This window comes from Vulpes lagopus, chromosome 15 (genome assembly GCF_018345385.1).
Source record: "Vulpes lagopus strain Blue_001 chromosome 15, ASM1834538v1, whole genome shotgun sequence".
In the NCBI taxonomy this organism is placed as follows: Eukaryota; Metazoa; Chordata; class Mammalia; order Carnivora; family Canidae; genus Vulpes; species Vulpes lagopus.
The window spans coordinates 27526321-27770113 of record NC_054838.1 but is presented as its reverse complement, the minus strand read 5'-3'; the positions used below and the strand labels follow the sequence as shown (position 1 = coordinate 27770113).

Below are 243793 nucleotides of genomic sequence, written 5' to 3'. Positions count from 1 at the left end.
ACAGTACACTCAGAGGATTTGCTGGGACTAAGGGATTCAAAGTGGATGACGATGGAATACAGTGAGTTCCTTTTAATTTTTTTCTTTTTGTTGTAGAAGTCACATATGCCCCTTGTTGAAAAGTTGAAAAATATAGAGAAGGCAAAAGAAGAATAACCATGAACTTCATGAAACAAAGATAAGCACATTTATCCTTTTTTTTTTTTTTTAAGTAATCTCTATGCCCAACATGGACCTTGAGCTCATGACCTCGAGATCAAGAGTCACCTGCTCTGTTGACTGAGCCAGCCAGGAGCTCCAGACCTTTATCTTTTTTTTTTTTTTTTTTAAGATTTATTTTTTTAGTTAGTTGAAAAAGAGAGAGCAAGAGAATCTCCAGCAGACTCCCTGCTGAGCCTGGAGCCCAACATGGGGCTAGATCTTAAGACCTGGGGGCATAACCTAGGCCGAAATCAAGATTTAGACACTCCACTAAGTGAGCCACCCAGGAACCCTCCAGCACTTTAATCTTTAGATGTGTAGTGTGAAAAACTGAGCCACCGTCCCCCTGCCTGCTGCCCTCCAACACACACACAACATGTGTACACATATCACACACACAACTGGCACAATACATACATGCACATGTATCACACACATACATATTACACATACACACACACCACATATGCATACACACCATATACACGCCCCTCATACACACACACACACACACACACACACACACACACACATCAGATAGAGAACTAAAGAATTTTATAAAATCCTTTGACCAGAATGGTCCTTTATCTGAAAGAGAGAACCAAGGGGCAGAATTTTCTGAAACTTAACAGGCCTACAACCATCTGGGAACTCCATCAGAAACCAGATTTCTAGTTTCACCTCCAAGGATTCTGACCCAGCAGAAGTGCAGTTTTGGGACAAGGCTAAGACATGTTAGTAAGCCCTCAGATGATGCTGGCAGAGGCCTTGGGAAACCTCACCTACAGAAACATTGTGTTCAAGGGTGATGAACATTTTGGCTTTTGTGACAGCCCGGCTAGAGCAGGAAATAAACTCACCCCTCTCAGCAGGACAGGGGCTGGGGCTGAGGGCTTGAGGACTGTGGCCCTGCTACTTAAGGAAGACTGTCTCCTCTCAGTATCGACTTTTAGGATGGTCCCAACCATCTGCGCAGGAAGATTTAGCCCCTGCCCAGTTAAGCATATAATCCGGGGGTTTGGGGGGACAGAGCAGTAAGGGAAATGAGCCCTGTCCCTCCAGGACTTCTGTGGAGAAGAGTGTGGCCTAGTGGACAGCAGCTCTGCACAGCCAGAGGTGCTTCTCCCTGGCCGACCCATGAGACACAAGAAGTCTGAAGCTCCTCTGGGGGTGCCTAGGTGGCTTGGCCAGTTAAGTGTCTGTTTCTTGATCTCAGCTCTGGTCTTAGCTCGGGTCTTGATCTCAGGGTTAGGAGTTCAAGCCCCATGCTGAGTGTGGAGCCTACTTAAAAAAAGAGGGGTGGTGGTACCTGTGTGGCTCAGTGGTTGAGCGTCTGCTTTTGGCTCAGGTTGATCCCGATCAATTGAGTCCCACATTGGGCTCCCCTCTGCCCATGTCTCTGCCTCTCTCTGTGTGTCTCTCATGAATAAATAAATAAAATCTTGAAGAAGGAGGAGGAGAAGAAGAAGAAGAAGAAGAAGAAGAAGAAGAAGAAGAAGAAGAAGAAGAAGAAGAAGAAGACCGAAGCCCCTCTGATTCCTGCCTGACAAGAAGAGTTTCACTTGTGAAAGCAGGAAGACACAACGGGTACCAGGCAACCTGGAGCACATGTCATGCCTTTCTGCAAATTAGTAAAAGGCCCTCCTCCTCATGACAGTTTACTTCAATCTGTCATAAACTGTCACAATATTTTGAGAAAGCAAACACTTGACCACCATCCACTGGAAAACTTTCGTCACAGGCACACAACTCTTAGCGGCGAAGGGCATGTCCTGAGAAGGAGCTCTGTGACATACAGCAGGCTGTATGCAACAGCCTTCCTCACAGGCACCTGTGAATCTTACAGATGAGGAAGTTGAGCAGAGAGAAGATGAGTACCTTGACTAGGACCACATGGAGCTGGATTCAAACCCAGAGGTCTGACTCCAGAGCCTGGGCTCTGCACCACCAGGCCACTGTTTTTGTTGGAAATATTTGTTACTCCCACATCTCCATGACACACACACCCCTGACTATCTTTAAAACATCAACTTATAAATTCCAAACCTCCCCTCCTCTTAGAATGCCTTCCTTGATCTCACTAAGAGCAACTGGCTTCTCCATTTTGCGCTCGGCTCTCCTGGACTTTATCTGGCCTTCTCTGGAAGTCTTATTTTTCTGAAGGAATCTGATATGTTTACAGGGTCTCTCTACCCTGTGAGTGTGAGCAAATTCTTCAAGGGCTTCTTGGGAGACTGCAGAACATTAGCTCTGCCCCCAGAATCTGGCACTGGGCCTGGCACAGAGGAGCAGCTCGGTAATGATGGATGAAAAGAATGGAAATGAATTTGCACATGAGACGGTTGGACCCACTGCCTACCCCCTCAGGACCCTTCCAGCTTTGACCTTGGTGAGTCCGTGACTCAGCATTTGATTCTAAACCTCTGGAAACGTAAGGGGGCAGAAACCACAGTGGTGCAGAACAGAGGGAGGCAAGATGAAGAATAATTGCCAGGAAATGGTAACCTCTTCTCCTCAGAAGATGTCAGAGTGATTGGATGGGAATTGGTCTGGAAATCGTGGGGCTCCTTGGAAGGCTTATGTGAACCTGTGAAATACCACTGAACGCCCCAGGGCACCGCGGCAGAGCGGCTGCAGAAACTGTCAAGGTCATTGCCAACTTTGAAATCCCCCAGATGCTCCTACATTAATAGGTTTTCAGGGAAGGAAGAAAAAAAAGCAGTGAGCTGTCGTTCTGGAGTCAGAGAACATTAATAACGCTCTCATTAGGAAAAGGTCAGGGGCATTCTGCCAGCTTCAGGCAAGTGTCCAAGGACATCCCGTGTGTGCAGAACTTCTGGAGGGAAGTGTGAGAAACTAATGAGCTCGAGGGGGTACCCACAGAGCTAGCGAGGCTCCTGGTTCCATCCCTTTCCCTTTGCTTAGCGGACTGTAACTGTGCTGTCACCGCGGGCTGGGCTCTGCCAGAGGGAAGAGCAGAACTCAGTTGGATCTCAAGGGGCCAGTGGTGTGTCTCACTGGGGCTCATGACGACCTTACCGAGACCACGCTACTAATCTGGGGCAGCTGATATGCAGACTAGCACTTGGTATTGAATTAATTGCTTTATGATTCTGTTTAATTCACTTGTCATTTGAAAAAAGAATTCCTGATGTATCCAAAAGGTTCTCAAAGTTGATCTTGCCCCTTTATTACTTCATTCAATACATTTTTTAAAAAAGATTTTATTTATTTATTCATGAGAGACACAGAGAGAGAGAGAGAGAGAGAGAGGCAGAGACACAGGCAGAGGGAGAAGCAGGATCCTTGCAGGGAGCCCGACATAGGACTCGATCCCAGGTCTCCAGGATCAGGCCCTGGGCTGAAGGCGGTGCTAAACCACTGAGCCACCCGAGCTGCCCCATTCAATACATTTTTATTTTTTATTTTAAAAAAAAATTTTTTTTAAATTTTTATTTATGATAGTCACAGAGAGAGAGAGAGAGGCAGAGACACAGGCAGAGGGAGAAGCAGGCTCCATGCACCGGGAGCCCGATGTGGGATTCGATCCCGGGTCTCCAGGATCGCGCCCTGGGCCAAAGGCAGGCGCCAAACCGCTGCGCCACCCAGGGATCCCTCAATACATTTTTATTGAACATTTTGTTGGTTTTATTTATCATGTGCAACTGGACCAGCTCAATAGTACCTTACCTTTGTCCTTTTCCTCTTCCAGACTCTTGGGCTTGGCAGGTCGGCCTCACCCCACTTGGCATAAGCTCCCAGGGCCCTTCTAGGCCAGAGATTCTGATGCAATTTATCGGTGACCTCTACCCTACACGGGTTGGGACCCAAGAATCAAAAGGGATTGTGCCACTTAGAATCTAGACAAGCAAACACCAGCCGCTACCTGGGCCCAAGGGGCGGCTTCCCCACAGGACAGAACATGCTAGATGGGTGGGAGTGAGCGTGTGGGGTGGAGACCCACATGGGGGCAGAAGTATCTTTAGACTCTTTGTTATTAATGCTTTAAGGAACTGTCATTCCAGACTCCATATCATATCTTCCTCAGAACAGAGCATGTATATAAGTAACACTTGTTCCTTATGAAGGAATGGGAAAAATACACAAAGAAGATAGCAAAAATCCCCAGTGATTCATCATCAAGAGATAACCACTTTTAGGAGCGCCTGAGTGGCTCAGTTGGCTAAGTGTCTGACTTTTGATTTCAGCTCAGGTCATGATCTCAGGGTTGTGGGATTGAGCCCTGTGTCAGGCTCTATGCTCAGCACACAGTCTGCTTGGGATTCTCTCCCTCTAAATAAATTTTAAAAAGAAAAAGGAAAAAAAAAGAGATAACCACCTTTCATGTTTTGATGTTTACAGATGCATCCATCTATTTTTACAAAACTAGGATTATTATGCAATACTCCCTTATAAACCATTTTTTAAAAAGATTTAATTTATTTATCCATGAGAGAGAGAGAGAGAGAGAGAGAGAGGCAGAAACATAGGCAGAGGGAGAAGCAGGCTCCATGCAGGGAGCCTGATGTGGGACTCAATCCCAGAACTCCAGGATCACGCCCTGAGCCAAAGACAGACGCCCAACCACTGAGCCACCCAGGCATCCCATGAACCACTTTCAAAACATAAATTACTGTGACTCTTTCCCCATATCTCATATTTTGTAATATTGCCCAGTATGGATGAAATAGTGTATTTAACTTACCTCTCTACTGACTATGTCAGTCATTCACAATTTTTTTTCTTATTACACATAGCGTGACATTTTACTTTTTTTATTTTTATTTTTATTTTTATTTTTTTACAGGGTGACATTTAAAAAAAAAGATTTTATTTATTTGACAGAGAAAGAGAGAGCACAAGCAGGGGGAACAAAGGGAGAGGGAGAGGATGAAGGCAGCTCCCCATGGAGCAGGGGGGCCCAATGTGGGATCACTACCCAAGCCGAAGGCAGACAACCAACTGAGCCACCCAGGCGCCCCATTATAGGGTGAAATTTTAAAAGAGATGATGGGTATTTCCTGCTAACTCATTATGTAGCCCTCTCCCCTGGCTTTTTCCTCTGCCTTTCTACCACGAATGCGTCAGCTAAGCCAGCATCTGGAGTCGCCTCAACCCTCACTGCTTCTCACTCCCACGTCTAATCAGTCATCAAGTCTTGTGGTGGCTTCCTGTGCTCAGGCCCTCAGCTCAGATGTTCTCTGGGGACCATCCCAGAGGCTTGGCCATCCTGGAGTTGCCCAACACCCCCGCCCCAGTTCCTCCTAGTCTCCATTCTGACTCATCCTGGAGCCGAAATGATGTTAAGTCTACCCACCTACTGTCCCTGAGGGCAGAGAGAGAAGTCAGAGGCTCCCAGTCTTGGCAGAGGAGGATAACTGTGATTGAGCAGATCGTGGTACCGTGTTTGAAGGGGCCAGGGCAGAAATGGGTAACTGGGCATCCATATGAGGGAGGACCTCTGTGCCACTTGGGTGCCGGTCAGGGCGCTGGCTGGGCTGCTCTGCTGCTGGAGGCCCGGCCCCCTGGCCGCCTGCCCCATCCGCACGCGGCCTTCCAGGTCCTCACTCTAGCAGGAAGCGCGGTGGCCGGGCCCTCACCGGGGAACTTCCGAGTGGATGCTGAGGGCTGGATTCTGGGAAGACCAGGGCCCTGGGGCCCGGAAAGGCCGTGCATGTTTGAGTTGGGGCGCCGGCTTACAGATTCCATGAGGGTTTTGTAATCTTGTAACTTCGGCTCGAGATCCTTCTTCAGTCCTGAAACTCATCCTGCTTCTTGGCCCCAGGGAAAATGACCCTGTGCTTCCCTTCTAGGTGGGGTCAGCTCGGAATGGCCGGCTTCGAGAAGACCTGATAGGCCTTTGATTCCAGCCGCTGTTCTCTGCTTCATGCCGTCTCTCCGGAGCATGACAGACAGAGGGGGCTCCTTCCCGGGCCCTTCCTTCCCCGGGTGTCTTTGCTGTCTTTGCGGGGATCCTAGAAAGTCGTCCTTGGGCAGGGAGGGGTGCCTTTCTCCTGTCCATGCCTCCGCTGTTGCCCTTCCCCTGCCTTGTCCACCAGAGCAAACTCTTGCAGCCTCCTCTTCCAAAGTCCAGCCCCAGGCCACCCCCTCCTCCTCCTTGTTTCTCACCGACTGAACCAATTCTGTTGCTCTGGTTTCTCTCATAGTGCCCTGAGCTCCTTGTTAGCAGTGTTGGTTTACTTGCTTGTATTCTGACCCCCTTCTCTGCCCACTTGCTGCCACCCCCTTGCTACCACAGACTCCTGAGGGTGGCACCCCACTGATTCATCTCCCTCTCACTCAGGCCTGGCGCTGGGCTTGGCCAAGAGAGGGCTGGAGTGGATGAGAAGGGAAGACTGGAGGGTCTCTGATCACCATAAACAGCAGTAGCTCCTGCACCATTCTGTTATCCCAGATCCCCAGCCTTGATCCTCCTGTTTCCTCACAGTAGGATCTGTGAGGATTTAGTTTCAGGTGGGGACTCACGCCTTGGTGGGTAAATGAGGAAGCTGAGGTCCCAAATGAAGAAGTGACATACCTTGCCTCCTCACATCCCTTCCTCGGTGCCTCCCACCTGCCTCCTTTCCTCAGGACTGCAAGAGCAGAGTTGGGACTTCTGGAGGGATCTGAGGGATTTGGGAGGCCTGGGAGTAGTTCTGGGCAGTGAAGTTTGTGGGGGGGAGTACGTGCAGACTCTCCAGTGTGTGGGGGGACCCGGAAGCAGGTTTGGTATTGAGATATGTCTTCTTTCTACTCCGTACTCCTGAAGAGGGGATCCTAGGTGGTCCCCCAGTTTCCAGGTAGCTCCAGCCATATCAGCAGAGTCAACAGAGAGTGCCGTACCATGGTAGACACTCGGCAAGCATCTGATGAAATCGCTGTGTGACCTTAGGTGAGTCATTCAATTTCTCTGGGTCTCAGGGTTTGGGTCTCGAAAATCAGAAGCTTAATGTTCCTATCCTTAGGAGCGAGGGACAGGACCAGATTGTCTCCCAGATTTGACAGGACTGCCATGAGAAAGAGGGGATCATATTTGTTTGTGTAGCCCAACAAGCAGGAAGAAGGTGGATGAAGGAAGGTGGAAAAGCAGATATAGATTTGGGGTCAGTGAAAATGCTGGGCAACTTATTGAGTGTAGAGCGTCTCTAGAATGAAAGGGGCTGCCTTAGGAGACAGTGAGTCCGTCATCTCGAAGGTATGCAAGGAGAGGCCAGGTGGCCATCCTGGGGCATAATACAGAAATGGTAGGATTGGGCTGAATGAGATTGGAAGTCCAACTCTGAGAGCTATGATGTGAGTTACCTTCCAAGTCCTTTTGTGCCCAGCATGGTCTTTTGCCACGTTAGCAGGTAACGGAGACAGCTCAGCATGGGAGCTGGGAGACCTGAGGCTAGCCCTCACTCCACGTGTGACTGTGGGGAGGCCTTGGAGAAGTGGCCCGTTCCCTGGGCTACGGTTCCCTGATCTTTGAAATGGTAATAATAATATCTGTCCTGTGGATCTTTCTAAGAACATGATTACTAAAAAATACTCATAAGCTAGGAAATTCCACACAAATATCAAAGGTTAGCATTTGAAACAACTTTGTGTGACTGTTTTTTCAAAAGTGATACATCTTTATCATAGCAAATTTAGAAAATACAGAGCCAAGAAGTAAGTTTAGATGAGGCATTATTTTACCAGACAGAGGTAGCCATTGTTAGCAACCTGGCATATCTTCTTAGTCATTTCTCTACACATATATACATTTATAGAATTTTATCTATCATCTATCTATCTATCTATCTATCTATCTATCTATCTATCTATCCTCCATGCCCAGCTTGGGGCTCAAACTCATGACTCTAAGATCAAGAGTTGCATGTTCCACCAACTGAGCCAGCCAGGCACCCTTACATTTATTTAGTTTAATTTTATTTTTTGAAAAGATTGTCTTTATTTACTTGAGAGAGAGAGTCAATGCAGAAGGGAGAGGGAGAGAGAATCTGAAGCAAGCTCTGAGCTGAGCACAGAGTCTCATATGGGGCTTGATCCCATGACAGCAAGATCACAACCTGAGCTGAAACCAAGAGTCCAATGCTTAACCAACAGAGCCACCCAGGTGCCCCTGTAATTATATAATTTTGAACCAAATATTGTGTCAAATAATATATACTATTTTGTGCCCTACTTTTATTTCCACTTAAGGTATTTATATATACGTACGGACATTTCCTCACATCTTTAAATGTTCTTCTCTGTAGAGTTAGCCTTAAAAAGATCCTTTGTACTGAAGTTTAATATAGATATAGAAAAGCACATGCATCAAAGGGTGTCACTCATTGAATTTCACAACTCATCTGTGTACCCAGCACCAGGATCGAAAGGACAGATTATTATCGTCCTGTCCACCCCCGAATGATGTCCTCAGGTCCCCTCTCCGCCACTACCCACCTCCTAGCTGGGGTTGCAGCTTCATTCAGAATTTTTACTTTGAAATAATTAGAGGAGACTGGGTACATATTGCCAAACTGCTCTTCAGCAAAAGTTGTACCAAAATTCTCTCTCCTGAACTGGGCTTGAGACCGTATTTTCCCACCCCTTCCTCTAAGCAGAGACCACCTCCTAGAAATGAAACAAAAACAGTGCAAATGGAATCCCACAGTGTCTTAGTTTGTTTTTTGTTTTTGTGTTTTTAATTACTGAGGGAAGTTTTTTGGGGGGCAGACAGGGGGATCCTGGGGTCCCATGTCCTTCTCACTTACCGGTTCTCTCCAGGCCAGGGAACCAGGACCAGAGTTACTTTCCTCTGTGCCACAGCATGTATGGCCCTGGACAAACCACATGCCATCTTTCTGACCCTCACTTTTCTCTTTTGTAAAAGGAGTTAACAATGTCATCCTAACTCCTTGCAAAGTTTTTGTTAAGATCAAAATTACACAGGCATGCAATTGCTCTGAAACATCACACGCTGTTCAGATGGTAGATAGGCATTGTTACTTTCAGTTCCTTTTCCCCCATAATTTCTGGCTACACATCACAGTACTTTGTCTTATCAGTGCCCCTGGCTGGGTGTCAGTGACATAATGACTCAAGCCTCCCTTGGTCCTCTGTGGGCCTAATGGCATAGAGAGTCACAGGATTTATGTACCATCATGGCACCAGTACTACCCAGTCAAAACCAACATGGGTCTTGTCCTGTGATAGGCGCCCTGAATCTCAGCCTTGGGAAGTGGAGGAAGTTGCTAGCACTATCCAAGACCCCCAGTGCGCCAGGCCAATGTGATGGGGGCTCTGAGGGTGGTGTGAATGTGCTGCAAACAGTATCAATACCCTCACTCTCTGGTGAGGGACCTGGAGCTCCAATCTCTTGGCTGGGGTGAGGCAGCTGCAAAGTGACAGGAACAATTGGGATGCAAGGTGTCCCCAACTCCCTGCCACTCTGATTCCAGAGACTAAATATTTTCCTTGCTGACCTATCTTCATTCCTGGGCATCCCCACATGACCAAACATTTTTAGTTAAATCTCTGAGGTCCTTGTAAAAATGCCAAGGGCGTGGGCGAGGACTATACTATATCTTTATCCACAATTGGCAGTGGCCCACAAGATGTCCTTGGTATACTTTAAACTAAACAGGGCCCCAGGATGGGTAGGGAGGAGGCCCGAATGGGAAGGTCAGACGACCTGGATTCAAATTCAGCCCATGTTCTACTGCCCTTGGCCAGTAGAACAACCAAGCAGGAGTAACTATAAGTTGCTCCCAAGTGGTCCTTCTCACAGGTTGGTGGATTGGGCTGGAGCCCAGATTGGAGCTGTTGGATCACCGGCCGCAGGACCTCAAGTTCCTTCTAAGATCCCCACCAAACCCCAGTCTTAGCTACTATGAGGAAGAGCCAAGGGGGCTGACACTCTAGGATTCTGTTTCTGATTCTGTATGGTTAGCATGTATTTTCCATCTATGCACTTGTTTACTTGTGGGCCCCAGAGTCAGACAGACTCACTTTTAAAATCTAAAATTTGGTGGCACCTGGCTGGTTCAGTTGGTGGAGCATGCAACTCTTGATCTCAGGGTCATGGGTTCAAGCCCCCATTGGGCATAGAGCTTACTTAAAAAAAAAAAACCACACACAAAACTGAGATTTCTCACTTACCCACTGTGTGACCTCGGGCAAGTCAGGTAACCTCTCTGAGTCTTAGTTTTCTCATCTGCCAAACATCTTTTTGTGTCATGAGAATGAAGAAGTCAATATATAAGCAGCGACTATTGGTGAACTTAAAAAAAAAATCAGGGGATCCCTGGATGGCTCAGTGGTTTGGTGCCTGCCTTTGGCCCAGGGCATAGTCCTGGAGTCCCAGGATCGAGTCCCACATCGGGCTCCCTGCATGGAGCCTGCTTCTCCCTCTGCCTATGTCTCTGCCTCTCTGTATCTCTCATGAATAAATAAATGAAATCTTAAAAAAATAAAATAAAAGTAAAAAAATCACCTGAATAAATGTTAGTTTTTAAATTCTATAAAACACAAAGATTGGAAGTTATTTTATCAAAGGGGAATATGTGAAGGCTGCCAAGAACTGCTGCTCAGACTTCTACTTCTCCGAGCTCCCCCTCTGCTCTCTTCTCATGGGGATGCCTCATCCCCCCAACCCTCACCTCACACCTGGGACTAGAGCATCAACACCAAGAACAGGGGTATAAGAAAAGGGGCAGATGGGTGGAGAAAGGAAGAGGGGCATGCTGTTGGCATCGCCCTCTGGAGGGGACAGCCCTGACAGGCCGAGACCTGGCTTCTGCTGCTGGCTCCACCAGCCCCTCAATTCTTGCAAGGATCCCCAGGTCCCTCTCTATCAGATGGGAACTCCAGTTCCAGTCTTGCTTATGTGGCCACTTGCCACCTTCTCTTGCAGTCCATGGGAGCCTCCAGGGTCAGGGCTGGGTTTGGAACCCCTCTTGGTGCCCTGTGGCCAGGGACTGTGGTGTCTTCCTGATAATCACAGGGCTTCAGAGCTTGTATGGGTGGATCTTGCCCTCTGAGGTCTGCAGACTCACCCTCTGGGCTGCCCTAATCCTTTGAGTCACTCTCTCAGGATCCTGTTGCCTTTGTCCTTGAGTTTTATTATTCTTGTCACCTCTCACCCCCATCTCCTAGGGCTTCAGAGCTTGTATGGGTGGATCTTGCCCTCTGAGGTCTGCAGACTCACCCTCTGGGCTGCCCTAATCCTTTGAGTCACTCTTTCAGGATCCTGTTGCCTTTGTCCTTGAGTTTTATTATTCTTGTCACCTCTCACCCCCATCTCCTAGGAAATGGGCTTCTCACCAAATGGGAAGGGCTAAGCAAGCTCTTCGGGCAGGCAGGTCTATCAGCTAAGTAGTTACCTTTGTCCTTTTTAATGTTTTCTTTTTCTTTTCCTTTTCTTTTTGTTTTTGAAACTGAATCTACAGGGAGTGGGAAGAGGACAGAGCTCGGAATAGGGCTTCTGAGTACAAGCCACAGGTTCTATCACCTACTCTCTGGGCTTCATTTTCCCCATCTGTGAAACGGGTTGGTGATAAGCCCTGCCCCGTTTTCCTCATGAGAAGATTGTGAAGAGCAAATGAAGTGTGAACAGTAAGCTCTGTGTAAACTTTAAAATGTTGTCCAAGCCTGATTATGCAGTAGAATCATCTGGATTTGTTTGTAAAACCTGAAAAACTACCACCACCACCACACCACCACCCATGTCTGTGCACACACACACACAAAAGTTAGAAACTTATGAAACATTGAAGTGAGATTTTGGTACATTTGGGGAAGAAATGAGATTTCTAGACCTTTCTGGTAAAGGTCTGTGCTGCGTACCATGCTGCAAGCATTATGGAGCTGGTATGCCAGCCTTCTTCAGTCTTTTTCCTAGTGGTTCACAGGCCCTCTGTTAGCAGTGGCCCCTTGATCTTCCAGGCTGACTCACGTTATAGCTGGGTAAGCAGGCTCAGAGGAGGGAGGACTCGCCCTTCGATTGTCAGTGGGGCTGCCACTGGGATGGGTGAAGCAGGGCACGGGCCTAGTCACTTGGGCAGGGTGGGGAAGTCAGAGCAGAGGTGGTTCCCTGTCAAGGAGCTGAAGAGAAGGAGGGAGAACCTCACGGGGAAGGTTCCCCATCCCAGCTTCAGAGGGTGAAGCAGACACCTGCCACCCGAGAGAGATAGGAGACTGGAAATCTCAGGCGCTGGTTTCTGCCATGAGCTTGCTGTGCAGCCTTGGGAAAGTCACTTAACCTCTCCGGGCCTCCATTTCACAGTCAGTAAAATGGATGCAACAGACATGTGTATTTATTTTTGGGAATGCACTGACAAGCAACTGTGTGGCAGGCACCAGCCTGGAGCCAGGGATCCTGGAAACAAGGGAGGCATAGTTCTTGCCCTCAGTGTAAAGTGTAAGCTGGAAAAAGAAACAGAGAAAATAAATGTGATCAGTGTCACTCTGGAGGGAAGGTGAGGTACTGGGTTAGTGCGTGGGAGGAGCATCTAACGTCCTCTGGGGGAGGAGGTGGGGAGGTGGTGGCATGGAAACTGAGGTAGGAAGGGTAAGTGGCAGGCAATCAGGCTGGTGGGTATGAGGACAGGGAAGCATCTACTGCCCCTGCCCCTACTCCTTTGAGGGTGAGCTTTCTTTAAAACATGTTGGCAAAGGGAGGTTCTGTGTAGCGGCTCCTGAGAGGTCCTCTCAGAACCCCAGAACACTGCCCCCGAGCCCCCATCCCGGTCCCTCCCCACGTCCCACATGTCCCTACGGAGGGTGGGTGGGGCAAGCCAAGGGAATTACAGTGTTTGTGTCTGTGTGTGGGGAGAGTATTTTTAAAGCTTGTGCTAAGTATGACTTTGCCCACAGTCTGTGGGAAGGAACAAAAAGCTATGCCTTTTTCAGGGTCCACTCGGGGCCACCACATTTCAGACCAGCTTTCCTCTCCTGGCCCCCACGTGTGACTGGCCTCACCCCAGCCCCGGGGGCCCTCCTAGAAACCCTGCGGCTGCCTGGAGGAAAGCCACTGAGGGAGGGGGAAGGCATGTTAGCCCGACGTGGGTTTAGGTCTTTAATCTTCCAGGTCTTAGCAGGGACTGGAGGTGAGATGGGGAAGTCCCTGCTTGAGAGGTGGGTCTGTCTGGGGACCTGCAAGTCCTCTGTCTGGGCTGGGAGGAGGGTGTGAGGCGGAGGGGAGACTGGCCAAGCCCCTGGGAGGCCGCGAGACCCACACAGAACAAGAGGTGGGCTCATGTGCCAGGCGGCACCTCATAAGGTTGAGAACCCCTGGTACGCGTGTGTCCTTTCAGCTGTGCCTCTCTGCCGGTCCCTCGGTCAGGTCCCTCGGAACTGGCCGTCCTGGAGGAGGCTCTGGCTGGCTGTCTTTGTCATTTGGCCTCTTTGTGTCTTCAGCTGCTCTGGCCCAGGGCTTGGTTAGTGATTTTGTTTGTTTTTATCAGGGAAGCCAAAGGGGATGAGGCAGGGACTATGGGGCTGGGGGCTCACAGAGCCCAGGACTTGATTGTTTTGGTTGTTTATTGCCCTTGTGAGAAACCACTCCAAAGGATAATGGCTTAGCACAACAATCGTTTTATTTGCTCACCATTCTACAATCAGGGCTGAGATCACCTGGCCCATTCTTCTGTTCTCCTGCTGGTTTTGTTGGGGTCACTCGTATGTCAAGCTGGTGGGTTGGCTGGGGTCCAGGATTTGCTGGGATACAGGACGGTTGAGGTTTTCTCTCTCCATTTGGCTTTACAGCTTCTCCAAATGGTTTCACCAGACTCGGTACGGGGCAGCTCTGGGTTCCCAAGATTGCAAAAGTGAAACTTAGCAGGCCTTCTTAAGACTGAGATCTGGAAACTGACCCTGAGCCACTTCTGTTGTGTTCTGTTGATTAAAGCAAATCAGGATCCAATCCAGATTCGAAGGGGAGGGTGATAATACTAGGAGGTGGGTCATGGGAGTCATCAATAGAACAGGATCTCACACTGGCTGGTAGAGAAGGCTGCATGTGTGGGAGACCTTATCCTTCAACTACCTTCTTCTTCTTCTTTTTTAAGATTTTATTTATTTATTCATGAGAGAGAGAAAGAGAGAGGCAGAGACACAGGCAGAAGGAGAAGCAGGCTCCATGCAGGGAGCCCAACACAGGACTGGATTCCAGGTCTCCAGGATCAGGCCCCGGGCTGAAGGTGGCGCTAAACTGCTGAGCCACTCGAGCTGCCCCTTCAACTACCTTCTTAATGGATCTCATGATCGGGCCACTGGCATCATCGTCTCAGCAGCTGACATGACATAGCCCCTTAAAGTCATTTTTAGGGTATATCACATTTGGAGACAGCAGTCAGGTACCCTTTGCTCCCCAGTAGCTAGCAAATGCTCTAATCCTGCAAGACACTTGTTCATCTCCATAGCTTAAGCCAAAGAACAATGGTGGAGTTTCAGGCAGAGTGAGGCTGTCCAGGAGGGTGACAGGAGTGGAAGGTTTTCCCTGCAGCTCACATCACAGTAGGTTGGCCATTCCATCTGTGACCGCCAGGCTCAAGGAGGATGGTTAGGAGGATATTTCCTAAGCATTGTTCCCTTACCAGTGTTGGGTCAGGAGGAAATTGTACCTTAAGGGCAATTTTGAAATGTACTGATACAGAGGGTAGAACTTCTTTTCAGCCAAATTCCTGAGCATAATAGCTTCTATGAGGTCACCTGCTGAGAGCTGATGGCCACTGAAGAAATCCTGCCTGAGAATATTTTGAGTCACAGCATGCTTATAAATTTGACAAAAGAAATAATTTTCAAAAAATTAGTATTTTATATTATTTATTATTACTTATTCTATGCGAGTCACTAGCCGGAGTGTTTTATTACATTGACTCACTTACTTCCTACCGTAAGACTGTGAGATCACTACACACTCCATTTCACAGATGTGGAAACTGAGGCTCACAGAGAGGTTAAAGGGCTTACCCCAGGCCACTTAGCTATAAGCGGCAAAGCCAGGCTTCCAAGCCAGAGCCTTCACTGCTGGTTATGTGGCTTTAAGGGGCCGTGCATCAGGTCCTTACCCTTATTAAGGAACCTGGCTCTTTGTCCTTCCCCTGAGCAGAAGGGCTCATGCTTTGAATCATCACTCAACTTTGGAAAATGTTGCTGCTTCTAAGAAACAACTAGTTAGAACATTTTTCCTGGCTTGACACTTCTGTTCTAAAACCCTGTTCCCCTTTTCTCTGTCTCCTTGTATCATGTATATAATTACATATATATGTTACATATACCTATGTGTATATATCAAGAAACATAAATGTGTATTCCTAAATCAGAATATTTTAACTAACAGATAAGCAAAATAAAAAAAGAGTTAAACAGTAAACCCAGGAAGAATTTCCTGCTGGCTCAACAAACACAATCACATCCATAAATATAACTACTGTCACTTTAATAAATAAAAGAGAAGAATAAACACAGGTCATGTGTCTTCACTGAATGGCCAATTGCTGTTGCCAGAGACTGAGCTACCGGCTGACACTAGGTATTGACACACAGAGCAGTTATCATTGCAATTAGCTACCTGCAAACACTGGGCACTGGTATATGCTGAGCAATAGTGGACATTACTGCCACTGGACTTTTTCTCTTTGTGGATATCAGCCGTTGGTGGGGGCTGCCACTGATGGACATTAAGTATCGATAAATATTAGGTATCAGTGAACATTTGCTCCCTTACCAGCATTAGCCAACACAGAACACTGAGCATTGATGGGCAAGGCCCCAGTAGCCTATGATGACCTCTACTGTCTTGGCAGAGGGTAGGCCCCTGCCCCAGACATGCTTGGCAGTCTTGTGCATAGAAACATCCTGTGAGCTGGTTTGGAAGCAGATGGTGGGTGCTAGTATGTATATCTTCATCTGCCCTCTCTGAGAACCCTTTGGCTACGACAATTTGGGGACCTCAGGGGATGGCACGATAACATCCATGGTGGGAAATTCCTGGGTTTGAAAGAATAATTGGTTCCCAGAAGGCGACGTTACACACAAATATACACAGATACTCTTCTGCCATCCTGACCAACATTGGGTGTTTGCTCCTTCCTTCTCTGTAAATGGTGTGATTAAAGCACAGCAGGGCTGGTTTCATGGGCTGTGGGACCTTAGAAGGGCCTTGGTTTAATGCCCGGCTCTTGCCATCTTGAAATTCTCAATAATTTTGAATGAGTCCCTGTATTGCCATTTTACACTGGGTCTCGCAAATTATGTAACTAGTTCTGAAGCACAAAATCCAGGTCATGTGCCATGCGACCTTGGGCTGCTCTTCTCTGGGTCTCAGTCTCTACATTTTTGATACAGGGCTGGGGGTGGGGGCAAGCAGATGGGGGGATGGAAGGAGGGAAGGACATTGACTTTGGTCTTTGTTTTTTCATGCTCTATTACGTAGAATTAATGATCTGATTGGAGATACTTAGAGTTGCATAACTTCCCTGATTTATTTTCAACAGAAAAATAAATAGAACCCAGTGTTTTTTTGTTTTTTTGTTTTTGTTTGTATGTTTGTTTTTGGTTTCTCAGAGCACCTCTGCCCTTTCTGACATGTAGAATCTGCACAGCTGGCCCAGCCACTGAAGTAGGACATGCAAGAATGACTCAAAATTGATCAGATGAAGCCAGGCCCAGGCTGTACCCTCATCTGTATGGTGACAATATTACCTGGGGCAGCTGTGGTGAGGAGGAAGTGGTATCTGTACTCCAAGTCCAAGGAATGCGTGTCTAGTAAGTGGCAGCTGTATTATTAGTGAAATGCAAGGAAATGTTTGTGAACCAGCCTGTGACATGATGACAAACTGCCTCGGTTGTCTGCTCATCCCTAAACTCAACTGATGTGTACTGAAGGCCTATTCTATGTTTGGCACACAGAGCAAAGATCTTGTGGGTAATTGCTCTGCAACTCTACAATCCTAAATCTTTATGAAATTCTTCAGTCATTTTTTAAAAAAGATTTAATTCATTTATTTGAGAGAGCATGAGCAGGGAGGAAGGGCAGAGGGAAGGGAAAAGCACACTCTCCACTGAGCAGGGAGCCCAATGTGGGGCTTGATCCTAGGATACTGAGATCACCACCTGGGCCAAAGGTGGACACCCACCTGACTGAGCCACCTAGGTGCCCCAAATTCTTCGGTTCTGAGTCCATTATCAAAATATGAGTCTAAGACTACCAGATTCTGTAATCTATTTCCTAAATCTGTGGTTGAAGCAGGGAATAAGCATTTATGGAGTGTCTATTTTGTGCCAGGTACTGTGCTTGATGCTTTATGAACGTTACTTTATTTATGCCTACAGTCCTGTGGAGGGAGATATTTTCACCCACATGCTCCAGGCTCAGAGAGGTAAAGTGATGTGGCCAAAGTTCCACAGCTGGTTTGAGACAGACCCAAGATTTTAATTAATCCTTTTCTGCGAATCCCCAAAACGGAATCTTTGTACTCATCTCTATAATTCTGTAAGATTCTAATGTCTTCATTCTTGGCCCCATCATCCCAGGAGGACAGGGTGCGGCCGCGCGAAGGCCTGGTGGTCAGGGGATGGAGATGCTGGCCCCCGCCCCCTGACCCGCGCAGGCCCACTTGGGCCTCCCCGGCCCTGGCGCCGCGACGCCTCGGACCGGAGCCGTCTGGCCATGTGTGGCCACATGGTGGCGCTGCAGGCCGGGAGCCTCCGGAAGGGGCGTGGACGCAGGGTTAGGTGAGGGCCGCTGGCCCGCGGGGCCTCGACTCTCCCTAAGGTTTGCGGGAGGCCAGGGCTGAGGGATGGGCGGGGTAGTGCCCGCACGGGAAGGAGGAGCCCCCCAGTGTGACGGTCCCATCCTCACCTGTGGCTGCAGGCGTGAAGCTGCAGCCCAGGGCAGAGGTGACCTACCCCAGAACTTGTCTCCTGCAGGAGGCCTGGCCTCCCCATCCTGCCTTCAGCACTGCTTTGTCCCCATTGTAAAGACACTTCTGATCCGTGACCACCCCCTCTTCAGGAGGGCTTTGGCCCAGCCTCACTGGGTTCAAGTCCCTAGGATCCCTCCCCTGCCCCTTCATTTGAAGGCTTTCTCGTAAGAGGGGATGAAGGAAGGCTGGAGAACCAGTCTGAGGACTGTGAGTGCTGGGGTCTCGTCCTGATACCTACTTCCATGTTAACCGATGGGTGCTAGCCTCCTGCTCCTGGAGCCCAGCCTGGGTGGGGGTGTGCGGGGGGCAGTGGCAAGTGACACAATAGGCTAGCTTCCCAGCCCTACCCACAGCCTGAGTGTTCTGGGTTCTGTGCTATTGTTCACCCATAACTCCCTCCTCCTGAGTGTCCTCCCCCTCTGTCCAGGTCCACTTGGCTTTCTCAGCTCTGTGGACCAGTCTCCTCCAGGAAGCCTTCCTAATTCCATCACAAGGCTCTCACAGCTCCCTGTGCAGCTCTTGCGGTCAGGTACCTTCTGTATGTCCTCACTTACACTCCAAGGACATGAATCCCTTGGCACAGAGTACATATCAGAAAAAAAACTTGTCATTGTTGGTGATGGATGGTCCCACAGACCTTGGCTGGTTAGAGGGGACAACTGATAGACCTCAGAGCCATTCAGAGGAGCTGGAAGTAAGTTCCCTGTGACTGGAAGTATGCACATGGGAGTTAGGGTGCCACAGCAGGCAAAATGCCAAGAAGGACCAAGTACTGCTGGAGCTCAGATCAGGGAGGGGAAGGGGGACCTTGGGGAAAGCTTCTGAGGAGGTGGGAACTGGGTCTAATAGAGTGGGGAGCAGCTGAGAGGCAGGGATGGGGGAAGGGCAGGGCCCATGACAAGGTCATGGACTTGAGGCAGCAGGGAGAGGGGAGAGAAGGGTAGACAGGGTGCAAGCCACAGTGAAAGGAGCAACCCATTCCTGAAGGACTTCCTCCTCATATCAGCACACCGTTCAAATCCTGTGAGGTTGCTGGGCTTTTCTGGAAGAACAGGCTACCCAGGGCACATCTGTGGATGCGGGTGCAAGGATGGAAAGAGGGACTGTTTGTAGTGTTTATTAAATCAAGGACCGGGTAGGTGTAGGGTGGGCCTGGTGGGGGAGGATGGAGCTCTCACTGTCCTGTGGGCATCTCTGTGGGACCAGCCCACGGAGCCCCAATGGGCCACCTATGCCTGGCTTCTCCCCCAACACCTCCTCCCGCAAGGCATCCCCAGGACACAGCATTACAAAAGTGAACAAATGCAATGTTTTCCTTCTTTTACAAATGACACGTTTCCAGCCCCTGCCGGCAGGGGTGGGGGGATGGGGGTGGTCCAAGTGACAGTCCATTACAAAGGCAACAATTTTTATAAAACAAATACTAAGGAAAGAGCCCAGGGCTGGGAAGTTGAGATGCCACCTGGGCGGAGCATAAACACTGATGGGGGTACCCGCCTCCTGATGGATGGGTGAGATAGGGCCTTGGGCTCAGAGCTAGTGGGAGGCTGAACCCAGGAGGCCCCTTGGGGTTTCCAGAACTTCATTGACTTCCAAGACCTGGGTTTCGAAGCAGTACCTCAGGGGTCACTGGATGCATTTTCATTCTTGACACTGGGGGACCCCATGCCAGAGTGGGGAAACTGGTAGGCCTCGAACTGGCTTGCCTGAAGCTTCCAGAGACTCCGCGGTGACCTGACTTAACCAGTGCCACACAGCTGGTTATGGGGCCCAGGGTCCCACCTCCGAGGTCCTTGCCTGTCCTGGGATGCGGGAGCCCGGGAAGGGGACAGAGGGCATGACTTAGAGAAGACAGAAAAGTAAAAGGGCCTCCCTGGGAGGCAGGGTGCTGGGGCCGGTCATGCCTCTGCTGCATTACCTCAGATTAGCCATGTTCCTTTTCTAGACCTCCGCTGCCCCCTTGGTTGCGAGAAGGTGCACTTGGTATTTTTTTCTAGTCCCTTCCATGACGAAGGTTCTACCCAGGTTCTAGAGGAAAAGAAAAGGAGGAAGAAAAAAAAAAAAAAAGAAAAAGAAAAGGAGGAAGGAGGCCTCGTGTGCCCAGAACAAAGAGAGGGACTGCCTTGTAAAAGCCGCCCCTGCCCATGTGACTGGACTGCAGGCCCGAGGGGATGCTCAGCTGTGGGCCTGACCTCAGCCCTGCAGCAGGGGCTCTCTTCCACCCTCCTTCTGTCACAAGTCAGGCTGGCCCAGGCCTGAGGGAAGGCACTTTGGGGACAAAGTGGGGAAGGACAGCAGGGACTGCTGTCTGGTTTGGCATCAAAGACTTTCTCCTTATGGTTTGGGGGATGACAAAGGGGGCAAGACTTTGCTCCTGGGTGTTGGTCCCAGGTCCAAAGCCTCCCCCTGGGTCCACAGCTCTTTTCCAAGGATGCTGCCACACGGGCCTGCAGGGTCTCCCCCACCCCCGGCGTTGGCGTTGGCACATGAAAATATAAGTTACCCAGGACCTGAGGAAGCCCAGGGCAGCAGTTTGTTCTGTGGCCCCAGGCTACACCATTCGTCACAAAGTGTTGGAGCGCTCAGCAGCCGATCCCCGGGCATCTCTGCAGTGCAGGGCCACCTTGGGGCTAGAGCTAGGCTGCCGGGGGTAGGCGCCCTCCCGCACCAGCCGCTGGCACCGCATACCCTGGCCCACACTGATGCTCTGCAGTGCCGGCAGGTGGATGAGCAGCGTCTCGGGCAGAGGCAGCAGGCCCGTGCCTGACAGGTCCAGCTCCTGCAGGGAGCCCAGGCCTGAGAATACCTCAGCTCCTGCCCACTTGAGTTTAGGGTTGCCTGACAGGTCCAAGACCTGCAAACTCTGCAACTCACGAAAGCCATAGGGCGCCAGCTGGGGGAGGCCTTGCAGGCTGCCTAGTGACAGGTGTGTCAGGCCCGCCAGCCCCCTGAAGGCACCGGGGCCCACGGCAGCCAGGGGATTGCCATCCAGGCTCAGGTAGCGCAGGGGCAGGTCCCGGAGGTCAGGGATGGTGCGGAGCCGGTTCCAGGCCAGGTTCAGGCTCTGGATGGTGGGTGTGGGCAGGCTGGCCCCCGCAGGGTGGGGCACAAGGCGGTGGATGAGGTTGTGGGAGAGGTCCACGTGCAGCGCCCGGCCCTGGCTGTGGGTAGTGAAGGCCGACACTGAGACCTCCCGGAGCCGGTTGTGGCTGAGATTCACGTCGCTCAGGGGTGAGCTGGTGAAGCTTTCCGCCGGCAGGGCTGCCAGGCCGTTGTGGCTGATGTCAAGCGACTCCAGGTAGCGAAGGCGGGAGAAGGCGGTGGGTGAGATGCTGGTGAGCAGGTTGTGGCTGAGATCCAGCCCAGCCAGCGTGGTATAGCCTGGCCCTGCCAGCACCGACTCATTCACGGTCTCCAGCCGGTTGGAGGACAGGTCCAAGTGGGCGGTGTCCAAGGGGATGGGCACGGGCACGATGTGAGGGCCCAGGCCACTGCAATCCACGCGGGTCAGGCTGAAGCTGTCGAAGAGGCCAAAGGTCTCCACCTCGCACTGGCATCCAGGGAAGCATGGCCTGGTCGTCTGGGCCCCGCTCACAGCAAGCAACAGCAGTGGGGGCAGCAGCAGGGGCCACAGCATGGTGGGGGCTGGAAAGAGAGCCACAGGTGAGGGACGGGAGCAGGGACCCCATACCAGATGGTTCTTACCCCACCACAAAAGACATGAGCTGGCCTGTGTAGGCGCAGCTGAAAGGTGCCACCACTACCTATCCTCCCAGGATTCCTGGCCTGGAACACTCTTCCTCGTGTAATTCCTGGTCCCCATTCCTCTCTGGCCTTGGTCTCTCCACCTGTATGGTGAAGGGGTTAGGTCAGATTGGTGGATTTTAAACTGGAAGCAGCAGAACACTTTCTTAAAAAAAGATTAGCAGGTAAAAGCAGGCATGTTCTGGCTGATGTGATGGTGGGACTTGGAACTTCCAGGCCTGTTTACAACCCTAGTGGAAATCTCCTGGACTGGATGGGTCTTTGGTCTCCCTCTCCAGCCCTGATGCACTAGGGTCCATGGGCTGGTCTTGCTCCAGATCCTAGCGGGGAGGGGCTAGGGTGCTGGGGGCCATCCACCCCTGCCGCACGTGTTGGGTGCTGGGGGCTGCGCTACCTGCCTCCTGGTACACACTCCCCCTGAACCTTCATAATTACAGGAACCGCAAGGCGGCTCTTTCTATTGCCACTTCATGAAGAGAGAACGGAGATGCAGAAGGTCCAGAAAGCTATGCACGGCCACATGTACGGGGGGGGGGATGGACCCAGATGGAGTATAGAGGAAGCATGACTCACTGTCATGGTTTCGCAGGGGCTGAGCCATGTCTGAGACCCACACACCATCCCCCGAGACTGAAGCCTCTCCCTGCAAGGGGGGCCTTCAATAACAGTCCCCATGCTTCCCCTTTTGTGGGTAACAACAGCTGAATCCCTAGGCTTAAGCCCCCTCCCTGGCCTGTCCTCTAGATCCACGCAGGATCCTTATTCCAACTGGGGACCCTGTGTCAAGACTTCCAGATGGGCTCTGGGGACACCTGTCCAAGCCTCATTCCCCTTGCCCTGTCCCTACCCACAGCTGATACACTCTTAACGCCCCTTTGGCCCTTCCTTTAGCCCAGGGCAGGCAGCTGGGCTGGTTCCTTCATTGTACTGATGAAGAACTAGAGGCTCAGAGAGGAACAGGGTTTTAGCCCAAACTAATAAAAGTAGGACAGGATTAGAACCCAGGCCTGCTCAATCCCAATTCCCCTCTTTTCATCTGCTTTCCTCCAGCAGGACTGGTCAAGTACCCAGCGGAGATAGTCCCAAGAGGCGCTTTTCCCACTGACACATGCTATGACGCAAGCCACGTCCCTTCCTGGCCTCAGTTTCCCTCCTGTACAATTGTAACAGGAGCTGCCAGCGACACCAGCACATACATTGTCACATTCATTCCTCACACCCACGCATGTCTGTGTGACCCAAAGCCTGAGTTCATGCCCACTGCAGCTCCAGGGACAGATGTGCTGAGGGAGAGGCTTGCAGGGGGATGAGGGAGGGTTGAGTAGTAAAAGCCTCCTACCACAAAGTCTGTGGCTGCCTCCTCCTGCTACACAGTGTCCACTCCACCCAGGGGACAGATGGCACCTAGCCTCTCCCCAGCAGGTCTCTTCATTTGGGGTGGCCCTGCCCCCCTGCCCAGTCTCCCCTGACATCCCCCCTATCCCTCCCACTGGCCCTCGGGGAGGGAGCAGCTGGATAGCATTACTGGCCCTACATGAAACTTTAAAGGGGCAGCTATCTGATCTGCACTCTGGCTCTACAGGGAGCAGCGAGAAGTGGGGCTCTTCTCTCTGCCCCCCCTTCATGTGGGCCTCTCCTCTCCCACCCCTTTCTTTTGTAGAGTTCAATTTGAGGATTAAACCTGGCCCAGGTGCATCCTGGACTTGGTCCCAACTGAGACAGGACAGAGTGTTCCAATGTCTGGAACCAAAAGAAAAATATTGAGTTACTCCAAGCCCCCTTTGTTCTGCTGGTTGAACTTCTCACCACAGGGGCTCATTACTACCCAGAGCCCCACCTTCCCTGCCAAAGCCATCTGCCCATACCCACCTTCCTGGGGTTTAAACAAACACAGCACACACACAAAAGCCCTGAGATTACCCTTTGGTTCCCAAAGGTGATTATACAATGTGCTTATTAAATGCCAGATGGCCCCCTCGTGAGCTCCTGCTTATGTAACCCGCAGCCCGAACACAGCCCAAGCCCTCTCCTCTAGAGCAGGGGCTTCTCGTCGCCCTCCCAGGCCTCCACCTGTCCTCTGCACTACAAGGCAATAATTCCTGCCCTGCCCTCTTCACATGACGTGACTCAACTCCCACCAAAGGGCAATGCAAACTGTGAAGAGCTGTGCACCAGTGCAAGATGGTCATACCAAGCCACTGGAGATAGGGCAGCTGACTTTGTAAAGGGGGCAGTAGTGCAGGTGGAGGCCCACCTGTGTACCTGTGCTTGTGCCTGTTCCTGGAGCACCCTGGACGAGGCCCGTGCCCAGCCCTGCACAGCGGCCACCTCGGCCGGGGCCCCTGTTCTGTGCCAGGCCTGGACATTCCCAGTGGCAGGTGGTTGGAGCCGGTGACGACGGGCTAGGGCTGGACTCGCATTCTCCCCCACGTCTGCAGCTACTCCTGGAGGTCAGCTGGTGTCTGTTTTAGAGGACATGGAGGATGACACAGGGGAGGTGGGCAGAGACTGGAACTGTACCAGGCTGCAGTAACCTCACAACTGGTTCAAGTGGAACGCACGCTTCCGTACTTTGCTGGGAAAGGAGGAGGGAGGCGCCATGGTCTTTAATACTCAGTGGCTCTGGGGGAGCAGGGGGGCTTTCGTGAGCTCGCAGCAGAGCCCTGAGGTCTCTCGGGGGGTGCGGTGGGGTGGGGTGGGGGGTTGGAGATGGTCCCAGGCAGTCAAGAGAAAGGAGAAATCCCTGAGATGCCTTACCACTGTGGAGGCGTGGGCCAGTGTCTGAGAGTCAGGGTCCCTGTCCTGAGCAGAGGACGTCCCTCCTGGGGTAACATCAGGAGGGGTGCCTTTATAGGAGTGTCTCAGAGATGCTAGGGCCTGGCACTGTGGCTCCATGCCCTTAGCCAAAGGCTCAGGAGCCAAGGGAAAGGTGGAACTTTCTCAGGGGTAGACTGAGGGAAGATAAGGAAAATTCTCACCTTTATAGCTCTTTATAGTTCATAAAAGGCCTTTGCTCATTTGCTGCCACGAAGGCTATAGTGTGGGATATGCAGCCTGGCACCTTAGTGACGAGGAGGCTGTAGCCCACTGTGGGATGATTTTCCATGGCCCCCTGGCAAGGTGGTGGCAGCCCATGTTCAGGCTCTGGTCTCCTGATTCTGGGCTAGGGTTTCCCAGCCCACTCAGGATGGCTGCTGAAGCCTCCTGGGCATCTTACGGAGTCCATAAAAATCGTGCTCAGAAAAGTCGGCGGCCTCATAGAGGGGGCTGATGCCATAATGCTAGGTATCATAAGGATAAATTGCATGTCTAGGAAAATTATAACTATCCATTTAAAAAAAAAGAAAAACAACCAACCCAAATCCTAATTCTGGAAAGTCTAGAAGAAAATATATCCACCCAACAGTAGTTTTTCTTTAGATCGTAGAACTTCGAGATATTTAAACATGTCATAATCTCTTTTTCTCCCCCTATTTCCTCTCTTATGGTGGAAATATATATAAACCACACTGAGAAACACACTAATGAAGCCTCCTCAAAGACCATGGCCATCTCTTTCTCTGATCTTGGCTAGCCATGATCTCGGAGTCTCAGTCTCTCCATCTGTAAAATGGAGAGGTAAATAGCTACTTCACAGGACTGTCACGGAGATGAAATAAAATGGTGACAGTTAGGCACCTGGCAGGATTCTGAGCACATGGGGAGACTGCAGTGTGGACCACCCTGTCTTCCTCCACGGATAGGGAGCAGGTGTGTGGTGGGGGCAGCAGGTGGGCCTGACCCATCTCTCTTCCTCCTTCCTTCAGCACACGTTTGAAACATGTCAAAGCTCTTATCGGCACCCTCTGGGAGAGCAGTTCTTTCCTGGGAGGCATACTGTTTTTCAACAGGGCTGCTGGATCGGAGAAGGGATGAGCAATGTGAGTTCCCCTGGATAGAAACCACCAGCCTCAGCTCCGTGAAGAGGAAAGATCTTCAGAGAGCCAGAAACCTTGGACGCTAACTTGCAGTGAAGACCAGGTGAGTCACTTTACCAGTCCGGACCAGTTCCTTAGACTGAATTTGGACTGGTAATGGTGGTCCCATCAGCTTCGGAGGGAACGGTTGTGAAGATGAGACTTGGAAGCTGAATATTCCCATAGAGAAATGAGGCTCCAGGGAGGTGGAGGCCACATGATGGAAAGATGATGTCTTTTGATCCTACCTACAGCCATACCACACTGTGGAGGTCACTGCTCAATCACAGCACTGCCTCCTAGGGAACCGCACTGGGCCTCAGAGCTTTTCCTGACGTGGTGCTCTAGGAGGCCTCTACCCACTGATCAGGGTTGATGAGAACTGTCATCCTGGGATCAATTCCCTGATCTGAAGGACCTACGATGCTGGGAACAGGAGTCACATGCCTAACTGGGCAACTCTGGGAAGTGACTTCCTCTCAGCCAGTTTCCTCACCTAAGATGGAGACAACCCCTTCCTCCAGGAGTTGCTGTGAGGACCAGAGACCACAGTGCCAGGACCTGATGGATGAGCCACTGAGAGTGCTTATGCCTCTCCTAGGCTGTGTGGTAGGAGCCCCCCGGGAGCCCCTCCCCATCCCCTTCCCCATCCACTCTCCGGGGGCTGAAGGGGAGGCAACAGGACAACTGTGCATGGTGACAAGCACCCGCCTGGCCTGTCCACATCTATGGACACATCCCCTCTCCTCTTGGAGTCTCAGCTCCTCTGGTTTTGCCCAGACAGTGCAGCTCCAGCATCTCAGGAGTTCAGTTTGTGCCAGAAGCATTTACTCAATCTCTCTTAAGTACAGGTGCTGTGTGAGGCCATGTGAGGTGTATGTGGGGTGAGGGTGGGGGTACCAGACCTCACAAGGCTTACAGACCAGCAGTGGGGACAGAAGGGCAACCCAGGACAGGGTCACTAACACCTGCCTTGGCCTCTAGTGCTGGGTGTACCCCCATTGTGTGACCCTCAGAGTTTTATTTCTTTGGGCCTCAGTTCTCTCACCTATGTAACAGTACAGACTCTGCCTCCCTCTGGGACCCTGTGATCTACCCCGGGAAGAAAGGGAAAGGCAGACAGGTGGCCATCATCGAAGGCAAGGGAGGAAAGGGATCTTTGGCCCAAGATGTAGCCGTGCTTTTCCAAACCCCAACCTGCAGATAAAAGACCCTGATCAGCCTGGTTACAGAACACACAGACTTTACAACCTGCCCACCCTGGGTTTGGGGGGCATAGCATAAGGTCCTCTGGGCAGGGGCCAGGAGTTATTCCTTGATGGAACCACTGTGACTCTAAGGGAAGTTTGCTGATGGCCCTGTGAGGTCAAGAGACTAAATCGTGTGGCTATTTACTGGCAGACCCCGGGAACGTCTCCCTACCGTGACACCCCAGGCCCTGCTAGGAGAGCCTCCAGGACAGCTTTGGTTACCTCACTCCCCTTCTCAAAAACCTCCCAACTTCTTCTACCTCCAGAAATCAAGTTCACTGTGGCACAGAGGCACCTGCAGGCTGTCCTCACAGCCCTCCCTCCCCGAGCTGAGCCCCTATCTTAATGTGAACCTACGGTGGTGAGCTCTGCAGAACTCTTTGCCCTTGCTTGCACTTCCTCCAACTCAGAGAATTCCGAGTGGGGAACTGCAAGGTCCCCCAGAGAGCACGAGTAAGAGTAACCGAGGGGGTAGTGACAACAAGGAAATGGCAGAGCAGGGCCCAGGACCCGGGTTCCGATGCCTGACTGCTGCCGGCAGCACCCGCATCCACCTGGCCTGCCCCGGCCCTGCCAGCAGAACAAAACCTGTTCTGTCCGACTCAGGCCCCGGAGCCACCTCTCCCACTCCGGCCTCTCCCACCATCCACGTGCCTCCTTTGGATGCATACTGACGACATTCTCTACCGTTATTTACCTGCCTGTCTCCTGGCTTGAAGTGTGAGCGGCTTGGGGCAGTGACTCTGCCTTCTTCACCTGTTCACCCCTTCCCCCTTCTGGGGACAGAGCCAGGCCTGGAGGCCATGGCAAACACTGTTGGATGAATGAACAGGCCAGTAATTCAGGATTAACTGCTGGACTCAGACCCAGGTGTAAATCCAGCCCCGTACTTCCTTGCCTTAGGCAAGTGTCAACCTTGTTGGGTCTCAGTGTTCTCAAAAGGGACAACAACACAGGGCTGGCCAAAGCTTCATGGGATGGTGTGTGAAACACTAGGCTCAACGTCTGCCTCATGTTAAGTGCTCGATGTGTGGTAGTCAATGATGCTGATGATTTATTAAGCTTCCAGAAGGCAATGGCCGTGTTATTCTTCTTAGGTTTTTCCCTTCCCAAGTACCCAGCGCAGTGCCAGGCACCCCGGCAGGTCTGTGACTGCTTATAGTAACATTCTCCAGGCAGTGTGCTGGTGTCGGCTGGCCAGGCCCCAAACTCCCTCCTCCTTCTCTGAGATCTATCTAGAACTCGGGGTTCTGGCTTAGGCCTGTCTAAGGCCCCAGGTGCCTGCTCCTGGTGCCACACCACAGCATTTCTGAGCCAAAGATTTGCCAGCTTCTCACGACAACTTCAAGGGGGAGCCCCTGGCATGGGAATGAGGTGGGTGGGAGGCTGAGCCTTGGGCTGGACCAGGGCCCTAGCACCCACCTGAGACTGCTTAATGCTGAGCTGCCTCCCACCCTGCTCCCTCGGCCAAGAGCTCACTCCAGCTGATGCCAATTTCCCCCAGGTGGAAATTCCATTAACATCCGCTCCATGCCCCAACATCACCACCCACTATCTCCCCTCCCCGCCCCGCCCAGCCAACCACTTAAGTCAGCTCTGGAAACGCAAGGCAGAAAGAATTTCAGGGCCAAACTCCTGGAGCCTTGAGGACTGGCTCTCCCAGCAGAATTGCTAATGCCACACATCTGTACAAACACGTCAGCTCACCACGCACTTCTACATCACCACCTCCTCTCTGCCTCATCACAGTCTTTGACCATGGGGATTACTCTATTTTGCAGACGGCTGGCATTATTCAGTGGCGTAGTAGAGGAACCAGGTCTCAAACCCAGATGTCTGAGCTCCAAATCCCTCACACCACTGTGACTCAACTTACAAATGGGCCCGCATGGGCAACGGCTACAGTTGATCGTGCTGGACTATGATTATGTTTACCAGTCTGTCCTCCTGTGAGCAAGGATGGGGTCAGATTGGTTTTTATATCCTTGTAGCTAAGCACTGGAACTGGCATAAAGCAGGTACTACATGAAGATGTACCAGGCATTAAAATACTACTTCACCAAAGAACACCTCTGAACCTTTCCAATGCCTCAACTATGACCTGTTCGGTCACCCTGCAAGATCAGCAGAATAGACGGTACTGTATCTATCCTACAGCTATGTGAAGAGACCCAGAGAAGTTTGGTGATCTATCCAGAGTCATGCAGCCAGTGAGGACAGAGGCTGGACTCAGGATCCAGGTATTCTGACTCCCAGTGCCTGGCCTCCTCTATGACATTATCCCTGGTGCAGGTGGGCCCAGCAACCTTGCCCGAGGAGGATGTTCTACAGGGAAATGGGCAAGACTCCCAAAACTGTTTTCTCTGCTGTGAAAGGCAGCCTGTGTGGAGTCACGGGGAGGCAGTCTGGGGCAGAGGAATGGGTTTTGCAGCCAGGCAGACTGGGCTCTGACCCCAGAGTGCCTCCCTGCTAGGAGGCTTACCTGTGCCCTCACCCCTGAGTCTAAGCTTTCATTTGTTTTTTGTTTTTTGTTTTTTTAAGCTTTCATTTGTAACATGGTGAGAATTCTAGTATTGCTCCCAGCAGGTCACTGGGATGATTACACAAGGTAAAATGAAGACTTAGTCCCAGGGCTGGCACGCATTGGTGCTCACTGCATGTGGGTTCCTGCCCCCCAATGGCTGCTTTCAGGGGCCAGGAAAGAAAAAGGAGCTGAGACAACAGAAGGTCAAAGATAAGGCAGGGGCAGAGCTTAAAGAATCCAAAATGTACCCAGAAGCCTTGGATTCTCTCCTAATGCACCATCCAGGGCCCTGCCTGGGCTACAAATGCTGGCTGACCTGGATCTATCAGGGAATTGGGAAGGGGTCTGGAAAGGTTGCAGAAGCCAAAGCAGGCTGAAGCAGGTGTGTCACCTGTGACAGAAAGAATCAGCAGCCACACCTGAGTAGATGGTCACGGTCTCCACTTCTTCCCCCACCAAGCCAGGCAGTTACCTCCCCCTGCCCAGGTTGGGCTCAGGAGGCCTCCTGGCCTGGACTGTTACAACAGCTTTATTCCTGGGCCTCTGCCTCTGATTGTCAGCCTTACTGTGTGCTAGAGTACAATCCCAACAGAAGAACAGGACCTCACCCCTGCTCCCACTTAAAACCTATCCTGCATAGAGAGCTTGCCAGACTAGGAGCCTATCACGCCTTTGCATCGGTTATTCCCTCTGATGAAGAGGACAGAGATGCTCTTTTCTTTGTCTACCATGCACCTGGGCTTTGTCCCCCTGGGCTCTCATGGCTAGGACTACAGGTGAAGCTTGCTCTGCCTTTTTTTTTTTTTTTTTTTTTTAGATTTTTTATTTATTCATGAGAGACAGAGAGAGGCAGAGAGAGAAGCAGAGGGAGAAGCAGGCTCCATGCAGGGAGCCCAATGTGGTTCTTGATCCTGGGACTCCAGGATCACACCCTGGGCCGAAGGTAGGTGCTCAACCGCGGAGCCACCCAGGGATCCCTGCTCTGCCTTCTATTGTCAGTGCACTCCAACAATGTAAGGCAGACTACAAACCTCGTCTCATATTGTTAGCACATGTAAGTCACCATCCTATTTAACATTCACAACAGATTGGTGGTGAGACAGGAATTACTCTGCTCACATTTGAAGGATAAGAAGACCGAGAATCCGAGGTAAAGTTACTTGCCCAAGGTCACAGAGCTAGGAAGTGACAGAGTGGGAATAAAATCTAGGTTTTGGCTCAGCTCTGCCTGCAGATTGGTCTCCCAGTCTCCAGCACAGCCCACAAGCCAGAGGAAGTTTTCCTAGAATGACCAATCCTACCCTATTATGCCTGCTTAGACCCTCCAGCAGCTCTCTACCACCTGCAGGTTCAAATCCTGGCTCCTAGACCTGGCATTTAAGGCCCTCCTATTTGGTCCCTCTCTTCCCTCCCAGCTGAATTCCAATCCCCACCCCACCCCACCACACACCTTGCATCTTACAGTCTGCAATGCTGACCACCTCAGTACTGTGATCAGAATACACTGAGCCATATAGTGCTGCTCCCTCCCTGGGAGACACTTCCCGCCTCCTGGCATATTCCCGGGACCTGCCTCTGCAGCTGCATTCCATCCTTCCTTCCTGGGCTGCAGGGGCTCCTGGCCCACCTCACTTCATCCCTCCCTAACTTCAAAGCTGTGGTTTGAAAGGAAAGCGCCAGGGGTTGCCTCCTTTCCAGGTGAATGGCTTTTGCCCCTCCTTCACATCTGCAGCATCCGCACAATTCTAGGTTAAAGACTGGGGCGGGGTGAGGGGGCAGGGAAAGGAAGGTGTTGGGGCTATCTCCGTGACCCAGGATCAAAGGCCCAAAAGACTCCCATCTCTGAGAGCTCCCTCTCGGGTCAGACCTCGGCTCCACAAGTCTGGACTTATCTGAAGGGTAGAGCTGTCAGGAAGGGCTGGAGAAGTTCCTGAGTCACCTCCTCGTCCCGGCCAAGTGTGGGGCCGAATCCCGCAGCGCGGGTTACCCCGCCTGCAAGCGGAGTTCTTTCGCCCCGCATCCAGGGCAGGGGGACTGCGACTCCCAGAGGCTGAGCAACTCGCCCTGAGCAGGTCTGTGGGCCCGTGGCCGACCCACTGGGAACCAGTAGGTGCGGGGATCCCAGAAGCCGACGCCTCGTCACCTACCGGAGCCGAGGGCTGGCCCCCACCCCCGCCCCCGCCCCCACCTCCTACCCCCGCCCCCCGGGGGCGGGACGCCGGCCAAGAGCAGATCTCAAAGCGGAGCAGCCGGGGGCTGGGGCCGGCCTCTCGCCGGGCAGACACGTCTCCCTCGGTCACATACACTCCCTCCGAGAAGTGCGGGGCGAGCAGCACAGCTGCCGTCTCCTCTCCCGCCTCCCCCCCCCCCCCCCCCCCGGGGCCCAGGACGGTCCGCTTACCTCTCCGCTCCCGGCTGGCTGGGCTGGGGTGTCGGGCACGCTCCGCCCAGCCCTGGCCTGGGCGAGTCCCCAAGCGCGGCTGACCCCCCCCGACCCCGCCCCATCCCCTCGCGCTCTAAGGGCCCCAGGAGGTGCAGGAGGGAGAGGGCTGCCAGCGCCCCTGCCCGGGCTGCGGCGGGAGCGGGACGGGGCTGTTGCCGGAGGAACCAGGAGAAAAGTTTGAAGTCAAGTCGGGGCCCGGGTGGACCGCAGGGGAGCGAGGAGCCGGGGCGGCGTCTGGCTCGGGGCGCGCACACACTCCACGGACATCAGCCCAGACACGTCGACAGGCACCACCACGTACGCGGACACGCGACGCGCCCACCCACACCCACCACCGAACGCGGGCCCACAAGGCGTGGACACGGCACCAAACCGCCACACAAAGGCGCAGGCAGAGGCACGTCCCCGGGTCCAAAGCTACAAAGACCCACAAACGCGGGATGCACGTGTCCGCACAAAGACCCCGGAGGCGCCGGCCCCCAGCGCGCGCCCAGAGCCTTTGTCTCCCGGCAGCCCGCTCCCCTCGGTACGCGCCCCTACCCCGGCCGAGCCCTGGCGCCCCGCAGCCGCTGCCCGCGCCCCGGTCCTGGGAAAGTTGAGGGGCCCGGGGCCCGCCCCCAGACTTCGGCGCCGCCGGCCCGGATGGGGCCGCGAGGTCGGGGTCGAGCACCCACCTGGAAGCCGCAGCCGCAGCCGCCTCGGCGCGCTCACCCAGGCGGCCCGGCCGCGGGCCCTCGGCCGGCGCTTTTCTCGGCGCGGCGCGGCCCGCCCCCCGGCCCCCGCCCGCCGCCCGCCGCCCGCCGCCGGGAACCCCCCCGCCCGTCCGGCGCCCAGCGGCGGCTCGGGCCCGCCGCCCGACGATCTAGGGAGTGTCGCCAAAGTGCCGGCTTTCCCGGCGCGCGCCCGCCCCGCCCCCCGCACGCCCGCCCGCGGAGCGGGAGCCGGCGCCGGAGCCAGCTCGGGTTCCACCCCAGGGAGCGTCTCAAAAGTGCGCACGCAGCTCCCGCCCACTCCAGTCGGCCGGGCTCCCGGCTTCCTGCAACCAGCGGGGATCCCTGCCCCTCCCCCGGAGCGCCTGAGCCACCCAGCAGATGGCCGCGCGGTCGGGAACATCTGGAGGTCGCGCGAGTGCGTGTGCGCGCGAGGGAAGGAGGGTGGGGGGACGTCGGTGAGGAAGCGATCGGTGGGCGAGGGTTCCCTCCTCTGGAGTTCATCCCTCTCGTTTTTTTTTTTTTTTTTTTTTTTTTTTTTTTGAGTGAGGAGTTGCCCGGGAATCTGAAACAGAGAAAGACTGGCTGAAGCACGAGGCCGCCGAGGGGCCCGGGCCAGGCAGAAAAACTACCAGGACAGGACAGGGGAAAGCGGCCACTTAGTTTTTCCGAAGGGAACTGTGGACTTCTGGTTGGATTTCTTTTTTTAAAGTTTTTATTTATTTATGATAGTCACACAGAGAGAGAGAGAGAGAAGCAGGCTCCATGCAAGGAGCCCGACGTGGGACTCGATCCCAGGTCTCCAGGATCGCGCCCTGGGCCAAAGGCAGGCGCCAAACCGCTGCCACCCAGGGATCCCCCCCTTGTTGGATTTCTAAGAAGGGAAACTGCGTGTGTGACTAGGCACCACTTATTCCTCCCTCTGTAGCTCATCCTCTCTTCACTCCTCTTTAAAGTGGTTATAAGGTCAGGAAGACATAAACAAAAAATCTCTTAAAAACGAGGATTAAGAGAGAAAGAGAAATTGCCTGATCGGTGCATTCCCTATGTGAGGTTGAGGCAAGGGAGGGGGGTGAGTTTGAGCCTCCCAGTCTGCACCCCTAGACCGGGGTGGAGGGCAGTTGTCAGGCACCCCAGAGGTATCTGGCCCTGGGGTAGAGGGAGGCATTGGTCTTGAACCCTGGACCTCCCAGGAACCCCCTGTTGTGGAGAGGGCCCTGGGGTGCAGAGATTGGGCAATGTTCCCCCTGCAGTGGCCCAGACTTGCACTCCCACTCTTTTTGCTCCTTATTTCCTTATTACTTTTTTTTTTTTTTTTGATTACAAAAAGTTGCTTGGGCTTGTATATATATGTGTCTGCCTGGGGAAGGTGGAGTGGAGGCCGCTACCCCAGGCCTCAGGGCAGCAAAACTGAATCTGCTACACAGAGAACAGAGTGTTCTTGCAAGTCCTCCCCTGCACCCAGTCACTGTGTGGGTCCAGTAGATGGTGCTCCCCTGGGCTGAGACCCCCCCAGACCCTCCCTGTTAGGGAGGTGAAGGGGAGAAGGCTGCTAGCCTGGTCTTACCAGTATGGGACAGAAAGAGCTCTCCTCTTTCCTCTGCCTCTGCGCATCATCCTCCCCCAATTAGAAGCCCAGCTGCCAGAATTGGGGAGGCCAGAGGGCCAACCAGCCGGACTTCTCATCAATCTTTGAAATCGTACCATAGACTCTTTTGCATCCAGTCACCTCCTCACAGTTGAGCTTATAGTAAATAGGCCGCTGAGATGGGACTCTGCATCCTCTATTCATTCTGTGTGCAGCCTGGTGCCCTCAGGAGGGGGTAGAGCCCTTCCCAGGCCCCCCGTGGCGGCCTGGGGGTGGGAGACCCCCAAAAAGCATTGGATGAGGGCCCTGAGCTTGACCTGGGTTTAGGTTCCAACTCTGTCACTTCCCAGTTTGGGGTAATCTTAGGCAAGTCACCTATCCTCTCTGAGGATCTGCAGCTGTAAAAGAGGCTGTTGTGAGAAGTGAACACTGCACCTTAGTAAAGCCGTAGTCTGGCTCACGGGAAGCGCCATCCTGCGTTGTCTCCCGCCGGAGACGGTGTGGAGGCTGGGAAGCCCAGCAGGCTTGGGAGGGGAGGGGGCAGGGGAATGGCCATCTGACTCTGGTTCCCTTCCCTGTGGAGGAGGGGGTTTCTTTTGGTGCCATCCCCCTTTGCCCTGGCCTGGAGACTTTCACCCTCCCGTCCCTTGTTGTGGAGTTATGGTGTGGAGGCTCCTGCTGGGCATCTGAGGAATGGAGATAAATAAATCAACTCCCGGGGAGCTCAGCAGGGAGGGGAAGGGGATGCTAACTTCTGCCCTTTGTATGCAAGGCCTAGCCAGCTGGGCTGGAGGATCCAGGCTCCCCCAAAGGGCTTTTCACTTAGACATGTGATGAACAGTCCTTTGCGCCTTGGTTGGTGGCTGGAGGCAGTTTCTGAGCACTTCTGCATTTATCATTTCCCTCATCTTCCCTAACTGGGGCTTTGGATAGGGAATGTCCGTCAGCCCTACCCACCTCCCTTGTGTGCTGTCTACACTGCAGCAAAAATAACCTTTCTAAACTGCAAATCTGCAAAACTCATCATGACACTTGTCTACTTAAAACCTTTCAATGACAAGAGCCAAACTCCTTGGCTTGGCATTCAAGGCCCATGAGATGCCTCCCCCCCGCCGCCCTCCCTTCCCCCCCCCATCCCCACCTCTTCAGCCTCATTTCTGGCCACCCCCTCTTATACATTTAAGCTCTAGTCCTCTAATCACACGAACTGGGGGAAGGAGATGAGGGAGGGGAGCACCTATACAGTCTTCAAGTCTCTCTCCAGATTCCCCTCCCGGAAGCCCACTGCCTGGCACAGTTGGTCCTTCATTCTATTATGTCGCCACTCCCTTGGTACGCAGGCCCTATCACTTTCCCGTTCTCTTCAGCCTTCTGTGGTTATCCTGTTATCCCATGCCAGAGACTGTGCTGGGTGTTTTTTAAAGGTCATTACGTCATTTAATCCCTACAACTACCACCCAGATTGATAGCGGTGAGGCCCAGAGAAGAAGGCAAGAGATCTGTCCCGTGTCACACAACCTTTTTTCTGCAGAACTAGAACAATAGTTTGGGCTCTAGTGCTCTTTATACTCCCTTACAATCCACACAAAAGCCAAATGTGGTATAATAAGAGAGGCCTCGGGACTGAAGAGTCTCAGATGCAAACCATTGCTCCATTCTCTGCTGCCTATGGACTTTGGGGTAGCCCCTTCCTGAGGAAGGGACCTCTCCTGAGGCTCAGTTTGCTTACCTGTAAAATGGGAATAATTAAGAAGCCCTCCCTCACAGGGATGTAGGGAGGATCAGATGAATGAGCACAGATGCAAAAGTGTTGTAAACTATCGGATGCTGTGTACTTTTCATTGACTTCCTTGACCAGCTATACTACAACTGAGGGTGATCAGAGGAAGATTTCTCTTTTCCCAGAACTCTCCAGACTGGAGGTCAAAGGCACCAATAGTCCTTTTGGTTGCCTTGCTCATTTCCCATGCTCTGAGAAAGCTAAAAGGTCTTTTTCTCTCCCTTATCATAGCTGTCAGGCCCTGACCGGAAAACTCTCCAAATCCAATGTATTTCCATGAACCTTCTGAATCTCTATTTTTCTTGCTGCATTTTCTTCTTTCCAGCTGTCAGAAGCTGGCAGATCTAAAGCTAATAGAGCACCAGGACCACGTGAGGAAATACCAGAAAAGAAGAGCTGGAAGACAAAGATTGCCTGTCCATGGCCCCTTCTGATTCCGTAGAGCCGAGCTGGCTTGTGGTGTGCTGTGTTTTGTAAAAGCTTGCCTGGTGATGCTGATGACAGTGCAGGGACTGGGGGACATGGCTGACTTCCTTAGGGTTTGCAGAGTCCTTCCACACATGCTTTCATTTTTGAACCTCTGAACATACTCCTAGGTAGTCTCTTATCTCCATTTTACAGATGTGGAAACTGATCCTCAGAAGTGACCCATTCAGGGGCACACAGCGAAGACCTCAAACTGGCCCTGTCAGAATTCCAGCCGTTCCTCAGCAGGGCAGAATTTTGTGCATGGGCTTGGCTGGTGTCTCAGCAGTCACTGTGCGATGAACACTCTTTTCCTCCTGCCAAACCAAATGCTTCCCTAAATATTTCTCTCCCACTCTCCCACCTCCGTGCTTTTTCCCCCTGCCTGGAATGACTTTCTGAGCTCAGTCTGCCAGCTGCAGTCCTCATGGTCTTCCCGCTCCCTCCTCCACAAAGACATTTTCATTTCCCCCACTTTCTCTTCCTTTGAGCCTGGAAGCGCTTGATCTGTGCTTTTGTGCAGGGTGGGGAGAGGGGGCTGCTCTCCACTCCTGCCCCCTGCTGCAGCTGGAGGCCCCAACCTCCCCAGTCCCCAGCTGTTGGGGTCCCCTGCAGATCCTGGCCTCCATGTCTTTGTTCCTGCTGTGCCCCCCTACAGAAGGGCCCCTTACTCCACCCTATCTCTTGCTTATTCAAAATTCAGGTGAGTATCACCTTCTCTAGGTGACTTTCCCAGCCCTTAACTTGAGCCTTGGAGGCCCTCCTCTGTGCTTCTGTGCTTCCATAGCATAGTGAGGATACCTCTATCATGAACAAGGGTGTTCATTCATTCATTGATTCATTATAGCAAGTTCTTTTTTTTTTTTTTTAAAGATTTTATTTATCCACTTGAGACAGTGCACAAGTGGGGAGGAGGGGCAGAGGCCGAGGGAGAATCAGATTCCCCAACGAGCAGAGTGCCTGGATGGATGTGGGGCTCAATCCCAGGACCCTGAGATCATGACCCTAGCTGAAGGCAGACAACTGACCAAGTCACGCAGGCACCCCGGGCGTAGTTCTTAAACTTCTCTTTCTGCTTTACATTTCTTCTTTTTTTCAAAGAAGATTTTGTTTTTAAGTGATTTCCACACCCCATATGGGGCTCAGATCTACAACCCTGAGATCAAGAGTTGAATGCTTCACGGACTGAGCCAGCCAGGAGCCCCTACCTTGCATTTCTTATCTGTAAAGTGGGAAAAATAGTTCCTACTTCAAAGGTTATTGTGAGAATTAAATGAATTAATCCACGTATAGAATGTGTAGTACAGTGTCTGGAATATAACAAGCACTTGATGAATGTTGGCTACTACTATTATCTCTTTACTATTATCTCTTTTATATTATCTCTTTACTATTATGATTTATTAATTCATTTTACAGCAAATGTTTGTAGAAACTAGACAGGGAAGCTGAAGCAGGAGCCAGGAGAACACAGTGTGGTGTATGGGAAGTTTGGCAGGCACAACGATTTGTTTTCCCCCTGCAGAGAAAAAAACAGAAAATGGCATTGGCCTTGGGAGTGGAGAGGGGAGCCAGTAGAGAGGGAAGTTCCTTTTCCTGGACCCATGGATCTCTGGTGGGCCCTCTCAGCAGGAGACTCTGGCTTGCACAGAGGCACAACACTGTTCATCAAATCTGCCAGGGCCTCGGCCTCCAGAGTTCCCAGTTTAGTTTTAGTGGGAGGGGGTTAGGAACAAATTGTCTCCTGAACAGCTGCCAGGAGGCCCGGTCCACATCTCAGGTACTGCCTTTCCCTAGCTTGGCTCTAGGCTTCCTCTTCCCCAGGGCCTGTGCTCCCATTCTCGCCTCCAGGAACTAAGCTGACCTGTGTGTTCAGACAGAATGTGATGCGTCTGCCACCACAGAATCGGCATGGAAGCTGAAGGGCCCTTGGGGAGCAGTGACAGGGCTTTCTACCCTATTGGCTCCCCATTTTACAGCTGGGAGACTCAGGTCCAAAAAAGGGGAATAACTCGTCCAAGAGCTAATGAACAGGAAAGCTTCTAGACTCCCAGTCAGAAGTCTTTTAATCTCTTTACGTTGCCGCTATAACTACATATTTTTTTAAAAAGATTTTATTTATTCATGAGAGACACACAGAGACAGGCAGAGACACAGGCAGAGGGAGAAGCAGGTTCCATGCAGGGAGCCCTATGTGGGACTCGATCCTGGGACTCCAGGATCACGCCCTGGGCTGAAGGTAGACGCTCAACCACTGAGCCACCCAGGCGTCCCTACATATTTTTCTAATGCCCCTGCCTTCCTTCCATTCCTCTGTTCTACTGTCTTACTCTCTGTCTTTCCATCCATCCATCCATCCATCCATCCATCCATCCATCCAACAAGTGTTTGACTTGAACTGACACAAGTCAGGTCTGGTGCCGGCAACCCACAGCTGGAGTGGGGGACACTGACCCAGACACATCTTAGGTCTCAAAGAGTTTTGGATGCTCTGATAGAAATCTGTGCAGAGCATGCAGAGCAGAGGGAGCCAGATTCTAGTCAGAGTAATGAGGAAAGGTGTCACCAGGGAGGGGATGGTTGAGAGCCCTGCTAGGCAGAGAGAGTTTGGGAATATGGGATTAGGGAGGAAGTTAAGGGCATTCCAGCCAGGAGGAATAGCATGGCCAGAGGGGAGAATGTGAAACAACAGTGCTCCAGTGTGCCTAGGGTACCAGACATGAGAGGGCTCAGGGAAGAACAGGTCTGAGAGAAGGTGGAGAAGGTGAGTGAATCACAGGGCCCGGGGCCCAATGTGCCAACCAGGATGGCAGTCCTTGGTGCCACATGCACGAGAACCTCAGATGGTCTATTCCATTGTCAGGTGTGCATCTGAGAGCCACAGTGAAGGATGCCCAGGGAGGAGGGAAGGCTCTGGGGACTTTGTCTCCTGCCTGTTAACCTCTCAGTCTCCTCCCTGAGACCTACCTGACAACTCTGTCTTGACCCATCCCCACTGCCACATTCATTTATCTCCTTCTCCTGTGTCCTCTTCTCTCTCTCTCTCTCACTCCTTTTAGCCTGTCAGTCCTTATCAATGACCTGGACTCTCCCACTTCCTCTCTGTCTCCCTAACAAGAAACAGATTGCATCTTACCACCACGTGGTGCAGGCATAGTCCTTGCCTAGAGATCAGGACATGGGCTTCCAGTCCTGGCTTTGTCACCAACTGACTCAGGCAAGAGCAGCTTATTATTATTATTTTTTATTTTTAAAGATTTTATTTATTTATTCATGAGAGACACACATAGAGAGAGGCAGAGACATAGGCAGAGGGAGAAGCAGGCTCCCTGCAGGGAGCCTGATGTGGGACTCGATCCCAGGCAGGACCCTGGGATCACGTCCTAGGCTGAAGGCAGGTGCTCAACCACTGAGCCACCCAGGTCCCTCCTCTTTTATTAAAGATTAAGAGCAGCTTATTTTTTTTAAAAGAGCAGCTTATTATTTTTTTTTTTTAAAGAGCAGCTTATTAATAACAACATATTTGCAGGGCCATTACCAGCAGACAGTCCATCCAACCAGCGTCTCCTTGGCCCCTCACTACAGCGCCTTCTGTAGGAAAGATGTCTCATTTACACCATGGTGCAGAAGGCTTCCTGACTAGGTCCAGTCCTAGAGGGCAAGTGAACTCAGGGGAACTTTGTTATCAGGCTTGGGCCACATGATTACGTTATTGCGTGCAAAGAGCTGTGTACACAATTTATTACCTTCTGTCTCAGGACAAAGAGAACTACGGAATGCTACCCCCATACAAGTTGACTTTCAGAGAACATCAGAATTGTTCCTATCCATAAGCAAACAAGTTCTCTGTCAAAGAGATTTCTGGACTTTTTTTTTTTTTTAAATGACAGCCTATTGTAAGAAATGCATAGTATCACACGAGCAGGGACACAGGTACATGTACGTATAAACAAAACAAACAAATGTTTGATGGAATGATACCCTGACCACAGGTGATGCACTGATATTTTCTATCTTATTCTATTCCATTAGCTGTAACAATGATGATCACAACCCTGTAAATTGATTTCACATCCCACTAACAAGTTAAAATGGGAAGTCTGAGAACTTCTGTTTTAATATCTCTGCTGTTTAAGCCAAACAAACCAAGAGAACAAAGAATGCCTCCTCCAGCCTCGCTGTTCTGCACTCACCACTCTCTCCAGTTGATGTGTTCACTTAGGAATATTTACTGAAGATCCCATCTTGCACCAGTTAAACTTCTTAAATGACAGTCTAGATTTATTGTTTCCTTCCACTTTCTCATTCCCATTTGTCCCTTCTGGAAAACCATAGCCTGGCCTTTGCCACTGTTAAGCTGCCAACAGTGGCCCACCAGCCCTCACCGCATGACGTCTGTCATAGCTGCTCTTTCTTCTTGGCTTGCCCCTCTACATTGTCCCATATCATGGGCTGCTCATCCTTGGTCCCCAGCCCTGTGGTTCCCCAGGCTTGGGGGGCGGCTCACCCCTTCTCTGCCCAGTGCCTCCTGTTGCTGCCTGATGCTGAAGAATCGGTGGCACCACTCATTCCAGCTTCTGTCAGACGTCTTTGGCCACCTGCCTGCTCGTTGTCTCCACAAGGGAATCCTACAGGCCTTATACTCCATCAGCCGGAGTCAAAGCTTTGGCTCTCACCCAAACCTGCCCCTCCCGAGGCCTCATCTTAGGGAAAGGTGCTGCCACCCACCCAGCTGTATAAACCCGGAGCCTGGGACCTATCCCAGACTCCTTGCTCTTCCTCATCCCCCCGGTTGGTGCATCCCTGAGCTTCTCAACTCTGTCCCCTTCTCTCTGTTCGTGTCACCTGAGCTGAGTCAGGTGACAGTGTTTCCTGCCTAGACCATGGAAATCACGTCCTTGAGGTCTCCTGCATGTCATCACCTTCAGACTAAGCTCTTTGGAACTGTGAGAGGGTTTCTCTTAAAATGCAGTACTGATCTTGTCTTTACTTGGTTTAAAATCTTCCCCCAACTGTTGCTTTTAGGGTGAAGTTGTAATTATTTACCATGATATAAAAATGCTGCATAATTTTGCCCCAGCCTACCTCTCCTACCTTACTTTTCACCTGTATCTCTGAGTTCTGGGACATACAAAACTATCTTTAGTTCCATGGACACGGTGCCCTTCCTGCTCCTGGCCTTCGTCCCCATTGTTCTCTCTCACTGCAGTGGCTAAAGCCCACTGCTTCCTCCAGTCACAGCTTAGCTGAAAGCTGTTCAGGACACTGTCTCTGGCCCACCATGTGTGGTTCCTGTGTTCTGTCTCATGCTTCTGTAGCACCCCCTGCTTCTGCTGTCATGGTCTGGACCACACTCTGCCAGAATTGGCTCATGCTTGTCCTCTCTGCCTCCCGACCATAAGCTCTGTGAATCCAGGGATGCCACTGTGCTTGTTGCTTAGGACCTGAAGCCCTGAGCTCAGGACCTAGCACATAGCAGGAACTCAATGAGTATCTGTAAAAGAATGGCTTTTAGACTTATTGAATGTTGGAAGCAAAACAGAACCACCACGATGTTAGGGAAGGACAGTAACCAGATGTTTGGAACATAGACTGTTACAATCAGAGCCACAGGACACTAAGAATCATGGAACTATATTGATGGGATTCATAGAATGTAGATGCATGCGACCAGAGAATATTTCAGTCCTACTGGTTGCCAGCTGTCATCTCAAGCAAGCTGACAAAGCCCTTTCTCTGACTTTCCATTGGATTTTTTACAAAGTGTTGATAAGAGGCTCTGCCTGCCATGTCTGGGGGTGTGAGCAATGAGACCATGGAGTCAGACTATGAATGTATACATCTTACTCCCTCGGATTGGGGGCGGCCGTGGTGGTGTTTGACCTGAGTGAGTCTCCTTGTAACCGAACAACTGTCCTGAGCTTCTGGTTGGGGGACCTTGGTCGGATTATTTTATACCTAATGTAACTGTGCTTTGGGGGTCTATTTTCCTCAGGCCCAGAGGACAGAACCTCTGTGCCCTACCCTGACCTACATCAGTGCTCAGGATTAGGGCCTGGGGCAGAGGATAAGCAGCCTTCAGGAAGAATTCTCTACAATCAGGAGAGGCTCAACTGCCTTAGAAGCCTGGATCTTACAGATGGAGAAGCTGAGGCTCAAGAAGGTAGGGGCTTGTCCAAGGTCACAGAGCATGTTGGGGCAGAGCCACAACGAGAATGCACTCCTTTGGGCTCTGATTATTCCGGCTTCTCAAATTCCCAACCCCCTTAGATCTAGGCCATGTGAAGGCATATCTGAAGGTCTAGAATAACAGGAACAATATTTGAAATTTCTGAAGACACTGATGTTCAAGGTCTTCAGATGGTGCCAGATGATTATATTCTGGGTCTAGCAGGTAAGCAGAAAGTTCTAGGTAATTATTCTCTACATGATACAGCAAAGTCATGTGCACAAAGTGGCTCTCACCCATCTGTGTGAGATGAAGAGAAAAGGAAAGAGACATTCAGGTCAGGGCCTGGGCTGACCACACACATCTGTTACTTCACATTATCTCTGTTGTTTAGAAGAAGAAACTGAGGCTCAGACAGGCAGAACAACTTGCCCCAAGTCACTCAGCTCACAAGTGGGAGAGCCTGGGCTCAAACATAGGTCTCTGATTCTGAGGCCCATGCTATTTCTGCTATATGATGCAGCCTTCCATTTTTGTTTTGTTTTGTTTTGTTTTATTAATTTATTCATGAGAGACACACAGAAAGAGAGAGAGAGGCAGAGACACAGGCAGAGGGAGAAGCAGGCTCCATGCAGGGAGCTCGATGTGGGACTCAATCCTGGGTCTCCAGGATCACACCCTGGGCCAAAGGCAGATGCTAAACCGCTGAGCCACCCAGCAATGCAGCCTTCCTTAGACATTCACTGCCACATGCCTTGGGAAGTGGACAGAGCAGCGAGGCTGCTGGGAAAACAGGCAGACCAAAAAATATGGTGGGAACAGCAAGGAAAAGTGAGGAAGGGCTCAGCTCTTAGATTCCACAGACCTGGGGTTGAATTTTGGCTCTCCTACTTCCCTTCAAGACTCCAAGTCTATGACCCTTCAAGACTCCATTTCCTTTTCTATAAAATAAAGAAAATGATTGCCTAGCAAGATGGCAAAAGAGATTCTACGGGATCATTTATGTAAAGTGGTTCACACAATTCTGACACATAGTAATTGTTCAGTAAGTATTATTATTTTTTAGTATTTATTATTTTTAATAATGATCATTTCTTACAATAAACATTTTATTTTTTTAGAAGATTTTATTTATTTATTTATGAGAGACACAGAGAGAGGCAAAGACACAGGCAGAGGGAGGAGTAGCCTCCCTGCTGGGAGCCTGATGCAGGACTCCATCCCAGGACCCCGGGATCATGACCTGAACCAAAGGCAGATGCTCAACCACTGAGCCACCCAGGTGCCCCTCCTACAATAAACATTTCAGAAGTCGGTGTTCGGCAAAGCCTAGTTGAATAATAGGTGTGACTCAGTTCACACACTGCCCTCAGAGCTAAGTCCAGAGTGTAACGGAGTAGCGGGCAAGAGAAGGGCTTACTGCTTACTGAGTTCTTGCTGTGTGCCAGGCACTGTGCTAAACGTCCATCATTGCTGGCATTACCTCTATGAATGCTCACAACAAAGTGGGTACAATTATTAGTCTGATTTTATAGTTGGCAAAACTGAGGCTCAGAGAGGAAAGGTTGTTCTATGGCTTGGGAGTGGCTGAATGAAGATTTACATCTCAGGCTGTAGCCCTGGAGCACCTGACCATACTCCTCCACTCTCACACCTGCCCAGAGCATCTCAGCGCTGGTTCAGTTTTAGCTCACCTGTGGAGTTGGGCCTTGCCCCATGTCCCATGCTCAGCCACACTAGACCCTCAGAGTGGCTCCGGTCCGAGGGAACACAAGACCATCTGGGCTTTGCCCCATTGCCTCTGCTACTCTGAACCTCTAGACCATGAGATGAGTTCCCCTCATGCTCGTCCAGCTCAGATCCCACCATTGTCTGCCAGTCCCATTCATAGTTGGTGGCTACCTGCCCTAGGCCACAGGCCCCCAGAGACTTCAGTGCTTTCCATCCTCTCTAAACCTCTGCTCTGTTTCTACTACTGACAGCAACTACCCTCCCCCAAAGAGTGAAATCCAGAGTGTCTCTAATCAAAGGCCTAAGCATTGGGAGGTCAAGGTCTGAGGGGAGGAAGTAGGATGTCTGAGTTTGGGAGGCAGAAAGTAGAGAGTGAGAGGTGAAAGAGAAGAGAGGAGGGGAAGAAGAAAGAGTAGAGGGCAGAAGAGCAAGGCAGAACCTGGTGTGCATTTTCATAAGGGGATGGGCTCAAAGCCAATGCAGGATGGAACTCAGGTGCCCTGCCAGTTAGGTGAAGAAAGTTCATCAGCCACGGGCTTTGTCCTATCAGAACAGTTGTCCTGGGACTGATTACACAAAGGAGAGATGCTTCAGCACACAGTGACCTCTGTGAGCCGGTGTTGGTGACCTGCTTGGCTGAGTCAGTGGCCTTTCTCTCACCCCAGCCAGCTCCAAACCCTGCTTTTGGAGCGGCAGGGCAGGTCCCCCAGAGTACAAAGGAAAAAAGGATACTTGCCTGTCAGCGTGCTTTCATTTTAATTTTCTGGTGGCAGTCATAGAAATTAAACACGTGTATTTTTCAGGGTTCATGCTGTGGCCACCCAGACACTCCCAGCACAATGACCCTGGAAAGGGGGCTGGTACCCTCATTTCACAGATGGAGGCTCAGAGATAGGAAGTGGTTTTCCAAGTTCATACAGTGAGAAAGAGGCAGCACTGGAACTGGAGGTTAATTTTCATGCTCCTGGCACCTGTGAGTGGCTCCAGTAAATAAAACTTAAAGTTAATGACTTAGCTGAAGCTTATAATGGGCTTGGTTATGGCAGCCCTAGTAAACCAATATTCTTATTACGCATCATCGAGCATAGGCCCTTAACCTTTCTTTGCTTTAATAGTAGATTAAATTAGGAAATGCCTCAGAAGGCACCAGCACATGGTAGGTCCTTAGCAAATGCTGGTGTTGCCTCCTCTGTGAGCCTGTGAATAACAGCTGGCTCTCAGCGGAGGGGATAGGGATGTTACTGAGTCATGATGCCTCAGCATGAACCTGCAGGACCCCTGACCCTTGACCTGGCACTTATCTTTCCCCAGTCTGGTAATCTTGCTCTCAGTACCACCCTTGCCCTTGACATTGTGTTTCTGCTGTGAGGTCATCAGGGTTCATGGAGGCTTTTGCCTCTGCCTAAGTTCAGCAGCAAACCTGCTGTGAGTTGTTGGCTAGCTTGGTTTAGCTTGGCTTGGCTTACACCAGGGTAGGGTTGGAAGGATAGGGAGGGTGGCCCAGGGGGCCCTCGGGGGGAGGGGCTGACTGTTGTGTTGTGGTGGTATTTCCTAAAATACTTGCACACTGAAGCTCATCTGATGCTCACAGCAACCCTTTCAGGAGAGCTGGGCTAATGGACTCCTCTTCACACAAAGAGAAACTGAGGCCCAGAGAAGTTAAGAGGCTCCTCCTAACTCAGCAACCCCATGCTGAGATTAGGACCTTGGAATCCAGATTCAGGTCCTGGCTCTTTCCATCAGGGGGACCACTTACTTGGGGGGCCGTGTGGGTGTGGTAAGTACATGGGCCCAGGAGTCACCAGACTGAGGCCCAAATCCCAGCTGGGTCAGGGACTAGCTCCATGACCCTGGGCAAGTCCCCCACCTCGCCAGGCTGTTGAGAGGCTCTGGGAGAGAGGGGGGCCATTTCTGGCCCTAGAACTCTCCAGGCCCACAATAAATGGCAGCTATTGTGACTGTTTCATAACTAACTGCTCAGTAACTGTTGCTGAATCGAATTCCTGGAGAGCCAGGAAGTGAGTCTGTGGGTGGGAGAGACGTCTGGCACTTCCAGGGGGCCCCCAAGCCTTCCTTCCTACATGCCTGCTTCCTCCAGCTCCTGGCAGACCGTGAGAAAGAATGCGGCAGAGGGACCTACAGGTGAGGGGGTCTGGAATTTACCTCCCTCTGGCCCACCGTGCCTGTCTGGAACCGCCGCCCTCTCTGCAGTTCCTGGTTCAAGAAACATTGTTTTACTTTCTTCGTAGTACCTGTCACCATCCAAACTTATGTGGACTATTACATTTTCACTGTCGTCTACCTCCCATCACCCCCCTCCCCGTCCAGAATGATGATCCTACAGCCAGAATTTTGTTTTGTTCCTGCTCTGTCTTCTGCACGTAAAACAGTTCCTGGCATGTAGAGTGTGGTCATTATTTGTGGAATGAATGAATAAATGAATGAGTTGATCCCTTGTGGTCAGCTCTTTGCTGCATCTGAGGATGTTGCCTAAATCAGAGCCCAACACTGCTTTCTAGAGGCTTCAGGTCCAGTCTGTTGGGGGTAGCAGACAGACAGTGACCATGGAGTGACCTGTGCTGTGACAGAGGGAAGGAGCCACCTGGGCTGGGGGAAGCTAGAGCAGGTCTAGCTTCAAGGAGCCGGAGGGGCTGGGTAGGAGAGCCTGGAAAGCCTCTCAGGGAAGCCTTAGCTGAAGGAGTAAAAGATGAGTAAAACTTAGAGGGACAAGGGAGGGAACAGCTTTCCAGGCAGGGAACAGCATGTGGAAGGCATGGAGTCATGAGAGATCATGTCGAGTTAAGGTTGTTTGATGCTGTAGAGACAGCGTAGGGCCAATGAGTGCAGCAACAGGGAGAATGGATGCTGGGATAGGGACGGGGTCCCTGTGGGGCCAGCGGGAGGCTGATGGGAGCCCAGCTGAGGGGTGTGCAGATCTGAGCTATTTCCTCTTCCAGCTCTCCAAGGCCTCCACCTGTTGAGAGGCAGGCTTGCCATCCTTTGGTCTGGCTTTTCCCAGGTTGGCACAATCTCCCCTCTGCAACGGTGTCTGTCCCTGCCTCTCTCCTGAGAGAGACCAGATTTGGGGGCAAGGCCCACCTGGGCAGGCTCCAGTAGCAGTGAGGTCCTGGAGCAGCCACTCCCCATCCTGAGCCTGCTCCCCTTCAGACTCCCTGTGGATGGGTAATAAGGGCCTCGCAGGCCTCCTTTCCTGGAGGTTTGGCATTCTGGCCAATGGAGATGGGCCGGGGAGTATGGGTATGGGGTGGCTTTTCCAGTCAGGCACTGCCCTGTGGCCCCAGGAAATGTGACTTATTCCACCCTCACTAAGGGTGGGGATCAGGCTTCTGGCTCCTACTCCTTCAGCCAAGAACTTTTCAGCCCAGACAGCCATGGTAAAGCCCTGATGCCAGAGATGGCTGCGGTCCATCACACACTCTCTTGGTGACCTCAGCAGATTTCTGCCCCTTGCTGGGCCTCACTCTCCTCTTTTGCAAGATGAATGCAACAGTACCCACGTGCTCTCTGCAGAGCCAGGAGACCTGCTCCTCGTCCTGGATGTTGTTTGATGCTGTAGAGACAGCGTAGGGCCAGACAGAGCACTGGCTCACGTTGGCTACCTTGGGGTCTTAGCCTCTCCATCTATATTTTGAGGAGGTTTGGCTTGAGGACCTCTGAGTGGCTTTCCAACTCCAACATTCCCCCCAGGCTCATAGATTCTATGGACCCAGTGGGTCCTTGGTGATCACCCCACTGCTAAATACCCACCCATATTCTGCTTGAGTGCTTTCAGGAACCCCACCATATCTGAAATTCCCTTCTGCCTTTGGAGAGTTCTAGCAAAAAGTCGCATGGTATCTACCTTCTTCCATCTCCCAAAGACTGGAGTCAGTCTGCCTTCTGAGGCTACAGAACTCCATACAATTCAATAGCCCTCAGTATTGGGGACCCTAGCCTAGTCTTGTGCTGGATTCCAGAGACACAGAAGAACCAGAAACAATTGTGGTCCTTTTTTTAAAAAAAAAAAAAAAAAGATTTATTTATTTATTTATCATGGACAGAGAGAGAGAGAGAGAGAGAAAGAGAGGCAGAGACACAGGAGGAAGGAGAAGCAGGCTCCAAGCTGGGAGCTCAACATGGGACTCGGTCCCGGGTCTCCAGGATCGCGCCCTGGGCCAAAGGCAGGCGCTAAACCGCGGAGCCATCCAGGGATCCCCAGTTGTGGTCCTTTAGCGGATCATTGCCAAATTGGAGAGACAGACCAGAATACAAACATATACTTTCAGTAAAAGCCTATGATATGACAGAGAATGCTGGAACTGCTGGCAAGGCATGAGTGGGAAGAGGTGAAAACACAGGGTAGGTGTCCTGGGTGCCAGGCCAAGAAGTTTCTGTGTTGACTGTGCTGTCTAGCCAGGAGTGGAGAAATGTGGACAAATCTATGGCTCTGTCCAACCCCAGATTCAGCTGCCACCTATGTCGCCTCCTGGGCACCAGGCCTGTTGCCTCATTAAGTGTCCTCAATATCTGTCTCACCGAATCCTCACAACAAACCTTGCCGATAGTAACTCATTCCCATTTTGTGGATGAGAAATCTGTGGCCCGCAGTCATCAGATATCCTCCCAAAGGTCACATGGTCAGTACACATGGAACGTGATAAAAAGCAGTCTGGCTAAATCCTCTCCCTAGGTTGTGTTTCCTCTTGTTTGTCCATCTGTCCCTGTCATGACCACATTTGGGATTTGCTCACACCCAGGGCCTCCTCAGAGTTAGTCCCTGGCTGCTTGTGTGTTTCTGGAGCTGAGGGAGCTGGGCGGGTGGCTTTCAGCTGGGGTGGGGACTTTGGGCCTTTGTCAATCAAGGGTCAGGAGGCTCATCACCCTGGAGGGATCCCAGGTATCCCAGCAGCCTGGGGACGTAGGGCTTTGTGTGGGTGAGGAGGGGCTCTTCCTTGTACCCTCAAAATCCCCCTTAAAGATGTCTTTTGCTGCAGTTGCCTGGCTGGGGGGCAGGGCCTTGGTCTGGAAGCCCAGAGACTGGGCTGTAACCCAGGTTGGCTCCTAACACATAGTATGACCCTCAACAGGGCTCTTTCCCTTAGGGTTTTCGGATTTCATTTATGCAGACAAGAGGAGGTGACAAGCTCTCCAAGCAGCACTCACAGCTGTAGCTGAATCCAGAGCCATCTCGGTCTGATCTAGAAGGGCAGATGTGATTCTGGAAGTGCTCCCACACCCTCTCCCAAGACCCCTCCCAAGTCTCTTGGGGCTGCAGCTGGGCCCATCCTACATCTTCTCAGCGGGATGTCCTTTCATTTAGGAAAATAGTTTCCACAGACAGTGGCAGGGGACTGGGAAGGGGATGGGAATGGAAGGGGCAGGAAGGGATGAGATGGGTGTGCCCCAGCTGCCTGCTGGTGAGGTGAATAGCCCTTGGGTCAGACAGACCATTAACCAGCTGTTTGACCTTGGGCAGAGCTCTTAACCTTCCTGCACTTAATAATAGTACCTACGGTTGGGGGTTATTAATAGTGAGGATAAAATCGGGTTAAAGGGAGTGTGCCTGTAAAATACTTGGCCCAGAGCCTGGTATGTAGTAAGCACTCAACACTGTGGCCTAGCCGACATGATGACGATGGTGATGATGGCCTCGGGGGCGGGGTAGGGGGAAGAAGGATGACAACAGTCCTGATGGACAGTATGATACACCGTGAGGCTCCCCGCTCCACCCTGCATACCCGTACTTGGCTCTGCACTTCTGGTTTCTTCTCCCTGCCTGCCCTCCCGAGACTCTCCTACCTCAGCCCCACAGGGTGTCTCGGGCTGCCGGGGGCGCTCAAGGCACTGGGCCCCGTGGATCTGAGCCTGGATGAAGATCTCAGTGCCTTGGACAGACATAGGGGGAGCAGCGCTCGTGGAGGAATTAGTGGAAGGTTTCCTGGGAGGCAGAGCTTGGCCAGAGGCTGGCTGGAGGAGCAGGGAGGGGCTGGAAGAAGAGAGTAGGATTTCTTCTTCCATTTAAAGGCATAGCAGGCAGATGAAATAACATGTGTGAAAGCAGAGGTGTGAAATGGCATGTGGGGCTCGGGAAACTGCGAGAAGCACAATATGGGAAGAGAGTGAGAGCAAGAGGGAAGGGGGCTGATGAGAGGAACAGAGAGGGTGTTTGGGGCAGATCATGAGGAGCCTTGTGTGCTGATGAAGACATTCAAAATTTATCTTGAAGGCAATGGAAGGTTATGCTTTTCATCACAAAACAAACATTCCTGAGGATCGACTCCACCCAGGGTACCTTCAGTGGGCACTGTGGGCGCTCCCACCTGCCCGCGCCTCCCGCCTCCGACCGGAGCATCCATCCCTCTGATGGCAACAGCTCACAGGCTGGGACTCTCTTCCCTGCCATTGCCTTGGGCTGAAGGGACCCTCCTCATCTAATGTCACTCCCCTTCTTGGGACCAGCCCCCAGCTACTGACTGGTCCAAATGGGGCTCTACCGCCCAGCCCCCATGCCTAACTTTGGCCCAACTGTGAAAATTCATTCCAATGGCAGAGCTCCCCAGGGGGGTGGCTGGGTTCTGAAGGGATCTGCCTCACAGCCCAACTTGTCCTTCTGCCCAGTGCTGCTTCCGTCATTCGCCCACAGGTGTTGATCTTGGGATCCATCCCCATTAAGCCTCTGGTCAGCCCTCACCAGGAGCCCGACCCGTGACAGCCATTGCTGAGGGTGTCGATGCCTGAGAATGAAATCCCAGGAGGGGTTAGAGTGCAGAGGCCAGTGAGGAGGCCGTTCTGATTCAGCAGAGGACTGGTGAGGGCAGGGGGTGGGTGGGGGCAGGAAGGAGGAATGGATCTGGGGGACTTAGGGCACACAGAATCGCCAGACAGGGAGAGCCTGGCTATGGAAGCTGCTATGTGGAGCAGCTGGGTAGAGGTGGAGCCAATTCCTGGGCTGGGTTTACCAGGACCCAGTTCAGTCTGGGAGTGGAGAGCATGCCATGCCCAGGAGGCATCCAGATGGGAGTCCAGGAGGCAGGGCAGACTATCCACGATCAGGAGATGGACTGAGGGGCGCCTGGGTGGCTCAGCGCTTGAGCCTCTGCCTTTGGCTCAGATGTGATCCCGAGGTCCTGGGATCGAGTCCAGCATCAAGCTCCCTTAGGGAGCCTGCTTCTCCCTCTGCCTGTGTCTCTGCCTCTCTCTGTGTGTTTCATGAATAAATAAAATCTTAAAAAAAAAAAAAAAAGGAGGTGGGTCTGCGAAGAAGGTGTGGATCTAGGGGTTAGCCAGCACCTGACAGTTTATAAAGCATTTTCTCACACCCATTAGTTTAAAGGGCACCAGCCAATTTGAAGGGTCACCTGGGTCCTGGAGATCCTCTGTTGGGCTAGGTGTTAACCCTTTAGTTGCTGAATCGTGGTAGGGATGGTGATGTGTTGGGTGGGAGGGGTGACTCAGGGGGTTCTGAGCATGAGCCACTTGGCAACCAGTAAGTTAGAATCTTTGGATGCCAGCTGAATATCTGGTTCCTCATATAATCCTCAGAGGAATCTGCTGAGGCTGATACTATAATCCCTTCTTAAAAAGAGGAAACCAGGGCTCAGTGAGGTGAACAGCTTGCCAGAAATCAGACAGCACCTAAGCAGTAGAGCTGGAGTTGAACCCAGGTCCATCCGAGCCTGTATCCCATGCCTGTAATTGCTGGAGGGGGGATCAGAACCTGAAGCTCTTGGTTCTCTAGCCAGGCTTCTTTTCCCACTGTTCAAATGGCCACTTCCTGTAGTGAATTCCAGAACTTCTGATCATAAGCCAGTATCTCCTTCCAAGAAACGGTGCTGAGAATGTCCAGGCCTATGGGGGAGGTGGGGTGGAATGGGAAAACCTAGCGCCAGGCGCAAGGGAATTTCCAGACCTGGGGATCCCCCAGCTCTTGGTTCAAAGCCCAGGCATGTGTGGGAAGGTTTGTGGTCTCTCCAGTGGATAGTGCCTCCCCAGGGACAGAAGGAGACCTGGGTGGCCCAGCTGGGCCTGCCTTGGCTTAGGCCCACCACTTCCAACCTGTTTCCTTCGTGGAAATGGGCTACCTGTGAAGCAGTGAGCCTGGTTCCTGAAAATGTTCCTGTCAAGCCTGGCTGTTCACTCATTTGTTCATTCATTCATTTAACACTGAACAACTGTTTAGGGAGTACTTCTCACATGCCCTGTCCATCTGGGTCCTGCCTCACCTGGGTCTAGTCTTAACCTGTGTCCAGGCTGGGAGAGAAGTTGTGTGCTTGACTAGCAATGGCAATCCAGTAACACAGACTGGGGAGTGGACAGGGGCTGTCTGTTTGTTCCTGTGTCCCCTGGGCCAGCACACATCAGGCCAGCATAGAGATGCGATCAGGGGCTATTTATTCATGGATAAAGAGGCTGGACTAAAGGGAGGCTTCCTGACTGGTGTGAGGGAAAGCCCTGTAGATGATGAAAGTTGGGGTGGCATCTCTATCCTTGGAGGGTGCCAGCCTCTCTAGCTTCAGAGTCTGACAGCCACCTACTTAGAGGCAGGAGGTTGGACTCAGAGATGAGAGGTCTTCCAAGATCTAGAATCTTCAGTTGTGCTATGGCTCCATGTGGCATCCAGCTGCCAACAGGACACTCTGGCTATTTGCTCAGTTGTGACCCAGAACACACAGAACTGACTCTTTTCCTAAATCCTGCTCAGGGAGGAGGCGGGGAGTGGAGGAGAGGGTTTCTGCCCTCAGTGCTCTGCTATCCTGTCCCTGAGACCCAAGGTCCCAGGCACAGCTGTATAGGGTAGTGTCAGGTTTTTGAAAACATGACCTGGTAAGTTTTTTTTCTTTTTTAAAACTTTTTACATTTCCCCGAGATGATTTTAGAAGCCAGTTTCTTAGTCTTCTGTCTCTCAGTCATGATCTCATTCTCACACTCATGGGCCATGGTACTCAGCAGAGAGGACAGGTCTCCCTGTGGCCCCCCACAGAAGAAGTGACTGTGTGAGGAGGGGAAGAAACCGAAGAGACCAAGCTCTGGGGAGCACCTACTATGTGCCAGGTCTTAGGCAACGTGCCTTGCATATCGTCTTCCTTTTTTTGGATGAGGAGACTGAGAGATACAGAAATCTATACAAGAGCACACAGTTGAAAACGATTACTCTAAAACTAATAAAAATGATAATTATTGGGTGAAACCATCATATAAAACACTGACGGTTTCTTTTGTTCAACCTTACACATGTTATTCAGGCACAAAGCAGTATGTTCTATGTTCTTGGGGGAATTCTCTGCAAGGAGGAGTTATTCTTCTGATTTCAAAGCTGAGGACGTTGAGGTCGAGAGAGATCAGGTGACTTGCCAACATCTCCCAGCAAGCCAGCAGTGGGACAAGGCCTTGAACTTGGGTTGGTTTCCAAAGCCCCTCAATCCCCTGGCCTCAAGCCATGACCTGCTTTGTCTCCTTTCCTGAAACTCTTGCTGACTCAGGAGATGGAAAGACACTGGCCTGGTAGTTGGAAAAGCAGGTTGGAACAAGCTCTGCCCCAAAGTGGTGGGTGGCCCTGGGCAGGTCCCTACACTCTCTAGGACTCTCTGTTCACATCTGTAAAAGTGGATTTTAGTTCATCCATTTCCCACGGTGACCCCCTCTGGGTGTGTGCTATGTGCTTGGAAGGCTGGGACCTCATTTGTGTCCCCAATGCCTGGGGGGCCCTTCATTCAGAGGGGGCCTCAGTGAACTTTCACTGACCATGGGGGCCATGGGGAGTGTGTGCACAGCTGTGCTGGGGATGGGCAACTTGCAGGTACCAGCTTGAGTGGCAGAGAGTTCAGGTCTGTTCATCGTGGAGTGCTAGGCTGCACCGCTGGTGACAGGGCCATTCCTCCCTGTCCAGGCCTCTAAAGAGGGAGATTCTGGGGACTCCTCTCAGCCTCACTGGGGGGCTTATAGTCTGAGATGCCCCTTACCAGAATGGCCTGTGGCTCACGATCTCATTCTCACACTCATGGGCCATGGTACTCAGCAGAGCACTGAGGGCAGAAAGGGGGGTGGTGGGGGTGGGAAGCTTGCTAGTGGGCTGCAGTGTCAGAGCTGAGCTCCTTCAGTCACTCATGTCACCAAGTATTCAGCTATGCCCCCCACTCCCACTCTAGAGAAAGAGGAGCGAGACCATGGGAACGCCTAGCAGGAGATAGACAGAGCTGTCTGTCTGCCCGCCTCAGATACCCTCCCACCCAGCTCAGGGAGAAGGGTGAGAACACCAGTGCTTTCCACAGCCAGACTCAGGGGAGGGAGGGAAGTCTGGCAGCCCCCCAGGAAAGAACTCAGATGTTTTATACCACAACCTGGCTTGACCTCACTCATGAACTTCAGGTGGTTTGAGTTGAGAGAGGCAGGGTGGGCCTTATCTTACCATCTGACTGGCCAGCCATAGTAGCAGTGGTGACCATTTATTGAGCACTTACTGTGTGCCAAGCAAGATGCTTAACTCTTTGCATTTATTATCACATTTGATCCTCACGACAGCTCTGTAAGTTACTATTTTTATTCCCATATTACAGCTGAGAAAACAAAATCTTAGAGACATTATATAACTTGTTCAAGTTCACACATCTAATAAGTAGTAGAGCTAGTATACAAATCCAGGCTGTAAGACTTAGACTCTTATCTACTCCATTATGCTAGTTCTATCCATCCATCCATCCATCCATCCATCCAACCAGTTACCCATTTGTATCAGATAGAGTCCTAGTAGAAAACAGTTTTACACTTAAAGCAGGAGAGTTCAAGGTAGGTTTAATAAAGCTTCAAGGTAGGTTTATTTATTAAGATGAGGAGGTGTGGTGTGAAGGGAAACCACACAGGATTTTTCAGTGTCCTAGAGTTAGGAACAGCAAGGTTGATATTACCCAGAACCTGAAGGAATGAGGAGAGGAAGATATTAATGGAACCTGAGGATAGAGGACCTGATAGGAGCAGTTCTCCTTGTCAAGAGATCTGTCAGTCTGAGACACCACACAGAGAGAGGGCTTGAGAAATAAGTACCCCAGCTTCTTCCTTTCTCCTCTCTCCCTTTCTGTCTTCTGCTGGTCTTCCCTTCGGCTGCTCCAACCAGAGACCAAAGGGCACTGTGGCCGGTTGATGCAGTCCCTTCAGGTCAGCCTCCGGGACACAGAGCAGGTGTGGACAGTTGGTGAACAGAGCTGGAGAAACAAAGGAAAACAGGCAGCCCACCAAGCGTCCATTCACCCTAACATCTCTCCTGGCACTGTGCTAGGTCACATGTGTTCTGTTATTGGTATGAGGATATTATTCTAGGCACAATAGACATGATTCATTCATTCATTCATTCATTCATTCATTCCTTCATCAAGTACCCCTTTTTTTTATTATTTTATTTTTTTCCGCCTTCCTACCTTGTTAGAAGCAAAAACCTTTCTCTCAGCATTCCGGCTATTCTCTCTTTAAATCTCAGGTGAATTCGTAGGTGTTCAGGATGATTTGAAAGTTATCTAGGTAAGTTGGTGGGGCCAGGTGAGTTGAGGACCCTACTCCTCCACCATCTTGCCCTGCCTCCTCACATCAAGTACCTTTGTGGCCTCTGTGAGAAGCTCTATTCTGCGCGCTGGGGACTCAGGGAGAGGTGGGATCCAATTCTGCCTTTGAATTGCTCGCAAACCACTGATAGATCAACCTGAGATGTGCTTTGGGCTGCCTGCTTCCTTGTGTGGGTCTGGGGAGTTAGGGTTGGGGAGTCAGATGAGATGGAAGCAGTCCCACCATCAGAAAATCTATCTGCTGAATTTGACCAATTATTCTTAAGATTATGCCTTTTGGGAGTAGGAGCTGTAGTCAGGGGATGAGGGCCCAGCCTAGGGACAAAGCTCGGTGCCTTGGTCTCATTAACATCATTATGTTATGATGAGGACACAAAGCCCCAGCCATGTGGGAGCGAGTCTCAAGCCTGGAACTTCCATGGCTCCTGCAATGTGTGGGGAGGTAGGAAGAGTCCTCTCTTACCAAAAGACCTGGCTTCCACTACAGCATAGCTCTGTGCCTTTGAAGGAGTCCCTGCTTCCACCCTGGACCTGCCTCCTCAGCTGTACAGAGGCTGCCAGGATCTGTAGCTCTGAGGTTTGGTGTATGTGGGAGGAGGCCACACCTGCGACCTTCCCTGTGCTATTCCCAGAGCTCTGACCAGGGGAGTCCCAGGTGAGTGCTTCTGGGTTTCTGTTTTTCTTCAGGAGCTTGAGGTTGCTGCTTTAATTTCCTGCACTCAATTACCACCCCTCCTCCTGGGCCTGATTTAATTACTGTGCCAAACCCCTTGGAGGGATACTCAGACTAGCTGTGAGGTTAACGGTGCCAGCTATGCTGACCCAAGGTTGCCTGGGCATGCTGGGGGCAGCTGAGAGCCCTGGATATGTGGGGGGTGGGTTGTGAGGGGTCTGCCTCTCCATGCCCTTTTACCTCCTAACACCTCAGTGTGTCTGATGCAGAGATGCTTGATGATCCCACAGTGGTGTATTCTCAGCCCTGGGGCCTCTGGCCTGACAGGGATGAAGAGAGTTTGTCTCTGACTTCCAACTCTGGTCTTCTTTGCTCAGTCTGTTTAGTGGGCTTCCAAAATAATTTCTTACAAGACTAAATCTATATACCTGCATCTATATACCTATATTTCAGTCTTTGTGATATGGATGAGCCTCGAGAGCACAAGGCCCAGGCAGGAGTCCCTTTTGCCCAGATCTAAGATGGGTCTGATCAGATGGGAATGTCTGCTCTTCTATGGATGCCAGTGAAGACCGAGGCTGGTGGCCAGGGCCACCAGTGGGAATGAGGGGATAGTAAGGGTTTGGTATCATGGAATGTAAGGGCACCAAGGGTGGGTGGTTCTTGCCATTGCCCTGGCACTATACACCGTACCTACCTCAGAACTCTAGCACCCCAGGGCCCTGAATTATCTGAGAGGACCTTCACCTGACTTGAGTTATATCCACCAGCAGGAGAAGTTAAGCATGGAGGTCACATTCCTGCACCCCAGGAGCACAGCTGAGTCAGCCCATCTATTTCTCCAACCTGAGCCTATGTCATAGCTCTCCAAGGTCAGCGCCCCCAAGTTACTGTGTTGTAAGGAGCACTAAATTCCCTCCCACATGAAAGCAACACTCCCTTTTTGGAGTGGGGGTACATAACCCGCTTTATGTAGGACCACGACATCTCTCTGGTCACAGAATTCTGCATCTTGCCCACCGGCTGCTGATGGCACCCTCCACTCAGTTGGCAGCAGGTAACTCCTCATAGCATTTTGGCTATGCTTGTGTGTGTGACCATAGGCTTGACTGTGACTTTAAGTGTGAGTGACCAGAACCAGATGGGCTGTTGACTCTGTCCTTCATGTTCAGCTCAAGTTTCTCTTCACTACCACCCTGGTAGGTTGGATTATTATCCTCACTTTATAGCGAAAGCAGACTTTCCAAGAGGGCAAATGACTTGCCTAAGGTCATGCAGCCAATAAAAAACTCCACCTTATCACAGTGGCCCTTTTGTTCTGTAATGCACAGCAGAATTCCTGCTTCAGGAAGTGGAGAGGAAAGGGGTAGGTCTCGGCTTTCCCAGAGGATAGAGCAGGTGGTCAACATGATTCTGAGATACAAAGAGCCTGGATGGGGAGACTGACTAGGTGGGGCTTTGGAGTTCAGTACCCAGAGGCCCCCTAGAGGCTGGGGGGAGGGAGTTCAGTACCCAAAGCCTATAGAGGCTTTGGAGTCCCTGTGTGCAGCCTCCTGGACAGTACTCTTGGGCAGGTCATTTCACTTCCCCAGATCTGTTCTCTTACCTGTAAAGTGGCGATAATGATGTGCTCCACTCTCTTCAGCAGATTCTCTTGAGAGTTGAAAGAAAGGCTGTGAGGGAAGCACTTAGCCTGGGGTCCTGGCTCAGTGCTCACCTGTGGCTGTCATCATTAGTGCTGGGAGGGAGGTCTCCTGGGGTTGGCATGAGTGCCACACCTGGGGAAGGGAAATGGCAAGGTGTCTCCAGGAAGGAGAGGACCTGGGCAGTGACCCAGGTTGCTTTGTATCAGGAACAATGCATGGGGAATTCTTTGTTCTTTCTTATCTCAAGAAGCCATTCCCATTTCTACACCCTCTAGTAAACTTTAAGCTTCAGATAAACAGCTGAGCTGGTGAGAGAATTGCCTGGCTTTTCAGGCTTAACCCCTTGGCATCATCACCTGATGATAGGCCCTGAGGACAGCTTCTACTGAAGCTCGGCTCAGGAGGGTGCTGGGGAGAGGGGAGACAGAGGGAGGAGCAGATTGCACCCGCTCCTGGCAGGAGGTACCCCCCCCCTCCCGCCTCCAGGAGGGATGATTTCAGTAGGGCTGATGTCAAGCTTCCAGATGCAGTACTGAACCCTTCAGGTCCGTTACTTATCTCTCTGTTGCTTCATCACGCAACACTTGAGATGTGTGTGTGGACTGGCACACACACTGACCCCACTGGCCATGCCCTCCACCAGGTCCCACGAAAGCTCTCATCAAATCCAATGGACACCTCTTGTACGCTCCTAATTGGTGGCCCTCTTAGTGTCTTCGGTGCTCTAGATCTGCCCCTTCTTCAGACACCCCCCTTAGTGCTTGTGATTCGTCTCCACACCCCGGCGGGCTCTTCCCTCTTTCCTAGGCTGTGCCTTCCCAGTAGCCTGTGAAGACTCCTCTGTCTCCATACCCACCCTGTGTCCCACCCCATTGCTGTGTCCCAGGCCCGTCCTTGGTCCCAGGCCTTCTCCACATCACATGTTCTCTGTCCTCCCTGCTCTGACCACTCCCTGACCTCCCTCTCTGGCTGAGGTGCCAAACTCCCCCAGCTCCATACCCACCACCCTCCAGCCTCAGGGCAGCACCCCTGGGATGTCCCTGTGCCCCATATGCCCCAACTTTTCAGAGACAGATTGCCTTCTCTTTGCTTGAAATGTTTCACCTGTGAACACTTTAGAAAACGATTCGGCACCACATATTAAAGCTGAACATGGGTATACTCTCTGACCCAGACATTCCACTCTTTGAACTACTCCTCCAAGTGTGTATATATGAACTCCAAAAGATATGCACAGTAAAGCCCACAGCCCTGTGCCAAAGAGCCCAGACCTGAGACTGCCCGCGTGCCCATCAACAGTTGCAGTAAGTGTGCAGACAGCAGTGTCCGCTCAGGCTACCGCTCTAGCACCTGTTTCAAGGACTCTCACAGACACCACAGGGTTCATATTGTGTGATTCTACTTAAGTGAAGTTCAAAATAGGTGAGCTAAAACTATGGTGCTGGAAATCAGGACAATGGGTTAACGTGGGGGTGTGTGTGTGTGCATAATGACCAGAAGGGGCCCAAGGGGACCTCTGGTACTGAACATGTTCTGTATTTTGATTGGGATGCTGGTTACATTGGTGTATTTCCTGTAAAAATTTGTCAACATGTATACTTATGTGAATTTTTCTGCAAGTGTGCCAATAAAAATTCAAAATAAAGAAAGAAAATGCTCTGTGGGCTCTTGACTGCCATCAAGATAAAACCCACAAGCTCCTTTTGAGCCTGGGAAATGCAAGGCCTGTTGTGACCTGGCCCCTGTCTTGCTGCCTCCCTCTCATACCCCATGGATCCTGTCCTCTGGCCCTAAAGTGCCAAGGGCCATTCCCCAGAAGCAAGATGCTCTCTCTGGCCTCTCGGCCTTCGCACAGCTGTTCTGTCTGCCTGCATGCCCTTGACGGTCTATTATTCCATACAGCTACATCCCGGGACCTTTCCCTCCACCTCAAGCAGTTAGTTACCCACCTCATTGGCTCCAAACTTCTGTTCCAGCATTTATTTCTGTAGGATAGAATTGTTGCCCCCCTGTCCTCCCTGGTGGCCATGAGCTTCACCTTGAATCAATGTACAGCACCTTTGTGCAGGCATCCCTAGATCTAGCTCAGGGCCTGGGACAGGGTTAAGTGTGGATAACTTATGAAAATTAAACCATATATAGTCACACACTTAAATACTTCCATTGAAAAGAATAGACTGACATAAAGGGAGTACAAATTTTGGTCATACAGCTATCAATTAATATCATATTTTAATATTTAGAATCAGGATGTCCCTGGAAAATCTGGGCTGTCTGGTTGTCATAGTTTTTCTTGTCACAAGGGGACCCAGTGATAATCTAATTCATACTAAAGCATAAAGAGTGGAATATGTTTGCATTTAAAGAAAGCTCCCCCAAAAGGCATTTTACACAATGGAATGACATACTTATGGTGACATTTCAGGCGAAGTGGCTAATGGGTGCTACTCTGAATGTCTATATGTACCTTAGTGGTCACTCTAGAATTCAGATGGGCAATGGGCTCAGAAGGACTGTCCTGTGAGGAACTAAGCTATATTGTCTTTAATGAGAGATGCTCTAAGCAGAAAATAACCTTGGGATTCCCGAGTGTGGCCTTTCTTAGAATGTTGCTGTAGGGGAAGCCCCCAGATGTCCTACAAAAATGAGGAGTCCTCAGGGGGAAGGGGCAGCAGATCAGTATTTTTGAGAAGATAGACACTGGAAAATACCTGGATCCCAGGCCCTGGGGTTACTTGGAAATGAGAAGTGAGAAAGGGGACCCTGAAAAGCTGCATAGCATGGGCTCAGGCTGTGAGGGTGTGAGGGGCTGCGAGGGAAGGAGTGAGGCAGATGCCTTCTGCCCAGCTCTGGGAAACGCAGCCACCCCTGGGTGGGGCCAACAATGTGGTCAGGGACAGGGAGTGGAACTAGAGTGTAATTAGAGTGTTTTGTGGGCTGAAAAGGAAAAGCTGCCAGATTCCAGAGAAGAAAAAGGGATCAAAGTCTTATCCACAGGAATATGGAGGCTGAACCCTGCCCTACTAGGACTGCCATGGTCTTGGGCCAAGCAGGCAGATCTGCGTCCCTTATCTGAGCTTGGAGTGGAGATGATGGGGTGATCCCTTGGAGGAACATGTGGCCTGCCAGAGGGCCCTGTTTTGGCTGTTGGACCAGTTGGGGGGGCGAAGTGATGCCGGGTGATGCTGGGTGACAGACAGGAGCAATGGTGGCAGTGGCTGCTCAGGTGCTCTGTCACTGGCTGGGAAAGTTGGACTAAATCATTTATGGGTCAGGCACTGAGTCCCTTATGTGGGAGACCGTTCAGGAGGCCCTAGCAACATTTAACTTTAACTCAGAAAACAACAAAATATAAAATAAAAGACAATAGCTCTAAAGGATAAGTTTACTATATTTGACCACATGTCAGTTAGGAACTTCTTTGTAAAAGGAGACAGCATAATGTCAAAACTTGAATGACGAGTCAAGAGAAATATTTGCCACATACATAAGAAAGGATCAATGTCTGGAAAATAGAACTTCTATAAATCAACAAGAAAAGATAGGCAACCTGATGCTAAACTGGGCAAAGTGTTTGAACAGAAAAGTCACAAGAGAAATAAGGTGGATTTACACATGCTAAGATGCCTGCTTTGCTGTTCCTCATGGAAATGGAAGTTAAAGGGGGGAATCTTACTTGGGAAGTTAGTTTGACAAATAAGAAATGTTGAAAAATTTCAAAAATTTGACAAAACTTGAAAAATATCAATGATATCCAATGTTGATGAGTGGCATAGCCCTTTTGGAGGCCAACTCACAGACTCAATTCAGAATTTAGAATATTCATACCTTGGTGTATTTGACCCTGTGATTTACCTCTTGGTATCCACCTCAGGAAACATTTGCATATGTGCACAAAAAGAAAGATTCAAAGACCTATATTAAGGGATTGTTCATAATATTGAAAAATTGGAGGTAAATATACAAGAACTGGGGACGGTGCATTCATCCTCTGCAATACCATGCAACAACAGGGGCATACAGCCTTACACCGTGGTCCCAGAGAGGGAGTCCTGAGCACCTGTTTTCCTGGGCTGTCCTGCATTCCAAGTAACCTGGAGGCTGAACTGAGAACATGTGAGCAAACAGTCCTGGGAGGGTAAAGGATCAGGGCAGTAGAGGTTGAGGGAGACCACTGAGCAGGGGACCAGATGGGAGACAAGTGAGAGACTGTGGTTTTGTAAGCACCCAGCAAGGTGTAGCCAGACCAGCTAGGGCCACCCCTGGGCCTGGTCTGGAGATCTCCTGTGAGGACCCCATCATCACCCTAGAGAGGCAGACTGTATGGACCCCAGCTGCTCTGCAGGGCAGCCCTGTATCTGCCCGGTTGCTCACATTAGGGCCACCTCCACACACTACACACACACACACACACCCTGAGGAGGCAGGTGGAGGTAGAAGCTACCTGAAGGATGGAACATTTTTATGTAAGACATACTGAATATTACCTAAAGAGATTATTTACATCAGGTCAGACCCAGCTTTAAACCACTTAGACGACATTATGTAATATGTTGCTGCTAACCAAGGCAGGGCGTGGTTTGGAAGGCAAGTCAGATTAATAACAAACAGAATAACCGAGCTTCCCTGGGTCTTGGGATGCACAGTGGGCTGGATTTTGTTACCCTGACGCAATGCACTTTTTCATTCTGTTGCCTCTGCAGGGCATGCCCTCCCCTTCCCCCACCCCCAGCCCCCACCTTCCTGGTTGGCTGCACTCACCTCTCAATTTAGCCCTGTTATTCCTCCTTGGGGGACTACCCTTGAACCCCTAGGCTGGTTCCACACCCCAGAGCTCCCCGTCCTCACAGCGTTCAGCGGGCTGTGTTGTCATGCTTGCCTCTCTCTGGGGAGGGGAGGTCATCTACTATTCATCTGGGTCCCCTTAGTACCTAGCACAGTACTTAGCATTACTTCCAGCCAATGCTTGTGGAATAACTGAGTGAATCCGTGAATGAGTGACTGGGAGGGGCAGCAGTTCTAGAAAACCTGGAAACCGTGTGACCTTGGGCCAGACATTTTCCCTCCTTGGGCCTCTGTTTTCTGTCTGCAAAGGAGTGGCAGCAAGAGAGCCGGGCTTCCCTCTGACCACCTTGCCCACCCAGTCCTCCTGTGGACCCCAAGATTCCTGGGGGCGCTGTCCCTTCGGCCCTCTGAGAAATATCAGACCGGAGAACCCAGTCTGTGGAGCCTCCCTGCCCCCAGCCAGTTCAGGCCTTTGCAAAATCCTGCCACTTTTCAGACGTGGCTCATGCCTGGCTTCGTCCCCACACCCTCCTCCTTGAGGGACCCTGACTGCTTCCAGATGGGTGCGGTCCCCGCCTCCTTCCCAGAGTCCAGCAGGCAGAGTCCAGCAGGCTGCGGCCGAACCCCAGCTGAGGAGCTGCCAGGGCCTCTCCCGGTCGTGACCCGGAGGAGGGGGCAGTCCCTCTTCCCTCCGCTCAGACTCTCCTGTCCTCTCCGCGTGTCTGTCTCTGGGCCTCCGTGCTCTCTTGTCTTTTCTCTCTCTGCTGGTTCTTGGCGTCTGTGTGTCCTTCTCTGTCCCTCTCTCCGTGTCTTGGTTTTTCCGTGTTCTCCTCTCCAGACTCCTTTCCCAGCCGAGGGCCCCCCTAGTCTTCCCAGCCCAGTGGAGGGGTGGTTCTAGTTTCTCCCGAAGCCCCTTTCCTGGTTCCTGACTCAACCCAGCAGCAGCCAGGCCTGATGAGCTTGAATTCCCACCCACCCCTCTGCTGAGCAGGTGCTCTGGGCCGGTGAAGGGCATCAGCACAGTGGGGGGAGCCCGCGGGACCCGAGACATCCTAGCATTGGCTCCCCCGGGGGAAGCAGGGAGTGGCTGTGACCCCTGGCCAGGGTTGTCTGGGCCTTCTCTGGGGCCTGGAGACACCCCAACCTACCCCTTGTGTGGTGGCTTGGCCCCCTTCCCGTCCCTTCCTGCGTCCCAGTGCCCTGGGCAGGGAGCGGTCCCCCCAAACAAGGGCTACACTTGTGGGCTCCCTAAGGGGGCTTCCCTCTGCTGCCTTCCTCTCACAGAGCCTGCTGAGAGCTGGGCTATTAGATACCATGGCTGCTTCTGTGGAGAGCAATGAAACCCCAGGACCCGGCCAGAGTGGCATGAGGGAACCCAACCAAGAACAAATGTGAGCTGGAATGTGAAACCTGAGGTGGGGATTGAGCATGGGGGATCTGTTGGGCCCCAGGCTCTGCCCCCTGCCAGTGGGGTAGCCTTAGGCCAGCCACTTCTTTCTGAGCCTCTGTTTTCCTGCCTATAAAAAGAGACAGCAGATTCCCTCCTGGTGTGCTGTTGCAAGAATTAAGGGTTAAGAAATGGATCAAACACCCAACATGGAAGGCTCCTAATAAACGTTACCTGAAATGGAATCTGCGTTCAAATCTCACCTGTGCCCTCCTAGGCCGGCACGGGGGGGGGGGGGGGCAGGGGAGGATGCTTAGAAAACCTCTATGTACAAATAAAGGAAGGGGTGGGGGTAGGATGAACGCACCAGTGGTGGCCTTGCACAAACCACAGGTCCTCAGTAAAATGGAGAGGTCATCCTGACCTTGCAACATTGTTATAAGAATGAAATTGGGGGGCAGCTCGGGTGGCTCAGCGGTTTAGTGCCGCCTTCGGCCCAGGGCGTGATTCTGGAGACCTGGGATCGAATCCCGAGTCGGGCTCCCTGCATGGAGCCTGCTTCTCCCTCTGCCTGTGTCTCTGCCTCTCTCTCTCTCTCTCTCTCTCTCTCTCTCTTTCTCAAGAATAAATAAATAAATAATTTTTAAAAAGAATGAAATTGATGGTGCCTGGGTGGCTTGGTCAGTTAAGCATCTGCCTTCAGCTCAGGTCATGATCCCAGGGTCCTGGGACAAGCCCCTCGGGGGGCAGGGGGCCTTCCTGCTCAGTGGGGAGACTGCTTTTCCCTCTCTCTCTGCCCCTACCCCTGCTCATGCTCTCTCTCTCTCTCTCACTGTCTTTCTTTCTCAAATAAATAAATAAAATCTTAAAAAATAAATAAATAAATAAAATCTTAAAGGAAAAAAAAGAATGACATTAAGTAAAGAATGTAAAAGTATGTAGTCAGTGTTCAATAAACCTTAATCCTTATACATTATGATCATGGCACAAGAATTACAAGGAAAAATTTAGCTTACAAGGATCAATCCTTATCTTTATATATGGGGCCAGTTCCCCCACTGAAACCCAAGCTGCTAAGGAGCTTGGGGAAAGGGTCTGGCTTGCCTTTTCATGTCCTTCAGGCTCACAGCAGACTGAGTGAAGGTACCTGAGAGTTGTTTCTGTAGGCTGTTTGCCAAGTGGCCAGGGTGCGTGCTGAGGAACCAGAGCTCCAAACCCAAGGAAACCACAGCCTGGCACAGACCCATGTAGGGCAGGGTCAGGGGGCCATTCCTGACAGTGAAGGTGGATACCAGGGCTGAGGCTATTGACTGCAAGCTTCATCCCATCTTGATAGTGAACCTGGGCACATCCTACCTCCAGGCTGGGCACCAACTCCTGCTTCACCTGAGTGGGTGCCACAGAGCTGCCCTTACCTGATTCTGGTTGCCCTAGAACACATCCCACATGCAACCACATCTGTGCCTTGGTGCCCCTTCGGTCCTTGCCCCCTGGTACGTGCAGTCCAGCCTTCTCTTGCTGTTACTCTTTTGCTAAGCCTTTAGCTTGCCAGCTCTACTGCAGCCATCTCAAAATCTCCCGAGTCAGAAAGAGTCATTCTTTAACTTGAACCTGGGCAGTTTACCTGACTTAGCGAGCTTTAGTTCATTCACTTGTAAAGATGGGACTGTTCATACTTACCTGTGGGTCTCATGAGCACTTAGTGAGAAAACTCATGAGAAAGAGGTAAATCCTTGAGGACAGGATTTTCCCATCACCAGTGCCTAACACAGGATCTGACCCAATATCATACATGCAAACGCAAGTGGTCCCCTGCCCTGACAGCCGCCGTCTCTGAGCACTTACTATGAGCCAGGCAAGGTGGTGAGCATTCTCTGAGCATCATTCAACCACCTAACAAATACCCGGTGAGCTCTTACACTGTCAGGTCTTGTCAACAGCATTTAGGTAATCTATCGGTGTAAAAGAGTAAAAATCCTGTCCTTGGAGAACTTGCCTTCTAGCAGAGGGAGCAGATGACAGATAGCAAACGTGAGTGTCAGAAGGTGCCAAGTGCTGTGAATAAAAAGAGCATTGCCAGGGGGAGTGTGGGGAAAAGGGAGTGGGTTACAATCTAAAATAGAGTGGTTGGTGTATGGCTCCTTAGAAGAGGAACTTTAAGCAAAAGCTTGAAGGAAAGGAGGGACTTGGCCACATAGTTATATGTGGGGGTGAGGCAGGGGGCAGGGGAACAGCCAGGGCAAAGGCCATCAGGTGGATCTGATCAGTTTCTTTTGGGTGGAGAAGAGGGACAGGAGAACATTAGGGCATGTGGCCAGTGTGGCTACTGGGCTAGTTCACCAGCCCTTAAAAGCCATCAGAAGGACTTTGATTTTTCCCTGAGTCAGTTAAGGAGCCACGGGAGGTTTTGAGGATAGGGATGACATGACCTGATTTGATTTGATTTATCTAATATTTACTCATCTTTGTAGAGATATATGTGGCGTTTGATACTGTATTAGTTTTAAGTGTCTGATCTGATCATTTGATACACGCCCAATGATTATCACAATAAATTTAACATCCATCACCACACCATAGTTACAAAAAACTGTTTTTTCTTGTGATGAGAACTTTTAAGATCTATTCTCTTAGCAACTTTCAAATATACAACCCAGTATTATTAACTAGTAAGTCATCATGCTGTGCACTACATTCCCCGGTTTATAACTAGAAGTTTGTACCTTTTGACCGCCTTCACCCATGACTTATGTTTTAAAAGGATCAGTCTGCAGGTACCAGAGTGGCTCAGTGGTTGAGCATCTGCCTTTAGCTCAGGTTATGATCCTGGGGTCCTGGGATCAAGTCCCTCATTGGACTCCCTGCAGGGAGACTACTTCTCCCTCTGCCTGTGTCTCTGCCTCTCTCTGTGTGTCTTTCATGAATAAAATAAAATCTTAAAAAAAAAAAGGATCACTCTGCATGGCTGTTCCGTGGGTTCAATACCAGCTCTGCCTCTTTGTAGCTCTATCACTGGGCAACGCATTTTACCACTCAGCTTCATTTTTCTTCTCTCTGCAAAAAAGCAGATTAAGAATATGCGTCTAACAGATCCTTGGCAGAAATTCCCGTCTGCATTCAGGCCTAAGAATAGCAGTCCTTCTAAGCAGTTGGTCTTGTGAACTATGGCTGTATTGCTTGTGCTGACTGGCTGCTGGAAGCTTGTTGCTTTCCTACCTGCTTTAGAATTGTTTTCTAACGTTATGCCTCTTAAATCATTTCTTTACAATAACAATTCTTCCTCAATTACAAGAATAAGACGTGTTCACGTTAGATATTTTGGGAAATGAACATGTAAAATATATGTGACTCAAAGGTAACTACTTTTAGTCTTTTTGGGTAGAATTTCCATTTGATTATATATATATGTTATACACATGTATGATACATAGATGTATATGTAACATATGTATGCAACATATGTGTAACGTGTGTCACATTGAGCTACTAAACGTCTATTTTCCTTCTTCCATAGTTCCTTTAACTGAATGCCCTTTCCCTCACTCAGGCTCCCAGGGGATTGAAACTTCATGCCAGAGTGGAAAACAAATAATAAAGGAAGCAAGTATTTGGCTTTTGAGGTTTGAGTATAAGCAACACATTTGGAAGAATTAAGGAAGAGTCCAGCAGCCCAGAGTCCAAACCAGACAGGAAGCGGGGAAGGGGGGTAGCATTGGAGGGAAGGTGAGGAAATGTGGGGATCCTGTCTGTCTCCCACCTGTCTGTCCCATCTGTCCCCTACCCCTGCCTTGTCCCAGGAAGTGGGGATCAGCATGGCAGAAGAATGCTGTAGGATTCCAGGAGCAGGGAGGACCCATGCCCTCCTGTTAGCACATCCTGATGAGGCCAGGACACTTGACTTCCTGATACACCACTGAGATGCTGGGGAGCAGAGCAGAGCAGACTGGGAAGTCCCATCAGATGGGTTGAGAGAGCCCTGCAGCATGTCCCCCAGCCCACGAGAGGCTAAGGGAGGGAGAGGGGGGTCCTGGGCTCTTGGGAGGTTGTGGGGCATGATGGAGATCTCCGGGGTTCCCCTTGTCTGGTGCACACCAGTGGGACACAGTGTGGGACACACCAGTGGGATCACAGTGCCCCTCTGTGGGGCTGCACCAGTGTGCTGTGGCTGCTAACTGTGCAAATTACCACATGCTTGCTGGCTTGAAACAACAGAAATTTATTCTCAAAGTTCTGGAGGCTAGGGGGATCCCTGGGTGGCTCAGTGGTTAGGCGCCTACCTTTGGCCCAGGGCGTGATCCTGGAGTCCCGGGATCAAGTCCCACATTAGGCTCCCTGCATGGAGCCTGCTTCTCCTCTGTCTGTGTCTCTGCCTCTCTCTCTATCTGTGTCTCTCATGAATAAATAAATAAAATCTTAAAAAAAAAGTTCTGGAGGCTAGAGGTCCAAAATCAATTTCACTGGGCCAAAATCAAAGTGCTGGGAAAGCCATCCTCCCTCTGGAGGCTCTAGGAGAGAATCTTGCCTCCTCCAGCCTCTGGTGGCTGTTGGCATTCGTTAGCTCATGGCTACACCTCTGTTCTGTCTTCATGCCTGTCCAATCTCCCACTGCCTCTCACTTACAAGGGTACATGTGATTGCAGTTAAAATCCATCTGGATAATCTGGGATAAGCTCCTTCCCTCAAGATCCTTATCCTAAACAGAAGAAAAAATAAACATGTGGGACTACATCAAACTAAAACCCTCCTGCGTAGCGAAGGAAACCATCAACAATGTGAAGAGGCAGCCACTGAATGGGAGAAAACATTTGAAGGTCATATATATGAGAAGGGGTCAATATTCAAAGTATATTACACATAAAACAACAAAATATATACCTCCTACAACCCAGTAATGAAATGAAACAAAACAAAAACAGTCTGATTAAACAATGGGCAGAGGATCTGGACAGACATTTTTCCAAAGCAGACCTACAGATGGCCAATAGACACATGAGAAGATGTTCTACATCACTCATCAGCAATGACATGAAAATCGAAACCATTGAAATAAACCATGAAATATTAGCTTGTACCTGTTACAATGGCGATCATCAAAAAGACAAGAAATAACAAGTGTTGGTGAGGATGTGGAGAAAGGGGATCCTCGTGCACTGTTGGTGGTCATGCAAGCTGGTGCAGCCACTGTGGATAATAGTATGGAAGTTCCTCAAGAAATTTAAAATAGAACTACCTCATGAGCCAGCAATGCCTCTTCTGGGGATTTATCAGATGAAAACGAAAACGCTAACTCGGGAAGATATATACATCCCCTTGCTCACTGCAGCATTATTTACAATAGCAAAGATGTGGAAGCAACTGGGGTGCACTGATGGATGAATGGATAAAGAAGGTGTGGTGGATCTATAAAAAATGGCATATGTTTTGGCCATAAAAAAGGAGGAAATCTTGCCATCTGTGACAACATAGAGGGGCTTTAAGGGCATTATGCTTGGTAAGCCAAAGAAAGATAAATACTGCAAGATCCCATTTATGAGTGGAATCTAAAAAAACACACCTCCACCCCCCGCCCCCAAACTGAACTCATAGATACAAAGAAATGATTGGTGGTTGCCAATAGTGGGTAGAGGTGGGTGAAATGGATGAAAGTGGGTCAAAAGATACAAAATTCCATTTATAAAGTCCTGGAGATAAAATGTACAGCACGGTGACTGGTCAATAAAACTGTATTGTATATTTGGAAGTTGCTAAGAGGATAGATCTTAAGAGTTCTCATCACAAGAAAAAAATTTTGTGACTATGTATAAGGAAGGATGTTAATTTGACTTATTGTGGCGATCATTGACAATATATATAAATACCAAATCATTATACCTGAAACTAATACAATGTTACATGGCAATCATGTCTCAGTAAAAAAGCTTACTTTATAAATAATAAGATAAAAATAATTAAGGAGAGTCTGGGTGGCTCAGTCCATTAGACATCTGCCTTCTGTTCAGGGTCCCAGGATTGAGTCCTTCTTCGGTCTCTCTCCTCAGTCTGCTTCTCCTTCTCCCTCTGCCCACCCCCCGCCCCATGTTCTCTGCCCTCTCTCTTGGTCTCTCTCTATCTCTCGAATAAATAAATAAATCTTTTAAAGATTTTATTCATGAGAGACACAGAGAGGCAGAGACATAAGCAGAGGGAGAAGCAGGCTCCCCACGGGGAGTCTGAAACGGGACTTGATCCCAGGACCCTGGGATCACGCCCTGAGCTGAAGGCCGATGCTCAACCGCTGAGCCACCCAGGCACCCCAATAAATAAAGTCCTTTAAAAATTGATTAAACACAATTTTGGGATGCCTGGGTGGCTCAGTGGTTGAGCGTTGGCCTTCGGTTTAGGGCGTAATCCCAGTCTGGTGATCGAGTCCCACATAAGGCTCCCTATGAGGAGCCTGCTTCTCCCTTTGTGTCTCTTGTGAATAAAGAAATAAAATATTTTAAAAAATTGAACACAATTTTAAAAATAAGTTAAATTAAAATTGTAAGCAAATACATAATAATTTAAATAGGCAAATCATTAAAAACTGTGAATAATAATTTAAATATATCAGTGAATTTATGCCGTAGGTGAGAATAAAATAAAGATGTCAACTCGTGCACTTCTCCGCCTCTATCCCTGTATGTGTCCTTCCGTGTCTACCCCTTGCACAGGAACCAAAGAAGTACTGGGTGAGGTGGGGCTTGAGTCACTGCTGTTCTTTTGGTAGAGACAACTGAATGCATGAAGTATGCACAGAATAAAGGACAGAGAACATTTTGTTGGCCTCTGATGGGTCAGAAAGGCACATGTAGGGTCTTTGGGTAGAAGAGACCAACTGAACAAAGGTGAGGAAGATTCCTTCTCTCCACGGGAGCCTAAGCTTAGCTAGGGCCAAGGTATGTGAGCCCCAGCGCTTAGCAGAACTTGTGTACTACAGGTTCTTAGCAAATGCTGAAGTTATCAATGAATTCAGTTTGCCCACTGATGGCACTTCTCTACATTATCATGCCCCATTATGTTTTATCCTGATGTGAACAAAAGAAGGGGAAAAATCAGGAGCCTCTAGCAGTGATCTGCGGTAAGGGAACTCATTTCTTTGGATCCCAGTTTCTTTTTTGAAATTATGGGATGGGATTTTTTTTTAAAAAAGATCTTTATCTCATACTTTTCCATAGAAAGCAATATTCAGCTTTTGCCATATAAGGTAATATTTACAGGTTCTGAGGACTAGGAAGTGAATATGTTTTAGAGGTGGGGACATTTTTTTCTGCCTATCATGGGGACCAAGAAACCTGCCTGGACTGAAGGGTCAGGTGGACGGGAACAGGCCTTGACCCACCGCGCCCCATGAGACCTGACAGCTGGGGCCGGCCAGGCTCATAGGATATCTCCAGGGATGTTTCACCAATGTGGGCAGATGACACTTGAGGGCGGGGAAAAGGAGATGGAGCTGGTTGCATGCATGTGGACCCAGAAAACGACTGAGGTTAAGTTTTCATTGCACAGAATGGAGGTTTGTAGTACAAATTAAATTTAGTTAGAAAAATGCAGTTACCACTTTTTTGTGTACTGAGTGGTCTGCATTTGGAACACATTATGTACACTCATGAATACACTGCCAGTTAGGGCTCCTCTATTCTCTCCTAGGCTAATTTTTCTTAACTTAATAAAATGCTGTAAATTGCTTTCCATGTCATTAAGTATTCTTCTACATCATCGTTTCCACAACTACCTTTAACACTCCACCGATTGATACACAATCCTGTACATACCTTATCCTGTGTTTTTATGAAATCTTATAAGCCACTTTAAATCCTTTTTTTGCTTTTTGACATTATGAGAAATCAACATACTTATGAATATCTCACAAGGTTGTTATGAAGATTATCTATAATATATGTAAAATTTGAAATTGTAATCCACTCAAAGCTGGTCATACTTTTTTTGCCAAATTTGCTTTACTGTTCCTTTTTTAAAAAAGATTTTATTCATTTGTTTGAGAGAGGGAGAGAGAGAGAGAGAGAGAGAGAAAACGTGAGTGAGGGAGAGATGCAGAGGGGGAAGGACAAGCAGACTGCATGCTGAGCTCAAGCCCCCACCCCAGATCACAACCCTGAGATCACAACCTGAGCAGAAACCAGGAGTCGAACACTCAACAGACTGAGCCACCCAGGCATCCCTACTTTACTGTTTCTTATGGCAGTAAAGGTGTTGCTCAAATTAGAAAGCTGGGTGTCAGGGGATCCCTGGGTGGCGCAGCGGTTTGGCGCCTGCCTTTGGCCCAGGGCGCGATCCTGGAGACCCGGGATCGAATCCCACATCAGGCTCCCGGTGCATGGAGCCTGCTTCTCCCTCTGCCTATGTCTCTGCCTCTCTCTCTCTCTCTGTGACTATCATAAATAAATAAAAATTAAAAAAAAAAAAAAAAAAAAAAAAAGAAAGCTGGGTGTCTCTGTGCTTCCCCTCCCTGCTTTCTCACCTTGTCCCCATATCTAGCCAGATCATGCCCATTCTGCCCTTGAAACTTCTGTGGGATCTGCAGGCTCTCTGCATATTCACCGCCCTCCCCTGGGTCAGGCCTTATCATCCCTCCCCACACTGTTGCCTCAACTGCTTCCTTGGCTGTCTTAGCTTGGGTTCCTCCCAAAGCAGGCCCTGAGACAAGGACTTGGGTGCACATAGGTTATTTGCGGGGTGACCCTAGAAGTAAATCAGGCAGAGAAAGGAGAACAGACACTACAGTGCACTCCCCCCCGGATGCCCGGAAGTGTCTACAGGGCCTAGCAGGCTCCTGGGAAAGCCTTTCTCTTCATGGGCAGAGAGTAGAGGGATCAAGTAGAGGGATCAAGTGCTGGGGTGGGAAGCTGTCAGCATGAATGGGACTGTTTCCTGAGGCTGCTTGTGAACTTCAGTGATCCAAGGCGACCCAGGGCAGGACATCCTAGCGTCTGTGACACTGTTCTGCCTCTGTGTCTCCTGCACTGCTCTGCCTCTGTGTCCTTGCATCCACAGGGTTCTTTCAGAGACATGGTGTCCCAGGCTGAACTGTATGGAAAGGAGGAAGCAGGTAGAGAGATGGTGAGACAGCTCAGCTCCCACAGTGGGGCTCACTGAGGGATCGCCCTCTGAATGCAGTCCAAGCTGAGCTAAGCTGGGCCATTCTGGAAGGGAACAGGCCACAGGTGTGTGAATAAGCCTCAGGACATCAGATTTTATTTGGTTCTCAGATTAAATGGGAAAGGTCGAGTCTTCAGGTGAGAAGAAGTGACTCGGGAGGCCCAGGGAAGCCACCTGGGAGTCTACATGGGCCATGGACGATCCACATGCAGATATTTGAGAATTTACCCCGTGCGGTTTGACGATGGCATGAAAGATTTGAAGATGTATTTGAAGCAGCACTAATGACAATTAATATCCATATATATATGGATATCTACATTTTTCTTACCAGGAAAATAAAGTATGCCACCCTTGGATTATTGCCACTACTGGAAAATAAATGAATAAATGAGAGACTCATGTGTGTCATGAGATCAGCTGAGAAAGCAGCTGTCTGGAAGCCGGTGACTTTCCCCAATGGCCCCGTGACTGGCCTCACTGACGGGAATCTCAAAGCTGCCTGGGACTTGGTTCTCCATCTGACTGTTGTGTGGCTTTGAGCCAGAGTGGCCATCAGCCAGAGCAGCCCCTTCTGGGTGCTCTTAAACGAACAGCTTTCTTTACGTGCTAATTAAGTAATTAGTTCAGCAGCCGTTTCCTGGGCTGGGTCCTGGGACACAGATGTGGTTCAGATATGATTTCTGCTCTCAGAGGGCTCACCGTCAGGAGTAGCTGAAACTGGAGGCAGAGTTTAGTACTGTGATAGAAGGAAGCACGGAGATGGCCAAGGGGCCTGATGAGTCAAGGGAGATTTACTGCAGGGGTGATGTGTCAGATGGGTCTTGACGAATGAGTAGAAGTTTACTGGATAGAAACAATGTGGGGGACAGGGCGAGGGAGCATTCTTTCAGAGCCATTTATGGAGCACCTGCTCCATGTATCAGACCCCCTGCTAGGTATTAAATGGATGAAAATGATGAACACAGGAATCCTGGTGTTAGGGAATCTGAGACTCTTAGAGGCAAAGTGACATGCCCAGTGTCACATAGCATATGAGGAGCAGAGCAAGGACTTAGAACTGTCCAAGTCCCAACCTTTCCTCACCCTTACTGGGGATGACTCTGGTGGACAGCACTGGGTGGCTGATGGGGACATGGTTCCTCATTCTAAGTGTACCCAAGCCTGCTTGCTCCAGGCCACCCCTCTCTCCCCAACTCCTCAGCACAAATGGAGTTGGATATGCCTTGGATTTCTGTGCCTCTCTCCATCTCTCAGGTTGGAGACTGTGAAAATATATGTCCCAGGTAAGGCCAAGGCAGGCTTCCAGGCCAGGTGGTCCTGCTGGAGGATCTTGCTGAGACAGCTGGAGAAGCCAAGCCCATGCAAATATTAGCATATCAGATGAGGTGAAGACAGAGTCTGAGCCGGAAAGGGCTCTGTATCACCTGCAAAGCACAGGTGGGGAGAGGGGGAAGCCAGAAGCAAGGAATGGAGGTTAAGGCATATTTGATGACTAGCCCGGAGAGTCACATGGCATCACTCTGGCAGTCCCTTAGTAGTCAAGGCACTTACAAGAGCCTGCCAGGTCCAAGGGGAGAGGGTATAAAGTCGTCTTTTTTCTTCTTCTTCTTCTTCTTCTTCTTCTTCTTCTTCTTCTTCTTCTTCTTCTTCTTCTTCTTCTTCTTCTTCTTTCTTCTTTTCTTCTTTTCTTCTTCTTCTTCTTCTTCTTCTTCTTCTTCTTCTTCTTCTTCTTCTTCTTCTTCTTCTTCTTCTTCTTCTTCTTCTTCTAAGATTTTATTCATTGATTCATGAGAGACATAGAGAGAGAGGCAGAGACACAGAGGGAGAAGCAGGCTCCCTGCAGGGAACCCAATGCAGGACTGATCCCAGAATCTCTGGGTTACAACCTGAGCCAAAGGCAGATGCTCAACCACTGAGCCACACACGTGCCCCTAAACTCTACTTCTTGATGGTGAGGGGCAAGGTTCTAAAAGAGCACGTGGGATGGGAGATATTATTGCAGCTCTCTGGGGAAAATAAAATCTGCCACACCCACCCTGTAGCTTGCGTTTTGACTTTATGGTATCTTTTGATGAACAGAAGTTCTAACGTCTGTGACAATCAGACTTATTGCACTTTCCCCTTTATGTCTGCATTTTTAATTTCTTGTTCCATAAAGGAAGTTCATAAAGGAATTTTCCTAATATTTTCCCCCAAACTTAACAACAACAAAAAAGTTGGCTCTCATGTTTGAACCCTCAACCCATCTGGAATTGATTTTTGTGTGTGGCGTAAAGTGCAGATTGCATTTCATTTTTTGCGGAAGGATAACCAGAAGTGTCAGTGCATTCAGTGAATAGTCCTTTGTTCATCTGTTATGCAGCTGTCAGATATCAAGTCTCCATACACACAGGGGCTTACTTCTATCCCATTTCATCGCTTTAGTTGTTTATCACCTGTGCCAATACCGACTTTCTTAATTTCTATCGTTTTATGATAAGTCTCAGTAGCTGGTAGGGTAGGCCTCTCTCCTTATTTTTCTTTTTGGGGGAGTATGTTGGCCTTTTTGCTTGTTGATTAAAAGAAAAAACATTAAAATCAACTTGCAAAATTCTCTAAAAGATTTGCTGGAATTTTTAGTGGGCTGATATGGAATCTACAAATTGATTTGGAGATAATTGACACTGATAATTGGTCATTTTTTATCTGTGCATCTAAATGAGTCCCCATTTTTAAAATGTCTTCTTTAACGTTTTTCTTTTTTTTTCTTTTTAAGGCTTTTATTTATTTATTCATGAGAGACACTCAGAGACAGAGACATAGGCAGAGGGAGAAGCAGGTTCCCCATGGAAAGCCCAATGGGGGACTTGATCCCAGGACCCCAGGATTACAACCTGAGCTAAAGACAGATGCTCAACCATTGAGCCACCCGATGCCACTAATGTTTTTCAATAGAGTTTAAAATCTTTCTCCATAACAGGGCTCGTATGTCCTTGTTAAATTGATTTCAAGGCACATTTTAATTTTTGTTATTATTATAAATGCATCTTTAGAAAAACTACCTTTTTGAACTTTATGTTGCTGGTATAAGAAATGCTACTGCTATTTATGTATTTATATTCTTTGAACTCATCTTGCTAAACTCTGTGATTTTTATTATTTGAGGGTTGTTTGTCAATTATACATAGACAATAATATCTGTAAACAACAAGAGTCCTGTTTTTCCCTTTGATATCTTTATACTTCTCATTTCTTCTTATTTTATTTTGCTGGCTAGGGACTACAGAACTCAATTCCACAGAAGCTGTGACAGCAGGGACCCTTATCTTGTTCCTGATCTTAAAGAGGATTTTTTTTTTTAAACATCTCACTATTGAATATGGTTTGCTGGTGGAGGCTTTGTTAGGTATTCTTTGTGAAGTTTAGGAAGTTTTTCTGCCTTCTGAGTCAAAGACACTCAGTTTTGTTTGTTTAGTCATGAGTGAACATTGAATATTACTGAATTCTTTTTCATCTACGGGATGAAAATATGGCTTTTCTCCTTTAATCTGCTATTGTTGAGTATTAGGCAAGATAATATTCAGCAGTGAATGACAGAAAGGCCAAAATAATAGCTTAAACATTAGAGGAGTTTATGTCTCCCTCACATACAAGTCTGGAGTGAGCATTCAGGGGTTGTAGGGTAACTGTATTCCAGGAAGTCCTCAATGTCCCAGGCTCTCCCATTTTGCACCCTGTCACCTGTCAACCAGGGTGGCCCTCATGACCCAAGATGGTGCCCCAGCTGCACAGGCTCCTGCTCAGGAGCAAGGGGCCAACCAACTGGCTCTCAGGAAAGGTCCTGGAGTGTGGTGCCCTACACTTTGCTTGTGTTTCATTTGGAATTTTTAAAAAAAGATTTATTTATTTATTTGAGAGAGAGAATGAGAGAGAGAGAGAGAGAGAGGAAGCAGATGGAGGGGGAAAGGGAGAGGGAGAATCTTAAGCAGGTTCCACACCCAGTGCAGAGCCTGTTGTGGGGCTCAGTCTCGTGACCCTGAAATCATGACCTGAGCTGAACACTTAACCGACTGAGCCACCCGGGTGCCCCTTTATTAAAGAAAATTTTTTAATTAAAAAATTTTAAAACAATGTTCACATTTACAGAAAAGCTTCAAGTAGAGTATACATAATGTATTTTTTCCCTAATGAATATTTTAGTGTTTCCTACAAACAAGGGCATCTTCCTAGATAACCACAATAGGACCATCAAAATCAGGAAACGAACATGTGTACATTACCATAATCTACCCCTTAGGCCCCATTCAGGTTTTCCCAGTCGTCCCAATAATGTCCTTTATAGCCAGAGGATCCAGTTCAGAATCTCCTGTTATGTCGTGTTTCTTAGTCTCCTTCAGACTGAAACCATTTCTCATGACTTTTATGACCTTGACACTTCTGAAGAGCATAAACCAGCCATTCTTGCCCTGCCCTGGTAGGATGCCCTTCAATCTTGGTTCGTCTGATGTTCTCTCATGATTAGATTCAGGTTTTGAATCTTTAGCAGGAATATTCACAGAAGTGATGCTGTGTTCTCAGTTCGTGCTATCAGGTGGCACATGATTTCAATTTGTCTCATTACTGGTGCTGTTTGATTACCTTGATAGTGTTTGCCAAGCTTCTTCTGCACAGGAAAATAACTCAGAAAATTATTCCCGTTCCATCTGCAACAAAAGAGTATTTTTGTGGGGAGGTATTTTTTTTATATATTTTTAATTTATTTATTCATGAGAGAGACAGAGACACAGACAGAGGGAGAAGCAGGCTCCATTCAGGGAGCCCGATGAGGGACTTGATCCGGGTCTCCAGGATCACACCCTGAGCCTAAGGCAGGCACTAAACCACTGAGCCACCCAGGGATCCGTGGGGAGGTATTTTGAAATGATATAAATATCCCATTCTCCATCAGGTTCTCCTTCCCCTCCTCCTCCCTTCCCTTCCTCACTGACAGCTTAGACTCATGGTTTCTTATTTTATTCAATAAGCTATAATTATCATTACAGCTTACTACCATTATTTATATTGATGCACAAAATGTTCCAGATTAGACATAGTGACTTTTGTGTTTTTTTTAATATATCCCCATCTTTAAGTACTTCCTCACTTTCCAGGACAACAGGCTTATCTTATTCTGGCCTCAGGAATAAGCCACTTCTACAAGGAGCCCTGCATCCTCTTAGAAGCCAAGATCTAGGTATTTGGGGTGCTCATTGCTAATGGCATGTTACTTTTCCCAGGTCTTCTCAGTGGAGAGAGCTAAAAGTACATCTATCTATAAAACCATGAGTTCACCCCACTACCACAATTCCTCTCCAATACCACACAGCTAATTCTGTATTTCTCTTTCCATATTTGTTACTTTCTCCTCCAACAGTGAGAAACCTAGCTCCCATTAACCTGCTTATATTTACTTATTTGATATATATAAGCAATCTCCCATCATGATCACTGCCCCTTCCTTTGTGCGGATGGCTTCCTCAACCCTTTCTGTGCTCTGCTACCCCATGCTGGGCCAGTCCCCCACGTGGTCGCAGGGCCTGGCAATGGGGAAGTAAAGGTCAACATTTGTTGAATCGATCCACTCAATGCTCAGTCTTTCTTGAGTAACCCTCACCAAGAAATTCAAGCTGTATGCTACAAAAATCTTTTCTAATTTTGAATTGTCAGTGAACAAGAGATCACTTGTTTTCATAACTGGGAAGATAATTTTTTTTTGTTTTTTTCTTTGTCTTTTAATCCCAGTATAGTTAATATGCAGTGTTATATTAGTTTCAAGAGGACAATACAGTGATTCAATAATTCTATATATTATTCAGAGCTCATCATGGTAGGTGTACTCTTGATCAATTGGGAAGAGAATTTTTTAAATAATATAAAATAAGGAAAACACACGGTTAAAAAACCCCTTAGAAATCAGCGGGACGCCTGGGTGGCTCAGCGGTTTAGTGCCTGCCTTTGGCCCAGGGTGTGATCCTGGAGTCCCGGGATCAAGTCCCACATCGGGCTCCCTGCATGGAGCCTGCTTCTCCCTCTGCCTGTGTCTCTGCCTCTCTCTCTCTCTCTCTCTCTCTCTCTCTCTGTGTCTCTCATGAATAAATAAATATAATCTTTAAAAAACAAACAAAAGAAATTAGCAAGGAGTCTGCTTGAGGTTCTCTCTTTCCCTGCCCCTTCTGCTGTCTCTCTCTAAAAATAGACAAATCTTAAAAAAAAAAAAAACCTTATACCCTCAGAATATATTGCCAGACTCCTGATTTGAGACACTTTTCCTCAAATGCATGCTATATTTCCACATCTTTGTGAGCAATGTTCACTAAGGTGGGTTACCTTCTTGATAACTATGAATCACTGTGAAGCACACTCACTGTTAAATTCTGATGCTCCTACTCTGCATGGTCCCAGAGCAGTAAATGTGGTCACTTCTGACATCTGTTGTTCACAACTGTACCCTCCCCGACTTTGCTGTCAGCTGGCATTACTTAGACCTGCCAGCGTGCCCATCTCCATGTGCTCCCTTCTGATAAGTCTGTGAAAATGGATATTGTTGCATTGGTTTCTTCAACCCAAACCATATCCCCAGTTTCTCTGCCTGCACCTGGTACTTGGGTCAGACAGGAGATCCTTGGCTCCGTGGGCCCCTGCTGGAGCCCCCCAACCAAAGGAGAGGTGGGTGTGCATGGCTCTGGGTGCTTGGGTCTCCCTGCTTCAGCAGCCTGGTCTGCAGCCATACCCCAGCCCCGTCACCCCCATCTTTTCTTGCTCCCTTCAACTTGGCGGCTTTTTGTCAGGCTCTCATCTTTTCTCCAGGTTTCTTTCTCCTTTCACCATCCTTGTCTCCTCTATGCTAAGCTTGATTCTGGCACTGGCTTGCTGGGCCTCGGCTTCCTCATCCGGAAAATGGGGAGAGGGTTGAATGTAGATATTAAGGCCCCTCCTGGCTCCACCCTCTCCTACCTCCCATCTCTGCCGTCTCTTTTTTTGCTTCCTGTCTACTTACCGTATTCTCTTCTCTCTCTGCCTCTGACCCTCTGGGAGCCTCTCTCCTTCCTCTTTCTGTGAGTTTATTCTGTTCTGTGACTCCAAACATTGACTTCCTATCTTAATTTGTCTTTCTTGACTGTGTTCTTTCTCCCTTCCCTTTCTCTGTTTCTACTGCCTCTGACTCTTTAGTCTCTGTCTCTCTCTGCCCTGCGCTTTGGCTTTCTACCGCTTCTCTGTGACTTGTTCTGAATTCTGTTTCTCCTTCTGATCACTGCCTCCTGGCGCCCTGTCCCACATTGCTTTCTCGGCCTATTCCTGAGCCAATGTGTCTGGATCCCCACCCCTTTCTCGTCCCTGCTCCCACCCTGTCCTTGTCCCCTTTCCCATCCATGCCCTGGCCTGGGGCTAGGAGCCGGGCGCCGCTGCCACGCAGCCCCTACCAGCGCCAGGCTCCTCCCTATAATGGAAGAAGCAGCTGTGAGGCTGTCTCTGACACACATGTTGGGCCCTGTTGGTTGTCTCTGGCTCACAGAAGGCTCAGAAAGTCACACGCAGTGCTCAGAGAGGATGTCCAATCCCATCACAGCCCAAACCCAGATAGCGGGCATTGGCTGCACAAGCAATCCCAACTACACACACACACACACACACACACACACACACACACACACACACACACACAGCGGTAGGGCATGAGCACTGGCAGTCATGCAGTCATTTCTCATCAAGAACTGCTGTTTGCTCTCAGGTTCATGTAAACAGTGTTTTCTCTCTTTGAAGTCTCTTCTGGCCTTAATTGCATGCTTTCAGCCATTGGAATGTTCTCCATGTACACATGGATCAAGATTCAGTAGGGATAGAGAATTCTGACCAATAAGGGTTAGGATCTGGCTTCATTCCCCTCAAACTGACAGGTTTTGCACCTTGCAGTCTGGACCCATGTTTTCCAGAATCCAGGCTTGCAGACATTCCCTTGGCACCTCCCTCGCAGTGCCAGGGCACTCGTCACCTCACTCAGGACTCAGCAGCCTCGAGAGGCAGGTGCATTTATGTCCCCCATTTCACAGGTGAGGAGGCTTAGGCTCCCAAAGTCACAGGCCCAACAGCCCCACACGAGTCTGACCTGCTATGTGCTCCTCTCCCCATCCAAGGACATGAATGTGGCCGTGGGAGAAGCCGAGAGATCCTGTGGAGTAGACCTCAATGGCTGGTTCTAGTCCTGGAGAAGCCAGAATAGAGACGAGGCTAATCAGATCTGATACCCCAGCAGCTGCCCTGATACTGTCAGAGTTCTGATGAAAGGCTCGAGATCTATACTTTTAGGGGTGAGGGAGTGCTTCATTTGGGGTCGGGAGCAGGCCACATCACACGAAGTGTGTCCTTCAGGGAAGCAAGAAGCGCCAGAGTGAGCCCGGATGTCAGGGTGGGAAGTGGCAGTCTGCCTGTTTGGAGGCAGCCGGCTGGTGGCCTGCCAGCATTAGGAGGAGTGGCCTCCTTCCTCCCTCCCTGGCCAGAGCCCCTCGACATGGAGCCATAGTGGTAAGCTCTACAGACACTGTGCCAGGCCCACCCTGGCTGGGGTACTGGGCCCACAGAAGATAAGTCAACAGCGCTTTGCGCTGCAAACTCTCAGCCCCACACCCCCCAGGGCACTGGCAGCGGCCCATGTGACAAGTGTGCTTCACTTTCTCATCACACTGTTGTTCTGGCCTTCTGGGTTTTCCCATCTACTCCTCACCATTTGCTGCTGGCTGTCGGTCAGCAGGCGAGAGTCTCTGCCAGCCTGCCCTCCGTGGCTTCTGCTCTGCTCAGTCAGCTTGCTGGGGGTGGGGGTGAAGCAGCGGTGGGCAGGCTCGACAAACTGCACAGCATGAGGAGGTGGGGACTGGGATCCACCAGACCACAAGATTCATTCCAGAGCATTGTTCCCACCTTCTTCTGGGCTTCTGTCCTCCACTAGGTAGCAACCCCCTGCCTCCCTCACAAGATGAAATTATAACAGGGACCCTGGCTTAACCACCCTATTTCTCCTAGTACCAAAGATGGAGCTGGCCCCGAGTGGGACAGCAGAAAATGTTGACGTCACGGGTGTGAATAGGATATGCCTGGAGGAACTTTATCAAGAATGAGTGCAAAGCTCCCACTCAAGCCCAGGACAGGGAGTCCTGCAGCCAGTGGTGAGGCAGGCTCTCCGGGTGGCAGAGGCTGTGGGCTCACCACCCCCTCCGTGTGGTGGGGGCTGTGGGAGCAGATTTACACCAGGCTGGCTACGGTCCCACCCAATTCTGCATTGGCCTGCAGGGCCTTGGAAGGTTCTATACGCTGCCTTACAAAAAGAAAAAAGGCAAAACAAAGCATCACGGCTCCACTTTTGGATCCTCTCCCAAAAAGGGAGGCCTATCCTGTGCAAGCCACTTTCAGAAATAAGAGCACTGCAGCGTGGATAATATTCTTGCTCAAGATCAGGGCCACAGTCAAGGCCAGGGGACTGGGAACTCACTTGCTGTTGTGTTCAGGCCTGGACACTTCCTCAGTCTGGCAAGGCCGCTTGCTCCAGGGAAACACGGCATGGGTTTTCTGTTTATGTTTTTGAAACCATCTAGAGCTGGGTTTGGCTTTCTGCAGGGCCCGCCTGTCATCAAACTCAATCTCAGGCAGCTCAAGCCAGGCCTGGTCCCTGCGATAAGTCTCTGGCAGGGATCAGGAGTGACAGCCACACATAAAATAAATGCCAATGGAAGAACTCCTGAAAGACCCGTTAAGATGGCAAATTCACCCGGCTGCCAGAGGATGTGTGAGTCAAGTTCCACATTAAAATCTTAATTTCCCACACTACCAAGATGCACCTGGAGCTCCTGGGCTGGCTGTTAGATGGGTATTGGTTATCCACCCTGGGTGGCAGGGGAGCTCCCTTAACTCAGAGTCTCCAAGAATCTTCCCCAGCCCCTGAGCAGCTTCCCTCCCCCCAAAACTTCCACACTCACCTAGAACTCACTCCATTCCCCAGAACCACTTTTATCCTAATATGACTCTATTCTCATAGAAATCTCCTTAGGATCCTTAGAAACCACCTCATACTTGCCAGGTGGCCTTGGGTGAATCAGAAAAACCTCTCTGAGCCGAGGATATGCACACTGTAGGGTATGTCTCATCTAATTCTCACAAGCCTAAAAGTACACTTATTTTCCCATTTCACAAAAGGGAACGGCTCTGGGGTATGAAGAACTCCCCAAGATCCCCGTTACTGGAGGTGGGCTCCTGGATCTGTCTCTAGCCTGACTCTACTCCTTGCCCTTCACCCCTGGGACTCTGCTGTGGTCCCTTATGTCTGCATCCTTTTATCTGCCAGAGCTGCTAGCAAGCTACAGGCCAGGCCCCCTGCCGGTGACAGTGTCCTCCGGCAGGCCAAGCAATGCTCCTCTAGGCCGATTATTGAGGCCTTGGTGCCCTCTGCTGCACACAGACTAAAATACTAGCCTGAGTCCACAGTGCTACATTAACATCTTCAGAAGGACACTTACTTCTTCAACCATCCATCTGTCCAGCCTTCCATTCACCCACCCACGTGCGCATCCATCCATCCATCCATCCGTCCCAGTTTTACTGACATCCTGTAGCATCCCTGTCACTCTCTGGGGCCCACTGAAGCCCCCCAGCTCCTTTTCTATACCTGGCCTTGCACGGGTCTCAGCAATGAGAAGGAAATGAGGAAGTCCCACACCATGTCCTTTCTTGTTTGCAGAGCGCCTTCACATCCATTGTGTCCTTTGTCCCCACAACTACCCTAAGGAGGCTTAGAATCTGCATTAAACTGATGAGGAAACTGAGCCCCAGGGAGAGACCCAGCAGCAGGGTGCAGAAGAAACAGTCTTTTGGGAACAGAGACTGATTTCAAAGCAGGTCTCTATCACTTACTAAGGCTGCCACCTTGGCAAGCTTCCTTTTTTTTTTTTTTAAAGATTTTATTTATTTATTTGAGATAGAGAGTAAGTGAGAGAGAAAGAGAGCAAGCAAGCATGAGTACAGTGAGAGGCAGAGGGAGAAGCAGACTCCCGTTGAGCAGGGAGCATGACTCAGGGCTCCATCCCAGAACCTCAGCCGAAGGCAGATGCTTCACCCACTGAACCACCCAGGTGCCCTGAGCTTCCTTTGTTTAAAAAACAAAAAAACAAAAACCCCACACCTTATTTATTTGTTTGTTTGTTTGTTTGTTTGTTTATTTGAGAGATGGGGGAGGGGCAGAGGGAGAAAGAGAATCTCAAGCAGACTCCTCTCCCTGAGCACTGAGCTGACATGGAGCTCAATCTTATGACCCTAAAATTGTGGTCTGAGCCAAAATCAAGAGTCAGATGCTCAACTGACTGAGTCATCCCAGCGCCCCTGCCAACTCAGGCAAGTTTCTTAAGTTATACGAACCTCAGTTCCTCATCTGTAAAATTATCTCACACAACTTCTATTTATTGTGCATATGCTCTGTACCAGGCATAGCTTTCGGGGGACAGCAGTGAGCAGGGCTGGACAGCCCCTGCTTCTCCAAACCCATACTGCAGAGGTTACAACAAGGCTTAAAAGAGATGAGGACACATCACTGTGCCATATAAGTGTCATTCATGTCACATCATTGTCACTGCCTCTATGAGGAACAGGAAAGGATTTGGAGATGCTTTGTTGGAAAGAAAAAAGGTGAGAGAATGGTTGATGTTATGTTAAAAAAAAAAAAGGCAGCACTCATTAGAGTTGAGGGCACCCATGGAGTCTGGAGCTGGACCACCTGGTGCTAAATCCTAAATTGAAATCTCAGCATTGCCCCTTAAGAGCTGTGTGATCTGCAGCAAGTACTAACTTCTCTGCGATTTGGTTTTCTCATCACCAAATAGGGATAGTAATTCAACATACCCTTATTATCTAGCTATTAAGTGCTGGACAGGGCCTTGGGGACCCAGAAATGAACAAGGCAGGGGAGATCTGTCCTACCTATAGGAGTATGATGATTACATGAATTATTACATGCTAAGCACCAAGAACAGTCCTAAACATATGTGCACTGTGTGTTTGCTATTGTGATTATCCTGACTGTTGACTCTTTATTGACATACTTTATGTTTGGTGTCGCTTCTTGACTATCTGTGGCTGATGAGGGTGACAGGCGGCAGGCTTGTTCTGTGGGCAGAGTGTAGAACAGGGACCCGGGTGTTGAGGCCAGAGGGAAGCAAGACAGAAGGCTTACCCGCCATGCAGCCCACAGCAGGGCAGCTGGCCTGGGGCAGTGAGTGGCTCACCAGTGGACGTGTGCCAGCATGAATAGAGATACTGTCTGAGAGGTGGCACACAGGCCACTTACAGCCTCTTCCTCAGCTAAAGGCTTCCATTTTTCTGGAGGAGAGATGGTGTGGACTCTAATACTCCTGTAGAGAGTGCCCTAAGATAGAGAGGAACAGCCACCTCCTGGTCTCAACCCCAATGCCAGGCAACTGCCGTCTGCTTGTGACTTGGTCTCCACCAGGACCTGGGAGACCAGTGGAAACCTGACTGGCCTTCCCAGAAACTGCCTCCTGCTTCTAGACATGCCTCCACCCCTACATGCCTCAGACAAGCTGCCCAGCTTATGCAACGTGGCTGAGAGATAAACCTTCCCTGCCAGCCTCTGCCCAAATTGCAGATGCATGGACAAAATAAATGGTGGTTGTTGTGGTAAGCCTTTACGTTTGAGGACGTTTCCCAGCATTAGATGACTAGACCACACTCTGCTGGTCTCCCCAGGAATTGAGAGATAGTATGCTTATAGAATGTATGGATGCATCTTGCACAAGCCAGGTCACTTTGTGCAAGTTACATACTTTCCCTGAGTGTCAGTTTCTTCATCTGTAAAATGGGGACAACAATAATAACATCTTGAAAGTACAAATGTACTTTCAATAGGAAGGTCTTGAAAATGCACTCTATGTACCACCTCCCCCCCCACCTGCCCTTGTCTTCAGGGTAAAATCTAAGCTCTTGAGCCCGGTATTTGAGGGCTTTTTTCATTAGGTCCCTCCAGTCTCTTCCCCTGCCATGTCCCCAGCCCCAGGAAGCCTGGTGTTCTCCATCTCCCATACCTCCAGACACTTATCTCTGCTGGTCCCACTACCTCATCTACCTTCCTCTCCTATCCACTGCAGAACTACTGCAGACACCTGAGACCTAGTCGGGTGACACCTCCTCCTGGAGCCTTCCTAGCCTCTGCCCAGGCAGCTGGTGCCCTCCCAGGGCTCTGTGTGCACCTTGCACTTTCTTCTGTCAGGGCTATGATTGCCACAGGACTTTCTCTCTGGAGGCAGACGCCAGACTATGGCCCCATCGGGCATGGAGACCTTGTCTGATGGCAGGGCTGGGCAGGCAGGACAAATTGGCTAAAGACTAAGTTGGTCAGATGAGCCCTGGTGAGAGCAGGGTTGGAAGGCTGTGGATTCTGGGTGGACAGCAGGGCAGGACGTGCAGAGTCCTCGCTGGAGCTATCAGTCCTGAATAGACCATTGTGAGCAGAATTTCCTGAGGTCTCTGGATGCCTAGTGCAGGAGGTCCCCAACCCAGAAAGATGGACAGACTCCAGAAATAGGGAGTCTTCCAAATGAATGGAGATTTGAGCCAGGCCTGCCCATGAGCTGTGTGTGTTGACCCCGACCCTCTTTCTAGGTACGCAGCCAACATCTGGATGTACCTGGCACTCTCTGATCTCTGTACATTTGCTTGTGTTACTTCCCTCTCCTTGTGTGCCCTCCTGTGATCTGCTCCTGGGCAAACCTTCCCTTCTTCGAGGCCTAGATGGACTAAAGCTGCCTGCTCCTGACTCTCTTGGGGAAAAGTGGCTGTACCGGTGTCTTCCATTCACCCACCCAGATCAACTCTTTACCTTACCCACCCCTTGGAGCTCCAGAGGACTGGCCTGTATTGACAATGTCACCAGGGTTACACTGCTCCTTGGATTCCTCCCTGCCGGGGTGCTGCAGTCTGGGTGTGCTCTTTCACCTTTTAAGGCAGCCTGCTTGCTTCTGGGCTCCAGAAAGCTCTCTTCTCCCATTTCTTTGGGCCTGGGGAAGCAGCAGTTCTGCTACCATTGCCTCAACTTATCGCAATATTCCTTATGATACTTCCATCTCCACCTTTATAATAGGTCTTCATAAAGGAGGACCTCCTAGAATTATCCTAATTTCAGTGTGCCTTCAGTTTCCTGCTGGGACCCTGACTAGCACCAGGAGCTGCTTTAGGAAACAGACCCTTCAAACAGGATTCTGGAATTCGGTTGGTCTTGTATTTGAGTGATGCAGGGATAATCTTGCTGAGGCAAATAGGATGCAACTTGTGGCATCTTGTAGTATCACCAGGACTCAGATGATCATTAGTAGTAGTATGGGATGCAGTGCAGGTTGGAAGGCCAGTTGGCATAGCAAGTGGCTGTGGCACTTGGCACTGTGGCAACAATACTCATTATAAAGACAGTGGAAGTGCCTGGCTTCTTCTTATGGCCCAAGAGAAAATATAGAGGAAATAAATGAAAAGCCACATAACTGAGAAGATGCATGAATAGCAGAAAGCATCTATGAGAGCTTGAAGGAGTCCCTTATGTTCTGGGGCTACAGGAAAGGTGTAGCTGGACAAACCCAGGTTCAGGTGGTAAAGGCTGCAGGGTCACGGCCTCCCCAGCCCAGGTGTTGTACCTTAAATGAAGGGTACTAACAAGGAAGTAGTGGGCATTGGGGAGATATGGTTGGGGCTGAGAATTTCGACCTGCAAATTCCCCTGGACCTCCTCTGCCAGCAGAGGCAGCCCCTCCCTTCCTGTCAGAATGTGCTCCCTCCTCTGCATAAAAGCCTCCAGTGGTCCAACGCGGAGCAGTCCTTCCAGAACCTGATCCTACACTCCTCAGAACACACTCTCATGCTTCTTCATAGCCTTCAAGCCCATAACTGGAGCTTGATTCTGGCGTGGCATGGAGAGAAATACAAAGCCTACGCCACAGGAAAATTGTCCATACAGTCAAATTCTTAGAAAGCTTTGTCAATCTATATTGGCAGGAACCTGTCGGAGTAGATTCCAAGGATGTTAGACCAAGGGGAAGAATTATAAGACTCGACTGGACCAAATTCACTGACAAATGCCCTAGCCTGGGATTTGGGGTTTAGTTTTCTCATTTGATCACCTAAAAATAATTTTAGGAGTAGTTTTAATCTTCTGCTAGTTTGCCTAACTGAAATTTGAACACAATGATGGCCTCACCAGGTGAGGTTGACATGCCAGAAATTCCTTGGAATCCTTGTAGGAAAGAGCCTAAAGTCTCAGGAAAGTAAACATGTAGAAATGGATCTATTATATGCAACCAATTCACACCCCTAGGAGAAGCTGGGGTGTACTTCCTTCACTAAAGCATAAGGGATGCATTCATGGCAGGGGGTGCTAGTGGTACAGTAAAGCCATATTCTTTTCTGCAGACAACTTCTATCCATCTAAGAAGCAATTTATGACTTGTTCCTGACCCTGGTATAGACTGAAATACACTGTAAACACCCAGTGACTACACCATCAGAATTGACATGTGAACTGAATGTTATCTGATCCACTGAACCATAATACTGACATGCACAGAAGCATTCCTTAATAAAATAGAGGTGGCAAATAGGAGACCAAGGAGATGGCTCAGACTCCCATGGTACTTACCCCTGCTTTTTGCCACTTCTCCTTCAACCTGTACTCATGACCTTATTAGGAATTCCTTGTCATAGTTAGTGGAGGAGTTAAAAGTAGGCCTGGTTCATGGATGGATATTATGATACACTGGAATCAGCCAGGAACAGATGGCAGCTGCATTACAACCCCCAGCAAAGGCTAGTTTTGAAACACAAATGATGAAGGAGACCTTCCTAGTGGGCAGAACTTTAGGGGGTCCCTCTTGTTGTCCATTTTGTGCAGGAGAGATGGCCTGAGGAACTAATTTGCTTTGACTCATGGGTAGTTGATAATGGGTCATCTGGATGGCCAAGGTCTTAGTATATTCATTTATACTGTATTATTTCATTATAGGAAAACTGGTGTCAGTGAGGTCTGTGGATAGCTCTCTCAGAATAGGCACAGGGTATGAAGATACACATCCCATGCAAATGCCCCACCAGAGGGCATGTATGCCAGAGAAAGCCCTCAGTACTTAGACGGACAAGATGAGCTGTGGTTATCAGTCAGCTTCTTCCCAGCCACTCCAGGCACTTGTTTAATGGGCTCATATACAAAGTGGCCATGGCAGCCAGAATGGAGACTGTGTGTGGGTTCCATAACATGGACTTCTGTGGCTCATCTGACCACTGCCACAGCTCAGTGCCCAACCTGCCAGTAGCAGAGGCCAAGCTAAACACACAAACTAGCACCATTTCCCTAGGAGGCTCAGCCACCTACCTGTTATATCAGATCTTTCCCCTCATAGAGGAGGTAATACTTTTTTCTACTCACAGAGATAGGACTTATAACTATATATAGATTTGCTTTCCTTGCCCCCTTTGTTTTTGTCAGAACTGTTATTCCTGGTTTTACTGTAGTGGCTTCTACAACAGTGATCTGAGTAGGGGAGCATCTGACTGCAAAGAAGCTGCAGCAGTGGGCTCGCTGATTTAACTTCAACTCCCATCATCCAGAAGCATCTGGCCTGATGGGACTGTGGGATGGTCTGCTGAGGCTCAGATACAGAATGAGCTGGAAACGCTGGCTTGTACTTACAGGATACAATATATGCTTTATACTATGACCGAGTGTGCTGTCTTCCTGTGGACAGAATGCACAGTTGGAAACCAAAATAAAGAGCAGTGGCCTCTCTCATTCTTAACCCACTGGAAGAATGTTTGCTGCCATTTGTGCTTGATCTTGGACCTGGCAGTCTGGAACATTTATTTTCTAGGAGACAAACAGTTCCACTGGAGAATGCAACAATTCATCTTAAGGATTGGAAGCTGAAGCTGTCCCTTGACCATTTTGTCCTTATGACCCTGAATCAACAGGCAGTGAAGGGAATCACTACTGTAGAAGCCAAGTGATGGGTCCCAGTTGCTATGAGGAAATGTCATTTGTTGCCTCACAGTGGCAGGGAGGACTGTAACCAGCACCCAGGACATTAATTGGGGACCCTGTTAGTCCTCCCTTGCCACTCGGTCCTGATCAATAGTAAATGGAGTAAATCAGTAAAGAGCAGGCCACTGAGGACTCAGTTAATTACCAGATTAATTGGTAATCTGGAGGCTCAGCTAGGGAAGGATCTGCTTCTGAGCAATTACAAAAGTGTTGGGATATGAAGCAGTTCACACATCAGCAACAGCAGAAAACCTCTACCACCCCTACTGGGGAAGGGGAAAGGGGGAAAGAAGGTGGTATAGTACCTGAGCCCGGAAATTGGAGCCACATCAGGAAGGATGTTTGAAGAGGCCAGGACCAGAGAGACACAGCCATTGCTGGGATATCCTCTACATGTGGGCGTGGGTGGGAGAATCTCTGGCTTCTCTCTTTCTCCTTGCCATCATTCTCCTTTGAATGTCTCCTCTTGGCTAGATCCAGCCAGAAGCCAGCGGCAAGGGATGCCGGGAGTGAAGTTTTCATGGTCAGCTCTCTGTGGGATAGAGCCCCCTCCTTAACCTCCCTATTGGGAGCCCAGTCAGGTTTGGGAAAGTCAGCAGATGGATCTGAGAGCAAAAAGCATAAGTCGGGCACATCAACAAGGGCCCTAAAATCCTTCCAGAAAAAGATTAGGGCTAAAAATATACAACAAAAAGATAATTACTGACTTATGACACATCCACCCAGTGTGTTCCTTGACCATTGAGTTTATAAATATGAAGATTGATTAGCAATATATAAAATACTTATGTTGAATTATACTTAATTCATTATCTTTCTTTACTTTTTCTTTTTATACCAACTATCACTATGTAAAATAAAAAAATAAATCTATTTATCATGTTTATGATTTGTTGATAGCCTACCCCTGCTGCAAAGTTAGTTCTGTGAAGGGGAAAATTTTTTTTTGCTTTTTTTGTTTGTTTATCTTAAGTGAACAGTGCCTGAAACATAGTAGGTGGTAAGTCAATATTGTTAGTATGAATAAAATGATGTGAAGTAAGGAAAATACAACACCCACTTTATAAGGTTGTAAAAGTTAAATGAATTGGGATCACTAGCACATGGTAAATACTTAGTGTACTTAGTCAATTTCACCTAGGTAGGAGAGAACAGGTAGAGAAGGAAAAGCTGAAAATCCACTGGACTATAGTATCTATCTTCATAAAAGGACTCACCCCAAAAAGGAAGATAGAAAAATCACCATTATAATCCCAAAGAATCAGTGTGGTGTGAGGAGCAGAAGCCTGGACATGTAATTGGCCCTGCCACTTACTAGCTCTGTGCCTTTGGTCAATTTACCTAACCTCTCTGGGTAGTATTTTCCTTATCTATAGAGTGAGAACAACAATAATACCTGTCTCACTAGGTTGTATAAACGTTGCCCAGCACAGGGCTTGGCACATACTGGATGCTCAGTAATGCTGCTTGCTTTATTGCGGCTTGCCCAGCCTTCCTTCCTCCAGGCTGGAGCTGTCCGGAGTGCTGAAGACATCCTCCCTCCTTCCCTCCCTCAGTTCCTTTCTCCTTCATTCTCTCCTTCCTTTCTCTGCTTGGCTCCCCAGAGCCCTAGCATCTAAATAGATTGAATTTTCCAAGTGGCTTCTTCAGGCCCCTGAAGGGGACTGGGAGGAAATGAGCCATATATGAGGCGCTCCTTGGGCAAGAGCCCTGGGAAGCTGACAGGTCGCTGAAGCTGGAGTGTTAACTGTGGGGATTGTGGTGGGAATGGGGGCTCCCCAGGTCAGAGCCAACTTGACATCTGAGACCCTGGCACAACAACCTTAGGGTCTACAATGAGATGGTGAGTCAGTCCAAATGGCACAGCATAGCAGCTGGGAAGACAAGAAGGGCCAGGCTGGGGGCAGGAGTGGGGTGGGGTCCAGTCATGAGGGTGACCCTTGGCTATAGGAGCTAAAGGAGCCCTGGCTCTAACAGGAATCCTCCATCCTCCTTCCTTGTGTTCCCATTACTTTTTAATTTTGCTCATTTGTCTGTTAATGCAGCCAAAGGCATCTTTCTCTTTTTGAATTATGATACTATGAGTTGACTAATTCCATGGGCTTGGCTCTATGAGCCAAGAAGTCTGTGCCTATTCATCAGCATCCATCTCCTAGAGCCTAAAAATACAAATGGTTTTCCCCAGGAAGGTATTGAATTAACCCATTGTGCTGGAGGCGGAAGCACTGACAGCTCACACACTCCTGGGGGAAGGGCTGGGAGATATGGCCAACTTCAGAGACAAAAACCACTCATTTCCTGATTTTTACTGACAAGGAGAGCATTAGAGCTGAAGGATCTTTGGAGACCTACACATCTAAACTAAGTCTTCCTTGTACAGATGGGAAAATCAAGGCACAGAAAGAGGTGTGGACTCTTGTTCCAAATGTCAGCAGCAGAGCTGAGCTAAAAGTAGCTCTGGGCCTGAGTCTACTCTGAGTCCCTGCATGCCATCAGCTGCAGGATTCCTGGGATGCTGAGTGTAGCCAGCAAGACTGTGCGCCAGGGGGGCCTGCTCCTGATTTTTGGGACTAAAGGAAATCCATATGCCTTCTGTACCTCAGTTTCTCCATCTGTACATAGAGGAGTTGGTTTAGGTACTTAGATCTTCAAGGATCCTTCAGCTGTGATATTCTAGGTGTTTGATAAAAAGTTGATTTTTGTCTTTGGTTGGGAGGTAGGAAGCCAAGCTCCAGTCCCAACACAGTCCTAACTTTTGGCAAGAGCTTAGACGTATTGCTGTTCCCCTGGAGTCAGTTTTCTGCTCCAGAAAAGAGGGTAAAAGGTTTCTTCTTGGGGTGTCTGGGAGGACAAGGCAAAGTAGTGGATCACAGGTGCTTTGGAAGGTACAAATTAGGGGGAGAGGTGGCTGTCATTAGCATCAGGCAAATATGCTGACGTTTCCAACCGGAAACAATTAGCTCTCTGTGAGCCCAGAACAAGCCCAGCTGCTCAGAGGGGTTCATCCCGAGGGGTGGGGATGCTAGGAGACCACTTGGTGCATCATAGCAGAAGAGGAGGGAGGGCACAGAGTGTGCTCCTCAGAGGCTTGCAGGAGAGCAGCCCTCCCCAAGTCACTGAGTTCCGGGATGAGAGAACAGTAGCATCACAGGCCTGAAGAGCTCGAGGTTGGCTAGCACTGCAACCTGGCTACTTTCACAGACAGGGAGGCGGAGGCCTCAAGGAGGGCAGGGGCAGGACTGGGGCTGAAACTCAGGCCTCCACCTCGCAGTGCAGCTCTCTCTACACCATACTAACCTGCTGCTCCTCAAAGATCTCAAGATGGTGTTGATCATGGCGATGACGGTGCTGGTGATGATGATAACTATTCCACATAGTAAGTATCCACTTACTTCCATTTAGCAAGTACTACTTACTATTTTTTACCTCCCTACCACAATTGTAGGTACTCTACGCATTTTAGTCTTTAGCACAATATCTTCCAGGTAGCTATTGTCATCTGCACTTTACTGATGAGAAAATGGAGGCCAGAGAAGTTAAGCATCTCATCCAGGGTTAGGGACAAGGGAGTGAGAAAATCAGGGTTTATTCCTCTGTATGATTCCAAGGAACTTCTTATTCCTCTGCACTGAACATAATATCTTTTTTAAAAATTATTTATTTATTTGAGAGAGAGCGAGAGCATGAGCAGAAGGGGCAGAGAGACTCTCCAGTGGGCACTGAGCTCACACAGGGCTCAATCTTGTAACCCTGAGATCATGACCTGAGTCGAAACCAAGAGTTGGACGCTTAACCTACTGCACTAGCCAGGTGCCCAGGAATATAATTTCTAAAGACATCTTCTGCACAGACCATTGTTATTGGCATTGAGAAGGCATCCCCTTACTCTCCTGACCTGCACTTCCAAGTATAGGCTGCTTCCAGCCTGCCTCCTCTGGAAAGCCCTCCATGAGCTCACAGTACCTCTCTACTGGTCCTGCCTACTGCCTGCACTTGTGGTCAGCTCTTCATTTGGCTGGAAACTACCTCCCTATCGGCCTGGCAATTTCTTAAGGGTGAGATTGGATTTTACACCTTCCTGGGGCACCCATAGTGGAAGGCTGCTGGCTGCATGAGGGAGGTGGGACGACTTGGCTGAGTGCCATGGATCGGGAATGGGCCACAACAAGGCTGTTGGCAGAGGCTAAGCAGAAATGGTAGGGCTTCAGGGTGGACATCAAAGTCGGGGACAGTAGGATGGAGTGGGGCTGCTCTAGTCTGAATATCCTTGTCAAGGAGGTCCTGCGTGGGTTGGAGGATGCATTGGAGAGACTTGTCCTTATCCTGTCTCTCCGCCAACTCCATTCACCTCCCTTAGTTTCCTCACCTGTACAGTGAAGATAGAAAGATCATTGTCTGAACAGGGCCAAGGGGATTAGAGATGGAACTGTGCATGTGCATTGTAAACCCACTTGCTGCAAACACGATGGGGTCCCTGCCCGTATCCAGGCCCTGGTGGCACTACAGAACCCCAGAGTCCAGCAGAGTCAAGCGCTGTGGGATGGTGCTGGGCTGGAGGGGAAGGGCAGGGGCAGGCTCAGAAGGGCACCCGAAGAACTAGCCCACCTGGGATGATGAGTGCAGGAAACAAATCATAGGTTGAGAAAAGCAGGATTTATTGAACACCTAAGGACCAGAGATTGTGCTAAGTCATCACATAAAGTAGGCTTTGTTTTCCACATTTTTACAGGAATGGGGGAATGAGACTCAGAAACCTCAGGGATTGGTCTAGGGCAACAAGGATGGGAAGCAGTGAGCCAGGGCTGGCACCTTCTGAGTCCAGAGCCTGAACTTCAGCCCAGGACTGTGCGTGGGCATCACCAGTCTGTGAGTCAGTCTCAGAGAGGATGTTAGGCCCCTTGAGTGGGGGCAGCAGGGGATGTCTTCAGATATGATGAGCCCAAATCCCTCATATTATCAATGAGGAGGCTGAGGTTCTGGGGGAAGGTGCTGTCTGCTTCAAAATCATGCAGGGAGTAATGGCAGAAAATGCTAGAAAGCAACTTTATTCTTGTCCCTTTTTCCCAGGACTAGAGAGAGGCTTGTACCCTGAAGGTTGGTACTGGATGCTGCCACATGGGAAGATGTGCCTGCCCTGCCAGGGCCCATGGGGGTCCACCTTCAGTCATCCGAGGACAGCATTTTTCCGTCCTCTTCTCTCTGTGGTGCTTTGGGGTGCTCTTCTGTGGGCCGGCTCCCTCCCTGATCTGGCCCTGGGGGCAGGGACCTTCACCTTAGGGGTGCTGGGTCCCTGGGACTGTGACCCCATCTTTGCCCAGGCCCTCCCCAGTGTGGCTGCCCAACTGGCTGTGGACCAAGCCAACCAGGACTCCTCCCTGGTGCTGGGCTCAAGGCTGGTTTCCGTGGTCCTTCCCACAGGCTGTGACACCCCTCACGCCCTGGCCACATTTCTGGCCCACAAGAATACCATAGCTGCTTTTGTGGGTCCGGTCAATCCTGGTTACTGCCAAGCAGCAGCCCTGCTGGCCCAAGGCTGGGGCAAAACCCTCTTCTCTTGGGCGTGCGGAGCACCGGAAGGAGGAAGTGAGCTGGTGCCCACCTTGCCTTCTGCTGCCCATGTGCTGCTGTCTATCATGAGACACTTTGGCTGGGCTCATGTGGCCATTGTGTCCTCCCACCAGGACATCTGGGTGGCCACAGCCCGGCAGGTGGCCATGACTCTCAGGACACATGGGCTGCCTGTGGGGTTGGTTACCTCTCTAGGACCTGGAGAGCAGGGGGCCACGGAGGTCCTGGAGCAGCTCTGCAGCGTGGATGGCCTGAAAAGTAAGTGTACATGGGTGCCTTCCTCCCGCGGGCAGCAGGGCCTCATATGGCCGCTGATGGGGAGTTTCCTCTGCCTCAGACACTAGCCTGAGCACTTGATGACAGCCCTGCGTTTAATCTCACAGCAGCTCTGTGAGCTAGTCCTGTGGAGCTCTGCACTTTGCAGCTCAGAGAAGGTATGTAACTTGCCCAAGTCACACAGCTGGCAAGCCGTGCAGTCAGATTTTGAGCTCTGATTCAAGCTCTGTGGAGTGGGAGCCAAAAGCTCGCTTCCTGCCTGGTGAACTGAAAGAAATGAGAATGTAGAAGTCTTTGAGCTCAGGAAGGCAGCTAGAGTCAGAATCACTTTTTTCTTAAGATTTTATTTTTAAGTAATCTCTATACCCAACGCAGGGCTTGAATTTACAACCCGGAGATTAAGAGGTGCATGCTCCACTTACTGAGCCAGCTGGGTGGCCTGATAAATCTCTTCTTGCATTTATCAAGTCCCTGCTGTGCTGAGTGCTGGGTCGCATGGGTGAACAGGACAGACAAGGGGAGAGGGTCTCTGGGGAGACTATCTAATAGAGACACAGGTATATAAGCAGGTGGTTATGACAGAGAGGTCAAGGCCATCCGAGGGAATAGAGCTTGGAGAATCAGAGGAGGAATAGAGCTGGGCCCTGGAGGTCTCAGGAGGCAGCAGAGGAGAGTGTTTTCTGAAACCCCCAACTGTGTCCTCCATCTGAGGGAATCAAAGCCGTTGCAGGGGGAGGGCGGGTGGGCGGCCCCCGAGCTGGTGTGGCTGCATCCGGAGCTCCTGCCAGGTGGGCAGTGAGACCTGGCCCCAGTGAGCCTGCTGCCCATGAGGAACAGGACCTCGCTTCTCTGAGCCCTGGTTTTCCAGCAGGTGAAATGGGGATAATGACACCTGTCTCGTAGGGTCATGAGCAGCAGATGCTGAGCACTTTGTAAACACTTTATTCAGCCACATTGAGTGCTACTTGGGGCCAGAACCTGGCTAGGAGCCTAGGGAGGTGGAGGGGAGAGGATGCCCAGGGAGCTGGACAGGAGCTGCTTTGCTCTGGGGGAGGGAGGGCTTCACAGAGGAGGTGACACCAGGGTAGGGCCTGAGAAGAAGTTGATGGCAGGCGGCAAGGAAGAGGAAGGTGTTCCAGGCAAAGGGCTAGAGAAAAGGAATGGAGGAAACATGTTGATGGGACTAGGAAAACAGCTCAGTTCTGTGTGGCCAGAGCACGGTGGCAGGAAGTGGGAGATACCTCATCAGACTCCTCCTCCACCCCTGCTGCAGGATATTGAGTTCCAACCAAATTGGGGGGCTTTCAGGGGCCAGGAGTCAGACTGGTTCAGGACATATTCCCTGAGGTTGGATTGCCAGAGTCTCACTCCTGGCCCCACCTCCTACCAGCTGTGTGACCTCCGGCAACTCACTGAACCTCTCTGTGCTATAGTGTCCTCATCAGTGACCTGAGGCTAATAAACCCCCTCCATCATAGGGTTGTGGAGATGAGAGGCCTACAGCACATAAGGGGCTTACAATAGTGCCCAGCATCAGTGACCACCGCTTGCCGTCAGTGTGGAACTTGCCCAGTCCATGCTTCCTCCCGGATGTGGCCACCAGCTTTCCTTTGTGGCCAACTGCAGAACAGCTCCCCCAACTTATAAAACAAAGGCTTTTTTGGGGTTAGAAGCCAGAACAAGCACAGGGCAGAAGAGTTGGGGCAAAGGAAGCCCTGGTTCTGTTTCTTCCCAGTCCTAGTGAGTGAGTCTCTGAGGGTCCTCCCTGCTAAGCCAGGACAGGGAGCAAGTGGCTCATGGTCCGTGGCCCACACAGCATCCAGGGGCTCAGCAGAGCCCAGGGCTCCAGGCTCTGACTCCCACATGACCAGAGGGCCTCAGGCACCAGCAGGGGAACCCCTAGCCTTCCTTGGTGGCTCTGTTTCCCCGGATTTCCTAGAGAAGGGGATTGCAGTAGGAACCTGGACCACAGCCAAGGTGAGTGGTGACCCTTTGTTGGGTGAAGCTGTAGCCCTGGCCAGGGACCTAAGTGGAGAAGAGAGGAAAGACCCAGGGGATATCTACCTGGGAGAGGTGTGTGAGGCCCTTGCCTTGGACAGGGGCTCTCTTCTGTCCTGGGTGCCTGGGGACAAAACTGGCTGCCTTATCACCAAGGCCCTATCTACTTCACTAAGGTAAAGAGCAATGTGTTCATGGTAGGGGAGTGGACCTGAGAGCCATGAGCAGCTCTCCAGGGCCACAAACCTTGGGCTTCAGGGACGGCCTGCAAGGTAAGCCTGCCGCTTCTACCCCTAGTTGTGGTGCTGTGCATGCACTCAGCGCTCCTGGGGGGCTTGGAGCAGACTGCCCTGCTAAGCCGAGCGTGGGCCCAGGGCCTAGCAGATGGGAGGCTGGTCTTCCTGCCCTACGATACCATGCTCTTCGCCTTGCCCTACCGCAACCACTCCTACCTGGCCCTTGGCAACAGTGGGCCCCTGCAGGAGGTCTATGATGCGGTCCTCACCATCAGCCTGGAGTCTGACCCTGTGGACAAGGCCTTTGAAGCTGCCAAGGCCAGTGGAGAAGTGGCTGCCCACCTGGAGCCAGAGCAGGTAGGTCAGTACCGGCCCTCACAGGGCCCAGGGTATGGGGCTGCAGGCAGGTTATATGCATTTCTCACCCACTCTAGGCCTTCTTGGCCTTGGCCAGCCAACCACCTGGCCAACCAGTCCCACCTCCACTGTGGGTACATGACCTGTCCCTTATCGGACCAAGTGTCTCTCCCTAGTCCCTAGATATATGTTCTCCAACTCTCTCTCTCTTTGTCTCTCTCTCTCTTCTCTCTCTCTCTCTCTCTCTCTCATGTCTGTGTGTGTGTGTGTGTGTGAGTGTGTGCGTGTGTTCAGGCATGTGTGTGTCTATTAATTGCTCTCGGCCTGCTTTGTCAACTTTCCTTCTCTTGTGACTTTATGCTTCTATTTTTCTATCTCCAACTCAGTGCCCAGAATTTTCATTTCTGGCCCAGCTGTTCTTCTTCTCTCAGACACTGTCCCTTGTCTTCCTCTGCATCTGCCTAGCAAATTGTGCAGATGGGTACGAGAGATGTTGGGGTGTGGGAGAATGGGAAAGTTTTCCGGAGTCACTGCTATAAATCTGAGGACTGCCGGTGGTGGGGGTGTGGGTGCTGGCTCAGCTTTGATGTATAAGACTCAGCTGCTTGAGTCCCTCTTGGGATGTCTGTTTCTTGGTGACAAGAAGGAAACAGTGTCTGGAGGTGGTGACAAGGATGCAGATGCTGATGGAGGGCCTTAGAACCAGCCATTCATCTGACAGATGTGAACTGAGTCCTTCTGCTGTGCCCCTGGGCCAGGCGTCAGGCACACAGTGATGGATAAGACAGCCCTGACCTTCAGAGAGCTTCCATTATATTGGGGCAAACAGATAATACCCAAGCAATCATATAGCCAAATTCAAATCACAATAATGTTGCCAAGAAAATTAAACAGGATTAAATAACAGAGAGTGGTCGGGATGGAATAGTGGGTAACAAGCTTTATAACAGGCAGAGAAGTCCACTGTGAGGAGGTGACACTTCAGCTGAGTCCTGAATGGGAAGGAGCGGGGAGGTGAAGATCTGTGTGAGAGCGACCAGGCAGGGCAAGCGTCAGGTGTAAAGGCCTGGGGGCAGAGTGAGCTTTGGAGGCTAGAGGAACAGGCAGAGGGCATGGAGAGGCTGGATTGTCATGAAAGGTGGGAACAGGGGTCTGAGATGAGCTTGGGGCCAAGCCACATGAGGCATTGTATGCCAGGGTAGGGGGTCTCAACTTACAAGTGAAACGGGAAACCATCAACAGGTGTTGAGTATGAAATCATTTGATTTATGTTTTTGAAAAAGATTTTTTTTTGAGAGAGAGAGTACAAGTGGGAGGGGCAGAGAGAAAGGAAGGGAGAATCTGAAGCAGACTCTGTGCTGAGCACAGAGCCTGACCCAGGGCTCCATCCCACAACCCTGAGATCATGACCTGAGCCAAAACCAAGAGTCGGCCACCCAACTGACTGTGCCACCCAGGAGCCCCTAGATTTATGTTTTTTTTTTTAAATTGCTTTGGTTGCCTGAATGTTTTGAAGAGACCCAGATGAAGCAAGGAGGCCTTTAGGAGTTTCCTGTGTGGGCTGGGTGAGCAGTGAGGGAGCAGAGGGGGTGAGGAGTCAGTTGGGTTGGGAATAAATTCTGAAATAAAACAAAAAAGATTCAAAGATGAACTGGACAAGAGAAAGAGAGGGATTGGGAATCAAACCTAGACTTGAGACACCAGATAGGTGGTAGTTCCATTTCCCAAAGTGTGGGAAGAGTGGGGTTTGTGTAGCAGAATCAGAGAGAACCTACCTCAAAGAGGGTTCCGATTCAGACATATCAGGCAGATTTGAGATGCCTGTGAGACATCAGAGTTGGTGGTGGCCTCGGAGACTATGATTCCACTGAGTAGGGGACTGAGGTCTGTGGGACCACAGAGAGGACTGTGTTGGGGGCGGGGTAAGGGTAATAATCCACCCAATTGCTGCAGGTGGGGCTCAGAGATGTCTGGGAGCCTTTGCAATGGGGTTGTAGAGTTGAGGGACCTTCTCTTCCACAGGTGTCCCCGCTCTTTGGGACCATCTATGATGCTGTTGTCCTGCTGGCCCACGCCCTGAACCGCTCTGAGAGCCATGGTGCAGGACTCTCAGGGGCCCGTTTGGGGGACCATACTGGGGCTCTGAATGTGGCTGGCTTTAGCCAGAGGATCCGGACAGATGAGAAGGGCAGGAGGCTGGCTCAGTATGTCATTTTGGACACAGATGGTCGGGGAAGCCAGCTGGTCCCCACTCACATTCTGGACACAGGCACATGGCAAGTGCAGCCCCTGGACAGGGCCATACACTTTCCAGGAGGGGCCCCTCCGGCACGTGACTCCAGCTGCTGGTTTGACCCCAATATGCTATGCGTGAGAGGTAATTCACCATTCATCTATCCATTCATCTCTCTGTCTATCTATCCATCCATCCATCCATCCCTCCACCCAACCAATGCATTTTCCTCTTCTTGGAGTGCTCCCCACCTTGCCTGGTTAAATCTTACTTGTCTTACCTGTTAGGGCTGAAGGCCCCTCCTTTGTGCTCCTCACAGCACGTGAGTGAATTGCTTTATGTTCATAGGGTGTGTGTCCTATGCTGAGGAGGACCAGTGTCATCTGTTCCCCAGACTCATGATGCTACCTTCACTCAACTGTTTCTTTGTGCCTTCTCTTCCACAAATACTGCTGGAGGACCTCCCACGTGTCAGGCACTGTGCACAGCCCCAGGGCTCTAGGAGTGAATGAAAAGATGTCTCTGCCCCCATAGAGCTGATGTACTTGAAGACCAGCCCCAGAGCCTACTTTCCAGGGGCTTTGGTATGGTGGCAGATACAGGGACAGCTGAAAACAACATAACACAGTGTGATCAGAGCTATGAATAGGGAAGCCAGGGTGATGGGAGGCTGAGCAGCAGCACTGGCCCCAGGATGGGCCTTATCTCAGGGATCCAAACATGGTGACTTACACTCTAGCCCAGGATTGTCATGATCATCCCCAATACAACTGATCAGCCACCATGGATTGAGAGAACAGATGGCAGCAGCATTGGAGCAAATGTACTTACGGTTACAGCTCAGTGCTGCTGCCGACCAGCTGTGTGAGCTTGGGCAAGTTGCATACCCTCTCTAGGTCTCCATCTCTGATATATAAATAGGAACAAAGACCTAGGACCCTCAACCACCTGTCCTTGCATGAGGGGCAAGGCCGAGTCCAGGAGCAGGTTCTGTCTCCTTGTACTTCAAGGAGACAGAACGGGCTGTGTGGTCAGGTGTTCTCAGTGAAAACCACTCCCCCAGGGGACACCTGGGAACCCTGGGGACCGACTGGACTGTCCTATCCAGGGCTGGCTTCTCTGCTGCCTGAGTCTCAGGGTTCTGTTGGCAAGAGGATATGCCACGTTCTTTGTTTTCTCTGATTCTCTCTCTTGAAATATTAACCTTAGAGATTCATTCATTCGTTCACGTCTCCTCTCAGCCCAAGCCATATTCCTTGACTCCCATTGGCAAGATTCCTTGAAACGGCGTCCATGCTAAGTGGATTAAATGTCACTTCCCCTCTTCTCTTCAATCTTCTCCACTGACTCTGTCTGCCATTCTCTTAACAGGAGCAGCCATATGGAGGCCACCAATGGCCTCCATGGGGCTGAGGCCTAGGGTCAACTGTCATGTCAGTCTTTGCCTTGCTTGGCCAGGGCCAGGGAGAGCTCAGCTCCACTGCTCATGCCACTTCTCAGTCACCTTTTCTATCCTCCTACAGTGCTGACCTGTTACCACCGACTCCTGTGGGCTCGGTGCTTTGAGCCTTTCTGCATTCTCTCTGCGCTAGCTCCCTTGGCATCTTATCCATTCTTATGGTCCCAGGTTGACATCTCCGTCCTTGTTAGCGCCTGAACTCCGTATCTGCCCAAACTCCTACTTGACAGTAAAGAGCTACCTGGAGGTCTAGTAGGCATCTCAAACTTGATGTTGTCTGAAACTGAACTCCTGATCTGCCCCCAACCTGCCTCCCACCATCTTCCCCATTGCAGGTAATGGTACCCCCAATCTCCCAGAGACGCAGGAGCCCTCTGTCTCCTCACACCCCACATCCAGTGGGTCAACATGCCCTGGGGGCTCTATCTTTAGAATTTTGCCAGAAGCAGAACCGTTCATCATTCACTGCCCCCACCCTGGACCAGGCCCCCGACATCTCTTGCTGGATTATACCCTGTTCCCTCTGGTCCTTGTACAACCTGGCAGGTTGGAGGATCCTTTAGAAACATAATCAGATCTGGCACTCTCCCAGCAGAACCTGCAGAGGCTTGGCCTTACCTGGAGTTAAGTCGGAGTCCTGGCCTCAAGCTTCACAGCACCCTGGTCCCCTGGGCTCCTTGGCATGTCTTCTGCTCTGCTCTGCCCTCACATGATCACACCAGGCCGCTCCTGCTTCAGATCTTGGCATTTGCTGCCATCTAGGCCTGGAATGCTTTTCTGCCACATACTGTGTGCTGGCTCCCTCCAGAAAGACTCAGAGCTTACCCCCTCAGAGCCGGGGTGAGAGCCAGACTGGTGCTCTGGTTAGAAGCCCAGATGCCAGAGATAAACTGCCACTGGGTTTGAACCCAGGCTCTGCCACTCATAGACAGTAACTTCTCTCTGTTTTCATCTTCTGTTTTCAACTCCTCTGTTTCAAAATTGTGATCATGACCATGCCTACTTCCAGAGGTCATTGTGCAGAATAACTGAAATGAAATACATAATATCCTCAGAATAGGTGCTTAATGCAATACAATAGTATAATAGGATTGCAGGGTATTCACTGCTATTATTATGATGGCGTGAACTCAGATTGGGGCCTCAGCAGGGGGCAGACAGCAGTGCACCAGGGAAGGGAGGAGGCATGGAAGGAAGAAGGGATGGCTCCCTTCTGTGGCAGCAAGAGGGCTGGGCATTTAGCTTCCTTGGCAGCCTAAGCTGAGGCCAGGGTTGCCTGAGCAAAGTAGCCCTCCCAATCTTGCCCAGCGATCCTTAGCAGCTTCTTTACATCCAGCTCCTGACACGAGGGCTGGAGACTTGGATTCAGTGTAAGGAGGGCTCTCCTAACAGTCAGAGTGAAGGACAATGAGACTGGCTGCCAAAACAGGCAGTGAGTGGCCCATCACAGCATGGATGTAAGAAGCAGGACAGCAATTGACTGGGGTACAAAATTTTTATTCAGTACCTGCCTTGTCCAGGCCCTGTGTTGGGTGCCAGGGACAGTGTGGCGAATAAGACACAGGCCCTGGTATCCAGCTACTCTGTCTAGTAGGAAGGGACCTGATAAGCCAATAGACAAAAGACCATAGTATGATCAGGACTGTAATGGGATCTGGGCAGGATCCATGGGGACCTGGGGACAGGGAGCCCAAGAGCCCAGCTGGAAGTGCTAGGAATTAGTATCTCTGTGTGATGACCAGGCCGCAGATCGGACCTTCCCACTTGGAGGCCGTTCTGAGCCTCATCACTGGGGAGGGTTTGGATAGGGGTTTGTGCTCCCATTTCCCAGAGGAAGGAGTAGGTGCAGGAGCTGGGGGAATGGGGTTGCCCTCCTTGTGTGGTTGTTACTGTTAGGACTCACATGCGCCCTGCTTCCGCCACAGATGTGCAGCCCCCGGGCAGCCTCATCGCTTTTGCCCTGGCCTGTATCCTGGTACTGGCCGGCGGGGCCCTCACTTGCCTCATCAGGTGAGACTCTGCCTGTACGGGAGCCTTATTCTTCCCTACCCCACAGGGGTAGGGACAGTCTTGGCAACCTGCAGGAGGCTTTCCTACCCTCCAACCCAGGACCTCAGGACCACCCAACACTCCTGTCCATCCTAGAGCCTCCCTCAGGGCCCTGTGGAGGCTGGGTGCCTCTAGGAAAGGTCTATTTGAAAGTTGGGGAAGAAGCCTGGGACCTTACACAAGACTGTCCCTCCCTGAGGGCAATGAGGGCTTGACCACATGACTCCCTGGGCCCTTTAGCGTTGAAAACAATTCTTCCTGGGTCTGAGCCCCAGCCACAACTGGGAGGGGTTGCACTCTGCCCCCGCCCTCACCCCAGGCTCTGACTCCCCAGGAACCTTCCCAGTCAGTTTGGGAACTTCCAGGCTAGGGACCAGCAGGCATATCAGGTAAGGGGCTGAGCCCAGAGCTGAGGTCAAGGCCTCTGCAGGAGGCAGTGCTCAGCGGTGCCATCCCAGCCCAGTTTGGGACTCCCGGGGAGACAGGAAGAGAACTTTGGATCAGCGTAGGTCCAAGGGGCCAGATCAAGGTGGAGTGGCGTGTGTGCCATCCCTCCATCCTGTACTTTCTCTTGCCTCCAGATTGGGCATCCAACAGCTGCGGCTGGTGCGGGGCCCCCACCGGATCCTGCTGACAGCCCAGGAGCTCACCTTCATCCATCGGCCTCCGAGCAGACGGGTAGGCGGGGGCAGGCCTGGGGTTGGCTGGACAAGGCGCTGACCGCACCCTGCTCCAGGGGCTTGACCATGCCTGCCCCCCCTCCAGCGGCTGCACATGGACAGTGTGAGCGATTCAAGGAGTGCGGTGGAAGGTGGGAGCCTGAGGTCGGTGGCCCAGGGGTCAGCAAGGAGCCTGCTAGCCCCCCAGGAACCCACCAATGTGGCCCTGTACCAGGTGAGGGTCTCTGCCACCCATGTCCAGGCCCGAGGAGCTGCAGTCAGTTTGGGAGAAGCCTAAGGAGCCCTCAGCCTCTTGGTCTTCCATATGCCCTCTTCCTGTTACAGAGTGAGAAACTGAGGCTTGAAGAGCACCAGTGACTTTCCTGGGTCCCACAGCATATCAGTGGCCTGGGAGGAGTGGGGAAGCAGGACTCCCAGCTCCCAGTTCAGCATGATTTGTGATCTGACCTTGGGAACGGCCAGGTTCTGGCCACTTGGGGCTGGGCAGTCCCAGCATGCGCGCTTCACTCAGCACCAGGGCCAGCCTGGGTCACCCTCTTGCCTGGTTCAGCAAGGGACAGTGAGATCGCAGGTCCCTGGGGCCCCGAGGTGTGGGGCCACACACCATCCCAGACAGCCTGTGGGCAGAGCCTCAGCACCAGCGGATAGGGAGGCTGCAAAGTCGGGGATTAGACCAGCAGGATTCTAAAGCTGCTGAGGACACCGCGGCTCCTCGGGTGCTGTGTTCTTAAATTCGACAATCCGCTGGTGCTCTGATTCTCATATTCTGTGACTCAGCAGTTGATGAGCCGGGCTAATCACTCGGGAAGCGGCATGAGGCTCATGCTCCTTCTTTTCCACCTTCTCCCCAGGGAAATCGCATCTCTTTTATTTCTTTGATGCTGAAAGGAGGCTTCCGTGATGTACACAGTGTGTTTTGTCTCTCCTCTGAGTTAGCTGACAGGCTGTGGTGAGGCTGAGGAGACAGAAAGCCATCAGTGACAGAGGACCAAGGGCTCAGGCTGCAGCCAGCTTTGGGCCAGGTCAGCGCGAGGACAGAGCCCCGGCCCCCGTGCTTCCTTCTCTCCTGCCTGCCCCTCCCCTGCAGGCCCTGGGTCACCGAGGCACTTCGCAGGCTTTGGGGTGTTGCGGGTGCCCGAGGCCAGCAGAGCAAAGCTGACCCTGAGACCGGAGCTAACATGCGTTCCATGCACCCATTGTTAGCCCTTGGCAGTGTGGGTGGGGCTCTCATCCTCGCTTTACAGAGTTGGAACACGAGGCTCAGAGAACCAAAGTCGCTTGTCCGAGGTGACAGAGCCAGACAGTGGCAGAGTTAGGACTGAATTCGGGTCCCAGGCCCCTGGCTTTGCCCCACCAAAGTGAAGGTCTTTGGTTTCTGCTGGCCAGGAGCACACAGAACGGATACATTGATGGGGAAGAAGGAGAGGCGGAGGGACACTGAGGGATTTACCCAAGGTCGCATAGCAAGTAGTGAATTCTTTCTTGTTCATCCTTGAACAGGGGGAGTGGGTGTGGCTGAAGAGGTTTGAAGCGGGGACTGCCCCGGAGCTGCGGCCCAGCTGCCTCAGCCTCCTGAGAAAGGTAGGGTTGCAGGGGGTGTGGGGAGTGGGTTGTGGAGGGGGTGCTGTCAGAAGACCCCTAGTGGGATGGAGTGGTCCCCACTCAACATAGAAGCTTCTGGTCTCAGCAAGGAGTCCTTCTTCTTTTTTAAAAAGATTTTATTTATTTGTTCATGAGAGACACACAGAGAGAGGCAGAGACACAGGCAGAAGGAGGAGCAGGCTCCATGCAGGGAGCCCGATGCGGGACTGGATCCCAGGACCCCGGGATCACGCCTTGAGCCAAAGGTAGACGCTCAACCCCTGAGCCACCCAGGCGTCCCACCAATGAGTCCTTCTTATTGTCACAATCACTGCCCCATGGCTGACACCTCAACCACAGTTACATACCATCACTGTCATCCTTACATACCAGCATCCCTAAAGTCACATCACCACCCCAATATGGCCATCACCATGACCACCAGGGGCACCATCCCTTCCATCAGTATCATCAATACCCCTGAAGGACCTTATCCTGTGCCCTCCATCCCTCCTTCCATATACCCATTTATCACTGTGTATTGAGCACCCCCTATGTGCCAGGCCATGTTCTAGGTTTGGGGCTAGAGCTGAGAAGAATGAGGTTCCTTCCTTCAGGGAGTTTCTAGTCACTTGTTATCACTAACCACATAAGCCCCTTCACCCCTGAGATGGCCATCATCCTGAGAGGCACTGTGGGTTAGAGGACATTGCAGAGGATTTGAGTCAGGAAGGTCTCAGGTAGGGACACTTGGGTAGCTTAGAGGTTGAGCATCTGCCTTTGGTTCACATCATGATCCCGGGGTCCTGGGATGGAGTCCCGCATTGGGCTCCCTCCAGGGAGCCTGCTTCTCCCTCTGCCTATGTCTCTGCTGCTCTCTGTGCATCTCTCGTGAATAAATTAAATAAAATAAATTTAAAAAGAAGGTCCCAGGTAGAAATCTGCCTCCATGAAATGCTTAGCTTTCCTGTAAAATGGAGCTAGTTAAGTCCACTCCTGGGGAATCATGAGGCTTAGAGAGAACATATGAAATAACCCAGAACTGTCCCTGGCCAGGAGTCGGCCTTTGATAAATGGTGAATTTTATTATTATTATTTCCCATATGACTACCATCTGAAATCAAGTTTGGAAAGATTAAGTGACTGGAGGCGAGGGTAGGCATTTCCCAGTGGGCATCTTGCAACCAGAATGAATAGATGTTCCTTAAAAGAAAAGGCCTTATATATGGTCAAATTTCCAATTTTGGAAATTGCTTAGGTTAGCCATTGGGCTTTTCAGAATCTTTAATATGCTCTGGTTATCCATGACTGTGTAACAAATTCCCCAAAATGTAGTGGCTTCAAACAACAATCATTTTTATGATATAATTGTGTGGGTTGGAAATTTGGGCAGGGCTCAGCTGAGCAAGTCTTTGGTCCTACTTGGCATTGGTTGGGAGTCCCTCAATGGTATTCAGCTTGTAAATGGGCTGTCAGAGGTTGGCAGACTATGGCCTGTGAGCCAAACCAGTTCTACTGTTTGGTTTTATAGAGAAAGCTTTACTGGAACTCATGCTTATTCCTTTATATATTGTCTATGTCAGATTTTGGCTTTGGATGGCAGAGGTAAGAAGTCTTTGTGACAGAGACAGTATGGGCTGCAAAGCCTAAAATATTTACTAACTGGACTTTTACAGAAGAGTTTGCTGACCTCTGGTCCAGAGGGCCTAAAATGGCTTTACTTACATGCTTGGTTACTCACATGCGTGGCAGGTCATTTGGAAATGCCTGGAAGTCAGGTAGACCTGACTTTCCACTCTGTAGTCTCAGGCCTCTTCACGTGATCCTCCAGTGTGGTGACTCTGGGTAGAGGGATTGTTTTTTAAGATTTTACTTATTTATTTGACAGAGAGAGAGAGAGAGAGACAGCACAAACAGGGGGAGTGGCAGGTAGAGGGTGAGGGGGAAGCAGACTCCCCGATGAGCAAGAAGCCTGATGTGGGGCTTGATCTCAGGATGCTGGGATCACAAACCGAGTTGAAGGCAGGCCCTCCTGGGGAGAGGGACTTCTTACAGTCATTCAGGGTTCCAACAGAGAGGGCTCCAAGAGACAGGAAATAGAAGCTGTCAGTGTCCTAAGAACCAGACCCAACATGCACAAGATCACTTCCACCATGTTCTGTTGGTCACGGTCATCACAGAGCTCACTCATATTCAAGAGGAAAGGACAGAGGTCCCACGTCTCGAGGTCAGGAGTGTCATAGGATTGATGTCATTCTCAATTCTCAATTCACCATGTATATTAATATGATTGTGACTTGTATTCAGGTCTCCCCCACTCACTTGACTCGAACTGTTTCTGTGAGGAAAGCCTCATCAAATAAGCCTTCTATCTTTCCTGCTTGAACAAATGTTAAAATTGCTGGTTGGGTTGGGGCTCTCTGACCTGCTGGGCAGCCATTAAGGAAGCTGTTTTCTTCTTGAGACTGACCTCTTCTGATCTTTTTCCTCTCCTCATCAGGCCTTAAGTTTTGGGGGGAGAGAATGTACAGTTTTCAGGCACATTGTGCCAATTATGTTGGGAAACAGGCCTAGATCCCTATACTGTGCAGTTGGTTACAACTTATTCACTTATTTACTCATGATGCTTCCACTCACTTGTTTTTTTTTAAGATTTTTATTTATTTATTCATAAGAGACACACACAGAGAGAGAGAGAGGCAGAGACATAGGCAGAGGGAGAAGCAGGCTCCATGCAGAGAGTCTGATATGGGACTCGATCCCAGGACTCCAGGATCACGCCCTGAGCCGAAGGCAGGCGCTTAACCGCTAAGCCACCCAGGCATCCTTCCCCTTACTTGTTTACCTACTCATTTATCCATCCATCATCTATTATCCATCCATCATCCATCTATCCATCATTTATCATCCATCCATCATCCATCCATCCAATCACCCATTTATCCATCCATCCATCCATCTATCCATCAATAATCTATCCATCTATTATCCATCATCCATGCATCCATTCACCATCCATTCATCCATTCATCATCCATGCATCCATCCATCTACCCAACCATTCAACATTTCTGGTGCCTCTCTGTGCTCTGCCCTGTCCTGGGTGCTAAATATTGGAGGTCCAGGTGTGTATTGTACCTGGTCCAGCCTTGGACAAGCCCCTGAGGGCTGCTACTGTGCCTGTTGCCCCAACAGATGCGGGAGCTGAGGCATGAGAACGTTGCTGCCTGCCTGGGAGTCTTTGTGGCCCCTGGGGTCAGTGCGCTTGTGCTGGAGCACTGTGCCCGGGGCAGCCTGGAGGACCTGCTGCGGAATGAAGCTCTGCGGCTGGATTGGACCTTCAAGGCCTCTCTGTTGCTGGATTTGATCCGTGTGAGAACCGTCCCTGGGCCTGGAACTATGGGGGCCATGGGGCGGGGAGGGAGACAAGAGATGCTCAGATTCCCAAGACCTGGTCTCTTTCCCCTTTAAGAAAAATTTGAATAGTGTGGGAAGAGGTGAGAGCAGGCAGGAAGGGTTTCTGAGGTCTGTGGGATTCTGAGAGGACCAGGGGTCCCTTTCATTCATCACAGCCCTCATGGACCACCATTATGTCCACTCCAGGGCATGAGGTATCTGCACCATCGGCATTTCCCTCACGGCCGCCTCAAGTCCCGAAACTGTGTGGTGGATGGACGCTTTGTTCTCAAGGTCACTGATCATGGTTATGCGGAACTCCTGGATGCTCAGCGGGCTCCTCGCCCCCGGCCAGCCCCAGAAGGTCAGCTCAGGGGGAGGCAGGGGCTGCCAATAGGTTTTGAGGCTTCTGCTTAAATCAGATGCTTATGAGGCAGGGGAGGGAGGAGATGTCTGATCCTCCAGCACTTTCCATGGTGTGACCTTGAGGTGCCTCAGGCCCTTTGCCTGTGAATGGGGCAGAACCGAAGTACCTACCTCCTCCTGGGCGAGGATGCCACCCGCGTGAAGCACCCGCCCATCTCGGCCCAGCTTGGTGGTCAGTGGGTGAGGACGGCGTGGCCCTGCCCTGTGACTGCAGAGCTGCTGTGGACGGCTCCGGAGCTGCTGCGGGCGCCGGGGGCCCCTGGGCGGGGCACCCTCAAAGCAGACATCTTCAGCATCGGCATCGTCCTACAGGAGGTGCTGACTCGAGGCCCACCCTACAGCTCCTCGGGGCTCTCCGCAGAAGGTATGGCACCCCTGTCCTCCTTCCTCGGCCTTTCCCTGGCTGGAGTCCCCATGTAGCTGGGGAGCCCTGTGGCCATCAGCGGAGCGAGGCCTGGAAATAACCACACAGACGCACTTGCCCGGTTTGACCACGAGAATTGAGTTTCTCTGGCTTAAGCCAGGCAGCCTGCAGCAGCTCGGCCCAAATGGCAGCTGACCAGCTCCAGCGCTGAAGACATTGGTGTCTGGAAGGAAACTTCCACTCCCTTCTGCCTTTGCCAGCCAGAGTCATTGCCGTGTCTGCGGGTGCTCATGCCCTAACTAGCCCCCTTGCCCAGTGTTGACTTTGTGCTTTTACAGACCTGTTTTCCCCCTCTGTGTCACTTATTTACTACACGGTCTTACACAAATCACTTCCCCTCTCTGAGCCGCAGTTTTCTCATCTTTAAAATGGGGATGGAATAAAAAAGAATGGGCCAGACCTCTGGTCCGTGTCGGAAGGGGCCAGGCTGCTCAGTATTGCGGGACTTGTTTCTCTGCCCAGATGGGGCTCCTTTAAGAGCATCTCAGTCCCTATATTTTAGGTGTGCAGGATTGTCACTCACAGCTTCCCCATCATCACCTGATCTTAGATGTTTTCTTTTCTGGGTCAGTGTCAGGGCCCAATTTCAGAAACATTTCCTCCCCTTCTGCGTTCCCTGTCAGGGTGACCCAGACCCTGGGCAGTTCTTCCAGCCATCCCCACAGCCACCCTGGCTTCTCAGCCTCAGTACAGGACAGCGATGGAGCACCATCGAGCCTACTATCCCCTCCCACCCCCAGTGGATAATCTTTAACTCATGGGAGGCCTGGCTCACTTCCTGTCTCCACCAAAGCACTGCTCAATGAGTAATGAGCATTCCAGGCCCCAAATTTATGAGGTGGAGGAGTGGGAAAGAGAGGGGCCTTTGTCAGGCCATTTGTTCAACACTCCTCAGCAGCCCGGCCCCCCACATTTGCCCACCGAGAGAGGGAAGACCAGCCAGATGGGGTGTGCAAGCCATGCTGCCAGTGCACAGCCCTTTGGGTCTAGACTCCATGAGCCTTAAGGGGAATGGACCAGGCCTGGAATGCTCGGGTGGTCACCACTGAATTGGGCTGTCTAGGGCCTGCTACTTCCTGGGGAGTGCCTTCCCTGGTCTCAGGGAGTTAAATGCAAAGAGCACCGGTACTGGGGGACATCAACCTCAGCCCAGCTCCATGCCAATCCACTTCATAACTGAGTAAATCCCTTTCAGGCAAAGAGCCTCGGTTTCATCATCTATAAAATGGGGACCATGTTGCCTGCCTCCCAGAGTGGTTGTGGGGATTCAGTGAAATTCTTTATACAAAGTGCCTGACACATGATGGGCATTCCATACATATTTGCCTGAGTGGTTTTAGGGATGTGCTGATGGGGGATCCCACATTCTCTCCTGACTTCCCAACTTGGAAGCAGACCCTCCTTGCTCTTAGAAATAACATCTTTTCAAGATCCAGGGCGGGGGGCGGGGAGGGGGAACACTTGCAGCCCCTGTGAGATGGGTAGTGCATTCCTCATAGGTAGTCGAGTGAGGCTCAGAGATGTGAAGGGACTTCTCACTCAGCAGAGAGCAGTGGGTCAGTGCTCTTGCCCTAAAATCTCCTGGAGTCATCCATGGGGCATGTTCCCACATTGCTGGGTGTGTATAGCCTCTTTCCTCACCCACTGGCGTGGCTGGTCAATCACGGTGATGCATTGGGTGTGGACAGTGGGCCTGGCACGGTGAGGGAACACGAGACCTGGCCTGGCCTGGGCCGGCGGTTTGCAGCACGTTCACATATAAGGGCTCCATTTTAATGTCAAAAATGTTTGGAGCCTCACATGCCACTATTTGATTTTTAATATCCGCTGACTGAGACAATACCCAAAGACAGAATCTGCTCTGAAATCAGCAACACTTGGAAATGGATTTGTATTTTATTCATCACAACACCATCCGGACACTCTTGAAAAAAAGTTGTACGTGTGTATGTGTGATGTATTATTGATTCCATCTGCCCACACTCTTTTGAAAGCACATACAGCTTTCCAGACCCTTTACTCAGAGGCCCTCAGGGTCTGATGCCTGCAGGCTGGAAGCCTCCAGGCAAAGAAAATTATGCAGGCCAGGAGATCAGGCTCAGATCTAGAGTTGGCTTTTTACCAGCCCTGTAGCTGTAGGTGAGCTACTTCATTCCCAGGAGCCTCAGTTTCCCTATCTGTAAAATGAGACAGGGGCTCAAGCAGTATTCCTGACAAGGAGGCCAACAGAAGTGTGTGTGTGTGTGTGGGGGGGGGGGTTGCGTATTGAAATCCAGAAAGAAGCTTCTTCTTACTGGTGCCAAGGGCTCCCACCTCCTCCGCCAAGAGAGGAGGATCCCAGTCCTCCTCGGAGAGAAACCTGCTGTAGCTCTGACAGCTCTGGGTCTGTACTATTTTATGCCCTTTTTATATGTGAGTAAACTGAGGCTCAGGGAAGTGACATAACTTAGAACATGATCTAAAAGTCCCCTCGGGATCCACTGCAAGTCTGAGCTTGGTACCCAACCTCACTTCCTCACAGTGCCCTTGTGAATCTCTTAGCTCCCTCAGTGTTCCCAACAGCTTCCTGAGGCAAAGCTTTATTGGGAAGTTGTTAGATGGGGAAACTGAGGCACAGAGTGACAGCGAGTGGCTGATCCAGAACTAGAACACTGATCTGATGGACCTCAACTTGGTCTGGTGGTCTTTATCACAGGGAGTGGGGGCAGGAAGATCATGGCAGGGGCTGTCTTGGGAAATAATAATGTTGATGGTAATGAAAGCAGATGGTCCGGTTTCTTACATGGGAAATTGGCACCAGAAAGTGTCTGGGTGGCAGAGCTGGTGGAAAAAGCCACAGTGTCAGGGTTTCAAGCACATGGATGGGCATCGCTGGCAAACAGCAGTTTGGGGTTAGGGGAGAGCCTGCTAGGTGTTGGCTGTCTAACATCCATCATCTCTTCCCTCTACAGCCCTCTCAAGAAGGCAGTTAATTTTTTTTTTAAGATTTTATTTATTTATTTGACAGAGAGAGAGAGAGAGAGCACAAGCAGGGGGAGCAGCAGGCAGAGGGAGAAGCAGGCTCCCTGCTCCATGTGGAGCTCCCTCTCAGAACGCTGGGATCATGACTTGAGCCAAAGGCAGATGCCAACTGCCCAACTGAGCCACCCAGGCGCTCTAAGAAGGCAGTTTATTAAGTTCATTTCACAGATGGGAAGACTGAGGTTCAGAGAGATCACTCTGTTGTCCACCAGCTCCTAAAGAGATGGTGGGAGATCCAGAAATCAAAACCTACTCTTTCAGCCTCTTAGCATGAGACTCTTTCCCTGGCCACATCCTGGGCAACCCTGGCTCCATTAATAGCTTGCTCTGGGGTATGGAGCAGGGGAGCCGAGAAGTACCCTCAAGGCCTGATCCCTGCACCCCCAGAGGCCTCCCTGCCTTCTCTCTCAGGACCCCAGGCCAACCGCTTCCCACGAGCCTTCCTGGGAACCACATGATGTTTATTGCAGAAATCATCAGGAAGGTGGTATCACCCCCTCCCTTGTGCCGGCCCCGGGTGTCTCCTGACCATGGGCCACCCGAGTGTATCCAGCTGATGGAGCAGTGCTGGGAGGAGGCTCCAGAGGACAGACCCAGCCTAGACCAGATCTACACCCAGGTCAGTGCTCCCCAGGCTCAGATGAAATGGCTGATCAGTTCACCTCACTTTGCCCAGTAGGAGACAGACTCTACCTCTGGGGCCTAGAAACCCTGTGTAATAAGGGGGCACAGGCCAACACCATCACTCTTGAGGGCTGGGCCTGAGGTCCACTCCCTGAAGAAAGCTTTCTCAGAACCCCGGGTTCTGGGGATGTTGGTTGAGTGCCTTCCTAAGTGTCAAGCCCCATGCTAAGTGTTATGCTTACTTCATTTGATCTTATAACAGCCCTCCAAAGAAGCATTATTATTATCTTGGCCTCATAGGAGAGAAACTGAGGCACAGAGAGGTGAAGGGCTCACCCAAGGTAACTCAGGGAGTGAAAAGTGGGGCTGGAATCCAAACTCGGGTTGGCCTCTCTGCAGAGCTGGTGCTGTACACCTCAACCCTTACTGGCCTCCAGGCACCAGAGCACACAGGCCCTTTGTGGCTGTGGAGGCAGTGCTGGTTCCCCTTGTCCGTGAGTGGAACCTGTGAGGGGCACAGGTGCCTCCCCTTCCCCCAACCAAAGTCTGCCTTGGGACCTGCCACAAGAGGGGTGAGGCAAGTCTGTACGAGTTTGCAGGGCGGTGGTGGAGTGTGCGGGCCTGATTGAGCTGGCTCACGGCTCCCACAGGACCAACCCATCAAGCCTGCGGTGACAGCTTCATGCCTCCCCTTTCTGCCCTCCACTCCCCAGCCGCAGGGAAACGTTGCCAAGGAGAGGCTCAACAAGCGAGAGGGGCGTCCAGACAGGTGATGTGGGAGCGAGAGCCAGGAAGACAGACAGGAGGAATGCACAGGTGTCCTCTGAGAACCGCCACCCCTGACTTCCCACATCCTCTTTCCACCTCAGCTCTGGCATCAGGGGTGGTGTCCTCCTTCCACAGATGAGAAATCTGGGTCTCAGAGTAAATGAGCTCTGAATGGCCACAGTGAGGGTGGGTTGCTGAGCTGGGACCAGCAGCCAATTCTTAAAACACGAGCCTGGAGTCTATCCAGGGATCAGAGATTGCCATGGCCAGCAGCAGGTGACTGCGGGGACAGATCCTGCCCAAGGCTCTGGGGCAGAGAAGTCAGGGACAGACATGAGGTAGGGTGAGCATCATGAGGGCTCCAAGAGCTCCAGGAATTGTATCACATGGGGGGGGCGGGGAGGGATGGGGCTGTGGGGCGGGGAGGGCTCTGCTAAGAGCCAGAATGCCTGCATTCACATCTATCTGCAATTTACTTGCCCTTGGGCAAGTTGATTGCTCTATTGAACTTCCACCTCCCTAAAAGTGGGCCTGGAAAGACTAACTCTGGCCTGACTTGCCATACTGGAGTGACCATCAAGTGGGATAACTAAGTTAAAACGCAGTGGTTCTCTGAGAAAGAGATAGTGGATGAGGCATTAGAGAAAGAACACTGATGCCAAAATCAAAAGGCTTGGGTTCATGTTCACTTAACATTGTTCTGGGATATGTTAATATTGCTAATGCAATTAAGCAAGAAAATGAATATCAAAAGGGGGAAGAAAATGATTGCTATCTGTAAATCCTATGATTGTGTTCCCGGGCAACCCGAGAGAAACAATGGAAAACACATCTAAAATTTTAAAATAATTCAGTGGCATGGCTGATGATAAAATTAACATGTGGAAGATCTCAATTTGAAACTCAGTCCCGCCATTATGAGGTCCTTGGCAAGTTATTTTACCTCTTGGCCTTGATCTTTGTTTTTTTCATTTGTATTATGGGAGCCTTCCTTGCCAAAGTGAACCTCCGGTCAGCATTGTGTCCTTGGAGTCTCAAGGTCAGCAGCTGCCATGCCCACCCTGAGTGATCTTTAAAGCTTGCACCCCTGCTTTTAACAGGCAATACAAAATAGATGCACGTTAGCAGCTGCTGCCACTCCCCACCTCATAGGTGTTTGGTTGAGAGAAGTGGTACTAATGGAGGTTAGATATGCACATCTACACACATGCACACACATGCATATACACACACATACACACACTAAGCTGCTGGACTTAGCAGGAATGTACTCCTTCACTTTGGCCATCATTAATTTCCTTTTCTCACTGACTGCACTTTGGGAAGGTGTGAACCAGATTGGGGAAGGTTCTAGTAAACCTTTTTTACTAGAGTTTTTGGGAACACACTGCTATATTTCCTGTAAGCTTTTCATTGAAGGTATGATTGATGACCACACATGAATGTCCTCCTATGGAGACCTAAGAGAGGTATTTCTCTTTGCTCAGCAATCAGCAGTAGTTGTGTTTCTTTTGAGCAACCAATTTAATGCTCCACTGTCTCATGGACTCTGGATTGTGTAATCTATATTTCCCTCTTTGTTGCTAGGAAGCTCATGTTCAAAATTGTGAACACTTCTAGCATGCATTTTGCTACACCAAAGTAGAAAGCATTTATTCTCCTTTTGTCCCAGTGTTTTATCATTTTATTTTGTAAAACAAAATTTTTTTGAACAAGGAGAGAAATGGGGAGGTAGAAATGATTATATACATAAATAATCTACTTATATCCTTTCTATAGATCTGTTTATCTACGCATCCATCCTTCCAACCATCATATCCACCCATCTGTGGATACTATTTAACTATTCATCCAATCATCCATCCATCCATCTGTCTATCATCTATCATCTGTGTATCCATCCACTCATCTGTCCATCTATCCATCCACCTTTGAGAAGAACAGAGAATGTCTCTTCTATAGTGTTGTTGTGAGAACCAGAGCAGTAGGATCAGTGTTTGTTAATGGTAATGCTATGCTGGGCACAGTCCCCTTTGTAAAGTTATCTCCCTGCCTGCCTGCCCCATACAGAACTAACTCACTTTTCCTCCCATCTGTCTGTGCTTTCCCTTCTCAGAGCTGCCATCCCTTATCTGTTCCATATCTGCTCCCCACCAGCAGAGCTCCTCCAGCCAGGGATTATGTCTGCTTCTTTCCCGTGGCCCAGATTTCCAACCTGAGAGTGTGTTCACCTTCAAGGATGAATGAGGATTTTTGTTCTATTTTTCAGTTCAAAAGCATCAATCAAGGCAAGAAGACCAGTGTTGCTGACTCTATGCTATGGATGCTAGAGAAGTATTCCCAGAACCTGGAGGACCTGATCCAGGAGAGGACTGAGGAACTGGAAGTGGAGAAGCAGAAGACAGAGAGACTGCTCTCTCAGATGCTCCCTTCGTGAGTGGCCCCTTAGGGCTCGATTGGCTCTGAGCATGGGACTTGGGACATAGTAGGTGCTCAGTAAATCTAGGTTCTATGAATTCATTCAATTTATTCATTATTTATCTAATATATTTTCATAGAGTCCTTTTATGTGCCAGGCACTATGTTGCACTTTTAAGTATTAATTCTGCTACCTCACTCCCTTGAGAGCAAGGAGAGAGCACGGTGTCCCCCATTGGATTTCAGAGGAAATAATGTCCAGAGAGAAATTGGTCTTTGTTGGGGGGCGCCCAGCACACAAGCAGACCTGACTCAGTTCCCCTGTTTCTCAACCCAGAAATTTCCCCCCAGTATCCATCCCTCACCTCCAAACTGTGGGAAGAGGGTCCTCCCACGTCGTGACTCTGGTCCTTCCCATTATTTCAGGTCTGTGGCTGAAGCTCTGAAAATGGGGGTACCTGTGGAACCAGAGTACTTTGACCAGGTCACCATATACTTCAGTGACATTGTGGGCTTCACCATCATCTCAGCCCTGAGTGAGCCCATTGAGGTGGTCGGCTTGCTCAACGACCTCTATACACTGTTCGATGCTGTTCTGGGCAGCCACGATGTGTATAAGGTGAGAAGACCAGGAGGCTGGCATCCCACCTCTCCTTTCTTTACTGCTGGGTTTGTGGTATACATTCACTTCTAGTCATTTATCTGTGTGTTTGTATCAGTTAGCTATTATCATGTAACAAATAACACCAAAACCCAGTAGTGTAAAATTATAAGCATTTATTATGGCTCACAAACCTATAGGTCAGCAGGAAAGTTCTCTGGACTCAGCTGGACCACTCTGTGGGCAGTTGTGGGTGAGATAGGAAGTTCTGCTGATCTTTGCTGGGCTCCCTCACATCTCTGGAACCTTGAATGGAACAGTACATGGTCTGTTAGCCGCAAGCAGCCTGGTTGGTATCGTTCACCTGGTGTGGCAGGGTTCCGAGAGAGAAGGCAGAAGCACAGAAGCCTCTGGAGGTCTAAGTTGGGATTGGATGTGTGGCTGTTTCTGACATATTCTATTGGTCAGAGGAAGTTAAAAAGCCAACCCAGGGGTACCTGGCTAGCTCAGTCAGTAGAGCATATAATTCTTAATCTCAGGGTCATGAGTTCAAGCCCGACATTGGGCATAGAGTTGAATTAACAAAAAAGGCCAACCCAGATTCAAGAAAGGGGAAATAAAATCCACCTGTGCTAGGCAAGGGCCAACAGATGATTCATCTCCTGTGCCTCCCGTCAGGGAGCTTTCAGTGCTGTAGATGAAAGAGGAAGACAATCCACAGTAAAAATGATGATCAGGGCAGGCAGAGGAGGCAAGAGGGCCCCCAACCCGGCTAGGGATAGATACGTACAGTAAAAAGCAAGAAAGGCTTCCCGGAGGAGGTGCTGTCTTGCTAGTGCTGTCCGATCTGGGTGTGGTTGCTCCAGGCAAGCCATGGAGGAGCAATGTGCCAAAGCTGGAGCCTTGGGAGGATGGGCCCAGTGAGTATGAGGAGTGCTGAATGGGTTGTAATGGCTGGACATGAAGTGGCCCAGTGGTGGAGTGGGTGGTGGCTGGCTGTCAAGACCTTCCTTGATTGAGTTCCTATTCATCTCTCCATCCTGGGTCTGAGTCCCAGCTTGGCCACCAGCTTCTGTGTAGCTTCGGGCAAATGGCTTCCCCTCTCTGGACTGTTTCCTCATCTATAAAATAGGAATGATGATCCCAGCCCTAGGCGTTTACAGATGATGGTGGATCCTGTCCCCCTTAAAGAAGTGCTGTGTAAATTGAGACTGTAAAAGTGAATAGCATCCTAGCCCTCTGTGCCTGCTGTGTGGACCCCACCCTGATCCTGCCCCTTATGCTGATCCAGTTGCTGGATCTTGGGTCACTCCAGACATAGTGAGGGTGGGGTTGGGAGAGAGCTCCCCAGAAACCACCAGACTCAGACTCCACTGACCTTAGCCTTCTGTTGTGACCCACCAGTTCCCTTCCAGCCACAACCTCCAGGGAGGCAGGGACAGGGGAGGGTCAGGCCCTGGAGCAGAAGCCAGGACAGACAGGAGGCCTGGGCAGGAAGTTTCAGAGGCAGTCTGCTGATAGCATTACGTACAGTATCCCAACAACAATAATCACCGGTACTTATTGAGTGCTTACTGTATACTGGACACTAGTCTAAGTACTTTTATATGTACTAGTTCATTTAACCATCGTAACAATCTGTGAGGTAGGAGATGGTGCCCCTAATGCATAAATGAAATGGGTGATTAACAGGCTTATCTAATTACATATTTCCAACGGGTTGTGAAGCTGAGATTTGAACTTGGGCATTCTGATCCCAAGACCCCCTCCAGGGGGCTCACCATCCTCATGACATGGACATCCTCAGGATAAAGCCCAGGTTCATAGTGGCCCACAAGACCCCCTAAAAGCTGGCCCCCTTTACCTCTCCAACTGTACCTCTGGCCACTCCACATAGACCTCTGCATTCCTCACACGTGCTTTGCTCTCAGGACCACCAGGCATTTGTATATGTTGTTGCCTCCTCCTGGGACACTGCTCTCCCTCCTTTTCATCTGGTTCCCTCCTACTCATTCTTCTGGCCCTGGGGTAGCCTCCTTCCCCTCCAAGACATGATTAGGAGTTCCTGTGTGGTGTTCTCCTAAGTACCCTGGGCAGCATAGCCACACTTTATGGCTCTAACCCAAATCACTCTGTCCCTAGAGCATGGCAATGTCCAAACCATAGTAGGTCCTCTGGAAATATATATTGACTATGTGAGGAGCTTGCTGAAGCCCAGAGAGGAAAGTGACTTGCCCAAGGTCACACAGCCAGTAGGTGGTAGAGACAGGACAAGACCTGCAATGTCTACCACCACTGCCCCGCTCTGTCTGCTACAGTGCACAGCTTCACACTGGGCCTCAGAGACCTGAGCCCCCAGCACTGCATGGACGCAGCTTCCCTCCTGCTCCCTGCTCAGGAGCCCACACTCCCACCCCAGCCCCTGGTTTGGAGGTGTCATCTCTCACACTGGCTGCATGTCCGTCTTACTTCCAGAGCCGCCCTGGCCCTGTGGGCCCCAGGAAAAGATTTTTCATCTCATCTTGCTCGGCCCTGCAGCTTTGATGTGCCCTGAGTCACCCCTGGCCTTGTCTCTTCTTCTGCTAATCTTTTCTCACACATGTGTCCCTCCCAGCTCTGAATCATGCTTTCTGATCTGCTCTGAACCCTGGCCAAGAGGTCTGCATCTTTCTGGCAGAATGAAATGAAATAAAACAAGGCCCACACGCCCCTCCAGATGTGGGGGAACAGGCAGCCTGTTCCTGACGATGTGCGAGCGCGTCTCTCATCACTCACGCCATCCGCCTCGGTTTCCCCTCCGTCCCCAGCAGGATCTGGTTACTGCTTTCTAATCCGGCCTGGGTTGGGAGGCAGCCAGGCGATCATTTCCTGGTTCCGCTGGGGTTTGTGGTTCCCTGCCAGCATGCACTGAATAAGCACTTTATGGACATCGCCCCAGAGCAGAGCCCAGGTGGACTACCGGGACAGAGAGGACTTACCCCAGCCACTCAGCCCCAGTGGGCGAGACTGGCCTTGGCCACACTGCCAAGCGACCCTGGGCAAATCACTTGGCCTCGCTGAATCTCAAGCTCCCGTTTGTAAAACAGAGACGAGAGTGCCCATGGCTTAGAAGCGTTTCACAGATTGAGCAATGCGAGAGGACGTGCTATGGTTCATTCATTCACCAACTCCAAGCCCAGCACCACCATGTTCAGGGGCTAAAGCCTCCCCTTGAAAGCACAGAGTGGGGCAGGGGCCGGGGGTGGGGTCCAGTGTCAGTCAAGCATCTACAGAGGACTGGTGCAGCCTAGGGACTATCACAGGGATGTCATTAACTCTCCCAATGGCCCGCAGAAGAATGGGCCATTATCTTTTCAGATGCAACACAGGTTCAGAGAGGTAAGTAACTAGGCCAAGGTCACACAGCAAGTCAGTGTCTAGAGTTGGAATTCACATCTGTGTTGCTAGTGTGGAAACCTTTGCCTCACTCCTCTGGCTGTGTTCTCCCATCTGCAAAAGGACCGCAGCTGTGTATACCCTTGTTTGCAGCTGAGTGCCCACTATCATAGGGGTCTTTGAGTCAGCATCACTATGGGTCTGAGCTCCTAGGGGCCTGTGCCTGGTTGTATTTTTGTCACTGGAGTTGTAGGGGTGATTGTTAATGACACCAATCAGGTGGGCTCAGGTGGGAGGCAGGCAGATGGAGGGCTAGAGGTCAGTTTAACAGCTTAGAGCAACAACCATGTGCCTCATCCCCAGTCTGGGTCTTAGATCACCTAACAGAGGCAGCGCTGGGTCCCCAAAGCAGACATACTCTCCCTGAATGGCAGCTGTACACTTGGCAGCTAGAAGTGGGGTCAGCGAGCTGTAGGTCTACAGGGCAGCCCCTGGGAAGCAGGAGGGACCTACAGACACGTGCTTACCACGTGCAGGGCAAGAGCAGAGGGAAACCCCACACCGCAGCCACTCTCCCCGAAAGAGAGAGGGAAAGGGCCCGAGCCATGTGTAATCAAGAGGCAGCACAGCATACAGGCTCTGGAGCTGGACTGACCCAGTTCAAGTCTGCACTGCATGACGTTGGCAAGTGACTTCATACTCTGGCCAGCTGCCCCCCTGCAAAGTGGTAATAGAACCTACCCCGCAGAATTCTTGTAAAGGTCTAACGCGTTAATATTTGTGAAGGGTTTGGAACAGCATCTGGCATGTAAGAGCTGCTGTCCAAGTACTTAAGTGCTACGTCCTTCTTCCAAACTTGACAGATCATGGGTTCTTCCTCCCACGGGGGAGAAGTGGGTGGGCAGAGGGAAAGCCGGGCTTGATCATATTCTTCCCTCCTGGGGTATGGGGTGGGAGGTCCTCCGTGGAAATGTACACAGAGGGGAGTAGCCATGTCCCTGCCACATTTGTTGCCAGCCCACCAGCGCTGGGTGGGCAACAGCTGGTGATGGAGAGCGAGGTGGAGCTCACAGCCTGGAGGAGGGAAACATCTGGTGACCAGGGAGATTTTATGGACATGATGAAGTGGGAGCCGGGCTGATGGAGGGCTTGGATCTCAACGAACAGGGACTGAGAGCGAGCATTTTGGGCAGAGGGACCAGGCCATCAAGTAAGCACTGGGTGTCTCTGAGGACAGCAGAAAGGTTCCCGTGGGCAGAAACACGGGGAACCAAGAGCAACTGTTAGGAATTATTCAGGAAATTCTCCAAATCATGGGAATTCCTGATTGCCAGGGCCCAGGGAGCAGATGAAGGTATCTGAACAGAATGTGGCATGATTCAGGCAGGTCACTCCCTGGTTGGGGTAGAGATAGCCTGGGTGAGGGAGAGGTTTGGAGGGTGCAGGTAATAGGGCACAGTCCACAGCAAATGTGTGAGAGATTTATTGAATTACAACGCCCCCTATGTGCAGGGATATTATTATTTTATTATTATTATTACCCACCAGGTGCTGAGGAGAGCAGATAGGCCAGGCCAGGACAGCTCTGCTCCCCGGGGTCCTGGGGGTGCCAGCATTTGCTGGCTTCAGGAGAGGCAGTGCAGGAGCTGGGCTCTTTAGTCTGCAGAGGGGAAAACTTGGGTGGGGCCGGTGGTGGGTAGAGTTGCCATCTTGAGTGGCCTGGCCCATGGCAGAGAAGAAGGCCACAGTACACATCTGTGTCCCCAGTACCTGGAACAGAGAAGGAGCTTGGGAAGGGTTTGTGGCTGGAGTTCAGGAGGTGGAGCTGAAACCAGCGGGTGAGGCAGGTTTCAATTCAACTCAACTTTTGAAAATCAGAGTTACCCAGAGGAAGAAGCAGCCACCTCTAGAAGGGGGGGACTTTCCTATCACGAGATGTAAGCAGGCTGGGCCAGCCACTGAGGAGGCAGGAGGCAGGTGGGTGGACTTCAAAGCCCATCCAAGTTCTGAGATTCTGGGATTCTTTCATCTCCAAAACCATTAGCCAGGGAAATGATGATGATGACCGTGGTGGTGACAGGAGTCTCCTATCCACTGAGCATCTATGATGAACCTAGTTCTTTAAAAAAAATTTTTTTAGGTAATATACAGTGTACTGTTAGTTTCAAGGGTGGAATCTAGTGATTCAACATGTCCATACAACATCTGCTGCTCATCACAAGTGCCCTCCTTAATCCCCAACACCTGTTTCACCCATCCCCCCACTTCCCCTCTGGTAACCAGGGCCTAGTTCTTTCAATACTTTATCTTTAATATGCATTCCACCTAAGAGGAAACTGAGGCTCGCACAAGTGGGCTGCCCAAAGTAAATGGCAGAGATGGGGATTAAACCCACATTTATATGATTCCGACCCTACATTTTTTTCTAGTACATTTTGGAAAGCCTACTAGGTGTACTCATTTTCTAAACCCCCCAGGGTATATATGGGTCCAATGTACACTCGCTCCTCTCCAGATGAAGAAGCCCTGACCTGTTGCTGTGGCATTGTGGAGACAGGGTGCCCATGTCTCCTGCCAAGGCGCTCGTGGCCTGGGGCCGGTGGACAGCAGATAGGCACGGTCACCTGCAATTCAGACCAAGGCAATTTGAAGTGTGCAGATCTAACTGTTGCTAGAGCACTGGGATGGGAGGCCTGGTAGAGACGGCACTGTGGGCCAGAGACCTGAGGGGTGGGTCAGGGCTCCCCAGAAGGGCCTTGTGCAGGCTGTGGGATAGTCCAGGGAGGGCGTGTTCTTGCACTGGAGCGTGAGGGCTGTGACTTCTAGGTGGAGACCATCGGGGATGCCTACATGGTGGCGTCGGGGCTGCCTCGGCGCAACGGGAGCCGTCACGCGGCTGAGATCGCCAACATGGCCCTGGACATCCTCAGCTCTGTGAGAGGCTTCCAGATGAGGCATGCACCCGAGGTGCCTATTTACATCCGGGCTGGCCTGCACTCAGGTATAAACAGGGGTGTGGGGGGTGATGGGCCAGACCACCCTCCCAACCCTGCCAGGGGCACTGGCCAGGGCAACCCCAATGGTGTGCTTCTGGAATTCTGAGATTCTAAAACTCTATGATATAAAATTTGACATTTGTTTTTTTTCTTCTAATTATTTGAAGCTTCTGAGATGTTATAAGTCAAAGAATCTGTGATGCTGTTTCATACACACACACACACACACACACACACACATTTTGTCTCAGCATCTGTCAAAGTCATCTGAGGCCATGCTGAGGAGCTGATAGTCTGATGGAAGAGGCAGGACAGAGACCTTCTGTGGCTTTGCAAACAACTAAATGCTTGCTGGGATGAGTCTAGGAGAGATCTCACAGTCTGTAATACAGGCTTCTCGGGCCCCCACCCCTTCCTCCCTCCATGGTTTCACCTGCAGGATAAAGTCCAAATTCCTGCCCCCCCCCCCAGAATCTGCTTCCCAGATTCCATCCAACCTCATCTCCTGCCACCTCCCACTTGCCACTCCAACCCCACTCAGCTGCTTGCAGCTTCCCACAGACATGTGGGCTCTCTGCCTCTGTGCCTTGGCACCTGCTGTTCCCTGCCCACTCATTCTCTCGTCCTTCAAGATACGGCTCATTACACTACCTCCTCCAAAAAGTCCTCTGGGCTGGGTCAGACTCCCTTTTCTGGGCTGGCACAGCTCTGGTGCTTCCGTCTTACAACACTGATCACAGTTTACACGTCTCCTCCTACCCCCAGCAGGCTGGGAACTCCTCAAGAGCAAAAACTGCCTCTGATTTATCTGTGTCCCCCTATTGCTGGCCCAGAGCCTGGCACAGATATCATCTCTTCTCTAGGTATAGTTGCAGACAGCATATAGCTTTATCTTCACCCCCAAGCTGGAGCCCTGGATGTGGGGCCGAGATGGTAGGGGTGGGAGGGGAGGGCAAGTCTGTCACGGGAACCTCTCTTGGGTCCAGGACCTCCTGGAGCTCACTGGGCACATTTGAGTTTCAGGGCCCTGCGTGGCAGGGGTCGTGGGCCTCACCATGCCCCGGTACTGCCTCTTTGGTGATACTGTTAACACTGCATCCCGGATGGAGTCCACAGGACTGCGTGAGTGTCTTATATTTCTATCTTGCCTGGGGGAGGACTCTCAATGACCCCTGCAGCCTGGCTATTTGAAATAGTGCTTAGTAACCAAACCACCACCTGGTGGCAGTGTACCTTAGCTGTCAGTAAAACAATTATATGGAGATAACCTATGTCACTGGTTCTTTTAAATTTTTGTGGGGCTTTTGCGATGGTCTCATGAGGGAAGACATGACTTGAGAGGCAGGAAGCCTGGGTCCTAGCCCTGTCTGCCACTAGCTTGCTTAAGTGTCCTCGGGCAAAATACTCTTCCTCTAGGTCTTGGTTTTCACATCTTTACAACTAGGAGATCCCCTCTCAATTTTTAAAAAAAGATTTTATTTATTTATTCATGAGAAACACAGAGAGAAAGGTAGAGACACAGGCAGAGGGAGAAGCAGGCTCCATGCAGGGTGCCTGACGTGGGACTTGATCCTCGGACTCTAGGATTATGCCCTGGGCTGAAGGCAGCGCTAAACTGCTGAGCCACCCAGGGATCCCCCCCTCTCTTTAATGCAATTTTAGGCCCTTGCTGGCAGCAGAGGCCACTCTGATGGCTTGGTTAGAGCAGGTATAAAAATTGAAGTCCTAGGACCTCTGCTTCTGGCTGTGTAAGTTGTGTGCTCTGTTGTGTCATTTGGTACACATCCTGCATGACTAGATGTGCTGGCTCTAGTGGGAGCCCTGCTCTTAAAAGAAAAATAACTGCTTATCTGCTCTGACTCAGCCTTCACAGACTTCCTTATAAATGAAAATTATGTTCCTAGGAGTTCTGATTTCATCTTGAGTTCCTCTTAACACTCATTCTATATAATTTGTTTTTCCTCAAGGCCTCTATTTTAGTGACCAACAGTCTGCCAGAGGGACGGGAAGGTCAGGTGAAGGGCGTTGTATGGACCAGAATTGTGTATGTCACTGGCTGGAACTGGAGCTGTTACAGGTCTTAGTATTACCAAACACCAGGTATGCTGCCACCAGGTGGTGACTTGATTACTATCTTTCTCATCAGCATACAGAATTCACGTCAGCGGAAGCACAGTCCAGACACTGCGCAGCCTGGATGAAGGCTACAGAATTGACATCAGAGGCCAGACTGAGCTAAAGGTAGGGGACTTTCTTTCCTGGAACTGATGGAAAAATCCCCCCCCGAATCCAGTTTCTGTGGGCAGCATGAGAGATTCTTACTCATCTGACTGATATAGAAGGAAATGCCTGCCTGTAGTTGAGGTTGGAGCTGATCACCTTACACATCCTCATCACTCCCCAAACTCTCAAGAACTGTTTCTTCCTGGAAACCACTCCCTCATTGACTCCTCATAGAAAGAAGGACCAGGATTGAGAAGTTACTTTTTTTTTTAAGATTTTATTTATTTATTTGTGAGACACACAAAGAGAGGCAGAGACACAAACAGAGGGAGAAGCAGGCTCCCCACAGGAAGCCTGATGTGGGACTAGATCCCAGGACCCTGGGATCATGCCCTGAGCCAAAGGCAGATGCTCAACCACTGAGCCACCCACGCGTCCCTTCGAGAAATTACTTCTACTGATGACATACCTGGGCGGCAGGCTGGTGCTCAACATTAACATATTTATTGCCACAGTAATAATGAAAGAAGGATCAATGGCCCCATTTTATAGTTGAGGAAATGAAATTAGGCAAAATCATTCGCCCAAAGTCACATAGCTTGTATGCCAGATCTGATGGCTCTAAAGCTTGTGCTTTCTCCATAACATGATCGGGTTCCTACTCATCCCTCAGAGCCCAGGAGCAGATCTCACCTGTCACGGAAGCCTGCCCTGACCCAGGTACACCCATCTTCCTTCTCCCCAGCACTCACTATCATGCCTTCTCTCTGTACACCCCACCGGTCCCATGATGGCCCTCTGCTGCTGCCGGTGTGTCACTGGGTTACACCTGCCCATGAGCACTTCTGCATTTTTAAAATATTAACATTCAATAACGGTAAGGGCTGTATTCCTACGAGTGAGTGACTTTTCTTCCTACCCTACCTCCTCTAATTCTCCCATTCCTCCCAGTCAGGCTGGTGGTATGACAAGAGCAGCCTAGGCATTCAAGGCCCAGAACTATGAGTGAGCCCTAGAAATTGCATGCTCCCTGGAACTCACTTCACGCTGTGAAATGTCAGAGCAGGAGGGTGCAGCTCAGAGAGGAGCAGCAACTTGTCCATGGTCACACAGCCCCTGAGGGCTGGCATGTGTGGAATCCTTTGCTCTGGAAGTTATGGCAGCATGAGCCGGAATGAGTATTGTATGGGGGGAGCTGGCACGAGATGTCCTGAGGAACAGAGGATTCTGATGCCAGAAGGGAATGCAGAGAGGGGGTGGGGAGGGCAGCAGGCCAACCTCACATTCTTCAAGATGGCCTGGGGGCTCCGCAGGGCAATACCCATCCCTGGCCAAGGGTGGGGTACAGAATCTATAGCCAGCCAGCCCTGGCCCCAGGGCCCCTAATGCTCTCTCTACTCCTAAGTTCCAGGCAGTCGTACCCTCATTCCAGGAGGCAACCAGGTCCTTCCCAACCAGTTTGGAAAAAATCACAGATTGCAGCATCTTGGGATCTCAGTTTTCCAGATCTGCTGGTCATAGAATTCATGATTTATTATTCATTTACTTCTCTAATAGATAAATATTAATTCACATAATCCTCACAACAACTCATGAGGTATTGAGGAACAGAGAGGTGCGGGAAGTTGGCCAGAGTACACAGCTAGCTAGGGATGGAGCAGGATTTGGACCCAAAGAGTGTGGCTCCCGCTCCCGCTGCTCTGCTTAGAACTGAGCCCTTTCCTCTGGCCTGGCTCTGCCCGAGGAGGTGCGCTCAATCCCCTTCCCTCTCTCCTCCAGGGGAAGGGCGTAGAGGAGACCTACTGGCTGGTGGGCAAGGCAGGCTTCCCTGGGTCCCTCCCCACGCCTCTGGACATCAAACCTGGGTGAGTACCAGGAGTTTCCCCCCAAAGCTCGGCCCCCCTTTTGTTTGAAATTTGATATTCATTCTTTCTTTTCTGATTATAAGAGTGTTATCTGCCCAATGTGGGAAACCTGGAAAACACAGGATTCTTTATTATTATTTTTTAATTTAATTTAATTTATTTATGATAGGCACACAGTGAGAGAGAGAGAGAGGCAGAGACATAGGCAGAGGGAGAAGCAGGCTCCATGCACCGGGAGCCTGACGTGGGATTCGATCCCAAGTCTCCAGGATCGCGCCCTGGGCCAAAGGCAGGCGCCAAACCGCTGCGCCACCCAGGATTCTTTAACGATGAGAAAGTCAGTCACCTCTCTCCGCTGCCTGCCGAGACAGCCTGCTGCTGACGTTCGCGTGGGGGAGGTCGGGCTGCCTGGCTAGGGTCTCGCGCTGATCTGTGGTCTGTCCCGGCGGGGCACTTCAGAACCGCGCATCCCTCGCCGGCTTCGGATGGCAACATGTGGGTGCGCCGTGGGCGGCTCGGCCTCTCTCGCTGGGCACGACGGCCCGAGTCCAGTCCTCCCATTCTGAGCTGGTCATGGGGGATGCATGGATAAAAAGTGACTGGGCCACTTTTGTGGTTATTTCTGCAGATGAGGAATTTAGAGATCAAAAAGCAGGCACGCTTTCAGGGCCAAGTGAGGCAGATCCACAGAAAGCCTGTAACTGTCTGGCAGTTTGGCTCTTCCCTTTGTCTTCTGTCCTTTGTGACCCTATGTCCTTCCCTGAGGGCAGTGAGGATGGGTGGCAGGAAAAGCTGTTGCACTGCCCCGTGCTCTTCTCAAGCAGTAGACAGGCCACAGGGGGCCCAGCACAGGGCGTCTGGGGGCTGCTGATGGCTGAAGTGACAGCTTCCCCGCAGGGACCCACAGACTCATTGCAGGTGTAGAGGCTGAGCCCCACGAGTGTCCCACAGCACCAGTGCATCAGAGCTTCCAGCCCAGGGTTTTCCATCATCAGAACTTCTGACTGGCTCCTCTCAACTCTCCCAGGATGATCCCTGCCCTGCCCCGCCCCATCTCTTAAGGACAAGATGTATGCGGGACACACATGTGTGTCCTGGGAAAAGACCAGCACTAAAGCAGCCCAGGAGGACAGGCTGGTGTGGGCAGGGGCTCCTGGCAGGGAGATGCTCGTGGAGGCCGTTTCCTCTCCACCTGCTGTCTGGGGGGCCCAAAGGAGTCTCTTGAGTACCCTTCCCCAGCACGGAGTTGGGGAGGGTTCCAGTGCAGCAGAGCTGGGGGGAAGGGGTGGACGGACACACGCTGGTGTACTGGCCAGGGTGCAGGACACACGGGGGCACCCTTTTTATAAGGACACCCCAGCCTCCTGGGTACAGAAAGCTTCTGCTTGCAGAAAGGCCTCCACGCTGCCCAGGGTCCTTTCCACTTTGCAGACTGCCTCTGTGGGGACGGTTTGCTGGGGCAGCAATGTGGGGTGAGGAGCATGGTATGGCCTGGAGCCTTCCCATGTGCCATAGCACCGTGGCTCACCCATCCCCAGGAGAACACCTCCAGCCCAGTGCGTCCTTCCCACTTCCACCAAGGCCCTCTGCTCCAGCCCGCCTCTCGTGCCCCTCAAGGAGCCTCCCTGGCCTCCACCACCTCCCGGCCTCCCAGCCTCCCAGCCTCTCAGCTTCCAGGTGCTCCCAGGTCCCGCCCTCGCAGGGAGCTGCGCTTCTCAGAAGGCCTGTCTGCTGACAGTGACTTCACTTCCTCACCCACTGCTCCCTGCCCAGCCCCCGCAGTCTGACTTCCACCCCACGTGCCCAGAAGGTCTCCAGTGACCTCCATCCATGTCACTAGGTCCGTGGGCAGTTTTAGTTCTCAATCCGATTGACAGCTCGGCAACATTTCCCCTTTGCCCTCCCTCTTCCCAGAAATCTGCCCCAGGCCTCCCAGCTGTGCTCCTTCCTTCCTCTCCAGCTCTCAGCTCTCCCTCCTCAGGCTCTGGGCCAGCCAGTTCTGCTCCTCTCCGTGACCCTGCAATGCGGGAGTGGTGGTGGGGGGAGGGGGGTGGTCCCTTTCCATCTGGATGTGCTGATGACATATGTCACAGGCTGATCAGCCTGGCCTCCCCTCTGGAGCTCTGGGCTGTGGAGCTCATGCTGTCCCTCACCAGACCCTTCGGGAGCTCCACCTGGCAGCCTGGCCCTCTTTCAGAGCTCTCTCCTTGTGGGTGGCCTTGCCATCCTCAGTCAGAAAGGTGGAGGACGCTGTCCTGGAGTCCCCAGGACCCCTGCCTCCAACACACCCCCGCCTGAGGGCCTCACCTTGGCATCTCTCATCTTGGCACCTGCAGCAGGGGCTGCTCACCATTCCCCCTTCCACTGTGCCCCTCCACCCAGACTACCTGGCAGTTGGAGCAAGGTCTTTTTTTTTTTTAATTTTATTTATTTATTCATGAAAGACACAGAGAGAGGCAATGGCACAGGCAGAGGGAGAAGCAGGCTCGCTGTGGGCGCCTGATCAGGACTCTATCCCAGGACTCCAGGATCACACCCTGAGCTAAAGGCAGATGCTCAACCACTGAGCCACCCAGGTGTCCCTGGATCGAGGTCTTAAGTACAAAGTTACCATGATCCATAGAAGATGCTCTGGTTAACACCCTCTAGGGCTTCCTACTGCTCTGAGGCTCGAGCCCAAACTCTTTCACCCTACCCTGGAGGTCTGCTCCCCTGGGCCTGGGTCTGCTCCTGGCCTTGGCTCTTTGGAACACAAGCACACTGCCTGCTTGGGACCTCCTTGCAGTGGCCTTAAAACACCCTGGAAGTCTCTCTAACTCAGGGCCTTTGCTCCTGCTATCCCCTGTACCTGGAATGCCCTGGCCTGCTCCCTTCCACCCTGCAGGCCTCAGCTCTGACGCTGCTCCTTCGCCAGGCGGCTCTGATTGCACGTGTGAAAGGAAGCCCTGGTGTCACCTCCTTCTCATCTCCTAGCACTGCATCCCCGTAGCACTTGCTGCTTCCTGACACTTCTTTTTGATTCATTTTTGGAACTTTCCCCTGCTTCACCAGCCCAGGAGATACGGCTGCTGATGCACCCGCAGGTCTTCCAGCACCAGCAGCCTAGGGAAGGGGCTCTCTGAAGCTCCCGCTGCCTCCCATCAGTGCCCTGGCTCACCCCATCCTAGGAGCAGGAATAGCAGGTCTGGCAAACATTTGTCATCTTGAGCTCCCTCAGCTGATGACTTTTCCACTCCCTGATGGAAACTTTAGAAAGTGCCAGAAACGTTTTCATCGTCTTGGCTCAGGGAGAGAAGAGAGCTGAGATTAGTCCCAGTGAGCTCCGCCTGACTTGGGAGCCCCTCAGGCCTTCAGGCAGGCAGGGGAGAATCATCACCCACCTAGCCCACGGACTCAGACCTAGGAGAGGGCCCACAAACGGAGGTGTGCATCCATGTGTGTACACCCACATCACATCTGTCGTGGGCATCCAATACATGCACAATACATGTGGCAAGGCCACCTGAGGCCCCTCTGCTTGCCTGGAGATGATGTCTCTCTCTCTCTCTCTCTCTCTCTCTCTCTCTCTCTCTCTCTCACACACACACACACACACACACACACACACACACACACACACACAGAATCTCTGCAGGAAGGGCTTAGGGAGACTTATCTTAGAGTTGTATTTATAAGGCAGTTACCAAATTTTTACTTGATCTAGACGCTATAATATTTTTTTTAAAGTAGAGTTTTCTAAAGCTGCTTTTATCCTCACTTTCTGTACTTGCCATACCTGCAGAAGTAATTTAGCTTCATACTTTGGGATGTTTGGGGAAGCTGGTGAAGATCAGGGCAAGGACCAAAGCCCCCCTCCCATGTCTTGGTGTAGCCACAACAGAAGTGCCCATGGAAGTGCCTTCTGTCTCATGTCACAGAAACACTCCGCAGAATGGTCCCTTCTCTCCCCACCTACCCCTGCCACACCTGCTCCCTACCAGGATGATGTGACGCCCTGGCTGTCAGTCAAGCCTTGCTCTCTTTTCCAAGCAAAGGACATAACCCTAACGGGCCCTCCTTTTTTATTTTATTTTATTATTTATTTATTTATTTATTTATTTACTTACTTACTTACTTATTTACTTATTTATTTATTTTCTAACCTGCCCTCCTTTAGGCACTGAAGAAAAGCAAATAAGAAAATGAAAGTGTGTGCAGGGTGGGAGCCCAGGGTCCCAATCCCAGTTATACCTCATGCCCCAAGAGTCACAGAACCCCCTCAGCCCACGGCATTTGGCTTCTTCAGCTCACATGTGGAGCAGGGGATGGAACTGGGGCTGGCTCTCCATCTCCTGAAGGCTGCTGGGCATGAAAGCCCCACATGCACATGAGTCTGCGACACTTCACCTCTCTGAGCCTGGTCTGGGTATGCCCCTGGAGGGACTGCTGCAGGGATCAGGAGAAGCCCAAGAAGTAGAAGGGGCTCCTTACAACAGGGGCACCCTGTTGTTCTGGGTGGTGGTATTATTATCCTTGCTTCTCCTTCTCCCCTAGGGATCCCTGGCAGGACCTGATCAACCAAGAAATCAGGGTGGCCTTTGACAAAGCGCGCCAGAGCATGGCCAGGCCTGGGAGCTCGAGTAAGGCCTTTGCTGGGCCCTGAGGAGGACAGAGGGGCAGAGGCCTGTGCCAGCCCAGAAACTCTTGTGCCTGGATACCCCCAAACCCTCTCCCTGCTGCAATCCCCACAAAGAATTCTCTTGCTGAGCAACCTGGCAGCCAGTAGGGTACTCATTACTAAGTGCCCTAGAGCGATATTAATTGATGCATTCCAGTATGAATCCTGTGGGTAAACTTGCCTCTTGACACAAAAACAATAAAAATAGAAATATTCCCTCCCTTTCACGCAGTGCTTTGTTCTTGACAAATCGTTTTGACTCTGAGAGCTTGTTATCATAGAGCTGATTATTCCCCACATCAAGAACACTGTTCCCACTGTGTAGCTGAGGGGCCTGGGCCCAGAGGGAGGAGGCCCCGTGCCCCAAGTGGCACAGCTGTCACAGGGAAAAGCAAGACAAGGACCAGGAGCTAGAGCCAGGCAGATGAGGGTCCCAGATTTAGATGGATAGCCTACTGACGTCACCATCCTTCTGGGAGACTGTCATCTCTAAAATGTGTTGACAAGGCCCATGTAAGACCTGTTCCTGAAATAGGGCTCGACCATAGCAAACGCTATAAGTATGTTGCCTCCTTCTCTGCCTCTCCTGTCCTCGCCAGCCTAACCCTGTGGGTACCTGTGAGCACTGTGTTGGGAGTCCAGGTCTTGGGCTCCCAAAATCTCAGGGGAAGGAAGGGGAGTAGAGCGATAATTCCTTAGTTCTTAGGAAAATGAGACTTCTGTCTTACAGAAAAAAAAGCAAACAAACCCGCAACCAGCTCATTAAACTGGCTTCTAACATCAAAGAGTGCTCACCAAAGCCCCCAGGCTGATTTCAGAGCGGGCAGACAGACGCAGGTGGAATTCATTTCCCTGACTGAGGGCAGAGGGCCAGGGGCCAGGGGGCCGGGCCAGCCCTAAACAAACTTGTCCTTCTTCAAAAGACCCCTTGGGAAGCAGAGCTGGCACGATACCGAACTGGGGGTCGTTGGAAAAATGTTCTGGCAGGGGCTGCGCTCACAGAAGCCAGGCTGTGTGTGTGTGTGTGTGTGTGTGTGTGTGTGTGTGTGTGTGTACACCCACGTACTGGAGCAAGAGAGAGATGTGAGAAGCCTGTGGATGATGTGTGAATGGAGCCACAAACAGCAGTGTGGTAGAAAGTGCTAGACTCAGCTTTGGGAGATGCCACTGCCGGTCCTGACCTGCCTGACTTTGGGCAGCGGGTCCCTCTGTGCCCCGGGCTCCCGACCGCACGTAGGGACCAGCCCCTGCCCTGCCTGTCTAGTGCGGCTGCTGTGGGGCGAGGGCGGCACCGGTGGGAGGCCACGCTGCCACCTGGGGAAGGACTTGGGGCACACACGAGTATGAACAGACCTGTGTGGCTCTCTGTACATCATGTGGATGTCTGAGGTGACAGGGCTCCCAGCGGGCGAGTGACACTGTTCCTGTGCACGGGTCCGCGTCTGTGTGTGCGCGCTTGTCTACGGATGCGTGTGTGTGTCAGGGCACCTGTACATGCACTTATGTGTCTCAGTGTGTGTTTGTGTACATGCCAGCCTTGGGGTGTCTGCACCTGGACCACGTTAGCCGGGTATATTATGGGCCCCCGTGTGTGTGCATCTGGGCACCAACATCTGGGAGCAATGGCAGATCTCCATATGCTTGTGTCCGTGCCCACAATGTGTGTCCAGCATTTGTGGCGTGTGTCCAAGTGCATGCCTTGTACATGGGGGGTGCATGTCCTGTCGTGCCTGGATCCAGCCGGGGGGGTTCTTGCTCTCGGATCCTGCAGAACGGTGTGGGGAGAGTACGCCTTGTCCTGCCTACCCTCTGAGCTGCCCACGTTGAGAACAGACGCTCCAGGGCAGAACTTGGGGGTTCTGTTGGGGGAGAACTCTGTCTCCAAGGCTGACACACTGCATATGAATAGATGCTCCCCACATTGGGGTCCTTACCTTTACCCAACTTTCCCTCATCAGCTGGGGACGAGGTCACGGAGGACAAATGCCAGCACCCACCTGGCTCCTGCATCGTGCCTCTGCCTGGGGCTGGGCTGGTTTCCTCGATGCTGGGAGACATTAGGGCTTCTTCTTTCCATACTCACCCACTACCCAGCCTGTGCCTGGAGCCTCCAAGTACATTGTCTCAATCAAGACACAAGTTATTGGCCCACTTTCCAGATGAGGAAACAGAGGCTCAGAGGGGTGAGGTGATTGTCCATGCCAGCCTCTGTCTGTCTTCTGATCCGAGGTAGTTGCACAGCATCACAAAAGCCCAGAGAAATAGCAGTGGTCTCTGGAAAGCTCCCAGAGGAGGCAGCAGCAGGGGGGCACATGGCTTTTCTGTGAATTGGGGAGGGTAAGGACAGAACTTTCCTGGTGAGGCAGAGGAGGCTTTGAGGAGCTCATCCTCCTCTCACCAGGAGCCAGCCTGGCATTTACCTGGGGTTCCACGCATACTCCCAGGTGGAACCCCAGAGATGGGTTCATGACTTGGGGCCCCATGAAGTCCTCCATCTTTGCCATCAACCTGGTGCTGTCCTCCTGTCCCTTAGTCCATTTCCAGCAATGGGTCTCTCCTGGCACCTCTAAGGAGTGGAGTTCTCACGATGGCAGACAGAACCTCAGAGCTCCAGAAGGTCGTTGCCTGGCCTGGTGATCTGGAAGTGTTTGGTGCATGGTTCTTCAGGCAGGCACAGTTTAGGTCGGACTCCTTGGAAAAGCCAAATGCTTTAGCCTGGCATTCTTTTTCTTTTTCTAAGATCTGCTTTTCTTTTTTTAAATATTTTATTTATTTATTCATGAGAGACACAGAGAGAGAGAGAGGCAGAGACACAGGCAGAGGGAGAAGCAGGCTCCATGCAGGGAGCCCGATGAGGGACTCGATCCCGGGTCTCCAGGGTCACAACCTGGGCTGAAGGCAGGCACTAAACCGCTGAGCCACCCGGGCTGCCCTAGCCTGGCATTCCTCTTCTCATGCTGGCCTCACCTCATCTGCCCCCTTCCACTCAACTCGGGTCCTGGCAGACTGACTGCTTCCTCTTCCCCAAGACCCGAGTGATGCCATTTCTTAGTCTTGTTGTCTACCTACATGTCTTTATCTTTTTTCAACATTTGGTGAACTCCCAAACATTGTTCAAAGCCCGCCTAGAGGCCACCTCCTCCTGAAACGCTTTCCCAAACCACCCTCTATACGTAATTTGTCGTTGCTATGCCTGACCCTCACTGGATGGCAGAGTTATATCTGGTTCATTCCTTTAGTCCAATGCCCAGGAGGAGGTGTGCAGTGGGAAACTGAATGGATGAACTAACAAACTAAAGAACTAGGTAGCCCGAAGACTTGCAGTGAACAGCCTCCCCTCTGCAATGCCAGCTCCCACGCTCTCCTGTCTAGTTTCTCCTCTGCTATTCTCTGCATTGGGCTTGCTTAGCCTAATGCTTATTTGGGACCCTGCACACCAGGTGTGGGCAATGCATCAGTCCACAGCTTCTCCTGGCTGCCCTGTCTCTCCTTACCACCATCTCTCCTGTGGCTATGGATGCTCTCACCTCCACCCCTGCAGTCGCCTGGATGGTCTTCCCTAGCCTCTAAGCTTCCCACCCGTTCTGACCAACTCCTCCTCACCCTCCACACTTCTGCTCCTCTGCTGCCTCTTCCAGGAAGCCTTCCCTGAAACCCTCATGTCACCCCTGTTACTGCAAGGAGGGGCACCTCCTCTGACCCCTCAGCCCCCAGCCACTCTGTCCAGCCCTGTCCTTGTAGACTGGGGGCTTCCTAAAGGCAGGGCTGGGCCTAAGCCCTCTTTCTGTGACCCCCGTAGGAGAAGAAATATAATAGGGCAGGGGAGGTAAAGGAGGCCACTATGGTGGCAGGTGAACCTCACTCTGAGGAAATCCACCTCCATGAAGATCCAGGTTTGCTCAAAGACTGTTAGAGCTGAGTCTATGGTCTTACAGAGGGAGGTGACACGCTGTAGAGCAGGACGAAAGGGCCACACATTACTGGACATGTTGTGTGTGTTGTCTCAGAGAGCAGTCCCTGTAGCCTCACAGGGGCTGTCATCATCCCCACTGCTGCTGAGCTTACCTGGGGCTGTAGGACGCCAAAGCCTGGGTTCTTTCCCAAGGGCCAGCCATGCCACCTCTTGTCCCAGCTCCTGCCCTGGACTTGCACAAGTCATTCCTGCTGGGGGCTTCAGTCTCCCCATCGGGATGAGGACAGGGAGGACTGAATCTCCAAGGTCTCTTTCCAGTCTCTGTGAGTCCCTGAGACTTTTCAGAAGTCCACTAGGGGGCAGGCAAGCTATTCCTGAGAGAAGCAGGAGCCCCTCCAGCCACCCCAAGATTCCTGGCCCCTCCCCAGCCAGCAGGCTCCAGGAGCTGACTGCCTCCCAGAGCGATACATGGGGGGGTTTCATCCCACAGAGGAATCCTGCTGAGGGACTCTCCGATGAGTGAGGCATAGTGAGAGGACAGCCGACCTCAGTGTCCTGTCCCCATCCCAAAAGCCTAGCCCAAGTTGGCTTACGTCAGAGTTTTGTCCAGTCTCCAGCCATTTGCCCTCCTATGAAATAACATCCAGGTGATGTCCACATGGCCTACCACATCTTCTAGGAGGCAGGTGTACTGATCCCCATGCATAGATGGGAGAATGAAGCTCTTGCTGGCAATTCTCTTCCATTGCTGACATAGACATCTTTCTGGGCTCCAGGCCCAGCATCTGGCTGCCTTCTGGGCATCTCCCCAGTAAGGCACCGATCACCCTAACTGTGCTATCCCCTGGCCAGAACCAGGAGTGATCACCCTCTCATCCCTGTCCTTCCCATGACTCTCCCTGACCCCTGTCCCCATAATCAATCTCCAAATCAATCTCCAAATCTGCCCACCCACCCTGCTGAGCTTACCTGGGGCTTACCTGAGCTTACTGGCCTCTCCCTCTGTCCAGACCCCATCATCAGGATGGTACTCAGTGATGGCATCAACCTCTGGGCCACTCTCCTGCCTCCATTCCCCATTGGCCTGTGCCATCCCCAGTCACCTTCCTACTTAGCATGTTCTCCACTGCTGATGGCCAGGGCTCTTCATCTGCCAGGCAGCTCCTGCCAATGGGCCCACCCACCATCTCCTCTGGTGCCCAGCCCTTTCCCACTCACGTGCCTGGCCCAACCTTGTCCTCCTAAATTGCTCAGACCCTCTGTTTCAACCTAGAGGATTGTTATTGTTATTGTGGACCACTCTTATGAGTAGTTTTAATAACCCTCCAAGATCTGGCCTCAGGGGCCTGGAGACCGTTTTGTCCAAGTCCTAAATCCTAACTTGAGGACCATCACAATATCCATTTGACCCATTTTCCACTTGTCACTGGATGCATGGCCTGGGGAAAGCCAGGCCGTTTTCCCTGTGTGTCTACCTGGAGCCCACACTCAGCACTTCGGCACAACCCTAAGACCAGACTCCACCTCCTGCCGCATCGTGAGAATGGAGAGTTTGCTGGAGATTTCCCAGGAGCCAGAGAAGAGAGTGCATCACTGCACATCATACAGCTGGGCTCTGTGAACCCTTCCCAGCCTCTCAGCTCTTCCTCCAGGCTCTTCCCTGGCAGAGCCACCCCTTCCTTTTCCCCAGGCTCAGCCCCTACCCCCAAGCCCCCATCATCCCAAGATAACCAGCACCCAGCCTCTGCTTCCTGCGTCATTGGGAGCTACCCAAAGAGCGATTATAAGATTGATCAAAGGCCCAAGAGCCTTTAAAAGGGCTGAATCAGGCCTGCCCAGGCACTGGGCAAGTTGTCCTCAAGGCTCACCTGCCTGTGGGGAGCCCTTGGGAGGGTCTTCATTTCACTGAAAAGAAACAACTGACATGGATGAATAGCTGCGCTTGAAGCCTTAGTAGGATTGTGCAAGGTAGGCGTTATTCTCCCATATTTTCCATGAAGCTCTAGAGATTCAGTCCAAGGTTATCCAGCAAGCCAACAGCAGAGCCAGACCTCGACTTCAAAGCCCCCACCACATGCACCATCCTGCCTGCTTTGTTGGCCACAGTTACATACTACATGGAAAAAGCTGACGTGGACACGGTGGTGGCCCAGCCGCCAGCTACAGGGTGGGACCAGCCAAAGGAAATGGGGTGAGCTCTTGGGTGAAGTCCAGAGGAGCAAGCAGGTGAGGCCGGGTCCCAGGTGAAGCCAAGGCCAACAGCCAGGTGTCCGGATGGCAGATGGAGGAGCTGAATCAGCAGACATCAGAGTGTGTTGTGGACAGAGGTCAAGGTCCGTGTCTGAGGTGTCAGTAGGGCAGTTGGAGAATGAAATAGCAAGGGCGCCAATGAACTCTGGCCATCCAGAAGCTTTCGAAGGGCCTCCCAGGCATTGGGCAGGATGTCTTCCAGGCAAGCAGCCCTAGGGAGGGTGGTCCTCTGACAACTCTAAATGTAGAGAGGGGCAGAGACACAAGGGAGAGGTAGGGATGGGGAAGAGCAGGGGAGAGTGGGGGGCAGGGAGAGCAGGAGTGTGGCGGAGATAACTGAGCACAGTTGGGAGACAGCAGGAAAGGAGCCGATGGAGGATGTATGTGGGTGCGTGATATGGAATCTGGTCCCCGTGAGTAGTGAAAGAGACAGGAAAATGGGAAATTTGACATGTGCTTGGACCCCCCAGGGCCATCAAAGGGTTTTCAGCAGGGAGTGACCTGGTCAAATCTGTGTTTTGGAAAGACTCCATCTGGCCGCCACGTGGAGGATGAATGGCTGGATGGATGAACAGGAAAGGGAGACCCCGGGGCAGGAAGGTCTCCTGGAGGGAGGGCAAGGAGAAAGACAAGGCAGGCCAAAGGCAGAGGCAGATCCAGGAGCTTCCACGTTTAAAGATCAGATGGAAGAGGAGGAGGGGCCAGAGAAGGATCTGGGAGGAGTTGCTGGAGAGGTGGCAAGAGAGCTAGGAGAGGGAGTCCCAAGGTGCCAAGGGGAGAGGGCGATTCAGGATGGAGGGAGTGGGCAGCTGTGAAGAATGCAGCCGTGACCAAGTGACCGAGGGACCTAGGGATAGAAGAGTGTGTGTCCGCAGCAGTTCTGGACGTGGAGGCTGGGGATGAGGGGGCTGGAGTGATGAGGCTGGAGACAGGCGGAGGGAGAAGTGAGGCATGTGTGTACGGGAGGGGGTTGGGGACAGGTGGGATAGACACAGCAAGGGTAGGCAGCAGCCCGGGCAGGTCTCACTAGGAGGCAAAAGGACCGGGCAGTAGCTGGAGGGGACATGGGTCAGCCTGGAAGGGGTTATTGAAATAGAGGAGTGTCCGTGCTGATGGGAGAGCCTGTGGGGAGAGGGTCTGCGCAGTTCTCCAGAGAGAGGGCCCCTGCCAGCGGGAAGCCCAGCCCAGCCCCCAGGAGGTCAGGTGAGCCCTGACGCAAGAGGGGAGGATGGTTCTAGTTCTAGGGTCCAGGTCAGGCCTCAAGGCCTGGTCTCCCGCCCTCAGTATACACGGAGAGGGAAAGCAAGCAGACAGAAGTCACAAAGCCCAGAAGAGCCCAGAGAACCGCAGCCTGTAGGATGGAATACCCTTTCCCAAGCTTCCAGTGAGAGGGGCTGGCTTTGGGGACAGGGACAGGCATCCACTTCTTAGGAGACAGGATCCAGCCCACTGCATCCTGCAGCCCCAGCCCAGCCTCTAACCCTCCGGGGTCCTGAGCTCACAGCCTCCCATCAGGATGAATCACCGGCTCCCCTGAAGGCCATGACTCTCGGTCAGACTGTGTCCTTTCCCTTCTTCACTTTCACTCCCAGGAAATCAGCCACTTGACTCGTGTCTGATCTGCTTTGGAGAAAATCAGAGTCACAAGAGATGTGAGGTCACAGCCTAGTTCCCACGCATGAGCCCACGTGTCTACGTATGTGCCCTGGGTTTGGGAGCCTGGGTATTTTAAGTCTTTGCTGTGTACATAGGATATGAAGTATGTTTGTGGGCAATGTGCACGATGTGTTTGTGACTGGCATTTGATGATGTGTGTACATCACATATGCACCACGTTTGTGTGTGATGTGTGCGGCACATGTAGTGCTGACACAAGAGTTGAATCTGCGAGGGTGTAGGTATCTGTGTGTTGTGACGATGTGACTTTCAAGGGTGTCTCTGTGGAATGTTTGAAATGTTAGTGGACGGTGTGCACCTGTGTGAAATGTTTGTGTAAGTTTGATGCATGTTGCCTTCATGAGTTATAGCCCTGTGTGTCCTGTATGGTTGTCGAGGGGATATATGAAGGGTGTGTGTGTGTGTGTGTGTGTGTGTGTGTGTGTGTGTGTGTGTGTTTAGGGAGTGTGGCATGTGCTTTTGCAGGTGCATTGTGTCTGTGGTGAGTGAAGGGACTTCATGGGGGGAGGCAGGACAGCCCAACACTGCAGAGACGGGCAAAGTTTATAGCTTCCACGTTGCCATCTCCTGGCTGTGTGACATGAGCTAGCACTGCCCCCTCAAGCTTCAGATTCTCCCCCAAAGACCAGCACTTGAAGTATTCTAGGGAAGCCTTCTGATCATGAGGAAGGCCATGTGAGTAGGACAAGATGGGGGGGGTCATAGTGGTCTGTGCCAAAGAAGATGACACCAATAAGAGCTGAGTGTGCCTAGACCTCTGACCCCGGGCCCACGTCTGAAGGCCCCACCTGTCCCCCTGAGGAATGGGGATGCCATTCACTCTCATGCCTGGGGGTGGCCAAGATACATTTTTAGACAGGTTCCCTCCCCACATCTTCCAAGCACAGCTAGGGGAAACTTCACAAACCACTTCACTCCTTCCCTGAACGAAACCGGCATGAAGAAGATACAGCTGCTGCCAAAAAAAAAAAAAAAAAAAAGCAAACAATAACCAACCAGAAGTCACAAGCAGTGCCATCGACTGGATGAATGCCACAGGCAGGCAGGCACTGACACAAAGGAGCGCACTCTTCAAACAGCCCTAATGGTCCATCATTGCTCCACCTGACAGAGACGGAATGTGTTCAGAGAGGTGAGGCCGCCGGTCCAAAGCCACACAGCCGTGGGCAGCACAGTGAGGCTGGGAACCCAGGTGGGTCCCCCTCTGAAATCTGGGCTCTCTCCCTCAGCTTTGCCCTCCTCAGGCCACTCCTCATCCCACCCAAGAGGGGACAAAATACGATGTTCCACACAAGGGGCATCATGGTAAATTTAAAGAGTTTTAGATCACTTGCTCTTTTGGCTAATTAATGTCCCATCAAGTGACAATATGTTGAAGTATTAAATGGGTAGGTGATGGAGCCCTGCTGCCTGGACTCGACTGTACTGGCTGTGCAAGCTTGAGTTAATCACTTAACCTCTCTGGGTTTCCTCATATTTCATCTACATAAAATGGAGGTAATAATGATAATAATAATAATAATAATAATAATAATATTGACCTCATTGGGTGTTGTAGGACTAAACGAGTTACAAACACTAGGAAAGCTGCATTAGAAAACTGCCTGGGTCAGCCCGTTCCCTTCCTAACTTGAAAGCATACAGAGGTCTCACACTGGTCTCAGAATTTCACTCATGGTAAGAAAGACTCATAATCCTGTTAACCACAGCTGTCCATTCCATGCCTTCAATTTCGGCAGCTCCGTGAGGTGGGGCCATGGTCACCTCCGTCCCACAGAGGACGAAGGCCGCCCCCTGCCTCACAGGTGTGGCACTTCTCCGAGGGCGGCCTGTAGCCAGGCAGTACCCACGCCACTGAGGGTTTGCGGGAGACTCAGCTTCCGGGCCCCACCTCAGACCTACTGAACCAGAGTGTTGGGGGTACCCGGGAGTCTGTTTTATCAAGCCCTCTGAGATTCCCATCATCTCCACAGTTTGAGAGAAGCTAGGCGAGACCTCTGAAAAGCCTGTGGTGTGAAACCAGGAGTACCTCTTAAGGGGCAAGTCAAAAAAAGTAGGGTGGGAGAGAGGAATCACCCCCTCAGCACCCTCTTGGGGCCTAGAATCTGCTGTTTCTCTTGGAGTGGAAGTAGAAGAGGCAAGCAAGAGTCTCTGAAACTTCAGGAGGTGATCTTTATCTATGGGGTCATCTGGGTACTTGTGAACCAGTTTCCGGAAGCTGTGCCAGACCTTGGGGTTTTGACCCTCCCCACCCCATCCCCACCCAAGGGAGACAGGAGCCCAGAGCCTGCTGAGATCTCAGCACAGTGGAGAACTCGACGTTGGGAAGGGACCTCCAGGGAACCCCTGGATGCAGGGTACACCCCTCATGGGATGCCCTCCCTGGGCCACAGCCCTTCCCTTCAGGGGAGCTGAGCCTTGCTTGAGGAGCCCAGGGCCCACTTCTGCCTACAGCTCTCGGATCCCTCCACCTCAGCCCCTCCCAGTCATTGTCTCCTATCACTGAGTGCTTCATCTGCCAACGGCAGGTCCCTTCAATCAACCAAAGTCACAGCCTCTCAGGTGATGAATATGACATCAAGAGTCATACTGACCCAACACCTACTCCATTCAGCTTTCCACAGTATCATCTCAACGGTCCCTTAAATGTGGCAGAATGACGGTCCCCAGTACATAGATGAGAAACTGAGACTACTAGGGAAGAATGACTTGCCCGAGGTAGTCCAGCTGGCCTGTGGCGGGCTGTCCCCGAGGCAGCCTGGCCTCTACCTAATGCTGCCTTCAGGGACGCTCATAGGCTTGCTGTCTCCTCGGCCCTCCCCCAGGCTTGGCTGTGCTGCTGCTGGAAACTGGAACATTATACCTTATGACATCGTGGACTATATCCCAAGCCCATACTGATAACTCTGGATCATCGAGAAGAGGTTGCATCAGGTTTAACCTTCAAATGGTTAATTATGGAGGAGAAAGTTGTGTGGCTCAAAGGGACAAACCCTCAAATTCTCAGCAGCCTGGGTGCCGCAGAGAGCTGTGGTTTCATGGTCCACGGCACAGCCCAGTCAAGCTCTGGAGACGCTTCTGATCCTGCCTGCCTGCTTTGCCCAGTCTCGAAATGTCTTGCCTACCATCCCCCTCTCCCCTGGGGCCTCCCAGAGCCTCCAGACTCCTCAGAACCAGTTTTTGCTGAGCAGACTCAGAGCCAGGAGCCTCCTGTGTGGCAGCGGAGGGGTACACAGGCCCTCGCCTTCCCCTGTATCGCTCACTCCCACTGCTTGGGCCCCCGCTGAGCACAGAAGCCTGGCCAAGCTAGCTCTCTGAGGGCCTTGGAGTCCGATGGCAATGGTTGCTGTGCCTGCCCCATTAGCTGTGTCGCACCATCCCTCTGAGCCTCGGTCTCTCTTTTGTAAAAGGGGGGGGGCAACAGTAGTCTCTACCTAGTGGCATGGCCATGAGGAAGAGATCATTGAGTATAGTACCTAGCCCCAGGTCTGGTCTTGCAAGCCCTCATTATTCGCATTTAACACATCAGCAAGGGATACGCCTCTTGTCCCTTTATAAGTGTTAATTTCCCAAGCACCCAACATTGGCCTTTGGCTCTCAAACTCCCTCCAGCTGACACCCAGCAATGTCTGCTTTCCTCTCCTACTGTAAGTCCAGGAGATGGCCCATAGCTGATAGGGTCTGACCCAGTTGCCCTAGGGAGCAAAGGAGGGTTGGCGGTAAAAGAACCGGGGAACCCAGGGTTTTGCCCCAGAAGGCAGGGCCCCAGGAGGGGCTGATAAGGGACTTCCTGACTCCCAGGGGCCCACAGAGGTGAGAAGCAGGGGCAGGGAGTGAGAACAGCTATATCCTTACACTGAGATCTGGCCTGGGAGCACAGAGACCTGGGTTCAATTCCTGACTTTAAAGCTGTGTGACTTGGGCCAGTTACTTAACCTCCCTAAACCTGTTTCCTAGTCAGTAATTGCTAATGAAGACACCTAACTGAAAGGCAGTCTCTGCTTGTCTTTATCTGGATTTGCCGCATGAGGTGAAACAGACTGACCCACAGTGGGTATCCAGCAAACAGCAGTGGGAACCAAATCGACACCCCAAGGCACCATGGTCCTTTCCATTCCAGTTTTATAGTTAGATGAGGACAGCAAGGCCCAGAGGTCTAGCGACTTGCCCAAGGTCACACAGGATGTGTACATCATTTGCCTTCCTGGGCCATCCTGTGTGGTCTCAGGGGCTACTTGCTCCACACTTGAGACTTTTGGGTTTCACCTTGGCCTGAGGTGAAGCCCTCTTGGGGAGCCTCGAGCCTGACTCGGTGCCTGAGAGGGTCCTCTCAGCTGGGCATGGCAGTCCTAAGGACACAAGAAAAGACACGTCTACTGTCTTCGCTGACAGATGCATGAAGAAACAGGAGCATATTCACAAATATACCAACACAATCAAGGCAGAGCCGCCCACTGATGGGCCGTTCAGGAGACCTCCAGGAACAGGGATGGAAAGCTGGCTTCGGTGGCCTTTTAAAGAAAGCCACTCTCTACAAGGCTGCCAGGCAGCCCGGACTCTGTGGAGTTCCCACCCCTCCCCCCCCAGATCAAGCTCAGACTCCTGAACTCAGCCTTCGAGGCCTGCGGACTCAACCGTCCTCCATTCTCATTTGCCTCCCGTCTGGTCTGTGAGCTCCATGAGGGTAGGTTCTGGACATTTTTACTCTTCAGCTTTCTGCGGCCCATCAGGGAAAGGAAGTCATGTTTACCTAGCAAGTGCCATGGGCCAGGCCTCTCTGACCAGGTACTTTACATACACAGCAAGCCATGACGTCAGATGCTATTAGTCTCCCTTTGCAGATCCGCAAACTGCGTTTAGAAAGATCAAGCAACCTGCCAAAAGTCACACAGTGACGTGACTGCCAAAGAAGTGAGGAGATGAAGGGATGGGTGGCTGAGCACGTGCGTTCTTGGCTTTTAGCCACCAGGCCCAAGGGGCACCTATGGCAGGTAGGCACACTTGGTTGCCCATCCGTCTCCAACTCTTGGGGAGCCCCATCCGGGCACTGAGTGAGGTGGAACCCCATGAACTAACTAACCACAACCACAGCCTTTGGAGGTGTGTGGGAGGCCGACTGCTGTCCCCTAGCCTGTCAGAGCCCCAGCCCCGCCCTACCCCAACACCAGTCAAAGCTCTGTGCCAGCCCAGTGGTTTCTGCTTGGCAGCAGCTCAGGAAAAATAAGCTGGCACTCAGCCGGCCTGGGCCTGGATGTGGCAGGAGCAGGTCATGAGGGAGAACCTGGGAAATGCTTGAGTCCGGCTCAGCCATGCTCTGCCCATGCTGTTGGGATGTCACGGAGCACTTTCTGGATGTTTGGCCCCTTGGACAAGGATCTGGAAAAGGAAGCCAGCAGAGGTATCACCAATGAAAACAGCAAGAAGTTACCTGACATGCACTGGGTCCAGGCTCCACGCTGGTTCACCATACTTCATTCTGGCACCAACCCCAAGAAGTAGCTACTATCTTCCTCACTTCACAGACAGGGATACAGAGGCTCCAGTTGACCTGGAGCACTGCAGTCCAGAGAGAGGGTTGGGGTGAGAAGCTGGGACCTCAATGTGCATAAATCTGAGCTCTCTGGTGGCCAAGAGGGACGGGGGGGGCGGGGAGGTTTAGACATCTTTCCTGTTCCTGCACCCTTTCCTACTCATGCTTTCATTGCTGTTCAGGCCTCTCCTTAGGGAAGATTTCCCTGACCTCCTTCCTGGGCCACCTGCTATCAAGTTTGTCCTCTCTGGACTGTCCCCATCTACACAGGCCTGTACCCACAGTGAGCCAGTTGGGAGGAAGTAACGATGGCAGCCACCTAGGGACTCAGAGATTCCAGCTTCTACTCCCAGCTTTACCCTGATTTACCACAAGGCTTTGGGTGGTCACTTTCCCATCTGTAAAATGGGGCACCCTGTGTCACAATCAGGGCTGGGAAGGGAAACATTCTATCCTTGGAACTAGGGCCCAGAGGAGGGCCATGAGCTTTGTCTCCCAGGCACCCTCACCCTTGGGTCAACACCTAGCAGGGCAGAGCACCTGTGACTACCGAGGGCCAAGGCATCTAGGAGAAGGGGTGGCTTTAGAGGTAGACATGCCTCAACCTCTAATGCAAAAGACAAGACTACCACTCGGCACTGGAAACCAACCTGAGCAAGGTGGTGCCTGGAAGAGAGCACCCAGATGGGCCTGGACTTAGCTTTGTGGACAGATGGGGCTCAGATCCCCGCTCTAACAGGCTGTGGGACTCTAGGTACGCCATGTAACCTTCCTGAGACTCAGTTTCCCCAAACATAAATGGGGACCTTACTAGTCCCAGACAACTGTTTTTTATCTATGCTTCCCCTCCCATCCCTAGCCTCAGTTTCTCCATCTGAGAACTGGGGACTTCGACGGTACCATTTCACAGGACTGCTTCAGGGTCCCGGAGCTGATGGAGGAAGGCGAGCGTGGACACAAGAGCACAATCAGAGAGGGGAAGTGACCTGCCAGGACTCGTCAGAGGGGGTGGCCGCGGCGTGGGGAACCCTGTGGCCGCCCCAGGGCCAGTGAAGGGTCATTTCCTTCCGCGTTCAGCCCCGCCGGCACCTCTCCTGCTTGCCCACCCCTAAGTGCGGCGGCGCCGCGGCGGGGGAAATCGGGGCCAGGCCGGATTTCCTCCGCGGACCTGCAGCTCCTAGAGCGCCCCCCGCTCCCTCCCCTCCGGACCCCGCGGGGCCACGAGCTGCACGTGCGGCCGAGGCGGTGGCGGTCGGGGCGGCCTCGCCCGCCCGCGCCTCCCGGCGACCCCCCCCGGCCCTGTCACCGCCCCTGCCTCCCGCCCCCTGCCAGCCGCGGTTCCAGCGGGAAGGTGCTTCACCCCCTCGCGCGTTCCGGAGAAACCGAGTCACGCGGGGGCGCGCCGGCCGGCGCTAGGACCCCGCGGCTTGGCCGAGGGGGGGCGTGGTGGGGCGGGTCGGCGGGAGAGGTATTTAAATTGGAGCCCGAGCCGCCCCCTCGCGGGTCGGGTTCCCGTGGGGCGGTGGAGCAGCCGCGGGCCGCCGCGGGCCGTGACCCCGGGGTCTGGGCGGCAGGTTTGCGCAAGATGTGCCGGGGCTGCGCGCGAGAGGAGCGGCGGCCGCGCTGAGCCAGGTAGGAGCGCCCGGGGCGAGGGGCCGCGCGGGGCCGGGCCGGGCGGGGCGGGGCGGGGCGGGGACCCCGCCGTGCGCCCCTGCAGAGCGCCGGCCGCCGCGGCTCCCCCCGGCGCCTCCCGCCCCGCCGCTCCCGCCGCCGCCCCCGCTGCACGCGCCGAGCCCCGCAGGACCCGCCCTCGCCCCGAGGCTCCCGTCGCAGCTGCTCTTCCCGCGAAGGCAGAGGCCGGCGTTCCTATTTGACAGATGGCAAAACTGCGGCAGGAGGGCCGGCACGCGCTTTCCCGGGCGCTCGCAGCCAGTCACGGGCAGGGCAGGATTTGAATCCAAGGCTCTTACCGCCGCGGGACTCCCGCCGGCCGGGCGCGTCCCCGCGCACCGCAGCTAACAGCTGGCCCGACTCTGGGGTGGGGATCGGCCGCGGCCGAGGGGCACCCACCTCTCCCGAGGGGCTGGCCAGCCGGCCTTCTTGGTGACTGGTAAGATGCGAGGGACCCCCACCCCCACCCGGGCTGCCTGAAATTCCGCCATCACAGCTACATTCCTTTGGGTTAAGGTCTAATTCCCCCGTGGGATGCACATGTCTCCAGAATGGGGCTTGCCCTTAGTGATTCACTGCTTGGTATGAACGTCCACAGCAGCTCTCCCAGGACCCCACTCTGCTGGTGACTGGGGCTGAGAGGAGGGAGAGGAGCACCCCAGAGCCCAGCCCTGGGAGCCTGCCTGTCTGTAGGGGTCGGGGTGCCGGTGGGGGGTCGCTGGATGTGGTTAGGGAGGGAGATCTTGGCCTGCTGTAGTGGAAACATTTGCTCTGGAGGCAGACCGACCAGATTCTGAATTCATCTATTTACTGCCTGTGTGACTTTGGGTAAGTCACCTCTCTGAGCTTCATTTTCCTCATGGGCAAAATAAGGACAGTTCTATAGGGAGCAGACTACTAGGCACCTGATGGAGAAAACACAGCCTTTGGGTCATGTGGACCTGGGCTAACCCCCCGCCCCCACCCTCAAATGCTTATGAGCTGGCTAACTGTGTGCTAGGTCTCTTTCTGAACGTCAGTTTTCTCATCTGTAAAATGGAAATTATGGTAACCACCTTATTGGGTTGTGACTTCAAATGAGATAATACAGATCAAGTGCTTAGAAGAGTGTCTAACACCCTGAAGTAGTAGGGATAGGCTTATTACAATAGTAGGCATTGCCCCCCTGACACACACACTCCCTCTCCCTCTCTCACACACACACACACACACACACACACACACACACACACACACTCGGGTATTTTCTGGTATTGGTCCTCCCAGAGTCCTGAAATGTCTCCTGCCTTCTCTTTCCTAGGCTACTAGTCTGCAGGCCTGGGGCCCCTATCCTCGGCATGCCTCACCTGTGCCGTTTGGCCCTCTGGGTCATTGCCCCAGGTGGGGAAGACCATGTGTCCAGGACACCTTCATTACCATTCTCAGCTTTATCGTCACAATGGTTAGGGGAAGCCAGTGGCAGAACAGCCACCAGGAGACTTGCTGTACGGATGGGACACTTAGGCCCTGAAAGGTTAAGGGACTTACCTGGGGAGCGCAATACACAGTAGTGTCTGGATGTAAGCCTGGGTCTAAGTGACCACAGTCTTCCCTCTTGAAAGTCACATGCTACACAGCGAGTCTGGGGCACTCCTGAAGGGTGCCCACAGATGAGATGCCAGGGCAGATTTCCCCGTGCTAGAGGGGCTTCTGCAGGATCCACAGATGCCCACCTTGGGGGTGGGGAGAGATTTGGCAGGCAGAAGAGGGGCTGGTGAGGGCGCCTTTGAGCAGCACTGCCTTCAGGTTCAGAACTAAGCCAGGTCCCTCCTTGTCCTGACCTCACAGCCCCCTGAAGTAGAGCTTCTACCCCTCTCTTTGCCATTCTTTCAATAGATGTTTGGTGAGAACCACTTAATAGACCCCTGTTCTCATAGAATCAGAAATACATTAGCAGGAAGTGATCAATGCAAGGAAACAATGAAATGTGTGAGAATCCAGAGAATAGCATTCCAGGCAGAGAGAGTAGCAGGGGCAAAGGCCCTGGGGCAGGAATGCACTTGCTATGTTTGAGGAATGGTGAGAAAGCTAGAATTTGGTAAGGGCAGGGCAAATGGGAGATGTGGTCAGGGAGGAGATTGTGTAAAGCTTGGATTTTATTGGAAGTGCTCAAGCAGTGAGAGTCACACTCCAATACATGATTTAAAGGCATCAGCCTGGCTGTGTATGGAGGACAACCTGGAGGGGCCAGGGTGGGAGCGGGGCTGTTGCTGCTTTCGAGCCCAGGGCTTTGGTGGTACCTCAGTGCGGAGCAGTGGTGGAGGAGGGAGGTAGCCGACCCAGCGTCTGTTTTTCAGGCAGGGCAGACGTAACCTGCTGATGGGAAGAAGTGTGGCTGGGAGACGAAGGGAGAGTCCAGAAGGAGTGCTCTTGCCACCGTCACCTTGTGTCAGTTCTCAGTGGCTCCCTGGCCTGCCTGGTGATGTGAGATGGATCCCAGGGGAGACTGAGTCCTCTTTGCCCTGGGCCACTTCCCACAGGAGTGGGTCAGAGGAACTAACCCCGCAGAGCTCAGTGCTGTGCTCATTGGAACCTCAGGGTCTGTGGAACCTGGAGGATGAGCTATACATCGGCCAGCCTTGGGGAATCAGAGAGGGCTTCCTGGAGGAAGTGATATCTAAGCTGAAACCCAGAGGATGAGGAGGCATTCAGCACAAGAGAGGGGAGGAAGTGAAGGTTTAGGGCAGTGAAAAGGTGCTCACAGAACCGAAGGAAATAGGAGGCTGCCATAAGCCAGAGTGGGAGAGGGGACAGTGAGAAGTGAAGCCGAGGGGGAAGAGCTGGCTGGGCAGGCACGCTCCCCAAGGGCCTCAAAGGTCCCAGTGAGAGGTTTCCATTCAATTCTGAACACACTAGCTTTCAAATGGGTGGTGATGTTCTGCTTTTTAAACAGCAGAACCAAATTTCCTGTGAACACAGGTGAGAGGCGAGCAGCTGTGGGGGGCAGGGGGCCCAAGGCCCCAAGCTGAACCCAGGGAATGGGGTTGAAAACACAGCATGGTGGCCCGTGTGTGTTTGGGCGAGAAAGAGCCTCAGAGTAGCCATCTTCACTTAAAATTCATCACAAGGATAGTAGTGGATCCTAAAAGTCGAAGACCTAGCCCTCACAGGTCCTATAGATGCTTCTTCTTCTAAAGCACCCTTCAGAGTTGCAACTCAGCGCTCATTTATTGAGTAACTTTCTAGCGTAGAGGTTCAGGGTACAGATTGCCTGGGCCTGCCACTAGTAAGCTGTGTAGCCTTGGTCCTGCTACTTGATCTCTCCAAGCCTCGGTTTCCCCATCTGCAAAATGGGAATCGTCATCCTAGAACCAAGTCCTTGGATTACTATGAGGATTAAGTGAGTTAATACATGTAAAGTATCGAGAAGAGTGCCTGGTGCGTGATAAGGGCTTTGTAAGGGCACTTTCATTTGATCTTTAGCAAAACTTAGGCAAATTGGCATTAACCTGGTAAGAGGAAACTGAGGTTCAAGACTTGTACAAGGCCCCATAGGAGCAGGAGCAGGTCAGTGGAGGGAAAGAGAGCAGTTACGGGTGACTAAGTCTAGTGCTCTTGGAAGGCTTTATGTATCCTCCCTTGTTAACACTCAGTATGCATTCTGACACTTCTCTGCATTTAATTATGGCCCCAGGTCGGAGGACAGAGCCAAACTTGAGGAGGCATTCAGTTAAAATATGAAAGGAAGAAAGAAGGAAACAGAGAGAGAGAGAAAGAAAGAGAAAAGAAAAAAGAAAAAAGAAAAGAAAGAAAGAAAGAAAGAAAGAAAGAAAGAAAGAAAGAAAGAAAGAAAAAGAGAGAAAGAAAGAAAAGAAAAGGCTTGATGTATACTCCTAGCACTTGGCCCAGGTCCTCAGTGAGTGAGCCCCTAACAGCACAGGGAATCAACTCTGCTCAGGGCCTGTGAAGTTGCCCTTACTCCACCTCAGCTGCACACAGAGAAGACACCAGCAGGTCTGAGTGGCCCCCTGCACTGGCGGTAACTTCAGTGAAAGTAAAGAGCCTGGAGCCTACTCCTGGGGAAGTCCACAGCAACAGTGCTGGGGGCAGGGTAGGCCTCCTGGCGGAGCTTCCTGTCAGGGCTCCAGGCCCAGCCTTCAAACAATGGCAGGGACTCCAGAATCAGAAAATCAAAAGAAAAAGGGCAAAATAAAAGTCCAGGGGTGGGGGGATTGAGGAATTCCGTTCCAGGGCCTAAGAAAGTAAGATGGGGGACCTACTTCTGACCTGGGTGGAAATGTAGTCAGAGGCCTAGCTACCCAGCTCACCCCATCCCAGCCCTGAGCTTGGCCCAGGGCAGCCCTTAGAGTCCCTCTGTCTCCTGTTCACCCCCTCCAGGTGGTCTTCCAGCAGGTAGGGTCTTTTGAAACCTACATCTGACCAAGTCACGCTCTCGCTGCCTGGAGTGACAGCTTAGCACCTTGGCCCTGCACTAGAGATCCTCTGGGATAGGCTACAGACCCCAGCACCCATGGCTGCCTCACTCACAGCACCTTTTGTCCAGCTCTGGCTGTGATGTGGGGCTCCCTGAAGGATGGGAGCAATGGGGGCTGGCAGTGGAAACTAGTGGTCTTACAGTGTTCCCCTTTCCTCCCCACCCTCTGCAGAGCCATGAGCCACCAGATCCTGCTGCTTCTGGCCCTGCTGACCCTGGGCCTGGCCACCTCCCAACGAGACAAGGTGCCCTGTAAGATGGTAAGCAGCCCCGCCCAGGTGGGCTAAGCCCCCAAGACTGTCCTCCTGTCCCAGCCCTACAGGCCAGAAGTCAGAGGAGTTAGAAGAGGAAAGGGAATGCATTGAACACATTTAAACCTTGCATTTAATGAGTACCTGCTAGGATGTTTAAACACTTTATTATGTACTCGGAATCCTGTCAGGTAAGTACCATTACTCCCATTTGATAGAATTGGAAATCGTGGTTTAGAGAGGTTAGATGGCTTGTCCAGGTTCAACCGGCTAGGACCAGTGGGGCTGAGATTGGACTCAATTTCCCCAAGTTGCCCCTGCAGGGCAGCAGACCCCCTGGGCGATATAGAATATGTGTATGTGTAGGGAACTAGAGGTTGGCTATCGGGGTCCCTCCTGGGCCAAATCCCCTTTTCTTGACTTGGGCCCAAATGCTGCTTTCCTGATGGAACACCTCTCACTCATTGCTGCTCAGATCCAAAGCTGCCTCCTCCAGAAAGCCCCACCCTGACCGCTCCCAGGCTGATGTGCTTCTGTTTGCTCCCCGTCCTGGACTCTCATACTGAGCAAATGGGATAGCTGGTGAATGCATCCAAGCCTGTCTCACTTGCTGGACCAAGAACTTCTTCTTGCGTAGCAGGTTGTCCAAGGGCAGCTCTGAACTTGGCTCTGTTTGGAAGCTCAGAGTTCAGGGAGCAGTGGGCACCCTTAGAAACCAAGTTCTGTGAGCCACCCTGGCCTGCAAGCTTCCTCCTGGTTGGGCAGCCCAGTGCTGCCCTGCCTACCAGCAGCCCCCGCTGGGCCTCATGGGCACTGGGGTAGAAAGCAAGTATTAGGCCCTGGGCTTGGCCAGCTTTGTGTCCTGGCTCAGCTCTCAGGGGCTGGTGTCCTGGCAGCTTTTAATATCCTGAGGTGAGGCAGAGTGGGGGTAACGTGGGTCCCAGTACAGTGCCCCCCCAGCAAATGCTCAGTAAGTGCTGGCTGATACTATATACTGAAGTGCTGAAGAACAGTAGGAAAAGGAACTTGCACTGGTACTTGGGCACCTCTGACTCTCTGATCCGGGGTAAGCTCACCCCCGAGCCTCAGTTTCCTTAGGTGGGTTCAACAGGGTAAATAATGCATGCCAGAATTAAACGAGGCAAGGGGTCTGTGTACCCAGCCATGGAGCCTGCCACAGAACTAGTGTGCCACGACAGTGGTGGTCATGGTGTTCCTTTTGCTGTTTCTTCCTCAAGTCAGGATGGGCCGGGGAGCTGAGGATAGGGATGAAGAGGCTGTGCCTAGCGGCCCAAGCTGGTGGAGATGTCGTGAGGAGCCAAGGGGCAAGAGCCAGGCATGGCTGGCAAGGTGGCTGGGCTAGGTATGTGGTTTAGAGGGGCATTCAGCTGCCCGATACCCTCGAGAACGCTGCTTGGCTGGAGGTGCTAGGGCCAAGTGACTGGACTGCCAGGACCAGGACACCTGATTAGTCAGGTGCCCCATGAGGGCAGGTCTGCCCCCCCCCATCCCACTCCCACCCTCCCACACACCTTGGAGCTCTGGGGAAGAAGCTGAGAGCTGGGCCGGCAGGGAGCGCCCAGGCTGGTGTTCCTGTTCCATGGGCTCTGCCACTCACTGTGACCTTGTGCCAGTCACTGCTGTCTTCACTTTTGTCTCCCCATCTGGGAAGTGGGAAAGCCAGAGTCTTTTTTACTCTACTGGTCTTTAACTCTGGTTAGAATACATGGATTCTCTTTTCTTTCCTTTTAGAAAGGTGATGATTCAGTCCCTTAGCCCTTTACCAAGCCACAGTGGTGTCCATGACTCTTTCATTCATTGAAAAAATTTATTGAATACCTTTAGTGGGCCAGGTCCAAGGCATCCACATCCATCACACCGACCCCTGTTGACTCTGAGCTCCCTGCCTAGCAGGTCCTGCCCAGGCTGCCACAGTCAGGAGCCAGAGCTATGAGAGAGGGAGTGCAGGGCTGTGGTACTCCCTCAGAGCCCAGGGAGGGCTCCCCACCTGCCAGGCTCAGTGCCCCAAACACTAAGCCTCAAGCCCTGCAGATCTGGGTGGGGAGGGGTGAGGATAACCAGAGTGGGGACCAGCAGGGAGGAGGCCCAGAGGCAGGTGTGGGAGGGCACAGAGGGCAGTGGTCAGGTGTGGTCACTGCATAGGGCTGGGCTGGAGGGGGCTGGGAGGAGAGGGGACAGGTCTGCAGGGGCTATAAACAGCCTTAAAACCTGCTGAGGGTCCTGGACTTGCCCTGGAGGGTTTAAGCAGAGTAGCATGGAGAGGAGGTTTCTTGTAGCAATTGCCAGGAATTTGGCAGTTGGAGAGGTCAGAAGGGGTCTGTGGATACAGAGAGCCCGGGGTAGGAGTGGGCCTGCACTGGGTGGTTGTGGAAGTCAGACCATTTCCTGGAAAAGTCTGGATTCCTGGGCTCTTTGAAAAGATGAGAGGGAGATTGTATTTGCACAGAAAAAAAGAAAAAATCGGGCTCCTTCGAAGTCACATGTGCTAGGAGGACAAAGTTGGCCTTTGGCTATAAAACAGATATACGTTCAAACCCCAGCTCTGCTCCTCCTCAGCTGAGTGATCTCAGAGCCCCCTACCCTCTCTGAGTTTGGGTTTCTGAAAAGAGGGGTGACCATATCTGATGGGCTTGCTTTTGTGAGGCTCCAGTGAGACTGTGGGCCTGAACGAGCTAAATAAAATGTAATACACTGAGTCAGTGCTGGGGAAAGGTGTTACTCTGTGGATAAGAAGCCTGGAGTGGTAATGTGACTTGGTGAGGCTCACACAGCAAAATCCTAGTCTTGTCACCAAAGAAGGTGGGTTGGGACCCTGGCCATCTTTCCCCCTGCTTCCTACCCCCTCCCCTCTCAGGGGCCAGTCTGGACCAGGCCATGGTGGGCAAGGCCACTGATGGAAGTGGGTCAGGTAGCAGCAGCAAAAAGGAGGTCTCATCTGGGGATAGGCAGTGAGAAAGGCAGGCACTAGGACCCGGGACTCTGCCCCATGGAATGAGGGCTTGAATGAGGTCTGAGGGTAGGAGGCCAAAATAAAAACTGATGAGAGAGTGCAAATTGCATTTTGGAAACATTGCTCCCCCAAAATGGTTTCTGGTGTAACAGCAGCTGGGTAAATTTAACTATCTGAGCACATAAAAGGAACCCAGGATGTGAACCAGAAGGCCGCAGGTTCCTGCTCAGTCCTATTATTCACTGGCTTGGGGTGGTTCTGGGTGATATATGGCTTAGTTTCCTGTAAAATGGGGCAATAGTCAGTGTAGGATGTTTTGTGAGTTCATCTGTCCTCTTGTCTGTCTGTCATTTCTATGTCTGTGTATCCATCAAACTTCCTTAAGTCCCTCCCTGATACCCAGCACAGTACTGAGTGCCAGAGACAGGGGCACGGAGAAAGCTAGGGATCATCCAGACGAGAGATGATTGGGCTGGGGTGGAGGAATGTGGAGCATCTTGGGAGCCAGAGGAGAGGCCTAGCTAAGCTAGGCTGGGGGGTGGGTAGGGGTTGGGGTTGAGACATCCTTCCTAGAAGATGTGTCGGGTTCCTCCCCTTACTGTGTCCACTAATGCCCACTGCTCTCCCTGACCTCTCCAACCCACCCCAGGTAGACAAGGAGGTCTTGTGCCAGGGTCTTGGCCTGCTCCAGGTCCCCTCAATGCTCCCGCTGGACATCGAGGCCCTCGACCTATCTGGGAACCAGCTGCAGAGCATCCTGGCCTCACCCCTGGGCTTCTACACAGCACTTCGACGCCTGGACCTGAGCACCAATGAGATCAGCTTCATCTACACCGGTGTCTTCCAGGCCCTGCCCCACCTGGAGCACCTCAACCTGGCCCACAACAACCTGGCAGTGGGCACCATGCTGAACGCCCCCAGCCTGGGCCCCCTGCCTCATGTGACATCTCTGGACCTGTCCGGGAACAGCCTGTACAGTGGCCTGGTGGAGCAGCTGCTCGGGGAGGCGCCTGCCCTGCGCACCCTCTCGCTGGCGGAGAACAGCCTGACTCGCCTGGCCCGCCACACGTTCCGGGGCACGCCTGCGCTGGAGCGGCTCGACCTCCACAGCAACGTGCTCATGGACATCGAGGATGGTGCTTTCGAGGCCCTACCCCACCTGGCCCACCTGAATCTGTCCAGGAATTCCCTCACCTGCATCTCCGACTTCAGTCTCCAGCAGCTGCGGGTACTGGACCTGAGCTGCAACAGCATCGAGGCCTTTCAGGTGGCCCCAGAGCCCCAGGCTGAGTACCAGCTGGCCTGGCTCGACCTGCGGGAGAACAGACTGCTCCGCTTCCCGGACTTGGCTGCGCTCCCGCGACTCATCTACCTGAACATGTCCAACAACCTCATCCGGCTCCCTGCAGGGCCATCCCAGGGGGGCGAGGGCATCCACGCACCTTCAGAGGGCTGGTCGGCCTTGCCCTTCTCCCACCGCAGCCGCAACGCCAGCACCCACCCCCTCTCCCAGCTCTTGAACCTGGATTTGAGCTACAATGAGATTGAGCTGGTCCCTGAGGGCTTTCTCGAGCACCTGACCTCCCTTCGCTTCCTGAATCTCAGCCGGAACTGTTTGCGAGCCTTCAAGGTGCAGCGCGTGGGCTTCCTGCCTTGCCTCGTGTACCTGGACATCGGCCACAATGCGCTGGAGACGCTAGAGCTGGGCTCCAGGGCCCTGGGGTCTCTGCGGACGCTGCTCCTCCAGGACAATGCCCTGAGGGACCTGCCCCCCTACACTTTTGGTGGCCTGGCCAATCTGCAGAGGCTTAACCTTCAGGGAAACCGGGTCAGGCCTTGTGGGGGGCCAGGTGAGCCCAGTCCCTCAGGATGTGTGGCCTTCTCTGGCATCTCCTCCCTCCGAGTCCTGAACCTGGTGGACAATGAGATGGAGATGCTCCGGGCGGGTGCCTTCCTCCACACGCCACTTACCGAACTGGACCTCTCTGCAAACCCAGGGCTGGATGTGGTCATGGGGGCCTTGGCAGGCCTGGAGGCCTCCTTGGAGGTCCTGGCCCTGCAGGGCAATGGGCTAGCCATCCTGCAAGTAGACCTGCCCTGCTTCAGCTGCCTTAAGCAGCTCAATCTTGCCGAGAACCGCCTGAGCCACCTGCCTGCCTGGACACAGGCCGTGTCCTTGGAGGTACTGGACCTGCGGAACAACAGTTTCAGCCTGCTGCCAGGCAGCGCCATGGGCGGCCTGGAGACCAGCCTCCGGCGCCTCTACCTGCAGGGGAATCCACTGAGCTGCTGTGGCAATGCCTGGCTGGCCGCCCAGCTGCATCAGGGCCGTGTGGACGTGGATGCCACCCAGGACCTGACCTGCCGCTTTGGCTCCCAGGAGGAGGTATCCCTGAGCCACGTGCGTCCTGAGGACTGTGAGAAGGGGGGACTCAAGAATGTCAACCTCATTATCATCCTCACTTTTGCACTGGTCTCTGCCATCCTCCTCACCACACTGGCCACCTGTTGCTGTGTCCGTCGGCAGAAGTTCAACCAACAGTATAAAGCTTAGAGAAGCCAAGAGCTGCGGGACAGCTCAGCCTGGAGACCTCCCAGGTCAGCTGGGGCGCTGGAGGCACGGACAAGGGTGGGGACTGACCCAAGGTCACACAGTGAGCCAGGGTCTGAGAACTCTGGTCTCTAACTTCTGGCCCAGGGCTCCTTCCCTTATGTCCTGCTGTACTGGTAGGGAACCCACTTCCCAGGCCACACATGTGGTCCAGCTGTGGCAGCCGGAAGTCAGGCAGTTTCAGGAGTGACAGAGAATAAGGTTGACAGATCTGACCGACACATGTTTGCCAAGCATCTGTTTTGTGCCACATCCTGCTCTGGGCACTGGGGACGCTGGTGAATGAGACACATCCCTGCCCTCGAGTGTCCCCCAGTCCTGGTGGGGAGGTGGTCCCAAAGCCATGCAGTGACCACGCCGAGTGTGGAAGTTCCAAGGCTGCTGAGTTATGGAGAGTCCTGCCCCGGTGGGGCCGGAGCACAGGAGGGACAAGACCAACAAGACTGGTCTGAGACGTTTCCAAGCAGACTGTTTGTCACATCTTCCAATAATGACTTTCAGCTTCTCTGGAACATGTAGAGCTTGTGACCGGAAGAGAACTGGAGCCACATGAGTACATCTTGGATTCAGCTCTGAGGCCACAGCGGCTCCAGCAGAGCCTGGTTAAGAGGCTGTTGCCCGGGTTCTGGCCCTGTGCTGGACCATTCCATTTCCTGCTCCCGACAGGCTCTTTCCCTGCCTAGCATGCTGGGGTTGCACACAATTGCCCTAGCCCCCCAGCTCCCTATGCAGGCCCCCTGTTCATCCCCAGCCCCACCCCGGCTGATGAGCCAGGAGTCAGAACCCTAGCGATCCGGTTCTGTTCTGCACCAGGCTTGATGGCAGCTGGAACATTGACAGCCTCTTTCGGACAGCCCTCTGAGGTTGGTATTTTAACCCATTTTACAAAAACTCCCTCCAGGGTCCTCCAGCTAAGAAATGCCATACCTGAGATTCAGGCTAAAATCCTCCTGTCTCCAGGGCCTGCCCTTTGCCACTGCGGGGGCTGTCTGCTGTTAGGTGGACAGGAAACGGCCCCACATTGAGGGAGCAGGGCCTGGGAGCATCCTGTGCTGCACTTTCCCACCCACTCCTCTCCCTCGTCTCTCCCAGGCAGGCAGACACAGGCTCTCTTCTCCTTCTCGGCCTCAGTTTCCCTTATTCCCACCTTTGTAGACCGATGTGTGTTCATCTTTTTCTCTTGCTTCTGCATTCCCTGGTCCTCCATTGAGCACAACTGGCAGTTTGAGACCATTGAGTCCAACCTTCCCATTGTACAGATAGGGAAACTGAGACTGAGGAAGAGAATGGAGTTTGCTCAGAGCTTCACGAGCCAGTGGCAAAGCCTGTGACAAAAGTGGATTCAGACCTCATTGAGGGTGTCAAGGGAAATTGGGAGCTGGACCTGAGTGATTTCCTTCTCTCTCAGCTGTCATATGACAAGATAATGCTGGCCCCAAACACTCTTGGGTCCTCATCATGCAGGGACTTTTTCCCTTAGAAAAGTGGTAGAAAACCCCATCTAGATATAACCCTCTATTTCTCATGGCGTTGGAATCATGGGCTGTCTAGGAAGCCCTGGGGGTAGCCCAAGACCCTCTGTTGTTGTCTTCACTATCTTACCCATGTTTGGCCCATGGTCTGGCTCATGATGGTGCTTGGTAAAGTGTGAGACAATGAAAACAGCCCTCTCTCTGCCCCATTTTACAGACAAGAAAACTGAGGCCCAGAGAGGGTCAAGGACTCAGGGAGTCAGTGGCAGAGCTGGGGCTAGAAGCTGGTGTCCTGGCCCCAGCCTGGGGCCCTGGTGGTGTGTGGGGCAGCCAGGTGGACCCAGTCCTGGTTGGGAATCACAACCACAGGTGCTCACTGCACAGAAACACTCTTCCTCAGGCCTGGAGTGAAGGGGTGGGCCCCTTCAGGCCTGATCTTTGAAAACACTACACAATGCTGCTCTCACCTCCAGGAGCCAGGCCACAGTCTGGCCTGGGGACCAGCTCTTTGTATAACCCACATGAATGTATTAAAAAAATAATTTTGGAGAAACAGTGGGGCCTGCCAGCATCTTCCTTATTGCGGATCATGGGCATTATTGCATCTACTTGAACCCTGCTCCCTCTACTTCCATCCGGGTCTTTGAATCCTCATGGCAAACCCCTGGGGAGATGGGCTGAGGGCCGCTGAGGGGAGACTGAGGCTCTGGATCCTCACCGCCCTCGCCCTTGGGGCCCAGCCCTCATTCCCCTGCCACCCCCCTGACCCTCTCACTCAACCAGCGCTGACCCCACCCTGCCCTTCCTGCTTGGGCAGCCCCTGTGCTCAGCCCCCTGCCTCATGGCAGAGGCCATCCTGTCTGTCCTGCCCGCCCTCTGGGGCCCCCTCTGCAGCCTCTCCTCTCTCTCTGTGACTTCCTTTCCCATCGTGGTTGTGTGGAAGACTTGCCGAACTGAAAAATAGTAAAAAGACCCCTAAGCCATTTTCCCTTTCCTTTTCTTATTTCATGGGTAAACTTCTTGGCGAAGTAGCCCCCTCCTTCTCCCCTCCAATCTCAACTCGCCTGGGGTAACTTTGCCCACCCTACCCCCACGCTGGCCTGGCTGAGGTCACCAAGGAGATCCTTTGCTGAACTCTGTGCACCTTCTGGACTGCCCCTCCTCGACCCCTCAGCTGCAGGGGTCGCTCACCCCATCCTCCCCGTCACCCATGCCCTCCCCTCGGCACACTCTCCTGGCATCCAGGCCTCCCACACATGGTTTCTGCCTTCCTCTCAGTCCACTCCTTTTCAGACTCTGCTACAGGATCACCTTCCTCAAGCCATCTGAATGGTGATCACCAGGACTCTGTCCCAGGCCATCTTCCCTCAGGAATGTCATCACCCTCATTGTCGTAGCCATTCCGTTGCTCTAATGATGCCCACATCTCTGGCTCCAGCCCCAGCCGGCCTTGGGCATCTGGCCCTGATACCCTGAATCCAAGAGGCCTCCCCAGCTGGAGAGCTAAAGGTCTCCCAATGGCCAGAGAACTGAGTGAGTGGCCAGGCCGCAGTTCAAGACTGACCTTGGAAGAAGAGCCAGGGAGCAGGGGGTGAGGGTAGGAAGAAGAGCTTTCCTGGTTCCTGGAAGGAAGCTGGAGGGTGAGGGTGTGGGCTCTGAGGTCTGGGGAAGGGACAAGAGCCACCTCACCCATGGTGGGGGTGGGGCTGAGGAGCTCTGAGGTGGAGTCAAGAGAGCAGGGCATTCCCCACCCTCTACTTTGCAGACCCCTGTGCCTGTCCTCATGTGGCCCTGTCTCCCCGTCTCAGCTGCCTGACACCCAGACATTGCCCTCTTTGGCGGCACCTACTTTCCCTTCCCTACTTCCTCTCCCTCTTCCTTCCCTTCCTCTTCCACAAATCCAGCTCAGTGATGCTCCACCTCCTTTATCCCCCAAACATCCTGGAGATTTCTCCATGGCGGCTTCTCTGGGCCCTGACCTCTCCCCTCCCAGTTCCTACTCCAAAGGATAATTTTAAATGCCTATTTCATAGATGGGGCTGGGCGGTGAGAAGGCATGTGACTCAGTTCGCTGGCACACAGCAGGTGCTCAGTGAAGGCCTAAGGGAAGTCAAGAGCATAGGCTGCACTCAGCCCAGGGCTCTGCAGACCTCCAATCCAGCTGGAGCCCACCAGGTCCCTGGCCCCTTTTCCTGGCAAACAGGGGAGTTTGTTCACCTGGCCAAGACCCCCAACAAGGCAGAAATTCCTGTTTTCAGCCAAACATGGACACAGCTGCCAACTAGGTCATCAGAGCATCCGGCAAGTCCCAGAGAGAGGGGAGGCCCTTGGCTACCCATGTTGCAGCCTGCGGTGCCAGGTCACCCAGCCCATTCAATTCAGTAAGCTGTAATGGGGCTCCTGAAGGTGCGGGGCCCCGCAGGCCTGGTGGGCAGGAGGCCTGGTGGGCAGGAGGGAAGGAAGGCAGCACCCAGGGCCCATGAACTGCCTCAACTTCTTGGTCCCCTGTGCTGTCACACCCCTACCCCCACTCCCCAGGGGGCCACGGTCTACTTTCTGTGCCCCTGCCCTTCAGGCAGCTCACAAGGACCCTGCAGTCCATCTCTCTCTGGCCACCTCCGCCCCTGTGCTCAGAGCTGACAATTATTGGCCGTTGCCAGGTTGGCCCTACACCAAACACTTGATGTACATTGTTATATGCAATTCTTACCATCTTTGAAGAGATTTCTATTACTATTAACCTCATTTTAAAGACAGTGAGACTTGGGGATCCCTGGGTGGCTCAGTGGTTTGGCGCCTGCCTTCGGCCCAGGGCGTGATCCTGGGGTCCTGGGATCGAGTCCTGTGTCAGGCTTCCTGCATGGAGCCTGCTTTTCCCTCTGCCTGTGTCTCTGCCTCTCTCTCTCTGTCTGTGTCTCTCATGAATGAATAAACAAAACCTTAAAAAAAAATAAAGACACTGAGACTCAAGGTCCCACAGCTGTAAAACATGAGAGCTGAGACTGGAACCCAGGTATGCCCTGCTCCAGAGCAGCAATCTTTTTTTTTTTTTTTTTAAATTTTATTTATTTATGATAGTCATACAGAGAGAAAGAGAGAGAGGCAGAGACACAGGCAGAGGGAGAAGCAGGCTCCATGCGCCGGGAGCCTGATGTGGGATTCGATCCCGAGTCTCCAGGATCGCGCCCTGGGCCAAAGGCAGGCGCCAAACCGCTGCGCCACCCAGGGATCCCCAGAGCAGCAATCTTAACCATGGGGTTCCCCACCTCCCAACACCAGGCTCTCTCCCACCTCCTCCACCTGAAATGTCTCACCCGCCCTGACCCACCTGCCAAACTCCTGTGTCAACCCTGGCCTGTACCACCTCTTCTGGGGAGTCTGCCCTGATTTTCTTCTACAGCCCCAGGCTGCTGTGGGCCACAGTGGTGAGGATCTCTGCCTGATATGCCACCAAATTAAGAACTCCTGGAGGGAAGTTCTACCCCAGTCCTCTCTATGTCCCCAGGCCCTGTGAACCAACACAAACTGTGAGTTCAGAAAAGGTTTCCTGAATGCAGGACCCCAGCCCTGCAGGACTTAGACATTTGTAGGGATTAAGATCGGCCCTCAGATAGAGAAGGGGGTCGTGGGCTTCTCAGACAGGTGCAGGGGACGTGGAGGACACAGAAGGGGATGCAGGATGTGGCCTGCCCAGGGCAGCAGTAACCAGTGAGGAAGCAAAGGAAAAATCTTCTCTCGACATCCTCTACTTTCCTCCACTTTCTTCTTGCCTCTGGGACCCTGTCTTATCTTCTCTTCCCTTCCTCCTTCCCCCTCTTCATCTCTCCTTTCCCTCCCTTGATCATCCCCCTCCTAACCCAGAAGCAGTTGGGGCCGCGGTAGCTGAGGGTGGGGAGGGGCAGAGGGGAGAGAGAGGGAGGGAGGCCCGAGCTGTTTATAGGAACTGGAGCAGCTCCATCCATCAGCTCTGTTTGGAGCAGGAGACCAAGCATAATAAATACCTTGGCTCCTCCCCAGCTGTGCTTTTCCTGAACTTGGCCATTCGAACTCAAATCTCTCTGGCCTGCTGGTTCTCAGGACCCAGCTCCCACCCCACCCCACCCTCCTCCCACCTCCCTCTGCCCTGGAAAAGAGTCCCGCCTCCAGGACCAGAAATGCAGGGCTAAGTCTAGGCTCTGCTTTGGGTGTAAGGGCAAGTCCTGCCACTTGTCTGTGCCTCCATTTCCCCATCCCTAAAACGGGGTCATAATCACTGCTCACCAAATGCACAGTGCTGTTCACATTGTAGGCCTGAGTCGCTTGAGCACCTACTCTGTGCCAGGCCCTGCAGGGTTCCTGGGAACAGCCAGACAGGGCCTCTGCCTATTGGGTGGAAGGAGAGGCCACACCACATCACAGGCAGGAAGTGGTCAGCGCCGTGAGGGAGGTCCAGATTTTGTGCTCTGGAAGATTGTTTGCAGCAGGGAGCGGCCCTTCCAGCTGGAGGAGTGAAGGAGGCTTGGAGCACATCTGGGCTGGCCAGGCGGGGAAGGCTAGGATTTCAGCTCACGGAGGTGGGGAGAGGCTCTTCCAGGCAGAACAAACGGGAGCCAAGCAAACTCGGGTCTGGACTGGGCAGACAGGAGTGTGCCTATGCCAGCCTCCTCCCCAGACTCCCACTTTGTCCTCTCTGGTCCTTCAGCACTTTCCATCCCAGCCTTCCAGCCTCCTGGAATCTTCCTTCCTTCCCTGGAGAGCTTCGGACTCATCCAAGCCGTGGATGTGTTCCTGGAATTCGGCAGTCATGTCCCAACCCCACCCCACCCTCCAGCGCCCCACCGAAAGCCACCCCAGAAAGTGGAAGACTCAGATCAAGGGAAAAATCACTGGCCAATAGCACATGTTTCTGGAATGAACAAGGGAATAAATGTATAAAGGAATGAATAGAAGAGTGAGTCAATGAGAAGGAGAACAAGTGAGTAAGCGAATTACTACATTCAAGGGACGTTTCTTAAGCGGCTTCACTCACACTAGGTGCTGGGCAAACACGACCCCGCCCCTCGCCGCACTCGCTGCCTGTTGGAGGAGATGCACGTCCACACCCGGGCTTGCACGCGCACACAGCGCACACGGATCGAGACAGCTTGGCACCTGTGATGAGTCCTATGCGGGGAAACAGCAGGGAGGTGTAATCGAGATGGGCAGGCTGAGATGTCCTCCCTGAGGACTCCGGCTATAAGCTGAGCCTCGAGGAGGACTTGTTGAGAGAGTGGATTAGTATTAGTCCTTCTCGCCTCTTGCCCTCATTCCTGTGGAGTTGCCAAAATGCCCAGGAGAGTAAGAGCCGCATGCTAGACCCCGAGGCCAATTTTCATGCACTGAAAGCAGCCCCCTCCACTGAAACCTTCTCTGTCTTCTCTGCCTCGCAATGCGTTGACTGTACTGTTCTAGAATCACCAGAAAAATAGGACAGGCCACATATAGATTAGCGGGAGTGATCGCCAAGGGAGGGGGCCCAGGAGTCAAGCATCATGGGGGTGAGGGGGCTAGGCTGCAGGGTGAGAGTCCAGTTCCAACGACCCTTGCTTTTTAATTTTGGGACCGGTGGGGGAGGCAGGTAGCACGGGCTTGGCGCCCTCCTCCATTCCGGCACCAACCATATGAGCTTGGACCAACCCCTCTCTTCCATCCTAGGTAACTTCAAACCTTCTCATATCTATGTGGGTTTAGACACCTGTGTGTTTTCTCCATAATTATCATTGACAGACACATTTAAATTATATGCAAATACACACATACATGTATCATAGTTTTATAAAAATAGGATCATAGTAAATATGTTTTCCTACATCTTGCTTTTTTTTTTTTTTTTAAGATTTATTTATTTATTTATTTATTGAGAAAGAGGCAGAGACACAGGCAGAGAGAGAATCAGCCTCCATGCAGGGAGCCCAACATGGGATTCGATCCCGGGTCTCCAGGATCACACCCTGGGCTGAAGGCGGTGCTAAACCGCTGAGCCACCCGCTGGCCACCCGGGCTACCCCTGCATCTTGCTTTTTTAATTGAACAACACTTCAAGGAAATCCTCCCCTCTAATTCATTTTTTTAATTATTTATTTATGATAGTCATACAGAGAGAGAGAGAGAGAGAGAGAGGCAGAGACATAGGCAGAGGGAGAAGCAGGCTCCATGCACCGGGAGCCTGACGTGGGACTCCATCCCGGGTCTCCAGGATCGCGCCCCGGGCCAAAGGCAGGCACCAAACCGCTGTGCCACCCAGGGATCCCCTCCTCTAATTCATTTTTGATGGTACATAATATTCCATAGTGTGAATATTCCATAATTTATTCAGCTGTTTGCCACTTAATGGAACATTCACTTTTTAATCTTTTTTTTTTTTTTTGCAACTATAAACATGCTGCAAAAACATCCTTGTTCATATGCCCATATCTCTGGGAGTTGTATTTGTCAGATAAGTTCTTACAAGTAAAATTCTAGATCAATGGATAGATATTATATATATGATGTATATGATTTTAATAAAGCTTACTTTTTAAAAAGAGTCCTGTTTCACCCTTCCATAAACAACTTATGAGAGTATCTTTTCTGCACTTCCCTGCCAGAAATGCGGGTGATATAAAGAGAGACATCTAGAGAGTCATCTCTCATTGTTATTATTTTTTTTAAAGATTTATTTTTATTTATTTGAGACAGAGAGAGAACAGGAGCACGGAGGGAGAGGGAGAAGCAGACTCCCTGCTGAGCTCAGAGAGCCCAACTTGGGGCTTGATCCCAGGAGATCCTGGCCTGAGCCCAAGGCAGCCACCCAGGCACCCCCACCCCGGCGGCCCTCTCTTTGTTAACATTAAATCACATTTCTCTACTGCTGGATCTGAGCAGCTTTTCGTTTCCTTGTTTGCCATTTGGATGGGTTCTTCCATGAAACATCCATTTTTATCCTTTGCCCATTTTTCTGTTATCTTTTCCTTGTCGATTTGTAAACCTCATTGTACACTGTAGTTATTCAACTTTATCTAGCACTTTTATAACAAATGTTTTCCAAAGCTCTCTTTTGTCCGTTGACTGTGATTGTGTATCTTTGCCCCACAATGCTTTTCGGCCTCACTTCTCCTTTGTAGCTTGATTCAATTGTTTCACTCAGATTGTTCGTATAGTCTTCTAAATTTTTTTCTTCTTTTATTTTTTTTACACTTAGATCTTTAAATAATCTGAAATGGATTTTTGGTTATGCAGTTGGGTAATTGGTCAAATTTTGCTTCCAGATGAAGAGTGATTGTGCCAGCATCATTTATTAAATAATCAAAGGTTACTCTATCAAATATTAAATTCTGATATATGTTTAGTGTCTATTTCTGGATTTCCTCCTCTGTATATTTCACTGATCTAGATCTATTCCTCTATTATTACTCTAGTGATTGATTTTAGAGTTTGTTCTGAGATGTATAAGGTAAGTCCTCCTGCATTGCTATTATCGTCCATAAATTTTTGGCTATTTTCAGGCATTAATTCTTCCAAATAAACATTTCATGCTGTTTGGAATTGATCTGGGGAGTTTTGACATTTCTGGGATATCAAAGCTTCCCATCCAAGACTATGGTATGTCTCTCTATTTGTTCAGAACTTGTTTTCAATCCTTCGACAAGCTTTTTTCATGTTAGCCCTGTGCCTTTCTTGTTTAATCTATTCCTAACTATTTTGTGCTTTTTGGCAATATTGTCAATGGAATATTTTTCTATTTCCATTTTTATGTGTTTTCAAAACAGAGAAAAGTGGTTTTTAATATTTACCTTGCACCCAACAACCTTATCAATTTTTTTCTTCATTCAAATAAAGTCTTTTGTTTCTGCATGTGTTTTTGCTTTCTGTTTCTCTACTAGAGACTCTTGGGTTTTCTAGGTATACAGTCATTTAATGACTTCATTGTTCCCACAGTTCCCTTGATACCCTCCCCACAGCAGCATCTGCCTCAGCCAGGCCTCTCCTTGCCTGGCCTACAGCAGGTTCCAGGGGCACCCCCTCACACACACACACACACACACACACACACACATGTACACACACTACCCCATAGAGCTTCTTCTTCTAGGGCCTCTCTTCTCAAGACTCACGGGTCTATCCTCTGTCTCCCTGATTTGCAGGGGCAGAATGGAGGTGTGGGTCGGGGGCGCTCAGAATCCCTACTGCTTTGTTCTACCCCAGCTGGAATTCTATCCTTCTCCTAGACCAAAGGTTGAAAACTGGTGGCCTAGGGGTCAGATTTAGCCTTTAGGCATGCTTTATTTGGCCCACATAGTGGTTTATTAAAATGTGGCTTAATTGCCAACACTTAAAAATTGGAAGGTTTTTTTTATATGAGAACATATAAAATCTGGCTTTCTGATTTTTCTTAAAATCCTGGAAAATCTGAGAAACTGGATGCCAGCCAACAGGGCAATGAGAGGCAGAAGCTGTGCAGTATCTCCTTTTTTTTTTTTTCTTTTTTTTGTTTTATAAATTAATTTTTATTGGTGTTTGTGCAGTATCTCCTACCTAGACTATGAGCTTCTCAAAAGCTGAGTGTCATCCTGTCCCCTCTGTACTCCAGCACCTGACACAAAGCCTGGCTCCAGGCAGGGGACATGAAAGTTCAATTTCTTTTGTTCAGTATCATGCATAGATTTCAAGCACTTGTGAAGTAAGAGTCTCTTACAGTAAGGGTTCTGACATTTATTGTGCCATGGACCCCTTGGCAATCTGTTGAAGCCTATGGACACTTTCTCAGAATAAGACTTTTTAATTTGTAAGACAAAAAATACATATGATTACGAAGGAAATAAATTCTATTGAATGCAGTTATCAAAATATTTAAGAAAATAATCGTGATTGAGTAATTTATGCTTTTTATTAACGTATTAATAATGAGACGTATTATTAACGTAATTATTAACGTATTAATAATAATGAGATCTAGTGGTAGGTCTAATAACCACTGTAAAATCAAAGCACCAATGAGCATAAACAATATTTCAAGTGATCTGCAGCATCACTCAAAGTGACTACTCAAAGTGATCATCATCAGTGAAAGCACTGTAATAAGGCATGAAAACACCTGTGATTTTTGTTGGCAAAGGGACTGCTACTGCTAATACTACAGGGGTTTGTACAAGGCCTAAGGCCTACACTTATGATGGAAAGAGCTGTTATGTTTCAATTCAAAGATAACGATGGAAATAAAAATGCACTTTTTTTTCTCATTTGAGGTCATAGACCTCAAGAATTCTACCCATGGGTCCCCTGGATCTCAGTTCAAGGACTCTGCTTTTGGAAGAAGGTGCTAATGGCAATTACGATAGAGCCACAATAACAGAGAAACATAATCCCATAGAAACCACCCCAGTCCTGGGTGTTCTCGTTTAGGGTGGAGTTGGGGTGTAAATTAGATCACTTTTTCTGGAGGACTCTTAGGCAATATGTTCCAAGAATCTTAAAAATGTGCATCTGCTTTAACCTAGCAATTCTGTTTCTAGGAGTTTATCCTAAGGAAATAAAGATGTAGCCAAAGGAAAATTGAGTGTGAGGATGTTTATCAGAGCCAAGTGCACATCCAGCTTTTGCAGGGCCTGACTTTCTACAATTGAGAAGGACCCTGCAACTGAAGCTTCATTAACCTCACATAAATTGACCCAATCATAGCATTAGCAATAATAATCTAAAATTAGAAATAACCTAAAGCAGCCAACAATAGGAGTTTGATATAGTAAGTTATAGTATATCTATACAAGGGAATACTGATCATTTATTTTTCTTAAGATTTTATTTATTTATTCAGAGAGGCAAAGACATAGGCAGAGGGAGAATCAGACTGCCTGTGGGGATCCTGATACAGGACTCCATCACAGGACTCCGAGATCATGACCTGAGCTGGAGGCAGATGCTCAACCACTGAGCCACCCACATGCCCCCTGATCAGTTATTTAAATGATATGAGAGGCATCTGGGTGGCTCAGTCTGTTAAGCATCCAACTCTTGTTTTTGGCTTAGGTCATGATCTCAGAGTTGTGAACTCAAGCCCCACACTGGGCTATGCAGTCAGTGGGGAGTCTACTTGAGATGCTCACTCTCTCTCTGTCCTTCCCTCCGCCCCACGCTCTCTCTCTCTTCTCTCAAATAAATAAATAAATAAATAAATAAATAAATAAATAAATCTTTTTAAAAAATCTCTAAAATGGGGGATCCCTGTGTGGCGCAGCGGTTTAGTGCCTGCCTTTGGCCCAGGGCATGATCCTGGAGACCCGGGATCGAATCCCACATCGGGCTCCCGGTGCATGGAGCCTGCTTCTCCCTCTGCCTATGTCTCTGCCTCTTTCTCTCTCTCTCTCTCTCTCTCTCACTCTCTCTCTCTCTGTGACTATCATAAATAAATAAATAAAAAATAAAATAAAAATAAAAATCTCTAAAACGATATGAATGCAGAGGTGTATTTACTGACATGGAAAGATGTTCAAAACATAGTATGAAGTGAAAAAACAAGTTATAAAATATATGTAGGATCCCAGTTTGTTAAAATAACATTCTAGTTATGTGTAATAGGGTGTTAAATGGGACTTGTCCTGTCTCAGAATGGCTGCTGTCTCCCGGAGCCTCCTAAGTAGCACCAGACACAAGCCAGCAGGACTAGAGCAGAGACAGTAGTGTCCTCACCCGCCTCAGCTCCCTCTAACTTTGCAGTAGGCACTGATCCAGGAAAGGAGGATGGTAGCTAAGGCTTTCCAGGGGGTCAATTATCCAAGTGCCTGACACCACCCTACATGGCTCAAGCCAAGCAACCGGGGCTTCCTGGAGCTTAGAGGACACAGAACCTGAGTCCACCTCTTGCATGGAAAAATTTGAAGATGAGAACAAGGTGGCAGGTGCCTTGGTGCCAGCCCAAGGTGGGGATGGGGGCTGCTGCAAGAGTAGCTTGCGCTTCCAGAGCTTGACAGTAAAAGAAGAACATTTCCAGCTGCATGATAGCTGAGTGTGAGTCAGCCTGAAAGATCTCTGCCTAAGATGTCTGTCCTGTCTCTACAGAGGACTTGTCAGCAGGCGTGGAGAGGACAGGCTCCGGTGGTCAGCCAGGTGTATTTCCCCCAAGCTCCCCTAAGCCCACCACTAGTGGGAAGAGACCACAGAAGAGGGTCTATGCACCCCCAAAAGTGTTTGCCTCATAAGAGCAAGGGCCAGGGTTTGGGCATCTGGCACCCAGAGGGTTCAAACATCAGTTTACAAAACCCCATTCTGAGCAGACCTAGCACTTTGCTTTACCCTCCCCCAACTTCCACTAAACTCTGAGCCTTGATTCAAAAATGCAGAACAGAAGGAGAGGCAAAGGATCCTTCCTTTCCTTGCCGCAGGTTTCTGAACTCTGGCTGAGAGCAGTAGGGGAAGAGAGAAGCTTTGAGAAACTCCAGTTTGCTTGTTCATTTGTTGGCTTGTATAATTGAGGTATAATTTACATATGGTAAAATTCACCCTTTGTGTAGAGTTCTACGAGTTTTGACGAATGCCTACAATTGTGTAATCACCACCACAGCTGAGATATAAAACATGGCCATCCCTCGGGAAAGTTCCCTTGTGACCCTCTGTAATCAATCACCTCCTGCATCTCCAGCCCTTACTAATCACTGATCTATCTTCTGCTATAATTTTGTCTTTCCCAGAATGTTATATAATGAAATCATACAGTATGTAGCCTTTTGAGTCTTTTACTTTGTACAATGCACTTGAGGTTCATCGATGTTGTTGAAAGGATCAAAGTTCCTTCCTAGTACTGAACGGGGCTTCATTAAAAAGAGGTACCATGAGGTGTGTAATTATTCACCTATTGAAGAACAATTAAGCTGTTTCCAGTTTTTGGCTAGAACTGTAAATACACCTGCAATAAACATTCTCATACAGGTTTTGGTTCAGACATAAGGTTTTCATTTCTGTTGGGTAAAACCAGGGAGTGAGACCATTGGATCCTAAGGCAGGTGTATGTTAACTTTCGAAGCCAATCTCAAACTGTTTTCCAAAATGATTGTTTAATGTTTAATTCCCATCAGCAACATGTAAGATTTCTAGTTGATTTTCATCCTCCCCAACAGTTGGTATTGTTGTTCATGGATCTAATTAATAGGAGTGTAGTGGGAGAATGAAGTTTCTTCTGTGGGTGTATGTGTCGTTGTTGTTTTTACAGACAGACTTTTTTTAAGAGCAGTCCTTTATCAGCTAGGTCTTTTGCAAATATTTTCTCCCAGAGACTGAAGTTTCAGTTGAATTGGACTGAGTTGTTTTTGTTTTGTTTTGTTTTTAACTTTCAGTTTTGAAACAATTTCAGGCTTGCAGAAGAATTGCAAGAATAGTACAAAGAGTGCCCATAGAGCTTTCACCCAGATTCCCCAGCTGTTAGCAATTGTTAACATTTTGCTTTGTCATGTTCTCTAAATACACCCATTTTCCCCAAACCATCTGAGAGTAAATTGCATACATCACTACTCCAAATTTTTAACATGTTATTTCCGAAGGAAAAAAAGACACTCTCTTATGTAACTACAGTACAGTTATCAATCCCGGAAATGTAACATTGCTATGATACTATCATCTAATCTTCAGGCCAGATCTAAATTTCAGACTTGCCCCAATAATGTCCTTTTAACAATTTCCCCTCTGATCCAGAACATAATCCAGGATCCTGTATTTATTTGGTTGCCATGTCTCTTTCGCCTCATTTAGTCTGGAACAGCTCCTCGTCTTTCACTGTGTTTTATGACATTGACACTTGTGATGAGTCTGGGCCAATTATTTTGTAGACTGGCTTTCAATTCGGTTTTGTCTGACATTTCGTCTGTCAGATCCTGCCTTTTGGACAGGAATGTCACAGAAGTGATGTTGGTTTTTCTCCGGTCACCACTTCCGAAGGCCCCTCATCACTGAGTGTGGCTTTTACTATATATTAGGGGGAGAAAAGACTAGAAGGAGGATAGTGGCCAAAAAATAAGAGTGGGAGAGGGATTTCAGGTGATTTTTACTTTCTTTCTTTGACTTACGTGTTTATTGGACTCGCATCCAGCAAACCCTGAATCCAGCCAACCCCCACCTCCAAACCCTGCCCTCTCACCCCCTGCACTTTGGCCTTTGGTGCTCTAGGGTTAAGAAGGTCACAGTCAAGAGGTAAAGAAAATTACACAGTGTTATCTTTGTCTTTTGAATTTCTAACATCCTAGGTCCTTCCACTGAAGGGATTATCCAGAGTCATTTTCCCTGAATGCAACTTCACCCTGTGCTCCTAAGATCCAGGGCCATTGTATTTTGAGATTTATATATATATATATATATAATATATATATATTTATATATATATATATATATATACAGTGAACTTACCTTACTCAGGAGCAATAAGAGAAAAATGATATTTTTTAAAAAGGTGAAAAATGACTTGCTTCCATGAATTGACATTTTGAATTGTGGACCAGAAACCTCAGCAGCCTGGGCCGGGGGTGGCTCATTCCTTTGCTCCCTCACCAAGAGGCTGTCAGAGAGGGGACCGGAAGCAGGGTGACTTATATGTCACTGCCGACATCATGGAAATTCTCAGTATGGCATCTTCAGAAGGAGGAGGAGCTTGGAGGCAGGCACGTCAAAGGGGAAATGCCTTCAGATCAGTCATCAGGCCCACATTTCATCCTCCTTTGTGTCTCTCATCTTCTCTTGGCCGGTGGATTCAGGCCTTGGGAAGTGGTTGAGCCCCTGGATTGTGGCCTCCTGACCTCCCTGGCCTCCTATCTTCAGCCTGCTGGCTCCTTCCCACACTGGTCTCCCCACTGGAATTCCTTCCCCTGACAGCTCTGTGCTTCAAGGGCAAGCATCAAAGTCACCTCCTTCAAGAAGTCTTCAGAGAGACTTTACTGGAAGACTCCTGTGGGCTGGGGTCTGTCCTGGGCCCTGAGGGCACAGCAGTGAGGGTGACACGGGCATCCACCAAGGGAGCTGAGAAAGATAAGCCCATCAACACAGACACAATGGGACTTGAAGGGAAGGATTGGAAAATGCTATTTGTAGCAGAAAAACTAAGTTGCCCTTTCAGGTGGTCTATGAGTTTCTCAGGGCTGCCAGAACAAAATACCACAAACTAGGTGGCTTCAAACAACAAAAATCTCTGTCTCCTGGTTCTGGAGGCTGCAGGTCCGAGGTCACTGTGTAGATGGTGCCAGACTCCCTCTGAAGGCACGAGTGGAGGAGGCACTCCAGGCTCCACTCCTTGATTCTGGTTGTTCCCTGGATTGGACGGCACAATTCCAGTCTTTGGAAAGGGATCCCCTGCCTCTGCTGTGTGCTTGTCTGCACCCCAAATCCCCAGGGTCAGAGGAGGTCAGGGACCCACCCTATTCCAGTAGGATCTCTTCTTAATTAATCAGCATCTGCAAAGACCCTATTTGCAAATAAGGCCACATTCCCAAGGTACCGGGGTGGGGGAGGCGGGGTGGGGGGGGTGGTTAGGGTGTCAACATATGAATATTTGGGGGATGACCTGTAACTGTAAATAAAAATAAAAACCTGTAACTGGTAAATAAAGGCCAGAGCCCAAAGGTCAGGGATGAGCATGGAGGAATAGAATGGAAGGTGCTAGCTCAAGCCACAATTGCCCAAGTGAGAAAGGCAGCCAGGTCAGAAGAGGGATTTGGGAGAAAGACAGAATCAGCTCATGGAAGCTAAAAAAATAATAAAAAGTTATTGCTGTGTGGTATGCACTGTCTACTCTTCCGTGTTTCCACAAAAGCTATTTATGCTCTGAACAGCAGAGTAAGGGAGGGGATTGCACGCGTGCTGACCTCAAAGGCAGGACCGGGCCAAATCGGTGCTGCCCACCAGGCGCCAGAGCCCCTGGGTAACATGGGTACACCCACGGCGCTGGGGGCTCTTGATGGAGGGAGTGGAGTGAGGAAGGTCCAGGGCAGCAGCTTCGTGAGGGAAGAAGAAATAGACACCGCGGGTTGTATCTGGCATCGGACTCTGCCATATGTGTTCACTTCTGAGGGTGCATTTGATTCAGTAGGTACCAGCCAAAGAGGGCTTTGAACCCAGGAAGTTCAACAGCAAAGCCCATCTTCCTTCCAGAGCTCCTCGGCTGCACTCTGACCACAGCCCCCCTTCGGCCACCGGAGGACCTTGTGCACAGCTGAGCTCCAACAGGCCAGAGGTATGGGCGGATGGAGGCCTGTTGTCGCGCAGCCACCTCCGAAGCCATGGTCACATCCCTTGGCTCACCTTGGACTTCAGCAGAAGCTCACCTCCCCTGGGCAGCATCTGACCCCAAGCTCGAGCCCCAGGCTCCTGAGCATCACAGGAGTTGGCTTGGGCGGGCGAGCACAGCCAAGAAATCTGAAGGGCCTTGCCTGAATGGGAGGGGGGCAGCAGAGAGACATCCAGCTTCCTGTCCTGCAGGTGGCAGGTTCTGGGGGGCATTCTGCAGGTGTCACAGGGTCCTGGTGGAATGCAGCCCCGTTACCCACTGTGGAGACGGATGCAACACGCCCTAGCACAGGCTTTTCTTCCTTCCCAGTTATGCTCTCCCCACTTCCCCACTGCTGCTTCCCGGTTCACCACCCTGGTAAACTACTCACACCAAGACCTGGCGTCACACTCTGCTTTTAGAGGAACCCAAACTAATAAAGTGGTGCTGGCACAGGAGGAGATGAGGAGGAGCCCCTTCCAAGGGGCCAGTCTACAACAGGCTCAGAGCCACACAGCAGGAAGCCAGGAAAGTCCAGTGAATTATGGCTCAGCTCATAGGATTTCACTGTGGAGGGAGAGTTGGAGAGGGGGGCCTGGCATGCACACAGGTGAAAAGGTCTACTAGGCTCAGGGCGCCTGGGTGGCTCAGCTGGTTAAGCATCCAACTCTTGGTTTTGGCTCAGGTTGTGATTTCATGGTCGTGGGATGGAGCCCTGGGTCAGGCTCCATGCTTAGCAGGGAATCTGCTTGAGACTCTCTCCCTCTCTCTCTGCTCCTCCCCCTGCTTGCATATGCATTCTCTCTCTCTCTCTCTCTCAAATAAATCAATAAATCTTTTTTTAAAAAAGATAAAGGGTCTGGACTCACATAAGCATGGAAGAGACATGCTTAAATTTGGGGTCAGGAAGACAAGCTAAGAGGCCACTGTCATACCGGTGTAGATGATGAGACCCAGATGAGGGAGAGAGGAGGATGGGGTCAAGGGTAGTTTAGAAGGTCAAACTTCTGCGCTTGGTCAGAACTTGGAGGGGACGTGAGGCAGGAGTCGGGGAGGATGGGGACATGTTGGGTGTGGGTTCTCATGGGTTATGAAGGTGTCTGGGGTGTGTGCGGCTCCTGGGAGGGAGATTGGGCTTGAAGTCGGTGTGGCAGTGTCTACCTAGGGACTTCAGTGCTGTCTGTCACTCCTGGGCCTCTTCCTGCTGCTGAACCAAGAGGGGTTGCCCTGATGTCTCCTAATGGTCTTGCAGCTCCCCTGTCTCTGGTACCTTCCTCACCACCAACTTGAGGATGAACAAACTGGGTCCAGATCTCTACTCTCCCAGGATCCCCCAGCAGGACTCTCTGCCTCTTCTCAGCCTAGAGCCGGGGACATCCAGCCTGTCCCAGGGGGTGGGGGACACAGAGAGACCCAGTCCCAGCCCTTGGAAGCCTGCCTCTCATTGTTTGCACAGTGGCACCAGCCCAGAAACAACTCAAGAGGCCCAGGGGGAAGCAGGCTTTGCCAAGTCACTGCCCTGTCTCAGGCGGGTGTGGATGGGGTCGTGGGGGGCATCCTAATGGAAACAGAGTGCAAGGCAGGATGGTGGGAGAAGGGTCCAGCTCAGGCCTGGCTAGGATTCTGGCAGGCAGGACCCCAGCAGGAAATGGGGCCACTCAAAGTGAGGGGCTGAAGAGTGATGAATGAACAGATGGACAGAGTGAAGGGAGCCAACAGACAGGGAGGAGCACCCGGACAAGCAACAGCAGGAAGCCGTTACCTTCCTACTGGGTCAAGAGGTGGCAATGGTGTTCTGAGGCCAGTGGCGCTTGGAGCTCTAGAAGGGGGAGCTGTCAAGACTGCAGGAATGTGAACTGGTGCAGCCACTCTGGAAAACTGGTGGAGGTTCCTCAAAGAGTTAAAAATAGACCTGCCCTACGACCCAGCAATTGCACTGCTGGGATTTACCCCCAAAATACAGATGCAGTGAAATGCCGGGACACCTGCACCCCAAAGTTTCTAGCAGCAATGTCCACAATAGCCAAACTGTGGAAGGAGCCTCGGTGTCCATCGAAAGATGAATGGATAAAGAAGATGTGGTCTATGTATACAATGGAATATTACTCAGCCATTAGAAACGACAAATACCCACCATTTGCTTCAACGTGGATGGAACTGGAGGGTATTATGCTGAGTGAAATAAGTCAATCGGAGAAGGACAAACATTATATGGTCTCATTCATTTGGGGAATATAAAAAATAGTGAAAGGGAATAAAGGGGAAAGGAGAAAAATGAGTGGGAAATATCAGAAAGGGAGACAGAACATGAGAGACTCCTAACTCTGGGAAACGAACTAGGGGTGGTGGAAAGGGAGGTGGGCAGGGGGTTGGGGTGACTGGGTGACAGGCACTGAGGGGGGCACTTGACAGGATGAGCACTGGGTGTTATTCTATATGTTGGCAAATTGAACACCAATAAAAAACAAATTAAAAAAAAAAAAGAGTGCGGCCAGGCAGGGAGGAGCAGGGAGACCGAATGCAATGCGTGGACTTGTCTTTCCCTCTCATTGGTCTCTTGCCACAGCCTCCCATTGGCCAAACCTGCTGGAAAAGTAAAGCAGCCACAGAAGTCAGCACCCTAGGACGCAGAGCAGGGCACGGGACAGACTGGGGCAGATGGGGGTGACCAGCGCAGCATGGAGCCTGGGTGAAAGTGCTCGCCACACTGCCTTCCAGATGCTCAGGGAGATTTTCTGCCTCTTTACTTTCTGCATCTGGGGAATAGGTACAACCGCAAGTGGCTGGGTGCCAGTCACATACAAGCCCTCCATAACTCCCTCTGTCATCTAGTCCCCCTACATTTTATTCAGCAGCAAGCCTCCCACCCCACGTACCCATGGGCACCCTACAGCATCTCCAGTCCTGTGAATCCTCAAATTAGATCCGAAGCTCTCCAAAGCATCTTGGTGTGCAAGGCTTCAAGTCTAAAGACCTGGGTCAGGGTCCTAGCGCCATCCCGTACCTTAGCAACTCCCTTTACATATCTGCATCTTGCTTTTCTCGCCCATTAGAAAAAGTCATTATAAACATTTCATCTTATTATTTTTACCCACACTCCTTATTACCCCTTCCCCATGTGCCCTTGAGTTATTCTTTCAGGAAGGAGCTGCCTTCACTAATTCACACAAGTGAATGACTAACGACAACCAACTCTGAGTTCTTCAAGGGACAGGGAGGACAAGCAGATGAGTCAGTCAGTGAGTTTATAGGGTGTATCTTATTCACGTCTGCATCACTGGTGCCTAGTACAATGTCCTCCTCCGCCTCACGGGTAGAGGATAAATATTTGCAGAATTGTTCTACTCTTGCCTCATGGACTGTATCCTGGGTATCCAGATGAAGCCTGGCAAACAGGAGGTGCTCATGTGTGTGTGATCAGTACATGAGGGGATGACTGAATTCAGTGAGACCCATCCGAGTGTAGGGTTCCTGGCTGGGAAAGGCCCACAGCAGATCCTGGGGAGCCAGGATCTCCTCTCTCTGCATGCAAGAAGTTGAGGCGTTGGCAACAGCTGCAGCCAGCTGGCACTAGGTCCCAGCAAAAGTCATTGTTTGGCCCAAACAGGAAGCCGCCCAAGGGGAAGTGTGGCCTCACCTCAGCAAACCCCTGAAGAGTGGCCCCCAAGAAACTCGGAGACATGCTGATGAGCATGGACCAGTGTTCCAGCTGCAGCACCCCACCTCAGACTGGTTAGTGGACCTCACCCGATCCTTGGGGTCTGGTCAGGGAGGACAGGGCTGGGAGCCAGGGTGGTGGGGTTCTCGTCCTGTGTGACCTTGGACCACCCCTCTTTGGACATATCTCCTCATCTGTCAAATGACAGATTCAAACTATGCATCTGTATTTGAATAGATCTGCATCTGGCCATCTGATGGGGCTCTCTGGTGTCCTGTCTCTTGGTGTCTTCCAAGATGAGCCCATGGAAGGACCCTTTTTCACAAGAAGATGGGAAACCCGATGGCTCTACAGAGCTTCACAATTAGTTAAGCATCATCTCCTCATTTCATTTGCTCCCCCAATAGTTATGCCAAGAGGTATAGGTGGGGTGCACAGTCCCCTTGCACAGAGGGGGGCCCAGAAATTCAGACAGGATTCAAACCCACACCCTTGGCCTTGGATCCCGAAGCTCTCAGGGAGCCTCACACCACGAAGGAGAGTGTGCCTGCTAAGGAGGGAGGCAGCAGGTGGGCTCTGAGTCAGAGGGCCGCTGGTGGACAGGCGCTGCGGAAGCCCAGGGGAGCAGCATGCCCTGAGCTTGGGAGAGTAGAGTCGGGAGCTTGACTCAAGGGCTGGCAGCTTGAGGCCTGCTTGGTTTGTTTGCTGTGCATTTATTTTTCTCGGTTCAGGCTCTGCCACTTACCCAGCGTGACCTGAGGGAGCCAGTCCACTTTCCTCTACCTCAGTGACCTCAGTGGTCATCTGGAGATGTCCATTCTGCCAAGGCCTGGGGTGTGTAGGGATCAGATGAACTGATCAGGAGCGGAAGCTCATCATCACCTGGATGCGTTGGTTGCCCGTCCGGTTTCTCTCTTCTTCCTAGGACCCCAATATTGCTCATTCCTCCCACCCCCAGGTTCAACACAAGATCCCAATTAGTTTAAGCCAGTCAGCACATGGCAGGTCCCCAGAGACTGTTACTGATTGCAAACATGACCCAGTTGTCCTATCCAAATGGAAGAGGTGGTCTTATGGTCCAGGACTGGGAGACAAGGCTCTTGCCATCTCCTGCCCCACATGTACATGGAAGCACGTAGCCCCCGTCGCCACTGGCAGCGGGGTCTCCACTCCCAGGAGAGTGACAGCCATCATGGGGCCACCAGGGTGTCAACTACGGACAAGAGAGAACTAGAAGAGCCTGTGCTCTTCAGGACCGCAGGAGCTGCCCCTGGTACCAGCTCCGGACTTGCAGGGGAGGGACATGAGGTTCCGTGTCTTATTAAGATGTTGGAGGCAGGCTGTCTCTTATTTGCAGCCAAAGGCATCTTCAGCGCTCCTCATCACCTTGCAGCTTCTGATGCACAGAGGGGAAACAAGCTGCCCTCCCCACGTTGGCTCCCTCTGGATACTTAAGCCGGGAAGACAGTTGCGAAACCTCTGGGCTCCCGGCCAGGGCTGACGACTTGTTCGCGGCTTTTTGGAAGCTCTGCATTCTTTCCTCTCTGTTCCTTGAGCCAGAGACAATTCCTCCCTCTCCGCAGCTGGCCTCTGCCTCAGCCCAGGCCGGCCCACTGACATTAATGCTGCAAGATTGATGAGGTGGGGAGACCGAGAGCCTGGACCCCGAGACCCAAGCCCTAGCTTCTCCCTCTGCTTAGCCTCTGGTTTTTTTCCCCTCCTCTCATCTGCAGGGACCGTGGCCACTTTGCAGCCTTCAGATCATAGAATTTTTAGAACATGAGACCCCCTCGGAGATGACCCAGTACAGATTCCTTGGTGTACTCAAGTGGAAACTGAGACCCAGACAAAAGCAAGAAAATTTACCTGGTCACAACCCAGGTGCCTTGATTCTCAGTCCAGGAGTCTTTCCCATAGGCTAGAGAAAGCTTATACATTGACACAGCTTTTTCTGTGTTGAGTATCGACTATATACCTGGTGTCTCTTGTCTTGATCCTTCTTTTCCATCCCCATGGCCACTGGTCTGGTTCAGGCTTTATACCCTCTTGCCTGAGGGTTGGCTTCATTCTAACTAACGGTCTATCCAGTTTCCACCTGTAATCTTGCTGTTCCCTCCTCTAGCAGCCAGAGGGATTGTCCTTAACACAGACCTAACTCTGTTGTCCCCTACTTCTCCGTCTATAGGACAAGATCCAGGATACATAATACATAACCTAGCTTACAAGCCCCTCGGATTGGCCATTGCCTAACCTCACCTGTCAAACAAGCCCAGTATTCCCTCCTTACTACTAAACTCCTAGTCCTAGGAGTTGATGCCTCCTCCAGGCAGCTTTCCCAGATCCCTCCATCTCTGGATGGTGCTGTGCTGGAGCCCTTCTCAGGGTGGGATGGTTTGGCTCCACTGGATGGTGAACGCTTCCAAAACAGAGACATGTTCACTCAACACCACCGGCTGCCTGCACCCTGCACCAGGTTAAGCCTATCTGCTAATCTGACTTGGGTGTGAGTGTCTCTCTCTCTCTCTACTCAGGATCACAGACACTGAAAACCAAGCCAGGCCTGGGACTCTGGGATATTACAGGGGCAAATCTTAACAAACAGTCCTCTCTGAGCGCAGCCAAGAAAAGCCCTGAACTTGGAACTCAGTGCTGGGATTCTAGGAGATCCACTTCCAGGAATTAATCCTAAGGGGAAAAATCTAGAATGTGAACAAAGATGAACATGGCAAAACTTATTCGTAATAGCAAGAATCTGGAAGCAATCTAGAAGTCTGGCACTAGCAGAAAGGTTAAATGCATTAACATATATTCAGCTAGTGAAATATTGTGTGGCCATTAAAATTATCTTTGAAAGCTGTTCTTAGCACGGAAAAGCATTAAGTGAAAAAGAACAGAGTATGAGACCATACGTGTAGTATGATCATAACCGAAAAAAATGCACACAGACCGGGAGGAAATAGACTAAAATGCTAAAAATGGTTGACCTGTGGTGGAAAGATTACAATTTTTCCTTGGTTTCAACTTCCCCACACTGTCCAAAATTTCTACTGTAAACTTGTCTTCATTCTATTGTCTGAAAACCTCTTCTGTAAACATTTACTCATTTTGGGGGTCACCCGGGTGGCTCAGGTCGTGACCCCGGGGTCCTGGGATTGAGTCCCTGCATGGAGCCTGTTTCTCCCTCTGCCGGTGTCTCTGCCTCCCTCTATGTGTGTCTCATGAATAAATAAATAAAATCTCTTTAAAAATAAATAAATACATACATACATATACATACATACAAACACTCATTTTATAGCTGGAAAAATTAATTAGACGATGGGGAGAAAAGAGATCAATTCTAGTCCCAACTCTGGTGATAATTGGACACATGGCCTTGGGCAAGTCAACCCCTCTCTTCATGACTTAATTTCCTCATTGGTTTGTTCATTCGTTCCTTCCTTCATTCATTCTAGAAATCTCTCCTAAGAGCCTCACCTGAGCCAGCTAGGCACTAGGGACCTGAAAGGGAATCAGAATCTAAACATATCAAAAAGACACATAAACTTGTTCATAAGCAGAGAAATTCCGATTAAAACCAAGCCACAAAATCTTATCTCTCAGGTTGGCAAAAACCCCCAAATTGGACAATGCCCTTCGTTGGTAGGACTGCGGGGAAGCAGACCTTCTCATAGATAACCTGGTTGGAGTACAAAATAGTGCAAGCCCAGCTGAAGGGAAATTTGGTAACTTCTAGCAAGATTACTTATGTGTTTACCCTTTGACCTAGCAAATCCACGTCTAGGAATCTATCCCAAAGATACACTGGCAAAATTAGACAAGAGTATATATAAAGCTATTCATGAAAGCACCATATTTCTGATAGGAAACCCCTAGGAACCAATTAAATGCCCATCAGTAAGGATTAGCTGACTATAGAATAGACAGTTCTACATCTAGGAAAGGGAATGAGGAAGATCTCTAAGGGGCTGTGATAAAATCATCTCTAGGGTACAATGTTAAGTAAAAAGGCAAGATGGAATAAAATGTGTATACTACATTGTCATTTATGAAAGAAAGAGAAAGGAATATTAAAATGCATGTTTTCTTTATTAAAACAAGCAGCTAAAATGTAAAAAATAAAATATTAAGATGGTTCTTTATCTAATGGGAGAGGAAATATGGTAAAGGGAATTGGGGCAGAAGCTAGACCTCTCTGAATATGCCTTATTGTGTAGATTCACCTGAGAATGTGGTTGGCATACACTTTACATAAAAATAGGGCAGGATTAAATCAAAATAAAGTCTAAAGCAATCCCCTCCAAATCAAAAGCGAAATGAAATAAATGAATCTGTATATTGAGCTGATGGCTTCACCATGCAGAGTTGAATTATTTCAAATGATTTGGAAACTTGGTGCCCTGACTGCTGATCACCAGTAGTGTATGCATTCTGAAGACAAAAGAACTGCAGACAAATCATAAATGTGTTCAGTCATCATATAGTTAGTAATACTACTGGTAAGTTGTTGTTCTGAAGTTCTATAATATGTAAAGAGAGTAAGAGAAAACAAGTTAGTAATCCTGTTAATAGTTAGGAGCAAAGTTTTTCAGTATTAAAGAAAAGGACATATAAATATAAGATCAAAAAAGTAAACTAAAAAACCTATAGCCTTAGCTTTTATTTAAAATATCAGTATGAACGTTTGATGTTTATTTTCTTAAGAAAAAAAAAATCTCCCAGCTCAGCACACCAAAGAGGCTAGAGGCAGCGACCAACCAAACAGCACTGAGCACTCCTAGCATCCAGATTCGTGGTCTGTAAATACCATTTCTCATTAAAAGAACCGCAGCCTCTTGGAGAACTGACTGGTTCCACGTCTGGGCAGAAAATACACAAGACAAACCTGGACATCTCATCATACTAGAAAGTCAGAAGCAAATAAACACTGCCAGGGTCAGGTCAGAAGAACTCAGAAGCCAATTAAAGAGATCCCCTCTGGCCAGACATGGGACACTTTGAGGGATAACAAGGATACTAACTGCAATGGATAGAAATATCGAAATTATTACAAACTATGAGATAACCGTGATACAAAAAACAAAACAAAACAAAACAAAATCCTTGTTGGATATCTTCAAAGAAGTTGTTAGAGAATCAACTTGTTATTCTGAAAATTGATAAACAAGGTGCAAGCGTCCAGCATTTATCCTGCTTTTCCTAAATAAATTGTACCTCAGAGAAACCAGAGCTGATGAGAGGAGTTTCTTTGTACAGAAGTATTCCAACTAATAAATGAAGAAGAAACGATATCTCTAGCCAAATACAGATCGAGGCAGTGATACCAAAGTCATCTGAAAGCTCAAAAAGACGGGTAACCAAACATTATGTGCCTTGGAGGAAAGGCCACACACCTCCTAGGAAGTATTCGTGCCAAAACCGTGAATCTGAATCTAATCTTTTTTTTTTAAGATTTTATTTATTTATTTGAGAGACAGAGTGAGTGAGAGAGAGAGCACACATGAGCAGGGACAGAGGGAGGGGGAGAGGCAGGCTCCCCGCTGAGCAGGGACCCCCCCCCCCCATGCGGGGCTCCATCCCAGGACCCTGAGATCATGACCTGAGCCGAAGGCAGATGCTTAACCCAACCAAGCCACCCAGGCACCCCTAATGAAGTCTTTAGATCTAATTGCTAATTTGTAGAAAAGGGGATTGAAGAATATGATAAACAATACCATGGAGGATGCAGCGGGGATAGTCCAGGATGCAGAAAACCTACAGGGGACAGACAACCTGGTTAGTCAGTGAATAAACGCAAGACGAAATAAGAGAGGGAGGAGAAACCTATACATTGAAAGAGATTTTAGAGACCCAGCAACCAAGTGAAATGTACAGACCTGATTTGGATCCCGATTTTGAACAAACCAACTTCAAAAGACCATTCACAAGACAGATTAGGGAAGTGTAAGCACTAGTGAATATTGGGTGAAAATAAAAAATTGTTATTGAAATTAAAGTATGATAGTGCTATTCTTTTAGGACTTGATCTTTCACAGGCTGCAATATTTGTGGACAAAATCATTTGATGTTTTGGATTTGCTCTAAGTAATTCAGTGCGGGAGAAGTCGGGGTTATCAGCGAAATAAGAGTGGCCTCGAGTTGGTGAGGGTTGAATCTGACTGAGGAATATGCCTTTTTTGGTGTGCATTTTTGTGTGTGCTTGGAGTTTTCCACAATAAGATGTCTTTGCTGCTCTCAGGGAAGTGGAGAGGAAGACGTGGGCTGGTTCCCTCCAAGGTGGGGTTGGGGCAGAGCTGGAGTGCTGACTCCCTCCAGAGTGAACCCAGGCAGGAACGTGCATGGGGGGGGGGGGGCAGTTCTCTGTAGAGGGAACAGTGTAGCCAGTACAGGAAAGTTCCGCAGTCTGGGGATGGCAAGTAATGTCTGCACCAAAGGAGCAAAGGGACAGATCAGGGGAAGACGGGGGTAGGGGCGGGTACAGGTCATTGAGAGCATCCATCCCAGACAGATTTGCAGCCAGCCTATGTGTGTGCATCCTTCTTGCCTGCGAGGGGTTCATGAGTTCTCATTTAGCCTCACTGAAAATCCAGTTGTGTGATGTCAATGGCATTTCCTTTCAGAAAAAGGAAATGAGGTTAGCAAGCGTGTTACCAGGAAAGGAAAGTTAGTTGGGCCCCACCCTTTGCAGCCCCACGTTCCTCCCCCACCAGCCCCCACGGCACACCAGGCCCTCCTGCTGGAGCAGGGGACAGGACCCAGAAATGCCACGGTGCAGACAGTATGGGTGAGTGCCAACTGTCACAGAGCTGACTTCTGAGCCGCGCTAGTTCACCACCAACAGAGTCAGCACTGTCTCCAGCTCCTGGGCCCTGACCAGGCCACATGCAGAGACGGAGGTGACAGGGGGCTCTGGGGGCTCATTAAATGTCAGCAAGGCCCTATAGACAAGAGGAGAAGGAACATGGCCAGGATCACAGGGAAATCAGATGAGAACCCAGTTACAGGTCACAGACACTGGAGGTCAGAGACCCGTGAGGCCTGCCATGCCACAGGGCTCCCAGAATGCCCTGCTCCAGTTATAACTATTAAGTGCTTTTATTAAACCAAACCACTCCCTGACTCTTAGCTTTTGAACAGCTGAACACTTCTTAAAATGCTATTATGAAAACAAAATAAAAAGACATTTCAATGCATCAGATAAAATTGCTGTATACTTTTGAACAGAAAGAAACTATTAGTAATAAATTGATAATTTGGTATGTTTGGCAAACCAGTCTTTTGAAAGATTGATCACTTGGGGGCAGCACTGGTGGCTCAGCCGTTTGGCGCCACTTTCAGCCCAGGGCGTGATCCTGGAGACCCAGAATCGAGTTCCACATCGGGCTCCCTGCATGGACCTGCTTCTCCCTCTGCCTGTGTCTCTGCCTCCCTCTCTCTCTCTGTGTCTCTCATGAATAAATAAATAAATCTTTAAAAAAAAAAAAAAAGATTGATCACTTGGTAAATTGGCCAACAAGTGAATACATTTTCAGGGACTTGACTCAGAGCTCCTCCACCCCTCCTCCTAACTGTGAGGAGGGCCAAGCCCAGCTCTTCCCTCTGCTGCAAGTGCCTGGCCCAGGGCCTGGCAGACAATGGGGTCAGGCATTGGCAAGTTAATTGCTGAATAAACTAAAGATAGGGAATTTTGATGTTGGACCTGAACGTCCTTGAGGGTTGAGAGGGTGACGGGAGGTGGGTTAGCAGTGGTGGCTCCGGTCATCCCCTGACACAGTGAGGTAACGGTGGAAAAAACCCTCACCTTTGCTCTTATTGCAAAAGTCAACTTGGGTCATACTTTCCATCATGTCCCCTGCAGAGAGGGCGTCTGGTTCACCCTCCCACACATCCAGGGGCAGGGGGTTTTCAGGTGAAGTGGAACTAGGTGTTTATGTCTCTGCATCTTTGCAGGTTCGCTCGGCAACAACAGAACCAGAAAAGGCAGTGTGCATACCTGGCACGCGGCAGTGTGAGTTCACACATGTACATGCAAGGGGAATGTGTGTGTGCAAATGTGCACATGTGTGCAGGTGTGTTTGCACACAGGTGTAGGGAGAGCTGAGATGTGTTGTTATGTAGATACAGATGCTTATGTATCTGTGTTGATTGCTATTGTGTCTGAATATGTATAAATGAAGAACATATGTGTACTGACACTCCTACTGGCACGGCTGTGTTTGTGTGAGCATCCACTTATACACAGGTTTTCACAATGCAAGTATGTTGAATATATGCATCTGTTTATACATGGAAGTGTATGATGATTGGGGATGTATGTGTGCATATTTGTGCTGTTTGCATAAATACACACTGTGCATTTATTTCATCCATATGAGTGTATGGGATACACCTGTATGTGTGGGGTGCATATTATTCTGGAGGCACACTTTGATGTAGGAGTATGGATAGGTGTGGTGTGGAGGTATGGGTGCTGTGGGGGTGTTTTGTAGGTGCCTTTGTGAGCAGGTGTGTGTACGTAGATCTGCAAATGTGTGTGTACAGGTGAATTCACATGTGGTGTGTGCCCCTGCATGTGTGATTTGTGTGGCATGTACGAGGACATACGGCTGCAGGTGTGTGCACATACAAACCCTCCCTTGTTGCCCTTTGCTTTGCTTTCCTCTTGGGGGATTACAGAGCTTCTGAGTCCTAACCATGACCGGTAGCTCTTCCAGGAACATGGTTTCCTGGACCTGGGGGGTACCAATGTCAGAGGTCCCCGGTGAGTGAGGAAGCAGGTGGCCCAAGGGTGGAGGCCCCAAGGGTCACTGCTGTGGACCAGGTTGCTGGGGGAGTGGGGACACATGGGGACCTCAGTGCCTGCTGTGTGCCCTGGGGAGTGTTACTGCCACCCTGAGGCCTCAGCCCACACTTCGGTGGCTTTCAAAGCCTTTTTTCTTTCTTTCTTTCTTTCTTTCTTTCTTTCTTTCTTTCTTTCTTTCTTTCTTTCTTTCTTTCTTCTCTCTCTCTTTCTTTCTTTCTTTCTTTCTTTCTTTCTTTCTTTCTTTCTTCTTTCTTCTTTCTTTCTTTCTTTCTTTCTTTCTTTCTTTCTTTCTTCTTTCTTTCTTTCTTTCTCTTTCTTTTTCTTCTTTCTTTCTTCTTTCTTCTTCTTTCCTCTCATCGAGCTAACATAACATCTCAGCAGGACCTCCTGGGTGGAAAGCAGAAGGGTAAGTAGGAGTCATGTGGCTGACGGCTGGGATTGCGAGGCCAGGAGAGGCTCCAGGAACACGGTTCTACTCAAAGCCTAGGCTGTCCCTGGCCTGCTCAGTTTCCATTCTGGTTTACAATTTCCAAAGCATACCCACATCCATCATCTCAGCTCGTCCTTGTACACTTCCTGGAGTCTGTTTGAGGAGGCCGGGAGCAGCGTAGTGTCCAGGACTGGCCTGGTTCCGCCCCTGCCTCCTCTTCTATCTGGGCTACTTCTGCCTGTTAGCCTTCCTCAAGGCGAGAGTCATGTGAGGCCACCTGAACTGATGCCAGGAGGTGGCCCATCCGCATCAGGCCCGTGGGAAGCAGCCCCAAAAGGTAGGCTCTTGTGCCTACAGTCATCCACATTTTACAGGTGAGGAAACAGAGCCCCGTAGAGGCTCTCCCACTTTGTTCAAATCGACCTGGTGATGTTGGAAAGAGCTGGGGCCCAACCTGACTTCAGAGGTCCACCACTGTCATCAGATGTGTTTTCTTGTTCTTCCGGGCTTGGCCGAGCCGTGGTAAACCCTACATGTGGTTCTGTGGTTGCCCGCCCAGAGCCACCAGGAGCCGGGGGCTCCCCTTGGTGAGTGGTAGGATGCCCATCCCCCAGGCAGCCGCAGCCTGCTCTGGCCCACAGATGCGCAGGTCCTGTCTAGGGGGGGCGCTGGATGCTCTGGGCACATGTACGACGTGCCAGAGGCTGTGCCAACCTGGCGGCAAGATTCCTTCACTTCATTGGTTTGTTTTTAAAATCTGTGGTATAGAGGTTATGACCCCATTGGACAGATATGGAAATGGAGGCACAGAGACATGAAGTGACTCGCCTAAGGTCAAAGGTCTCCAGTGAGAACCCAGTTGTTCTGATCCTAAAGCCCATGTTCTTAGTCCCTCACCCTCTCACCCCTTCCTTATCTTGAACTTGGGGACAGCTGTGAGGGGCAAGGACAGGACATTTGGAGACACACAGGAAAGGAGGTCCAGCATACTTTCCAAAACATGGCCTCAGGGGTATTGCCCAGTTCCACGTACTGGGGCCTTGTCATTCTCCAGCAAGAGATGGAGCTGATTGCCCTGCCCCTTCTAACTCTGTGACTGCCTCAGTGAGCAGAATAGAGCCGAAGTGACACTGCATAACTTCCCAGGCTAAATCTTCAAAGGTGATACAGCTTCTCCCTGTCTATCTATCTGTCTCCGTCTCTCTCTGGAATCCAGCAGCCATATTATGAGGAAGCCGGGCCGCACGGAGAGGCCACTAGAGGTGCTCTGGCCAACAACCTCACTTAAGGTCTCAGCCGAGGCCAGCTTCAATGCGGGACATATGCATGGACCATTCTCCAAATGGTTCCTGCTCCTGACCACTACCGTCCCAGATACTGAATGTCAAGTGGAGCAGAGATGAACTATCCCCCGTACACCCTGCCCAAATGCAGATTTGAGAATAAAATCAATGTCATTGTTTCAAGCACTTAAGTTTTGGATGCACAGCACTGAGTAAGGAGAAGAGCTTTCTTCTTCCCCGGCAGCCCGGCAGCCCTCGGAGTCACCCCAGCCAGGTAGAGGTGAGCCCCTCCCCGTGTCCCACTCCCACCCTGCAGGCAAAACCAGGCCTCAGTCCTCTGCCGCTGCTGGGCCCGGCTCTGTCACTTGCAGCTACGTGCCCCTGGACAGGTCACCAACTCCTGTGATGTTCAGGGTCCTCTGTGTCACGTGGGAACTGCAATAGTACCTCCCAGGAGACTGGGGGATTCATTACAGTGCTCCTTAGGTGGATGCAGGCATATGAGGCCAGAGAGGAAGGATAAGATGTGGCTCCAGTCTCTGACTTGGTCAAGGGGAGGAGGAGGAGTGTGTTTCCAGGAGGCTGAAAAGTGGTCAGTTCTGGTTGCATTACGGGTGAGAAGCCAGGCTCCCTGCAGGACCAGGTCCGCAGGAGTGCGGCCTTCAGCTTGCTCACAGATGGAGCTATGGGAAGGAGAGGAGTAGGCCTGGGCAGGTGTGGCAGGATCTGGTCAAGGGTGATTGAGAGAAGTAGTGGAGGGCACAGTGAGCAGGATCTAGAAGGATGGACAGGGAAATCCCGCCGGAGCCAGGTGGGCTGACCGCACCTGTGCGTGGGCTTGGAGGCTGCTCAGAAACTGAAGGGAACCCTCCCTCCCCTCAACCCCGGCGGCCCAGCTCTATCTAGGGAGATAAAGTCACCGCAGAGGCTCCCAGGCCAGAGACATCCTTATCAGGCTGCCGTCTGGGGTACTTGGGAATGTAAACACGCAGCCCTGCGATGAGCCAGCCCTGGGAAGATACAAAGCAGATGCGCAGAGCGGTGGCCCCTGTCCCTGCCCCCATTCAGTCTGCAACCCTGTGCTTGGGGGTGGGGAGGGAATCCCAGCCTCCCCAGTAGCCTGGGGGTCCTTTACTCTTATGCCATGTGCCCTGCTGAGTGATCGGCTCCCATCAACCAACTGAAATCATGAGAAGCCCTTTAAGTAACTTTGTTAACATTTCCTTTTCCCAGAGAAGGAAGCCCCCGCACAGGGAGGGACAGCACTTACACAAGTTCCCAGAACTGGGATTTGAGCCCCAGAGGCCTGGCTCTGTAGACTGTGCGGTGAGGGCTGTGATCAGGGGCTCCGACCATAAATAGCCCTTGCTGGCTGAGCTGGAGTGAGATGGAGAGGGGTCAGCCCCGAGTGCGTGCCCCATAAGGCTCAGGCCCCTTCCCCACCACCCGCTCCCAGGCCCCTGCTGTGCCCATGGAGCTGGGACCTATGGCCTGGGGCTCCCAGGTCAATGAGGCCCCTTCACGATGTGCTCCCAGGACCCAGAGGTGCCCACATCAGGCAGCGGGAGTAGGGAAAGGGCTTGGGGTTTGGAATCCAAGAGATGGGAGTTTAAATTCTGGCTCTGCTCCAATCTGGCAGAATGATGCTCAGTAGGGCCTGCTCATCCCTGCACCTCATTTTCCCCACCTGTGGAACAAGGTGTGGCCTAGAAGCTCTTCCAGGGCCTTGGGCTCTGACATTCCAGACTGTGTGAACCTGAGCATCTGTGTCAAAACCAGCAGAAATGCAAGCAAGGGGCCATTTGCTGGTTTTCCTGGGGGAGGAGGCATTGAGCAAGAACCTGAAATATATATATATATCTTTCCTCTCCCTTTCCTCCCTGCTTGCCTCCCTTGCTTTACCCTCCTCCCAGCCCAACTAGATCTTGTCCCCAGGCTAAGGTGCTCCCAGGCTGGGCAGGGAGCTGTCAGCTTTGTGTCACAGGGGCTCAGATCAAGGTCTATACAGGATACAGTGAAAGAGGGAGCACAGAGTGAAAGAGGGGTCCAGATTCCTTATGAGAAAGTCCCTGTGGACATAGCCCTTGAAGAATGGGTGGGTGTTTGCCAGGCATACTGGGGGAGAAGGAGGAAAAAAAGCCTTGGGTAGAGGGAGGTAAGGGCCAAAGCCTGGAGGTGGGAATCTGAAAGGAAGTGTGTGTCCAGCCAGGATGGATGGCTAGAACCCAGGGGCTCACCAGGTCAGCAGGGGGCAGGAGCCAGAGGATTAAGAGGAAGGGCCTGGAACACCAGGCTAGGAAGCCTGGGCTCTCCCCTCAGGGTGCTGGGGAGCCATGGGATGGTTTTGAGGTGAGGAGGAGTGTGATCAGAACAGTGCATCCAAAATGTGTCTCTGGCTGCGGTTCAGAGGTTAGAGGTTGGACCAGAGTGGGGAGATGGGTGGGAGCCTGGGAGGGCACCAGAGACGTAGGCAAGAGAGGAGAGAGGAGACCAGAACCCAGTCAAGGGTAGTAGGCAAGGAGGGGCTATTTCAGAGATGAAGGGAAGGCCTCGGGGCTCGGGTGGTTATCAGGGGAAGGAAACCCCAGGTGTCTGGCTTGGGCACAGTGTGGGTGATGGTGTCCATCACTGACAGGTGCTAGAAAGTGGTAGTGTTACTGGGGTCCAGAAACAGGTTCTATTTCGGACACACAAAGCATTCTTATGTGGTGGCTGGATCCTGGGCTCAGGGCCTGACCCTAGGAAGGCAGGCTCCACTTCAGGCATGGGAATGGGATGTGGGGGTGGGGAGGGGATGAGAAAGGCCACTGCAGAGGGAGTGTAGTGGGGAGTGACTAGGACAAGGAATGAGACATTGGGAAGATGTCCCAGGTGTCTTCTCCAGGGTCTGGAGAAGAGGCCTCAGGGATCAGGATAACAGAAACCTGTGGGTGGCATGGGTGGCTCGGCCCATCCTTCCATCCACAAGCTGACCTCACCCTATAATTGTAGATGATCTGAGCTATATGGGCTTCTGTTCTGTGTGTGCAGTGTGGGGGTTAGACTAGAAGACCTCCAAGCCGCTTCCCTTTCTGACTTTTTCCAGCTTCTTTGTTTCCCTCTGGCCCTTACTGACCATGCAGCATTATACAAGGCTTCCCCCGACTCTGGGCCCCAGCTGCCTCTAATCCAGAGCCTGTATTAGACAGGAATGATCTCTAAGGTTGCACAGAGGGCCTCAGTGTTTGTTCAAAGAGAAAGCCAGCAGATTCCAGCTGCCAAAGCCCCAGACTTTGCTCCTCTCCAGGAGTCCACACTCAGCCCTGCCTCACAGGACAGTTGGCCTGCCCCCTGCTCTCAATTAGTCAGCTCCTAGGACATGGACACAGCCTATCTGCTCCCAGCCCTCCAGCTCCCTGACCCCCCTGAGTGCCCTGGAGCCAGAGAGGAGGAGCCTGCAGGCCTGAGCTTTCCCTCCAATCTCAGGATTAGAGCCAGCTCCTCAGAAAAACCCCATCAGAATATAAAAAATAGTGAAAGTGAATAAAGGGGAAAGGAGAAAAAATGAGTGGGAAATATCAGAAAGGGAGACAGAACATGAGAGACTCCTAACTCTGGGAAACGAACTAGGGGTGGTGGAAGGGGAGGTGGGCAGGGAGCAGGGGTGACTGGGTGACGGGCACTGAGGGGGGCACTTGATGGGATGAGCACTGGGTGTTATGCTATATGTTGGCAAATTGAACTCCAATTTAAAAAATATATGTAAAAAAAAGAAAGAGAACCCCCATCAAACCCAGAGCAGGGGTGTGCTGACTCTGAGCAGACCCTGGAATTCAGAAAGATGGCAGCTGGCAGCAGATAGACAATGACCTTTGTCTGGGTTTTTAAACTTTCTTTTCTTTCACATGCAGCCCCCTGGCCACAGTCCTCTGAGGAAGGTAGAACAGGAAGGAAGAGCTGTTACTACACAGATGCAGAAACTGGGGCTCTCGGAGGAAAGAACTTGCCCAAAGTCCCACAGCAGTTATGGAGCTGGGACTCAGACTTTGGCTCTGCCACAAAGCCCATCATCTGCAGAGACTTCTGACTCTGATTCCCACAGTTCCTCCAGAACTCACATCCTATCCTAGGGTCCCCCAGGCAGATGGGAGAGGTCAGGAAGAAGGAAGGCAGGACAACCTGAGCTTGGTGAGCTGCATACCATATTGCCATCACCTGCACCAATGTGGGAGTTTCACCCTGTTACCCTGCCTCCTCATGGACCTGAGGCTATGCCGAGCCCTCAAGGCCTCAGGCCGCTTTGCCCAGCTGGCTGTCTGGCCTCTTCTCTCCTTTCTTCCCGTTTTGTCCCCTGAGCTCCTGCCACATGGTCTTCTTTGCTTTCTTAAACATACCAGGCTTACAGCCACAGGGCCTTTGCATATGCAGTTCCCCTAGTTTAGAAGGCATGCCCCAAGTCCCAACCCCTTCCATGTCCACAGTTAATGCCTCTTTATCCCTCCATCTTTTTAAAATAACAACTTTATTGATATGTAATCCATATATCATATAATTGACCTATCTAAAACATAAAATTCAATGGTTTTTAGTATATCCACAGATCTGGGTAACCATCACCACAATCAGTTCTGGGACATTTACATTCCCTTCTAAAATATACTCAGCAGTCACTGTCTCCCAACAACCCCCCCACACACACACATGCACATATCATTCATTTGACAACCACTAATCTGCTTTCTGTCTATAGGTTTCCCTATTCTGGACATTTCATACTATTTGGAATCTTATAATATGTGGTCTTTAGGGACTGGCTTCTTTCACTTGGCACAATGTTTCCAAGATCCATTCATGTTGTGGCAAATACCAGGACCTCATCCCTTTTAATGGCTGAATAATATTCCACCGCATGGATGATAACATGTTTTATTTATACATTCATAAATTGAAGGACATTTGGGTTGTTTCCACAATTTGGCCATTGTGAATAATTCTGCTATGAACATTCATGCACAAATTCATGTGTGTGGACATACGTTTTCATTTCTCTTGCATGTATCCCTAGGAGTAGACTTGCTAGATTATATGGGAATTCTATGTTTAATCTTTTGAGGAACAGCCAGATTGTTTTCCACAGAGGTTGCATCATCTTCCATTACAACTAGCAGGGTGTTAGGGTTCCAATTTCTCCACATTCTCATCAATACCTTTTATTATCTGTTTTTGTATTGTAGTGAGTGTGAAGCGATATCTCACTGTGACTTTGAGTTACATTCTCTAATGACTAATGATATCAGATAATTTTTTCCATGTACTTAGCCATGTGGACACCTTCTTTGGAGAAATAACTATCCAGATCCTTTGCCAAGTTTTAAATTTGTCTTCCTGTTATTAACTTTTAAGAATTCCAGATATATTTCAGATACAAATCCCTTATCAGATATATGATTTGCAAAAATGTTTTAAAGATCATATTTATTTATTTATTTATTTATTTATTTATTTATTTATTTGAGATTATGAGAGAGCAAGAGAGAGCTGGATGGGGGCAGAGCAGAGAGAGAGAGGAAGAAGCACACTCTCCACTGAGCAGGGAGCCAGATATGGGGCTTGATTTCAGGACCCTGAGATCATGACCTGAGCTGAAGGCAGCAACTTAACTCACTGAGCCACCCAGGCCCTCCATGTCTTCCCATTCTTGATGGTGTTCTCTGAAGCATAAAAAGAGAGAGAGAGAGAGAGAGACAGCATAGAAGCAGGGGGGATAGCAGGAGGGAATGTCAAGCAGACTCCGTGCTCAGTGCAGAACCCAACACAGGGCTCCGTTTCATGCCCCAGAAATCATGATCTGAGCTGAAACCAAGAGTCAGATGTGTAACTGTGCCACCCCGGCACCCCAAAAGTATTTAATCTTGATGATACCCAACATTTTTAATTTTCTTTTTGTTGCTTATGTTTTTGATGCCATATCCAAGAAATTTTTGCCTGATCTAAGGTCACAAAGACTTACAATCATGTCTCCCTCTAAGAGTTTGTAGTTTTAGTCTTTACATTGAGATGACCGATTCATTTAGAGGTAATTTTCGTGTATGCTGTATTTGCTGAGATAGGGGCTTGACTTCATTCTTTCGCATGTTAATGTCCAGTTTGCCCAGCACTTTTTGCTGAAAAGACCGTCTTTTCTTTCATGGAATAGTCTGGACATCATTGCCAAAAATCAATTGCCTGTCAATGTCATCGTTTGCTTAAACCCAGGCATCACTTCCTCGGGGAAGCTTCTGTTGATAATGCTCAATCTCTGCTTAGCCAGGTTACCCAGTAGATACAAAACACATAGGTAGCACCGTAGGTTATAAATGATATTTATAGGCCCATATAATGTCGTCATGAGCACACCCTCTAGAGACAGACAGCTAAGCTTCAAATCCCAGCTTTGCCTCTTCCTAGCAGCCTGCTGTATCATTTTGCCTTGTCTACCTCAATTTCCTCATCTGCAAATAGAGGATTCACTTACCTGATAAGGTTGTCGTGGGAGTTGATATATGTAAGGGACATTGTAGGGGGTAATAAGGTTGAATGTATGAGCTCTGAGTGATCACTATCATCTCCTTAGACCTTAAACTCCTCGAGGGCAGGAATCCTATCTGTTGTGGCTTCCCCCGAATCCTCGGGGTCAGCACCATGCCTGGCACAGAGAGGGCACTCTGGCTGTGTGACTTCTCTGGCTCTCTAAACCAGCCCATTGGCTACACAGGTGGTTCATTGCTTTCCTTTATGGGGATGCAGGACTTTCTCTTCACCTGAATGAAATAAGAGAAACCCCATATAGAACACAAATAAAGGGAACTGCACACCCGAGGTCCCCCAAACCAGACAGGACACACTGTGAAAATCACTGTCCGGGATATGCTCCTACATGCTTCCCAGGCTCAGCTTAGAGCAGCCGTGATTCAGAGGCAGCTGATGTCTGAGGCTCTTAATTCAGCCCAAATGCTGGAGGTCTGTGTCTTGTGGCATGGGGGAGGCGGAGGGCCACATTCCAAAGGGGAAAGCTCTTTCTTCCTTCTGTCCATGGGAGGAGAGTGATGCTCCCTGAGGTTGCCTGAACACCACTGATAAGCACGTCCTTGCTCTCTTGCTCTTCTTCCCTCCCCCCTCAGCTTCCTGACCCAGACCTGGAATGGCCTAGCCTTCTGGACCAAGCCTTCTCCTGCCTGTCCCTCCACCCTGATCTCAGACCCAGCCCCCTTCCAGGAAGGCTTGCTATATTCCTGCCCAAGTCACCTACCCTCATTTCACCTGGGAGACAATCCCTGGGAGGCCTAGGGAGGAGAGTTACTCATCCAGGGTCATGGCACAGCACATAGGTTGCAGAGCAAAGACTCAAACCCCAGGCTTCCGACTCTGAGTCTGACTCTCCCTTCAAGAGCTGCCTCCAGTGCACTTATAAAGAGCCACCATCCATGTGACAACAGGAGCAGGACCAGACCAGGAGGTTCTGGGCAGTAGCCAAGCTCTGCAGCCCTTGGGAGAAGGGAGAGCCCCAAGAGAAGCCAAAGCTTCTCAAAGGCAGAAGGCTCAATGCTTCACCCAGGAAGAGATCCCTGGCCATGGTGGGAGGCAAGGTCTCCACTTGGTGGGCTAGGAACATGAGCTGTAAGCTAGGAAGATCTGCTGGGGTGGCCACAATCTCTCTGACCCACAGCCTCCCCTGTCCCATGCCATGAGGGTCACGGTGTTCACATGGCTGGGTTGCTGTGAGGGTCATGGGTTGCCGTGAGGGTGAAATGAGCAAGGACCTCAGCCCTCTGAGCCCTGCACGGATGCAGCTGTCACACTGTCCTTAGTGCCAGGCAAGCTGTCAGCTGGGCCCCTTGCCTAGTCCCTGTGAGGAACAGATCTAGGCACCTACGGAGGGGATAATTGGCTTCCATATTTCTCTCAGGTCTTTGAGTCTGTGGAGGGTCTTTTGTTTTAGGAACTCTATTTCTACCAGAATCAAAAAGAGGTTTATAATGCTAGCAGTTTGGAGGAATGAACTTGGAAGAGTCATCAGTGAATTGGGGAGTCACTTTGGATTAAATTTTAATGTCGCTCAACTCCGATTTCCTTGAGGACATTATCTTCAATAGTCTGGTTAGACAAAGAGGGCATAGAAATGGGAATGTGTGGGATGGGGGGTGATGGGAGCAGCTAAGAAAAGCACAGGAGCTTCTGTGTCCCCATGCAGTGCATCCTAGTGTGGCAAACTCCAGGACAAGTTAGTCGACCTTTCAGAGCCTCAGTTTCCTCATCTGTAAAATAGAAGATGAGATGTTACACGTGAAAGGCACTGCTCCCTTTCGAACATGGGCAGTCAGAGCTCCTCTTTGGAGCCTTTAAAGCCTTTAAAGCTCTCCCTACAAGATGAGGAAAAGCCCCCCACCCCCTGGGGGAGCCTGGAGTACTTCCTGGAGGCAGTGGCTGGGCCCAGGAGGATCCGGAAGACAGAGGCAACAGCCTAAGCAACAGCATGGCAGTAGAACAAGCAACAAAAGCAGAAAAAAGTGAGAGTACAACCAACTAAAAAGCTTCTACACAGCAAAGGCAACCATCCATCCATAAAATGAAAGGGAAATCTACTGAATGGGAGAAAATATTTGCAAATCATCTATCTGATAAAGGGCTGGCATCCAAACTATAGAAAGAACTCATACCACTCAACAGTAAAAAAATGGGCAGATCTGAAGAGACATTTTCCAAAGAAGACACCCAGATGGCCTGCAGGTATGTGAAAAGCTGTTCTACATCACTGATCATGGTGTGTGTGTGGGGTGGGGGTGGGGATGCAAATCAAAACCACAATGCCCTACCACCTCACACCTGTCAGAAGGACCAGAATCAAAAAGACAAAAAATAACAAGTGTTGGCGAGGAGGTAGAGAAAAGGGAACCCGTGCACTGTTGGCAGGAACGTAAACCAGTGCAGCTGGTGTGGAAAACAGTATGGAGGGATCCCTGGGTAGCTCAGTGGTTTAGCGCCTGCCTTTGGCCCAGGGCGTGATCCTGGAGTCCCGGGATCGAATCCCATAGAAGACTCCCTGTGTGGAGCCTGCTTCTCCCTCTGCCTGTGTCTCTGCCTCTGTGTGTGTGTGTGTGTGTCTCTCATGAATAAATAAATAAAATCTTTAAAAAAAAAAGGAAAAGAAAACAGTATGGAGAGCCTCCAAAAGAGTCAAAAATAAAAATTAAAAATAGAACTACTGTATGATCCAGCAATTACACCTCTGGGTATTTACCCACAGAAAACGAAAACACTAGAAAAAATAATCTGCATCTTCAGGTTCACTATAGCATGACACCATAGCCAAGATACAGAATCAGCCCAAGTGTGTATCAGTGGATGAATGGATAAAGAAGATGAGATCTATGTAGATATAAATCAGTGTATCTTTGTATGTATACAATGCAGTATTACTCAATCAGAAAAAAGAATGAAATCTTGTCGTGATGACAACATGGATGGAGCTAGAAGGCACCATGCTAAGTGAAATAAGCCAGACAGAGAAAGACAAATACTGTATGATCTCGTTTGTATGTGGAATCTTAAATAATAATAATAATTAGAAAAACCCAAGCTCATAGATACAGAAAACAGATTGCTGGTTGCCAGAGATAGGCAAAGTGAGGTGTGGTAAAAATGAGGGAACTCTTTTTGTTTGTTTATTTCTTTATTTAAAAGATTCTATTTATTTATTTGAGAGAGAGAGTAGGAGTGCATGTGAGGGCGAGTGAGAGCAGGGCGTGGGGGTGGCAGAGGGAGAGGGAGAAGCAGACTCTGCTCTGAGTGCCGAGCCCAGTGCGGGCTTTATCCCAAGACTCTGAGATCATGACCTGAGCTGAAACCAAGAGTCAGATGCTTAACTGCTTAACCCAGCCACCCCTGAACTCTTCTCTTTTAAATAAATTGAATTTAAAAAGGAAAAGAGTATGGCAGCAGGAAACCACAGGGCTGCAGAGATCGGAGCCTTTGGGGTGGGGGGATCCATGGAGGGGAGTCCAGGAAGAAGGTAGGGGTGAGGATGCAGCTGAGTTTGCGGGGAGCTCAGGTGACCTGCTCTGAGTCATCCGCAGGGGCAGGATTCTAATTGGGGCCTGTCTGCCGCCCCAGTGCTCTGGGCCACATCTGGGAAGGGCTCCTGGATCTATTCTCAGAGTTCCCAGGGGATGGGGAGGGCCTCGTGATTCAGGTCGGCTCTGCTGTTGACACAGCTTCCTGACATCATGTTGAGGGGCAGGTTCCTGGAGGGCGTGGCCTCCCAGCCGCCACCCCCGCAGCTCCTCAACCCACAGGAGGATCAAGGGAAGTGGGGTTTGACCCATGCCCAAATTATTCATCAAACAACCCAAAGAGGCCAACAAGAGACGCCCACGTTAATAAAAATAATTCCCTAAATGTGATCAGAAGCATGGGAGCTAACTCTGTGTGTCACTCCTTCCTGTGAGGTCACTCTCACTACCCTCCTTCCACAGATGAGGAAATTGAGACTCACGGAGAGAAGTGGCTCCACCGAAGCCAGTCATGTAGAGACTGTGCCCCAAGGGGCATCTGTGTGTGTTGTGTGTGTGTGGTGGGGGGCAGGTCTGGACATAGCAGGGAGGAAACCACAGCCTGGGGACGTTAATCCAGTCTTGGGAGGGGTGGCTGGACGTAGGGTCTCTCATTGCCTTCCCCACAGGCCCTATAGCAGGAACAGTAAACTGCAGGAGCATGTGCAATGATGTGGGCGTGAGACCCGGTGGCCCGGGCAAAGCTCAGTGTGGAGTGCAGGCGTGTAGTGCTCGGGTGAGGAAGGTGGGCTCTGCGGGGGTGATGGGGCCGGTGTCCTGGGCAACCTGCTGGCATATTACAGGGAGACCGTGGTCCAGGAAAGGGGGATTGTCTATTCTAGGTTCAACTAGAATACAGCAGCCCAGAGCTGAAGTGAGTTGCCTTCCTCCTGTGGCCCTGAAGCAGCCCCCATTCAGAGTCCCGAAATGTAGGCACCTGGCTTCATCTGAACTGGCGTGAGTGCTGCACTCTCCCAAGGGAACTGCTTCAAGGGCCGAGGCATATTGGAAGGGCATGTCCCGGTACCAGGGCCACCTCTGTTATAGCATCTCACATGGCACTCGGGGATCCTCCCCACTCCTCCCCACCGCAGGTAAGACCTGATTTACCCGCAGGCTGAGTACAGTTTGTTAATGGGCAATAGATTGATTTTTGAGCTCTGATCCCTGCTGGACGCAGCTCTCCTCTTTGACCAGCTGCCCTTCTCCTGGCCTGGCAGCAAGGCCAGACAATGGTCAGTCATTGGACCACCCCCAAGGGTGTCTGGATTTGGCCTCCGGCCTGCCAGGGTCAGAGGGGACCTTCCTGTGTGGCTCTGACTAACAAGCCCCTGGCTCTGGGAAGCATCAAAACAGAACCCGTTGCCAGGGCGACCTCCAGACCCAGCGGCCTGGGACCTGGGGCTTTGGCTACCCCGTACTGGCTGCTGGCATGAGCATTACAGTACAGCCCTCTTTGGCTCTGCCAGGCTATGCAGGAGAATAAGGCTCGGGGAGAAGATGTCTGGGCCATTGGGGCTGGCTCAGCCTGGAGGGACCTCGCAGGGCACCTCAATGCATGGACCAGGGTGCCGGGCAGCAGCGTAGGCACCTCCCCAGCTCTCCCTCACCACCCCATCCATCACACAGCCTGTACCTCTGCCTTGTCCAGAACTTCTGGCATTCTCTCCTTCCCACTCCTCCCTGCCCTCAGCCCCAGGCCCAGCTCAGGCTCCCTGAGTCAATCTAGATCAAAACTCAGCCTTCCCTCTAGACTTTAGGCCTCCAGACCCTAAAGTATGTCTCCATCATTCTCAGCCAGGGATGAATCTCACCATTTCCCCCCACCAGGAAAAGCAAAGTTCATACAGTCTAACCAATATAAACACTTAATAATTTATTTTTTTAACACTTAATAATTTATAAATTATATACATGTGCCACCATACAAATATCATAGATAAGGGATCCCTGGGTGGCGCAGCGGTTTGGCGCCTGCCTTTGGCCCAGGGCGCGATCCTGGAGACCCGGGATCGAATCCCACGTCGGGCTCCCGGTGCATGGAGCCTGCTTCTCCCTCTGCCTTTATCTCTGCCTCTCTCTATCTCTCTGTGACTATCATAAATAAATAAAAATTAAAAAAAAAAACAAATATCATAGATAAATAATAAAATACATACCAAAAAATAGAAACTGAAAAAAATGGAAGGGTTAATGCCTATTTATGTTTTGTTTTCTTTGTATTTAATAGCATTAAACAAAGCTTCTTGCTCTAACTATATTATTACCCAAAGTTGTGATTAAGTGTGTTTTTTTGTTGTTTATTTATTTTAAATTTTTATTTTTTAAAGTAATCTCTACACCCAACATGGGGCTTGCACTTACAACCCCAAGATCAAGAATCGCATGCACCACCAACAGAGCCAGCTAGGTGCCCCCAGTGTATTTCATTTTTTAAAAGAATCTAGGTTTAAAGATGCAATGCACTCATTTGAGAATCTGGTACTAACTCCACATTTTCCACTTGGGTTAATGCCTGTTGTAGTTGAAAAATACACCTTGCAAGAGCAGAAGCACCACAGGGAAGAAGTGTGTTGCTGCCATGCTGACTATATTGCAAGTGCAATTTTCAGTTCTCTGCAGAGGTTTTTGCTGAAATTTGGTTTAAATGAGATCAGTTGGTAATTGGACACTAATCAAATGGGGTTATTTTTTTATATTTTTGATAAATTCAAACCCCCCTGAAACTCTTAGAAGATTTTACAACAGCTTATAAAATTCTATTTCCCTGTTTTTTTCATTTTGGTTTTTTTTAAAGAATTTTAAAATTTATTTATTAGAGAGAGAGAGCAAGTGTGAGAGAGAGAGAGCATGAGTGGGGGGGGGAGGCAGACTCCTCATTGAGCAGGGAGCCTGATGCGATGAGACTTGAACTCAGGACCCTGGGATCATGACCCAAGATGAAGGCAGACACTTTTTTTTTTAAGATTTTATTTATTTATTTAAAAAAAAGATTTTATTTATTTATTCATGAGAGACCAGAGAGAGAGAGGCAGAGATACAGGCAGAGGGAGAATCAGGCTCCCTGCGGAGAGAGCCTGATGTGGGACTCGATCCCAGGACCTGGGAATCACACTCTGAGCCAAAGGCAGACACTCAACCACTAAGCCACCCAGGTGCCCTGCCAGGCTATTTATTAAATGTTAGTAGACCTTAAATTTTTCTTCCTTTTTAAAAAAAGGTGAAAATAAGTCTGCATGAAAGTTCTAGAACATTCTTTCTACATGAGTGGATCACCTTGTGCACCCCATTTTGGATCCCTCTGGCTGCACAGCAGGGTCCTTGGCCATATGTTCACAGCTCCTCAGGATCTGTGTCAGTCTTTCTCACATCTTGGTTCCCATGCAAAACTAGATTCAGTGTTTCCAAGTACATTGCACATTTTTGTGTCTTTCTAGTACAAGATGTTTTGCCTGATATGCCCATTCCCAGTGGACTAGCTCAAAACTCTATCCTTTCTTCAAGAGCCAGCCCCAGGCCACCCGCCTATAGAGTCTGATTCTCCGTCCAGATTTCCTTATTCAACTATTCAACAAATATTTCCTGAGCACCTACTATATGCCAGATACTGATCTAGAGGCCGCAGGGCATGTAGCAGTTAACCAAACAGACAAAAATCCCTCTCTCTGGGAGCTGGCATTCTAGTGGGGTAGACGCTGATGTTGTAGGGTCAGTCCTTTTGCTGCTTACCCACAGGTCATTGGCTATTTTCAAGTTTGTCTCCCCAGGAAAGCATTTGTTCCTAAGAGTAGGGACTTCGGAGCCTGAAATCCAAACCCAGGTCCTAGCCCAGATTAGGGGGCCGATAGATAAGGTGGGAATTAACAAATAATTCAGGGGTAACCCACAGCCGTAGATGAGGATCATGAGCCAAATCCAGGCTGAGCCCTCCAAGCACCTGGGCCCGCCACAAACACCATTCCCAAGAGCCTCACCCTGCTCCTCTGAGAAGGAACTGGACAGCCCCCTGTGGCCGGCAGGAACCACTTCCACCTCCGAGTGTCCCTATATTTAGCACTCTGCTGTGACCTTGGAGCCCTGTGCTGCCCATGGCCGGAGGGAATTGCCCGGGCAGCTTTGATGGCCTGTTTTCCCAGGCCCTGCTCCCGCTTCCCAGACCCTCTGAATCCCTGCAGGAGGTGGGGCCCCAAGCTTGAGGCCCCCCTCCACTGGCAGGTTCCGCATCCCAAAATAGCATCAGCACTTGGCAAGGAGAGATGGCCACCTGTAGGGCTAGAGCTGCCTGGGGCGGCGGGAAGGGGGGCATCGCCTGGAAAGAAACCTCCCAGCCTGCACACTCTGAGTTCCCTGATCCTCTCTGAGCACGGTCCTTGGCCTCTAATTCCTCCACTGTGCGTTAAGGCTGACTACGACTCCAGAATAAAGCCGTGCCCCTCATCTCCCACCACTCACCCCACCATGCCACCCCAACACTAGCCACACTGTTCACTTAGATCCTGACCGGGCACAGGGCTGCCCACCTCCCCCACCCGCACCCCAGGAATGTCTTTGTTGAAATGCAGCCAGTCTGCAAAAAATCAGTTCAAATGCTACCTGACCCACAGAGGCCCTCCTCTGCCGTGGGCTCAGGGGAATCGGCTTTGGGGCAGAGCTCTCTGTCCCTGGTCCCTGGGCTTGCCTTCTCTGGAACTTCTGCTTGGTTCAAAATGCCCAGACTGATGGTTGGAGGAAGGCGGTTCCAACCTCCATTTACTGTGTGGCTTTGGGGGGTGTCATCCCTTTGTCAGGCCCTCAGTCTCCCTGCCTGTGAAATGGAGACGTTGTAGGACATGACTTCTTGGGGCTTCCCGGAGGCCAAACCTGAGATTCACCATCTGGGGACATAAGGTCATTTTGGAAGACAGAACACGCTCTGGCCCTCTAGCTCCTGGAGGTGCGGTCTCCTCCTCCTTTCACCATCCTGCCCCACAGAGCCAGTTGGCACTGAGGCAGGTGTGGGCTCCTGAGGGCCGGGCACTCTGGCTGGTGCCCCTGGGATGGGGCACTGGGGTGGGGCTGGCTTCCAAACCTCCCATGTGAGGAGGCCTCCCCGTCACCAGCCATCTGGTTCAGGTTTCTCCCTCTCCGCTGGGGCGTTCAGCCGGCAAGTCTTGTCAACTGGAATGAGACATCCCAACCACAGCATTTCCACACTCTTGACTTCGACAGGGCACAGGCCCAGGAGTTCCACACGGACCACCGGGATCTCGGCAGGATGATAAGAAACCCCAGCAGAGGTGCTCTGGAGCTCGGACAGCCCCCGTTCTCGCTGGGCTCCGGGGAGGTAACAAAGCCTCCAGAGGATAGTCAGGTCTCTCCAGGTCGGTGAAACCCCCTGAATTCCCGGGGGGGGGGGGCGCTCTCCTCTCAGCAGAGGTTGGAGGCAGCTTCCAGGAGCTTTGCCATCTAAACCAGACCGCATGTTCCATCAGGGCAAGGACGGTAATTATTCAACGGAAATTTATTCAGTATGTGCACCCTATGCCAAGCACTGTTCTAGGCACGGAGGTACAGCAGTGAGTAAAACCGGCACAGCCCTTGCCCTCCTGGGACTGACATTCTAGTGGAGGGAAGTGGACAAGTAAACATATAATATCCCAGGGAGCCATAAGTGCTCTGAAGGCAAATGAAGTGAAGAAAGGGGACTACAGGAAGGGCTGGGAGGGGGGCTTGCTTTAAAGAGGCCGGTTAAAAAGTGTCTGACTCTTGATCTCAGCTCAGGTCTTGATCTCAGGGTCAGAAGTTCAAGCCCCACGTTGGGCTCCGTGCTGAGTGTGGAGCCTACTTAAAAAGGGGCGGGAGGGAGGCACCTGGGTGGCTCAGTGGTTGAGCATCCGCCTTTGGTTCAGGTCATGATCCCGGGGTCCTGGGATCGAGTCCTGCACTGGGCTCCCCACAGGGAGTCTGCTTCTCCCTCTGCCTATGTCTCTGCCTCTCTGTGTGTGTCTCTCATGAATAAATAAATAAAATCTTTAGAAAATAAGATAAATAAATAAACAGGCTGGTCTGGAATGTTGACACCCTCGCTCTGAAAGTTGACATTTGGATCAAGACCTGGAACAAGTAAGAGAGGGAGCTGTGGGGATATCTAGAGGAGGAATGTTCCAGACAAAACAATTGGTATAAAGGCTTTGAAGCAAGAGTGTGTGAGGAGTGGTGCAGGACCAGAAAGTGAGGCTGTGGCAGAGTGGGCGAGGGGGAGAGAGAAGGAAAGCATGGGAGTAACGGAGGCTGAGGGGCAAAGCAGACTGAACAGCGCCATTTAATTTTTTCTAATTAAAAAAAATTATTTATTTTGTAGACAGAGAGAGAGAGAGGGAGGGAGAAAAAACGTGTGAGCTGGAGGAGGGGCAGAGGGAGCAGGAGAGAAGCAGACTGTGCCGAGCGTGGAGCCTGAGGTGGGGCTCAGTCTCACGACTCTGAGATCATGACCTGAGCCGAGATCAAGAGTTGGATGGTCAACCGACTGAGCCCCCAGGCGTGCCCAGTGTCTTTACATTTTTGTTGATTACAAGCTACAGTAAGACATAAACTTTATAATATAATCCAGTATGAACATGTACGTACAAAAATAACACCAAAGGAAACATTTCATAAGACATAGCTTTACTATATGTATGCATCTGTATATATTTTATTTTATATCATACATATTTTATTTTATCTAATCCAAAAAATAATTCTGGTTATGATCCTTCAGTTGATTTCCTGACCCACTAAAGGGTCACGGCCCACAGTTTGAGAAACAGTGGCATAGAGCCATAGAGACCACTGCAAGGAGTGAGCTGGAAGCCATTGGACAGGTTTGTGCAGAAGAGTGACATGATCTGTTTTGCTTTTTTTCCATTGTTTAAATTAACGTGTAATTTACATGCAGTAAAATATACCCTTTCTAGTGTACACTTCTGCAAGTTTTGGCAAATGTGTGCAGTCGTGTAAACCTCTTGTTTTGTTTTTAAGGGGGTCACACATGCTGCTGAGTTGAGACAAGGCTGGAGGAGGCAAACATGGCCACAGAGAGACTGGCTAGAGGCTGTTGGAATGGCCAGGATGAGGGGTGGTGGCTCGGGCAGCTTCGGTATGTGTTTCTTTTTTTAAAAAATAAAGATTTTATTTAAAAATTCATAAGAAACACACAGAGAGAGGCAGAGACACAGGCAGAGAGAGAAGCAGGCTCCCTGTGGGGAGTTCAATGCAGGACTCAATCCCAGGACCCCAGAATCACAACCTGAGCCAAAGGCAGACTCTTAACCACGGAGCCACCCAGGTGGCCCCGAGTGTATTTCTGAAGGCTGAGCTTAAGGATCTGCTGACTCTTGGGATGCGGGGTGTGAGAGGCACTGCAGAGTGGCCATGAGGTCAGGAGAAGCTGGAGGGACAAAGGAGGGAAAGGATCGAGGGAGAAAATCGCAAGTTGTAGATTAGTGGAGCCAACTGTGAAGGTCAATGAGACACACTCATCTGGAGCAACTGGGGAGCCAGGGGAGGGCTCCAGCCGCAGGTTTGAGCATTGGCATCTCTGCTGTCTGATGACCTGGAGAGCCACTGCCTACCTGAGATGGCCAAGGGAATGTGTGCGTGGAAAAAGCCCCAGGTGCTGGCCATGTTAAAGGGGTAAACGGTGATGGTCAGGTGTCCCCAGCAGAGGAGGGACAATAAGCTTCCGGTGGGGTGGGCAGAGACCCAGGCCCGGTGAACAAAATGCCTCTGTATCTAAGTTGAACAAGAAGAGGGCAGAAGATTGATCGCTGTAGCTCTCTTGGACTTTATTCCATAGATACTGGGGGGTGTCTATGGTGGCAGGTGTCTGAGCAGGTAGTGGCTTGAGTTGAGCTGTACTTCAGGAAGATTAATAATAATTATTATTATTATAATATATCGTGATTGTTTATTATAATTATATTGTATTGTTTATTTATCATTCGATTGAACTCTCCAGCTGATCAAGCCCTGTGCTAGTAGTTTAGGCATATTGACTCATAAGCCCTCCCATGGGCCCCCTGTGGCAGGTACTACTATTGCCGACTTCCAGGGGAAGACAAGGAGAGGCTCAGGTACCCATGGAGCTGGGCCTGCAACCCAAGCAGTCTGGCTCCAGAGTAAGACTCGGCAAAGACGAAACAATCCACTCCTGGGAGCAGAGTCTGGATTCTAACTCAGAGTTTTTGGCCTATTGCCCAGGTGCTGGTGACCTTGAGAAGGTCACTGAAGAGATCTGGGCTCCGACCTCCAGCCTCTGCAGCTATGGGCAGGACTATTTGGTTTCCAGCTGCCCCAATGCTTTGCCTTTGGCTCCTTTGCCTTCTGGTGCCGGTGGCTTGGGTGTCCAGCACTACCCCTATGCATCCCAGCCCAGTGGCCAGAGCAGCCCAAGAGGCTCCTGGGTGGGATTTGGCTGTCACAGGACTTGGGTCTTTGCTCTTTGGCTGGCTTGACCTTCCCTGGGGTTCTGCTCCCCTGCCCAAAGCAGTTAGTTTCTTGAAGAATCTGTCACCATCTGGTCCCCATGTGCTGCCTGTGGGTCTGTCTGGGGCGCTGGAGGTTTCCATTCCAGCCCAAAGTAATTGTTACCAGAGGTGTACAAGACAGGGGCGGGGGACGGGGGGGTGGGGGGAGGCAGAGGGAAAGGAGAAGGGGAAGGGGTGGGGCATCGTCCAGAGCAGCAGGCAGGGCTTTGGTGGCTTAAAGGAGGGAGCGTGAGACAGAGGCCAGGAGAAAATCAGAGACCAAAGGTGACAGGGAGAGAGACTCGGAGACAGAGCTGGGCAAGATGAGGACTAAAGCTGAAGTGACCGTGGTGGAGCAGAGTTGATGGAGCAACAGCGATATAGCCCGACAGGGAGAGAAAGGCATGGAGAGATGGACCCTCAGAGAGGAAGGAGGAGGTGAAGGAGCTGGGCTGGGAGCACTCCCAGGCAGCCGAGCGGGAAGTTTCAGGGCAGTCAGGAGCCTCTCAGAGCCCTGCCTGCCAAGAACTCCCACCCTCTGGCCACCCTCTCAGGCCCAGGGAGCCCCTGTGTCTCCTCCTCAGGAGGCATGAGGGCTGGCTAGGCAAGTCTGCAGGCCTGAGACTGGGACTAGTAGGGTAGATCAGACTTCAGCCACAAATGCCCTTGCCCCAGGCCAGCTGGTCCTAGCTCATGCCACTCACCAACCTCCACGTCCACACAGCCCCAAGAGGCACAGAAGCTACCACCGGCATATCAAACACTTTCCATGGGAGAGTGAAGAGTGGCCAGAGAGCGGCTTGCCCAAGGTAACACAACCAATCAAAGCCTGACTCATATTCTATTTTGCCTTGGTCCATCCAGGAGGGCTGGAGTGTACAAATCCTACACCCAGGATGAGGGCAGCCTCAAGCCAGCCCTTTCTTAGGCCAGGGAAAGTCTAGTGATGGCCACTCAGGGTGAGGTCACTGATGGGATCCGTGTGTTAAGTCTTGTCCCCCACCACAGACCTCCCGGCCCAGCCTCAAGAGGTCCAGGAGATAAGAGTGGGGAGGGGGGGTCTGTGCTGTGTCAGTCCAGGCATAGTGCCCAGAGATGATGTATGCTGAGGCCAAGGCTGAGAAACAGAAGAGAAAGTGGCCCCACCCTGCCACCTTATATGGGGTGGGGGGGGGTAGAGGGAGGAAGTTCTGGAAAGATCTAGCCTCAGGTTAAAGCAGTGTCAGCTTGATGCAGCTGGAGATCTGCAGACTCCGTGGCCTCAGGAGAGCCCAGGCTGTCCTGCAGACTTGCCTAGCCAGCCCTCATGCCCTTCTACTGATTCTGCTTCCCTGAGGAAGCCCTGAGGATGCACCATCCACGGGGACACTGTGTGCCTGTGCCGGTTTTTACTTAACATTCCTCCCCAAATATTTTTCATGTTGCAACAGGGTCTTCACTCTGGGTTACAGAATACTCTGTCTCACCAAGGCACCATGATTTACTAGGCCAATCCCCTCTTGCTGAATATTTAAATTACTTGAAATATCCACTATCATATATATATATATTTTTTTTTTTTTTGAATTGTCACACACATCTCATTGCATAGTTTAAAAGCTTTTCTCAAGAGGAATGGGCAGGCATGGGGCACTCCGGCCAACTCCATGGATGCCATGCCCAATACCAGCCCAACTTTGTCCGTTTCCCTGCTCTTCTCTTTTTACCCAAGGACTTCCTCTGGCACCAAAGGACCTCGTTCAGCCCGTGCAGGAGAGTGCCAGAAATCCCACACCCCCAGGGACAAACTTCAATCATGAGAGGAAGCTGGAGAGACACTCCAGCCCTCAGCTCCTTAGTTTGAAAATTCTGCTGTGTGCTCTGTACACCAGCTCGCAGGGCGCCCTGCTCATCAAACATACTTTCCGGGGCTCTCTCCCTCCCCATCTCATTTCTCCTTCCCTCCAAGTGTTTCCCAGGGTCACCTCCCAAAAGAACAACCTACACCCAAGTCCTTGACCCTAGGACCTGCTTTGGGGGAACCCAGTTTTAAGAGGGGGGGATCTCTTTCTTTCAAAGACTCAGTGTCACCAGTGAGAAAGGGGCCATATTAGCTCAAGCTTCTTCTCAAACTCTCTTAAGTCCTCTTACCCCCAAGACCATGCTCAGATTTCACAGTGCAGTCGAAGGGAGAGGGCACAGGTTTTAGAGACAGGCAGCCCCCAACAGCAATCCTAGTGCCATCCTTGGGCAAGTCACTTCACTGCAATGAGCCTCAGTTTTCTCATCTGAAAATGGGCCAGCTGGGCTACATGTCAGGCTTCATATAGCCCAAAGTCTAAAGGGAACTATGGTTCACTGCCTCCTTCCCACCCTGACCCCGCCCCCTTGGAACCTTCTTCCTGTGGCTGGTTGAAGGAGGCTGTGGCCAAAAGCCACATCCCTAACTCTTTCCTGTCCCTCTCACTACTACAGCGTGCTATGAACCAGGCACTGTGCCAGAGGCCATGCATCGATGGTGTCATTTAGTCCCCCCACAACGCCATGAGGCAGGCACAATGACTATGCCCATTAGAAATAAGAAAGTTGAGGTGTATAGAAGAGGGGACCTGTCCCAGCCACACATCTGGTGCATGGCTCTCTCTGGCTCCTGGAGCCAAGCTCTCCAGCATCATATGGTCTGCCTCTCCCCCCTCATTATCCTCTTGAGAGGACAGAGATTCCTTGGAGCCTACTCAGGCCCTGGGGTGAGAAAGCCACATCCTTGGGGTCTGTGGGGGGAGAAAGCGACACAGGCAGATTCCCACACAGCTCGGAGGTTCTGATCAGCTGGATAGCTATAGGGTTTGAAGGGCGGAGCTTGCAGGCTCTGTTGGCCACACTTGTCCTGGGGGCACAGGTTCCTCATTTGGGTCTAAGCCTCTTGGGAGGCCACATGATGCTTGGGGAATCGAGGAGAAGTGAGTGAGGCCACCCAGAGTGGGTTCCAGAACCCACAGGCTGTCTGGAAAGCAGACATTCCTCAGTGGCTGAGGTTGAGTGGAATTCAGTGGGAATTCCAAAGGCTGCTTCTTCTGAGAGCCACTAAGAAGATGCCCTGCAAATGGCCTTTCAAGTTCTAGAGCAGTGTTACCCAATGAAATATAATGCAAGCCATACATTTAATTAAATGTCTCTAGTAACCACAGTATGAAAGTAAAAAGGAACAGGTGAAGTTAATTTTCACATATTTTATCTAGCCTAATACGTAAAAAATTTAATAATTTCATCATGTAATTAATATTAATTAGTACTGAAATCATTAATCACATTTTCAAAAGATTCTATTTATTTATTTGAGAGAGTGCGAGGAAGCATGAGTTGGGGGAGAGGCACAGGGAGAAGCAGACTCCCCGCTGAGTAGGGAGCCTGATGTGGGGCTCCATCCCAGGATCCAGGGATCATGACCTGAGCCGAAAGCAGACACTTAACCGACTGAAACACACCCAGGTGCCCCCATTAATTATATATTTTAATTCCTTTTTTATATTGTCTTTGAAATCTGATATATATTTTATATTTACAGCACATCTGCATTCAGACAAGCCAGCACATCAGATGCTGAACGGCTGCATGTGGCTAGCAGCTACTAAATAAGAGAGCACAGTTACAGAGGCCCAGGAGTCATCTGAGGACACTGGCTTTCCAAGTTGGAGTGAAGAAGGTACGGACCAGGCTAGGGGCCAGAAATGACAACAGGGATTTAGGTACTGGTCATGTGTCATTTAATCCCCCCTCAACAATCCCATGAGGTAAGTATGATTACTCTTAGCTAGCGGAGGAAGCCAGCCCAGAGTAGTCAAGTGCTCTCACAAGGTCACAGCAGGATGACAGTCTAGTCCTTCCCCAGCACTGACAGGATGTTGCAGCCCAGCCCACATCAGGAGCACAGATGAGTGGAGGAGGATCCCCTGCCCCAGGATTGCTGAACTCACTGATCTCCTGGGCCACCAAGTGAGGAACAGGCACCACCAGGGAACTTCCTTCAGTCACCAACCTTCACATGGAAGTGAGAAACCAGAAAGGGGGTGGACAGCACAGCTTATTTCTCTTTTATTTTGCCCTGTCAAAGGCTGGTAGGGATGGTGCCAGAAAGGCCCAACTAGGATGTGGCTTTTCCCCTTCCTTCCCCATTATTCTACACAGGCATGCATGTGCGTGCACACGAACACACACACACACACACACACACACACACATACACACACACAGAGTAGAGCAGGGGGTGCCATTCAGCTTGGATAGGGGACTGGCAGGCAGCTCCATTCAGCAGATGGAGAAACTGAGTCACCAGCTAAAAGCATCACACAAGATCTAAAGTCCACTGACCACCCCACCTCAGATATATAATGTCTCTGCCTTGAGCATCCACTCTGTGTCAAGGCCTAGGGGACACCCAAATGTGGTCATCTGGCCAGAGACTGCTCTCTCTCTCTCCCATCCCCTTGGGGCCTGTGCTGCTCTGCCCTGGAGCTTCTCAGAGGCAAGAGAATAAGAAGGCTCTGTCCAATGTTGCAGTTTGAGGAACATGTCTAGATCTCCCTCTCTTCCCCCATAAAGCCTCTAGGACCCCTGGGAAGTCCATGAAAACCCTAAGATCCGAGATTTCAGTCCATACCTTATTAAGATGAGTTGCTTCCTGTACAATGTGGCCTCCAGAGGAAGGAGGCATCTGAGCCAGAGTTTTTTTTACAGAGGATGATGGCAGAAGAAAAGAGGCCTGTAGAGAAACCAGGGGTAGGAGAGAGCACGTTGTGAGGACCGGTCAGCCTGGATCACTTTGCCCTTTCTGGCTTGTCCACATTGACACATATAGCATCCCACCCCATCCTCCCCTCAGCCAGCCCATCCATGGGTACCTGCTGTTCAGAGCAATGCCATTCACTTCCATTGGCTCAGCCAGGATAACCTGAGAGGCTAGCCCTGCAGAGATTTGTGCCCATTATTCAGATGGGGAGACTAAGGCCCAGAAAGGGTAAGAACTTGGTACTCCTGCCGGCTTTCCCTGGACAGGTCATGGAAGGCCCCCGGGAAGCCTGGAAGGGGTACAGCATTTGGTCGATACAGAAGAGGAGGCAGATTTACAGATCTCAGGGCCCAAACTATGGCCTCTGCAGATGGAGCCACCAAAGGTAGCAGGTGGGTCTACCGGTGACTAGAATGGTGTTGGGTCCACCATTATGAGAAATAGCCCTCCCTGCCCCAGCTGAGAGGCAGCTGAGCCAGCAGCCCCAGCATCTGTGGAAGGAACACCTCTCTCTCTCAGGGTTGGATAGGTGAAGGGGAAGAGGGGTGCAAATCTAGTTGGCTTCCAGGCTTCCGGTTTGAGCAGCTGAATGTAGATGGTGATCCCGTTTGCTGGGATGCGCCCCCAGGGGTGGAGCACATGGAGGCAAAGGCTGAATTCAGGTTAGGCAGCATGAGTCCCAGGGGAGGTGCCCCGAGGGGAGCAGGAACTGGGGAGGGTCTGGGAGGTGTGTCTCAGTAGGAGATGCAGCCCAGGGGGGTGGGTGCAGTGGTACCCAGACCATCACCTCTGGGTTACCCTTCCCAACCATCCTGTTCAAAACCCCATCCCCTCCACACTTCCTGTGCCCCTTCCCTGCCCTATGTACCCTGTGGCAGTGAGACTGTAACATACTATTTATTGACCTGGATTTCACTTACTTTGCATATTGTCTGTTGCCTTTTGTGGAGGTGGGGGCTGTGTCTGTTGCTTGTTTTTCTGCTGGGCCCCTGTGCGCAGCACACTGTCTGCCTCAAGGTGTATGGATGGATGAACACCTGGAGAGCTGAGGGCACAGGGTTAGGGCGGGGGTGGGGGGCTCAGATAGGGGCAGAGATCCACATTTAAGAAGTGGCAGAGAAATAAGCACCCAAGAGGGTCACTGTGCACAGGTAACCTTGGGGAAGTCACTTCATAATCTTGGTTTTGCTCATTTGTGAAAAGAAGATAATTGGTTCGCGAGGGCTGCTGTAACAAGGTAGCACAAACTGAGTGGCTTAAAGGAAGAAATGTGTTGTTTCAGTTTAGAAGGCTGGAAGTCCAAGATCAAGACGTCGGCGGGGCTGTTTCCTTCTGAGAGCTGCAGGGAGAACCCGTTCCCGGCCTCTCCCTGGGCTTGTGGTGGTTGGCAGGCATCTTTGGTGTTCCTTGGCTTTAGATGTATCTCTCCAGTCTCTGCCCCCCATTCTCACATGGCATTTGCCCTGTACCAGTCTATTTCCTTTTATATAGAGATGCCAGTCATGCTGGGTTAAGGCACACCCAATGACCCCATCTACCTTGACTACCTCTGTGAAGACCCTATCTCCAAACAAGGTCGCACTCTGAGGGATTAGGAATTAGGACTTCGTATAAATTTGGGGGGACAAAATTCAACCTATAACATGAGATCACATAAAACCTGTTGCAGGGGAGGTTTGAGGATCAATGCAAATTACTGTCCAAACTGGGCCCCCTGCCATGACCACGAGGACCGCATTATGGCCAACCAAGACGGACCGGACTACACATCATGGAATGTCGTAAGGAGCTTTCATAAAATGCTGATGCCCAGGCCCCACCCAGAGATTCCAGTTTCATTGGTCTGGGGTGGGGACTTTTTCTAAGCTCCCAGGTGGTTCTGCTGTGCCCACGTACTACATCTGTGGATACCTGGACTCAGCTGGCTCATTGGCAAACCCAATGCTTGGTTGGCAGAGCTGCCCAGAGCCCTCCCCACATCCAAGTGGCTGTGGGCACAGATAAGAGAACAAAGAGGCTGTGTCCTCAGCTCCGCACCCCAGGGTGGAGCCTGTGTACCTGGGCGCTCCCTAAGCTGTCCCTAGGCTGGCGCTGCGGGTAAAGGGGGATTGCGGAGCTACCACTTTCCTGAGAAACACAGCCAAGAAGTCCTTGTCTGATGGTCTGTGCCAGGGAAGGGGATGCAGCCTTCTGGTCCTGTGGTTTTAAGGTGAAATTTTGAGGACATCAGAGAATAGGATGGTAGAAAGGGAAGGAGGGGAATGTAGGTACCCACAAAGGGAGAAAGTTTCTTTGATGCAATAGAGGGTGCTGTGGTGGCCTCTGGTGCCCCATGTGTGAGCATTCAACTCCTGACTGTGGCACCTGCTAGCAGCGTGATCTTCCGCAAGTGGATGAGGTTTCTAAGCCTCAGCATCTGCATCTGTAAAATGGGAATTCTAGATTTAATACCTAAATGATATGCACGTGTGAGGTGTGTGGTGGTGGTGGTGGTATTTTGAGAAGAAACATCAGAAGTGACCAAAAACAGTCCTTCACCTCAGTTTTGGTCCTGCCTTCTATCCATGAGTCGAGTCAATCTCTCCACTCAATACCCCACCCCCACCTGCACAGGGGGCAGGGTTTGGGGTCACACTTCCACCCCGCAAAGGGCAGGCCACTTGAAGTTTCACACCTGTCTTCTACCCACAAGACCAAGGATCTGGAGGGAGGGGCTTGCATCTTGCTCTTCTGTGTCCCTAGACCCAAAGTTTATGTTCAACCAACAGTAGATCCCTTCTAAGAACCACAGTTCAGCGCAGATAAGCATCTCTACGGGTTCTCAAGAAGTACCACACAGAACTGAGCAGCCCCGTTTATGGGAGGTCTGCAACGCAGCACCTGAAAAATGCTTTGTTCCAACAGGTGACAGGAAGGGTTTGGCTGAGGGACAGACGGACACACACATGCAACATTTCCTTGTGGGGTTCACCGCACCTGTGGGGTGTTTGCATGAGCCCGAATGTTTTCTGAGCAGCAATGCTCCGTTCTTTATGAGCACCCCCTTGTTTGCTCCTCACACAGACCCGAAGGGTGGCTGCATTATGCACGCCTGCCTTGCAGATGAGGAGATAGAGCTTGAGGGAGCACTTGCTGCAGCCCGTCCACTCCGCAGGCCTCGCACCACCTTGCCCCTCCTCAGGTTAGAGGACACTGGGAATATCATCTCATCCCTGCAAGTCTGGCACCTCCCGCTGGACTGGGAGCCCCTGGAGGACAGGCACAAGGTCCCTTATAGCCAGTCTGGCCTGGGGCCTGGCACAGATGAGGGTTCACCAAACATGTGAGTGAATGAATGAGTGAATGTGTGAATGAGAGAGAGCCAGGACCTCCATCCCTGAGGGTCTTGCAGCCTAGCACTGGTTCCCCCTCCACATGCACAAGTAACTGCTCATTGGTCTCCCAGCCCTGGCAGGAGTCAGATGAGGACTGAGGTTGAGGACTAAGGGAACGGAACAGGCTTTGGGCACCACGTGCAAGAGTGCCCCCTGGTGCACCTGCTCTTTGTACAAGCAGAGGCCCAGGGGAGGCCGACTTGGCCAAAGCCACACAGCTAGTGGGCAGCAGGGTGGCTTTAGGATCCAGGTCTCCTAGCTGCCCACCAGTGGGTCTCCTCCATGCAGCGTCAGGCCTGTGCCACAGGACCGTTATCATTACATGCAGTCTTGCCCTTTAGCGAGTGTCCTTGAGGGGGCTGACTTGTGCTGATGGTGGGAACAAAACCAGCCAGTCCTGGGTGCACCCCACTAGGCCCGGGAAGCTCGGTGGCATCCATCTGCTTCAGCCCCACAACAAGCCCTGCGGCAGGGCACTCCTTGGTGTGTAAATAAGCACTCGCAGGCCCAGGGCCAGGGCACTCACTTGCCTAAGGGTACTCAGGCTGCAGAAACGGCCACGAGTTTGGTATGATGACAAAGTTCTGGAGATGGATGGTGGTGCTGGTTGCACGACACCAAACTGTACGCTCAAAAAGGATTAAAATGGTAAATTTTATATTATTTCTTTTACTGAAATTTGAAAAAAGATGGCCAAAGGTGGGATTCACATTTGGGACAGTGAGTCACCACACTTGATAGTCGATATTCTTTCCCTTCTGCACTGTGGGGAAGTTTCACCCACTCAGGGCATTCTGGAATCCCAGGCCACCCTCTACCCCTTCCTTCTTTAGCAAATACTTGCCTGGTTCCTGTTCCATGCAGGGCCCTGGATGAGGCGTTATGGCCCCAGCCCTCCAGGTGCTCAGCACAGAGGCTACTATAGAACCTGGACCACACAGCTGGGCTCCTGCAGGACTCCAGGCTGTCCTGAAAACAGTGGATGAAAAAGATCAAGGACAAAGAAGTTGTTTAATGCCACAAGTCACAACCATGGAGGGGAGGACCAGCTCATGACCCCAAAGCTCAACTGTGAGAAAGGAGGGGAGAGCCAGAAAGCCCCTAACCTCAGTGTAAGATCAGGGCAGGAGTGCAGGGCTCTCATGAATCTGAATTTGAGCCCAGCTCTGCACTTACCTGTGGCAGGTCACTTCCTGTACGAGCCTCGGTTTCCTCGGGGTGAGATGTGCTCCACCTTAGGCTTGTGAGGATTTTAGTCATGTACATCAATCGCCCAACTCAAAACTGAATCTCTCCCAACCCCCCACCCTTTCCCCTAATCCTCTTGAACAGCTGCCCGTCCACCTTCCCACCTTGGCCTCATCTTAGCTTCAAGACCTCCCTGAGAAGAAGACAGGAGGACTTTGAGCAGCTCTGGCCCCAACCCCATGCTTCAGGGCAGTCCCTGGCCCCAGCTTCAGCCCCTCATCTGTGCCAGGGGGCCTTCCCTGTAGACATTTATTTCCTCTTCTACTGAAGTGGGGATTATTAACACCCATTCTGCAGAAAAGGAAACTGAGCTCAGAGAGTGACCTTGCTGGTGTGTCAGGGCTGCTGGACTCCCAAATCGTGACCTGCCACTTCACCACCTGTCTGGGTCATCTGTCGTGAATCCCAGCCCTGACGCCCACTGCCCTCCATCCTTCCGCTGCACTTCATTCTGGGAGCTAGACTGAGACCTGCAACTCAGCCTGCTGTCTGGGCTGTTGCCTGCATAAGCTTCCCACAGCCCTCCCATCCTATTATGGTGGAGATATCCCCACTATACCCCTGCAGATGCCCCAGCTCACCTGGACAACACCAGCAACTGACTGGAGGCTACTGGGTCCTCTGTTCCCTGCTCTCGTGAGTGAGCCTCAAAATGGGAGGGACCTTATCTGTTTTGGTCATGCTGTATCCCCAATGCATGGCATATATTCTGGGCTCTGTAAAGACTTGGATAAATAAAGAATAAGTGACCCAGTGAAATAACTTAAGTCAACACTGCATGTACAGGACTGTGCCACCCCCAGAGCCAGAGCCAGGATGCTGTTCCAGAGGAGTGACCAGGACAAGGTTTGTTCACATGTGGGGAGGAAAGTCGAGGCTTCGAGTAGGTTTAGGAAGGGGGCAGGAGGCAGAGGGTTCTAGAAACCACCATCAGGGAAGATGGTCAGAGGAAGAGGGGTGGTACAGTGTTATCCTGGAGAAGTTCCAGAAGAAGGGCTGACTCATTCATGCATTCATTTGTCTATTAAACAAGCTTTCTTGAGTCTTCCCACGTCCCACTCTGCTGGACATGGGGGCACAGAGATGAATCCAACCTGTCCCTGGAGAACTCCCAGTGAGTGGGGGACAGCTGGGCCAAACAAAAGCCCTTCCCACACTGTTGTGAACAGAGTCTGGACCAGGGCTGGGAAGCCCAGACCAAGATGTCTGGCTGGGGGCCAGAAGGATTGGGCAGGGTGCACAGTAATGCCCTTAATTCTGATTAGCAGCTGGGTGTATGGTGACAGCCCCAGGGGTGGGGCACATGAGGAACATCCAGAAGAACCAGGTGATACAAGAGAAGACCTGTGTGGGACACGTTGCGGTCTGAGGTGCTGGTCAGACATCCAGGGAGACTTTCCAGAGAAATAGGAAGCAGATAGATGGGTCAGGTGATCCACAGAGGGCTCCAGGCTGGGGAAAGAACCTTGGATACCCTCAGGGTAGAGGTGGCTCTGGTGCCACCAAGGAGCTGAGCGGACCACGCACGTGCGGGGAGAAGAGTTGAGGAAGCCCCTCCCCCAGGGGAGCCCAGGCCACTTCCTCCCTCTGCTTGGAGCCCCGTGGTGGATAACTGCCGGCCTCAAGCCTTGAGGCAGCGGGGCCTTCCTGCTCAGCAGTAGAACCTACGAAGGAAATAACTTTATTAGCTCGTGGATGAAAAACAGGAAACGTATGCTGTGACTCGGGCACCGGCCGAGTTTCACTCACATCTTGTTTCTAGGAAACAGTTATGTGGCCTCAGACTAGGTTGGGGTTTTCTCAGCCAAGTCTTTCTGGAAACGCCATGCTTTTCTCAGGAAAACCATGTCCGTAGGCTCCCCAGACTAAGGGGTTATGTGAGAAGAGGCCTCACTTCCCTTGCCTTCCCCCTTCCCTACCCCCAAAGCCCTCCAAGAGACCAGGGTCGACAGTGACTGATTTCCTGAGCACCTACTATGTGCTAGATGGTCCAAACAAATCGAATACACCAGTAATCACAACACCAAGATTTGTATCTATTATTTTCAAGTAATGCGTGTATGTGTGTGTGTGTGTATGTCTAACGAATAGTGGGAGATTTATCAGGATTTGATCATCTAAATGAATCATTAGGAAGACTTTAGCAACCAAATACATGCATATAGAGCCTCACATCCAATGACTAGAAATGAATCTGATTTTAAAGTATAGGGAATCACCTCTGCATCCAGGTCATAGACGAGGCTACAAAGCAAGCACCAGCATATTCCAAAGAATCAGTTTCATACAATCAGTGTCTCTGACTACAGGGTTCAACATTAGAAAAGTCTATTAATAAATTGCTTTTTCTTAACAGATTAAAGGCAAAAATTCAAATTATTTCAATAATTATGTGGATCATCCATTCAATATCCATTCGTGGAAAAAAATAGGACTCTTGGCAAATTAGTAATATAAACTTTCTAAAGTTTATATCTCTCAAAACCAAAACACATTACAAATTCTGAAGCATTGAAAGCCTTCCCTTTAAAAACAAGACTAAGATAAGGATGCCTACTATTGCTGTTTCTGTTCTACATTGAACTAGAAGCTTCCAAAGACACAGTAAGATAAAAAAAAAAAAAAGAAAAGAAATAAAATTACAAGGACTGAAAAGGAAAAAACAGAACTAGGCTGTGATTTGTGTTATGAGTTAGTAGGAATTTCCAAATAAAAAAGCAAGCTATCTGTGGTCAAGTTATTAGGACTTAATCAGAGTTTAGCAGTTTTTCTGATGTAAAATCAATATACAAAAGTTGGGTACCATTTTTCTGTTTCTTTTTTTTTTTCAGTTAGAAGTGTACTTCTAAAAAATACACTTTGTACTAGCAATAAAAATGTACAGTATCTCAGAATAAATCTAACAAAAGATGTGCACTATTGCTAATAAAACTTTGTTAAAAGACATTAGAGGGGACCCAAACAGAGATGCACCCCCTCATTCATGAACAGGAAGCCTCACTATCTTGAAGTTGTCAATTCTCCCCAAATTGACCTATAGATTCAATGCCATCCCAAACAAAATTCCCAAAATCTCAATGGAAGAAAAGTTGGTTTGGGTTTGTCTCTTATTTCCTCATGATTAGTTTCATCTGGAAGAGTAAAAGCCCAAGACAGGCTACCACTGATCAGAGATGGGATCATATGAACATCAATACCAATAATGACAAATAGATCGAAATGCATAAAAATTAGTAAGTTCACAGTAATACTATTAAAAAACCTTTATTTAAAAAAAAAAACCTTTATTGATAGCCTTTGGAAGATGCTTGAAAACTAATTCATAATTATGAAAATTGGAGTGTAAAGGGAAAGACTCCAATATTTATCCTGACTGTATCTCAAGGAAATGAACCAGTATAATTGATGGAAAGGAAATTTTTTGTTTTGGAATAAAAAAAAATTCTAGCTAATAAACAAAGAGAAAAATAGAATTAGAATATCACTATTTTGCATTTCCTTAGATAATGCCTCACCACAGGATAGGGATAGGAAAAGGACAAGATACAACTAGAACCTCTTTTTGTGCCAGAAAGTAAGGAAGTATTTAAAGAATGATGGGGAATTTTCAAAAAGATATAGAAGCCCTCTTGAAGGGACTCCCACTGGCCAGACTGGGAACAATTTGAGCATCAAAGTAATGTTAGTAATAGTTTATAACCCTTTAAATAAAACAGTAAACCTAAGTCCACACTGATATAAACAAGTGATTTTACACTAAAAGTTTGAGGAGGAATGAGATATTTGCAGTTTCAAAGTATCTCTCTATAAAATCACAAAGGAGAAAGAGTAACTTCACTGTAGAGAAGACTGGCAAATGTCACCTTAACCACCGTCAGTAATGGTACACATCAAGATTGCATGCCACCTGGAGATGCAATGAGGAATACCCAGGGAAACTTTCCTGATTATTGTGTGAAAGATGTATAATCATGAGGAAACATTGGATGAACTCACTCTGAGGGAGATCTACAAAGTAACTTCCAAAATATCAAGGTCTTTTTTTTTTTTAGAGGGGAGGAGAGATGGAGAGCGGGGTGGTGAGGTAGGGCAGAGGGAGAGGGAGACAGAGAATTTTAAGCAAGCTCCACACCCAGTTCACAGAGCCCGATCTGGGGCTTTATCTCAAGACCCTGAGATCAGGACCTGAGCTGAAATAAAGTTGGATGCTTAACCAACCGAGCCACCCAGGCGCCCCCAAAATGTCAAGGTCTTAAAAGTCAAGTAAAAGTTGAAGAACTTCTCCAGACCGGAGGAAACTAAATACAGCACATGTGTCTGAACTGGATCCTTGGCTATAAAAGACCTTATTGGGGCAATTAGCTACTTGCATGGGGTCTGAGGAATAAATGAGAGTAATGATTCTATGATAACATCCTGACTTTGATGATTGCCCTGTAGTTATAGAAAAGACAATCCTTGATTGTAGAAAACTGCATATGGACTAGGTGGCTGATGGAAAACTAGGTTCACAACTCACTCTCAAAAGGCTCACAGGAAAAAAGTTCTTTGTAACATACTTGCAGCTTTTCTGTGTTTTTGACTATTTCAGAATTTTAAAAAAAATTTTGAGACAGAATTGGAAGCAATGAGCAACATCTGGAACTTGGTTTGGATCCTTATTCAAGCAGACATTATACACACATACACACACACATACATATATGTAAAAAGGTAAACAGAAAATTTTGATACATTGAATGATTGTATTAGAAAATCATTAATTTTTAAGGTATAAAAGTCTTTACTTTTTGGAGAGACTTACTAAAGTATTAACAGATAAAACTGTACGATTTCTTCAAAATAATTTGGAGTTGGGAGTCTAAATGGAGCATAGTTAACAATGAATTGATCATTGTTGAAGCTGGGTGAGGAGGTTCATTACAGCATTCACTCTATTTTTATATATGTGTGAAATTTCCTTACTTTATTTCCAAAGAAAATGCAAGAAAAAGCTGATGTTATAAATATGTGCCAATGGGGCTCCTGGGTGGCTCAGTTGGTTAAGCATCCAACTCTTAGTTTCAGCTCAGGTCATAATCTCAGGGTCATGGGATTGAACCCTGCACCAGACTCCACGCTCAGCAGGGTCTGCTTGCCCCTCTCCCTCTGCTTCTCTCCCAGCTCACATGCACATACTCTTTCTCTAAAATAAACAAATCTTTATTTAAAAATATGTGGCAAATATAAGTGGTGGATACACAGTGCCTACTGTGTTCTTAGGTCTACTTTTATTGTATCTGTTTAATTATTTCCTTAAAAACAGTATTGGTGGGCAACCCCGGTGGCCCACTGCCTTTGGCCCAGGGTATGATCCTGGAGACCCAGGATCGGGCCCCATATCAGGTTCCTTGCATGGAGCCTGTTTCTCCCTCTGCCTGTGTCTCTGCCTCTCTCTCTCTCTCTCTCCCTTTCTCTCTCCCTGTGTCTCTCATGAGCAAATAAATAAAATCTTAAAAAAAAAAAAAAAAAAAAACAGTGTTGGTGACTAATGACCTACAGTGTGATGTAGTGTTGGTGGGAGTATAAATCACTACAATCTTCTTGAAGAGTGATTTGTTTATTGAAGTAGAATGATTTTGAAAAATTATCTGTTGGAAATACCAACATACTTCAATAAGGAACTGGTTGACTATATTAGAGTCCCTATGTTCTCTAAAAGAAGATACTCTGCAGGTATTTTTTTTATGGGGCAGTTCTATTTTTCTGATATGAAAATATATTTAACATGCTTCTTAGTTGAAAAGCCAAATGGAAAAAAAAAAAAAAAAAAAGAAAAGCCAAATGGAAGAACAATATGTGAAGAATAATTTTATCATAATGTATACATAAATGTATACATTGTGTGTGTGTTGGTATCTACACTGAAAACATTTTATAAAGATATATACTAAACTGTCAAACTCTCCCTGTCTTTGTTCCACAGATTTTAAAGTAAATCATTCATATTAGTATTATGTTCAGAGAAATTTTATATAAATGAACAGTGCTAAGAATTTTTCAAGGATCTTTAAAAGATACAAAAAATATAGCAAAGACATTACAGAAGAAGAACACGATGAGGCTGGGGAAGTTTTGCTCTACCAGATATTAAGACTTAGTATAGGGGATCCCTGGGTGGCTCAGCAGTTTAGCGCCTGCCTTCAGGCCAGGGTGTGATCCTGGCATCCCGGGATCAAGTCCCACCTTGGGCACCCTGCGTGGAGCCTGCTTCTCCCTCTGGCTGTGTCTCTGCATCTCTCTCTCTCTCTCTCTCTGTCTGTCTCTCATGAAAAAATAAATAAAATCTAAAAAAAAAAAAAAAAGACAGTATAAAATTCTAGCAAATAGCATTGTGAGGTGGTGTTGTGGAGACAGAAGACAAAGTCCAAGCAATATAGATTGATGCTGAGCAGTTGCTTATCTATATTTTAAAAACAAAACTAGCACCCTACCTCATGCCCTACCACAAATCAATTCCAGATGAATTAAGAAAGTTATGTGAGAGGAAGTATTTTAAATTTTCAGAAAAATATAGGAGCCTCTCTTATAACCTTGAGAAAAAAAGTGGTTTTGAAAGCAGACAACTATAAAGCATAGAGCATAAAAAGATGGGTAACTTTGATAACATAAAAATGAAGGCCCTCTGTTCATTACAAGACATAGCAAATATGAACATACCAGTCCCAAATTGGGGAGCATAGTCACAAAATAAATAACAAATTTATTATCTGGTAGGCCAATCTATTTTTCGATCTTTATATACATTTATGAATTCTCAAACTCAGTAAGACACCACGTATCTCCATCAAATGGCCCCCCGATCCCTCATATATATGCCTGGTGATGTGACTCGCGCTCTCCAGAAGCAGACACCTCCTCCGAGGACTTGCTCTGACTGGGAGAAAGTTCTTCCCCTCATGAAGCTGAGAATCAAATTCTGCTCTGTCCCAGGTCCTGCATCCTGAGGAGGCCAGGGGGACAACCTCAGCTGTAGGAGTTTCCCAGGGCTGCCATAACAGAGGACTACATCTGGATGATGTAAAACAACTGAAATGTATTTTCTCACAGTTCTGGAGGTAGAAGTACAAAATCTAGGAGTTGGCAGTCATGTTCTCTCCATGTTCCTCCAGGGGAAGTTCCTTCCTTACCTCTTCCAGCCTCTGGTGCTCAGGCATTCCTTGGTTAATGGCAACATGGCCCCAGTGCCTTTGTCCTCACACAGCTGTCTTCCCTCATCTTATAACGACATCAGCCATCTTGGATCAGGGCCCACCCTAACAGCCTCATCTTAACTTGATTACACCTGCCAAGACCTTATTTCCAAATAAGGTCACATTCACAAGTACGGGGCTAAGGACTTCAACATGTCTTTTGAAGGGGAATACAATTCAACCCACAACACCAGCCTCACTTCTGCCTCCCTGGTGGGGTCTTGGTGTCTCAGGACCTGGGGCTACCACAGTCCATGGGCAAGGGGAACTCTGGGCACAAGTGAGCCTGGATCTCATTCAGTCCATACACCAGCCTCCATGTGGACCCTATGAGAGCCAAAAGGATGCAAAACACAGTCTTAGAGCCAGGTAATATAAAATCCAGTCCCAGGTCTGCCACACAGTGGTTACGAAACCTTGAACAGATCGTGCCCATTCTGAGCCCATTCTGAGTTTCTTCATTTGTAAAATGGGAAGTGATTATATCGCAAAGGCTTACTGTGAGGGTCGAAAGGAATGATGTCTGGTAGAAGTGCCTGGTAAAACCAGGCACATGGTTGGCACTCCCTAAATATTAGTGCTCTCTCCCCCAGTTTCAAAGAGTGCTTGGGGAGAGAGGAAGCCTGGCCTGGCCACCCCGCAGCTTGTAAGCCCCTTGAGGACAAAGTTATGTCATATATTTCTTAGATCCCTCATGTGTCACCATGTCTGAGATGAGTGACTCCTGGGAAAGGCCAGCCTGACACCAAGAGAAAAGCCAGTCACCACTGGGAAAGCCGTGGGAGTCTCCACACTCATGTCATGAAGCAAAGTCTTGACCCTCAAGAAAGGAATTAAAAGGACAGACACTGGACTTCCCAGTAGGCGGCCAGGCACGTTCTTGTTCCCTTTCCCCCTCTTTGGAGTCTGGCCCCATTGAGATTTGGAAATGTTTATTTTATTTATTTATTTATTTATTTTTGGTGGGAAAACAGAGTAGGATAAAATATTTTCTTGCGTCTGGAGAGCTATTTTGAGCCAGGCCAGCCGGGTGATGCTCCCAGTGATGGACGCTGGCTGACCCGGGCTGGGCCCCCAGGCTTCCGGCCTCTCTCCCTCCCAGGCCCGCCAGAGCCCTGGCAGCAACGCAGCCTACGGGAGCCTCAGCTCCAACTCCAGCCTGTGACTCATCCCAGGGTGGGCTTGGGGAAACCTTTAGTGCTCCTGGACTTTGTCTCCCAAAGGGGAGACTGAGGCCTGTACTGCCCCCTCCTGGGGATTTTGACTGGAAAACTCAGATCATGACTCTGAACGTGCTGTAGAGATGTGGAAGCCAACAACAGGACTGCCACACAGCTGGTCCAGCTCAAGATCCCACAAGTGGAGAGGACCTCACTGGGGGCTCCTCAGCGCCCCCCTGGCCTCCACACACCTGGCCGTACCCCCCCACCCCACGTCCATCTCCACTCAGTGGCCACACTGTACGTCTGGAGAGCCAAGCTGTTTTGATGAATCCCCTACCAGCTCTCACTGCTCCCAGACAGAAGGCCAACTCCATCTGAGGTCTGCAGGCCCCCTCTGAGCCAGACGTCCTCATCCGCCCACTGCAGCCTCCTCCTCTTATGCTCTGGAGCCAGGCCGGCCTCTCTGCACTCTTCAAATTGCTGACGAGTCACTCAGGACTTTCACATGCTTCGTCCTATTTCATCCTCGCAATGACCTTCAAGGCAAATGTGCCTTCCAAGGCCAAGGGGTCGGCGGAAGTGATGTTTGTGAATGTGCCCGCCACACAATAGGACCTTAATAAATGTTGGTATTCTTCCTTCCTTATGAACACACACCCTTTTTTCTTTGCAAAATCCCCACGGCATCCACATAAATCTCACTCCAGCGGCTGCTGCTGTGGAGGGTGGGTGTGGAGGGGGGCAGGAAAGGCCAGCGACAGGAGCCAGGCCTCCAGGATGGGAAGCTCCTAGGAGCCCTGCTCTTGGGTGCTTCCAGCCCTCAGGGGGCAGCTGGGAAGCTATGTAACAAGCTCCCTACATCCCCAGTGCTGATGGGGCTCTGTCTCCTACAAATGGCTGGAGGAGGGTCTTCATGGCGGCAATCTTGGAAGGAGGAAGAAGAAACTTGAGACTTCTTGGTCCTGAAGATGAAGCAGGAGCAGATAGAGGGGAGAGTCCCAGAGAAGGGAGGAAGTGCTCCCAAGGAGGAGTTGCAGGGAACCTCTGAACAGCTTGAGGACTGGGAAGTGCTGGGATGAGGGAAAGGGTGGCATTTTAGAGAGCCCTAGAAGCTTACAGAAGGCTAGACCTGGAAGCCCTAGAAGCTTACAGAAGGCTAGACCCTTAGGACTCCTCCAGACTCTCACTCCTAAAATGTGGTCAAGCTCCAGCAGCATCCACAGATAATGGAAGCTTGTTAAAAATGCAGGCTCTCAGGCCCTGCCCCAGAACTGCTGATTCAGAACCAGACTAGTAACAAGATCCCAGTGATTCATAAGCACATACAAGTCTGAGAAGCACTGTTCATGGTGATGCCCTTATTTTATGATAAAGAAATGGAAGCCCCGAGAGGAGAAACCCTCTGCCCAGTTTCCCACAGCACGTGGGTGGCAGTGCTAAGCCTGGAGCCATACACTTCTGGCTCTATCAGGGGTCCTGGGACTAACCCCACCTCTTCTTGGTCCCTCATGCAGGAAGCTGTCTTCTTTCCTTGGGAGCGCTCAAAAGAGAAAAGACTGAAACTGGAATGGAAGAGCCCTGGTTAAGGAGGTAAGGGTCCTGGAGTCTGGTTCCAGCTCTGTAACCAATTCATGGTGTAATCTGTGCTGTGAGGGCCTCAGTTTCCTCTGTGGTTCTCTGAGATGGGCTGGAGTAGGCAATACAATCAGGTAATACATTCATTTTCTCATAGCTGCCTGGAGAGGCAGGCAGGCGGAGAAATCTCATCACTGTTCTACAGATGAGGAAACTGAGGCCTGCCAGGCAGTGTTTTCCCTGAGGCTTCCAGCTCTGGCTGCTTACACTGTTGTGCACAGCGCTGGCAATTCTGAAACGTGCCCCATGACCAGGCCGTCCTCTGTAATGGTTCTTTCAGCTCCTGTCAGTTACCAGGGGCCCTGGCTCGGCTGACAGCCAGCGTGTCTGCTGCTGATGCTTAGATGCCCACATTCCTGGGCTGTGACGGGGAGCACACCCAGAGCCCAGGCGAGGGGCACCCGGAGGGGTTCCACTTGGCTGCAAGCCCTGGGGCCCGGCTGTCTGGAGAGTGTCAGGAAGCAAAGAACTTTCTCTCCTCACTGACTGAGCAGCGAGATATGTCTCTAGAAGTTGATACAGCAGAAGCTGGATAGGGTGCAGGCTCAGCCTGGCCCTGAGGTGAGGCTGAGCCCTGCAAACTGCAGGGCAGCAAGTATGAGCAGAGCAGGAATGAACTGGGGTCAGTAGATGACCAGGGAGAGCCGCCTGAGCAGCAAGACTGAAAGACCTCAGGCTAGAAGGTGAGACTTGGATTATTGTCCAAACTTAACATCTTTTAGCTGTATGACAGGCAGCACGGCACCCATCTCTGACCCTCAGTTTCCTGACCTGTAAAGTCCTCAATGCAGCTTGGTGCCTACCTATGAAACCTGCAGTGTAACCCTTATGAAGCCAGAGATACCCATGGCTCAGCCTCGGAGTGGCGTTGCATTTAAAAAGCACTCCTAGGGGCACCTGAGTAGTTCAGTCTGTTAAGTGTCAGACTCTTGATTTCAACTCAGGTTGTGATCTCAGGGTCAAGAGATAGAGCCCTGCATCAGGTTCTGAGCTGGGCGTGAAGCCTCCTTAAGATTCTCTCCATCTCCCTCTGCCCCTTCCCTTCCCCAACTCATGCACAAGTTCTCTGTAAAAAAAAAAAAAGAAAAAAGAAAGAAAGAAAGAAAGAAAGAAAGAAAGAAAGAAAGAAAAAAAGTTGCTCCTAAATAAAGCCTTTAGAATAATCTAAATAATATTATTAAATACTAATAATCTAAAATAAGTCATTCTTTACTTAATTCTCTTAAAGAGAAAATAAATCTAAATACAGTCCATGCAATGCTCTCAGAATCCACTCTTCTCTTGTCTGTGTCTATCCTCTGCCTGGTTTGGCTCATCTCTCCTCAGATGCTCTGAAAACTTTAACGTTGGGGTACTATCTAGCATTTCCCACCTTTCCTCCTCCCTCGCCCCCAATACTTTATTATATGGATCAACTCAGCCTCTTCTCCAACAATAGGGAAAATAAGGGAGAAGACTGCAGGATCCCTCACACAGCTCCCTTTGGCAGGATGGGGATCCTGCATCCCTGAGGCCCAACACAATCACTGCTAATATTTAAAGCTGCAGCAGGACAAACATGATTGATGCATGAATATCAAGGCCTGATCCCAAACCCTGTCCACTGACAAGCCTCTACCTTTTCCCTCCTGTTCCTTCCCATCCTTACCCTGTAAGGGGGTTCTTGCAATGCAAGATAGGGTCTTATACTTTGGGAATGGAAATGGAGCTGGGGAGGGCAGCCAACGAAGAGCCAGATCAGAGGGTGGCAGGAAGGGGAAGGACTTGGACAAAAGAAATGAAGCCTGTTTCCTAGGAGGTTCCACTATTTCCTAAGATGTAGGAAGCTGGAAGGAGTGTTGGCTCCCATCCTCTCTCTCTCTCTCTCTCTCTCTCTCTCTCACATACACACACCACACACACACACACACACACACATCAGATAAACTACAAATCAGAACTTTTCTTGAATGCATCAAAGATCTGAGGTCAGAGGATAGCCAAGGACACTCTGACTCCTTTGGAGGTACAGGCCCCTGCAAGGAGAGATGAAACCAGGGGGGACTGGCTCACCTGAGACACAGCTAGACATTGTGTGGCCACCATACAGGCAGGTAAGCAGAAAACAGCTACAAGTTTCCTAACTGCTGATGGCTGGGTGTTAGCTAACATGACAGTATAGAGCCCTAGACTCAAGGAGGGCTCTTTCCTGTGGGCATCTACCAGGTACTTACAAGAAATAATGGAGGAAGCATGAGAGACTGTGGAGAGCCACCTCTAGGAGTACCGATGTGCAGGAGGAGTCGTAGAGGAAAGTACAGTCCCTGCCAAGACCCTTCTGTCATAGGGAACAAAGCCCTAAGATACTTGGGCAGGGGCAGCAAATCTTGTTCCCAAGGGCAGGGGCAAAATCCCATTGCTGATGAGAAAAGGATACAGGAAAAATCTATATTAATAGAATGCAGAAATCTGTCCAAGATCCTAAACAGATACCACTAGTCCATTACTGCTAGAAGAAGGCAGGAAATCCTATCCAGTGCAAGACTCACCACAGATATAAGGCAGAGAGTGGCTTTCACAAGAAGAGGAGACAAGAACACTGAGAAAACCCCACCTCTGAGGCCCAGGCACACAGGGCCAGCCTAAGATGGAGGCAGCGGCACAACAAGGAAAATCTTTCCCTGGGCTCACAACAAGCCTCTTGTAAGAGTAACACGCAAATCAGTCTATTACTGGGGAAGGAGAAAAATGTAGTGTGAACCCTTCTGTGGTGAAGAAGTGCTAGGACGGCTGAAGTCTGAGGAGTGGGGTCACTGAAAAAAAAATCCCCCAGCACCTTATTTCTAATACTAAACATGAGGCAGTTCTAGGGGAATGTGACACTTGTGATACACTGAAGATAACTACAGTTACAACAAACACCCAAACCCAGCTCAACCCCCTACCAGATCAACTCAATCCCACACACTGTCTGACAGAATAGGAGACATGCCCATTCCTAGGTGTAAAGACTTTTATCTCAGTCTCTACTATTCTACAAATAATGTCTGACATTCAATAACAAACATCAGATATATCCAAAGAGCAAGAAACAAATGACCCATTGTCCAGAGACAAAGCCATCAATAAAACCAGACTCAGGGGTGATCCAGATGGTTGGAACTGTCTGAGGAGGACTTTAAAATAAATAAAAATAGGGGATGCCTGGGTGGCTCGGGGTGTGATCCTAGGATCTGGGGATGGAGTCCCACATTGGGCTCCCTGTGAGGAGCCTGTTTCTCCCTCTGCCTATGTCTCTGCCTCTCTCTCTCTCTCTCTCTCTCTCTGTGTGTGTGTGTCTCTCATGAATAAAGAAATAAAATCTTAAAAAAAATAAAATAAATAAAAGTAATATGCTATACAATCTAGTAGGAAAAGTGGATACTACACAAGAACAGATGGAAAAGTTTCAGCAAAGAGATGGGAACTATAAGATTGAGTCTAAAGAAAATTCTAGAAATAAAAATCACAGTACTAGGGATGAAGAATCCTTTCAGTGGCTCATCAATAGGGTGAAAATAACTGCGGACTGGACCAGCAAGGACAGGCCAATAGAAATTACCCAAACTAAAAACACAGAGGAAACAAGACTGGCAACAAAAGCAGAATTCAAGAGCTAAAGTAAGTATAATTGCAGGATGTCTAAGTGGCTCAGTTAATTAAGCATCTACCTTCAGCTCAGGTCATGATCTCAGGGTCATGGGATCAAACCCCACATCAGGCTCCCTGCTCAGTGAAGAGTCTGCTTTTCTCTCTCCCTCTGTCTCCCACTTTCTTCACTAATGAGCTCTTCCCCCAATTCTCTCTCTTGCTTGCTTGCTCTCTCAAATAAATTAATAATAAAATCTTTTTAAAAATCAAGTGTAATTGGACCCCAGAAAGGAGAAAGTGAGAGGTCCTTTAATTGTTCAAAAAGAAGACATGAACTACCTTGGATTTTGGTAAATTCACAATGATCTTTTTAAGTTCTAAAGAAACCACTACTAAGATAAAAACAGAATATATATCTTGGACTTGTATATCTTACACTAGTAGAGGGAAAAATGGAATGGCACTAAATAATCCAAACGAAGGGGAGAAAGGGGAGAAAAGGAAATAAAATGAATGGAATAAATGGAAAGCACAAAAAAATGATTGATATAAAAATCTAACGTATCTACACACATACAAATTAAATATGAATAGAGTAAATGTTATAGCTCAATTACGAGGTTTTCTATTAATCAAAAGGTCTCTTTATAAAGAGTAAGAAGCAAGCCATAAAGAAAGGAAAACATGTGCAATACATTCAACCAGAAAAGAACTTACACTCAAAATACATATAGAAATATTAAGAAAAAGATAAGAATCAAATAGAAAAATGGGCAAAAAACTTGAAGAGGCACTGCATAAAGAGAAAAATCAAATGGCCAATAAATATGTGAAAATAAATTGAAGCTTAATAATCAGAAAAATTAAAATTAAAATGACAATGAGATTCTAATACACACTTACTAGAATGGCTAAAATCCAAAAGCCTGACAATATCAAATGCTGACAAGGATGTGAAGCAACATGAACTCTCACTCATTGCTGGTGGGAATGCACAGTGGTATAACTACTTTGGAAGACAATCTGATAGTTTCTTATAGTTAAACATAGACTTACCACACAACTCAGAAGTCATACTTCTGGGTATTTACTCAAGTAAATTGAAAACTTAAGTAAATAGAAAATCCTGTACATGAATGTTTATAGCAGCTTTATTCATAACTGCTCCAACAGGAAATAATCAAGAGGTCCTTCAAAAGGTGAATGGATAAACAAAACTGCACATAATGGTTAGGGCTCTCTAGAAGAACAGAACAAATAGGATATATAACTATAACTATATATAGTTACAGTTATATAGTTATATGACTACAACAAAAATCAGAAGAGTGGTTATCTCTTGAGAAGAGAGGAGGAACATGACCCAGAAAGATGACATAAGACTTGTGTGGTTGCTGGTAATATCCTATTTCTTAACTTGGGAGGTCGTTATAGGAATACTTGATTTATAATTATTCTCTAAACTGTATTTGTTCTATACACTCTTCTGCATATATGTTTCTAAACTTAAAAAGTATTAAAGAAGAGTATAGAAACATATTCCTACAGCATTTTAGCCTCTTTCTAGGCACTTTAGCCTGCTAACCTCCAGAAAACAGTGAACACTGTCCTCCTCCAGCCACACTATTGCCAGAGACAATGTTGGTGTCACTTAGGCATAATCTTTACCCACTCTTGCAACTCTTCATACCTTGCTCCCTAGTGCCACTATTTCTACCATCAGTGCGTACTTCTGGAAATTCTCTGGCCTGGATAGCTATTATTCAGTGAGCAGCTATGTGCCAGGCATTATTCCATGAACAGTGGATACAGTAGGTAGTAAGACAAGAAATCTTTTCCTCAATGAGTTTACGTTACATTCTAGTATAGGAAGCACTTATGTCAATAAACAAAATGTTTCAGGTACTAAGTTCAATGAAATAGGTAAAATAGGGTAATGTGAAATAGATAGCAGGCTTTTGCCAGGATAATCTAGGAAGACCTGAGAAGATATTTGAGATGAAACATAACTGATGGGAAGCCCGGGTGGCTCAGCGGTTTAGTGCCACCTTCAGCCCAGGGCGTGATCCTGGAGACCCAGGATCGAGTCACACATCAGGCTCCCTGCATGGAGCCTGCTTCTCCCTCTGCCTGTGTCTCTGCCTCTCTCTATCTCTCTGTGTCTCTCATGAATAAATAAATAAAATCTTCAAAAGAAAAAAACAGAACTGATGAAAAGGAAGCAGTTTCGTTTGAAGAGTTGGTAGAAAAACCTTCTAGGCAAAAGTAAGAGCAATTGCAAAGGTCCTGAGACAGGAATCTGCTTGCCATGTTCAGAGGAGAGCAAAGGACACTGTGGCTGAAGCATGGTGAATGAAGAGAATGGAGAAAGATGAGGTTGGAGAGGTGGGTAAGGAAGGGTCAATCACACCAGAGATGGGGTTGGGGTGTTATGCTAAGTGTAATGAGAAGTCAGCAGGTGTTTGGTTGATACTTAACCCAAAAGGTATTTACAAAGTTTAGAACTGCTTTTTAGCAGCAACTGAATGGAGATATAATTCATCAACCACAAAATTCATCTACTTAAAGTGTAAAACTAAATTGCTTTCATAATTTCACATATATTCAGATTAGGCAAGCATCCCCACAATCAACTTTACAACATTTGCATCACATGGAGAGAGAGAGAGAGAGAGAGAGAGAGAGAGAGAGAAATACCCCCATACCCATTAGCAGTCATTCCTTCCCAGCCCTAACCCCAAGCCCTAGGCAACCACTAATCTACCTTCCATATGGATTTGCCTATTCTGGACATTTCACATAAATGAAATTATACATCTTTTTCTTTCGTTTAGCATAATGCTTTCTTTTTGTTTGGTGTTGTTTTTTTTTTTTTTTTATCTTTCTTAGTGTGAAAGTTTTTACTTATTTTCCTATGTATTCGATTAATAAGAAAGGAATGGTGAAGACTCTGGGCATAATTGTGAATTTGTCTATTTCTCCTTGTAATTCTGTTTTCTCTAATACGGTTGGAAATTCTGTTATTAGGTGCATATGCTTTTAGGATTATGTCCTCTAGATGAATTGACCCATTCATCAGGAACTGCTGTCCTTTATCTCTGACAATATTTTTTGCTCTGAAATCTACTTCATCTGATATTACTATAGTCGATTCAACTTTTTTGGTATTCTTTCTTTCCTTGTATATATTTTTCAATCCATTAAAGTAAATGGATTACTTTAAAAAAATACTTTTTTTAAAAAATACTTTTTAAAAAATACTTTTTAAAAATACTTAAAAAAATAGTAACCTATATTTTACTTTACTTTTAAAATGTGTTTCTTGGAGGCAACATAGTTGGACATCTTGATTTTATATTTAATGATTTATGCCTTTTAATTGGGCATAAATTATTTACATGTGATTATTTATCTGGTTAGGTTTAAACCTATCATCTTGCTATTTGACCTCTCTCTTCCTTGTTCCCATGTACACTCACTCAGCTTCCCTTAATAAAATCCTACAAAACCACAGTGTATTGTCAAAATCATCAGCTTTATTTTTAAAACTTATTTTCAGTGGGTACAGAATTATAGTTGAGAGTTATTTTCAGTACGTTAAAGGTGCTGTTCACTCTCTTCTTGCTTAAATTGTTTCCTGAAAAAAAAAGTTATTATCCTTATTTTTGTTCCATTGTATTGTAATGTGTCTTTTCCCTCTGGTGCTTTTAAGATTTTCTCTTTATCACTGGTTTTGAGCAATTGACTGTGAAGTTTCTTGGTATACTCTGTCATGTTTCTTGTACTTGGAGTTCTTTGAGCTTCTTGCATAAATGGATTTATAGTTTTTATCAAATCTGGGGAAATGTTGGCCACTGTTTTCAGGTGTTTTTTTTGTTTGTTTGTTTGTTTGTTTGTTTGTTTTCTTTTTTTTTGGTCTTCCTTTTATTTCTCCAGGATACCAAATTATGCATGTTAGATCACTTGAAGTTGTCTGTTACCTGATGCTCTGCTCATTTTTAAAATGTTTCTTCATACTGTTTCATTTTGAATTATTTCTATTACTATTATTAAGTATATCATCCTTCTTCTGAAATGCCTAATCTGCTGATAATCCCATTCATTATGTATATATAGTGATATATATGATGACACATATATCAGATATTGTAATTTTCATCTCTAGAAGTCTGATTTGGACTTTTTTATATCTTCTATAGCTCCATTTAACATTTGAACACATATATGCAGTTATAATAACTTTTTAAATGTCCTCGTCTGCTAGTTTTTACATCTGTGGTGATCCTGGGCTGTCTTGATTGCTTGATTTTTCTCATTGTAGGTTGTATTTTCCTGCTTCTTTGCATTTCTGATCATTTTTACTTGATGCTAGTAATAGTGAATATTACCTGTGGAGTGCTGGATATTTATAAATATTTCACAAACTTTGTTCTGAGATGCAGTTATATTAGTTAGAAACAGTTCGATCTTTGGGGTTATTTCTTTTAAGATGTGTGGGGCAGGATTAGAGCAGCATTTAGCCCAGGGCTTATTATTCCTAACTACTGAGGTGAGACTTTTCTGAGTGCTCTACCTGAAGCCTTGTGAAATACAAAGTTTTTCAGACTGGCTGGTCAACATTATTCCTGTCCCTGTCCTGCATATTTGATCTACCTTAGTCTCTCTGGGCTCTTAGTTCAGTCTTCTTGACTCAAGGAGTCCATCAGGCTCTGCCTGAGTTCTCCTCCCTTGCTGTGACCTGGAAACTCTCTCTTGTGTTTGTTTCCCACCTTTCAAGAATCTAGACTATCTTTGATGCTTAATGTCTTGAAAACCGTTGTTTCATATATTTTGATTGTTGTTTCAGGCAGAAAAGAAAAATCCAGTCTCTGTTACTCCATAGTGGTCAGAAATAAGAACATGGCCTCAGGGGTTTATACTGAGGCATGTTTACAGATTCGAATGATCCAGGAGAGTGAAACAGAAAGGGAGAGAAGATGCTGCTGCAGAGAAAAGGGATAATTTCAGGAGAGAAATCCTTAAGATAAGAAGGAGGGATGTAATCTAGTTCCCTGGTAGTGTGTACCTTATTAATGAACGGGAATACTTTCTGCATTTTTACTACAGGAGAGTCAGGTATGCAGGTCCAGATGTAAATTAATCAGTCGGAAGAGTGGTTAGAAGGGTCTTATTGGGATTTCAGAGTCCCAGCAGACCCTGAAATGAGGGTGTCCATCAGTCACTAAGGAGAGGATCCCAGGGAACACTTACAGGGGTGGAGAAGCAAGGCAGGGAGAGGAAGACAGCAGATAAAGGCAACATGATCAAGCAAGTTTCCACTATGGGTAATTGGGGCTTAATGTGGGTGGGGAAAGTGCCTCTGAGTGATCCTGAATTAAGAGAGCTGGCTTATTTCTACATCCATTCCTACCGATCTTTGGCTGACTGAGAGGCACGAATTCTCCAGCACTCCAGTGCCTGCATGGGGCAGAGCAGGCCCCATGGCCAGAGAAAGCCCTAAGGCAGAGAGGCTCAGTGCTGGTAGGGGGAGTTGGCCAGTCTGCCCTGAAATGAAAAGGCTCAAAGGGGCAATGAGTGGGGGCACGGACAGCATCTCAGCACGTACTACACAGATGGTCACTAGGATTCCAACAGTTAGCCCACAGAATGCAAGACAAGGTCATCATGTGGAGATGGAGATTTGAGGGGAGAGGAAATGTCATTCTTGGTCCCGGTGTCCTGAGACTGCATGGGTCCCATGTGCTACAGCTGTTGATCAATCTTTTGTTTTAATATTGGCACACGTGTGCATACACATGCACTGTTTTCCCTACAGCATTCCCACGGTGCTGAGTCCAGGGCTGGGAATGGCACACAGCATAGATGTGGTGGCAGCAAGAAGTAGTGAAAAGAGCACTAAACGTGGGAGCCATCATGATCCCTGTTCTGTCAATTATTGAGCTGTGCAATGTCAGAAAATTGGTTTCCTAGCTGGTAAAATGCTGTTAACTTACCTCTCAGGACTACTTTGAGAATATGAAGAGAAACAGAGAACCTGAGACCACTCTATAAACTTCAGAGCACTGAGCATATGGAGGAATTATTACCACCAGATGCCACCTGGTACTTGTAAGCTGCCCCAGAGTCACTAAAGATAAGCTTCCCAATAAAACCCACTGAAGGTCACAAGAAAATCTCTGGGAGGTCAAATAAAGACTTGATGCTGAAAATGTGGTCTGCGGTTCAGCAGCACTGGCATTGCCTGAAATCTTGTTTAAAATGCAGAACTCAGATTCTGGCTAGAACTGAATCCAATCTACTGAATGGGAATCTGCATTTTAATTTCAGGTGGTGGTTCAAATGCACACTGAAGCAGCAGATTCTCTGATCCTGTCATTGAGGTCAAGCCCTGCTTCTTTTCCCTCACTTAGCCCTCTGGTTTTTAGGGCAGCTCAGCTGCCTTCACCTTAAGATTTTGGACTCTGGTCTGCGTCTGCTCTAGGGAGAGACTGAGCCCTCCTCTTACTCCTTTAGCAAGGCTCTGTATTCTTGTAGCTGAGATGGAAAATTATAACTATGCTCATGATAATGATCCTGAAGAAACTTGAGTGGGTAGGATCATGTTCAGAAAAGTCTGATAATGCATTTCTGAAATTTACGGTCTAAAATGGTTAAAATTAACAACAACAACAATAATGTCCTGTTGCTTAATTTATTTGAACTATGGCAATCCGGAAAAGTCGTCAGTACAAAATGACTCATTCCCTGAGGGTTCTGAATAAGATTCTAAAATCACCACCCATGGTTTTCCTGCACTTTGAAGTGACAGAACAAATGACAACAGAGATGGGCACTGTCCTCTGGGTCCAGAGTGGCTGATACACAAACATTTCACAACAATAACATCCTCATCCCAAAACAACCTGCAATAGGGATGTTATTTCTGGATTTGCTTGTGCATTTTAGTTAATGAGCATTTGTGCACCTGCGAGCAGAACCCCAGAGCCAGTCTGGGAGTTTTCTACACAGCCAATCAACAACTTGTTGGTGCCTCCTTCACACCAGGTACTTTTTCCTAAGGCCACAAAGATAAATCCAACTCTCAGAGCAAAACTTTCCTGGAGCAAAAATTAGGAGCTATAGAGATGTAGAACAGCCATAAAGGAGATACAGATGAGGAGGCAAAGAGGGAGAGAGTCAGGGGGAGCATCCCAGGTGACCTGGAATTGCAGAGTGAGAAGGGGTCTGGTCAATAATCAGTGCACTGCATGTGAGGAGGGAACAGCCTATGCAAGGCAGAGTGTGCAAGGACTTGTCAGGGCTCTTCTTCCAGCAGGACAACAATCTAATGCTAAGGAAGAAAAACAATATAAATAGCCCTTTAGGGATCCCTGGGTGGCACAGCGGTTTGGCGCCTGCCTTTGGCCCAGGGCGCGATCCTGGAGACCCAGGATCGAGTCCCACGTCGGGCTCTCGGTGCATGGAGCCTGCTTCTCCCTCTGCCTATGTCTCTGCCTCTCTCTCTCTCTCTGTGTGACTATCAGAGATAAATAAAAATTAAAAAGAAAAAAGGGATCCCTGGGTGGCGCAGCGGTTTGGCGCCTGCCTTTGGCCCAGGGCGCGATCCTGGAGACCCGGGATCAAATCCCATGTCGGGCTCCTGGTGCATGGAGCCTGCTTCTCCCTCTGCCTGTGTCTCTGTCTCTCTGTCTCTCTCTCTATTATAGATAAATAAAAATTAAAAATAATAATAATAATAAATTTAAAAAAATAGCCCTTTAAGTCATCTTAACAGCCTCCAGGTGACAGCTCTGGATTTACTGCCATCTAGTCACCAGGCACCCCATCTTAGGGTGCTCTGCTTTGTTCATTCTTTTACCCCCCTGCCCATGAATAAGGCCAACCTTCCTCCGGCCTCAGCTCTGGGGTGTTTTGTTAAGGCCTCCACCCCAACCCAAAACCTGACCTTTCCTCTTCTCAGCATGGAGTGGGATGCCATGGACAGGTAGTAACACAGCAGGAAGCATGAATCAGGAGGGAGTTGACCTTCATTTGGGACAACCTGAAGCTGAAGTACTTGTAGGAAATCCAGCCAGGGATGTTTCAAGGCAGTGGGCTTAGGCTCAGGGAAGAAGTAACAATTGCAGATAGGAATTTGGGACTTGTTAGAAAATTGAGGCAGATGTAGCTACCTGCCTACCCACTTCTGTCCCTGCATATTTTCTTTCTTTTCTGTTATAATGGATGAACCCAACACCTCCCCAAATCTCTACTTCAAGGGATTCTAGAAGAGTACACCAGCAATTGGCCTCTCTTCTGCATTATAAACTTTTCCCTCTCCCCTGGATCAATCTCATCAGAATCTCATTTCCTTAAATTAAAACACAACAGACCTCTTGACCCCATTTGCCTTTCCAGCAACTGCTCCATATCACTGCTCTTTACAGGAACTCATTGAATTATCTGTATTCTCAGTCTCTAATTCCCTCTTCACATCCTATTCTAGCTTTTGTCCCCAGCTCCACCAAAACTGTTCTTTCCAAGGTCACCTATGACTTCACATGGCTCACTCCACTAGTCCTCATCTTACTTCATTTAGCAGCTTTATCTGTTTCTAAGATAAACACATTATCTGTTTCCAAAATACTAGAACCTCAATTTCCAGCTTTACCTCCAGTCCTTTTGGCCACTCCGTCTCTTTTTCTGGTTCTATTTCATCTTCCTGACCTCGGTGTGCTAGACCACCCAGGGATCAGCCCTTGGAGCTCTTTTGTTTTCTACCTACCTACTTGACATCTAATAGGTGTCTTGAATTTAATTTATCCCCAATTGAACCCCTGATATTCTCCTTCTTCAAGATTAGATCCTCCCACAATCTTTCCTAGCTCAGTAAATGGCTAGACTACTCTTCCAAGTGGCACAGAACAAAACCATAGTGCTGAGAGTGCTGTCAGCAAAACAGCAGAGTAGATAGCTCCAAGCTCCAATCCTACCTACAGCAACTGAAACACAAGCATAAACTACCAGAACCAATCTTGTTAGAACTCTGGAAAATAGTCAAAGTTTTATATAGCAATAACCAAATGCTAAATCAAGAAAAAGGCAACTTTTGGAAGTGTAGGGTAGTTAGTAAGGGCTGGGGGAAGCAGGAAGGAACTTTGACTACAAAGTTTCATTTTGGGATGATGAAAAAGTTCTGAAAATGGGCAGTGGTAATGGTTGCAAAACAACATGATGTACACACCACCACTGAACTGTATGTTTAAAAATGGTTAAAATGGCAAGTTTTATGCATACTTTACCACACAAAAAAAAGACAGAAACAAAACAATAGGAAAGCTTTGTAGCATTTCTACTAGTCTTGACCCTATCCTCTCCCTAGTTTAGCAATGATCTTAAAGATGCCCATGTTGCCAGAGTGGGGCCCTGGTCCCTGCTTTTGAAGGAACAGAGCAGACTTTATTTGCAAATTATTGTGTACATTTATTCTAACCTGCCTCAGGACTACTTGAGGGACTGAAGCAAGACAGTCATTTCTGTTTCACCTAACCCAGAATTCAGCCATTTGAAATGAAACCATTTCAGCCATGCTGGAAATGCAGAATACATTGTTTGAAAACACTGTAAGGCTGACAATCTGCAGACAGCTAAGGCAAAAGATTATGGTTGAGACACAAAAGACCACCCAAGGCCAAGGAGAGTTTCTTTAAGAAATTAAGGCATTCAAAAGCACTTGTATATAAGAATTTAGAAAGCCACATATAGGCTTAGAAAAGAAATGACCAGACCTCAAGGTTTCACCTCAGGCTGGTCCCTAGACTCAGTGGACATCTGGATAAGTGTTGAGGAGGGACCACAGCATAAGGCCAATCTGCAAAGACCAAGAGATGTGAGTGTGTGTGTGTGTGTGTGTGTGTGTGTGTGTGTTTGCTTAGCCCTGGGGTTCAAGGAGATCTCTGTCAAACCACCAACTCAATACATGCTGAGGAACAGAGACTTCAGTGACCACACAGGAAAAGAATACAGTCTCTGGGGGGTAAATAGAAGATGTCAGTAAACAAATGAACCACTACAGCCTTTAGCAATAAAAAAATAAAAAATAAATAAAATAAATAAAAACCCTGGGGAAAAGGGGAAATCTTTTTTTTTTTTTTAATTTTTATTTATTTATAATAGTCACAGAGAGAGAGAGAGAGAGGCAGAGACGCAGGCGGAGGAAGAAGCAGGCTCCATGCACCGGGAGCCTGATGTGGGATTCGATCCTGAGTCTCCAGGATCGCGCCCCAGGCCAAAGGCAGGCGCCAAACCGCTGCGCCACCCAGGGATCCCGAAAAGGGGAAATCTGATTCTAGTTACCACACCATAATACTCAAATGTACACTTTTCAACCAAAAAAAGAAAAAAAATCACAAAGTATACACATAAACAGAAAACCTATTCAAAGGAAATTGACATAGTCCTCAAGAAAACCCAGAGGTTGGACTTGCTACACAAAGACTTTAAAGTAACTGTCTTTTATGTGCTCAAAGAGCCAAAGGATAACATGGATGAAGAACTAAAGGAAATACAGAAAGTGATTTGAGAACAAAATGAGAATATCAATAAAAGAAATTATAAAAGGAACCAAATGGAAATTCTGGATGTGAAATGTACGATATTGAAATGAAAACTTCATGGAAAACAGTACAGGTGTTTCTCAAAAAAATTAAGAACTACCCATGTGATCCAAAAAATCCTACTTCTGGATACATATACACTGGAAATGAAATCAGTATCTCAGAGAGCTATCTGCACTCCCATGTTCACTGCAGCATTATTCACAATAGCCCAAATATAGAAACAACCTAAGTGTCCCATCAATGGATGAATGAATAAAGAAAATATGGTGTGTGTGTGTGTGTGTGTGTGTGTGTATGTTAGAGAAGACAAGCAGTGCAGAATCTCATTTATATATGAAATCTTAAAAGTCAAACTCACAGAAAAGAGTAGAATGGTGATTGCCAGGGGCTGGAGAAATGGGGAGATGCTGGTAAATAAATTTTAAAAAACTTTATTAGAGGGGTTCACAGAAAATTTGAGCATGAAGAAGGCAGAATCAGTGAACTTGAAGACAGGACAACTGAAATTATACAGGAACAGAAAGGAAAAAGGGGAAAGAGAAATTAACAGAACTTATTGGGACCTGTGGGGCACTATCAAAAGGGTCAATATATGTATTATGGGAATACCAGGAGGAAAAGAGAGAAGGAGGCAGAAAGAATATTTGAAGAAACAATAACTGAAAACTCTCCAAGTTTGATGAAAGATATGAATCTACACATTCATGAAGTTCAATGAACTCCAAGTAGGATAAACTTAAAGACAGAGCCACACTAAGACACATTATAGTCAAACTGTCAAAAGACAAAATCTATAAAGAGGGCAGCAACTCTCAGGTACAAGGCCTCCTCAATAATATAAACAGCCAATTTCTCACTAGAAACCATGAAGCCTAGAAGGCAATGAGATGACATATTTAAAGTGCCAAAAGGGGGGGGGGGGACCCTGTCAATCAAGAATTCAATATCCAGCAAACTGTCACTCAAAAACTAGGGAAAAATTAAGACATTTCCAGATAAACAAAAGCTCAAGGAGTTCAATACCACTGTATCTTCCCATAACGAAATACTACAAAGAATCCTTCAAAGGTGCCTGGGTGGTTCAGTTGGCTAAGCATCTGATTCTTGATCTCAGCTCAGGTCTTGATCTCAGGGTTCTGAGTTCAAGCCCCATGTTGGGCTCCATGCTCAACATAGAGCCTACTTTAAAAAATAAGTAAATAAAATTGAGTCCTTCAGATCAAAACAAAAGGCCACCTGACAATAAGTTGAAGTCATATGAAGAAATAAAGACCTCCAGTAAATGTACCTACATTGGAAAATATAAGAGCCAATAATATTTTGTAGTTTTGGTTTGTAACTTCACTTTTATTTCCTACATAATTGAAAAGACAAATGCATAAAAAAATTATAAACCTGTTATTGGACA

The 243793-nt window shown here is 50.1% G+C and overlaps 3 protein-coding genes and 2 long non-coding RNA genes across 11 annotated transcripts; 4 read left to right on the top strand and 1 right to left on the bottom strand.

Annotated features, from left to right (window-relative positions):
- Window positions 1-5493: 5493 nt before the first annotated feature.
- Window positions 5494-16689, top strand: LOC121476306. 3 transcript variants are annotated; one of them, XR_005983904.1, is made up of 4 exons: window positions 5494-5599; window positions 6015-7093; window positions 11622-11787; window positions 13517-16689. It is a non-coding gene; the product is annotated as an uncharacterized LOC121476306 (long non-coding RNA). The 3 variants fall into 3 exon arrangements; XR_005983903.1 differs by having other exon boundaries at window positions 13488-16689; XR_005983902.1 differs by having other exon boundaries at window positions 11622-13610; window positions 14241-16689.
- Window positions 16690-16772: 83 nt separating this feature from the next.
- LOC121476307 lies at window positions 16773-30643 on the top strand. Of its 2 annotated transcripts, none has more exons than XR_005983905.1 (3): window positions 16773-16941; window positions 25757-25886; window positions 28854-30643. It is a non-coding gene; the product is annotated as an uncharacterized LOC121476307 (long non-coding RNA). The 2 variants fall into 2 exon arrangements; XR_005983906.1 differs by having other exon boundaries at window positions 25673-25886.
- On the bottom strand, window positions 19204-32792 carry TSKU (tsukushi, small leucine rich proteoglycan). Of its 3 annotated transcripts, none has more exons than XM_041730182.1 (2): window positions 32714-32792; window positions 19204-21746 (listed from the first exon to the last, which is right to left on the bottom strand). In XM_041730182.1, the coding sequence occupies exon 2, from the start codon at window positions 21736-21738 to the stop codon at window positions 20665-20667; it is 1074 nt and encodes a 357-aa protein (XP_041586116.1). In that variant the 5' UTR covers window positions 21739-21746; window positions 32714-32792; the 3' UTR covers window positions 19204-20664. The 3 variants fall into 3 exon arrangements, with proteins under 3 accessions (XP_041586116.1, XP_041586119.1, XP_041586118.1); XM_041730185.1 differs by lacking the exon at window positions 32714-32792 and adding an exon at window positions 31998-32687; XM_041730184.1 differs by lacking the exon at window positions 32714-32792 and adding an exon at window positions 21866-25729.
- Window positions 32480-134007, top strand: LOC121476182 (guanylate cyclase D-like). The gene is made up of 21 exons (XM_041729909.1): window positions 32480-32565; window positions 32661-33193; window positions 94020-94124; window positions 95816-96574; window positions 98888-99183; window positions 101206-101560; window positions 104801-104885; window positions 105506-105602; window positions 105690-105818; window positions 107105-107185; window positions 110381-110557; window positions 110789-110945; window positions 111222-111371; window positions 114923-115071; window positions 118114-118277; window positions 118689-118881; window positions 125065-125239; window positions 126258-126356; window positions 127381-127475; window positions 129237-129322; window positions 133856-134007. The coding sequence occupies exons 1-21, from the start codon at window positions 32480-32482 to the stop codon at window positions 133962-133964; spliced, it is 4080 nt and encodes a 1359-aa protein (XP_041585843.1). The 3' UTR covers window positions 133965-134007.
- A 14821-nt stretch (window positions 134008-148828) lies between these two features.
- Window positions 148829-161354, top strand: LRRC32 (leucine rich repeat containing 32). Of its 2 annotated transcripts, none has more exons than XM_041730294.1 (3): window positions 148829-148981; window positions 153667-153754; window positions 157366-161354. In XM_041730294.1, the coding sequence occupies exons 2-3, from the start codon at window positions 153671-153673 to the stop codon at window positions 159268-159270; spliced, it is 1989 nt and encodes a 662-aa protein (XP_041586228.1). In that variant the 5' UTR covers window positions 148829-148981; window positions 153667-153670; the 3' UTR covers window positions 159271-161354. The 2 variants fall into 2 exon arrangements, with proteins under 2 accessions (XP_041586228.1, XP_041586230.1); XM_041730296.1 differs by lacking the exon at window positions 148829-148981 and adding an exon at window positions 149068-149459.
- Window positions 161355-243793: the final 82439 nt, after the last annotated feature.

What these genes read in the sequence shown, in the direction of transcription:
- TSKU (XM_041730182.1), bottom strand. Translation starts at nt 21,738, where the DNA reads ATGCTGTGGCCCCTGCTGCTGCCCCCACTGCTGTTGCTTGCTGTGAGC.
- LOC121476182 (XM_041729909.1), top strand. Translation starts at nt 32,480, where the DNA reads ATGCACGTGTCCGCACAAAGACCCCGGAGGCGCCGGCCCCCAGCGCGC. An exon ending in GATGATAACTATTCCACATA is followed by an intron (nt 94,125 to 95,815) that starts GTAAGTATCCAC and finishes CCTTTTTCCCAG; the next exon opens with GACTAGAGAGAGGCTTGTAC. An exon ending in GCCTCAGCCTCCTGAGAAAG is followed by an intron (nt 107,186 to 110,380) that starts GTAGGGTTGCAG and finishes TTGCCCCAACAG; the next exon opens with ATGCGGGAGCTGAGGCATGA.
- LRRC32 (XM_041730294.1), top strand. Translation starts at nt 153,671, where the DNA reads ATGAGCCACCAGATCCTGCTGCTTCTGGCCCTGCTGACCCTGGGCCTG. An exon ending in ACAAGGTGCCCTGTAAGATG is followed by an intron (nt 153,755 to 157,365) that starts GTAAGCAGCCCC and finishes AACCCACCCCAG; the next exon opens with GTAGACAAGGAGGTCTTGTG.